Source organism: Eptesicus fuscus, chromosome 15 (genome assembly GCF_027574615.1).
Source record: "Eptesicus fuscus isolate TK198812 chromosome 15, DD_ASM_mEF_20220401, whole genome shotgun sequence".
NCBI lineage: Eukaryota > Metazoa > Chordata > Mammalia > Chiroptera > Vespertilionidae > Eptesicus > Eptesicus fuscus.
This window is the reverse complement of record NC_072487.1, coordinates 18,713,649-18,945,129: the sequence shown is the minus strand read 5'-3', so window position 1 is coordinate 18,945,129 and position 231,481 is coordinate 18,713,649. Positions and strand designations below refer to the sequence as shown.

The following is a 231,481-nucleotide window of genomic DNA, read 5'->3' as shown; positions in this document are numbered from 1 at the left end:
TCATCAGTCTCCGATGTCAAATCTATGATAGTAAAATCAAATACCTGTAAAAGAAGAATCTTGGATAGTAAAACAAATACTAATGAAGTAAGCTGTTAGGTTCAGGTGAGTTCACGGAGACATTACTTACTGCATGTGGATAAGTCTTACTTTGTCCATAGTTGTGCTTTCTGACAAGGTGTTGTAGTCTTATTTCCCAAATTCACTCATATTATAAGAAGTATTTAGGATACTTCTCTTTAAAGGAAATTGACCAGTAGTGGACTTATTAAATGAAAGCTTTTTTGAAAATATGAGATATAAAGCATTTCTGGTTATTCATCTATCTATTAATCTATTATTCTTTTTAAAAATATATCTTTTTATTGATTTCAGAGACAAAGGAAGAGGGAGAGAGAGAGCTAGAAACATCAATGATGAGAGAGAATACTTGATCGGCTGCCTCCTGTACATCACCTACTGGGGATCAACCCTGCAACCTGGGCATGTGCCCTGATCAGGAATCAAACCGTGACCTTCTAATTCATAGATTGATGCTCAACCACTGAGCAACACCGGCCAGGCTAAAATAGTAAATTTGATGCTATGCATTAAAATAGTGAAAAAATTACAATTTCTAAAATAGTAAAACAAGCCCTACCCGGTTTGGCTCAGTGGATAGAGCATCGGCCTGCGGACTGAAGGGTCCCAGGTTCGATTCCGGTGAAGGGCACATGCCCGGGTTGTGGGCTCGATCCCCAGTGGGGTCGTGCAGGAGGCAGCCAATCAATGACTCTCTCTCATCATTGATGTTTCTATCTCTCTCCCTCTTCCTTCCTCTCTGCAATCAATTAAAAAAAAATAGTAAAACAAAAACAAAACACACACACACACACAGAGGAATCTTGCTTTGGTCATTGGGACCCCTTATCTGGCTGTGGCCTTTATTGGACTTTTCCCTAAGAACCAGGTGCTCAGAGGATTGTCTGGTCTGAGGTACAAACGTCCACCATTTGTTCCTGAGGCTTTTACTTTGGAGAGATCAAACTGCATTCTAGCTACTCGTGAATGTTCGCTTTGCAAAGATGATATCCAACCCAACATCCACAAAAGCCAGCAATATTTACACAAATGGATTCAGAGCATCCAGCCAGGCAGGTCAACAATTGCAATTTTAGACTTTTTAGGTTAAAAGCTCTCCAGTAAATGTGTATTTTAACATCCAATATCACTTTGTTTTTAAATAAATGCAAAATACAACAGGAAGCTGCAACACAAGAAGCAATGAACAGAGGGATTTCCTGGGCTCCAGACAAGAAACAAGCTGCGGTTTTCTCCTAGCAAAGGCCAAGCAGGGGTCCTTAAACTGCGGCCCGCCGAGGACATTTATCCGGCCCGCCGAGTGTTTTTGCCGCCGCTGCCTGTCCTGCTTAGCAGCCGACTCGTCCCAGGCCCGCAGTGCACATGTGTGGAATGTGCGCCGCACTCTCCGACTCCCCTCCAACCGTCTATGGGACAGTGAACTGGCCCCCTGTTTAAAAAGTTTGAGGACCCCTGGCCTAGAGGCTAGAATAGAAAAAAATACACACACTTCGACATCAGTAAGACATTGTGCTAAATCCCCACCCTGCCCTGTATCTCTTTTCTACCTCTTTCCTCACCTCTCAAGTGAGGAAAAGACCTAACTGATTGGGTTGCAGGTGAATAAAGGTACTATGAACCCAGCTTACAAAAGATGTTCAATAAACACTAGCTTTTCTCATAAGTTCCTTAAATACCACCACACATACAAACCTTCACAGTCACCTAGAGGCCAAGTAACTGTTGGCCTAAAATAGAGTTCTGCAATTGCAAAGGTTGGAAATTCCACACTTCCAGTTATAGGAGAAAAGTTTCCATCACCACCACAAAAAATGTACCTCCAGTCCCTGAGATGATTTAGGAGAGACATATGAACAATTCGCCTTCCATATGATCAGAATGATTCAAAGTGTCTCATTTCCCTTAAATTCAAAGCCAGTGGAGAAAATAGGGGAGGACTGAGCAGCTTAGAGGTAGCCACAGCCTACCAAATTTCCATGGTAAGTTTAAAATGTAGTAGTTGTGCCTGACGATCGTCACAGGGTTTTTAGAAATGTGGCAAAAATCCTTTCACAGATATATAAAATAGATTCCTTTTTCATTGACCTGAACCAATACCAAAGGAGTGTAGAAGTCTCTTGCTGTGAATGCCCATCAGTGATGGGGGCCAAACTCAGAACCAGATGCTTCTTATGAAACTAATGAGATAATCATAGTCCCTCTCTGAAAAGGACGGGAAACCAGCAACACATTCTTTTCAAGAAAATCAGGTGAGCCGAAACCGGTTTGGCTCAGTGGATAGAGCGTCGGCCTGCAGACTGAGGGGTCCCGGGTTCGATTCCGGTCAAGGGCATGTACCTTGGTTTCGGGCACATCCCCAGTGGGGGTGTGCAGGAGGCAGCTGATCGATGTTTCTAACTCTCTATCTCTCTCCCTTCCTCTCTGTAAAAAATCAATAAAATATATATTTTTTTAAAAATGAGGTGACCTTGCTAGGACTCCCTGGACCCTGGGTACATTTTGCAGGTTGTTCACCATACAACCACAGTGGGCACCTTTTCTGTCACAGACTTCATTGATTCGCATATTTATTATGACTTTCCAGAAGGTGGCACTACAAGCATTGAGGATAACATACCATCTTCTAATTTGCATGAAGTTAAGCTAGTAGTGGCCTGCGCCCCTGGATTAGTGAAGCTACTACAGAAATAAAAACACCATTTTTGGAATTTAACTTGCTAGTAAATTCCAAAAATGGCGGTTGACTTGCTAGTAAAGCTGATGTGCATGCAATGCTGATAACATGACACAGAATGACAATTTATTTTGAAATAAAGAATAATTATAGAAGAAATGATGAAGAGAAAAGAAAAAGTAAGCCCTAGCCAGTTTGGCTCAGTGGATAGAGCATCGGATTGATGGGTCCTAGGTTCGATTCTGGCCAAGGGCACATGCCCAGGTTGCGGACTTGATCTCCAATAGGGGGCATGCAGAAGGCAGCTAGTCAATTATTCTCTCTCATCATTGATGTTTTGATCTCTCTCACCCTCTCCCTTCCTCTCTGAAATCAATAAAAAATATTTTTAAAATAAAGAAAAAGTAAAATTTTTGTTTGTTTGTATAAAAAATTCCTATGGCCCTGGCTGGGGTAGCTCAGTTGGTTAGAGTATATCCCTACACACCAAGATCGTGGGTTCAACCCCAGGTCAGGGCATACACAAGAAGCAACCAATGAGTGCATAAATAAGTAGAACAACAGAAGTTTCCCTCTCTCCCTCTCCCCACCTTCTCCTTCTTTCTCTCTCTCATCAATAAATAAAAATTTAAAATAAAATAAAAGGAATTTCTATGTATAAGGCCATAAAAGGATCATGCAAGAGGTAATGATTAGCTCTAACACCAAATAGGTAAGACTAACCCTGTTGAGGGTTTGATTTTTAACAGAAACCTCTCACCCTTCATAATAGTTTGCATATATAGTTTGATTATGTGCCTGCAGTTAGAGGGTCAGTAGCATCTTGGTTCTGCTTTACTCTCTCTTTACCCTTTACTTGAACAATTTGGTACAGTTTGAGAGAGGGCACACGCCCTGCCCTACAGTAGGAACACCCTCTTATACCAGTGTTTTATCATGGCTAAAAAGAGTCTGTGGAAGTAGTTAGAACTCTCAGCCCAGGAAAATGGTTTGTCACTTATCACAACACAATGCAAGTGATTCTTGCTACACATTGAATAGCAATAAACTAGTCAATGCTAACACCTGTGTATTTGAATCATCTATACCCGTGGTCGGCAAACTGCAACTCTTGAGCCACATGCGGCTCTTTGGCCCCTTGAGTGTGGCTCTTCCACAAAATACCACGGCCTGGGCAAGTCTATTTTGAAGAAGTGGCATTAGAAGAAGTTTAAGTTTAAAAAATTTGGCTCTCAAAAGAAATTTCAATCGTTGTACTGTTGATATTTGGCTCTGTTGAGTTTGCCGACCACTGATCTATACTAATAAAAGAGTAATATGCTAATTAGACCAGGAGACCTTCCAGACGTCCTTTCTGGACAGAGCCATGGTGGCGGGGCCAAGGCAGAGGTGGTTAGGGGTGATCAGGCCATCAGGGGAGAGCAGTTAGGGAGATCAGGTCAGCAGGGCAGGGCAGTTGGGGGCGATCAGGCTGGCAGGCAGACATCCTCTGAGGGGTCCCAGATTGAAGAGAGTGCAGGCCGGGCTGAGGGACCCCTCCCACTGTGCACGAATTTCATGCACCAGACCTCTAGTCTACACTAATAAAAGAGAAAAATGCTAATTGACCGTACCTTCGCTACGCCCATAGCCAATCAGAGCGAGTATGCAAATTAACCCAACAAAGATGGCGGTTAATTTGCATACACTGAGGGAGGGAGGAGTGAAGACTGAAGACAGCATAGAAGGAAGAGGGAGGGAAAGTGGAAAGCAAGGCGGCTGCAGGAGGGAAAGCGCGGGTGGGGCAGGCAGGCAGCTGAAAAGTGTGGGGTGTGGGGCAGCAGCTGAAGGGAAAGCATGAGGCAGCGGTGGCGGGAGGGAAAACACAGGGGGGGCAGCGGCTTCGGGAGGGAAACATGGGGCGGGGGGCAGAGACGGCAGGAGGGAAAGTGCGGGGCAGCGGTGGTGGTGGGAGGGAAAGTGCAGGGCAGCGGTGATGGTGGGAGGGAAAGCACGGAGGGTGGGGGGGTGGCGGCAGGAGGAAAAGCGTGGGGTGGGGGTGGGGGGCAGAAGCGGCAGGGAAAGCGTGGGGGGTGGGGTGGGAGAGGTGGTGGTGGCAGGAGAGAAGCCTGCTGGAAACCCTATTTTTGCAGGAATCTTCCTGCAACAGGCCCCTAGTTTACTATAAGCAGATACATCAACAGCAGGTCTTTTAAAAATATTTTATGGAGCCCACAGTGAGGGTCTTATTTGAGGAGAGGGACCTATAGGTAACCCTATCCCTATTTTTTTTAAAATATATTTTATTGATTTTTTACAGAGAGGAAGGGAGAGGGATAGAGAGCTAGAAACATCGATGAGAGAGAAACATCGACCAGCTGCCTCCTGCACATCCCCTACCGGGGTTGTGCCCGCAACCAATGTACATGCCCTTGACCGGAATCGAACCTGGGACCTTTCAGTCCGCAGGCTGACGCTCTATCCACTGAGCCAAACCGGTTTCGGCCCTATCCCTATTTTTGTTTCAGGTTAAAATCATTTGTTTCCTATTTCCTTTGCTTCTCAAAGTGGATCACCTGCAATAGAATCACTAGGGATGATTAGGGGGGGAGGGAAAGTGAGGATGTTTTTAAAAGTGGAGATGCCTGGTACTACCTGAAGACCTACTAACCAGATTCTCTGGTGGTGGAACCCAGGAACCTGCATTTTATCAGAATTCCCGGTTAATAATCCCTGGAATAGACAGAGAGGGTAGGGGAAGATGATGTGGTTTTATCTATGCTGAAAGCTCACTTGGGCCACTTTATATAAGGGAGTCAATCTGATAGCTACACTAGCTACCGTAGCCGAGTTTTCTTTGCTCTAACCTGTGCAGACAATGAAATAGGAAAAGTGCTTGACTCACACTATTCAACATCTACTCTTATCTACACTAATAAAAGAGAAAGATGCAAATTGACCATACCTTCGTGATGCCCACCAGCCAATCAGGAGTGAGTGTGCAAATTAACCCAACAAAGATGGTGGGTTAATTTGCATACACAGGCGCCAAGTGGCCAGCAGCCAGGGAAAGGAAGGCCCATTCTGCATGAATCTTTGTGCATCGGGCTTCTAGTTCATTTATAATTTAAATGGTTAGCTAGAATCAAAAAGTCAAATAACAACTGTTGGTGAAGATATGGTGAAATCAGAACCCTCATACCCTGCTGGTAAGAATGCAAATGCTGCAGCCACTTTGGAAAATAGTCTGGCAGTTCCTCAAATAAACGTAGAGTGACCATATGAGCCATGAGCAATTCCACTCCTAGGTATATACCCAAGATAAATGAAAATTTAAATGGTAACCATTTTTCATCACTGATACACAAAAGAACCATTTGATCTACTCATTACTTTTGTAAAATGTCAATTAATAACACTCTTCACTACTTTCTTAAATTCTAGAAGACATCAGACCTCTTTGCCCCTCAGAGGAGATATATCTTAAGTTAGTGTTCTCTTTCACTTTGGTGAATAAAACTTAAAACTCAAATTGTTGCTCTGTACAGCCTTATGCTAATATGTCATATTTTGCAGGTTAGTTTTGTAATAAAGGTAGGGAATTTAAAAATCAGCAACCTGGGGCCATTAAAGGTGAAGGGTAAAGAGTGTTCTATACCAGAATAGTTCTTGAATATTCATCAACAATCTTGCCTAAGACTTTTATAAGTCTATTGAGGATAGTTTCTGGTGTTTACATTCTCAGCAGGGCAGAGTTCATTCATGCCTTATACTATTAAAAACTCAAATATTGAACCAAGTCATTTTTTTAATGCAGGTACATATAATAATGTAAGTACCTACATATCCACATTGTCTCTAACCAATGAATGCACAAATTAATTTTTAAAAAATTTTAACCCCTAAATGTACATTATGATATGGCTTTAATATCTTTTATATGGTTCTCTCAAATAGCACTTTCATAAAACCAGTACCAAGCTAAATAAGGTCCATTCTACATCAAGACTAGTCTCCCCTGTGAGATTCCAAGCCTTTCATTATATCATAATCCATGTCTCTCTAATCTGCAAGCCCACTTCACTTATATATTTGTTTATTTATTTGCTTATTTCTATGTAAAACCAGTTTAAGCAAATTAAGCATGAAAGAATCCCAGGCAACTCTGTCCCACCTCCTTCAAACATTTGCCTTTCACACTACCTTCCTATCATTTCACTTAGTCATTTTACTAACAATCTTAACTAAGGATGCATCGTATTATTTAGCCATGTCACAGTCAAACTCAATAGGCTGCCTACTTCTCACCACCTCAGCAGCAACTGAGGATGTGATTTTCCTTTTCAGCCTCTTCCACCCTGTCTCTGCCTCCCAGCTCAGCTCAGCCCCAGCTGGATGGTGATCAAGAAGGCTTCATCCAAGCCCTGGACGGGTGGCTCAGTCAGTTGGAACTTCATCCCATACATCAAAAGGTTGCAGGTTTGATCGCCGGTTAGGGCATGTATGGGAAGCAATGGGTTAATGTTTCTCTCTCACATTGATGTTTCCCTTTCTCTCTCTAAAATCAAGAACATGTCCTCAGCAGCATGGAGAGACCTGGAGATTATTACTCTAGGCAAAATAAGCCAGTCAGAGAAAGTCAAGTGTCACATGACCTCACTTATATTTGGAATCCAATGAATAAAATAAACTGATGAATAAAATAGATCCAGAGACATGGAAGCATGGAATACAATGACAAATTTCAGAGGGAACAGGGCGGGGTGGGGTGGGCTGGGGGTTACTGCAAGGAGGGAGGGAGGGGCCACAGGGACAGGAAAGATTAACCAAAGAACTTACATGCATAACTCATGGACACAGACACTAGTGTGGTGAAGGCCTGGGGCAAGAGGGGCAGGGGGAGCAGAGGGGAGAGAGTCAATGGGGGGAAAAAAAGAGGGCATCTAATACTTTCAACAATAAAGATAAATTTAAAAAAAAGAATATGCCCTTGGGTGAGGATTAAAAAAAAAAAAAGTTTCATCCAAGAAAGGAAAAAAAGATTAAAAAGAAAAAAAAGAAGGCTTCATCCCTCACCAGCCATAAAAATATGACCTGGGCCTATCCCAGTTGACAGCATTTCTTCCAGGAATCAATAACTTCTAAAACATGGGAGAGCGACATCAGAATTTCAAAAGGTAAGCAAGGAGAACAGAGAAGACACCATAAAACATGTCTTAAGCTGACCTTATGCCTGAAGAGACTTCTCTGAACAGTTGCTATTACCTTTTAGACTAGGAACTTAGATACTCAACAGTGGGCTGATTCAGTATCTTTTCCTTACCATATGGTTACTGTGGAAATATCATAGGATATCTGCTGGGAAGATGGACACCTAGAGCATAAGGGTGTTGCCCTGAGACATAAGCAAGTACTTTGGTTTATAGAGCAGGGATATCTTACAAGACCATCACCCATGCAGGCCTCAGTGCTCAGTCACTCCTGAAACTGGATAAGGCCCCACTGACCCACACCCAAGTCCATGAGCCCAGAAGAGGCCCTCCTTGCCATCCCCCACACCGGATAGGTATATGCACAGATATCTACCCTGCTCCTTCTTCCTTCCCTCACTACCACCTCCATGAGCTGAATGACACTCAAAGAGATAGCTTGGGCAAACCAAACTTTAGTTTTCCCCTTTTCGTTTTTTTAGTCTTTCAATATCTATAATGCCTTAACAAAGTGGAAATATTTGACTAATCATGACCTCATAGTATATACTCACACCCGAACTAGCAAGTTGAAGATACTACATGTCACTGTCCCACAGGGTGTCCCCATGCCTTTAGTGCAAAAATAGAAAAAGACAACCCATCTTCTAACACTTCACTTCCATCTGGTGAGGCATCATTGATTTTATGACAGATGAGAAAACTAAGGCTAGGAGATTAATGACTAGTTAATTAATCTCAAGGGTCCAGTAAATGGGCAAATGAAGGCAACTGTCACCCAATAAAATTCTTAAATGCCCATTAGCTTTTCACTTGTTTAAAACCTATCATCCAACATTCCATTTTTGATATTAGTCATCCAGTGTTATCATACTTCCAAATTCCCTCTAACAGGCCAATTGGAATTCATGTATGTGCATTAATAATCCTGTCATGCAGGCCAAGCTGCTCTGTGAAAGCAACATACAAAGCACATGGACACACAGCATAAAACTGATTATTCTGCAGTGAATTTTATTGAACTCACAGGAGGCATTCCTTTATGAAAATTTAAAAAAACTAAAGTACAAGCATGCATTGTGAGACAAAACAATGATGAGGCCTGCTCAGATCAAACCGGAGCAGACGCCAGTTCACACAACAACCCACAGGAAGGTGTTTTTATTCAGTACAGACAGACAGCAACAATGGCAACAGAATGAGACGATAAATGCAGTGTAACTTTTTGTGACCTCTGACTAGGCTCTGACCAGTCTATCATTCTTCTTTTACCAGCCAGGTAAACAAAATGACTCATCTGCTAAGGACAGAAACATTAAAAGATCTTAATCCAGTTGGAAATGACTACAATGAAGGGGCCCTTTTTTCTAGCTAGCTGTTTCCCCAATTCGGAGTTGTCTAGCAGGTTAATTGCAACATAACAGAAGATGTCATCTGGCTGGCTGAACCATGCACTGGTGACAGGGACAGGATTACTGTGTGTTGAGCTCAGGTTGCTGGGCCTGCTGGCTGGCTGTGTCCTTCTCTGCAACACAATGCTGAGCATTCTGAGAGTCGATTATCTGAGGATAAAAGGGACCTACCAGCCAGTTGAGGGGTGTGTTGTTAACAAGATAATCCATCACATTATCTAAAGACTCCTTCATTTTCTGCAGCTGCCCCTTGCTAGAAGTGAGGAAGCCGTCGGACACTTCTTGAAAGGAGGAAGCATTGCGGAACACTGAGTAGATGTCGCCAGCCATCACCCCCAAGTGACTGGCCTGATCTTGAATGTTCTGTGGTAACCCCTGGACGTTGGACAGGAGGGTGGAGCACGTGGTCTGCAGCTGCTGAGTCAGGCTTCGTGCAATAGCAAGAGTACGTGACTCAATGTGCTAAAAATAAAACAGGTTTAAACTTAGCAGGGGACCAACAGCGCTATGTATAAATTCATTCAATAACCGTAAGTTGGTGATGTGTCCACCGCACACGTGGATTCCTCAACTTTTCAAAATCCTCCTAACAACCCTGAGGGCAGCAGTGTTTTTAGCCACATTTCCATACATGCATCCTAGCTTTTGGAACCTAAAGAACCACTTTTTAGTATTGCAACACGCTATTTCTTCTGTCTGGAACATTAGTCCCCTCACTGCCCTTTCACCTAGTTTATTCTCCCATTCAGTCCCAGTGTAGCATGCACCTCCTCCAGAAAGTCATCTGACTCACCCATCCTCACTCCCAAGACCAACTTAGGTACTTTTTTTTATATCGTCTCCTAGTTCCTGTTTCTATGCTGTCAAAAACACCACCACCTAAAAACGCCTGCATCCCCTGTTAGTCTGTACTGAGGTTAAGGCCCATGTTCTTATTTAGCTGTATCCCACTACAGCAATAGCTATAGGTTATTTAAGTTACTGCAGTTCTGCTTTTCTGACATGTAACTTTGCTTTTCTGTTCAAACTTTTGCTGGAAAAGAGTATTCTAAGAGGAATAACGGGAAAATTTAAATAATAAAAGTCTGGTAGAACTTCTTAAAGGGTCGTGGATGACTGTGTCCTAGTCGTCTTACCTCAGCACAGTGGGATTCATCGGTGTCGTCATAGCCGATGCTTCTCTTCCACTCCACCCAGGAGAGGTAGAACTTATCCTGAGCATCCTGAATTCTCTGGTTGGCACTCTGCACATTCTCCCTGGCAAATTCAATCTAGAGCACATTGAAATAAAACAAAGGAACCAGTCAGACACTCGTATCAGTCTGTTCTTAGATCTATGATGTAAATCATCGAACTTAAAAACCAGGAATATCCATATGAGTTTAAGGACAGCAATCCCTGCCCTCATTGTTATTTATTATCAAGTAATCGAACTTCTTGACTGCCTCTACTTAAGATATTAAGCCACTTTCTCCATATTTACCTCCAGTTTAGCATAGGTAAGGCAACTGAAATTTAACATGTATGTGTAAAGTATAAGAAAAAATTCCAAAAAAGGAATTCAAACTTCCTTTTCCCTGTTGTCAGGCATCATTCCCCCTCCCAAGAATGGCAGTACAGTACATACTGTTCTGTAACTTGGCAATCTTCAATGGCTACACAATACTCTTTAGTGATATATCGATTTAATTAGTTCCCTATTAGTTGCCATGCAGTGTTTATAACCTTCAGCAACTCTAAACATACATAGCTGTGGGATAAATTTCTACAAGTAAAACTGCCGAGGAATAGGTGTGCTTATACCTTTCTGAGAACTGTCCCCTAAATCCTCCAGAAGTCCACAAGTACACCTCCTTCTCTACACCACTGCCCACAGCATCACACTCTGCCAGTGTGTTCGGAAAAGAGAGGCATCTGTAATTTGACCCCTTGGAGTAAGATTAGCATCACTTCAGATATTTCAGCTATATATACTTCCTGTTCTGTGAGTTTCTGTATACTCTTTGTCCATTTTTCTATTGGGTTGTTCCTAAGGTAAAGTTAAAATTCTTGGATTTCATGATTACATTGACTCTCATCCCTTGAGATAAATAAACTCACTTCAGCTACCTTTAAATGAGCTTTTACTCACCAGGTTAACAGTGGAATGGAGCTGAGAAATGGTCTCCTGGCTTTTCTGCTTAGCTTCTTTCACCCTGCCGAGAGCCTGCTGGTAGGCACGTGCGCGGAGCTTGGTAGACAGCGATCCCAGCCTAATATAATAACTTGGCTTCTGAACGGTCTCAAATCCTTCCACCTTTTTTGCTTCTTTTTCTGAAGTTAGAAAGAAGGGACAAAAAAAAAAAAAAAACATAAGGAAAAAAAAAAAATAAGGGATCACAGCTCTAAGTGACAAGGCCTGGACTCTTAACCTGGATCTTGATTTTGGCGTTTCTACCCACCCACCAGCAATTATGCACTCATTTTCCCAAGACAAATCATGTCTACTGCTGGGCTTGGCTACCCAAAACATATCACTGTATCTGAAGGTACATCTACACATGTCTCTTCCCATTAGAGTGAGCTTCTTGGGCAACACAGTACCTGGCAGACAGTAGCCACTAAATGTTTAATGATTCTGTAAAGCAGCCCATTAAAAACTATCCATTTGTAGAAAATATTTCTCTAGGCTAATTTCTCTTAAAGTTTCAAAACTTACTATGTATAATTCAATGTGAAACTTAATATTGTTTTAAGAAAGAACGTCTACAAAGATAGAAAGAGTAGTGGTTGTCTGAGGGAGATAATGGAGATTCAGGCATGAGGATCTTTTAGGATGATAGAAATGTTCTAAAACTAAACTGAGGTGATGGTTGTGCAACCATAAATTTAGTATGAAAAAGGTGAATTTTTTGGTGTATAAAGTATATCTCAATGAAGCTGATTTAAGATATGCAACATTATTTCAAGACACAAAAACACTTACCTAGTTCTTCCTCAGTGAGAGGGAGGTACTGGTCTACCAGCAGCTCTGAAGTGCTGAGCGCATTTTCCACTCCACTGCTCACCAGCTGCATCATCCGGCTGCCCATGACTGTGTTGATGCTGTCATTGACCACAGACTTGGTCTTCTCCACACTGCCCGTCACAGCTTCTTTGGTCTTGTCCACCACCCCAGTGATCGTGCTGGTCACGGAATCCTTGGCTCCAGTCATGGTCGTCGTCACAGCATCTTTCGCCCCAGTCACTGCACCTCTGGCATTGGCAACAACCTACAAGCAGAAAAGGAGAGCACTTGGCTGGTGAGAAACAAGGGCGTGAATAGATATTTAAGGTCTTAACTAAGGCAGCATAGTTGAAGAGTTTAAAGAAGGACTAGGGGACCAGCCAGTGTGGCTCAGTGGTTGAATGCTGACCTGTGAACCAGGAGGTCACGGTTTCATTCTCGGTCAGGGAACATGCCCTCGTTGAAGGCTCGATCCCCGGTAGGGAGTATGCAGGAGGCAGCCGATCAATGATTCTCCCTCATCATTGATGTTTCTATCTCTCTCTCCCTCTCCCTTCCTCTCTGAAATCAATAAAAATATATTTTTTAAAAAGAAACTAAAAGCAGCCGAAACCGGTTTGGCTCAATGGATAGAGCGTCGGCCTGCTGACTCAAGGGTCCCAGGTTCGATTCCGGTCAAGGCATGTACCTTGGTTGTACAAGGCAGCTGATCGATGTTTCTATCTCATCGATGTTTCTAACTCTCTATCCCTCTCTCTTCCTCTCTGTAACAAATCAATAAAATATATTTTTTTAAAAAAAGAAACTAAAAGCAAAGTTTAAAAATTTGTCAATATGTTATAGGCAGATATGCCTGTTTCTTCATCTTATTGAATATGTTCTCAGACACCAAGTGAGAAAGCTTCTATATACCATCTGTGCATTTACCAAACACCACATGGGAACCAGTTATGCTAAACAAATAGAACATGAAAATATGAGATGGAAAGCCTCAACACTCAAGCTCACCTGCTTTGTTGGCTGATTCAGAATAGGCAGTTTCTCCTCAATCCTGTCTAGCCCCATACAGGCATAGTTATTGGCAACAGCAACTAAAAAAAGTCACAAATGGGGAAATTGTTAATAGTGTATGTATAGAATGAATACATATTATCTAACCTAATAATAGACAAATATGCAAATGGACCGCACCTTTGCTACACCTAAGCCACGCCCACTAGCCAATCAGGATGAGTATGCAAATTACCCCAACAAAGATGGCGGCTAATTTGCATATCAAGACAGCATCGAAAGAAGCCAAGAGCTGCAGAAGGGAGTAAAGTTTCGAAGAAGCAAGCAAGCCGGGAAGGGGGGCGGGGAGGAGAAGGGAGGAGCGAAGTCAGGGCCGGGGCGAAGGGAAAAGCAGGCGGGCTGGCAGAGAAGGCGGGGCGGGTGACAAGGGCGGAGCGGAGGCGGGGCCGGGGGCGAACAGAAAAGCAGGTGGGCTGGAGGAGAAGGCGGGGCGGCGACAAGGGCGGAGGGGAGGCGGGGTAGAGTGCAGCAGGAAATCCTATTGCAGGATTTTTCCTGCAACGGGAATGCTAGTTATACCATAAACATTTAGTTAGAAAAACAGCAAAACCATTGATCTTCATTTATCACACTATGCATTGCCAATTTCTCCAGCTCAGACAGGAAGAGGCTCAGGAAGCTGGCAAGTTCTTCTACTGACAGGGAAATAAGGGGGTGGGAGAGAAGCAGGCAAGCCAGGTAGGAAGCTGGCTAAGAAGTTTCTTCCTCATCCCCTGGCTCCTGAGGTTAATGCCCAGAGGAGCCAGGCTTCACCTGAACCCTCATTCTGAGAACTCTCAAAATTAGCATTTCCATGCTGGTTTAACCCCTACCTACACTTAATTCAGTATGTGGCAATGGGGAATGGTATGCTAACAGCACTCAGGATCTCCCTAATAAGGCCTAGATTTTAGTCCAACCTTCCCCCTAATGATGACCAAGCCAAGCACTAGTCCTAAATTCATTTGGGAAGTAGCAGAGCTGGAAAACTGGTCTCTAAAGGTTCCTTATACTCCAGAAAGCTCATGACTTAACCATTTGGGGAATGATTTAAACCTTCATTCAAAAGGGCTCATGTGTTGCCCTAGCCAGTTTGGCTCAGTGGATAGAGCATTGGCCTTCGGACTCAAGGGTCCCAGGTTTGATTCCGGTCAAGGGCATGTACCTTGGTTGCGGGCACATCCCCAGTAGGGGGTGTGCAGGAGGAAGCTGCTCGATGTTTCTCTCTCTCATTGATGTTTCCAGCTCTCTATCCCTCTCCCTTCCTCTCTGTGAAGAATCAATAAAATATATATATTTTTTAAAAAAGGGTTCATGTGGAAAATCTTGATATACTACTAGTGGGAATGCAAATTATAAGCCACGTTGGAAAACAGCCTGGGAGTTCCTCAAAAGTTGAAATAGTTATTATATGACCTAGCAATACCACTCCAGGTATATTGATTAGCCCAAGAGAACTGAGAACATGTGCCCACACAAAAACTTATACACAAATGTTCACAGTAGCATTCATTATTCTTATTGCCAAAAAACAAAAGCACCCAAATGCCCATCGACTAATGAAAAAAATGTGATCTAATCACACAATGAAATATTATTCCACAATAAAAAGGAATGAAACACTAATATGTTGTGCAACTATCATACCTATCATTCCCAGAACTTTTTCATCATCCAAATAGAAACTGGCATAAGGTTCCTTTTTGGGGTGATAAAAATGTCCTAAAATTTATGGTGGTGATGCTTACATTACTCTGTAAATATACTAAAAAAACAACATTGACAATACATGTTAAGTGGGTGAATTGTATGGTGGTTAATTATACCTCAAAAAGATGTTTTTATTTGTTCTTAAAGCAGTTCATGTAAACTGTCTGGTCCCAAAGAAGTTAATTTCAGTTGACACACTGGCTCCCCTTGTGACCTATTGCCAACACAGAAGCATCTGTGGGGGATTTTTTTTTTTAAGTTATCATGAGCCCTGGCTGGTTTGGCTCAGTGGACAGAGCATTGGCCTGGGGACTGAAGGATCCCCGGTTCAATTCTGGTCAAGGGCACATGACGGGGTTTCGGGCTCGATCCCCAGTGGGGGCGTGCAGGAAGCAGCCAATCAATGATTCTCTCTCATCATTGATGTTTTCTCTCTCTCCCTCTCCCTTCCTCTCTAAAGTCAACAAAAATATGTTTTAAAAATAAATAATAATAAATAAATAAAGTTATCATGAACATCTGCCATTGCTAGGAAGCAGGCTTTCTATAACAATGAGGGTCACCTGGCAGCTGATTGACAAAGGCAGTACATGCCTCAGGAAAGGCTGAAGATTCCCTGTGTGTGTGTTCGGGGCACGAGGCTGGCATTCACCATATTCAAACCAGCTCCAGGCTCACTCCTAACAGGCCCCTTGGACTACATCTGGAGTGGGAATCAGAACTCACTTTGTGGCTCTAGCTTCTGGATGATGGGCTGAGCACTCATCAGTGCCACAGACGTGATGGTCTTCACGCCCTTCTCCGCCATCTCACACACAGACTTCAGGTAAGGATACTGATCCTTCGTAGAGACGTAAGCCGAGGAGACGAGGTCGTATGTGGAGCTCACCAAGGGCAGGTTGGCCACCCTGGTCACCACACTCTGCAAATCAAGAAGGGGGAGGGGATTAACTTCCCAAAACACAAGGGGAGGGAAAGGAATCAAGAAACAGCTGTTCAAAATTCATACCGGTTGTGGGTCAACTGCAACAGAAACCATTTTTCTTCCGGGGGAAAGGAGAGATCTGTGGAAGAGAAACTTATTTCAGGTCACTAGGATAAGACTCTCCCAGATCAATTCCCCAACTCAAGCACATGCTAATTTCAAGCAGAGAAAAATTCAAGATGAGGTAAGCATAGTCTTCTGCGCTTTTTCCCACCCTCTAGCTCTGAGAGCTCTCCCCTTGCAAACGCCTGGGCAAAGTTTCAGAGGTCCTGTGTAAACTTCCAATATTAAACAGGCTCTGCAGGGAAAAGTTGCTGATATTTTTGTCCCTTTCTTCACCAGGATACTAAAAATACCTTTTGAAGGGGGGATATCTGTTCACAAAAACGCTAACCATGTTAAAATACATGTTAAGGCCAGCCGGTGTGCCTCAGTGGTTGAGCATCTACCTATGAACCAGGCCAGGGCGGTCAGGGCACATGCCCGGGTAGGGGGCGTGCAGGAGGCAGCCGATCTATGATTAGCTCGCATCGTTGATGTTTCTCTCTCTCTCTCTTCCATGGTGAAATAAAGAATATATATATATTTTTAAAATCCATGTTAAGCCCTAGCTGGGTTGGCACAGTGGATAGAGCGTCAATCTGCGGACTGAAGAGTCCCTGGTTCGATTCCTATCAAGGGCACATGACCAGGTTTCTGGCTCATCCCCAGTGGGGGCCGTGCAGGAGGCAGCGGATCAATGATTCTCTCTCATCATTGATGTTTCTATCTCTCTCTCCCTCTTCCTTCCTCTCTGACATTAATAAAAATATATTTTAAAAAATAAAATAAAAACATGAGCGTACTAATCACTTAAAAAAATAAATAAATAAATCCATGTTAAAACTAAGGAGAGATGTCAAGCAGACGGCATCTTGGACAGGCAGGACTGTGTGGGAGCCCTTTGGCGGGGATTCATTCCTTCCCTGTAAAAAAGAACTAGTTCGGTGGTGACTAAGCAGAGGAGGAAGGTGCTCCCTGGAACTGAGAAACGTCTCAGCTTTAAGATTCCGTGTTCCCATCGACCCACACCCACACAAAACTGCCTCACCGCTCAGCAACAGAGCTGGGAAGTTACAAGCAGCAGCACAGCCCGCTGTCCACGACCTCCGGGCCAATCGGCTCACCCTCTGCCTCCCAGGGTCCCAGTTGGACAGGGAAAGGGGGAACCGCGCTCAAGGCGGAAGGCGGGCGCCAGCATCGACTGCCCCGCACCCACGGCGCACCCCATGCAACTCTGTTTTAAGCCGAAATTCTAACGCATTCCTTTTAAATACTGTCCTTTCGGGACAAATGAAAAATGTTACCCCGCAACCAAGCCCAGAAGGTAGAGTGGCTGGCAGAAAAGCAGACTCCACGAACAAAAGCAAGTGCGGAAGGCGCAGGCCCAGGAGCCCGCCCCCTCCCAGCCAGCGCCCGGGCTTGGCGAGACCCCGCCGGCCACCACCCCGCCGCCCAGCCTGGAGCCCCCCGCGGGGTGGGGGGTGGGGGGTGGGGGGCCGGCCAGGTCGCAGGTCTCAGAGGGGCGCGCACCCACCGACCGACTGCAGGCAGGAAGCGAAGATCGGACAAGTCACACACACCCGGCTCCAGCGACACCGACGGCGTTGGAAGAGCAGGGCGCTGACGCCCCGATTAAATACCCGGCCGGCCCCGCCCCGCCCCGCGACACGTGACCCGCAGCCCGGACCCGAACCCCCGCGGCCCCGCCCACTGTCGCCCTCGGCAGAGTCCGGGCGCCTTCCCCCACCTCGGGCCCGCCTCGGGGGGCGGGGACCGCGCCTGGGTGCGGGGCGCCCTGCCTGGGTGGGGTGGCTCAGCCGGAGTGGGGGATCCCGGGAGGCTCGGGCAGAAACGCGGGCGGCTTTTTGCAAAAGGCTACGGAGGAGTCACGAGAACAAATTAACACTAACCTGATTACCATTGGTCCTCAAAATAAAAGTGTTTTTTTAAACAAAATGGAAACAATGATTCTAGACTTACTTTTAGCAAACGAAAACATAAAGTTTTGTAAAATTCTAACCCGAATTGTGACAGACCTACAGGGATTTGGTTCACTGTTCCTTGGACTTGGAAGTCAATTCCTCATACATATTTCCATTTTATTTTATTTTTTAAAATATATTTTTATTGATTTCAGAGAGGAAGAGAGAGAGAGAAACATCAATAATGAGAGAGAATCACTAATCGGCTGCCTCCTGCACACACACCCCCCCACCCTCACCCCCTGCAAAGAGGATGGAGCCCACAACTGGGGCATGTGCTCTCCACCAGAATCTAACCCGGGGCCCTTCAGTCCTCAGGCCAACACTCTAGCCACTGAGCCAAACCAGCTAGGGTATATGTTTCTATTTTAAAATTGAATTGGAATTTCCAAAAGGGGCCTTGAATACTTTAGGTTGGTCCCCGTTTTGTTTTTTTCTCAGCAAGATTCTCCCAACAGCTGCCTATGTTTATTATGCAAGATGACTAATTTTTTTAAGTTGTGGGTTATGTATTATTTTATTTTTAAAAAGAAACTTAAATCAATATCTGAATCTCAGGATTTTCTTGTGTAAAATTCCTGACTTCACCCTGATTATTTGAGCAAACAGGCTATGCAACTGGCCCGGGGCGGGGCCGGTGTTCCGGGATTTCTCCCCCAGTGAGTGGGGGGAGGGGGGGGGAGAAGGGGGGAATGTCCAGGTGACAAGGCCGCAGGTGTCTCTGACCCCGGGGCGGCCCTCCGCCTCCAGAATGGAGAGCCAGGGAAGGTATCGAATTGTGAAAAGCCTTCAAAGGTCTTCAGCTCAATTACTCAACTAATGTTGCATGCACATACTGTTTATCATATCTAAAGCTCCAAACTGACCATTAAAAATGTGTCAGATTACATCTGCAGGCCCTCAGCAAAGAAAAACAATTACGGCATTTCTCTTCCTCCCTCCCCATGTAACTCAAGATTAAATAAGAGACGAAACTATAAAATAAATGTTAGCAAGTCCAAAAAAGTTGTTTCCCCCTCTCCCCCATGTGACTGACAGCTTCAATGCTTTAAGCAATCGAATGATCACATGTTTCTTTTCTTTCCCATGCTCTGGCTTTATTGGTGCTCTGAGCAGATGTTTGGTGTGCCTATCATTATTTTACCTCTGCCCTATGACACAGGAATGTACGGAATGACGGTTGTTGTGTGGTTTTTTTTTTTTTTACTTCTCACTAACCTGACCTATTTTGCAATAAGACTCTTGCCCTTTCACCTACAAATGCCTCCATCGCCCCCGCTGCTCTTTTTTTTTTTTTTTTTTTTTTAACTTGTGAGTCACTTGTCCTCTTTAAGAATGAGCAATGTCCTTTTGCTTTTGTTACATCACAGGGGATGAAGCCCCAAATTCTCCACCTGCAACTCATCTTCATGAGTCGTGAGAAGGTGGAGCAGGTGGCAAGAATGGTACCTAAGTCCTCAGGGTGATTTAATAGTCTCTAGAACAGTGATTTTCAGACTTTTCATCGCATGGCACACGTACACTAATTACTAAAATTCTGTGGCACACCAAAAAAATTTATATTTTTTGCCAATCTGACAAAAAAAAAAAAAGAAGTATAATGTTGTTTCATTCATACCAGATGGCCATTGTGTGGCTGTTGTCAATTTTTAAAATAATTTCTATCCACCCATGATAATCTAGGGACCATCATCTGGTCTGCTGGCTAATATAATGCACTTCGTTGTTGTTGTTGTTGTTGTTAATCCTCACCTGAGGATATTTTTTCCATTGATTTTTGGAAAGAGTGGAAGGGAGGGAAGAAAGGTGTGGCCCCTTTCATCCACACCTACAGTTTTATGACTAAGCAGCACCTAGGCAAGACTAGATCCCAGGGGCATGGCCCGGGCTGGTTACCTAATTTCTCTTTGCCTTAGTTCCCTCATCTATAAAATGGAATGATAATATTCCTTCATGTTCTAGGTAAATGGTATTTGTGTTAGGGGCAAAAATAGAATATTGGGGACTAGCTATGGTTATGGGAAATATTAATCATACTCTGTTAACCATGATTGCCTTGCATTGGTTAAAGAAAGGACATTCTGACCTGACGGGGAGTTGTACCCCAGGGACCGGGAGTCAACCTTGGAATTCGGTCCTTTCTCATTAAAGAACTGCCTATTATCATGAAAAGATTAACAACCTGGTTGCCCAAACAATGAAATCCCACCCCAGCCTCCTACTTCCCCACCTTTATAATCCCTACCTCCCCATGTAATCCTTGTCCTACCCTATATAAGTAGCTGGTTTATGGGGGACTGCAGAGCAGATTTTTGTGGATGACCTGCTGCTCTCCCATACTGCCGGCAGTATTGGAATAAACGCTCATATGATTCAACCCCGTCTCTGCTTAATTAGCTCAAGTAGTGACAGGCAGCATGGACTCACTGATTGTCTGGTTACATTTGGGCATTCATTGTACTATTTTTCAACTTCTGTGGGGCTTAAAATATTTCAAAATAGCCCTAACCGGTTTGGCTCAGTGGATAGAGCGTCAGCCTGCGGACTGAAGGGTTCCAGATTCGATTCCGGTCAAGTGCATGTGCCTTGGTTGCGGGCACATCCCCAGTAGGGAGTGTGCAGGAGGCAGCTGATCGATGTTTCTGTCTCCTTGTTGTTTCTAACTCTCTATCCCTCTCTCTTCCTCTCTGTAAAAAAAATCAATAAAATGTATTTTTAAAAAATATTTTAAAATAAAAGGTTGAGGATATTATATAGCAACTAGAGGCCCGGTGCACAAGTTTGTGCACAGGTGGGGTCCTTCGGCCTGGCCAGTGATTAGGGCCAAGGGGCTGTCTCTCCCAGTCCCAATTGGGGCCAACTGGGGCCGGTTGGCCGGGGGAACAACCGAGGGAGGTTCGCCAGCTGAGGCAGGTTGGCTGTGGGAGCACACTGACCACTGGGGGCAAATCCTGTGTTGAGTGTCTGCCCCTTGGTGGTCAGTGCACGTCATAGCGACAGGCTGACCGGTCGTTTGGTCACTTAGGCTTTTATATATACAGGCAGTCCTCAGGTTACCTCGACTCCACGTATGTCTTTTCCTGGTTACATCACCATCTCCCATTTATTTATTTAAAAAAAAAGTTCCGTCATTTCGACATATGTACCTATGTGCTTTATGTTTGTTATTATTTATTTACCACAAGAAAGGTCAGGAATTGTTATCTTTCTTTTAAATTTTTTTTACTGTTTCACTTCATTATTGCTGTGTATGTGCTCCATGTGAGTGACATAGGTGCTTATGTAAATGGGTTCCGACTTAAGGAGAAAATTGCGTTAAGTCGCACCGTAGGAATGGAGCTCTGACATAACCCAAGGACTTACTGTATAGCTAAGAGAATGAACACACCTATAACTATATGGAGTGTAATGTAAGTGAAAGAAGCTATCTATAATAATAAAAGTGTAACATGTTAATTAGACTGGATGTCCTTCCTGACAACCTTCCAGATGAAGCCGGGGCTTCGAGGGAAGCCGGGTCCCAGGTGCCAGAGGGAAGCCAGTGCCGGCAGTTGGGGGAAGGAATGCTTACTCTTGCATGAATTTCGTGCATCGGGCCTCTAGTATATAAATAATACTGTATGAGACTAGCAAACTAAGCTCTGCTATCGAAAGTAAGGATAGTAGTTGCTTTGGGGGATGGGAAGTGATTAGATGGGCCTCGAGGGGCCTTTTCAGTGCTGTTAATTTTCTTTCTCTTGTTGTGGGAGCTAGTTACATGTGTGTGCTCTTTTTAAAAAAATTATTAAACTGTACACTTTCATATAGGTTTTTATTTTTAATATATTTTTTATTGATTTCTGAAAGGGAGAGGTATAGAGAGATAGAAGCATCAATGATGAGAGAGAATCATTGATTGGGTACCTCCTGCATGCCCCCTACTGGGGATCAAGCCCACAACCCGGGCATGTGCCCTTGACCAGAATCGATCCCGTGACTTTTCAGTCTGTAGGCCAACGCTCTATCCACTGAGCTAAACCAGCTAGGGTACATATAGTTTTTATATGTATGCTATACTTCTATTTTAAAAACTTGCAAAAAGTTGAGAAAATAAAAAATAGTGGTGCTTCATAAGGTTTTTGTGAGGATTAAATGAATCAGCCCATTCAACAGTATAATGCCAGGTACATAGAAATGGTAGCTAATATTAATGTTTTCTAACCATACCCAGATCCTTTTTGCCCAAGCCATCCTTGCTGGGCATTGTGCTGAAGAGAGCTCAGCTCACAGGACAAATAGAAGAGGCTCCAAGAGACCAGCAATACCCCAGGCCCTGCCTGGACTTCCTTCCTGGACTACAAAGTATGGGAGAGTGGTTGACAAAGACACATTCCCTAAAGTTTGTAGCAACTCAGCCTTCTTTGAATATATTAATGATACAAATAAATACTGAGCCCTGTTTGGTTTGGCTCAGTGGATAGAGCGCGGGACTGTGGACTGAAGGGTCCTGGATTCCATTCCGATCAAGGGCACATGCCCAGGTTTCGCGCCCAATCCCCAGTAGGGGGCATGCAGGAGGCAGCCGATCAATGGTTCTCTCTCATCATTTATGTTTCTATCTCTCTCCCTTTCCCCTCCTCTCTGAAATGAATAAAAATATTAAAAATATATAAACAGTGAAATAGCAAGGAAAAAATCTGGCAATGAATTTGTCTCTTCCAGAGGCAGAGTAACTCCTCCTTCCTCCTACAGCCCCAATCTTTACTTCCCTCTCCCATTAGCATTATGTGCTCCAGCTACATCCACCTGCATCTATTGCTCCTCCATGAAGCGCTCTCTCCCTCTCATACCTTTCTTATTGGACATACCCTCATTCCCTTTGTCGGGACTGTCTGCCTACTTTGGGGGAGGAAGAAAATTTCCTCTACCCTCAAGGTTTTTTCAGCTGGTCTACTAATCAGACAGACATAAGACCGATTAACAACAGAAAATGACCAAATTTAATTACATACATATGTATGGGAACCCCACATCAGGAGGGTTCAGGGACTGAAAGTTAAGATGAGGTATATATGGCATTCTGCACTAAGGATGAGGTAAGGTGATTTGGGGGCTTGGAAGGGTCATTGCAGGATGATAAGAGGAGATGTTTAGAAATTAGTAGTTTGCCCTACCCTATAGATAAGTCATAAAAAGTTATTCCTGGCTTGGCCGGTGTGTCTCAGTGGTTGAGCATCGACCTATGAACCAGGAGGTCATGGTTCTATTCCCAGTCAGAGCACATGCCCAGTGTGGGGTGTGCAGGAGGCAGCCAATTATCTCTCATCATTGATGTTTCTCTCTATCTCTCTCTCTCTCTCTCTCTCTCTCTCTCTCTCTCTCCCTCTCCCTTCCTCTCTGAAATTAATTTTTTAAAATATATATTTTTAAGTTATTTCTGGAGACAATTCTTATTATGGGCAAGTCCCCTAATTTACATTCTTTAAGGGAGATGTAAAAGTTTCTCATGAGCCTGCCGTCTGCTCAAAAGAATTCACATGCCAAAGTGGCCCATTTGGGAAGGCCTGTTCTGAACCCTCACACCATCTGGCAAACTCTGCTCACTCTGTATGACTCAGGTCTTCATGTCTGTAAGGTCTTCCTCAGCCCTAAGCTCACAGACTAGTAAGTGGCTTCAAACCAGGCATATATGACAATCTATGCTGCACACCTCTGCGTGGTGTTTGCTCTTAAGTGATAAATACAAGGGACTCTCATAGACCTCAGAGCCTGGAAGATAAAGGAGTAAGAGGATATCTAGGGTTCCTTCCAGCCGTATTATCTTATTTCAAAAAATAACAATACCTTACCTTGTTTATAGCTTTACAATGCCCTTCTTTAAACTTTACCTCAAACAAGACAGATGCCTTTTCCTAATCCCTTGTCACAGCCTCATGCAAATGCAGGGGAAATATTACTATGTTCATTTCCTCTTTTTACCTGAGCTAGAAAGCTACCTTTCTCATGGACCAGAGACAAAGATAATGGGTCACAAGTAATGAGTCATGAGGCCAGATGATATCTGTTTTGACCACTTCAAACTCCATGCAAACTGGTCACCAGCAGGAAGAATCTCTTGGATGGCCCACTAAATCTACCTTCCTAATCACCCCTGAACGTGATTCTCTACCATTCTGTTTTTTTGTTTGTTTGTTTTTTTAAAAAGTATATTGTATGGATTTTTTACAGAGAGGAAGGGAGAGGGATAGAGAGTTAGAAACATTGATGAGAGAGAAACATCGATCAGCTGCCTCCTGCACACTCCCCACTGGGGATGTGCCTGCAATCAAGGTACATGCCCTTGACCAGAATCAAACCTGGGACCCTTGAGTCCGCAGGCTGACACTCTATCCACTGAGCCAAAAGTTAGGACCATTCTGGTTTTTTTAATCCTCACCTGAGGATATGTTTATTGATTTTAGAGAAAGAGTGCCGGGGCTGACCAGCAGACCCTGAGTGACCGATGAATGATTACTCTGACACAGGATTGCTGTGAAAGAGAAGGCTAAGGGACTGCCTGGCTAAAGGAACCAGACAGCTCGATTGCCTGCCTCTTCAGGCTTTTATTGTAACAGCAGTTTGAGATAAAGTTTATCTTTTAGATACAAGCAGTAGGGTAAGTAATCTTGGGAGGACACATGTGTCTGCAGTGTCCTTTAAGCAAGGACACTTAGAGGTTAAGCATAAAGATTCCAGTAAACACCCAAGGGTCCACAGACTTGTTTGGAAAGGTCAAGGAACAATTAGGGGCAGCTGCCTTCAGCCAAACTCCCCTAAGTCAGAATTCCGATAAACAGTGCGGCCGCCTTCAGCCCACTCCTTTTTTCAGAATGTTCCTCCTTACAAACTTTCCAATCAAGTCTCCCATGCTTCCCTACAAGAGAGGAAGGGAGAGTAGGAAGAAATCCTATTGATGGTCCCTTCTGGTGGGTCCCTGTGTGCCTGAGAGTGGCCTGGGACACTTGTTAAAAATATAGATTCTAGCCCTAGCTGGTTTTGCTCAGTGGATAGAGCATTGGCCTGCATACTGAAGGGTCCCAGGTTTGATTCTGGTCAAGGGCATGATTGCCTGACCAGATGCCTGATTGCGGGCTCGATCTCCAGTGTGGGCTGTGCAGGAGGCAGCCATCAATGATTCTCTCTCATCATTGATGTTTCTATCTTTCTCTCTCCCTCTTCCTTACTCTCTGAAATCAATATAGATAGATATATATAGATATAGATATAGATATAGATATAGATATAGATATAGATATAGGTATAGGTATAGATATAGATAGAGATAGAGATAGAGATAGAGATAGAGGTATATAGATACATAGATACATAGATACATAGATATATAGATATGTAGATATATAGATATATAGATTCTGGGGCCTCATCCCCATAGATTGATTCACCTGATTTAGGAAATAGTCCAGAAATGTTTAAAAATTATCCCCAGGACATTCTGATGCAGGTAGACCAAGAACTATACTTTAACAAACACTGCGTTTACTAGACTCTTCTGATGGACAAAGCAGCTGAGTGATTTGCATTAAGGCAGCAATTTTCAACTGGTGCACTACAACAATTTTTTAAACAGCCAATACCTGACTAGTCAGGGGCACTGACCTCTTTTCCATTAGATTATCAAATAAAAAATGATAACAGGCAACACAATGTTGAATAGCTGTGTGGTGTGAATGAATCAAAATTATACCTATTTTTGTCAGATCAGCAAAAAATATATACTTTATGGTGTGCCACAGAATTTTAGTAATTAGTTTATATGTGCCATGAAGTGAAAAAGGTTGAAAATCCCTGGCCTAAGGCACCACCGCTGGCAGAGTTTAAATCAAAACCTAAGATGCCTTTCCAGAATGTATAAAAAAATACACCTCAACAATAAATCCGTTTCATCAAATTATTAGTCCTGTATAACATAGACATGAATTTACTGGCCAGCCTAACACTAGAAAGAGAACTGATTCCCAATGTCAAGGCCCAGAACCCCATCTTGGTATGATTTGGGAGTTGCTAGAGCATGGCCTTTGTACCTGGGTAACTAAGCAGCTCTGCCTGGAGGCCACAGTGCACTGTGTATCCAGGTCACTGACAATCAAGCCTGACCACAGTAAAATCAATGAGGTCAAAGTACTACCCGAGGCCCCTTCAGCTACCCTTTCAGCCCCTTTGCTCCTCCTTCGAGGATCCTCCTTTCCCCTGGTGCTCTTTGCCTGCTTTGAGTCTCCTTCCTGCAGCATCCTCCCTAATGCACTCCAACCCTAATAAACCTGTGCTCTAACTAAAAATGCAAATACATTTAATCAACAAATTCAAGCCAGAATGCTAAAGACTAGCTTATTAACTCCCCTCTCATAGGGGTATTTAGAAGTTAATTTAAAATTTTAAAAAATAATTTGCAAAATATATCCTCATACAAAGTAGGAAGGACATGCTATTCCTATTTTGTGCGCCGACTCAAACTCTTTTGTCCAAGGTTACCGGGCTTGTATGTGACAGAGCTGGGTCTATAGCCTTTGAAGACAAAGTTCTTTCAGCTATATCATGTCTCCAAAGGATAACTGTCTAAAGGTTCCCAGTAAATGTTTGTGGAATGAATATTAAAATAAAGAGCAAGGGGGAATGGCCCAGCTGGAGTGGCTCAGTGGTTGAGTGTCAACCTATGAACCAGGAAGTCACGGTTTGATTCTGGGTTAGGGCACATGCCTAGGTTGTGGCTCAATCCCCAGTAGGGGTAGTGTGCAGGAGGCAGCCGATCAAAGTTTCTCTCTCATCACTGATGTTTCTATCTCTCTCTCCCCCTCTCCCTTCCTCTCTAAAATCAATTAAAAAAAATTTTTTTTTAAAAAGAGCAGGAGGGAATGAAATAATATGAAAGAAACAGAAAAAAGAAAAACAAAAATTAGGGGCATTTCCTTAGGTGAACAGAAAGCAATTTTGTTTGGTAGGTGGGCAAGAAGTCTATGTGAAGTTAAGAAAGTCACACACACACACACACACCTCCCATATGCTACTTATGTATCAGTCCCCAGGCTTGTGGACAACATGTTTATTTCTTTTTGTGCTCTTTCTCAAGACTTAGGATCATAATTAGGCCATTTTGATTTGAGGCCAAAAGCCCAGATGACAGCACTAGAGTTTAAGGGCAGGAGGAGACCCTGGTTGTTATTTACTAGTAACCCAGTGAGTTGCTGCATGCTTCCGTGTGCGTGGAAACAGCCTGGGCACAGATCCCCAGCCAAGCACCTTCTCCTCAGGTGGCTGCCCCAGCAGTTTTGTTAGAGGCAAGACCTGTGGGCAGCCACCCTCGGAACTCGTCCTTTTGGCCTAGTTTCATTTTGTGAAGATGCCTGACCCTTCCTTTCTCTGAGTCCTCTTATAGGTCCAGAGCAAGGTGGGAGAGGAGATTTGTTTTTGGTTTTGTTTAAGTATGTTCATTTGGAAAGATGACTGAGCCCAACGTTTCAGGAGTGACTTAGCTATTCTATTTACTGTCAACATCCACATTCCAGCTCTGGAACTGGATTTGGCAAAGATTCTTTTCCTAGGTTGGCTTCTGACAACGTTAATGACTCAACAACTGAGGAAGTTGGGAAACATGACTTTACTAACCAGTACCAGGGCCGTTTCCAGAATTATCTCACTCTCTGAGCTGTGGAATGAAACCCTCAAAGTCAGGACCAATTTTTGTCATCCCCACTATGAGTCATTTCTTTTATCTGAGCCACTTCAAAGTTCCATATTTTGATATTTAATTTTTATTTATGTCTTTATTTATTTATTTTTAAATAAATCTTTATTGTTCAGATTATTACAATTGTTCTTATTTTTCCCCCCCATAGCTCCCCTCCACCCGGTTCCCACCCCACCCTCTGCCCTTACCCCCACCCCCACTGTCCTCATCCATAGGTATACGATTTTTGTCCAGTCTCTTCCCGCATCCCCCACACCCCTTTCCCCTGAGAATTGTCAGTCCACTCCCTTTCTATTCCCCTGATTCTATTATATTCACCTGTTTATTCTGTTCATCAGACTTTTTATTCACTTGATTTTTAGATTCACTTGTTGATAGATATGTATTTGTTGTTCATAATTTTTATCTTTACCTTTTTCTTCTTCTTCCTCTTCTTAAAGAATACCTTTCAGCATTTCATATAATACTGGTTTGGCAGTGATGAACTCCTTTAGCTTTTTCTTATCTGTGAAGCTCTTTATCTGACCTTCAATTCTGAATGATAGCTTTGCTGGGTAGAATAATCTTGGTTGTAGGTTCTTGCTATTCATCACTTTGAATATTTCTTGCCACTCCCGTCTGGCCTGCATAGTTTCTGTTGAGAAATCAACTGACAATGGTATGGGTGCTCCCTTGTAGGTAACTAAGTGTTTTTCTCTTGCTGCTTTTAATATTCTCTCTTTGTCTTTTGCTCTTGGCATTTTTAAAAAATATATTTTTATTGATTTTTTACAGAGAGGAAGGGAGAGAGGAGGGAGATAGAGAGTTAGAAACATCAATGAGAGAGAAACATCCATCAGCTGCCTCCTGCATGCCCCCTACTGGGGATGTGCCCAAAACCAAGGTACGTGCCCTTGCCCGGAATCGAACCTGGGACCTTTCAGTCCGCAGGCTGACGCTCTATCCTCTGAGCAAAACCAGTTTTGGCGGCATTTTAATTATGATGTGTCTTGGTGTGGTCCTCTTTGGATTCCTTTTGTTTGGGGTTCTCTGCACTTCCTGGACTTGTAAGTCTGTTTCTTTCACCAGGTGGGGAAGTTTTCTGTCATTATTTCTTCAAATAGGTTTTCAGTATCTTGCTCTCTCTCTTCTTCTGGCACCCCCATAATTTGGATGTTGGTATGCTTGAAGTTGTCCCAGAGGCTCCTTACACTATCTTCATATTTTGGGATTCTTTTTTCTTTTCCGGTTGGGTGTTTTTTGCTTCTTTGTATTTCAAATCTTTGACTTGATTCTTGTGATCCTCTAGTCGGCTGTTGGCTCTCTGTATATTATTCTTTATTTCAGTCAGTGTATGCTTAATTTCTAATTGGTCCTTTTTCACATCCTCGAGGGTCTCACTAAATTTATCGGCGGTTTCTAGAAAATTCTTGAAAAACCTTATAACCGTGGTTTTGAACTCTATATCCAGTAGTTTGCTTTCCTCCATTTCTGTCATTTGTGACCTGTTTCTTTGTCTCCACATTTTGGCTGCTTCCCTGAGTTGATAGAGTGGCTTTGTGTGCTAGGTGTTCTATAGGGCCCAGTGGTTCAGCCTCCCCAGTTACCTGAGGTGGACACTCTTGGTGCACTCCTTTGTGGGCTGTGTGCACAGTCTTGTTGTAGTTAAGCCTTGATTGTTGTTGGTATCACTGGGAGGAATTGACCTCCAGGCCAGTTGGCTGTGAGGATCAGCTGTGTCTACGATGGGAGAACTTCTGTGCTGGAGACAGTCTTATGAGACAAGACTTGCTTCAGTGGGGCTTTGGTGCTTACTGAGCCTGCCCCTTCAGTGTGTCCCTTATGGATCTGAGGAGTTGTAATCTGGATGGTCCCACTCTGACCACTGGGAGATCCAAGGAGGTGCAAATTTAGCCTCTGCCTGAAGACACTCAGTAGGAGCTATGGAGAGATCTGCAGATTCCTCTTCTTTGTTTGGGGTTTGGAGGTACCCAGATGAGGCCCAGCTGTGAAGCAATGCAAGCTGCTGTGGGGCCTTGGGCCTTCTTTTGGCGGTTCTGGGGCTCTCTGACCCAGCTGCAGTTTGTTGGGTAATTTTAGGTTGCAAAGGGCCAGGCTATTCATATGCAAAAGCCTCTGCGCACAGCTTGGGTGGGGCGGAGTCTCAGGGCAGAGCAAACAGCTATGGCTGATCCTCAGCCCTGCCCTAAGAGGCCCCTGGGTCTCAGTGTCCCTCGGTAATTGCTGCAAGCACCTCTAAGAGAAAGCCACCCTCGAGTTCTGCCCGAAGCCAGACAGTCCAGCTTCTCCCCTTATGAGTCTGGGTCCCCAGAGTCTCACCCGGAACTGGAGTTCAGAGCAGTCGGGAGCTTTTGTCTCCCTCCCGATTGAAAAAGACAACCACATCCTCAGTTGCCAGCCCTTTCTGAGCACTCGTGCCTCTGTCCCTCTGCACTTTACTTCCGCAGCTCCTGTGAGTCTCAGTGTGCTTTTCTCTTCCCTTCTAGTTGTAGAATTTCCACTCAGCCAATCTTCCTGTGGTTCTGGATGATGTCCATTTGTCTTTTAGTTGTAGTTTTGAAGTGGTTGTGCGAGGCAGCAATTTTAGGTGTTTACCTATGCTACCATCTTGGTTTCTTCCTTGATATTTAATTTTTAAAAATTTCTAAAAAGCTTCACTAAGACAGAGGGATATATCATGATCCAAAGTTCAGTAGACATGCAGAGCAATAATAAATGTTTCATAACATAAGTGTTATGAAATTCATCAAAAATTCAGAGTTGAACCCTAGCCGGTTTGGCTCCGTGGATAGAGTGTCAGCCTGCAGACTAAAGGGTCCTGGGTTTGATTCTGGTCAAGTGCACATCCCTGGGTTGCAGGCTCAATCCCCAGTAGGGGGCGTGCAGGAGGCAGCTGATCAATGATTCTCTCTCATATTGATGTTTCTATCTCACTCTCTAAAATCAATTAAATATATATATAAATATATATATATATATATATATATATATATATAAAATTCAGAGTTGATCTAAAATTTAAGATGATAATGGTATTGAGTAATCCTAATATTATTTAACATATGTGTACAAAAAACACACAAATCAGTCTGTCCTTGATGATCTTCAAATGTTAGGACACCAAAATGCAAAAAAGTCACAAAGTTATGGTTGTAAGAATAGCATCTATGATAACATCACTTTCCAAGGCTCCAGAAATTTTCATGTTTGTCTTTAGCAAACTAAAACCATCCAAGGTTGCCATTAGGATTGAATAAAAATAATTCATGGTCAAATGTTTTTGAAAAATATAAATTAATAAAATATTTCTGTAAAGAAAAAAAAGAGAAACAAGGAAAGAAACATCATAGCTATCCCTAAATTGAAATAAAAGAGAGAAAAACTTTCTCACATATCTTTAAATATCTATTTATTGAAAGCTTATTAAAGTATGGGCATTTTAAAAGGAAATGTACAAAAATGTTAATTATAGTTATATAGAAGAATTATAGCTCATTTCTTCCTATTGTTTATCTCTATTCTCTAAAATGAACATATATTACTTGTGACAGAATAAAAAGAAGTTTTTTTAGTTAAGCTTCTTATTAAATTGTAATTAATGCTCAAAAACTAAACAACTAGCCAGATGAGTCGATCTTTTTTTTTTAAATATATTTTATTGATTTTTTTACAGAGAGGAAGGGAGAGGGATAGAGAGTTAGAAACATCGATGAGAGAGAAACATCGATCAGCTGCCTCTTGCACACCCCCTACTGGATATGTGCCCGCAACCAAGGTACATGCCCTTGACCAGAATCAAACCTGGGACCTTTCAGTCCGAAGGCCATCGCTCTATCCACCGAGCCAAACCGGTTTCAGCTGGATGAGTCGATCTTGATTGCTAAATTCTACCTCACAGCTTGATTACAGGTGCTGCTCACCTGTTCTAGAAAATCCAACTGTGAACTTTCACACATTTACCTGAATCAAGAGTTCCCACAGCTGCTTGGAGGTGGCAGTTAGGGTGTTTCAGAATTGCAAGTCTAAGTGATGAACCAAGACATAGTCCCTCAAATGTTCTGAAAAAGTGAGGATGGGGGTCTGGGACAGCACCAGCTATAGTATCACAGGACCCATTCCTAGTCGCCTGCTGGGCCCTCTGCAATTGTCTTCTCCTAGGACACGCATACCGAACTAGCCAGCACCAGTCGCTGAAGCTGCTTGGTAGGTGGTACATCCCCAAAAGCACACAGTTTCACTTTCATGAGTGGTTCTAAGTTTAAATTGCAGGTTCCCAAACACTCATTTACAAATGGAATTCCCAAGCTACCATTCCTTCCTGGACATCTAAGCTATGGCTCCTTTTCTTCATGTGCTCATAAGAACTACAGAAACCATACCTAGCCACCATGTTTTTGACAGCTCTCCCATAGGTGAGTGCATATGTGGCTCATAAGTCATAATCAGTCTTTTATTTTACTATTTCTTGGATAATTCTGATAAGGACATTCTGTGATTGAACTAAATTTTAACATAATCACATTAAAGAAATGATCTGACTACACAATTTCCTGTGAAAGATAAAAATAAAGAACTGAAGAGCATTTCCCAGAAAAGAAGCAGGGGTGATTTCATAACATTTATTCTGTCTCTCTCTCTCTCTCTTTTGCGCGCACACACACACACACACACACACACACACACAACTTGGTACATATACTCTAAACTACCAAGGAATCTCAGTTTGTGGTACTTTTTTTTTTTTTTTTTGGAGGGGTGAGAGATAGTGTGTGTTAAGACTCAATCTGCTTCAAAATCACGAAGTATAGCATCTTGAGAGACATGCCCAACAACTGGAAATGGCAACTTAGGGTAGGTGAGCACAAATTGTAAAAAAACTTCTACTTTTTATATTATATATTTCTTAAAACATTTGCAAATGTTTAATGAGCCTCTATTTCTACTTTTATTTTATAAAAAATAATCTTGTTTTATTTATTTATCCATTCATTCATTCATTCATTCATTTATATATTTTTAATCCTCACCCAAAGGTATTTTTCCATTGATTTTTAGAGAGAGTGGAAGAGAGAGGGAAAGACAGAGAGTAATATTGATGTGAGAGAAACACATCAATTGGTTGCCTCCTCCACTCGCCCAAACAGGGCTGGGGCTGGGGAGGAGCCTGCAACCAAGGTACATGCCCTTGACTGGAATGGAACCCAGGACCCTTCAGTCCGAAGGCCGATGCTCTATCCACTGACCCAAACTGGCCAGTGCTATTTCTACTTTTAGAAGCAGAAAGCATAACAGAAAATTTAAAAAGCATCATAATGTGAGAAACTTGAAGCGTTTCCACTAAGATCAGGTACAAGGTAAGGATGCCCCCTCTCACCATTCCCTTTTAACATTGTACTTAGAGTTTTAGCTAATGCAATAAGAGAAGAAAATAAAATAAAAGGTATACAGATTAGGCCGAAACCAGTTTGGCTCAGTGGATAGAGCGTTGGCCTGCGGACTCAAGGGTCCCAGGTTCGATTCCGGTCAAGGGCATGTACCTTGGTTGCGAACCCCCAGTAGGGGGTGTGCAAGAGGCAGCTGATCTATGTTTCTCTCTCATGGATGTTTCTAACTCTATCCCTCTCTCTTCCTCTCTGTAAAAAAATCAATAAAATATATATTTTTTAAAAAGGTATACAGATTAGGAAGAAAGAAATAAAATTTTCTCCATTCACAGATGACATGATAATCTATGTAGAAGGTCCAAAAGAATTGACAAAAGAATTCCTGGAACTAACAAATGATTATCGCAAAGATGGTTGCAGCTGTGGGCGTTCAGAGCTAGTCACCACAAGATGTGTTTCTGTAGTATGTGGATTGTTTTGAGTTAAGGGCAATTTGATCTTCAGGCTCTAGAAACTTTTGCCCCTCCATTTAACTACTTAAAAGAATTTGAATTAGGGACCTTGCCCATAATAATTGACCCACTATACAGCAGGGCAAACTTCTATTTACTAAACACCTGCTCATCTTATCATTCTGCAATGACCCTTTGAAGCCCCCAAGACACATTACTTCATCTGTAGCTCAGAAAATACCTCAACCTCACTTTCTTATCTCTTAACCTTTCCTGTATGTGGGATCTCTGACTATCTCATGCATGTGGCATTCCCATACATATGTACATATTAAATTGGTTTATTTTCTCTCATTAATCTATCTCACATCTATTTGATTATTAGAAAAGCCAAAAGAATCTTAAGAGTAGAGGAAAGTTTGTCCCCCCCCCCCACACACACACACAGGATACAAGGTTAATATAAAAAAAGCAGCTTGCATATCACTTAACAATGGATAACATTTTACCATCATTCGTTTAATGCCAGACTTCCTTGTGATATTCCTATCTTTGAGAATCCCCAATACAATTTCCAAGCAGCTGTGAGAGTCCCTGAGAAAACCTGGCAGCTCTTTACCAATTCTCTGAATAGGTAGGAAATTGCGCAGATATAAATCTTGGAAAAAGTAGAAGCCTCCTGGGCTTCCTTTTCCAGTGACTCATTCCTTTGGGTGTGCTGGTACTGTCTTCATCCATCAGAATGAGCAGTTTCCCTTCAGGTCCTTGCCTACCGCCACCTCCAAACACCTACTCCCACTCCCCACCCTACATCTTTTGTTTACAGTTGATTCCCCAGTCCTCTCAGAAAGTGGCTAATGGTGCCCTAGCCGGTTTGGCTCAGTGGATAGAGCGTTAGCCTTCAGACTGAAGGGTCCCAGATTCGATTCCGGTCAAGGGCACATTCCCGGGTTGTGGACTCAATCCCAGTAAGGGGCGTGCAGGAGGCAGCTGATCAATGATTCTCTCTCATCATTGATGTTTCTATCTCTCCCTCTCCCTTCCTCTCTGAAATAAATAAAAATATATTTTTTTTAAAAAGAAGAAAGTGGCTAATGGCCATAGGAGATTTAATCTAGATTGACTGTTGGCAACAACAAACCGCAAGCTTAATCAAAGGCATTGGGTAGAACTGGACTGTTAGGCAGAACTCTTAAAATATATGGAGGAAGATTGTTAGAGGTAAGTTGGGGAACTTTGAGCTCCTGGGGATACAAGGACATATTGCCAGGAAGCCAAGAACCCATTTTCTTTGACACCCAAAGGAGCAACACACTACACTGAATGGCCAGATTATTATGATCTCTGAACGCATAATAATCTGGCCACTCAGTGTATATGTATATATTAGAGGCCCGGTGCATGAATTCGTGCATGGGTGGGGTCCGGCCAGCCTGGCCAGGAGGAGGGAACATGGGCGGTTGGCCGACCTGCCTGCTGGTCGAACTCCTGGTCGAGGGGACAATCTGTATATTAGCCTTTTATTATATAGGATATACACTGAGTGGCCAGATTATTATGCGTTCAGAGATCATAATAATCTGGCCACTCGGTGTATATTTAAGGAGGCCCTGCCATGCATGCAGCTCTGTGTTGGGACAAAACAGAGAAAAAAATGTATGACTCCTGCTCTTGAAGAGCCCAAAATATAGTTAATATCTGAGGATTTGACTGTTATAAAGGGACAAGGTAATATTGTTCCTTCTTTCCCTTCATCCCCACTCCCACCCCTCACTCCCTGTGTGTATGCATGCACAAGGATAAACATGCTTAAGGTACTGATTCCTGCTAATTACCATTCTGCTTATATACACAGTTCTTTTTTTTTTGGAAGGATAGTTTGTTGAGAGGAAGGGAGAGGGAGAGAGAGACAGAAACATCAATGAGAGAGAAACATTGATTGGCTGCCTCCTGCACGCTCCCTACCGGGGATGGAGTTGAAACCCAGTCATGTGCCCTTGCCTGGGAATCGAACTGGCAACCTCCTGGTGCATGGGACGATGCCCAACCAACTGAGTCACACTGATCATGGCTACACAGTTCTTTAAAGATATTCTCCACCAAATCAAGTATTGCTGGCCAAGCTCTCAATCTGGCTCTGGCTTTGGTACTCTCCTCCTACTCTCCAGCCACACCTCTTGTCTCCATAGGAATAGATGAACAGAAAATAAGCATTATTATGATACAGTCTGCTGTCAGTGAGGATGGTTTCCACAGGCACCGTTTATTCTAGTTGCTTCAAATCCTCTCCACTCTCCTTACTTTCTAGCCCTCTTCCACACATCACTTAAGGGTCAATCACTCCTAGAATATTGGCCCCTGAGGGTTTCCTGCTTTCTTTCTCAGCCAAGCACACTTTAGGAATGAAGACCTAATTGTTCTGACAATTATTCTGTTTATTCAGAATGAACTCTGGATAGAGTCCTGGGAACTCGGCAAACAGCCAAACAGATTGCGGACAGCCAATTCCAGGAAGGACCTAGAAGAGTCTGCCGGTTCCTCTGCCTCCTCCCCACCCGATGTTAAATGGCATCCTGCTCACAGCTGACAATGCCGCCATTCTCCTGCTGACACCCGTTCAACAGACTTAAATAGCTTCCTCCTTAGACTAGCATTTGTGGGGTTTTGATATTTCCTGCGAGACTATAAGGGCTACCTACAAATGTTAGTTCTTCTGGTCTATATAAATTCCTAGAATCTCTAGGTTGGCCAGCATAATTATAAGCCCTAGAGAATTAATAAGGACAATAAACACTGAAGCTGGAGAATGGTAGAGGACAAATGATTAAACAAAGAACAACAAAGGAAACCTCCAGTCTGCACATAAACAGCAAGCTTTGTGAACTGTTGTTTTATAAAGTTAGTTACATAATTTAATAAAGCACAATTACATTTTGACAAGATAAAATAATTTTCATTTATATGCCTATGGAATATGCCAGACATAATCAAATACACATGAATATTTTTAATAATAAAGTATTAAAAATGATAGCAAACTGGTAGAAAAAAGGATGTGCCTATCTGGTGACTCAAGTTGAAGTTCATGAAAAGAAAGAAGCACAGCCTGGAATCACCCAGATCTATATTTTATGCCAAAACAGTATTAACTTGCAGGAAATGCCTCTAAGAGGAAATGGGACAGAGCCAGGAGAGGCTGGGAGAGCCATCGGACTGACGCAGGCCTCACCAGGAGTGAAGAGGAGAGGGAAGGAAAGTTGGGTGGAAGCTTATTGGGTTGCAATGTTCCAAGGAACTCGGGGGCAAGTTCAGCAAGGCTGTTGGGGAGCACTCGAGCCAGCAGAGGAGTCCCACATTTCCAAAGAATGGGCCTGCCTTAATAGTCCTAATATCCCTGCTACACTCCCCACTGACTGGGGGCAGCCCATCCATGGGTAGCATGGCCTCAGCCAGAACACACTGATGGACTTAAGGAGTTACAGAACTCAGTCAATTGCTTCACGGAATTGGATGGATATCTGAAAGGCGTATCTCACGGTCATCACACTTAGTTTCCTCTTCGATAAAACAGGACGAAATCCATGCCCACTTACCTCCTAGGACAGATGTGTGGCTCAAAGGAGGCAATGCACATAAACACCTTGTAAACGATAAAATCTGGAGTATGTGATCTATTAATTACACAGGGCCATGCCCACGTCATGAGGTGCAGTTCTTCACTCCCTATCTCCGTCTGCCTCCTTTAACGCAAGCCTGCAGCAGTGGCCCAGACCTCCAGTCTACCTCCAAACCCCTCATTCTTCTGGGCTTCCCAACCGAGTTACTTGCAGAGCAGCAGAAATGGAAACCACAGTCCTTTGGCTCATAGCTAAAAGCGTCCTCACGGGGACAGAGCCAGCTTGTTGCTGCTGGGTTGGTCCAGCCCCACGATGCCCCAGGTCACGAAGCTGGACACTGACTTCCTTGCTAACCAAGAGCCAAACACAGCACGTTCTGCAACTTAACACTAACTCTCCTAGTTGGGAAAGGGGCAGACTCTGAGAGCCCCGATTGTTTGTTTTAAATTTACTTTTGAATAGGTATTGTATACTTTTCATCTGATATTCAAAACTCACAAAAGGGAACTCGGTGACAGTCTCCCTACCCTTTTTGTCCTCTAGCCACACAATTCCCTTCCCACAGATATTTTATGTATACAGGGTGGGGCAAAAGTAGGTTTATAGTTGTTCATATAGAAAATAACACAATAATAAATAATACAAGAACAAGCTCTGTTTTGTGTACTCACAACCGTAAGCCTACTTTTGCCCCACCCTGTATATATGCTTATAAAATAATTTCTAAAACTGCTAAGAGAAAGTCCCTCAGAGAGTACACACTGTTCAAACTAGGCTAATGTAATTCAGATACATCTACTATGTTTGAACTTCTCTCATTTCTACCTATGGAAACCCTCAGAGGTAGGAAGCATAATTTCTTTCAACATTTTATTACAAAGATTTTCAAATATACAGGAAAGTTGGAAGAATTGTTCAGTGAACACCCATACAATCACATAATTCTACAATTAATAATTTGCTATATTTGGTAGTTTAACTAAATTCACTCAGTTGACACTGTTTGTTGGTACTTTTTCCAACACATCACACTGCCTTGCTATAGGAGCAAGGTATCAGTGGTTTGTTGCAAAAGTCTTACATGCTGTCTCGCCTTTCATTTACTCCTTTTCTATTCCAGCATTTCAAGAAAGATCCAAAGAGGTTAAAGTACCTCAAGAAGCATTTACATACAGGTCCTTGTGTCCAAATATGGTCTGCAGATAAGCCCCAGAGAACTCACGTGCTCTGTTTTACTTGTAAATTCCTTGCCCTTTGGTCCTATCATCCCACGTGGTGCTGCTCTCCCTGACAGACTTCAGCCTCCCTTAGCTGGCTTCTTCCTTCTGGAAAGTTCAGGAGTATGTAGGCATGTGAGAGAAGCAGACCAGACAGCCCAGCAGACCCATCCATCTTTCTTTCTCTCAACACCCTACATGGATGAATACCTTGTTACTCACCGTGTGGTTCATGGACCAGCAGCATGACATCACAAATGTCCATTCTCAGGTCCACCCAGACCCACTGAATAAGAACCTGCTTTTTAGCCAAAACCGGTTTGGCTCAGTGGATAGAGCGTCGGCCTGCGGACTGAAGGGTCCCAGGTTCGATTCTGGTCAAGTGCATGTACCTTGGTTGCGGGCACATCCCCGGCAAGGGGGGGAGGGGGTGGTGGTGCAGGAGGCAGCTGATCGATGTTTCTCTCTCATCGGTGTTTCTAACTCTCTATCCCTCTCCCTTCCTCTCTGTAAAAAATCAATAAAATATATTTTATAAATAAATAAATAAATAAATAAAATAAAATCACTTGTTGAATTAATAATAAAAAGAAAAGAATCTGCTTTTTAACAGGTCCCCAGGCGATTCCTGGGCACATGCCAGACCACTACACTCTCACTTCAGCCACAGGTTAGAAAGGAGGCCAGTGAGGTTTGCTGGATAAATTCCAGGTGGGAAAAAAGAAAAAGAGCAATTAATGACATTTATCTTAAAGCCTACCCTTTTCTCGTTTTATTCTTAGCTCTCCTTTGCCTCTTCATTCCCTTCTTTACAGCCTATAATACCACTTATTGAGCCCCTCCTCTGTCCCAGAGAGATTTCTAACCCTTAGGAAATTTCAAAAGATGTATTTATTCTTAACATGCAGATAAGGCTTAGAGCGTGGCATATCCACCCAATGTTGAAGAGCTGTAAATTTTAAGCATGGATGTGTCCATTTTCAAGGCTCGTTGTTCTCTCCCCACTGCATGACATTGTCTCTCAAAACCCTGGCAAATGCCCCAGCCTGGACCTTGCCCACCTGGGCCAGAGGCCTTCTGTCTGCCGATCACCCAAGGCTTCTGGACTTGTCTTTCCCTCTCAATCCCTTCCTTTCTCATGTTCCTTTCCCTGCAAGTTTACCTGGATCTTATTCGCTCAGCTCGCAAGCATCAACCAGGTATTCTTACCGTGGGGAGCACCTGTGCATTCTATTTTATTATTTTTTTAAAATATATTTAATTGATTTTTTACAGAGAGGAAGGGAGAGGGATAGAGAGTTAGAAACATCGATGAGAGAGAAACATCGATCAGCCGCCTCCTGCACACCCCCTACTGGAGATGTGCCCGAAACCAAGGTACATGCCCTTGACCGGAATCAAACCTGGGACCCTTGAGTCCGAAGGCTGACGCTCTATCCACTGAGCTAAACCGGTTTCGGCAACACCTGTGCATTCTAACTGTGGCCTTCAGTAGGCAGTGGGGAGGGGGGAAGTGAGACGATGTCAGGCAGGTGAAGACATATTTGGGCAGGTAGGATTCTCTTTCCATCCAAATAAAGAGCTCATCTGGCTGCTATAAATGTGGTTCTGATCTGTGCCTGTGCTGGGTGGAAAGATCTGTAAAATGTGATTTCGGGCCTATCAGGAGCACATTGATCCAGCTGGGGAACTGGGATCTGGGGACATAAAAGCTGCATGAAAACACTACACAGGAACAGCGAGGAGACTGCTTCTGGGTACTGAAATCATAGACGATTCCACAGAGCAAGTGATAGGGAGGGGCACGTAATAGAAATAGAATCACAGTTTATAGCTATTCACACAGAAAAGAGGTTTTTCTTGCAGAGCCTGGGAAACTGGAGGACGAGTTGCAAGAAGAAAAACAGGGCTGTAAAGATAAGGTGGCCTGAAGCCCAGATGGGTCCATTACTTAGAAAAGAAGATACATTTTAAGGACAGGACTTATCTGAAGGGAGGCAGTGTCCCGGGGTAATCTTTTCAAGGACAATGATAGAAAACAGACCCTGGGGACGCACGTAGTTTTAATTTTTTTCTTTTTCCCACCCTATATAAGGGCTGGCTTGAAATGTCAGAGTTTCTTTCAGGATATTGAGCTTGATGCTCTCTTGGATTGCTGGCCATCTGAAATGATAACCCATCCAATGTGGCTCAGTGGTTGAGCATCGACCTTGAAGCAGGAGGTCACAGTTCAATTCCCGGTCAGGGCACATGCCTGGGTTGTGACCTGATCCCCAGTAGGGGATCCCTATATACACAGAGCTCAGCATGGGAAAGATGATTCAGTAGTCATTACCTTAGAGTAGTGATTCTCAGCCTTTCTAATGCTGGGACCCTTTAATACAGTTCCTCATGTTGTGGCAACCTCCAACCATAAAATTATTTTCGTTGCTACTTCATAACTGTAATTTTGCTACTGTTAATGAATTGTAATGTATATATCTGTGTTTTCCGATGGTCTTAGGCTCTACAGCAGCGGTTCTCAACCTGTAGGTCGCGACCCACAGGTTGAGAACCGCTAGCAGGGTCGCCTAAGACCATCGGAAAACACAGATATTTACATTAAGATTCATAACAGTAGCAAAATTACAGTTATGAAGTACCAACAAAAATAATTTTATGGTTGGGGGTCGCCACAACATGAGGAACTATATTAAAGGGTCACAGCATTAGAAAGGTTGAGAACCACTGCCTTAGAGGGATTATTGGGATTAGGAGTTGTGTGATATGGCTAGGGGTCAACGGAGACAGGCCAGACAGAAAAAAAGAGGGTCTGAGAAAACCATGAGGAATACCTAGATTCAGGCAGTGGGCTGAAAGAGTGAGGAGAAATCGTTGGGAAAAGTGCTGACTCTCATTGGTACCAGTAAGTTATGACCCACTGAGAGACATCCTTATAGTTTTTAATCAAACATTCTGAAATATTTCTCTCTCCTCCAAAAGCCTGGAAAAGTCTGCATCCTAGGAATCCAGGTTAAATGATACAAGATATATGATCCTCTTGCTTTTCACTGTATACAATGTCCCTGTATACACTTCTCCTAACCTTCTTCAAAGCAGTGTTTTTTAGGCCACTAATATTTATGCTTAAAATGTAAACCCTTCTCTAAAAAGAAATGTGTGGTTAAGGACAACAGGGGGGTAAGGGCATGCGTGGGGAGGGGTGTGGGATGGGAATGGGGGGATGAGGACAAATATGTGATACCTTAGTCAATAAAGAAATTTAAACAAAAAAAAAAGAAATGTGCATAATTACGTGTTTATCAAATGTCTGAAAACATATGGTAAATTTCCTCTCTTATTTAAAGGCATATCCTTGCCTATTTTTTAAGTTGACATACATGTCAGGAAAATTACAATACAAACTCACAAATGAATGAACACCCTTTTACAATCCCAGCCTTTATATGCCTACTTTTTACTCTGTATATATTGCAAAAGGCCTACAGAGATCTGTTTTTGACAATTATTAAGTTACTTTTAAGATTCTGATTGCTGAGGTTTTCCTCAAAGCAATTTCCAAAATGTTTTACCAACGACTTGTTTTTTTGTGTGTGTTTTTTTTTTTACTGTAAACCTGGGCCATTGACCAAATGTTGACTATCCAAATGTAAAGCATTCACAGACATTCTCTAAGATGAAATTATTATCAGTGTTATCCTCATGTGCTCACAACAATGGTTTCTGAATAGATAGATAACCTTTATTTTAACTCCACTGATCTGTACCAATAATCATTCTAGATCGATGCCGTCCAACAGAACTCTCGGGAGTGATAAAAATGTTCTATATCTGTGCCACTTGCTCACTAGTGACTAGCCACATGCGGCTACCGAGCACTTAAGTGTGGATAATTTGACTAGGGAAAGGAATTTTAAATAATTTTTTAAATTAATAAAAATTTAAATAGCCACAGGTGGCTATGGTTACCGATAGGATGGTGTTATTCTAGATCAGTGATGGGCAACCTTTTGAGCTTGGTGTGTCAAACTTCGCCAAAAAACTGAGCATAACTCGGGTAGTGTGTCACTTTGAGGAAAAAACTAACTCCAAGACTCTAGTCGCAAATGTTTCATCCTCAGGAGCAGCAAATGTTTCATCCTCGGCATGCGGCCGCGTGTCATCAGAAATGGCTACGCGTGTCATTGCTGACACACGTGTCATAGGTTCGCCATCACTGTTCTAGATTCTTTCAGCCACATCTGAAAGATATAACTCTTATTAAAATGAGAAGAGTATGAGTGATATCATCTGTTGCTTTTACTTACCAGTACCTCAAATACAAATGATTTAGCAAATGTTGCCTGGCATTTCTTTTATTCATAAGAAACAGATTATTCAGGGCATTTCCAATGAACACTATCTATGTGCCAGGTGCTTGGGATATAGAAACGAAATAGATACAGTGTCAGTCACCAATCTCAAGGAAAGAAGATTGTAAACAACTAAATGTACTACATTGATGATGCAATGTGATCTAAACAGAGAATCATGAGCCGCTCTCCAGCCTGGGAGGATCCTCGCCTTTCCTCTCCCCCTCCTTTCCCCCTAGGCAGGTCGGTTACCTTTACCCTTCCTCTCTCCTGAGCTCCAAGGATCTCTCTTTTGCTTCTGTAATTTGTTTCCTGAATCTCTATGACTTTCTTCCTCCCTCCCTCTCTTCCTCCCTCCCTCTCTTCCTTCCTTTCTTTCACCTCTATGACTTTCTAAGTAAATTTTCTCTTATAAAACAGAGAATCATGCCCCAAAGACAGAGCTGAAGGTGCAGCTCATTCAAATGGGGGTGGAGGGATTAGGGCAGTGTTTCGAGGAAGCTCTCATAAAGGAGGTGGCTTTGGAGCAGGGTTTTGAAGAACAGTGAAAACTAGGGAAGAGAACCATATCAACGAAGTGCTTGATATACTTAGGCAAAGCTTGTTGCCCAAACAATGGAGTCTCACCCCAGCCCGCATGGCCTACTTCCCCAGGCCTGTAATTCCTACCTCCCCATGTAACCTTTGTCCTACCCAATATAAGCAGCTGGTTTATGGGGGACTGCAGAGCAGATTTTTGTGGATGACCTGCTGCTCTCCTATACTGCCTGCAGTATTGGAATAAACGACTCATATATGATTCAAACCTGTCTCTGCTTAATTGGCTCAAGTAGTGACAGGCAGCCCATACCCATTAGCTGTCCAGTTCCAGAGGCAGAGACCAGATCATCAAGGCTTGGTGTGATGAGCTCAGAAGTTTAACCTTTATTCTGAAAGTGATGTTGGGAAGTCTATGGACAGTTTACACTGGGATTATGTGGTTTCTGGCAGCAGTGCAGAGGATGAATTAGAGAGAGATCAATAAGAATTCAAAAAATACTCAGAAAGCACAGCTCTTTCGGAAAAGAAGAAAGACTAATTTTGTCTGGCTCCTGTGGAAACCCTGAAGAAGTTTGAAATTCCTAGGAAGTCAGGGGTGGGAAAATAAGTATTCCGCAGCTGGTCTACCCGTACATCACATTGAGGGTTGAATCATATATGAGCGTTTATTCCAATAATGCCAGCAGTATGGGAGAGCAGCAGCTCATCCATGAAAGTTACATGAGGAAGTGGGCAAAAGGAATAAGAATGGGTATGGTTACAGATTGCAGGCAATTGTGGGCAATGTGGGCTGGGGGTTTGAAAGGGAAGGGGGCATCCAGGACTCCACTGTTTCCTTTCCTCTACAAGATGTTACTCTTTCCACGATAATAGGCAGCTCCCGGATGGGGAGGATGGGCAGCATTTCCAGGTGAGCTCCCAGGTCCCCTGCATAACTCCCAGCCAGATTAGAATGTGCTTTCTTTAATCAGAACAAAGGAATCCCAGTTAACAGAGCATGATTAATATATCTTATAATTATTTCTTATAACTAGGGGCCCAGTGCATGAATTTGTGCACCTTGAAAGGAACTATGGGCCGCAAGGCTGTGGTGGGCACAGGGGCAGGTCTTGGCCCATCCTCTGTGCCTCCACCTGGCCCCTCCCACCACGGCCCCTAGTCCCCTGTCTGCCAGCAGCCCTGCTCCTGCTGCCGCTCCCACGCACTGACAGCGCCAGCCCCAATCGCCCAGCACTGTCAGTGGGTGCCAGCGCGGCTGCTGCCCCGAATGCCCCCCAGGAGCAGGGGGAGGTGGAGAAGCCCTCAGGGGCGATCAGGGCCGGCAGCTGCCACTTGTACCCACTGATGGCGCTGAGCGATCGGGACCAGCACTGGGCACCAGCAGCGGGTGTGAGCGGGGCTGGCGCTGGCAGCAGGTGCAAGCACCCAGTGGGACCACGGAGCACGGGAGCAAAGAATTTTCAGCAACCACCAGAGGCTCGCCCCGATGACAGCGACCGGTGCCCCGCCTTGGTCTGGCACTCCTGCTCACCTGCTCCACCATCCCACCACGGCCGATGCCCACCATGTTCCACACTCTGCCTCCTGCTGCTGACACCAGCCATGTTCTGCGTGTGCCCCCTGGTGGTCAGCACACATCATAGCGACTGGTTGTTCGTTTGTTCTGCTGTTCGGTCTATTTGCATATTAGGGTTTTATAAGGTAGATAGCTAGTCCCCAATATTCTATTTCTGCCCCTAACAGATTGACTTCCTTACCAGCATTTTGGTCTCTACACAAGGCCTATGGCACTCATTGAAATGTCCTTCACTATTGTTGTGGGCGGCGGGAAAGGCAACAGGTGGTAGACCAAACCTGAGTTCAGCAACCTCAGTACTTGATTCTGGCTAGGAAAGAATTCAGAACCAAGACCCAAACTGTAAGAGAACATTTATTTGGTAAATCACAGAGGTAGCCGAAGTAATTCCTAGAAAATAAAATTGGCTTAGGAAACAATTATAGAGGTAAAGGAAGAGCACTTGGAGCTTGGGAGTAAGAAAGCTAATGGTGCCTGGGGATTGATGGGGATGTGGGTAGAAGGTGGGGCATGCTCCCCAGAGGGAGAGCACCCTGGGTTCTTGGTCCTCAGGGTTTAAGGGTGGAGATTTTAGGGGAGGTCCCAGGAGAAGATCTTAATAGAATATTCAGCAGTTTTCCAGGTGTGTCCTTTCAGGGTTGTGGTCTCCACTGATTGATTGGACGGCACCAGGGCAGGGGGTCATTGTTCAGTGCTGCTGGTCCTGAGGCTGGTTTTGTTGCTTATCTGGTCTAGAACCAAAATACAACTAAGACATAGATGTTGTCTAGGGAGGAAAGGTCAGGGGGTCCTGGTCCAAACCACATGCCCAGCAATAAGCTAGGGGAGGAAAAGTCACCTCGGGGGCGAAGTCCCACCCTACCATTGATTGTCCTTTGCCAGGCACCTGGGACTTTCCACCCTGGTGACCTTCTGTACCTGGCCAATCGTCCTTGCTCTGTTCCTGTCTGTGGAACTGCCTACCACAGTGATATCACCATTTCCCAGTCAGAGAATGATGACATTCTGGCACATCATGGAATTGTATTCTCCAACTCAGCTTTGCCAATGTTTGGCTAAGAGTAGAGGGCAGATGGTTGTTAAAAGTAGAACAAAAAGACAAGAAGGGAAGGTAGGAAATGGCAGTAGCAGTAACATAGATGGAGGGCTTTGTATCCTAAAAAGTTCATGGCATAGTGTTTAAGAGTATGGGGTTCAAAGCCAGACACCAGGGGGTCCAAGTCCCAGTTTCCCTATCAGAGTAGTTATCTTAAGCAAATTACTTAACCTCACTGTGCTTTAATTTCCTGGTTATAAAATGGGGACAATAATAATAATAGAACCCACCTCTTATGAGTATTATCTAAAGGGTTTACAACAATACCTAGCTTGTAGTCAGAGCTCAATAAGTAATAATTATTACTATTACCAGAGGATGGGCAAGATAAGCAAGTGCTGTTTTCTATAGCTGAGATGGAAGAGTGGTTTTAACTTCAACTGTACATGCTAATAATGTTTATGTATTATTTATATATCTCAAATAACAATAGATTTAAAAAGGATTATTAAATCCACTCAAAGTACTATTAATAACTGCAGGGAATCAGATAGTTAGGTGAAAGTTCACTGAGGACTATATATCATTGCAGCACAAACTAGACCAAAGTTCAGAGTTAGATACAGTTACTAAGTTACTCATTTACCTTATCATAAGACCAGCAACACAAAGCAGAGATAAAAGCCATTTAACAGGAAATGACTGGAATCTAGAACAAAGTTAGTCCCATGCACAATGAAAAGTTGTGCAAGACAAAAGCAACGAGTGTTAAGTGTCATGCATGATGTGGTGACTCTGTACATTGCTTAACGTGCTGGTGTGCAGTCAGTCTTGGCCGTGGTCAGATCCTCATCTCACTTTAGAAAAGGTTTTCCATCGCCCCTATACACTTTCACTCAGTGGGTTACTTCCCAAAGTACATTTACCTTAAGCCAATAAGCAAAGAGAACCTTTCAAATACACGGAGTTTATTTATTTCCCTTTTCTAGACTCTGTCATCAGGGTCACGTGAGTGTGGACAAGGCTCCCAGAGAAGATCCCCTGAGGAGATTCAGTTTTTAGGAACTTAAGAGGTGTTCAGGAGTGGCTATGCCTGGGACTGGAAGCTGAGTGTCACAGGGGTTAAGACATAAAGTATTCTCGCCTGGCCAGCATGGCTCAGTGGTTGAGCATTGACCTTTGAACCAGGAGGTCACAGTTCAATTCTCTATCAGGGCACATGCCCGAGTTGTGGGCTCAATCCCTAGTATGGGGCAGGCAGAAGGTAACCAATCAATGATTCTCTCTCATCATTGATGTTTCTATCTCTCTCTCCCTCTCCCTTCCTCTCTAAAATCAATAAAAATATATACAAAAAATATAATTAAAAAAACGACATAAAGTACTCTCATAAATTTGAGTTAAGAAGAATCATCCTCTAAAACCAATCAAATACATATGGGGAGGCAGTGTGGCATGGAAGCTAGCTAAGTCAGACATATATCCTATACTAGAGGCCCAGTGCACAAAATCGTGCATGGGTGGGGTCCCTCGGTCTGGCTGGTGATTGGGGCTGGCCACCAGGAATGGGGGAGGGGCTGCAGGAGGTTCTGATGGGGGCGATTGGGGCTGGCTAGTGGGGGAGGGTAGGGGCTATGGAGGTTGGCTGGCAGTGGGGGGGAGGGGCTGCAGGAGGTTGACTGGCCAGGGGGAGGGGCTGCAGGAGGTTGGCTGTGGGAGCACACTGACTACCAGGGGGCAGCTCCTGCATTGAGCATCTTCCCCCTGGTGGGCAGTGCGTGTCATAGTGACCGGTCAACTGGTCATTCTGGTCATTCAGTCATAATGGTCACCTAGGCTTTTATATATACAGATAATAAAAGCCTAATATGCAAATTGTCCCCTCGACCAGGAGTTCAACTGCTCACTATGATGTGTGCTGACCACCAGGGGGTGGCGCGAAACATGATGAGTGTTGGCAATGCGGCACTGGCAGTGGGCGGCAGTGGAGTCACTATTGCGCTTCCATCGCCAGCCAGGCCTAGGGACTGCACCCATGCATGAATTTTGTGCACTGGGCCTCTAGTTTATTATAATAACCAGCTTTGCAAAATGGCATATGTACAAAGCAATTCACCTCAGTACTGTTTATGATAACAAATAACTGGAAATATACTAAATGTCTATCAACAGGGAACTAATTAAATAATTTATGATATAGCTATGTAGAAAGTCATCCAAGTGGAAAAACAAAGTATAGAGCAGTGTATAAAGTATGCTACCTTTTGTGAAAAAACAAAAAAGGGGGGGGGGTCTTTTCTATTTTGTATCTGCTTGTTTATAAAGTAAAATATCTCTGTAAGAATATTCAAGAAAATAAAAGACTGATTGATTGCCTGGGGAAGGGGAAGTGGATGGTTGAGGAATAAAAAGTTGAAAAAAAATCATGTTTTTTTCTATTTTAAACTACATGACTTTGTCACCTGTTCAAAAATTAAAGCAACTGTTTTAAAAGAAAAAGTAAGAAGCTGTACATTTAGAGAAAACTTAGAAAGAGAGAATAAAGAATTCTCATTTTCCTTTTTACTAGCTATACAACCATGAACAAGTTCTTTAACTTCTATAGGGCTCAGTGTCTCTATGTATAAATGGGGGTAACAATAGGACTTAATTGGTTTGTGTAAGGATTAAATGATTTCAAGTGTACATTAAAGGAATAAATTTACATTTATATTAATTGTACTATGCCTGACATGTAAATACTAGATACATATTAGGTATTAACATTATTATATTTGTTGGGATTCTGATTATAAAGGCACTATTGAGAGGAGGCAAAGAAACAGAAGATACTGGCTATGCTGATAAGGAGCTCACAGATATATATTACACATCCCCCTCTTAGTAATCAGTAACTCCATTCTTCTAATAATTTAGGTAAAAAAATCTCAGAGTCATCCTTGAATCATTAGCTCTCCAGAATCCAGACCCCTCTTACCTCTTCTTCGCATACCACCTGGTCCAAATATTATCTTCTCTTGCCTGGCCTTCTACAATAATCTTTTTAGCTCATCTCTTACAAAACCCCCCACCACTACATCCCCCTTTTTGTTCTCAACACAGTATCAGTGTAATCCTCTGATCAGAACTCTTCAAAGATGGCTCAACTCACTCACAGTAAAATCCAAAGCCTTTAAGACATGATCTGGCCCTACTGCTTCTTTGATCTCAATGCCTACTCCTCTCCTCCTTACTGCCTTTGAACCACCCACTGGACTCCTTGCCATCCCACAAGCATGCCAAGCTAGAAGATTGTAATATATATCTTAAAAAAAAAAAAAAAAGGAGAGAATTCAAGCCAAAAAGAAATTTCCTAAAAGTATGACATTTGTACAACACAAAACACTTCCTCAAATGATTGGTATAGAACTGTTGAGAGCAAAACAGCACCATGTGTCAGACCTGTGGAGTCCGATCGGATCTCAGTTCAGCAACCTCGGTACTTGAGTTCTGGCTGAGGAAGAATTCAAAGCCAAGACTCAAATACAAGCAAAAGTTTATTAAGAAAGTCACAGAGGTAAAAAGAAGTGAGCCCTAGAAGAAATGGGCTCAGGAAACAAGTTACAGAGGAAAAAGAAGGGCCTTTGCAGCTTAGGAGAGAGAGGCAAGGAAAATGCACCTGGGGAAGGAGGTGGGGAGAGGCCTGGGTGTGATCAAGAGAGGTGAGGAGCCCTAGTCGGATTTTCTCAGTGGTTAGAGCATCAGCCTGCTGACTGAAGGGTCCCAGGTGTGATTCCGGTCAAGGGCACATACCTGGTTGCAGGCTCCAATCTCGGCCCTGGTTGGCCCATGCGGGAAGCAACCAGTTGATGTGTCTCTCTCACATCAATGTTTCTCTCTCTGTCTCTCCTCTTCCCTTCCACCCTGAAAATCAGTGAAAAAAATGTGGAGAGGATTAACAAAAAAAATTTTTTTTAATATTTTTTTTAAAAGAGAGGTGAGGAAAGGAGGGGTGAAGGGAAGGAGGGTGGGTGAGAGAGAGGAGGAGAAAGAGAGAGAGAGAGAAGAGAGAAGAGAGAAGGTGAAGAGAGAGGGAGAAGAGAGAAGAGGGGAGAAGAAAGAGGGAGAAGAAAGAGGGAGAAGAAAGAAGAGATTCCTGCTCTAGGTCCTTCAGTCCTAAGGGCTGGGATTTTAGGGAAGGTCCCAGGGGAGGATCTCAATAGAATATTCATCAGCTTTCCACAGGTGTCCTTTCAGGGTTGTCTCTACTGATTGGTCAGTGTCAGGGCAAGGGGGTCATTAGTCAACACAGCTGGTCCTGATGTCAGCCTGTGGCATTGCTTGTCTGGTTTTGCTGCTTTTCTGGGCCTGGAGCTGAAACACAACTGAGGCCTAGATGTTATCTCTAGGGGTTAATGCTCAAGGGAGTGGTCATGCAAGGGCCTGCATAGAAGTTGCATGAGGCCATTCTTCGGCCCCTTGTTCCTCCTCTAAGGGTTCTACTGCATGACTAGCAACTTGCCTGGGAGGAAAACTCAGGGGAGGGTCTGAACCGATGACCAGTGATATAAAAGGTCAGAGGTTAAAGTACATGACTAGTGATATGCTAGGGGAGGAAAGGTCACCCTGGGGGTAAGGTCCTTGTTTTCCCAGTTTTGCCTGTTGCTAGGCACCCAGGGTTTTCTGCCCTGGTGACTTTCTGTACCTAGCCCATTGTCCTTGCTCTGCTCATGCCTAACTGCCTACCACAGAACTCTGCAACCAACAATTAGAGAAAAACCATACTTTTGAAGCACACGAGGATCATTTAATAAAACTGACAATGTACTAATCCAAAAGGAAGGTGCTCTAAAACAAAATAGCCAATATTATATAAACCAAATCCTCAGAGCACAATATGATAAAATTAAAACAAAAAAGATACGGGCCTAAGCTGGCAGTCGGACATCTTTAGTGCTGCTGCGGAGGCAGGAGAGGCTCCCACCACCACCACTGTGCTTGCCAGCCGTGACCCCCAGCTTCTGGCTGAGCGGTGCTCCCCCTGTGGGAGCACACTGACCACCAGGGGGCAGCTCTGCATTGAGTGTCTGCCCCCTGGTGGTCAGTGCACATCATAGCGACCAGTCATTCTGCTGTTTGGTCGATTTGCATATTAGTCTTTTATTATATAGGATTCTATTTTCATTTTAGCCCACTATTGTTTTAGGTCTATTGTTGAAGCAGCAAGGAATATTCAGGATGCTACTGTGTTCCTCATTTTCTGGCATCAACCATGTGAGAAGCAAATGAGAGCCTTTTGTTGAAGAGCTTTTTAAATCTGTAACAATGAGAACAAATATTAAGTAATCCAATTCGTGGCTAAACAAAACCTCAAAAGGTTGACATTCAGTCAAAACCAGGTTCACCATGAAACCATGATTACATTCATGGTTCTGTACAGAGATATGGTGTTAGGCTGGAACACTTTGTAGGAAAGTCTCCAACTGTGCCTCAGTTTCCCTGTGCAGATTGCAAAATGCACAACCAACTAAATGATTTTGAAGAATGTCTCAAGTATAAACAGCAGCATTCTGGAGAAAGAGGGAGGTTGGAGGTGGTGAATACCAGGACATTTTTTCCAAAGTGTAGAAAGAGATACTATAGAGGATGCCAATTTAATCCTCTTGGGGTTATAGGGATGACCCATAGGTACTGATGGTGTAAGTGATATCCTACCTGCCAGCTGTCCTACTTACCACCCCCCTTTCTCCCTCAGGCCAACATTCCCTTTCCCCTACTCAAGTCTGCCAACAATGCAATCTTACTACTGTTATTCTTCTTCATCCCAAGTCTTATCAGTTCATTAACCTAGGACCTGTAAATCACTGACCTGGTGTGAACTTTTCTTCTGGTTTCATGATGTGTATCCTATTTTTTCCCCCTAGGAAAGCCTTTACTGGAGTTTTCTGGAAAGCCAATTTTTAGCTGTTTTATGTCAATAAAAGAGAGAACAGAATTGTGACTGATGAACATAAATAATTTCTGAGAGTGTTTTATGTGTAAATTTCACGAGTTTTAGAAAATCAGCTCTTTTGTACTATGAGGTCACAAAGGTGCTTTTGTGTGGAAGTGATATGATGAAGGAGGGAGGAATGAAGATGCCAGGAACATAATATTACATAATTTTGTTGATCACTATTTTAACAAGAAACAGATAGAGCTGATAAATTTTTTATTATATTAAGGACATGTTAGGCCAGAGAGGTTTTTATGTTATTATAGGAAATAGAATGAACTCACTTAAAGATTTTATCAAGTCATGAGTAATAGGTCAATTGAAGTGTATATATTAAGGATTTAGGGCAAAAACATAAATGTTTGGTTTTTGCTAAACAACTAGTCTAATACACCAACTTTTAGGGAGGTAATTTTTCACACAATAAAGAAGCTTGTCAACAAGGAAACTATGTTCTGCAGAGGTCTGCATCCTAAGACAATGCTCCTTTGTGAGAATCTTTTTAAAGTAACACTATTGTTCAAAAAAAAATTTTTTTTCAAATGGTACAAGAAGGTATAGAAAATGGTTCTTACTGTCCACTTCACATTTGAATCACCTGGGAAGTTTTGAAAAGCCAGTGCATAGTCCCTTTTTCGGGAGATTCTCACTTAATGCACCAGTAATGTGCCCAGGCTAAAGTATTTTTTCAAGTTCTCCTTGTGATTCTAATATGCAACCAAAGCTGAGAACCACTGGTGTAGAATGGAAACTTTTCTTGACCTTTAGCCCCAATTCTCCTGCCAGATGCAGCTACCGTTACCAAGCTGTTATGAATCCAGATATATATGGAGCATATATATGAACTTGATACTTACATATCACCTACATTACTACACATAAAGGTACTGTAATGATTAAGAGAAAGGACCCTGAAATCAGGATTACCTGGAATTAAATATCAGTTCTTCCAAACAAGGGCTAGAACTTGGACAAATTATTTAACTCCTCTCTGCCTCCGTTTCATCCGCAATGTGGTGATATGCAAATGCCTACTTCCTAGGGCTTTTACAAATAGTAAATGAGAAGCTCCATTTTAAAGTGCACCATAAATGATGACTATTACATCTTCTGGTAATAATTCACTGTAAGGTGTACAATTTAACCAGTCTCCTGTTGATGGACATTTAGGTCATGTCTAGTCTTTTCTACTACAAACAACTGTGCAGTGAATACCTCTTTACACAGGTACGTGTGCATGTGAGAAAGTACTATATATCTTTAGGGAAACGTCTAGAAGAAAAATTGCTGTGTTTAACATTTTGATGGAGGATATTGCCAAATTGTCTTCCAAAAAGCATAAACCAGTATACATTTCCAAGAATGGATGAGAAATCCTGTTACCCTAAACCAAATATATTATAAAATTGTGGCTATTTGCCAAACTCTAAGTGAAAATGGCTTTTCTTTGTAGTTTTAGTGTGCATTTCCTTTATTTTAGTGTGCATTTCCTTTATGGAGATTCAGATCTTTTCCAGAATTTGGAAAGACAGATTTGTAAATACACACAATACAACAATACAAAGAAGTATTGTGACAAAAACTGTTCTCCAGTGCTCTGGGTTCGGAAGGAAGGTGAGATAAGGTTCCACAGAGGAGGTGGCATTTGAGCAAGGTCTGGAAGGATGAGTGGAGGGCCATGATCCTAGTATGTAGTAAGTTGGATGCTCAATAACTACTAGTATATATGATTTAAATGGCAAAATTAAGATGTTACAAAAACACATTTTCTGGTGGCTGAGGGGATTTTTGGTTTCAAACAGCAAGACACTGATGCACAAATACTAATACATGACTAAGCAAACCCCAGATTCAAACATGGGGAATGGTGGTGGGGGGGGGCGGAGGGGGGGGGGGGGGAGGAGGGGCAGGAACAAACCAGAGTTTTATAATGCATGCTTGGTTTATCCCACTTCTGAATGTTTAGCGACATCTAATGGCCAAATAGAAAAAAGAAGTCTATACTTTCAGTATTTTATTTTCAAGGAAAAGTCCTTTATAGTCACAGAAGCACAATAAAAAAAGTTTACCTCAAAAAGAGAAAGAGAGAGAGAGAAAGATTTATGGAAAAACAGAATCCCTTTTTCTCTGTGAACAGAGGAGAAAAAAATTAACAAAAATGAATCTGTTTGGTCTGGTGCATTGAATGATACAAGGGAAAAAAGATGTCAGAATTGGAAAAGAACTTAGACCAGAAGCCAAGCAATTCATTTTATCAATGAGGAAATTTACTTCCAGATAGATACAACTTATCCAAAGCTACACAGCTAATGAATTATTGGTGCTCTAATATAGTTATGATTTGGGTATAACAAAGAGAATAGTGAATATTTACCCATACATTTGCTAAGTCCAAGATGAAAAAGACAAACACTTTTGATTACACTAACACCTATTAATTCACAACATGGGCATGTATGAAATTTAATACATATAATATTTGAGATAATGAAATAATTGGTTACTAACCTACTGATCTTCATTTTTCAGACCAGTCATGGATAAACAGGCAAGCTCCTATGGATGCCAGATTATATTTTAAAAAATCCAACTTAAAGATTTGACATCTATAACCTAAGGGTTGCTTCCCTAATTTTTTTCTTTGCCTTGTATCTGACACCAGGTAAAGTTGAGGTAGGAGATGAGGATCAATCCACATCATTCAACTAACCAACCCCTAAGCTCTTATTGACCCATAGTGTATATGCACAATCATAGGGATTATGAGGAACACAATACTATACAAAGCCAAGATGAAGTCTCAGTGAACTCACTTCTCCAACCTGTTGATCTGAGTTAAATCAAGAGCAGCTTCAAGATGGAAAAAAATTTACAACAGTACAACCATAGCTCTGGGAAATATATTTATTAATTCATCAAATACATATATTTTTAGCCTCTATTTAAAAAGAAAAGGATACAGCAGGGGATCCAGACTCAAACTCTTATGAAGCTTATAACTTGGTAATTATATGCTAACAACTGTGATGAGTGCTACAAAAAGAAAGTACAGGTGCCATCATTACAAAACATAGCTAGTATTTATTGAGTGCTTGCTATGTATCATGCACCATTCTTAGCATTTAACACACGTTAAGTCCTTTAGTTGTAGTTGTCTAAGTAGTGCTATAATAAAGGTCCTTTTTCCATGTGTTATAGATGAGAAAATTGAGAAATAGGGAGGTCTTTTTTTACTTGCCTAATTTCACACAGATGGATAAGTGTATCCTTGGCTGTATATCCTTGGACAAAAAGAGAATGTCAGGGATATTTTACCTAGTTTGGAGAAGCATAATTACTACCCATCTCGCCTAAGGAAGATTGATTATGTATATGTCCAGTTCAAAATTCTTTGCTGAGCTCCAGATCCATGAACGCCTACATACTAATTCCATCTGGATGTCCCATTGGCACCTCAAATCAACACATCTAGAATCAGTCTTCCTTTTCTCTTCAACTATACTTTCTATGTTTTCTATTTCATTCCTACCCACTAAGTACCCAGGCCATAAATTTTACCCAACATTGATTTAAAAAATGTATTTTTTTAAATTGATCTCAGAGAGGAAGGGAGAAGGAGAGGGAGAGAGAAAGAGAGAGAGAGAGAGAGAGGGAGAGAGAGAGAGAGAGAGAGAGAGAGGAAGAGAGAGAGAGAGAGAGAAACATCAATGATGAGAGAGAATCGCTGATCGGCTGCCTCCGGCACACCCCCTCCTGGGGATCGATTTCACAACCCAGGCATGTTCCCTGACTGAGAATCGAATCGTGACCTCCTGGTTCATAGGTTAACACTCAACCACTGAACCACACCAGCCAGGCCCAACATTGATTTTGAATAATGAGTGCAAAAGTCAACACATGAAAAAGGCAAATAAAATTTTTGTGTTATTATAAAATACTTTTGATCTGGCAGACACCCTGAAAATTCTCACAAACTCCATGGGTCCAGAGACTACACTTTAAAAATTGCTGTTGTAGCTAATAAATGCTAGTTATAGACATTGCAAGTATCTTCTCCCAATCTATCATTTGCTCCAGGCTCCAGGACAGGAAACAAATGATACCCTAATGTGCCCCCAGATCAATCTGCATTAGAATCACTTCAGGTGCCTTCACAAATGCAGGTTCCCAGAGCCCACACTACACCTCCTAAATTAGAGTGGAGAAGGTTGATTTGCATTTTTAACACGCTTTGTGAAAGATTAAGCATTCTGGTCCATTGCTTTCTAAAAATGGGTCCTTTTAGAAATGGCTATTTCTAAGGCATTTGTGAAATCTTTTTTTTTTTTTTTTTACTGGGCTAAGTGGCGTTTTTAGAGAAAGCCAAGATCACAAGAGTGGCACTGAAGCCCTTCTTCTTGCCAAAAGTGGGCACAACACTGACGAAGCATCTGTTGTACTGCACAGTCTGTCTTCTCCTTTTCCTGTGTGGCCACCTTGGGAGTCTGACCTCCCACTTCCCCAGCACAGGCCAGGGATCCAGTCCAACACCAGCACAATCAAGAGAGAACATTGCTCTTTGCTTAGCTCCTAGTCTTTCCTCTATTTGCTTCTGCAGCGACCACGCAACAGTTCCAGAAATAGCATTTTGGGGGAGTTGGACAAGGAAGGAATAGAGAGGTGAGGACAAGGGGGGTGCGCATTAACAACTTTTCTCTGCCCCAGGACTGTCTCCTGGGGCATTAGCAATGAAGGCTTGTTATCTCTGAGTTAGCTGAGTTAATTTTGTATATGAAAACGAATTGTAGTGCTTATTAAAATCACAAATTATTGGGTCTTTCTCCAGAGATAATGATTCCTTAACCTTTAGGATTCTAAGTGGCCCTGAGGCCGTACTTTGGGTTAAACTGGGCAAAGAAAACTACAAGAAACCTTGAAAATGTGTGGTCTCTTTTGAAATCTAGAGGTTGGCTACTGAATATAGATACTTCATTTCCCCAACTATTGAAAATTGTCCCTGCTGGAAGGAATAGATTCTTTTTGTACAAAGTGTGTTCAAGTAATCTCCGAAGCACAGAAACATTTTTTCCATTCTTGGTGCGCAAAGGAACTGCTGGCCTTCGGGGAAGCAGGCCCAGACAATATCTCAGCAGGCCCTCTGGACAGCATTTTTTCCACAGATGAAAATTAGGTCAAAGAGTAAACTCAGAGCAGTTTGAGAAGGGGAAAAAAACAAGTCCCTGAAGAGCAATGTAAAGGGGGGAGGGCAGGGGGGGGGGGCAAAGAAATGCCCCACCTGCTTGGTTTGCCCTGGTGAAGGCACATGGTTTGTCACATGAATCTCAGGCCTTCCTGTTATCTGCAGCTGCCTCCTGAGTCACTGTGGGCAGCAGGGGAGGGCCCTCTAACAGTCAGGGAACATAAGACCGACCGACTGACCAAAATACTTTTAGGTGAGGCCACTGGGCTGGGCCAATTTAAAAATTAAAGAGCAACTACATCATTGCCTACTTTCATTTATTTTAAGGAGTTCTTTAGTTTTGTCTATTGCTGCAAATTAGCAGAAGGCACAAAAAAACAAGCTGGTGAGTGGAACTCACATCTGGTAAGGGAGAACTGGTGCCAGTCCTATTAGTCACTAAGATCATTTAAGGGTGGAGTGCAGTATTGGCATAAACATAAACCAAAAGCAACACTTCCTTGTAGCAGTTGGTTGGGGTTTCCTAAGAAATCTTGAAAACAAAAAGCTAGATGCCTAGGAAGGCAAATACAATTGTTAGAAAAGTGGACCTTTTTCTACTGTCCTCAGTTGTTGTAGAATGGTGTTGTGTATATTATACTCTGTGAATTAATATTTCTCTATTAAACATGTTTACATTATAAGAAAGCCTCCCCAAATTTTAAAATATTGTCTTTTAAACAGAAGCAGTCAAGAATCACTCCACATAATAGAAACACCATCAAGATACAATGTATTTGGACTTAAAGTCCTGTCTCTACCCCTCAGTACAATACCTGGGTGAAAGAAGTACTAGTACTTAATAAAGACCTAACTGATGGTGTGATCATCTTATTAGCTGTAAAACAGTTGTAATGATTGATTCACTTCTCTAAGCCTCCATTTTCACTTCTTGATCAGGGAGGAAACCTCCTCTGCCTAGATTACAGAATTTTTGTTAGGATTACATTTTTAAAAAGTATATTGAAGTTTTGCTTTATATATACATACAGTATAGTATAAAGCATGTTTATATATGGATAGGTTTAAAAAACAGGGACTAGTGTCCTAGCTGGTTTGGCTCAGTGGATAGATTGTAAGCCTACGGACTGAAGGGTCCCAGGTTTGATTCCGGTCAAGGGCACATGCCTGGGTTGTGGGCTCAATTCCCAGTGCGGGGAGGGTGGGAGGCAGTCGAACAATGATTCTCTCTCAACATTGACATTTCTATCTCCCTCTCCCTTCCTCTCTGAAATCAATTAAAATATATATATTTTTAATGAACTGCCTTATGACCCAGTTATTACACTTCTGGGTATCCGGAGAAACCCAAACTCTAATTAGAAAGAATATATGCACCCTTATTTACAATAGCCAAAATATAGGAGCAACCCAAGTGTTATTTACAATAGCCAAAATATAGGAGCAACCCAAGTGCCCATCAATAGACAAGTAGATAAATAAGCTGTGGTACATGTATACAGTAGAATATTACTAGGGCATAAAAAGGAATGAAATCTTAACATTTGCAACACCATAGATGGCCCTAGAGGATAGTAAACTAAGTGAAATAAGTCAGACAGAGAAAGACAAATATGATATGAACTCACCTGTATGTGGAATCTAAGAAGCAAAACAAACAAAAACGAAACAGACTCAGAGATACAGAGGTCAGAATGATGATTGTCACAGGGAACAAAGTCAATAATACTGTAATAACTATGTAGGGTGCCAGGTGAGTACTTGAAATATTGGGGAGACCACTTTTTAAAGCATATGATTATCTAATCACTATGCTGTATACCTGAAACTAATACAAAATAATATTGAATGTAAACTTAATTGAAAAATAAAATTAAAAAAGTGATTAGTATGAAATTTAGGCTTTAACAAAATCTTCATGAAAAGGCAGAAATAAGCATGTTATTTCATTTATGTTCAGATCTGTTATGTTAACTGAAACGCCTTGTAACAGACTCTGAATTAGGTGTGCTCTATGTGAGAATTAAAATTACATGGTAGAAGGCTGCATACCTTTTAGGGTTACATTTCTTGTCTTATGAAAGTCAATGTCCTTAAACTATTTCATACGATGGAAACATTAGTTCAGAGACATGTGAAAAGGCAAGATAGAAAGAATGGTATGAAATTTATGTACTGGAATCTGATACAGTATGTATAAATCTAAACATTTTTTATACAGGGAAAGTCTGAAACATAGGGAAAACAAGACTACTGTAATAACTTAACCCAATAGAAAATATACCATAACCTTCATATGTGTCAAAATTTTCACTTGTTTAATATTTTGACATACCTACAACTTCTTTTTTTATTAGAGCTTTGAAACTGGGGAGGGGGGGGAGCGCCTCACTGAAAATTAGAACTACATCAAAGAGTTGCATCATCTGAAATATACAAACTTCACCTAGATGTTTCAATAATACAGCAATAACTACTCTAAATCTTTCAAAAATTAAATCTGATTAGAAGTGATGGTGAAATTTCTCCTTAAGGTCCTCTTTCTCAATAAACTATAATTCAGTTTGAGGATTTGAATCTTCAGTTACCCAGAAAAGGATTGGGTAATAAATGTGGTAATCATAGAGTAGACAGTCATCAGCACTGTTCAAAAGATCACGTACCCCCTTGAAGAATTCAAGAGGAAACTAAGAAGCAAAAATGTGGGATTTGTTTCCCTAAAAGCAAGACACAAGAATGTCCATAACCATTACTGAGCATTAATCATATGAGGACCTCTTCCCCGTTAAGCTCAAGAGATTATCATGTCTCTTCCTTACTGTCAGGAGATCCAGAGTTGTCTTGGCTCTGTGCCTACATTCATAAGTTGATCTTATCCTTAAAACTTTAACACCCTTGTCTTCATTTCAAAACCAGAATAACAGAGGGACACAGTGCTATCATTGCAAAAATCACAGAATCTTGAGCTGAAAGAAACTTAAAAGACTATCTTGTTATGTAATTATTGTTATTATTTTTGAGAACTTTTATTCAAACAAAAATATAAGAAGTAAAATAAAATCGAAACAGCTTTGCTTGAAGGAGGATGGGAGTTTGATGCCTGCTTGCTGGTCTCCCATGCCCTCCTTCTAGTCCTTCTGGGGAGCCCTAGGGCTCTACCATACAACTTAAACCATTGACCTAATTAGTCCAACTTCATTTCACAGATAGGTAAAACTGAGGAACCTTCTGAGGTCTTTGCAAATTAATAGCAGATTCAGGACCCCTTGTTCATTGTTGTATCCATATTCATAACAACAAACATTTATTGAATGATCTATTTGGGCTAAGCACTGCTCTAAGTTCTTCAATTGCATTGTCTCACATTCCTTACAATATACCCTCTGAGGTAGAGGTACTGCTAAGATCAATTTAATAGATAAGAAAAGTAAGGCAAAGAGAAAATAATTGCCCAAAGTCACACAGTCACCATGTTATCTTCCCAGGTGTTGCAGCTGTTTCATCTGTAAGGAGCAGGATAAGATAATTTCTGAATTGCACACTAGCGTGTACCTCTAAAATTCTATAATCTTATGATTCCAAGATCTATAACTGGTTCTTCTTCTATGAATTGTTCCTTCAGATTCAATTACATTTCTCTGAGACCCTTAAATATTTGAGGCTCACAGAAGGACATTTTAAGATGCAATTGTTTCAATTCACCAGTCCAGTGAGTCTGATCATCTTCTACCTGTGAGCACCTGTGAGCAAGTACTGCCATTGGCCCAGCGTCTGTTGATGCAATAAGTAGTATTATGGTGGCGCTCTGTTCTGGTCTTGGTCTTTGTGCTCAGAGAACAGTGAGGTGGTGGGAAGAGGTGAAACAAAAAGCTTCCCTTGAGATGATTATTTTGCAGAAGTGGCAAAAAAAAAGTTGCAGGTGGGGCGGGTAAACAGGGAATGGTAAGAGAAGTTTAAAAATAGGCAAGTGGCAACAACCGCTGGTAATGACCAAATCAATGTGATAATGGTAAATTGGGGAGCAATGTTTTTTAATGAGTGCTCAAGTGTTGTTGTTTTTTAATATGTTTTTATTGATTTTAGAGAGAGAGGAAGGGGGAGGGAGATGAGAAACATTAACATCATCAGCTGCCTCCTGCAAGCCCCCTGCTGGGGAGTAAGCCTGAAACCCGGGCATGTGCCCCAACCTGGAATCAGACCAGTGCATGGTTTGACAGTCAACCACTGAGCCACACCAGCGGGTGGGGAGCAATTGTTATTACGCAAATGGACATAGTTCATTAACAATATGCAAAAAATATTTACAATCATCTTGGCTAAAAACGTCACTTTTTGCATGGGAAACAAAACTTACTATCTAAGTAATTCTGGAACCGTTGTGATGGCCTTGTAAAGAGTAATATATTTTTTTTTTTTTAAAGATGAAGCAGTTTTTCATTATTGTATAACTTCTTAGTTTTTATTTATTTTTTATTTATTTTTTAATATATATTTTATTGATTTTATTACAGAGAGGAAGAGAGAGGGATAGAGAGTTAGAAACATTGATGATAGAGAAACATCGATCAGCTGCCTCTTGCACACCCCCCACTGGGGATGTGCCCGCAACCAAGGTACATGCCCTTGACCGGAATCGAACCTGGGACCTTTCAGTCCACAGGCCGACGCTCTATCCACTGAGCCAAACCGGTTTTGGCAAGAGTAATATTTTTATAAAGATAACCAGTTCTTGAACTTTCACCAATGTCTCTGACATCAAAGTAGCATGACTCATTAATCTTCCTTATTTTATTGTTTCAAGTAACATTTAAACTTAAGGATAATTCACTACTTCCCTTGGTTTGAATTTCCTGCAAACAGGGTTAGATTTCTCATCTCTGTGTATACACACCAACCTAAAGAATGTGTTTTTTCACTCAAGAGTAAAATTACTATGATTTTTAAAACAGGAATTAAATTTTGTTCTACCTCTGACCTTTTCGTCCTTTCCAGCCATGTTCCCCCCTCCAAACCCCCTTACCCCATTAACCGTGTATCTTTTACTCTAGTTATTCCCAATTTCTTATAATTCCTCAATGCACCAGACGCTGTCATATCTCTGTACGTTGGTACATGCTGTTCCCCATAGCTGGAACACCTTCTCCTCTTTCTACTCCCTGCCCAATAAGCCTGGTTAATTTCTACTCACCCTCTAAGGTTCAGCTCAGATATCCGATATCCCTTCCTCTTGGATTTTACTGTTACAAAACTGCAATGAATACGCTTGCATAGCTTTTTGTTGTTGTCCTTGTGTATGTCTTGACTCACATTTCTGATTGTGCCCTTAGTGGAAATTATTAGAAGTGAAATTACTGTGACAAAGATTATTCACATGTATAAGGATCTTAATACAAACACGAGTTTTTTCCTTTAATAGTCAGGAATGGTACAATGTTTATAAAGTCAGTCAGTTCCTGCCTGGCAGATGACGGCACAAACAAGTGGCTCCTCTGCTTCACGCCTCTGGCCCTTGAGTGCTCCGGTGCTGATACTGCTTCCTTTTCATAAATGTCCCCGTTTCTATTTCTAGGGTGGCCTCTAACATCCGGCGAGCGCCTTTTCTTGTGCTATAAACTTCTCCCTCTGCCTCTGTTGCCCGGGAGCTGTCCACCTGCCTCACCCAGCTCCTACTATTCATGCCAGAGGAAGGCTTCAGAAGGCTGTAGAAGAGCAGATTAAGAGGAGGCACATGGTCCGAGTTCAGGGACATCAGGGGGCCCTGAGGCCATGATTTACTACATCAGTGGCTTCCAAGGTAATGCCCTAGGATGTTTCAGAGATGCTTGAGGGGCCTCTAAAGGGAGAGAGGGAAGAGAAGACAGGGCCAAAGCTCCAGGTGCAGCTTCCTGCACATCAACCAGGGACCAGTTTGTTTTATATGCACTGTGCTCAAGGAAGGTTTCATGTAAAAACAAAAACAAAAACAACAAACAAGCAAACAAACAACTCCAAGGCGTAAACAAGTTTTAACAAGAGTTATGAGTTTGCCAAGCATTGATGGGCTGACCTAGGAATATCATCTCACTGTTATGGTTCAACTTTGGTCTCTTTTAAAATTTATTATTATTATTATTGTTATTATTATTATTTTTTTAATCCTCACCCAAGGATATTTTTCCATTGATTTTTTGTTGCGGAAGAAAGAGGGAAAGACAGATACAGACATCGATGTGAAGTGAGAGAAATACATCAATTGGTTTTCTCCCGCACTTGCCCCAACCAGGGTCTGGACCGGGGAGAAGCTTGCAACCGAGGTACGTGCCCTTGACCTGAATCGAACCCAGGACCTTTCAGTCTGCAGGCCGATGCTCTATCCACTGAGCCAAACCAGCTAGGGCATGGTCTCTTTTGGAAAATGCATTAGTACACTTATTCCTAAAGTGACCAATTCATCCTGGTTTGCTGGGAATTTCTTGGTTTAGCACTGAAAGTTCTGTGTCCTGGGAATTCCATTGGTCCCAGGTAATGTCATCCTATTCCATTCATTCTTATCACCCATTTTTTTTTTTTTCCCAATTCTCACTCGAGGATATGTTTTATTTTATTTCTTAAAAAATTGATTTGAGAGAGAGGAAGGAAGAGGGAGAGAGAGAGAGAGAAAAAAACGCCAATGTGAGAGAAAAACATTGGTCTGTTGCCTCCTGTGCACGCCACAACCAGGGATCGAACCCGCAACCTAGGTATGTGCCCTGACTAGGAATCAAACCCTCAACCTTTTTGGTGTACAAGACGATGCTCCAACCAACTGAGCCACCCAGCCAGGGCCAGCCATTTATTTAAAAAAAAAAAAATCACAGAGCCTTGGCCGGTTGTTCAGTGGTTAGAACGTTGGCCTGCGGACCAAAGGGTCTCAGGTTCAATTCCTGACTAAGGGTATGTACCTGGATTACAAATTCAATCCCTGACCCCGGTCAGGGTGGGAGTGGGAGGCAACCAATTGATGTGTCTCTCTCATGTTGATGTTTCTCTCTCTTCCCCCTCCTCCTTCCCTTCCACTCTGTCTAAAAATCAATGGGAAAAAATACCTTCAGGTGAAGAATGAAAAAAAAAAATCACTGAACAGTTACCATGTGCCAGGCACTATATTAGGCATTGGACTATGAAGAAAAACTTTGACCAAGTCCCTGACCTTGAGGAATTCACAGAGTAGTGGGTTCAGAAGAATACTAACACTGAACCAAATGACACTGGAGAGCAGTCTTCAAGTGTTGTATTCTCCATCATAAAGAAAAATGGAGTACACACCCAAATACATTCTTTCCATAAATTATATTCATGTTCATAAAAAGGAGCTAAAACTATATGGCACAACTAAGTGCCTAGCATTGTTCTGAGCACTTTACAAGTCCTAAAACAATTAATCCTCCCAACAACTCCCAGGTAGGTAGTATATTATACCCATGGTGGATTAAAAATGACTGCAAATTCTTTGACCTGCCTCCTATCAAGAGGTCTTGAAGTATGACTGACAAGCCTGGGCAACCAATTAGATAACAGGGATATGAGAGAGGCCATCCTCTAAGATGACTTAATGTCTCTAGCTTGGCTGACTGGTTAAAGCTTTACCTGTACTCAGTGATGCTTCAAGAGTCAGCATGTCACCTCCTTTTTGAAGACAAACAGGTGTTCAAAGCAAAACAGGTATTGAGAGCAGAGGTACAACTCAAAGGGGGTCTGTGAACCAAACTATTTATGGAAAGACATCCCATGTTCATGGATTGGAAGATTTAATATTGTTAAGATAGCAGTACTCTTCAAACTGACCTACACATTCAACAGAACCCCTAACAAAATCCCAATTGTCTTTTTTACAGAAATCAACAAGCTGATCCTAAAAATAGTTTGAAAATGTAAGAGATTCAGAATAGCCAAAACAACCTGAAAAAAGAACAAAGTTGGATGAATCACACATCCTGATTTTGAAAATTAATACAAAGCTATAATAATCAAGACAGTATGGTACTGGCATAAGGATAGACAGCTCAATAAAATAAAATTGATATTTCAGAAACAAACCCTTATATTTACAGTTAATTGATTTTGGACAAGGATGCCAGACAATTCAGTGGAAAAAGAAGAGTCTTTGAAACAAATAATGCTGGGACAAATGTATATCACATGCAAAAGAATAAAGGTGGACCCCTACCTCGCACTATACATAATAACTCAATTATTATTGAGCTGAAACCATAAAACTCTTATTAGAAAACATAGGTGTAAATTTTTAGGACTTTGAATTAGACTATGACTTTTTTTAGATATGACACCAAGAACACAAGCAACTAAAAAAGAAATGGATACATTGGTATATAGATAAATGTATAACTTTTTTGCTCCCAAAGAAAATGAGAACACAAACTACAGAATGGGATAAAATATTTGTAAATCACATGTCTGATAAGGGCATTTCTTTTTTTTTCTTTTTTTAAATGTGTACTTTAATAAGTATAAAGTATATAAACAATTAGGTAAGCTTGTGGAAAACCTGCCAAGATACATAAATTAAGAAATACAAGTATCTATCTAAGTTTTCTATATTTCTTTTTTTTTTTTTACAGAATATTAAAGTTGTTAATGTATAATTTCTCATTAGTCATTTTGGAAGTCCTGTATTGTAAAGACTATTCTTTGTTTGATAACAAACAGCAGCCACAGTGTTAGTGATTATTCAGGACCTGCACATTGGATATATTCGACTTCTTGAGAGACAAGTTTCCTTCTGTATTTCTGAGGTAATGTTTTTATTATTTCTGCAGTGTCTGATGGGCCCTGATGCATTAGCCAATCTGATGATTTACTTCCCTTAGGATGCTGTGAAATTGAAGAAGAGTGAGAAGGTACTCCTGTTGATCTCACAGCTTCTGATACATTTGGTTTAGGATTATCTCTTCTGTTAGGGAACCTTATTAATGGAGTATGTGGCTTGACTACCTGCACGACCCTGCTGGTGGACGCCATCTTGCTGCCCATCACGACCTCGAGAAGGGTCAGCTTCCGGGGCGCTCTCTGGGCATTTCTTATATATCCTAGATATGTGGTAAGAATGTGGAAAAATTGGAACTCTTGTACATTCTTACTGGGAATGTAAAGTGGTGCAGCCACTGTGGAAAAAGTTTAATGGTTCCTCATAAAGTTAAACAGAGAATTATCATATGACCTAGCAATTCTATTCCTAGGTATATACCCAAAAGAATAGAAAACTGGTACTCACATAGTTGTATGCCATTGCTCATTGCACTGTTATTCACAATAGCCAAAAGGTGGAAACTCAAATTTCCATCAGTAGATAAACAAAAGGTGGTATAGCCACACAACAGAACACTATTCAGCCATAAAAAGAAATGAAGCAATAATACATGCTTCAGTGTGGATGAATCTTGAAAACATGCTAAGTGAAAAAAGCCAGATACAAAAGACCACATATTGTACAATTCCATTTGTATTAAATATCCAGAATAGGCAATCCAGAGAGAGAAAGTAGATTAGTGGTTGTCAGGGGTTGGGGGATAGGGAAATGGGGAGTGGCTGCTAATGAATACAAGGTTTCTTTTTGGGGTGATGAAAATATTCTGAAAGTAGATAGTGATGATGGTTGCACAACTCTATGAATTGACTAAAAGTCATGAATTCTACACTTTAAATAGGTGAATTATATGGTGTACTAATCAGGATTCTCTGGAGAAACAGATTATCTATACTAATAAAAGGGTAATATGCTAATTAGACTGGGAGACCTTCGGGGGAGACCTTCCAGACAAAGCCATGGTGGCGGGGCCGAGGCAGAGGCGGTTAGGAGTGATCAGGCCAGGAGGGGAGGGCAGTTGGGGGTAATTAGGCCGGCAGGGGGGGCAGTTGAAGGCGATCAGGTCAGCAGGGAGGGCAGTTGGGGGTGAAAAGGCCGGGGGGGCAGTTGGGGGTGAGCAGGCGGCAGGCAGAGTGGTTAGGGGTGATCAGGCAGGCAGGCAGGCAGGCAAGTAAGTGGTTAGGAGCCAACGGTCCCAGATTTCGAGAGGGATGTCCGGCAGTCAGATATCCCCTGAGGGGTCCCAGATTGGAGAGGGTGCAGGCCAGGCTGAGGGATACCCCCCACCCCCTGTGCACGAATTTCGCGCACCAGGCCACTAGAGTATCTATAATAATAAAAGCGTAATATGCTAATTCGACTGGACGATTTTCTGGATGACCTTCAGGACAAAGCTGCAGCTACGAGGGTTGAGCCCCTTGCACGAATTTCGTGCATTGGGCCTCTAGTACTAGTATATATATGATACATTCCTATAATAAATATATAGGAATCCCATAATCTGCCATCTGCAAGCTGGAGAACCAGGAAAGCAAGTGGCATAATTCATTGAGTCTGAAGGCCTGAGAATCAGGGGAACTGATGTTTAACTCCTAATTTGAACACTCCAGATCAAGAGAAAGGAAATTCAACTTTTCTTGCTTTTTATGTTCTAGTTCAGCCCTCAGTGGATTGGATGATGCCACCCATATTGAGGGCAGAACTCGTCTCAGTCTACTGAATCAAATGCTAATCTCTTCCAGAAATACCCTCACAGACATATCCAGAAATAATGTTTTGCCAGCTATCTAGGCAGCCTTTAGCCCAGTCAAGTTGACACATAAAATTGACCATCACATATGGTATGTGATTTATATCTCAATAAATTTACCAAGATTTGGGTGAAAATCCATGACTATGCATAATTTCCAATGTAAGGGTTTGAAAATGTCATGAAAATATAAGAGATTAGATGAGATAGTGCAAGATCTATCTTTCTAAGTGTAAAATTTATATTTTCATAGCATGAGTTAGTGACTAATATAAAATTCCATTATTAAGGAGTATTTAAATATTACATTTAAATGTTCTAAGTGTCAGGCTTGCTTTTCTACAGATGTAGAATTTTAGCCCTGGCTCAAACTCTACCATTAAAATGAGAATACAAAAATATGACTCTCTTAAACTGTAGATATGAAATTAAGATTCATTTGCAGGCAGCATGGTGAAATGGTTTAAATTTTTTTTGTAGATTATAAAACTCATCCTTCAAATAAGACCTACGTTGGAACAGATGAAAGTATTATAAATGGAACGCCTCTGGTTGAGATATGGGAGGAAGAAAGCCTCCAGTCCTCCAAACGCTCAGTGCAGCCAGATCTAAGCAGCTCCTTGGTGTTCCCTGGAACACAGTTTAAAGGTGTGGAACTCAGCATCCCAATCTTTGGCAAAATACAGAAACTCCATGGGCTTCTTTCTGTTTTCTATCTGTCAGATGAAGGGGTTGAACTAAAACTACTGAAAACCCCTTCCTCTTCTCAAAGTCTACAATTATGTAGCCTGAAAACAGCTAACACAAAACCGAGTAGGGACTGGCTTCTAAAATGTTTACCAATAGCCCCAGGGCTTAAGGAATTTTGAGATCAAAACAAGCCTTGAGCTATAACCACCTTCCCCTATAAAAGAAACAGCAAGTTTGGATGAAAAGAGAGTCTAGGGGAAAGGCGTATTTATATCAAAGCCAATGAAACAGTCTGAGCAAAGGGCAGCTGGTTTCCAAGGATCTTTCTTATCTTTTAGATAAAGGTAGCTAATGGGCCATAAATACAAACAAAGAATCTGGCTTCCCAGGAAGAGGGAGGGGAGACCTTCCCTCCCTGGGTGGCAGCACCTCAAGGAGAAACAGAACAAAGGGTCTCTACTGGGACCAAGAACTGGCTGCAGGTCAGACAGCTGTGGGTCCTGCACTTGAAGTCCTAAGAACTAGAACCCAGTTGAAGAGCTGGGGTGGGGATGGAGGGGCTTGAGGGGGTGAAGCAGTGATTGTGCTGCCAATATGGGGAGAGGCAGCCTTCACACAAACACCCGAGGGAGAAAGCAGATTTACTCCTAGACACGTGGTCTCTTTAATAGGCAACGTGGGATCCCAGGACCAGTGGCGTGGGCAGCACTGTTGAGTTTACTAGAAATGAATCTCAGGACCAATCCACACCTATTGAATCACAGTCTGCATTTTAACAAGATCCCTGGTGATTGTGCGTCCAACTGGCATCAAATTCATACACTCATAATAAGATGAGAGTATTTGGCTAAAGTTATGCTAAGTAAGCATAGGCTGATGCCTCATGCATTCACTTGTTCACAGATATATATTTACCTGGGCTGATGAGTGGTGACAGAATCAGAAGGGTTTTAACAGTGAAATGACACCAGAACAGAACTAAGGTACAAGAAAATCAGCTCATTCTAATAAACTATCCATGAAGCAGACGGCTATTGAGGCAAATGTCTGTATCTGGGCGGTAAATGAGGAGATGAACATTAAATGAAAGCCAGGTCTCAAGTGTGTATCACATGGATGGATGCCTTTTCTAACTGAGAGATGGCAACTAGTCTAGCAGGTTCTTCTTGTTCTGTTGGGGGAAAACCTGTACAAACAGATAACTCTTGCACAATGTGTTTTGGATGAACACATTTTGGTTTTTGTGTGAGGACCCTCCATCTCAGAAGAGATTATATCTAGAGATCATCTTTTCTAGCTGAGTTAATATTTCCCCTGTGGTTTCAGTCTCTAGGAATTAGGAAATAATATCTCAGTTTAAGAGGTGTGTGCGTGGAGCTTGGGGGGGTGTCAAGTTCAGGAATTTGAGTTGAGACACAAGTTCAGGATGGAACAAAAGTTAAGAAACAGCCCTGGCTGGTTTGGCTCAGTGGATCAAGCGTTGGCCTGTGAACTGAAAGGTCCCAGGTTCGATTCCAGTCAAGGGCACATGCCTGGGTTGTGGGCTCGAGCCCCAGTGGGGGACTTGCAGGGGGCAGCCGATCAATGATTCTCTCTCATTCTGGATATTTCTATCTCTCTCTCCCTCTTCCTTCCTCTCTGAAATCAACATAAATATATTAAGGAAAAAAAAGTTAAGAAACATGCCAAAGGTAGGATCCAAAATATGGGAAACCAAATAAACTAAAATCAGAATCCAAAGGTAAGTTCACAAATCAGTGTCATGGCAGAAAAGGCCAACAGTGAGATTCAGAATACAAAGAAAGTACAGGAGAACTGGTGTCAAATAATAAGCTTCTATATATTTTTCTAAAGAGGGATAAAAATGTAAACAGTTGCCTACATGAGTGGATCTGGACAGCTTTGAGGGGGATGAGGTTAATTCATCCTTGGTGAGGCCAAAGGCTCATATTTGGCAGCCAATCTTGACTATATAGTATGTTATCAATTAAATCAACTAGTATAGGCATTTAGCAAACAATGTTAAGCAAATAAATTAATATACCTTACATTTGTTTAAATTGTTATAATGAGAGGAGGTCCTGAGGATTACTTTTCAGTTATGATGTCTTTAGGTAGAAAAGATTGTGTGACTCACTTGAAAAGTCATCACTTACAAATTTATCAAAGAATTATCAGTTGTATGCTATAATAAGCTATTGCCAAACAATCTAAAAATAATAGCCCAATCTTACAAAAGTCACTTATGCCTTAATTGTGGGCTTAATAGTTTTGCTGAGTTTGATGTTCCACTATTGCTTTAGGTTTCAAATTCAGCCTCCTGGTCACTGTTTGTTCCTTTGGTTTTCATAGCTGTAAGTTATATGTGGTGCTATCTTGATTAGGGTCACATTGTTCAAACAACTGGACTTCAAGAGTAGGAATGGTTAACCAAGAGGCAGATTAACACATTTTTATATTCCTCTTCTCTCTAATATAAAAATACATATAAGGCTATTGCTAACCACTCTATTTAGATATAAAATCTATCAGACAAGATTTTATTGAAAACATACCCCATAGGCTAAATACAATATTTTTACCACATTTCAAAATACATCACATCTTGGTTTTATGCCCAGATGGAATAGTAAGGCTTCTTTGTAATGGACCCTAAAGGTAAGTCTTAGCAAAACGTCTTCTGCCAAGATGGTCTCCACAGTTCAGGCCAATCTAGTCTCAATTCCTCTGGTAATAAGAGCTCAATGAGGTTTTTCTTTAGCTTCATCAAGTCCGGACTATGCTCTTGCTACAAAAAAATTACTTCAAGAGTTAATTGAGGTTTAGTTTCCTTAGTTCCCTTGTACCCATCCCCCATCTGTTAAAGGTCCTTATCAGTTTCTTTTAACTGCTTTGTTCTCTTTCCACTTGGCTTAAGAATAAAGACCTGACAGTCACAAAGACACATCCTTATATCCACAGAGAACACTCCAATCCACAGGGAGCCATTTGCTATTCTCCAAAATAGAGAGCAAACCTTCCTTACCAGCAGCCATCCAGCTGCTCTGTTTGCTTTTGTTTCCTTCAGTCTACTTCTGATAGACTGCCTTACTTTTTAACTTATACCAATGCATACTCTTTATTAAACAGTTTGTAAAAGCTTTCACTAGATGATTGTAGTATGCACTCATTGGAAATATGATTAAGCAAATTGAAAATAACTTCTCCATTACCTCACCAATCTTAGTGGCAGCATTTTTCTATACATATATGTAGGCGTATGCGTATTCACAGTAATTTGATAAGCAATCATCTGTGCATATAATTTATTAGCCTGCACTCTTCCATATAAAAATATTTTTCAATATCAATCTTAATATGATGCATAGCAGTCCTTCTCACAGATGTCCTAAAATTCAGTTGTTGAGTATTATTTTATTTCATTTTATTTTTAAGGGCGAAATTTAATCTTTATTTACAGGATACTGCAAGCTATGAAATTGCACACAGGAATAAGAAACCTATTAGGAGGAGAAGCTTCATATAGTATCTATAGTTTGGAACTGTTCAAATATAGTGTTATTGTAAAAAGTGCTATAATAATCAATTACATTTAAAAGAGAGCTCTTAGTAGAGAAACAGTAAGGCAAACTTATACCAAACATAGTCCACAACAACTCTTTGTCCTAGTAAAGTTCCCAGGAGTGCCACCTGAACTTGGAATGTACAGCCTTCAGAGGTAGTTTCTGGTACAACACTTTGATCTTCCTCTCCTCTACAGAGAAACACTTCTCATACACAGACTAATTTTCATGGTTTTGCAGAGCTTACATTTTGTCCAAATCTCCACATTATTCAATCATTACACTGTTTTTCAGTTTCACCTAGTTTCTCAGCAGCCTGCAAGATCTTTGAAATGGCATCCAGAATAACCAGAATAATTCTGATATCTTTCACAGGTAAGATATAATGCCACAAGGTATACAATCTATTCAACTGTTCCATCACTTGTAGAGTTGGTCACAGCCCACACAGCTCCCTTTTATGCCTTAAAGGCTGCCTTAGAGAGAATTCCAGTGAGGAATGGGACTAATCCATGATTCACAACATGCTGTATCTGGTCCTGGTGGCCAGCTGTGTTTTTAACATTGTCCACATAGCTTCCTCCTGGAGTTCGTAGGAGGCTGGGAAAGACAGCCAAGTGCTCCCATATGTCCTAGTACAACTTGAGTCTGTTCATTTGCCCATAAGTAACAATATTTCCTATGGCTCTTAATCCATTCATTTGGACCATCAATAAAGTAGGATATGCCCCCGCAGCTGTCTGCTAATACTTCTGGATCATGTTGCAGGAGACAAATTAAAATAGGAAGAATTTGCTCAGCATCATCTAACACGGCTACAGATTTCTTGTTGCGTCAAAGGTATGAAAGTGTCCAAGTAAAGTTACTAAGTAACCACATGCTAAAGATGACATATCAGGAACTGTAAGAAGAGCCAACAGTGGGTCCACTGCACCATATGTGATAATTAAGTCTTGGAAAACTGAACCATCACCTGCAATGTTTCCTGGAGCTCAAACAGCTTGTTCACTGATGTGAGCATGGGGAGATGCCAACAGAGAAATGAATGCTGGGATAGCACCTGCATCTACTACAGCCTTGGTCTGTTCTGAGGTCCTGGAAGCAGTGAGAGTGAGGGCCCAAGCAGATACAAATTGAATGGGGCTACAATTAGTTTTGCCCAAGAAGAAGAGAAATTTTGGAATCAAACCAGTCTGGATTATGTTGTCTATGGGTGGCTGTTTTCCCCTAGAAAGCAGTGTCCTAGCAGCTTGAGTAGTTTGGAGCTGGTTTTCCAAAGTGTCGCTATTTATGCCTTTGACAATGTTCTCAACAGACCAATTTACAGTGCCCTGGTTGTTGCTGATTTTTAGAGTGAATGGAAGAGAGAGGGAGAGACACAGAAAGAGAAACATCAGTGTAAGAGAGACACATTGATTGTTTGCCTCCTGGATTGAGCCTGCAACTGAGTATGTGCCCTGGACTGGAATCGAACCCAGGACCCTTTAGTCCAAGGGCTGATACTCTATCCACTGAGCCAAACCAGATAGGGCATTGCTGTTTTTGTTTTCTTTTGTTTTTCTCCCTCAGTGGAGAAGTAGCATCATCAGGAAACGAGCTTACCTATCTCCTATTTAGCATCTGGTCATCCTTCTTAGCTCAGCTTCAGACTTAACTTCTATTCTGCACCACCTCATGGCTATACTGTCTTTTGCCTTCTTCTTGAATCAGTTAAGGTGGGCAGCTGGTGAATTAGCATTCCCCTTGGTGGACATGGTTATGAGACAGACAGAGAAAGCTACCCAGCTGGCTCATGTTTCACAGGAGACCGTGACGGGTGCACAGTTTGTGGGTCCAGTGCTCTGAAAACATCCACCATGGACTAGCCTAAAAATGTTGTGCAAATATTTGCTACTTTAAACTATAGGATTTAAATAATCATATAATGGCCTTAACTAAAAATTAACTAAGAAGTAGCCTGAGTTATTAGTTAAAATTTCTATAGATGAACTAATTGGTTAAAAAGCTATGCATAGTTTTAAGGCATTTAATAAACACTCATACTGCACTGCTGAAAGTAGGTATGAAATAACTCTTCTAGATTACTTTATAAAAGTACCTTTTTCCCCAACACCAACACTTCCTCTTTTTTTCATTCTTTTTTTATTCCTCTTTGCTGATCTGCTGGATAAAAGGCAGTATCTCAGTTTGCAAATATTTATTGGACAAATATTTGCATATATTTATTGCCCTTCATGTTACTGTCTGTCCATTTTCCCATGTAAATATAATTTTTATGTCATTTCTTATGTAAATGTGCCATTCAAATTTTTAATTGATTTGAAAGAGCCCTTTATATAGATTACTAATAGTAAACCTTCATATATTTATTATAACTTTCTCTGCAATAAAGTCTTCCAAACTGGAAAAATCTAAAATACTAATAAATAAGTGATTGATTTAAATACATTGTCAATCGTTCATGTAATAGAATATACAAGGCTAATGTTAGAAAAAGTAAAGTAGCGCCGAAACCGGTTTGGCTCAGTGGATAGAGCGTCAGCCTGCGGACTTAAAGGTCCCAGGTTCGATTCTGGTCAGGGGCATGTACCTTGGTTGCGGGCACATCCCCAGTAGGGGGTGTGCAAGAGGCAGCTGATCGATGTTTCTCAGTCATCGATGTTTCTAACTCTCTATCTCTCTCCCTTCCTCTCTGTAAAAAAATCAATAAAATATATTTAAAAAAAAAAAAAAAAGTAAAGTAGCTCCATATGTGCTGACAAGGAAAAATGTCCATGATATACTATTGAGGGAGAAAGACTAGGTGCAAAATATAACTCAGAATGATTCTTGTTTTGAAAAGGTTATGTATTTAGGTACACACAATATATGTGTATTGAGAAAGGTCTGGGAATATATGAACAAATTATTAAAAATAGTTACCTATGGAGTGAGGGGTTGAAGAAAGTAAGAGGACATTATTTTTTACATAAAATAACTAGTTTGACAATTAGTATTGTTTGGTGTTTTTACATCAATATACAATGAATTCACAATGAATATGTATTACTTTCCCAACTGAAAAATGCTGATCGATAAAAATGGAACACATTTTAATTTTTGTGTAGCCATATCTTATCTTGTATGGTTTTTACCTTTGGCTTCAAACCTAGAAAATCTTTCTTGAGCCAAAATTATATCGTTATTTTTTATTTTAACATTTTTATAACTTTGCTTTTTGACACAACTTTAATCAATTACAATTTATTTTGCTGTGGTATGACTCACAAAACAACAATAAAAATTCATCTTTCTCCAACTTTATCTTGTTACAAATTGTTTTGTAGATATATTATCTGTGTCTGAGTTAAATATTCTGTTCCACTGACCTATCTTCCTAATTGAATAATAATATCACACTTGTTTTAATCTTTATACCTTTAAATACATTTTATTTTTATTTTAAAAATATTTTTATTGATTTTAAGAGAGAGGAAGGGAAAGGGAGAGAGAGAGAAACATTGATGTGAGAGCGCAATGTGGATTGGCTGCCTCTTGCACTCTACCCACCCACTGGGGATCAAGCTGAAACCCAGGCATGTAACCTGACCAAGAATCTAACCAGCAACCTTTTGGTGTGAGGGATGACGCCCAATCAACTGAGCCACACCCGCTGGGACTTAAGTACATTTTATTGTCTGAGAGATAAACAAAAGATAACCTATGGTCTGAAGGGAAAATATTTATAACACATATAATGGACAAGTTGTAAAGACCCTAAATATGTCAAGAATGCCTTTAAGAGGCTTTTAGCTGCAAGTATCAGACATTTATCTCATATGGCTTTAAAAATAAAAAAATTTACTGACACACAAATGGAAGTCCAGAGGTGGGTAGGGCTTTAACTTCTGTTTGATCCCTCTGGCTCCGTTTGCCGGTGATTTTCTCTGCCCCACCCCCGCCCTTGTAATTTGGCTTTGTCTTGGAGACTGACTTCCCTCAGGAAAGCAAGCTGGCTTCCAGCAGCCCCTAGGGCGTTTCCTCCCAAACCTTCTCTTCCAGGTCTTTTCCTTCAGTTCAGTTGTGCCAACCTAGGTAACTTGCCCAAGCCTGGGCCAAAAACTATCTCCCAGGTTAATGCTTTGTGAGCATGAATCACTCCCTGGCAAGAGATGAGTTTTCTGTAGCACTGGCCCTTCAATGCCTGTCCCAAGTTACTTCCCTATAGAATCCTTCTCCAGAAATCTCCAGAACTCCAGAATATGGCCCAGTTTCATGATAGACCTGTTTTATTTTATTATAGTATTCTATAATAGTTTTGTTTCTATGGCTAAATTACATTAATGTGATCTATGACATCAAAAAAGCAGATATATTTATTAATAATTTCCTTTTAGATATTATAGCCAATGCCTAACAACATAGCCTCACTTAAAGGTGCAAGTTGAGGGAATGTCAATGAATATAGGCCAACATATTATCATTTTGAATCTTTAGTTAACTACTAAATGAAATTTATTTAGCACACTACTTGAAATTTACTTGGGAGGAAAAACCAACTTAGAGAAAAATTTAAATTATAGAATATGTCATGTAATGTTCCTATTTTTGTCTGTATTCAATAACCTGAAACTAACAATAATAACCTGCAAGAGAAAAGGTAAGTACTATTAAAAACCAAAACACTGAGAAATACATAAATCCAAATAAAATAAATTAGAATAGTGTTATTTAATGTGCTTTAGGTATAATACTATTGGATAATAATATAAAGGCAAAAAGCTATATTACAATTTGGTTGACAGTTTTAGTTTCGTTTTTTTAATAGAAGTTTGCATGTACTATTTGAATAGCCCAAAATTAATGATCTGTAATCAGAAGAACATATTGAGGATTCTCTTGCATGAAAAAACACATAAAAGTTAATGAATATTTATTTATTATCATTATAACTAATAATATTTTAAATTTAAGTAAGGAGTGACAGATCCAGGTGTACAAACTTTGGGGTATGTAGGGGTGACTGGAAGTCATTTGTTCAAAATTCTTGCTTTCACACACAATGTACTAAATGCTCCCCTAATCTTCTCTTGGCAATTTCTTCTGCCTGTGTTTAGCACCTTCATAAGAAAATGTTCTTGGGAGAGCAATACTGATAAAAGCCAGGGCTCCAGAATCACATAGACCTGGGATCCAATTTAGTCTCAAGATCTCTGTGGACTTGCGCAAGTTATTTAATCTCTCTGAAATACAGATTCCTAATCTATAAAATGGAGGAAATAACAGCACCTACCTCATGGGGTTCTTGTAAGTCTTAACTAAGTTAATATACATAATACATTTATTAAACCTCCTGGCAGCTATTATAATTATCATTATTTATCAAGTTTTTATTCATGTATAAAGCAATGCAATGCTATGTTCCCCAAAAAGTTGCTCTAAATTGATCTTGTTGGGTGGCTCAGTTGGTTGGAGCATCATTCCATATACCAAAAGGTTTTGAGTTCAATTCCTGGTCAGGGCACATACCAAGGTTTCAAGTCTGGTCCTGGTGGGGCACATATAGGAGGCAACCGATTGATGTTTCTCTCTTACATTGATGTTTATCTCTTTCTCTCTTTCTCTCTCATATCCTCAGGTGAGGATTGAAAAACATTAAATTGATCTTAATATAAATATTCTAATATTTACTTTCTAATATTTAAATGGCATTTTCTATAGAAATAGGACAAACAATCCTAAAATTTGTATGGAACCACAAAGTACCCCAAAGGGCCAAAGCAATCTTGAGAAAGAAAAACAAAGCTAGAAGCATTACGCTCCCTGATTTCAAACTATATTACAAAACTATAGTAATTAAAACAGTATAGTATTGGCATAAAAATAGACATATAGATCAATGGAACAGAATACAGAGTGAAGAAATAAGCACACTCATATATGGTCAATTAATTTATGACATAGGAACCAAGAATATATGGGAAAAGGACAGTCTCTTCAATAATTGGTGTTGGGAAAACTGGACAGCCACGTGCAAAAGAATCACACTGGACCATCCTCTTATAGTACAAGACTTATACCATACACAAAATTAACTCAAAATGAATTAAAAACTTGAACATAGGACCTGAAACCATAACACTCCTAGAAGAAAACATAGGCAGTAAGCTATTTGACATAGGTCTTGGTGATGATTTTTAAAATATATATATTTTTATTGATTTCAGAGAGGAAGAGAGAGGGAGAGATAGAAACATCAATGATGAGAGAGACTCATTGATTGGCTGCCTCCTGCATGCCCCCTCCTGGGATTGAGCCCACAACCTGGGCATGTGCCCTTGACTGGAATCAAACTGAGGACCCTTCAGTCCACAGGCTGATGCTTTATCCACTGAGCCAAACTGGCTAGGGCGGTGATGATTTTTTTTTATTCTGACTCCAAGAGCAAAAGCAAGAAAGCAAAAATTAAGAAAAACAGTTTCTATACAGCAAAAAACCCAATAAAATGAAAAAGCAACTTGCTGAATGGGAGAAAATAATTGCAAATCCTAGCTACACTAATAAAAGAGTAACATGCTAATTGACCATACCTTCATGACACCCACCAGCCAATCAGGAGTGAGTATGCAAATTAACACAACAAAGTTGGTGGGTTGATTTGCATAAACAGGCACCGAGCGGCCGGGGGCTGGGCGGGATGCTTGCGTTGTCACCATGGTGACAATGCAGGCGTTCCGCACCACCCAGCCGCTCTGGGCCTCTGGGCAGCATGGAAAGGCAGAAAGGTGGCTCCAGGCCAGAGGGAAAAGGAGGCTCCAGCCAGAGCGAAGGCAGTGCCGGCAGCCAGGGGAAGGAAGGCCCATTCTTTTGTTTTGTTTTGTTTTTTTAAATATATTTTATTGATTTTTAACAGAGAGGAAGGGAGAGGGATAGAGAGCTAGAAACATCGATGAGAGAGAAACACCAATCAGCTGCCTCCTGCACACCTCCCACTGGGGATGTGCCCGCAACCAAGGCACATGCCCTTGACCGGAATCGAACCTGGGACCTTTCAGTCCACAGGCCGACGCTCTATCCACTGAGCCAAACCCGTTAGTGCTGGAAGGCCCATTCTTGCACGAATCTTCATGTATCAGGCCTCTAGTATCTGACAAGTAGCTAATATAAAAAATATATAAAGAACTCATATAGCTCAAGAGCAAAAAAACAAAATCCAATTAAAAATGGGCAGAGCAGCAGGCAGGGGTGGCAATAAAGAAAAAAAAAATGGGTAGAAAATCTGGATGCACATTTCTCCAAAGAAGACATTAACATCTTTTCATGTACTGCAACAGGTACATGAAAAGATGGTCAACATCATTAATCATCAGGGAAATGCAAATCAAAACTACAATCAGAAATCACCTCACATTTGGTAGAATGGCTGTTATAAAAAAGACAAGAAATAACAAGTGTTGGCAAGGATGTGGAGAAAAGCGAATTCTTGTGCAATGTTGGTGGAATGAAATTAATGAAAGTACCATGGAAAACAGTAGGGAGATTCTTCAAAACATTAATAATAGATATACTTCAAATGATTAAATTTTGAAGTATATGCTTTTTATATGTTTTTCTTTAAATAAATATATTTTTATTGATTTCAGAGAGGAAGAGAGAGGAAGAGAGAGATAGAAACATCAATGATGAGAGAGATCATTGATCCGCTGCCTCCTGCACACCCCCTACTGGGGATTGAGCCCACAACCCAGGCATATGCTGGGAGTCGAACCTGTGACCTCCTGATTCGTAGGTTGACACTCAACCACTGAGTCTATGAACCAGGAGTTCACGGTTCGATTCCTGATCCAGCAATTCCACTTGGTATTCATCCAAAGAAAACAAAAACACTAATTTGAAAAGTTATATGCACCCTTAAGTTCACTGTGGCATTATTTGCAATAGCCAAGATATGGAAAGAATTTAAATGTCCATTGATGGATTAATGGATAAATTGTTTTACACACACACACACACACACACACACACACACACACTGCAATATTATTCAGCCATAAAAAAATCTTGCCATTTGTGACAACATCAATATACCTGGAGGACATTATGCTAAGTGAATAATTAGAGAAAGACAAATACCCTATGATCTCTCTTATCTTATATAATCAAAGCATAATATGCAAATTGACCTAACAGTGGAACTACCAGTCGGTGGGGGGTGGGGCCAGCAAGCAGGTGGCACCAGGCCAGCCAAGGCATGTGCCAGTGGGCAGAGAGAGGGGATGGTAGTGACCAGCAGCAGTGGAGGGGCAATTGGGGGGTGAGGGGGGGTGGAGGGGCGATAGGGGGTGGGGCCGGCCTCTCACTGCGGGAGCCTTCCCTGATCGGTCTGCTGGTTGCCTCCCGCAGAGGGAGGCCAGACTGTGGCTTAGGCCTGAAGCTGTCAGTCGGACATCCCCTGAGGGCTCCCAGACTGTGAGAGGGCACAGGCCGGGCTGAGGACTCCCCCTCCCCAGGGCACAAATATTTGTGCACCAGGCCTCTAGAATGTAGATAAAACAAAACAAGAAGAAAGAAAGAAGCTCAAAGGTATAAAGAACAGATTGGTGGTTGCAAGAGGTAGGGGGTGGGCACCCTAGCCGGTTTAGGTCAGTGGATAGAGTGTCAGCCTGCAGACTGAAGAGTCCCAGTTTCAATTCCAATCAAGGGCACATACCCCAGCTGGATCTCCAGTAGGGGGTGTGCAGGAGGCAGCCAGTCAATGAGTCTCTTTCATCATAGATGTTTTTATCTCTCTTTACCTATCCTTTCCTCTCTGAAATCAATAAAAATATTAAGAAAAAAAAAAGGGTGAGGGATGAAAGAAATGGGTTAACTTTTTTTCTTTAAATTAGTTGAATAAAAATTTTAAAAATATATATTCTAGTTTTCTAAAGCCACTCAAATTTTAATCAAAATTGATATTAACTTATGCAAATTACTTTAATCTTTTCTATATTTTAAGATCCACTTTGAGGTAAAATATAAATATATTTAACATTTTGATATGTGTTTCTAATGAAAAACATTCCTGGAGATCAAAGACTCATATGAATCAGTCATAAGATCCACATTCTATTTATTCATACACAAAACCCAGCTTAATCATTTTAGTCACATATATTCACTTCCTGAAAAAAAAAGGAAGCTTTATTTCACCTAGATTTATGTAATTAATGACTTGAATTGATTAAAAGCAAATATCACACCACATTTTAGAGTTCTCAGATGAGAAATGGAGGCCTAGAAAGGTAAGTGATCTATTCAGGTTTCATAGGTAGGCAGTGGCATACCTGGTATCAAAAGCCCAAAACTTTTAACTCATTTCTATCCAGGAGACTGTGCTATATTTCAAATGAAAAATATTCTAAATTGTATTCAATCACTAGTTTATCTGGATAGCAAAAATGAGGGGACTTTTGCTTTTACATGGTTTCCAGTTCTAGAGCACATTAGAATTTATATTTTTTAAAAAATGCATCAGGCTTAAAATAGTTTTTTAAAAATTTTATTGATTTCATAGAGAGGAAGGGAGAGGGAGAGAGAGATAGAAGCATTGATGAGAGAGAAACATTGATTGGTTGCCTTCTGCATGCCCTCTACTAAGGATTGGAGCACACATCCAAGGCATGTGCCCTGTCCAGGAATTGAACCGGTGACTTCCTGGTGCATGGGACAATGCTCAACCAACTGAGCCACAGAGGCCAGGCAGTTTTGAGTTTTATTTTTTTTGTTGTGTGTGTTGTTTTTTTTAACCTTAATTAGGTATATAAAAAAACATCTGGCAGGGAAGAGTAGTAGTGGAGGTGGAAGAGCCAGGGAAGGCTGGGTATGAAATAATGTTCTGGCTATGAATAAGGTCTTAAGTAATCTGATGATTGGGCAAGCCACCACTAGTCCTAATTCTTGTCTCTTGGAACCCTCTTCAAGATTCTAGCTAAGTGTCTAGTAAGTCCCAAAGAATTCTGCATAAATTAAGAGTGCTCAAAACTGACTATAGTTCCTATTGAGAATTGCAAGCATGCCATCTGCAAAAGCCCCCTTTCATAATTGTTTTTCTTACATTAACCTTCTTTTGTCATATTATATATTTTTCCTATTTATTTTGTTTATTGTTTGTCTTCCTCCACTAGAATATAAGCTACTCAAGGGCACGAATTTTTGTCTGTTTGTTTTTGTTCTATTCCCAGTACCTAAATAGTGTAGGCAAGCAGCAGACATTCAATAAATACTTAATTTAATGAGTGAAAAATCACTGGCCCTTTGCCTTCCCCTTACTTAATATGAATGGCAATTTTGGCATGTTTCCTAGTTAAATTATATACATAATTGTGGGCCTTTCTCCAAAAGCAAAATCTTTTTCTAACATTTTACTAAAACACTCATTTTCAGCATACCAGGACTTTACTAATAGTGTTTTGATGTTAGGTGCCTTCTGAGCAAACCAATCTATAAGTCCGGTTTTAAAATAACATTTATATGTTTAAAAAGTGAAACAGCTAAAGAATATTAAGATCAAAGTTAAAAAGAAAATAAACTATTATTGAACTAAATCTAAACAGGTAAACTTAAAAATACTTCTGAGTTTTGTCCCAAAATAGGATGGAATCTTCAGAAAAGTTATCCTAAAATACTGATTCTATGACTATTAAACAAGTCAGCACTCTGCTTGAAAATTCTTATGATGCCATGACTTGCAAAATATGTAGTGAGAAAGGCTTGTGACACTAAGTGATTAAAAAAATCTAGTAGAGATGAAAGGAGAGTACATATTCATGAGTCAGACCCTTGAAACAACCGTGGAGATGGTTGCTTGTTTTTTTTCCTTAAGCTTTCCAAATATCACGATACTTTTACATGACTTTGCTGCAATTAAAAAAAAGTACTTTAAATGATGATGCTATGTTAAAAAATAAAAAGCAAAAACATATCAAAAGACAAGATAATAAGGTTTTCCTTTCTTTTCTTTTTCCCTTTTAACCACTCATATATTTTAAATCACCTCTCTGCAATCTGGCATATTGATTGCCACAATTCCAACAGCTTAGAGAATGAAAACAGCCCTAGCCAATCTGCAGGCCAACGCTCAGTGGATAGAGCATTGGCCTGCAGATTGAAGGGGCCCAGGTTCAGTTATGGTCAAGGGCACATACTAGTACCTTGTACCTAGTCTGCAGGCTCTAGCATGTGTACAGGAGGCAACCAATTGATGTGTCTCTCTCACATCAATGTTTCTCTCTCTGTGTCTTTGCCCCTCCCTTCCACTCTCTAAAATGGGAAGTGTGATGTCAGAGGAATGACAGCATAAGGGTGCATCTTTTCCTCTCTCCCTGACATTTCAACAAGTTAACCACCTACAATTCAACAAAGAAGTCCCTGATCAACACAAATTCACGCCTGAGAGACCTGCATATTGAAAGACCTAAAGGTGGGCATCTGGGAATAAATGGGGAAATGAGAAGGGAGGAAAGTGCTGATGGCCTGTGGATGCAGCCCTGCAGCGGGGAGCTGTGGGAAAGGGGAGAAAACCAGTGGTAGCAGGCACTTCCTTTGGGAGGAACAGAGAGGAGAGCTGGGGGGTGGGCGGTGAGAGAGCGAGCGAACACTGTCTGAGTCAGCAGACACCTGAGAGACCATGGGGTTCTGCCATGCGGGCCAGGCTGTGGTATTTCAAACAGAACAGAACCATAGAACCCTGCTGCTACTTGGACTCCCAAAACTCGCTTCCAGTTGCCCTTGGAGTTGGCTCCAGGAGCATAACATTTTACTGTGAACCAAGAGCTGTTGCAGTAGGATCACTGTTTCCCGCTGTGACTGATCCCAGGAGCAGTACTTGGGGCAGGATCCCTCAGGGGCCAGGGGTTGCCATTATGGTGAGGGCAAAACATACCCCAACCCCAAGCAGTGGGGCTACTGTCTTATGGAAGCCGAGAAGGTTCAAAACTGTGAGACCACAGAGGTAAAAATCTTGCAAGTCAGCACCACCTAGTATAATATAGTAGAAAGATCTCTTCAAAGATAAATGCGAAAACAAAGGAGGACAGCAAAAACCATGAAGAACCACAGTAGCAATGATGACCAGAAAGAAAATGAAAAATCCCCAGAAAGCAGGCTGGAACACATGGAACTATGTGATGTAAATGACAGAGATTTCAAGATTGCAGTTCTGAAAATACTCAATGAGATGTGGGAAAATACTGACAGGCAATTCAGTGCACGCGGAAAACAAATCAATGAATAAAATGAGTATTTCTCCAAGGAAATTGAAACTAAAAAATAATCAACAGAAATCTTGGAAATGAAGCATGTAATTAAGGAGATTAAGAGTAAACTGCTGAGCATAGAATACAGAACCAACCAGTTAGAAGAAAGAACTAGTGATATCGAAGATAGGACTCAAGAAATGACTCAGAGGGAAGAAGAGAGAGACCAGAGAATAAAGAAAAATGAAAGAGCTCTACAAGACCTAGCTGACTCCATCAGGAAAGCAATATTAGAATTATAGGCATTGTGGAGAGAAAGAAAGGAAGCATGGAATAGAGAATATTAAAACAAATAGTGCATGAGAACTTCCCAAATCTATGGAAAGAACCAGATCCTTGAATCCAAGAAGCTAACAGAAAACCTAGTTATCTCTATCCAAAGAGGCCCTTTTCAAGACAATTGATATTAAAACTGTCAAAAATTATTGTCAAAGAAAAAATTCTCAAAGAAGGAAGTGACCTACAAAGGAAAACCCATCATCTGACTTCTCAGCAGAAACTCTACAAACCAGAAGAGAGTGAAACCAAATATTCAAATGCCTGAAAGAGAGAAATTACCAGCTATGAAGAATATATCCAGCAAAATTATCCTTTAAATATGAAGGAGAAATAGACATTCCCAGACATACGGAAGCTGAGGGATTTTTATCACAAGAAAACCTCCATTGCAGGAAATACTCTAGGGAGTTATTCTACCTGAAACAAAGAACATAGGGTCACAACACTACGAGCAAGATCACCATAAAATTTAAAACAGGGATAATTTGTGACAACAAAAACATACAAGGGGAAGGGGGAAAGGTCTGAACTGGCAAAGGAAGATGAAGATCAGATGCACGCAAAAGGGAAAAAATTTGGTATATATGCAACTCCATTTTTTATAAACCTAATAGTAACCACACACAAAAAAATCTCCAAACCAGGTCATATAGCTTAAAAAAAGAGGAAACAGAGGAAGGATGTATGGAATAACACCAAATATAAACAACAGATAGAAACATAAAGGAAAAACAACAACAATGGAGGCACAGAGCTACCAGGAACAAAAGATAAAATGGCTATAGGAAATCCTCATACACCTATAATTACCCTAAGTGTAAATGGTCTGAATTCACCAGAAAAGAGGCACAGAGTAGCAGAGTGGATCAAAGAACAAAACCCAACCATATGCTGCCTACAAGAGACACATCTAAGCTGCAAAGACAAAGGTAGATTTAAAAAAATGATTCTCCCAGCAAATAACATCCACAAAAAAGTAGGTGTAGCCATACTTATATCTGACAAAATAGATTTCAAGATAACAAGCAACAAAGATGGACACTTTATAATGATAATGGGAACACTACATCAAGTAAACATAACACTTCTTAACATATATGCATCTAACCAGGGAGCACTGAAATATATAAAACAACTACTCACAAAACTAAAGGGAGAAACAGATAAAAACGCAATCATAGTTGGAGACCTTAATACTCCATTAACAGCTCTAGACAGATCAACCGAACAGAAAATCAATGAAGAAATGACAGCCTTAAATGAAACACCAGACCAAATGACATAATTGACAATTACAGAACATTTCATCCCAGAACATCAGACTATACATTCTTCTCCAGTGCACATGAACATTCTCAAGGATAGACCATATGCTGGGTCACAGAACTAGCATCAACAAATTTAAGGAGACTGAAATTATAACCAAGCATATTTTCTGACTATGATGCTTTGAAACTAGAAATGAACTGCAAAAAATAAGTAAAGAAACCCACAAATACTTGGAGATTAAATAACAGTACTAAAAAATGACCGGGTAAAGAAGAAATTATAAAGATGAGATCAAGAGATATATAGAGCCCTAACTGGTTTGGCTCAGTGGATAGAGCGTCTGCCTACAGACTGAAGGGTCCCAGGTTCCATTCCTGTCAAGGGCATGTACTTTGGTTGCGGGCACATCCCCAGTAGGAGGTGTGCAGGAGGCAGCTGATTGATGTTTCTCTCTCATTGATGTTTCTAACTATCCCTCTCCCTTCCTCTTTGTAAAAATCAATAAAATATATATTTAAAAAAAGATATATAGAGACATATGAGAATGACAATACAACATATCAAAACCTCCGGGATGCAGCGAAAGCAGTAATAAGAGGGAAGTTTATATCATGACAGGCCTATCTCAAGAAACAAGAGAAATCCCAAATAAACAACCTATCATCAAATCTTAAAGTACTAGAAAAAAGAAGATCAAAGGCAACCAATGCAAAGTCAGTAGAAGAAAGGAAATAAGAAAAATTAGAGCAGAGCCCTAACCGGTTTGGCTCAGTGTTGGCCTGTGGACTGAAGGGTCCCAGGTTTGATTCCAGTCAAGGGCATGTACCTTGGTTGCGGGCAGCTGATTGATGTTTCTAACTCTCTATCCCTCTCCCTTCCTCTCTGTAAAAAATCAACAAAATATATTTTTAAAAACATAGAGAAGAATTAAATGAAATAGATAACAAAAAGACTATAAGAATTAATAAAACAAAAAGTTGGTTCTTTGAAAAGATTAATAAAATTGACAAACCCTTGGCTAGACACATTAAGGAAAAAAGAAAAAAGATCTAAATAAACAAAATCAGAAATGAGAGAGAAGTCACCACACAAATCACAGATATACAAAGGATCATACTAGAATATTATGAAATAATATTCAATAACCTAGAAGAAATGGATAAGTTCCTAGAAATATATAACCTTCCTAGACTAAATCATGAAGAATTGGAAAATCTAAATAGACTGATCAGCAGTGAGGAAATTGAAACAACCATCAAAAACCTCCCAAAAAACAAAGTCTAGGATCCGATGGCTTCACCAGTGAATTCTACCAAACATTCAAAGATTTAAAACCTATCCTTCTCAAACTCTTCCAAAAAATTAAAGACGAGGCAATACTTCCTAACACATTCTACAAAGCCAATATAACCTTGATACCAAAACCTAGCAAAAATAACACAAAAAGAGAAAACCACAGACCAATATCTCTGTTGAATTCAGATGCAAAAATCCTAAACAAAATATTAGCAAGTCGAATATAATAGTACATCCAAAAAATAATACATCACAATCAAGTGGGGTTCATTCCAGGGGCACAAGGGTGGTTCAACATACACAAATCAATCAACGTAATACCCCTCATTAACAAAAGAAAGGATAAAAATCATATGATGTTATCAATAGAGCAGAAAAAGCATTTGATAAGATACAACATCCATTTATGATTAAAACACTCAATGATATAGGAATAGAAGGAAAGTACCACATGATAAACTCTCAGCTAATATCATACTCAATGGTGAAAAACTGAAAGCTTTTCCTCTAAGATCAGGAACAAGACAAGGATGTCCACTCTCACCACTCATTTAAAAAAATGTTTTTTTAAATTGATTTCAGAGAGGAAGGTAGAGGGAGAGAGAGAAACATTAATAATGAGAGAGAATCATTGATCCGCTGCCTATTGCACATCCCACACTGGGGATCAAGCCTGCAACCCGGGCATGTGCCCTGACCAAGAATTGAATCGTGACTTCCTGGTTCATAGGTTGACACTCAACCACTGAGCCAGCCATGCTGGCCAAGCCACTCTTCACTACTCCTATTCAACATGGTGCTGGGAGTCCTAGCCAGAGCAATAAGGCAAGAAATTAAGAATAGAGCTACCATACGACCCAGCAATCCCACTCATGGATATATACCAAAAAAACTCAAAATTATGTACTCGCAAAGATATATGTTCCCCTATGTTCATTGCAGCATTATTCACGGTGGCCAAGACATGGAAACAACCAAAGTGTCCTGCAATAGAGAACTAGATAAAGAAAATGTGGTACACAATGGATTACTACTCAGTCATAGGAAAGGATGAAATAGTGCCATTTGCAACAACATGGATTGACCTTGAGAACATTATGCTAAGTGAAATAAGTCAGTCAGAAAAAGCTAAGAACCATACGATTTCACTCATATATTGGATGTAAACTGAAACTCAGGAACACAAATAGCAGGGTGGTGGTTGACAGAGGGAAGGGTCATGGGGGTAAAGGGCATCCTAATATAAGGTGACAGAAGATTTGACTTTGGATGGTGGACACATGGTGCAATATACAGATCTTGTAACATAGAAATGCACACCTGAAACCTGTATGTTCATGTTGACCAATGTCACCCCAATCAATTAAAAAAGTGAACAGGAAAAATATTCTTGGGTAAGGATTAACAACAACAACAACAACAACAACAAAATAATGAAAACAACTTGATAAACTTTGCTGAATATCTACAGCTAAAAAGCACCAATGGTGTAAAGCCTGATCACTTCTTGCCTACAGTTTATAGATCAAGCCATCAGCTTCATCAGGCTACTGATTCTACTAGAACCTGAGCTTCCCCCAAGCTAAAGCAATCATATAATTTTGTAATTGTGAAGCCAGATTATTCCACTACTAGAGGCCCGATGCACGAAATTCGTGCACGGGGTGTGTGTCCCTCAGCCCAGCCTGCACCCTCTCCAATCTGGGACCCCTCGAGGGATGTCTAACTGCACGTTTAGGCCAGATCCTACCGGAATCTGGCCTAAACGTGCAGTTAGACATCCCTCTCACAATCCAGGACTGCTGGCTCCCAACTGCTCACCTGCCTGCCTTCCTGATTGCCCCTAACTGCTTCTGCCTGCCAGCCTGATCACCCCCTAACCACTCCCCTGCCAGCCTGATTGATGCCTAACTGCTCCCCTGCCAGCCGGTTTGCCCCTAACTGCCCTCCCCTGCAGGCCTGGTCCCCCCCAACTGCTCTCCCCTACAGGCCTGGGTCCCCCCCAACTGCCCTTCCCTGCAGGCCCGGTCGCCCCCAACTTCCTTCCTCTGCCATCCTGGTCACCCCTTACTGCCCTCCCCTGCAGGCTTGATCGCCCCCAACTGCCCTCCCTTGCAAGACTGGTCCCTCCCAACTGCCCTCTCCTGCTGGCCTGATTGCCCACAACTGCCCTCCCCTGCAGGCCTGATCCCTCCCAACTGCCCTCACTTGCTGGCCATCTTGTGGTAGCCATCTTGTGTCCACATGGGGGCAGCCATCTTTGACCACATGGGGGCAGCCATCTTGTGTGTTGGAATGATGGTCAATTTGCATATTACTCTTTTATTAGATAGATAGAATAGAGGCCTGGTGCATGGGTGGGGGCCAGCTGGTTTGCCCTGAAGGGTGTCCTGGATCAGGGTGGGGGTTCTCTTGGGGTGTGGGGTGGCCTGAGTGAGGGGCCTGTGGTGGTTTGCAGGCTGGCCACGCCCCCTGGCAACCCAAGCAGAGGCCCTGGTATCTGGGATTTATTTATCTTCTATAATTGAAACTTTGTAGCCTTGAGCAGAGGCCAAGGCAGGCCAGGGCTGCAGAAGCTTGGCTTCCTCCATTGGCAGGGGCAACTCAAGCCTCCTGCTCTCTCCAGTTCTGTGGCTGCGCCATTTTTGTTGGGATTTATTTATCTTCTATAATTGAAACTTTGTAGCCTTGAGCGAAGGCCACAGCTGGCCAGGATGTGCGGGAAGCTTAGCTTCCTCCATTGCTGGGGAAACCAAAGCCTCCTGCTCACTCTATGGCTGCAGCCATCTTGGTTGGGTTAATTTGCATACTCTCTCCTGATTGGCTGGTGGGCATGGCTTGTGGGTGCAGCAGAGTGGTAGTTAATTTGCATATTACTCTTTTATTAGATAGGATGTTTATAGTTCCCATCATCATCTTCAGTCACTGTTCAAAATTTAAGTTCTTTTTGTCATGCTATTTGTGCTGCTCACAGCTTTCCTTCCCATTCTCATTCCTGACCTCTAGTGGAGCATACCAATGGGACTTTCGGGAGTCAGTACAAATCTCCCATGATCTCCTTCAGCTACATCCTTTCTTTAGTATTATGAGTGATATTTTTCCCAGCAATGACACACCCAAGTCCCTTCTGTTACAGACATTCTGGAGCCATCACTACTCTCTCTTCCTTTACAAATCTTTCCACTCTGGCTTCTGAGATTTTTCATGATGAACAGATTTCCTCTCTACATACTTAACCTATTCACTGAATACTTTCCACCTGGCTCTCCCCTGAGGACTCCTAACTTAATTAGAATTCTTTCATGAGCACATTGTTTGTCCTTTCTGTAGTGGAAGCTATTCACTCTGTAGAAGGCAATGTATCTGGAATTAGGTAATATATCAGAAATTAGGGTCTCTATTTACCTACATTTCAAGTATTTATTCACTCATTTTTGGTAAAAATCTTTGCTTCCTTTGGACTTCAGTCATTTGTGACCCACTCTCTAGCCATGATTATCTGCTTTATTTTTTTGGCCTCCTCTGTGGATGAAAAAGTAAATCAAACTAACTTTTGTTGGTCTCCTAGTGGAGGAGTTGGTAAACATTTTCTGTAAAGGATCACATAGCATATATTTTTCTTTGCTGGCCATGTGGTCTCTGTTACATTCTTCAATTCTGCTACTGTAGTGCAAAAGCAGCTATAGCCCTAACCGGTTTGGCTCAGTGGATAGAGCGTCGGCCTGCGGACTCAAGGGTCCCAGGTTCGATTCCAGTCAAGGGCATGTACCTTGGTTGCGGGCACATCCCCAGTAGGGGGTGTGCAGGAGGCAGCTGATGGATGTTTCTCTCTCATTGATGCTTCTAACTCTCTATCCCTCTCCCTTCCTCTCTATAAAAAAATCAATAAAATATATTTAAAAATACATATATATATATATGTGTGTGTATATATATATATATATATATTTAAAAAAAGCAGCTATAGACAGTAGTAAACAAATGGGCATGGCTGTGTGTCAACCCCTGTCCAAATATATGCCAGTCAATATGACAGAAGCTTTGCATGTATTATCTCATGAGAAACTACCATGACAATTTCCCTAAAGGGTTAGGGTAGTAAACAATGAAAGTTAAGCACCTAGCATAGTGACTGGCCGGCCTATTGTAGATGCTTGATAGATGGTTGCTGCAAATGATAATAATCTTAAGTGACTCTGCAAGATGGATATATTATGCATGAGGAAATGGAGACTCAGGAACATCAAATGACTTGTGCAGGGAGTAAATAAAAAATACTAGGATTCAAAAGCCTTAATTGTCTGCTCTATTCTTTCCCAATGAATGCAGTTTTGATTGAATTTGATCTAACTGTATAAATCTAGGTGAAATGAATAGTAGTAAATTCTAGGAAATATGGATCTGGAATTTAGGGGAGTAATGGGAATAGATTTAAATTTTGTCTTCTCCTTTTAATTTCTTAATTAATGATCCTCATCAGAGTTATTAGCACATCAAAAGAGTATTAAAATCATAATTAACTTTTGTTACTAATGTAAACACAAACACAATTTTTTCTTTGACAAAGCAAAAAAAAAAGCTCTAATAATTCTTAATGAAGGTAGCAGGCATAAAAACACACACACACAAACAAACAAAACTATTAAATTGAGAATTAACATGTTACTCGTCAGTTAAGACAGAATTGCTGGTCCTGGCTGGATAGCTCGGTTGATTAGAGCATTGTCCTCACACTTCAAGATTGTGGGTTTGATCCTCAGTAAGGACACATGCAAGAATTGACCAATGAATGCATAAATAAGTGGAACAATAAAAATTGATGTTTCTCTCTCTCTCTCTAAAATAGATTAAATTTTTATTAATTTTTTTTTTTAAGAAAGGCTTTCCTGCCCTGGCCGGTTTGGCTCTGGATAGAGTGTGGGTCTGTGGACTCAAGGGTTCCAAGTTCAATTCCGGTCAAGGGCATATGCTGGGGTTGCGGGCTCGGTCCCCAGTGGGGGGTGTGCAGGAGGCAGCCAATCAATGATTCTCTCTCATCATTGATGTTTCTATCTCTCTTTTCCTTTCCCTTCCTCTCTGAAATCAATTAAATATATTTATAAAGGCCTTCTCCTCTGGCCCTGTCTAAAGTAGATTTGAATCCTGTATTAACTAATGTCACCCCAATAAATTCAATTAAAGAAAAGAATTTGCTAATTTGTTCTCTTTTAGGCATTAATCATGCCATGGTTATTGCTATCATAGAATTGTTCACAACCATATTTAATGCTCTAGAATCAACTCAAATAATTTTCTTACATACATTGCACAGGGAAAAAATACAGATAAAATTCCCAGAGATTTGCAGATATGCTCAAGCATATCTTCAGGACTGGAGAGGGGGCCAGCTGGGGTTAACTGATTCTAGGATTTAGAAATCCCAGGGATGGAACAATGACCAGAAACATGAGGGCTGAAAATTGGTGAGAATAGACTCGTAAAAGTGCTGCTTAATTATTTGTTTGATTCACTAACAATTATTTACTATTACTACTGTCTAGGTACCAAAGATACAGTAGTGAATAAAGTAAATTTCTTGTCCTTATGAGTTTCTATGCTGGTAGGGAAGATGGATAGGAAGCACATAAATAGACAGTAAATGTCAGTGACCAGAGTATGGGAAAATATTTAAACAGGACAAGGTGATATAATGTGGGTTCTGTTTTAAATAAAGTAGAGAGGGAACACTGAATTAACAACACTGAATTAACCATTGCATATAGCAGAAATAAAGTTAGTTTCCTGAGAGCCTCTGTTCACATTTGTGTCAATTGATCAACACAACCTTTTCTAATGTTTGTTTCTGTTTAGACACCTTATTTAATATATGTTATTGACTCATTAACATTGAACTCATGGCCAATAGCTCTACAACTCATGCCTGAAAATGGCTTATGTAACACGTATTTTCTCCAAAAGGCAGTGGTTTCACCTCTGCTCTGTCTGCCCAATTGTTAGTGCTAAGTCTTTCCCTCTGGGTGTCAAAACCACTCTGGCCTATAGCCTGGAAAACTAAGAAGGACAGGTGTTTATATGAGCAGAATTACATTCTTTTGGTCAAAAGCCACAGCTATGCGCAGTGCTGTCAATAGAAAGATCACACCCCTCAATGACCAGACACACAACTAAGGTCACTGCTTCACATAACTTCATGTTGTGCACCAATAAATGGCAATCAATGGTCTGTAGGCATTGGCCCTTATGTGGCTCTCTGGCACTGGCCCCTGAAAGTGCTGGGCAGTTCTCCCAATACTGACCCCTGCTCCATTTCTCCTCTATCTTGCAAATGATGTCCTCCCTAATTCTCAGTTCTTTTTTCTTTTTAAAATATATTTTTATTGATTTCAGAGTGGAAGTGAAAAGGAGAAACATCAGTGATGAGAATCATTGATTGGTTGCCTCCTGCACGCCCCCCACTGAGGATCGAGCCCGCAAAATGGGCATGTGCCCTTGACTGGAATCGAACCTGGGACCTTTCAGTCCACAGGCCTACACTCTATCCACTGAGCCAAACCAGCTAGGACCCTAACCCCCAATTCTTTATCTACCTTACGGGAGAACATCATTTGGCAAGAGAGAGGAGACAGTGGTACCACATAAAGAAATAAAGTAGCTTAGCCCTAACCGGTTTGGCTCAGTGGATAGACCATAGGCCTGCAGACTCAAGGGTCCCAGGTTCAATTCCGGTCAAGGGCATGTACCTTGGTTGCGGGCACATCCCCAGTGGGGAGTGTGCAGGATGCAGCCAATCGATGTTTCTCTCTCATCAATGTGTCTAACTCTCTATCCCTCTCCCTTCCTCTCTGTAAAAATCAATAAAATATATTTTTTTTAAAAAAGAAAGAAAGTAGCTTAAAAAGAAAAAGGAATAATTGGGGAAGGGGGGGCAGATGCAATGCAGGGAGGGAATTAAGAGTTGTAATTTGTAAATGTAGTGTTAGATGCCATTCAGGCGCTGTAGGAAGTTTGATAGTTGAAGCAAAGAATAGCTCAAGAAAATTGGGGGCTGGAGAGGTAAATCTGTAAGTTAACAACATATGTAGCTAGCATAAACATCATTGAAATAAATGACATCACTTAAGGATGAAGAGGTTAAACCTGGAGCAGGGGTTAAAAATCACTCTCTTTTCTATGGATCCTTTTTAGAGATAGTTTCTAGGATTCTTTCATTTATCCTTTTCTGTGTGATAGGAATCATAAAAACGAGGGAAAAATTATGTGTGTGTGTATATATTGATTTCAGAGAGGAAGGGAGGAGAAAGAGATAGAAACATCAATGAGAAGAATCATTGATCAGTTGCCTCCTGCATGCCCCCTAATGGGATCAAGCCTGCAACCCAGGCATGTACCTTTGACCGGAATCGAACCCAGGACCCTTCAGTTCGAAGGCTGACGCTCTATTTACTGAGCCAAACAGGCTAGGGCATGAGGGAAAATTTTGAATGGGTATTAAAGGGTTGTCAGGATGAGATCCCAATTCTTTTTGTCAGGGGATGTAAAATAATACTTAGCCTATTGAACTTAGGTTGAATATAAGCTGGAAATTGGGTATTACTTTTGAGATTATTTTTAGGCAGTCTCTGGTTCTTACGTATTAGACATCTTTGATCTGAATAATGAACCATCCTTAGGGAAGGGAGGACTTCAAAAGTCTCTACCCTGCCGAGACCGGTTTGGCTCAGTGGATAGAGCGTCGGCCTGTGGACTGAAAGGTCCTGGGTTCGATTCCGGTCAAGGGCATGTACCTTGGTTGCGGGCACATCCCCAGTGGGGGGTGTGCAGAGGCAGCTGATCGATGTTTCTCTCTCATCGATGTTTCTAACTCTCTATCCCTCTCCTTCCTCTCTGTAAAAAAATCAATAAAATATATGTTTTTTAAAAAAATAAGTCTCTACCCTAGCCAGGCTGGCATAACTCAGTGGTTGAGCATCAACCTATGAACCAAGAGGTGACGATTCCATTCCTGGTCAGGGCACATGACCAGGTTGTGGGCTTGATCCCCAGTGTGGGGCATGCAGAAGGTAGCTGATCAATGATTCTTTCTTATCATTGATGTTTCTATCTCTCTCCCTCTCTGAAATCAATAAAAATATATATTTTTAAAAAGTCTCTACCCTATACTAGTATTCTCTGAAGCATGAAAGCAGCTGGCAAAAGTTAGGACTAGGATAGCAACATTCTAGTTCACCAACCAAAGAGGCTTATGGCAAATTCAAATAGATCCTTGAGGAGTGGGAAGGGATAAGAGATGATGCAATATCAGTATTTCTAGGTTATTTTTCATTAAAAATTTAATAAAATATTTAATAAATATTAATTAAAATAATTTTTAAATGGTGAGAATAGCCTTGTGGTTATGGTTTTTTAAAAAGGTCTTTTAGAAATATATGTTGAGCTTTAACTGGTTTGGCTCAGTGGATAGAGCGTTGGCCTGTGGACTGAAGGATACAGGTTTGATTCTCATCAAGGGCATGTACCTTGGTTGTGGGCATATCCCCAGTAGGGAGTGTGCAGGAGGCAGCTGATCAATGTTTCTCTCTCATTGATGTTTCTAACTCTCTATCCCTCTCCCTTCCTCTCTGTAAAAAAAAAAAAAAAAAAGAACATGAACTTTGTGGGTTGCATCATTGTTTAAAAATAAAAAGAAATACATGTTGAAATATTTACAGATGAAATGAAATGCCAAGTATTTGCTTCAAAATACTTGGGGAGGCCCTGGCCAGTGTGGCTCAATGGCCTGCCAATTTAAGGGTCTTAGGTTCAATTCCTGGCCCAGGGCACATACCTGGGTTACAGGTTCACTCCTCAGACCTGGTCGAGGAGCGTGAGGGAGGCAACCAGTCAATGTGTCTCTCTCACATCGATGCTTCTCTCTCTCTCCTTCCCTTCCACTCCAAAAATCATTGGAAAGAATATCCTCAGGTGAGGATTAACAATAACAACAAAATACTTGGGGAGGAGTGGGAGTAGGCATGGGGTTACATGAAATAAGATTATGAGTTGAAGCTGAGTGATGGATGCAAAAGAGTTCATTATACTACTATTTTTATTTATGTTTATATTTTGTTGTATGTATGGGTGATAATAAAATGTTTTTAAAAATTAACCTTTGGAATAAAGAATGCAGGTATTCTTTTTTTTTTTAATATATTTTATTGATTTTTCACAGAGAGAAAGGGAGAGGGATAGAGAGCTAGAAACATCCATGAGAGAGATACATCGACCAGCTGCCTCCTGCACACCCCCCACCGGAGATGTGCCCGCAACCAATGTACATGCCCTTGACCGGAATTGAACCTGGGACCTTTCAGTCCGCAGACCGACGCTCTATCCACTGAGCCAAACCGGTTTCGGCAGGATGCAGGTATTCTTTTTTTTTTTAAATATATTTTATTGATTTTTTACAGAGAGGAAAGGAGAGGGATAGAGAGTTAGAAACATTGATGAGAGAGAAACATCGATTCAACTGCCTCTTGCACACTCCCTACTGGGAATGTGCCCGCAACCAAGGTACATGCCCTTGACCGGAATCGAACCTGGGACCTTTCAGTCCACAGGCCGACGCTCTATCCACTGAGCCAAACCGGCCAGGGCAGAATGCAGGTATTCTTAAAAAGAAATCTTTATTGTTCAGATTATTACAATTGTTCCTCTTTTTTCTCCCCATAGCGCCACCCGATTCCCACCCCATCCTCTGCCCTTACCCCCACCTCCACTGTCCTCATCCATAGGTATACGATTTTTGTCCAGTCTCTTCCCCCACCCCCCACACCCCTTTCCCCCTGAGAATCGTCAGTCCACTCCCTTTCTATGCCCCTGATTCTATTATATTCAACAGTTTATTCTGTTCATCAGATTTTTTAGTCACTTGATTTTTAGATTCACTTGTTGACAGATACGTATTTGTTGTTCATAATTTTTATCTTTACCTTTTTCTTCTTCTTCCTCTTCTTAAAGAATACCTTTCAGCATTTCATATAATACTGGTTTGGCAGTGATGAACTCCTTTAGCTTTTTCTTATCTGGGAAGCTCTTTATCTGCCCTTCAATTCTGAATGATAGCTTTGCTGGGTAGAGTAATCTTGGTTGTAGGTTCTTGCTATTTATCACTTTGAATATTTCTTGCCACTCCCGTCTGGCCTGCATAGTTTCTGTTGAGAAATCAGCTGACAATTGTATGGGTGCTCCCTTGTAGGTAATTAACTGTTTTCTCTTGCTGCTTTTAATATTCTTTGTCTTTTGCTCTTGGCATTTTAATTATGATGTGTCTTGGTGTGGTCCTCTTTGGATTCCTTTTGTTTGGGGTTGTGTGCGCTTCCTGGACTTGTAAGTCTATTTCTTTCACCAGGTAGGGGAAGTTTTCTGTCATCATTTCTTCAAATAGGTTTTCAGTATCTTGCTCTCTTTCTTCTTCTGGCACTCTCATAATTCTGATGTTGGTACGCTTGAAGTTGTCCCAGAGGCTTCTTACACTATCTTCATATTTTTGGATTCTTTTTTCTTTTCTGGTTGGGTGTTTTTGGCTTCTTTGTATTCCAAATCTTTGACTTGATTCTTGCGATCCTCTAGTCTGCTGTTGGATCTCTGTATATTATTTTTTACGGATTCGTGCACTGATGTGGTCCCTCTGGATGGCCTGCAGGGATTGGGCTGAAACCCGCAGTCCAAAGCCGCCTGCAGCTCCTACCTACTGCTCCTGCTCATCCCAGCCCCGCTGTGCCTGCTGCAGGCTCACGCCAAATCAGTCCCAATCAGAGAGGCTTGTGCTGCCGCAGCAGTGCTGGCCAGCCTTGAGCCCTGCGTCTGGCGCCCTCCCAAGGGGAGTGGCCTGTGGGATCGGGCTGAAACCGGCTCTCAGACATCGCCTGAGGGGTCCCGGATTGCGAGAGGGCGCAGGCCAGGCTGAGGGACCCCATCGGTGCACAATCGGGCAGGGGAGGGACTGCGGGAGGGCTCCAGGGCATGTCCAGCCCATCTCGCTCAGTCCCCATCAGCCAGACCCCAGCAGCAAGCTAACCTACCAGTCAGAGCATCTGCCCCCTAGTGGTCAGTGCACATCATAGCGACTGGTTGACCAGTTGATTGTCTGCCCCCTAGTGGTCAGTGCACATCATAGCGAGCAGTTGAGCAGCCTTAGCATATCATTAGCATATTACGCTTTGATTGGTTGTTCTGCTGTTCAGTCTATTTGCATATTACCCTTTTATTATATAGGATTTCAGTCAGTGTATGCTTAATTTCTAGTTGGTCCCTTTTCATATCCTCAAGGGTCTCGCTAAATTTATCGGCCTTTTCTAGAAAATTCTTGAAAAACCTTATAACCGTGGTTTTGAACTCTATATCCAGTCATTTGCTTTCCTACATTTCTTTCATTTGTGACCTGTTTCTTTGTCTCCACATTTTGGCTGCTTCCCTGAGTTGATAGAGTGGCTTTGTGTGCTAGGTGTCCTATAGAGCCCAGTGGCTCAGCCTCCCCAGTTACCTGAGGTGGACACTCTTGGTGCACCCCTTTGTGGGCTGTGTGCACAGTCTTGTTGTAGGTAAGCCTTGATTGTTGTTGGTATCACTGGGAGGAATTAACCTCCAGGCCAATTGGCTATGAGGATCAGCTGTGTCTACAATGGGAGAACTTCTGTGCTGGGACAACCTTATGAAGCAAGACTTGCTTCAGTGGGGCTTTGGTGCTCACTGAGTCTGCCCCCTGAGTGTGTCCCTTATGGATCTGAGGAGTTGTAATCTGGATGGTCCTACTCTGACGCCTGGGTACACTGGCTCTTGGATCTCCAAGGAGGTGCAAATTTAGCCTCTGCCTGAGGCCACCCAGCAGGAGCTACGGAGAGATCTGCAGATTTCTCTTCTTTGTTTGGGTTTTGGAGGTGCCCAGATGAGGCCCAGCTCTGAAGCAATGCAAGCTGCTGCGGGGCCTTGGGCCTTCACTGACTCAGCTGCAGTTTGTTAGGTAAGTTTAAAATTCAAAGGACCAGGCCATTCATCTGCAAAAGCCTCTGTGCTCAGCTTGAATGGGGCGGAGTCTCAGGGTGGAGCAAACAGCAATGGCTTCCTGTCAGCCCTGCCCTAAGAGGCCCCTGAGTCTCAGTGTCCTGCAAATATTTGCAAGCACCTCTGAGAAAGCCGCCCTCGAGTTTCGCCCGCTGCCAGACAGTCCAGTTTCTCCCCGTATGAGTCTGGGTCCCCAGAGTCTCGCCCGGAACTGGAGATCAGAGAAGTCGGGAGCTTTTGTCTACCTCCCACTTGAGAAAGCCAGCCGCATACTCAGTTGCTAGCCCTCTCTGTGTGCATGCCTCCGTACCTCTGCCTTCTACAGCTCCTCTGAGTCTCAGTGTGCTTTTCTCTTTCCTTCTAGTTGTAGAATTTCCACTCAGCCAGCCTTCCTGTGGTTCTGGATGATGTCCGTTTTGTCTTTTAGTTGTAGTTTTGAAATTGTTGTGCGAGGCAGCAGTTCAGGTGTTTACCTATGCTGCCATCTTGGTTTCTCTCCAAATGCAGTATTTTTTTAAAAATATTTTTTTATTGATTTCAGAAAGGAAGGGAGAGAGAGTTAGAAACATCAATGGTAAGAGAGAATCATTGATCGGCTGCCTCCTGCACATCCCCCACTGAAGACCAAACCCGCAACCTGGGTCACTGAGCCACATCCGGCCAGACAAATGCAGATATTTTTTGATTTATGCTCAGGACGATTTCCTCTGATGTGGGGAATACCAAAATGGAGGCCCACAAATAAAGAGTTTGAGGGAAGTAGGCAAGAGCTGAGCTCTAGTCAGGATAGCAACATTTCTGTGAGTTGGGAAATTAGGAACTTATCTCGACGGATGGATACGGACAAGTGCCAATTCAGGAGAATGCCCATATTTGGAGTTGTTAGGTGCTAAAGCAGTGTTCAAGTTGGCACAGACACTGATCCCCAACAGTGGGGAAAGATTGAGGATGGAGGACTATGCCGTCCACTTAAAATACTGTAGGGAACCCATAAAAGCCAGCCATGGATAGCAGGTCTTGGGTCTCAGATATTAATATAGGCTATCTTCCTGCTCAATCTCTCTACCCATTATTTTTTCCTGTTTTGCTCCTTCTGCTAATCCCTACTCTTCTTTATGATCCTTAGGACATTGTTCTCAGAATCATTTACTCTCCTCTGACTGAAAACCAAGACCTCTGCGTCAGTCCTTTCTACTCCTAGTTCAGCCATGTTTGGCCTATAGGCTTAGAAAAAAAAGCTGGATAAAGAATGTGCTGAGTAACTCCAAAAGACTCTGGAAGAGCCCATTCTAATAATGCTGAGACTGAGATGCCAGCCAGAGAAGATATTGGAGTGGAGAACAAAGTACAGAATGTGCTTATGCTCCCTGTGGAGAGTAGAACACACTGATTCCTTAGATATTATATGAATAAAGCAGATTTACTGTTTGTTGATGTCATTCTGACTTAAAACGATTTCTCAAAGATTAACTAACAGCACCCACAGGTGTGAAGCACCAGGCCTTCAAACCCTGTTTTCAAAAATGGATGGAACCAGATAACTTGCCATCTACAACATGTGGCAGCGAAGAGCAGGCTCAGATTTTCATGTTGTAGAAGCTGTCCAGAGATATCTGGAGCAAGTTATTCTGTTTGTGAAAATAAAGAGCTATGAATTTAGAAGTTTCTCCTCAATACTCAACTATGAAGTCACCAAAACTGAGACTGGGAGACTCTAGGTGAGTCCTTAAATTTCACTGGGCCTTAAATTTCCCATCTATCAAATGAAATAATTAAAATAGATCATCTCTAAAGATCCCCCTCAGCTCCAAACCTATGATTCCATGAAATACTTAAAACAACTATTTATTGGAAAATTTTAAAAAGGCCTACGAAGTAGGGAACAACATAAGAAAGCCTCAAGCACCAATCACTCTACTTCAATATATGTCCAATTGTGTTTTACCTAAACCCCTACTTACCCTCGTATCCCTACTGCATTATTTTTTCTTTTTTGTTCCAATTATAAGAGAACATCCTATATAATGGAAGAGTAATATGCAAATTGCCCCCTTGACTGGGTACCAGGAGTTCAACTAGAGGATGGGGCCGGCCAACAGCCCACGGCCCCTCCCCCCCACCAGCCCCACTCCCGATTGGTCCCCCTCCCCGATTGGGGGCAGGGCCGGCCCGACCAACAGCCTGCGTCCTCTCCCCCAGGCTGGCCTGGCCCGATCAGCCCTGATTGGGGCGGGCTGGCCGGACCCCACCCGTGCACGAATTTGTGCACCAGGCCTCTAGTTTATTTAGAAAATTACAGAGATAGAAGTAATTCATAGAAGAGGTGGGCTGGGGAAGTGAGGTGGGCTGAAGGAGTGAGTTATGGAGGTAAAGGAAGGGCCCTAGGAGCTTGGGAGTGAGGAAGGTAATGATAATGCACTAGGGAAAAGGGGATGGTGAGGGGGAGGGGAGGGAGGAGGGAAAAGGCAAGGCAAAGCCTCCTGGCATGCTCCCAGGAGGGAAAGCCTACTGCATTATTTTCAAGCAAATCTTGGACATCATGTGAAATAAATTTTAATAAATTGTCTTGGAGCAAAGATAGTCCATATATAACAGATCTGGTAAAGTCAGTCTTTCCACTTCTGGATACCTTCTCTCACTGCAACTGTAAACATTATCACTAAAGTCAGCATTATAGGATATTAAGTATCATATGCTAAACCCAGTTATATCCAGTAAAAGAAGAGCTACCATTAATGAGCACATGCTATCTTCCAGGTATTACAGTGCTATATTAGTTATCTATTGCTGTGTGGCAAATGACCTCCAAATTCTGTAGCTGGAAATAAGAAACATTTATTATCTCATAGTTTCTGTGAATAAAGAATCCAGGAGCAACTCAGCTGGGTGATTCTGGCTCAGAGATTGTCAGGAGGCTGTAATTGAGGTGTTGGCTGCAGTCATTTCAATGCTCAACTTGGCTAGGACCTAATTCTGAATTCACTTACAGGGTTGCCAGATGACATGGTAGCTGGTTTCCCCGAGAGTGAACAATCAAAGAGGACGAGAGAGAGAATCTAAGACTATAGCCACAGTCTTTTTTATAACCCCATCTTATTAGAGAAATCTCATCACTTCTGATGTATCCTGTATGTTAGAAGCCAGTCAATAAGTCTACCACACACTCAATGGAAGGGGATTACACAAGGGCATAAACCAGGAAGCAGGGATCATTGTAAGCTACAATGAAAGGCAGCCCATTATATACAAAGTCTTAATTACTGAACTGGTCTGTTTGATAGTTATAGCTTATTATAAATTAACTAGTGGGCCAGTGCACGGATTCGTGCACATTGAAAGGAAATTAACTAGAAGAAATATTTTAATCGTTATTCGCCCTTTCTCTATAATAGAAGTGTCAGAGAGGAAAGAAAATTAGTAAAATGTATATGAAAATAATATATAAATTGACTAATAAATAAACAATAACATGATATAACAACAAAGACATGATATAAAAAACAACAAAAACATGATATAAACATTCATAAAAACAATGACTGATAAATTGATTAAACTTAATTCTAATATCTCCCTGTATACCACATTAAGAGTAAAAACACTTTCAGAGTGCTTGACTAATTTCCCTTGTGATGAAGTATTTACAACTTGAACTTTAATGTCACACGCTCTTCGAACTCGAGAGAAAGCAACATAAACTGACCATGTCCGAAAACGGGTTCAGGTAGGAATATTCCTACTCTGTGTAGAGTTTGTCCTTGTGATTTATTAATAGTTATCACAAATGCTGGCATCATGGGAAACTGTCTTCGAATTAATTTCAATGGGAGGTCAATTGTCAGATGGGGACAAATCAATTCTTGGAATTAGCACAACCTCTCCTTCTGCAGATCTTGTTAATACTTCAGCTTTGATTATGTTAGGTCGCAATCTTTGGATAATAAATCTAGTGCCATTACAAGACCCTATTTACTATTAAGATTTCTCAGGATCATGATGATTGAACCTACTTTTAATTTTAATTTATGGCACAGCATTCCCGAAGGAGTAATACTATTAAGAAATTCGATGGGAAAATTTTCCTTTTCGGCATCATCTGTTGAATCGATGGAGTTATCACTCAAATAGGTGTGAAAATCGCGCATGCGCCAGTCAATGTTTATTTTTAAATTGCCAGTGCGCGTCATATGTATCTGCTGGCTGGCTGGTTGGTCGGATGGGCGTAGGATCGGTCACTTAGCCTTTTATATATATAAATGATCTTAATTATTTTTTAAAAAAATATTTTTTTATTGATTTCAGAGAGGAAGGGAGAGGGAGAGAGAGATAGAAACATCAATGATGCGAGGGAATCATTGATCGGCTGCCCTTGCACGCCTACTAGTGGGGATTGAGCCCGCAACCCAGGCATGTGCCCTTGGCTGGAGTTGAACCTGGGACCCTTTGGTCCACAGGCCAATGCTCTATCCACTGAGCCAAACCAGCTAGGGCTGATCTTAATTCTTAATATAATTCCACCCACTTTATAGATGAGGAAAACTAAGTAACTTGGCTAAAGATGGAGTAGAAGAAAGTGGGGGAAACACAGACTGATTTACTTCAGTCATTCATCAAGTATTTTCTGAGAGCCTATTATATATTGGTTATTCTGCTAAGTACAGAGGATCTGGAAGAGAAACATGACATGTGAAACTCTGTGACATATGTCAACTGCTTTCTCAGGGCTTACAATCTTGTATGGATTTCAGACATTAAGAAATTATAAAAATAATTACAATAATCAGATTAAACTGCTAGAATTATAATACTTGGGTTAAACATGGAGTTGAACAAAACAGATAAAAAGAAGTATAAAAGTAAAAAGGTCTTTGAATATCCCTGTGAAAAGCAATGTTTAGAAATTTCAGGTTTGTTTTTTTTTTGTTAATCCACATCTGAGGATATTTTTTCATCGATTTTTAGAGAGAGTGGAAGGGAAGAGGAGAGACACAGAGAGAGAAACATCGATGTGAGAGAGACATAGTTGATCATTGCCTCCCGAATGTGCCCTGACCAGGACTGGGGATTGAGCCTGCAACCGAGGTACATGCCCTTGACTGGAATCGAACCTGTGACCTTTCAGTCCACTGGCTGGAGTCTGTCCCACAGAGCCAAACTGGCCAGGGCATGTTTAGAAGTTTTTGATAAGAACAAGTATAAGAAGATGAAAATAACATGGCATGCTGCAGCATTGAAGATGACTGTCAAAAATATCTTAATTGAAAAATAAAATTAAAAATATAGAATTTTAAGAAAAACTTCAACATTTCAATTCAATTCTTTTTCACTGCTGATCCACAGAAATCTTCAGTGACTATGCCCAGTCAGATGTCTGTAATTGCCTTCTTTAAGTGACAATTCTTTTATCTTTTATCTATATAGGCTCAACTGAAACTGTGATATTATAGTGATTATGACAATTACGTTGTTATTGGGGTCTCCAGTTCCCCTTCCACTTTTTAGACAAATATTTATATGTTAGCCCAGCTGGTGTGGCTCAGTGGTTGAGTGTCCACCCATGAACCAGGTCACAGTTCGATTCCCACCCAGGCACTTGACCAGGGTTTTAGGCTCCATCTCCAATAGGGGGCGTGCAGGAGGCAGCTAACCTATGATGATTCTCATCATTGATGTTTCTCTCTCTCTCAAATTAATAAAAATATATTTTAAAAGATTAAAAAATATTTACATGTTAAAAATTAAAATGAACTATTTTAGCCCTGGATACATAAGAGAGCAGTTGAGAAGGTTGTTGAATCAAAAAGGCTTTTAGACTTAAGACTAGTTGCCTTAGATAAAAAATTAGGCCCAAAACACACAAACTCATTCTATAAAATTTTGTGTGGAAAATGGCAGTGAAAATTTATGGTAAATCTATAGGACAATTAAAATAGTGAAAATAGCCCTGGACGGTTTGGCTCAGTGGATAGAGCGTCGGCCTGCAGACTGAAGGGTCCCGGGTTTGATTCCGGTGGGGGGCATGTACCTTGGTTGCGGGCACATCCCCAGGAGGAGGTGTGCAGGAGGCAGCTGATCGATGTTTCTCTCTCATTGATGTTTCTAGTTCTCTATTCCTTCCCTCTCCCTTCCTCTCTGTAAAAAAAAATAAAAAATCAATAAAATATAAATAAATAGTGAAAATAATTAAAGAAACTCTTAAATCTTACATTGCCAATTGAGAGAAATCCATCAATCAAATGGGAGAGATATATTGGCTTCTTTCATATTAATTCCTGTGGGTGCAAAAAGCCAGGGAAAGAGGGGAAGAAACCTCTCAACCCATGAGTGTCAATGAAATGTACCCAATAAGCCCAGCTGATGTGGCTCAGTTGATTGAGTCTAGTCCCATGCACCAAGAGGTGGCCAGTTCAATTCCCAGTCATAGCACATGCCCAGGTTGCTGGCTTGATCACCAGTGGGAGCGTGTAGGAGGCAGCTGGTGGATGATTTTCTCTTATCAGTGTTTCTAAGTCTCTCTCTCTCTATCCCTTCCTCTCTCTGTAAGATCAATGAAAACATACTTTAAAAAGAAATGTATCCATTAAAAATTTTTGTCTATATTAAATGTTTCTAAACTATTAATTTCACCTTGAGAAAGGAACAAGAAGTCCACAAGCTAATTTTCTAAGCATTAAACTTGTCTAGATTGTCACTATCAAAGATTGGTTTCCAATGGCCTCAAACTCAATCCAAAATATTACTAAATAAGCCTTATTTCTATTGCTGTGCATTTCTACTGAATCGATTCTAAGTGCTAATGTGGTTAGGAAAGCAGTTTCTGCTATTGGCTACAAAATTCAAATTATCCCCATATAAGCAACAAACTTCAGAAGTTGACAACAGGGCCTTCATGACCGAGTTCTAATCCCATACTTTTTTGCCAAAAATGCAGATTGAGTGAGAGAGTAATTCTCAAGAAAATGGTCATATGTGAATACTCATTAGATAGATATGCACAAATCTTACCAGTTCTAATTCTGACCTGCCATGGAACCTGTGAAGTCACTCCAAATATTTCTTAGTGGGGGGAGAGGTTAGGAGGTAAAAGTTCTCCTAATTTCCAATAATTAAAAAAAAAAAAAAGTTCTCCTAATTTGTTTCAAACCATTTGCTTCTTACCAGGTAACTATTCTTTTTCATTTACTATAAGAACTTCAAACCGTTGTCAAAAAAAAAAAAAAAAAACTCGCCAAATTTGCATCAGGGCGAAACAACCGTGCACGCGTCCGTGTAGATAAGGAAGCTACACTTACTTAGGAGACAGGAGAGCACTGATTATTTAAATGAGCGATTTCCACATTCGTAGTTCCCATTCCGAAATCTCGGCGGCGGTGGCCACGCGGAGCGCAGCCAAGGGCTCTCAATGGGGCGCTGCGGCCGGGAAGGGACCTTCGGGAGCGCCAGTCGGCGGGTCTCTCTCGGGTCTCGGGGGCCCACAGTCACGTGTGGAAACTCCAACTCCCACCTTGGGAAGGAAGGGAGCTTCTGGTCCAGAGATCTGCATCCCGCCCGGCACGCTCCTCAGTGACTTTGAGCGACCGGGCGTCACTTTTACCCGAGGAGCCGCCGCCACCTGCCTGAGGCCAAGGCAATAGCCCGCAGCAAACGGCGAGTCTGGGCCCCGCAGGGAGGGGTGCAGGGGCGCGCCCTGGGCCCTTTCTCCCCCACTGTTTCTGCTCCGGACTGCAGCTCAGACGCGGAGCAGGGTCTCGCAGGCTGGCTGGGCGGGTCGGCACCCCGCCTCCGCGGGGGTCCCGGGGGGCGGGGGGAGGAGCGGTGGCCGCGGCCTTGGCCTCCCCGGGGGCGTGGCTCCGCGCCGCCCCGCCCCCGCAGCCTCCCCGCCCCGCCCCTCCCCCTCGCCCTTCCACCCGCCCCCGCAGTAGGAAAAGGAGAGGGAGGAGGGTAGGAAAGTGCTGTTCTGTGGAAAGGGGCGGAAGGAGGGGAGGAAAAAAAAAAAAGAAAAAGGGAACAGAAACATGGCCGTCGGCGGTCTGGACGGCCGCGCCGCGGACAGCTCCTAGGCGCCCCAGCGCCCGCACGGCCGGCCTCCGAGGAGAAGAGGCGCCGCCGCGAGTCCGCGCTCCCGGCCGTTACCCGCGCTGCGCGCGGCGCCCCCCGAGACCCAGCCCGGAGGCGGCGCAGGCGCAGAGAGGGCCGCGGCGGCGGCGGCGGCCGCGAGAGCCAGTCCCCCGCCTGGCCCCGCCAAGGGCGCCCAGGCCGCGAAGCCGGTGCGTCCATGCCCCAGGAAGGGACCGTGTCCGGGTGGCGCTGAAGGAGCGGCGGCAGGTGAGCGGCGGCCAAGGGCCTTTTGCAGAGGATCCCTGCGCGCGCCTTCTCGCGGCCCGCGCTCCCGTGCGGGGAGGGCGACGGGCAGGTAGCAACGCGGGGTCGGGGGAGTTCCGAAGGCCGGCCTGCGGGGGGTATCCGAGGAGGCGGAGAGTGGTCGGGGCCGGCATCCCGGCCTAGTTTCTCCGCGGTTTCCGGGGGCGGGGAGTCCCCGGAGCCTGCGGGGCGTGATGGAGGAGAGGCTGGGCCAGGAAGGGCCTCCCCACGCCACCGCCCGGGCTCCGGAGAACCACTTGCGGGGAAGCCCGGGGAGTGTGGGCCCTCGGGACGCTCGGGGCGCCTGCCGCCTGGGTGGGGGCAGGGTGGGGCGGGGATGGGGGAGTTCGGGCGGGGGCTGTGGCCGGGTGGCGGGAGCCCTTAGGGGTTCCCCCGAGGGATCGCGGGACTCCGCGGCGAGAACGGGGCGCGGGCAGGTGTCGCAGGTAAATTGAGAGCGTTTCCTCCTCTGCCTACCTTGGCCGCTCCTGGCGACTTCTTTGTTGGCGATAACTTTTAGAAAGGCAGGTTCCATTCAACTCTGAGTGACGAAACACAAAACCACCGAAGGAGCCCCTAGTGCCGACTTTTGTAAAGAGCTGTAATGTAACTTTTCCGTACTGAGGATGCTGTTGTGTTTTCTCCCTTTTTTCTGCTTCGTAGACCTTTTCCCTCCCTAAGGCCGTGCCGCAGCAGAACAAATAAGGAATGACCTAGTTTCTAAATAGTAACCCCCCCCCCCCCCCATTATTTGTGTGTTTCACACGGCAAACTTTAGGGCAGTTTACTCAGCTGCTTGTGCGAACGTGAGGGAAAGTGTCATGTCTAGTAATGAACCTCCAGCCGTCTCTGTGATTTTGCCTCCGAGAGATTGTCAAGCCTCGTAGTCTGGGAAATTGACTGCTTAATTGAAATTGCCTGCTTAATTGTGTGCAACCCCGTGTTAAGGCGTTCTCCCTCAGCCCCAGTTTACAGTAGAAGTAGGTCTTCCCTTGCCGTGTCTCAGCAGGTGAAAGGTATATAGTAAGAAAGGGGAGCATATTGGTGCTAAGGCGCTAAGTTTTCAAATATTTGATTTGAGGTGATCATGTGTATGAAGCAGCTATCTGAAATGCAGAGCAAGTTTCTGTGTACACGTGATAAGAGCAGAGTTAGTTGCAAAGGGTAAACATTTCTGAGCTTTAATACCTTTTCTTGATCAATATAACCACGAACACCCCCCCCCCCCCCATCTATATTTTATTTTGTTGGCACTTCAGTTAAAACGTTGGCAAACTGCCTTCTTGGTGTGGGACTGGGAACTCAGAAATGAACTTGGATTTGTATTCATGAGGAAGCCTCTCAGAGAGGCTGCTGTGACTCGTTTTTCTGGTAATGGCACACTCAGTCTACACTTTCCCCTCTTTGGTATCTCCTGTGGACATTTAGGATTCCCCATCTAATCTTTTGTATTACTGATTTTAGTGAACTGATAATGTTTCACTAGTGCACTACCGTTCAGAATTGTTAGTTTGGATAATAGGAAATTACGATAGAAATGTTGAAGTTGTATTTTGGAGTGTTTTACTCTTGAACCATTTGTAAATTAGTGCATTCTGTTGAAGTAAGTATAGTATTTTGTAGTAGAAACTTGAACTTTCAGCTGAAGAAATTGGCATGTGAGGATTGTTCTTAAAACGCAAATGTTTTAAATTACAAGGAACTGCAGTAGTGCCAGACTGGGAAGTTACTTGTTTGAAATATTCTCTATTAAGAAACATGTTAAATATCTGCGATAAAAGCTAACTTGTAGCTATATATAGGATTTTGCATGATGAATAATAACCCAACAAGGTACCTTTGCTCTTTGTATATCTGTGAGTTAAAGACCAAAACATTTTGTATTTTCATTGGAGTTTCTTGCCAAGACAGATATTGATTTCACATTGGCTTTGCTGCTCAGTTTGAAAGTTAGGTTTCAGTTTTATCCTTGCAACTTAAGTTCAGGTTGTATGTAAAAAGAAAGCTGCTGAGTCAGAGACAGGTTGTCTCACTTGGTCTTTCTGATTTGCAAAACAGAATTTCTGTTCTAGTTTGAATTTCCAATATATATTTACTGAAATTTAGGTAGTAAGGATAAATAAGCTTTCATAATACATGGATTAAAATTTTATCTTCTCTATGCTGGTACCACAATTTGTACCTCTTTCAGATTGTTAGTTTGACAGACTTGTAATAATGGGATGCTTTGTTGGAATTGGAGATCCCTTTATAAGAGTTAAAACTGAGAGAAAGAGTTGTAAATAGTACAGCTAGTGTGAAACAGTAGGTCTTTGGCATTATTATTTGAAATCAATAATGTGGTGAAGACCTGGGGTGGGGGTTTTCTAGGGGGGGCGCAAAAGTAGGGAGAATGGGCAACATCTGTAATACTGTCAACAATAAATAAAATAATTTAAAAAATTAAAACTATTTTTGTGGGATGAAGTTAGGTAGTTTATAAAGTTTAATGTTTTTCTACTTATACTTGACATAGTACTGTACTTATATAAATAGGAGTAATAGAGCCAAAATTGGTATTTGAAAATCTTTTTATTGGAAAAGAATGTAACATGATTAAAGGAAATTTAAAAGAAAAAATTTAATTCTTACTTTACATTTTTCTGTACTTTCATTCTATTGTACTTGCATTATATATGTTTTTTACGTTTTAAAAATTTTATTGCTTTTAGAGAGAGAGGAAGGGAGGGAGACAGAGACAGACAGACAGACAGATCAACATTGATTTGTTGTTCCAATTACTTATGTGCATTCATTGGTTGATTCTTGTATGTGCCCTGACCAGAGATTGAGCTGGAAATCTTGATGTGTCAGGACCAGGCTTTAACCAACTATAATATATTAATTGGTATAATATTACTACTTCTATCTATACTTGTTTATAATTCTGTTGTTAATGTTCATATTGTTGTCTTTTTAAGCATAACATGTTTTACTGTCACAGTTTATTTAACCCTTTTCTATCTTTTTTTTAACCCTTTTCTATCTTTGACATTTTAGTAAGTCTACTTTTTTACTCTTAAAATAATGCTATAATGAAATCACTTTGTTAACATGAGCGTCCAAGCCAAATTACTTTTTACATCTTTGAAAAAATAAAGATTTTTTTGCTATAATCTTTCTAAAAATTTTCAGTTACAGTCTATATTCAGTATTATTATGTATTAGTTTCAGGTGTACATTTTAGTGGTTAGACAATCATATACTTATTTTACAATATGTTCCACCTGATGTTTCTGGGACTCATCTGGCACCATACATATATAGTTATTACAATACTAGTGGCCCAGTGCACGAATTCTTGCACATCGAAAGGAAATTAATTAGAATAAATATTTTAATATCGCTGTTCGCCCTTTGTCTATAATAGAGGTGTCAACCAAATTCACGATAGACAATGACAGATGCACAAGTCAACTTAGCCTTTTATAGATATAGGATAAACTTGCTTAATTAGAGCAGCTTTCTGATTTAGCTAAACTTTTTCCAGTCCAGTGAAGCACCCCAACTTCTCTTTCAGGTAATTGTCAGCAACACAGCAGTAAATATCAACACAAAGCAGATTATTATTGTAGATCATGCAGGGGAAAAAAGGGTAAAATATTTAACTGCAGCAGTGTTTGACTATATTGTGCACAGTGAGAAAATCTGAAGTCATTTTCAAGGTCCACCATTTCTTCTTTTCAGTCAGGTCAAGTTTCTAAGCTTTCTAAATCTCCATTTTCTTTCTTTCTTTTTTTTTTTTAACAAAACAAAACAGGATTTTATTGTTCTCACATCAAAGGGCAGGTCTTTGCAGGACAGGGGAGTGAGCTTTGACAGCAGGGAGCAAGCTCCTACTTGCCAGCGATGAGTGGGTTCCTCAGGACCACGATGACAGAATCCCCGTGCAGGAACATCTTGGAGATGTAGCGGTCCTTGTTGACTGGCTTGGACTTCTTCTTGCCCTTGCCACTCTTGGGGACCTCGGTCCACATCTCCTTCACATTCTCCAGCACCATGTTGCAGTGCCTGTCAAAAGCCTTCACCCGGCCCAGGAGCTTCTTGTTGTTGCGACAGTTGATGAGCACCTGCGTGTTGTTCTTGACTGACTGCGTGAGCACCGAGAGTGGGCCCGTGTTAAACTCTTCCTCCTCCTGCTTCTGCAGCTCCTCCGGTGTCATCGCACTCTTGGGCTTGTTGAGAAGGCTCATGGTGGCGGTGGTTGCGCTCTCAAAACGCTCCTGTCCTCCGCGTTGCGACGGCCTCCGAAGAGAAAACTCTAAATCTCCATTTTCGAGCTAATGAAAAGAAAATAGGATTCCACTGAGTTTCCTACATACCTACTCCAGGACTTCTGTGAGGATCAAATGAGACGAGGCACAGAAAACACTTCACAAACATTTGGTTAAAGTGTGAAGTGTTTCCACGTGGCTATAAAGCAAGTCGTGTTCCTGGGCTGAAGAAACTCCAAGGAGGCTAGTCGCTAGGGAGAAGAAGCTGGGCATTGCTACATGATGTCATTACCCGGGCGCCCACAGCCACTGTTTCTGGGCTGGGCTAGCTGTGGGCTGCATTTTTTGCCATGGCAGCATTGGCTGCGATTTGGTGAAGCGTTGCTCTGGGGCGGTGGTGGGGCCGGTGTCCCACTTGGGGGAGGCTGAGTATTGGTTTGTCGGCACCAGGTCCGTGGTGCTGTTTATTTTTAAATGGCCAGTGCGCATCATGGCAGCTCCTGCATTGAGCGTTTGGCCCCTCCTGGTCAGTGTGCGTCATAGCTACTGGTCGGATGGACACTTAGCCTTTTATATATATAGATTGGCCTATTAGCTATACATCTTTTTTTAAGTAGTTGCCTAAGACAACTACTTAACTATTATAAGGGTTTATAATATTTAAGTTATCACAGTTCAGCCTATATGATAAAAGGCTAATATGCAAATTGGCTGAACGGTGGAACAACCGGTCTCTATGATGCACACTGACCACCAGGGCGCAGATGCTCAACGCAGGAGCTGCCCCCTGGTGGTCAGTGCGCTCCGACAGGGGGAGCACCACTCAGCCAGAAGCTGGGCTCTTGGCTGGTGAGTGCAGAGATGGTGGCAGGAGCCTTTCCTGTCTCCGTGGAAGCATAAGGATATCCGAATAATGGGTTAGGCCCGCTCTCAAGCCATCAGTCGGACATCCCCCGAGGGCTCCTGGACTGCAAGAGGGTGCAGGCCAGGCTGAGGGACCCCTCCAAGTGCACGAATTTCATTCACTGGGCCTCTAGTCTTTAAATAGTACTATACCCAGGACTCTTAATTCAGTACACTCTGTTCTATGTTCTCTTCCATTCTTTCTCATCATTAAAAATATTGAGCTGTTATGGATATAAAATTAGTTAATGCATGTAAAATACTTTAAACATAGCTCATGCTTTTATTTATATTGGGAATAATAGTTGAAAAGTTCATTAGAAGTTCTTGAATCTGCAGATTGCAAGTTTCTTTTCCAACCTGTCTCAGCTTCTCACTTCCATGATCACATGCAAGACTATTGGTTCTTAATCTGACTGAATATTACAATGGACTGGGCAGCTAAAAAATATTGATAGTTGTGTGTCATCCTTCGAAATTCTTATTTTACAAGTGGCCTGGTGCACGAAATTTGTGCACATTAAAAGGGAATTAGAGGAAATGTTTTAATATTGCTATTTGCCCTTTCTCTATAATAGAAGTGTCAGGGATGAAAGAAAATTAGTAAAATGTATATAAAATCTCTCTCCTGTCAGAATCTGGGGCACAACGCTAGACTTAGAGTCAAGACCCTGCCCACCACCCTCACGCGCTTCGAAACTGCAGGAGACCCAGAACCGGCCGACCTCACCCCCATTGGGTGAGACCAAGACCTGGCTGGCCTTACCCCTGTCAAGCACCTTCGGGCGGGGGCGCAGCCTCAGGTCCCCCAGCCTGGTGCCGGGTGGGGGTGCAGTCTCAGGTCCCCCGTCAAGCCCCACCAGGCGAGAGCTGTGGCCTGAGGTCCCTATCAAGTCCCGCCGGGCAGGGAGCATGCCCTGAGGTCCCCCGTCAAGCCCCGCCAAGCAGGGGGCACAACCTGAGGTTCCCCGACCTGACGCTGGGGTGGGGGGCACAACCTGAGGTCCCCCAGCCTGGCGCTGGGGCAGGGGCTCAGCCTGAGGTCCCCTGTCAAGCCCTGCCAAGCAGGGGCACAACCTGAGGTTCCCCGACCTGACGCTGGGGTGGGGGGCACAACCTGAGGTCCCCCGGCCTGGCGCTGGGGCAGGGGCGCAGCCTGAGGTCCCCCATCAAGCCCTGCTGGGTGGGGGCCGCGGCCTGAGGTCCCTCATTAAGCCCCGCCAGGTGAGAGACGTGTCTTGAGGTCGCCTGTCAAGCCTCGCCAGGCAGGGGGCACAGCCTGAAGTCCCCCGGCTGGCGCTGGGGCAGGGGCCACGGTCTGAGGTCTCCCGGCCTGGTGCTGGGGCGGGGGGCGTGGCCTGAGGTTCCCCGTCAAGCCCCCCCCCCCCCCCCCCCGCAGCATCACGTTAGTGCTGAATGGGGATGCATGCAGGCAGTGTCATGTCCCCAGCTGGGGATGCAGGCAGGCAGCTTCACCTCAGTGCTGGGCAGGGACGCACACAGGCAGCATGACATTAGCACTGGGGGCAGAAGTCCCTGCCCCCTTCCCCTCCCCCTAGCTCCTGTGCGTGCGCAAACCATTGCCTGGTCGTGACTCGGACACCGTTAGGACCAATTAGCATATTACATCTTTATTATATAGGATTGGTCTGATATATTTTTAATGTGTTCCAGCTGGCTCTAATGTGGAGTCAGAGTGGAGAACCATTGCCTTAGACCAGTGGTCGGCAAACTCATTAGTCAACAGAGCCAAATATCAATAGTACAATGATTGAAATTTATTTTGAGAGCCAAATTTTTTAAACTTAAACTTCTTCTAATGCCACTTCTTCAAAATAGACTCGCCCAGGCCGTGGTATTTTGTGGAAGAGCCACACTCAAGGGGCCAAAGAGCCGCATGTGGCTCGCGAGCCGCCGTTTGCTGACCACAGCCCTAGGCCTTATCACCCACTCTGTAACTTAAAAACTATAAGCATCTAATTTTGACTTCCATATCTTCTTTTGCCAACTCATATATTCTGATTCCCTATTTTGACATTTCTGGCATTCCATCGAGACCTCCAGACCATTAGCCAAACCACATTTTCATTGTCTGTTATCCTCTTATATATAACTAGAGGCCTGGTGCATGAAATTCGTGCATGGAGGGGGGATTCCCTCAGCTCGGCCTGCATTCTCTGCAATCTGCAACCCCTCAGGGGATATCCAACTGCTGGTTTAGGTCCGATCCTAAACTGGCAGTCGGACATCCCTCTTGCAATCCGGGTCCACTGACTCCTAAAGGCTTGCCTGCCTGCCTGCTCGCCCCTAAACCCTTCTGCCTGCCTGCCTGCCTGATTGCCCCTAAACCATCTTCCTGCCTGCCTGATCACCCTTATCTTGTCCCCCTGCCGGCCTGATTGCCCCTAACTTGCTCCCCTGCCAACCTGATCATCCCTAACTGCCTCTGCCCCCAGCCTAAGCCGCAGTCTGGCCTCCCTCTGCAGGAGGCGACCTGGCAGATCAGGGGAAGGTGCCACCCATTATGCCGCTGCTGCTGTTGCTACTGCCACTGCTGGCCTGAGCCCCTGAGCCTCGGCCCTCGCAGCCGCTGCGGCTTTGTCCAGAAGGGTGTCCGGAAGGCTGTCTGGAAGACGTCTGCTCTAATTAGCATATTACTCTTTTATTAGTATAGGTTCTTTCCTTACCCAATTACATTGATCCATTGAATGAGAATTTTAATGTCTGCTAGTGCTCTGTACTATTTTGTGGGGTCAAGTTATCAACTCTCTCTTTCCTCTCTTCACTCTAATCAGGGCAAAACTTCAGACCTGATTGAACCCAATTCTTTGCCAATTCTATGGTTCCTTGAACCTGAGCAGCTTAATGTGACTGGAGAAAGCAAATAACAGTACTGACTGGTTTCACTTTAAGCTTATGGTCAAAAATATAAACATGTGCCTTTAGCATTATCTAGTCATTTTTCTCTTCCAGTTTCATTACTAAGAAGTCTGTTTAATTTTTTTCCTTTACTTACTTTTAGCCAGATATATATGGCCCCTCCATCTGAGCTGTTGCCTCTTGCCTATTTAGGAATTTTGCTTCTGGAGTTGTCCTTTTTTCTCTTCTGTATCATCTTTTCTTTCCTGCTGAGTCATTTTTATAAGCATGTGAACATACTGTAACATCTCTATTTTCTCTCTCACACACACATCCACATCCACCTTTCTCATTTACAGCAAAAAACGTCAAAAAGAATTGCTCATACTCATTTTCTCTACTTTCTCACTTTGTCTTACTGTAATTCTCATCAACATTCGACAAAGTTAATTGATTAGTCCCTTTTATTTTAAAAACCTCATTAGTTTTCTGGATGCTATATTATTCTGATTTGTTTTTTTCTGAATTATGGCAGTTACTTCTCAGTCTTGTTTTCTAGATTCTCTTGCCTTACTTCTAAAGGTGGAGTGCTCTAGGCTTAGGCCTTATACCTTTTTTTAAAAAAAATATATTTTATTGATTTTTTACAGAGAGGAAGAGAGAGGGATAGAGAGTTAGAAACATCGATGAGAGAGAAACATCGATCAGCTGCCTCCTGAACACCCCCCACTGGGGATGTGCCCGCAACCAAGGTACATGCCCTTTACCGGAATCGAACCTGGGACCCTTGAGTCCGCAGGCCGACGCTTTATCCACTGAGCCAAACCGGTTTCGGCATACCTTTTCTTTGTGTTATCAGAGAAATGTGTGGATGGTCTTTCTCCTTTGCTAGTGGGAGTGGAGTTCTTGAGGTACCATTGGAATAAGCATTTCCAGAGTCCCTACAGGAGGATAAGATGTGCTAGAAAGCTTTATTCATGTGGAATTACATCCCTGGGATTGCAAAATCTCATTTCACTTAATCCAGTCCTGGAAGAGATGCAGCTGGGGATTCAGCAGAGCTAAAAGTAAAGCTAGTGTCCAGAGTCTCCATTCCAAGGTGGACCTGAATTCAAGGGAGCCAAGAGAGCAGGCACCCTGCAGCAAGAATACTAAAAATCCCATGGGAATGGAGAAAGAGAGAGAGAGAGAGAGAGAGAGAGAGAGAGAGAGAGAGAGAAGAAAGAAAGAAAGAAAACTCTTTTGTTTAGGAATTTAAGTATTTGAAATCTTCCCATGCTTGCAGTGGCCATACCTACTCTGGCCAGTGACCTGTTCCCAGGTGTGAGGGACAGACAAGTACCTTCCCTATGTCACTCAGACTTTACTAGGCATGCATCTGTTCTTCCTGTGTCTTGTCCCATCCCCCAGTGGGGGACAGATATTTGTACCCTGGAGAAGGTTAAATTGCAGCTTCCTGACAAAGTTGCACAAATCGCATGCCCATAATATTTTACCTTCCCTTTGTCCTTTACAGTTAGTAAATAACTAGGTTATTACAACAGTATCAATTAGTATTTGACACTTTTTAGGGTATCTTATCTAATTCCATGGTATAAGTATCATTAGTTTGCTATTGATTCCATCTTGATATTTTTATTGGACTGACTTTTCCATTTGAATGTTTTAGTAGGTATCTCAAACTTGTCCAAAACAGAATTTTTGGTTATTTTTTCAAACCTACCCTTTCGTTAGGCATCACTATATGGCAGCTCCATTCACCTACTTGGTGAGGCCGCAAACTGGACACCATTCTTCCTTTCTCTTTTTCTCCTCATACCTCCAATCCATCAGCAGCTGTTTACCTTTAAACTATATTCCAAATCTTGCTATTCTTGTGCTCCACTTCTTTGCCCTAGTAGAAGCCATTATCTCTCTTCTGGACTAGTATTGCAGTTTCCTTCAAACTGCTTTTCCTGCTTCTGATCTTCTCTTCCTCTCGTCTGTTTATAGCAGCGTGTGATTTTGTTTTTTAAAGACATGAATAATAGTATATCACTCTCATCTAGAGGCTACTGGTAGCTTCCCATCACATCCTATATAATAAAAGGCTAATATGCAAATCAACCGAATGGCAGAATGACTAGTCGCTATGACACTCACTGACCACCAGGAGGCAGATGCTCAATTCAGGAGCTGCCCCTGGTGGTCAGTGTGTTCCCACAGGGGGAGCGCTGCTCAGCCAGAAGCTGGGTTCATAGCTGGCGAGTGCAGAGGCGGTGGTGGGAGCCTCTTCCACCTCTGCGGCAGCGCTAAGGACTCCTTGGGGGATGTTGCCTGCTGGCTTAGGCCCGTTCCCCGTGGGGACTAAGCCAGCAGGTGGACATCCCCCGAGGGGTCCCAGACTGTGAGAGGGCGCAGGCTGGGCTGAGTGACCCCCCACCCCACCAGTGCACGAATATTGTGCACTGGGCCTCTAGTTTATAATAAAACCTTATCTTAGCCTAAAAGGTAATATATGATATCCCCTTTCACTGACTTCATCTTTGTGCCCTGACTGGGAATCAAACGTGACCTCCTGGTTCATGGGTTGATGCTCAACTGCTGAGCCACATCAGCCAGGCCTGATGAACATTTTGACACATTAACTCTCTCTCTGCATTTTATTATTTTTTTTACTAAACCATCCTTCCTATATAATAAAAGCCTAATATGCAAATTGTCCCCTTGGGAGTTCAACCGCTCGCTGTGACATGCGCTGACCACCAGGGAGTGGGCGTCGATGACGTGGTGCTGGCAGGGGGTGGCAATGAGGGTGCTGCCGGCCCCGATGGGCCCTGACAGGCCCCGATGAGAGCGGGACTGTGGTGGGATGGTCGAGTAGGTGAGCGGGCGGCACCAGGCCAAGGTGGGTGCAAGTGGGGGCCCGATCACCCCACAGACGGCAACCAGTGGTGGGCGGGGTGTGGGGCCGCTGCCTGGCTCCCAGGCACTGAGGGAGCCGGGAGGGGGGCCCAGGCCCGATTGATTGCTTTGCAGGCAGGCGGGATGGTGGAGCAGGTGAGGGGGCAGCACCAGGCCAAGGCAGGTGCCAGGCAGGGCTGCGGGGCTGCGAGGCTGGGAGGCTGGGGGTGTGAGCTTGGGCCCGATCCCCTCAGGCAACCCCGAGGGACCCCACCTGTGCACGAATTTGTGCACCGGGCCTCTAGTTTGAGAATAATTTCAGCATGTATTTCTGAAGAACAAGGACATTCTCTTACACAATACAGTAATCACATTAGGAAAATTAGCTCTGTTACAAAATTATCTGATACACAGTTTACATTGAAATTTTCCCAATAATATTCCTTAACAGCATTTCTTTGTTTTTCTGTGTCCTGATCCATTCTAGTATCACTGATTCTAGTATCACTGATTATGTTTAGTTGTTACTTACTTGGTAGATTACTTGGAGTTTCTACATAGACAGTTCTGTCAGCGAATAGGGACAGTTTTATTTCTTCCTTCTACCTGTAAAAATTTTTTAATTTATTGATTGATTTTAGAGAAAGAGGAAGGGAGAGAGAGAGGGAGACAGAGACAGACACTGATTTGTTATTGATTTGTTGTTCCACTTATTTATGCATTCATAGGTTGATTCTTTTATGTGCCCTAAGGATTGAACTGCAACTTTGATGTATCAGGACAATGCTCTATCCCAGTGGTCGGCAAACTCATTAGTCAACAGAGCCAAATATCAACAGTACAACGATTGAAATTCCTTTTGAGAGCCAAATTTTTTAAATTTAAACTTCTTCTAATGCCACTTCTTCAAAATAGATTCACCCAGGCCATGGTATTTTGTGGAAGAGCCACACTCAAAGGGGCCAAAGAGCCGCATGTGGCTCGCGAGCCGCAGTTTGCCGACCAAGGCTCTAACCAACTGAGCTACCTGGCCAGTTTTTCTTCTGTCTTTTTTATTTTCTTTCTTCTTTTTTCTTGGGGTTTATTTTTGCTCTGTGTGTGTGTGTGTGTGTGTGTGTGTGTGTGTGTTTTCTTTCTACTTTCTTACAATTGAAGGAATAAACTGTTTTGCATATTCACAACTGTAAACCTATTTTTGGTCACCCCTGCATTTCCCTGTAAGTACTGCTTTAACTGTATTCCACAAATTTTTATATGTTGTCTTTCCCTTTTTGTTCAATTCACAGTGTTTTGTAATTCCTTAAATTTCCTCTTGAACCATAAATTATTTAGAAGTATGTTTAAATTCCAAGTGTTTAGAGAGTTTCCTGTTATCTTCATGTTGCCACTTTTTTGATTCTCAGATTTTAATCTTTAATCTAGAATAATACTTTGGGCTTTTTTTCCTTCATGATATTGATATTTGGTTTTTTAGAATTCTACCCTTTAGTTTGAGTTTGTCTGCCTCATCTCTCATGATTAGATGAAGGCTATGCATTTTTGTCACTGTATAATTAATGTGATGTCCTTCTTAGTGCATCACATCAGAAGGTATGTCATATCAATTTGACAAATTATTAGTGACTAGAGGCCTGGTGCACGAAAATTCGTGCACTCAGGGGGGTCCCTCAGCCCAGCCTGTGCCCTCTCACAGTCTGGGACCCCTTAGGGGGGTGTCCACCTGTCAAGGAGGCAGTAGAGGCTCCCGCCACTGCCGCTGCACTCACAGCTGTCAGCCCGGCTTGTGGCTGAGCGGAGCTCCCCCTGTAGGAGCGCACTGACCACCAGGGGGCAGCTCCTGCATTGACTGTCTGCCCCCTGGTGGTCAGTGCATGTTATAGCAACCAATCATTCCCAGTTGTTCCGCCATTAGGGTCAATTTGCATATTACCCTTTTATTATATAGGATGTTAACTTTGATTACTTGGTTGAAGTGGTGGCCACCAGATTTCTGGTGATACATTTTATTTCTTTGTAATTATTAGTATCTCTGGGGAAGAGTCTGAGATTGTATAATTATCCTATTTCCAACCCCCTTCTACTCAGTGGTTTTAGCATACATTGATAATTCCTTCTCAAATCTGAATACTGTGATGATTGTAATGTGGTTTTTGTAATTTACTGATATGAGAGAGAGAGAGAGAGAGAGAGAGAGAGAGAGAGACATCTATTTGTTGTTCCACTTAATTAACGCATTCATTAATGATTCTTATATGTGCCCTGATGGGGGTGGGGTGGTAGTGAATCAAAAACACAACCGTGGCCTATGGCAGTGGTTGGCAAACTGCGGCTCGCAAGCCACATGCGGCTCTTTGGCCCCTTGAGTTTTTAGCAAAGGCCAGCTTAGGAGTACCCTAATTAAGTTAATAACAATGTACCTACCTATATAGTTTAAGTTTAAAAAATTTGGCTCTCAAAAGAAATTTCAATCGTTGTTCTGTTGATATTTGGCTCTGTTGACTAATGAGTTTGCCGACCACTGTTCTAAGGATATCATGTACTCTTCCTGCCCAGTCTTGGTATTATTGGCCATTTTTCCAAGGAGCTCTAGTATCCTATGGTGGAGGATGGTTTTAAAAAATAAAAATTTAGCTGTAGCCAGTTTGGCTCATTGAATAGAGCGCCAGCCTATCGACCGAATGGTCCAGGGTTCAATTCTGGTTGGGGAACACGTGCCTAGGTTGCAGGCTTGATCCCAGGCCTTGGTCAGGGTGCATGCGGGAGGCAACCAATCAATGTCTCTCTCTCACATCGATTTTTCTCTTTCTCTCTCACCCCCTCCCTTAAATAAAAAAGAGAAATAAAAATTTAGGTGCTACATTTGTTTATTGTTTGTGGGGTGACACTGCTTCTGGATTTTATTTTTAGCAGAGAGGAGGAGATATATATACATGCATTGTTAACAGCTTTATTGAGCTATAATTCACATACCACACAATTCACTGATTTGAAGTATATAGTTTGTTGGTTTTTAGCATACTCACAATTGCTTAGCCATCACCATGATCAATTCTAGAACATTTTCATCACCCCAAAAAGAAACCATATACCCATTAGCAGTCACTCCCCATTTCCCCCAATCCCCTAGCTTTAGGCAGCCCACCAGTCTACTTTCTCTTCTATTTTGAACATTCATATAAATAGAATCATACAATATGTAGTCTTTTGTGACTTTTTCCACTTAGCATAATGTTTTCAGGCTTCATCCATCTTGTAGCATGTAGCAGTAGTATTTAATTTCTTTTCGTTGCTGAATGACAATACATTGTATGGATGTACTACTGTGTTTTATTTATCTCTTCATCTATTGAGGTCTTTTGGGCTCTTTCCACTTGTCTATTATCAAAAATGTTGAATACATATTTAAAATATTTTATTTTTTGCCCTGGTTGGTATGGCTTGGTTGGAGTGTCGTCGTTCTGTGTACTGAAAGGTCATGGGTTCGATTTCCAGTCAGGGCACATACCCAGGTTGTGGGTTCAATCCCTGATTGGGTGGCTATGGGAGACAAACCATTGATGTTTCTCCCTCCCTCCCTCCCTCCTTTCCCTCTCTTCCTCCCTCCCTCTCTCTCTCACACACACTCTCTCTCTTAGTCTCCCTCCCCCTCTCCCTCTCCCTAAAAGCAATAAAAACATATCCTTACATGAGGATTAAAATATTTTATTTTTTAATTATTTTCGTTTTACAGAAATGTTGAAAAGGTGCTACAGAGTTCTTTATGCTTTTATGGTTAACATTTTATGTTACCATAGTACATTTGTCAAAACGAGGACATCAATATCATTACATTGCTATTAATTAAAATCCAGATTTTGCTTTAATTTCACTAGTGTTACCATAAATGTGCTTTTTTTCTCTGATCCATTTCAGGGTACCCCATTACATTTAGTATATATGTATTTTTAAAGCTATGAATTCATACTAATACCTCTAATTCAATTCTAATATACTAGAGGCCCAGTGCCCTCTCATAATCTGGGACCTCTTGGTCAGGGGATGACGGAGAGCCGGTTTTGGCCTGGTCTCTGTAAGCCAGGCTGAGGGACCCCACCTAGTATGCATATAAGATCTTTGGTTAATTTCTTCCCACTCTCCCCCCTTCCCTCTGAGATTCATCAGTCTGTTGCATGCTTCCTTGCCTGTGGTTTCTGCTTCTGTGTTGAGCGTCTGCCCCCTGGTGGTCAATGCACATCATAGCTATCGGCTGGTCGCTTTGGCTTTTATATATGTACTAGAGGCCCGGTGCACGAACTTTCGTGCACTGTTGGGGGAGGTCCCTCAGCCCGGCCTGCGCCTTCTCACAGTCTGGGACCCCTCAGGGGATGTCCGACTGCCAGCTTAGGAGCAGGCCTAAGCTGGCAGTTGGACATCCCTCTCACAGTCTGGGACCCCTTACCCCTTACTGCCCGCCTGCAGCGGAGGTGGGAGAGGCTCCCGCCACCTCCGCTGTGTTCGCCAGCCATGGGTCCAGCTCCCCCTGTGGGAGCGCACTGGCCACCGGGGGCAGCTCCTGCGTTGAGTGTCTGCCCCCTGGTGGTCAGTGCATATCATAACAACCAGTCGTTCCATGATTTGCATATTAGGATTTTATTATATAGGATATAGATAGATAGATAGATTTTACTTGCCTTCTCCATTCTATATTTATATCTCCCTTTTCTCACAACAAGATCTCTGGTTTCCAACAGTTGTTCCATCACAGAATACATACAGAATAATGTTATAATTGTTACAGCCATCCTATATAATAAAAGGCTAATATGCAAATTGACTGAACAGCAGAATGATCAGTCACTATGTTGCTGGTGAGTGCAGTGGCAGTGGCGGGAACCTCTTCCACCTCTGTGGCAGCTCTAAGGATGTCTGACTGCCGGGGAGCAGGCTTAAGTCGTCAGTTGGACATCCCCTGAGGGCTCCCGGACTGTGAGAGGGCATAGGCCGGGCTGAGGGACTCCCCCCTCCCCAGTGCATGAATTTCCTGCAACAGGCCTCTAGTATCATAAAAAGCAAGCCTTCTAAGTAAAGCTCAAGATTTCTTTTCAGTTCTTAATGTTAAAATAAATTGTTCAAAAGTTACTTGGGTTAGTTCTTCTTTCATTCCCTTTTATATGGTTACTAGAGTACTGGTGCATGAATTTGTGCATGGGTGGGGTCCGGCCAGCCCACCCCAATTGGGGTTGATTGGGCCAGGCCTGGCTGGGGGGAAGGGACGTGGGAGGTTGGCCGGTCAGCCCTGCCCCTGATCAGGGGGCTGATTGGGGGCGGGGACGGCTAGGGGGTGGGGTGGTTGGCCGAACGGCCCTGCCCCCTGTTCGAACTCCCTGTCAAGGGGAAAATTTGCATATTAGCCTTTTATTATTTAGGATATTATCATTTGATACATAGCTTGGTTCATTGACTCACATAACTTTAATGGTGAAGTTAGATATTTAACCAGGTTAAATTTTTTAAAAGGATGTTTTTATTGATTTTTAGAGAGAGAGGAAGGGGGAGAGAAAGATAGAAATATTGATGAGAGAGAAACATCATTAATCGGTTGCCTCCTGCACACAACCCAGGCACATGCCCTGACCAGCAATCTAACTGCAAGCTCCTGGTGCATGGGCGATGCTCAGCCAACTGAGCTACATTGGCCAGGCTAACCGGGTTAACTTTTTTAATGGAATATAGAAATTGTTCTTTTGTAGACTTACAACAGGGGTGGCCTGTGGGCTGTATAAGGCCTGCAAAATCATTTGGTCTGGCCCTGCCAAGGCAACTTCAGATGGGACTTGAAATTCAATAAACCTAGGAGCTTTTTTCATAGCAACCTACATTTATATTAAGTGAATGCTGTTATAAATATCCAAATGGCCCCTGGCAGAAAAAAGTTCCCCACCCCTGCTTTAGAGTGATATACCTTGCTTATGTGTTTGTTAATCTTACTAGTGTTTAAGAATTTTAATTTAGTTGCCAACATTTTAAAAATTGGAGATTTACATAGAAATCCTGGGTTCTGACTTCTCTTAAAAAGGCAAAAAGGAAGTTCTGGCTTTGCTAAGTTCATTTGACAACAATTTGGATGGATCTGACTACTAGTGGCCGCCTGTGTTTTCTGGTTCCCAGGACTGGCATTTGTGTTTGCAACCCTTCCTCCTCCCCCTCCTCCCCCTCCTCTTGTATATATTGTTTTTATTGATTTCATAAAGAGGGAGACAGGGATGGAAACATCAATGATGACAGAATCATTGATCGGCTGCTTCTTGCATGACCCCTACTGGGGATCGAGCCTACAACCCAGGCATATACCCTGACTGGGAATTGAACTGTGATCTCCTGGTTCATGGGTAAATGCTCAATTACTGAGCCACACCGGCTGGGCACAACCCTTCTTCTTTGTAAAACTTGCAGTGGCAGGTGTAATAGTAGAGGATTGCACGGCTTTGTGTTCTGAAAAAGGAACTGATTTTATCAGAGATGACTTACTTTTTCACTTTTGTAGTTTCATGACCCAGCCAGCTTAACTGATGTTGATAATGTTTTCTAAATGGAATCACCAAGGACCTATTTTAAATTGCTTATCTGTAGCAAATAACTTTGATAAAACTACTCTCTTTGTTGTTTAAACAAAGTTCATCTTTCATTTTGGATGGTTTGGAACACACAGATATTATTGAAGCTTAAAAAAAGTCTTTTTGTTACAGTGAGAGGAATTGTGTAAAGTACATTTAGCCTTGTAAATTGAAGTTAATAACATTTTGCTGATGTCAACAGCATTTATTTATTAAAATGTATGTCATTCTAAACAGTAAGGTGAAATGAAATTGATTGCTAAAGGTTATCTTAGCTGTAGCTGGAAAAAGTAATTTAATTATTAAACTAGAAATCTAAGTTTTTACAAGTATTTTAAATTATTTTCAAAAGCCCTCCTTGACCTGATTGATATTTGTAGAGTTCTCTGTCCAACAACAGAACACATATTTTGCTGAAGTCCACATGGTATATTTACTAAGGTAGACTATATTCTTAGCCATAAAATGTCTCAATAAATGTAAAAGAATTCAAGTCATACACATTATATTCTCTGACCACAATGCAATTAAATTAGAAATCAGTAACTAAAGATTCTTGGAAAATCCCTAAGTGTAAAATTTGGAACCTGGAAAACACATATTTATGTACGTATGAATGAATGAATGTATGTATTTTTAAATCCTCCACCTGAGGATATATAGAGAGAGAAAAGAGGGGGGAGAGAGAAAGAAGAAGGGGGAGAGAAACATCGATCAGTTGCCTTCCGTACATGCCCTAATTGGGAATCGAACCCTCAACCCTGAGGTGTATGGGACACCACTCCAGCCAACTGAACCACTCGGCCAGTGCTTTTCAAACATATTTTTTTATTTATTGACTTGAGGGACAGAGAGAGACAGAGATAGAGACACACATCAATTTATTCCACATTTTTATACATTCATTGGTTGATTCTTGTATGTGGCCTGACGAGATCCAACCTGCAACCTTGGTGTAGGGAATGACTCTAACCAACTGAGCTACCCAGGGCTGAAAAACATACTGTTAAATACCCTCTTCGTCAAAGAAACTGTATTGTATGAAAGGGAAATTAAGATATTTTGAACCAGATGAAAAGAGAACATGATATTTAAATTTGTGGGATGCCACTAAAACTTTGCTTAGGGAGGGATTCATAGCACTAAATACCTACATAGAAAAGAAGAAAGATCTGAAGTTAATGACCTCAGCTTCCAGCTTAAGAAACGAGAAAAAGAAGAGCAAATTAAATTTTACATAAACAGAGGAAAGAAAATAATAAAGATGAAAGTAGAAATTAATGGAATACAGAAAAGCAATAGAGAAAAAATCAGTGAAATGAAAAACTGGTTCTTAGAGAAGATCAATAAAATTGATAAATTTCTAGCCAGACTGATAAGGAAAAAAAGAAAGAACACACAAATTAATAATATCAGGAATGAGAGGGATGACATCACTACATAGTCTACTGATATTAAAAGGATAATAAGGGAATATTATAAACAACTTTCTGCCAGTAAATTTGGTAACTTAGATGAAGTGGACAAATTCTTTGAAAGACGCTTGGTATAGACTGAATGTCTTTGTCCCCTTCTTCTCAAATTCTTGAGACCTAAACCCAAATGTGATGGTATTTGGAGGTGGGCTATGGAAGGTGCTTTGGTGAAGAGGGTAAAACCCTCATGAATGGGATTAGTGCCTTTCTAAAAGAGACCCATAGAGATTCCTGGCTCCCTTCTGCCAAGTGAAGTTTCAGCAAAAAGACAGTCTCCTATGAACTAGGAAGCCAGCCTTCACCAGACGCTGAATCTGCCAGGGCCTTGATCTTGGACTTCCCAGCTTCCAGAATTGTGAGAAATAAATTTCTGCTGTTTATAAGCCACCCAGTCTAGGGTATTCTGGTATAGCAGCCTGAATGGATTAAGACAGATACAAAGTATGAAAATTTGCTTAAGAAGAAATTGAGTAAACTTCAAAGGAATGGAATTTATAGTTAAAAATCCTACCCACACAAAAAACCCCTCCAAATCCAGATGATTTCACAGGTGAATTTTATCAAACATTTAAGGACAAAATAATACCATTCTATACAAACTCTTCTAGGAAATCGAAGAGGAGGAAATTCTTCTGAACTCATTGTCTGAAACATTACTTTGCTACCAAAGCCAGATAAAGACATTGCAAGAAAAGAAAACTACAGACCAATAGCCCTCAGTAACATAAAATTTCAAATGAAATTTTAGCAAATAGAATCCAGAATATAGAAAAAGGAAATATATCATGATCAAGAGGTATTTATCTCAGAATTGTAGGGTTGGTTAATAACTTGAAAATTAATGTAAATCACCATATTAAAAACTGGAACACAAAAAACCATATAATTTCAGTATTTTTATCATATACTTTTTCAGCAGAAAAAGTAAATGATAAAATCCAACATCTGTTTCTGATAAAAGTCTCAGAAATAGAAAGGAACTTCCTTAACTTGAAAAAGAGCATGTATGGAAAACCTACAAGTAACATCATATTTAGTGTAAAAGAAATAATGCTTTCCCGTAGGATTAGGAATAAAAGATGTCCACTCTCAATATCCCCCCCCCCTTTTTTGATCAAAGAAATGTGTATTTAAACCTTTCTGCAGCATCTTTACTCTTAACACCATAAACATAAATACAATTACAATACTCAGTGGACAATAGATACATTATTATTGTCATGGTAAATTGGTATATTATTTTCAAAAGGTAAGAAAGTAACATATAACAATAGTTACACAGGCATTTATATACTCTGAATTAGGAAGCTGACTCCTGGCATTTATAACTTAACAGAAGCCCAAAAGTTTAATTTGGAGAAATGATTATGTATTCTCTCTTTTTACTGTGGTAAAAAATATATATGTAATATGTGTCATTTTAACAATTTGTAAGTGTACAGTTCAGTGGCATTAAATACAAATCAGTGTTGTGTGACCATTGTCACTGTCTACACTCAAAACTTTCTCATTATCCTCAATATAAACTCGATACCCATTAAACAATAATTCTTCATTCTCCCCTATCCTAGCCCTTGGTAATCTCTGTTTTACTGAAGTGGAATCATATAATCTTTTTCCTTCTCTGTCTGGCTTATTTAATTTAGCATAATGTTTTCAAAGTCCATTCATATTGTAGCATTGATAAAATTTAATTCATTCTTATGGCTGAATAATATTCCATTGTATGGATATACTGCATTTTATGTATCCATTCATCTGTTGGTGAACACTTAGGTTGTTCTCCCTTTTGGTTATTGTGAAAATTGTTGCTGTGACTATGATGTTGAGCATTTATTCATGTGCTTATTGGGTTATTTGTATATCTTCTTTGCTCACCATTTCTTTTAAACATTGTACTGGATGTTCTAGCCAGCACAGTGAGGCAAGAAAAATAAAATAAAAGGAAACTACATTAGAAAGAAAGAAGTAAAATTGTATTTATTTACAGACACATCATTATCCGTGTAGAAAATTTGATGTAACTTACAAAAAAAGCTCTGCAACTCATAAGCAACTTTAGCATGATTGCATTATGTAAAACCAATAGATAAAAACCAATTGTAAAAAAATGCTGAAAGTCACTAATCATTGAGAGATACAAATCAAAATGACAATGAGGTACCATCTCACACCTGTCAGAATGGCTATCGTCAACAAATCAACAAATGACAAGTGCTGGAGAGGATGTAGAGAAAAAGGAACCCTCGTGCACTGCTGGTGGGAATGCAGACTGGTGCAGCCACTGTGGAGAACAGTATGGAGTTTCCTCAAAAAACTAAAAATGGAGCTCCCATTTGACCGATTGATCCCACTTCTAGGAACATATCCCAAGTGGAAACTAGAAGCACCAACCAGAAAGGATATATGCACCCCTATGTTCATAGCAGCACAATTTACAATAGCTAAGATTTGGAAACAGCCTAAGTGCCCACCAGCAGATGAGTGGATCTGCTGTGGTACATCTACACAATGGAATACTATGCTGCTGTAAAAAGGAAGGCACTCCTACCATTTGCAACAGCTTGGATGGACCTGGAGAGCATTATGCTAAGTGAAATAAGTCAGTCAGAGAAAGATAAATATCACATAATCTCACTCATTTGTGGATATAATGAACAACAAAAACTGATGAACAAAAACAGATCCAGAGACAGAAGCATCAATCAGACCGTCAAACCTCAGGGGAAGGTAGGGGAGGGTGGGGGTAAGGGGAAGAGATCAACCGAAGAACTTGTATGCATGCATATAAGCCTAACCAATGGACACAGACACCAGGGGGGTGAGGGCATGATTGGAGAGCATGGGGAGGGGGAAGGGGGTTAAGGACACATATGTAATAGCTTAATGAAAAAAAATGATACATGATTTTAAAAAATATATGTACTACTAGTGGCCAGGTGCACGAAATTCTGCATGGGTGCAGTCCCTAGGCCTGGCTGGCAATCGAAGCGCGAGTGTCAGGCGAGGAAGGGCAGGCTCCAGCTGACCTCTGGATCCTGGGCAGCACCTGTGCCCCCAGGCTCCCACACGCCCCCCTCTGTCTGAGTCCCTATGCGGAGATGTGGTGAGCATGGCTGGATGCTGCGGGCCAGGGCGCAGCGTGGGCCTCTGGGCCACCAGGCAATGCTGCATGGAAGCCGGGTGGGCAGCATGCTCTCTCTTGGCCGGCCTTCAGACCGGCTCCTGTGTGAACCCACAGGGACCCCGAATGGCTCCTGTGGTCCTGGCGGCTGCAGCCTGGCTTACCCGGAAGAGGCTGCGTGGGTGCAGGGGTGGGCTCCTTGCGGGCGCCCGGCCCCTGAGCATGGGGGCTTCCATGGTGTGCAAGCCTTGGCGTCTCAGGGGAAGGTGGCAGAGGGAGTGAGAGCGAACTCGAACTCGGTGGACACCCTGCATTCTCACCGCACCTCTGTCCCTGTCACCTCCGCCCCAGGTAGCCAGCAAGAGGTCGCAGGGCGTCGCCTATGCCCGCCATGTTCCACGCAGGCCCCTGGTGGTCAGCGCACATCATAGTGAGCGGTCGAACTCCCGGTCGAACCACCGAGGGGACATTGCATATTAGGCTTTTATTGTATAGGATTATCACTATAATGTCTTTCCTCAACCTAGGTCTCCTGTTTTTATTTATTTTGTAATGAAATTTGAAATAGAAATTTGGGAAATTAGTTATGTACTGCTGAGTACATCAAAAGGAACTTTAAAAATACATAGAAATGATAAAATTATAAAGATATTTTAACATGGGAAAGGAATAAATCATAAGCCCAAAAAAAATCAATTGTATTTCTAGATAGTAGCAATGAACAATTGGAATTGAGTTAAAAGAAATAGTGTCGTTTACAGTAGGATCTAAATATTAAGTACTAGCCGAAACCGGTTTGGCTCAATGGATAGAGCGTCGGCCTTCGGACTCAAGGGTCCCAGGTTCGATTCCGGTCAAGGGCATGTACCTTGGTTGCGGGCACATCCCCAGTAGGGGGTGTGCAGGAGGCAGCTGATCTATGTTTCTCTCTCATCGATGTTTCTAACTCTCTATCCCTCTCTCTTCCTCTCTGTAAAAAACCAATAAAATATATTTTAAAAAAAAGTATTAAATATTAAGTACTTAAGGGTCAATCTTAGAAAAGAAGTGAGAGACTCATATTGATGAGAGAAAATTTTAAAAATCTACATTAACGCAGAGCTAAACTTTTTTCATGGGTTAGAAGACTCAATATTGCCAATCCTCCTTAAATTGACCTACCAAGTCAACACAGTCTCAATTAAAATTTTACTAGGCTTTTTTTTTTTTAGGAATTGACAGGTGGATTCTTTTTTTTTTTTTTTTTTGGTGTTTTATTTATTATTATTATTTTTTAAATTTCTTTATTGATTAAGGTATCACATATTTGTCCTCGTCCCCCCATTTCCATCCCACCCCCCCTCCCCACACATGCCCCCACCCCCCTGTTGTCCTTAACCGCTGGTTGGGCTCATATGTCTGCACACAAGTCATTTGGTTGATCTCTCCCTTTATCCCCACCCTTCCCTACCCTCCCCCCGAGGCCCGACAGTCTGATCCATGCCTCCTTGTTTCTGGGTCTGTTCTTGTTATCAGTCTATGTTGTTCATTATTTCCCCTAGATGAGTGAGATCATGTGCTATTAGAAATACACTTATAAGAACCGAAAATGAGACAAGCAATAATGGTTATGGTGACAGGCAAATGAATCGGTCTGTAGTGAGTTTCTTTCTGGGCCAACAGTTCTTTTGAGACCCAATTTCAATGTCCAACAGTTCCTTATGCGTACATGTCAGCACTGACATTTCAGTTCTGGATGATGGACAACTGGTGGTAATGCAGGTCCGACTCTGTCTGGTTTGGTCCTGGGCAATCTGCAGTGATGCACAGCTGCTAACTGCTAGTATGGGAAGGCCACATCAGCGTCTTCTGTCTCTGGACTGCTTCTCTTCTGTCTTCATGGCTGGAGTAGTCCTGTCGATTCTTCTCTTGCTAGAATCCACATGGTCTCGGAGTTGTTTTCTGAAAATATACAAACATATTCTCGACCAAAAGTTAATAAAGGAATATTTTCTATAAATTTGACTGGGGATCCTTTTTCAATTTTTGCCCAAATGATTTTCCTCTGGCTTGTTTTATCACCTTGTGTGTTTTTCATGGGTGTCTTGCTTTTAGCCTTACAATTAATTTTCTAAAGTATTAATTTTCTAGATGTAATTTACTTACAGGATATTTTTCCTTACATGATATTCCTCTACTATCCCCTCCATTTTTGATTTAAATGTTAGGAGGCTTTTGAAAATTTTATAATGTAGTCTTGATGGCTTTTAAATTTTAATTTTTTGTACTATAATATTACTGTTTTAGGTTCATTACATGGTGCACAATTTTATCGTGAGATGAAGTACCAATAAAAATTTTAGTTGACACTTTAGGAACACCTTTTTGTCCAGTACAATTATTTTTTCTAGAATATTCACTTGTTTCAACTGGCCAATTTAAATTTGCCTGAAAACTTGACTACTATTTTACTGTCAAATTTATTACTCTAACAATAATCTTGTTTTACCCTGTAAATATTGGTGGAAGGGATTATTTGCCTTCTTGAGTAGGTCCTGAGCATTCCTGGTGGTAGGCTGGATTTAGATATCAGAAACCCACTTCCCCACAACATGGGTACAAGACAACTCAAACAATTCTTGTTGGAGTGAGAGGGCAGCTGCTGTCGGCCAAGTCTCTGTCGGTCACCTGGGTCCTGATCTGAGCTGGGCATGGGAAGCACGAAGCAGCCATGGGGGCAGGAGACCTCCCTCAGAAGGGGCTAGGATTCAGGCCCCTGCAATGTTGGGGGGGTGAGGGTCTGTGCCCCACCTCTGTTGATCCCCAAATTCTCTCCTGAAGGCCCCTCTGCGACTGTGCCTGTCTTAGGTTGTTCCTTTGACAGGTGGATTCTGAAATGCTTATTGAAATGCAAAGGACCTTTGCAAAGACAATTTTGAAAAAGAACAGAGTTGAAGACCAATACTGCCTGTTTTCAAGATTTATTGTAATGCTACATTAATCAAAACAATGTGGTAATGACATATAGACAAATAGATCAATGGAACAGAATAGAAAATCCAGAAATAAAAACAAATATTGGAAATTAATCTTTGAAAATGGGTGATATAGTGGAGAAAAGATGGTCTTTCAACCAGTGATGTTAAAAAAATGAATCTTGACTCATACCTTACACCATATAAAAATTTACTCCAAATGGATCATAGACCTAAGTGTAAAACCTAAATTCATAAAACTTTTAAAAGAAAACCTGGGAGAAAACTTTTGTGATCTTGGATTAGACAGTGATTTCTTAAATGATACCACAACCATGGTTCATTAAAGAACAGATTGACAAATTGGACCTCATTAAAACTAAAAATTTCTTTTCAAAAGGCACTATTAAGAGTTAAAGAAAAGTCACAGATTTGGAGAAAATATTTGCAAAGCATATGACTGGTAAATGACTTGTCTCTAGAATATATAAAGATCTTCAAAACTCAATAATTAGTAAACAAACAACCCAATGAAAACATGGGCAAAGATTTGAACAAACTTCACCAAAAATATATGAATGGGAAATAAGCACATAAAAAGATGGTACTCATCACTAGTTATTAACATGCAAATTAAGACTATAGTTAAGTATCACTATTGATGTATTAGAATGTCTAAATTTAAAAGACTGGCCTAATAGAGTGTTGGAGAGGATGTGGAACAACTGGAACTCTCATATACTGATAGTAGGAATGTAAAATGGTACATTACTCTAGAAAACAATTTGGCAGTTTGTTAGAACTACATACACCTACCAGGTTATCCAGCCATTTCATCTTAGAAATTTACCAACAATAAATGAAAGCATATGTCCAGAAGGTTTGTACGCTGGTGTTCATGACAGCTTTAATAGCCCTAAACTGAAAATAACTCACATGTCCACTACATAGGTGAATGGATAAACATATTGTGGCATATTCAACAGTGGACTATTCAGCAATAAAAAAGAACGAGCTATTGATACATAAAATAGGATGGATGAATCTCAAAATAATTATGATGAGTGAAAGAAGCCAGACAAAGAATGCATACTATATGACTCCATGTATATCAATTCTAGAAACTGGCCTATGGTAATAGAAAGCAGATCATTCATTCTCTTGGTGGGAAGAGGGATAATGAAGGGTACAGAAAAATTTTGGGTGTTGGATATGTTTACTGGTTTGACAGGTGTATTTGTGAAAGCTTACCAAATTGTACACTTTAAATATGTTTATGATTGTATGTAAATTATACCTCGCAAGAAAGTTGTTTTTGAAAAGCATATAAAATCTTTGGAAATATCTAAAACCTCAGAAGCTTAATTTTATTTTTAGAGGTACTGAGTTTAAAGATAATAGAAATCTTGACTCAAAGTTCATATTCTCTAGGTTTTTACCATGTAGTACCCAATGTGTATTTTATATAATTTTATCTTCTTTGGTTATAGTTTTTTTATGCTCTATCTGGTATTTATATATGAAATATTTATGATTCCTAAATATAGTTTATACGGTGTTTACATAAAGTTTCTTCACTATAAGGGACTGACTTCTAACTGGATTAAGATACTGATTTAGTTATACTTATTACCATTACCTTTCTTTTTTGTGTATTAGACCTTGACTAATTCATGATGAACTCTTTTTAAATGTAAAGTGTAGCTGTAGGAATTCTGTAATTTAAAAGAGAATGATTTTTTAAATGGTCTAAATATTGTTTATTAAGTGCATTTTGCTCAAAGGAAAGCACTGGAGCCCACCTCTGATAGTTTGATTATTTATTTTCCATTGATTTTTAGAGAGAGTGGAAGGCAGGGAGGGAGTGGAGAGAGAGAGCGAGCGAGAGAGAAACATCAATGTGAGAGAGACACACTGATTGGTTGCCTCCCACATGCACCCCAACTGGGCTGGGGATCAGGGATCAAACCTGCACCCAGGTATATGTCCTTATTGGGAATCGAACCCGAGACCCATTGGTGTGCAGGTTGGCACTCTAACCACTGGGAAAAACTGGCCAGGGCCAGTTTGATTATTCTTAACAGAGGTTTAGGCACATGAAAGGATGATAGTAATCTTACAAATGAACTTATGCTGCAAATTTGTACTTTGTAGGAGGTAAAAGCTCATAAGATGATACTAACACAGGCTTTAATAGAATAACAATAATCTTATATAATAAAGAGGTAATATGCAAATTAACCCTCACACCCTCAGAAGATGGTTGCCTATGACCAGACCAGCAGGGGGGTTAGTGAGGGACAACCAAATGACTGAACAGACAGGCTGCGTGGGGCGACCAGGCTAGCAGGGGGGCCAGTGAGGGGTGACCAAACAACCGAGCCGCAGGCTGTGTGGGGCGACCAGGCCGGCAGGGGGGCAGTTGGGGGAGATCAGGCTGGTGGGGGGGGGCAGTTGGGGCAACCAGGCCAGGGGGGGGGGCAGTAAGAGGTGACCAGGCCAGTGGAGGGGGGGAGGTGGTGCAGTTGGGGCTGACCAGATTGGCAGCGGGGGCAGTTGGAGACGATTAGGCTGGCGGGGGCGGGCAGTAAGGGGTGACTAGGCTGGCAGGGAGGGGGCAGTTAGGGGTGACCAGGCCACCACGCAGAGACAGTGAGGGGCGATCAGACTGGCGGAGTGGGGGGGGGCAGTTAGGGGTGACCAGGTAGGCAGGCAGGTGAGCGATTAGGAGCCAGCAGTCCAGGATTGTGAGAGGGATGTCCGACTGCCGGTTTAGGCCCCGATCCCCGGGATCGGGGCCTAAACCGGCAGTCGGACATTCCCCCAAGGGGTCCTGGATTGGAGAGGGTGCAGGCTGGGCTGAGGGGACCCCACACACACATGAATTTCGTGCACTGGGCCTCTAGTTTGATTATAAATCCAGCTGAGAAGTGGGTTAGTTGATCACTGTTAACTCAGGAATACTTTAATTTTAGAGAGCCAGGATAAAGTATTTTATTTAATTGATTTTTTTTTTCCTCTTCTAGGAAATATAATAGCAGCCATGATAGAAGACAAAGGGCCAAGAGTGACCGACTACTTTGTCGTGGCAGGTCTCACTGATACATCTACTCTATTGGATCAAGAAATAAATCGTTTAGATACTAAGTCAACTGGACCTAAAGCTCCAATTATAGACATTGCAGTTATTAACAAATCAGCTGGGGAAACAGTACCTGAAGGTTATACTTGTGTTGAAGCCACTCCATCAGCTCTCCAAGCAAACTTGAACTATGGAAGTCTGAAAAGCCCAGAACTTTTCCTCTGTTATAAAAGAGGAAGAGATAAACCACCCCTTACCGACATTGGGTACCATGACTTATTTTCTTTTGCTATAGTGAAGGGAAAAAATTTTATTTAAGGTGCATGAGAATAGGAATTTGAAGTCCTTGATAGTTCTATTATTATTTATTATTTCAGGTTGAAGTAGTATATTATATATCTCTGTCCAACCTTACTGAATTTCTTTGCATTGTACTTAAATCATTAGATCAATTCCTTTCAAAAGTACTGAAATGAAGACATAGAGCCTGAAATGTGATTCCATTTCTGTTGTACTTATCAGATAAGGTTATTAATTAAACATAAAAGAACAAGAAGGTACAATAAAAGACAGTATTTTTTTTAAAAGGAGCTACTTGGGTTATGTGATGGGTTTTTTCAAAGCCCTGAACTTATTTAACAAAGGAGTATTCCTGTTTTAAAAAATATAACTGTGCTTTGTGGTTTTTAGTACCACAAGGAGAGTATTTACAGTTTAGAAGGAGAATAGTTGTTATGAGATAGTTACTATCTAATCCACAGCTAATGAACAGTTTTCTCTGCAAAAGCATTTTATTCAATTGTATTTTTAGAATAGCTATAATATTTTTCCATATATACATGTAATGTATTACACTGTTCTGTTTATTACAGTTACCATCAGTTAGTAAAAACATAGGTACTTGAGTATCTTGGAAAGTATTTAGGATCAGTTTGTCCCTTTATACAAAACATTCTGTTGGAATTTTCATGGGGATTGCATTTAATCTGTAGGTCTATTTGGAGAGTATTGCCATCTTGAACCCTGCAAGTTTGCTAAATCTATTGGCTCTACTAGCTTTCATTTGGATTTTTAAAAATGATAGGATAAAGTCATCTGCAAATAGAGATGATTTTCTATTTCTTCCTTTGCATTTTGCTTTATTTGCCCCCATTGTTTTATTGCTCTGGCTGAAATTTACAGCATAACGTTGAACAGCAGTGGTGAAAGCAGGCATCCTTGTTTTATTCCTGATCTTAGGTAGAAAACTTTCAATCTTTCACCATTGAATATGATGTGAGCTGTGAGTTTTTCATAAGTGCCATTTATTATGTTAAGGAAGGTTCCTTTTACTCTTGTTTTTATGAGAGAGTTTTATCATGAAAATGTGTTGGATTTTGCAAAATACCTTTTCTTTGTTAATTAAGATGATCATGTGGATTTTTCCTTCAGTCTATTAATGTGATGTATTATATCAATTGATTTTCTTATGTTCAAGCTCTCTCTTTTAATGTAACTATAATACTACATCTCAAAAAATTATTAATTACTTAGTATCATCATGTACAAATTTCCCTGATTATTCTATGGATTATTTTTGTGTTTTTTAAAAATATATTTTTATTGATTTCAGAAAGGAAGGGAGAGGGAGAAAGAGCTAAAAACATCAATGATGAGAGAGAATCATTGATCGGCTGCCTCCTGCACGCTCCCTACTGGGGACCGAGCCCGAACTCCGGCATGTGCCCCTGATGGAAATCGAACCTGGGACCCTTGATTCCGCAGGCCGACACTCTGTCCACTGTGCCAAACCGGCTTGGGCTCCATTAATTATTTTTAAGCAGTTGGTTGCTGGTTATTCTGTTGATAGTTGTTCAGATACTGTACTAAGAAAGGTAACAAGCTGCTGCATTTGACCACTACTTGTTGTGCTTATTACCTCCTCCAGTGTTGCAGTAGAGCTCTGGTGAAATTATCCTAAGGTCTTCATTTTTTAATTTATTTATTGATTTCAGATAGAGGAAGGAAGAGGGGGAGGGAGAGAGAGAGAGAGAGAGAGAGAGAGAGAGAGAGAGAGAGAGGAGCATCAATGATGAGAATCATTGATCAGTTGCCTCCTGCATACCTCTCACTGGGGACCAAGCCCATAACCTGGGCATGTGCCCTGACTGGAAATTAAACTGTGACCTCCTGGTTCATAGGTCTACGCTCAACCACTGAGCCACGCAGGCCTGGCCAAAGGACCTCATTATGTTTAAATTTCCAAAGCTAAAAGATTGACCTTTCAGCAGCACCCTTTTAACTCCTTTAGTATCCACCCTGTTTAGCCTCCATCATTTTCCTGCAAGTCAGTGCAATTAGGATGGTAGTCATACAACTTTATAGGATCACTAGAGGCCCTGTGCACGAAATTCGTGCCCGTGGGGGGCGGGTGTCCCTCAGCCCAGCCTGCACCTTCTCCAATCTGGGACCCCACAGTCGGACATCCCTCTCACAATCCAGAACTGCTGGCTCCCAACCGCTTGCCTGCCTGCCTGCCTGATTGCCCCTAACCGCTTCTGCCTGCCAGCCTGATCACCCCCTAACCACTCCCCTGCCAGCCTGATCGATGCCTAACTGCCCCCCTGCCAGCCCGATTGCCCCTAACTGCACTCCCCTGCAGGCCCGGTCACCCCTAACTGCCCTCCCTTGCCAGCCTGGTCACCCCTAACTGCCTTCCCCTGCAGGCCTGATCGCTCCCATCTGCCCTCGCTTGCAGGCTTGGTCCCTCCCAACTGCCCTCCCCTGCTGGCCTGATCGCCCACAACTGCCCTCCCCTGCCGGCCATCTTGTGGCGGCCATCTTGTGTCCACATGGGGGCAGCCATCTTTGACCACATGGGGATGGCCATCTTGTGTGTTGGAGTGATGGTCAATTTGCATATTATCTCTTTATTATATAGGACTAGTAGCCCGGTGCACGAAATTTGTGCACATTGAAAGGGAATTAATTAGATGAAATATTTTAATATTGTTATTTGCCCTTTCTTTATAATAAAAGTGTGAGAGATAAAAGGAAATGAGTACAATGTATAGGAAAACAGTACATAATTTTATTAATAACTAAACAATAACAAAATGACATAACAATAATAACAAACTCGTAATATAAAAACAACATTGATGCAAATAATGACTGATAAAGTGATTAAACTTATTCTAATATCTCCCTGTATACCACATTAAGAGTAAAAACACTTTCAGAGTGCTTGACTAATTTCCCTTGAGATAAAGTATTTACAACTTTAACGTAACATGCTCTTTGAACTCAAGAGAAAGCAACAGCCATAACTGGTTTGGCTCAGTGGATAGAGTGTCGCCCTGTGGACTGAAAGGTCCCAGGTTCGATTCCGGTCAAGGGCATGTACCTTGGTTGTGGGCACATCCCCCGTAGGAGGTGTGCAGGAGGCAGCTGATTGATGTTTCTCTCTCATCGATGTTTCTAACTCTCTGTCCCTCTCCCTTCTTCTCTGTAAAAAAATCAATAAAATATATTTTAAAAAATACTTAAAAAAAAAAAAAGAGAGAGAGAGAGAGAGAGAAAGCAACATTAACTAACCATGTCCAAAAACGGGTTCAGGTAGGAATATTCCTACTCTGTCTAGAGTTTGTCCTTGTGATTTATTAATAGTCATCACAAATGCTGGCATAACGGGAAACTATCTTCGAATTAATTTAAATGGGTGGCCAGTGTCAGATGGGGACAAATCGGTTCTTGGAATCAGAACAATCTCTCCCTCTGCAGATCCTGTTAATATTTCAGCTTTGATAATGTTAGGTCGCAGTCTTTTCATAATAAATCTGGTACCATTACAAAGACCCCATTTACTATTAAGATTTCTCAATAGCATGATGATTGCACCCATTTTCAATTTTAATTTATGACACGGCATTCCAGAAGGAGTAATACTATTAAGAAATTCAATAGGAAAATTTTCCTTTTCAGCATCATCTGTTGAGTCAATGGAATCATCACTCAAATAGGTGTGAAAATCTCCATCAAGTATATCCAAAATTTCTTCATTTAATTTTTGAACGTGCTCATTTTTTGAACAAAGAATTGCACGTTTAGATATATTTTTAATATTATCTATAGATATACTATTTCCAAAGGTGGCTTTAATAATAGATCCATTAAAAATCATTTCATGGGGAATTTCAATAATATCCATTCCTAAATGAAAACTGCTATCAAGTTTGCCATCTCCAAGTTTTACTAACCATTCACTATAAGCAGAATCCTCTGATCTCATATTTGTTTTAAGAGACAACTATCTGAAACATCCCCAAACACTACAGTACTTTTAACTTATTTGTACTATGGCCAATCGTATAGCATGGTGGCACAAAAATCCCCTCTGAAAAGAACTTTCCCACCAAATGCAACATTCCAAGTAGCGCCAGCGAGAGCTTTATATGTATGGCACGTGTGCAAGTCAAAGTTTATTTTTAAATTTCCAGTGTGCGTCATATGTACTGGTTGGTCAGACGGATGGACAAATGTCTGTCACTTAGCCTTTTATCTATACAGATTATGAGTCATGATTTTACCTTTTTAAAAAATTATCCTTTAATACCTCCAAAGCACAATGAGTAAGAATCTGAAGGTTTATGTGGCTTCTATTTGGTTTCTAGGACAAAGTTCTTTCCTTTACCCACCACTCACTTCTCTCCTTTTATTCTTGAATGTTAATTCCAACATAATTTTTGTAACACCTCTTGAAAAGGATCCCACCAAGTTTTTGATAGTCCACATGATAAAACTTACAGAAAAATACAGCATGAGACTTTCATTCTCTCACTAACTTCTTCATATAACTGTAATTCCTCAGTCTCTATAGAATGAAAAAGGAAAATAAAAGTGCCTTCTCTCATTCCAAGGCCTTTCTCAGTCAGGCAACCACAAAAAGAATGAGCCTACAATTCATGCCATGTAATCTCTATCAGGCATAATTCAAATCAAATCCCATCAGGCAAAGTCTGGGATAATTAAAATGTATAAGAGAACAGTGGTGACCTGGGGGAGAACTTATGAAACCTTGTCTCCTGCTTTTGCTGAATATTATTTTTGTTATGCTAGACTCCAAGTCCCTATTGGGGACCTGGTCAGGCAGCTGCCGTGCTAATCCACAGTCGGTGATCCGTGATGGCAGACCTGGGCAGGCGGCTACGGGCGCTAACCCACGCTGCCTGCCCTGGTCCGTGATCCGTGATGGTGGACCTGGGCAGGCGGCTGCCGGCTCTAACCCACGCCGCCTGCCCTGGTCCGTGATCTGTGATCGTGGACCTGGGCAGGCGGCTGCAGGTGCTAACCCACGCCGCCTGCCCTGGTCCGTGACCCCTATCTGGGACCTGGTCAGGCGGCTACGGGCGCTAACCCACGCTGCCTGCCCTGGTCCATGATCCCTGATAGGGGCTTCGAGTCAGCTGCCGCTGTCGGCGGCTGACTCGAAGCACCTATCCAGGACCTGGTCAGGCGGCTGCCGGTGCTAATCCACGCCACCTGCTCTGGTCCATGATCCATGATCGTGGACCTGGGCAGACGGCTACAGGTGCTAACCCATGTCGCCTGCCCTGGTCCATGATCCGTGATGGCGGACCTGGTCCGCAGCTGTCGGCACTAACCCACGCTGCCTGCCCTGGTCCGTGATCCGTGATGGCAGACCTGGGCAGGCGGCTGCCGGCACTAACCCACGCTGCCTGCCCTGGTCCGTGATCAGTGATGGCAGACCTGGGCAGGCGGCTGCCGGCGCTAATCCATGCCACCTGCTCTGGTCCGTGATCCATGATCGTGGACCTGGGCAGGTGGCTATGGGCACTAACCCATGCCGCCTGCCCTGGTCCGTGATCCGTGATGGCGGACCTGGGCAGGCAGCTGCCGGCACTAATCCACGTTGCCTGCTCTGGTCCGTGACCCCTATCTGGGACCTGGTCAGGCAGCTGCCAGCGCTAACCCACACCGCCTGCCCTGGTCCATGATCTGTGATGGTGGACCTGGGTAGGCGGCTGGGGGCGCTAACCCATGCTGCCTGCCCTGGTCAGTGATCCCTGATCGGGGCTTCAAGTCAGCCGCCGCTGGCAGCGGCTGACTTGAAGCCCCTATCCAGGACTTGGTCAGCCGGCTGCCAGCACTAACCGCCTGCCCCAGTCTACCATCATGGCTTGGATCCCACTGGCAGCGGGCACTCCCCCTCTCCCCCCGCCATCTTTGCTGGTTTAATGTGTATATTTGCTCCTGATTGTCTGGTGGGCGTGGCTGGTGGGTGTAGCGAAGGTACGGTCAATTTGCATATTACTGTTTTATTAGGTAGGATTAGTTACAGGAGCCAGGTTAGAAAGGGTTGAGAAATGATTGGCACTTGAGTCATAGAGGCTTCTTTTTGAAAGCTTGACTTTAAGGAAAAGAGAAGATAGTTATGGATCTTGCTATTCAAGGTGTATTGTCCATAGGGCCTGTGAGCATGTTAGATATTCAGAATCTTAGGCACTACCCAGATTTACTGAATCAGAATCTGTATTTTAACAAAATCCTCAGAAGTAATGCTTTAGGACACCTGAGGGGCGAGGGGATGCAGAGTCAAGGGCTGTTTTTTAACCTTTCTTCCAGGCGATAAATAACTTTGAACATCTTTATATTGAAGGAAAGAAACAAATTGAGAAGGAAGAGCTGATATATAGGAGTAAGAGGTAGTATTAATTATGAAACAGATTAAAGGGGTAATAGCAACAGCATAGATGACTGGATTAGCCTTTCATGGAGGGGCTTTTCCTTTGAGAAGGGAAAAGGAGGTTAAAATGAGTGTGAACACCAATTATTGATTGAGGTGGAGTGGTTCTGGACATGTAATGGATTTACTCTCAGTTTTTAACAATTTTCTCTATGGGTTGTCTTAAGAACATAGGTAATATATATATAAGGATGGCTATAGAATAAAATTTTTATAATATCCATGTCAGTTGAAGGTAAACCAGGCAGGGACTTATGGTCTAGCCCTCACTGTTCCCTCTGTTAGCCATCCTTTAAAGGCCATCTTTTCACATCCTTCCCCCACCCCCTCTACAGTCATAATAGAAAGGATGCGAATCTCTAAAAGATTGTTGTTGTTTGTGGTTCAGTGGACAACTTAAAAATAAAATGATGACTTAGATAATTATACTTAGATGTTCTCAGGTTGCTAGTAGCTTTTTATATACATCTTGCAGTTCCCTAAGGCAAGTTCTCCCCTTGCCCCCTACTAATTTCTTTTTTATTTTTTAACATTTAAGGGACCATATTCTTTTTTTCTTTTTAAAAATATATACATTTTTTCATTGATTTCAGAGAGAAAGGGAGAGAGATAGATAGAAACATCAATGATGAGAGAATCATTGATTGGCTGCCTCCTGCATGCCCCCTACTGTGTGTGTGTGTGTGGGGGGGGGGGGGTCGAGCCTGCAACCAGGGCATGTGCCCTTGGCCGGAATCGAACCTGGGATCCTTTAGTCTATAGGCCAACGCTCTATCCACTGAGCCAAGCACCTACCTCATTTAAATATGAAACACTGTTGTTCAACTTTTGACCCTTTTGACTGGTTTATAAACTGAGATAAGATATTTACAAAAATAATACTTTTTTTCCTGAAAGTAAGTTAAGTTAAATAAGATTTGATATTCCCTCATAATGTTAAATACTCTCTATAAAGTATAATTTAATAGGATAATATATTCTCTCTCTTTTTTAATTATTCTTATTCTGCAATTCATTTTTTTAAAATATATTTTTATTTCAGAGAGGAAGGGAGAAGGAGAGAAAGACAAACATCAGTGATGAGAGAGAACCATTGATCTGCTGCCTCCTGCATGCCCCACACTGGGGATTGAGCCTGCAACCTAGGCATGTGCCCTTGACTGGAATCGAACCTGGGACCCTTCAGTCTGCAGGCTAATGCTCTTTCCACTGAGCCAAACTGGCTAGGGCAGGATAATATATTCTTATATGTCAGATATGTTTATTAAGATAAAGAATCAGACTACTATCCAAGGTTCTTATCTTCTCCACTGATTAGATTCATTGACTTTTAAATCAGTATTTTTCTCCAGCATTTTTTATTTTGTGTTCAAACATGCAGAAAAGATAATAGAAGTTAAGTTTTGAAATGGGGGAGTACAAGTCTTCCAAATTTGTCCCACTTCCCTCCCAGATTGCTTTTCAAACGGGTTCCCTTCCATTCCCATTTGAACTTGGACACATTGCTAATTTCTATTAAAAAAGGCGCCCTGACTGGTTTGGCTCAGTGGATAGAGAGCATCGGCCTGTGGACTGAAGAGTCCCGGGTTCGATCCCAGTCAAGGGCATGTACCTTGGTTGCAGGCATATCCCCAGTAGGGGGTGTGCAGGAGGCAGATGATCGATGTTTCTCTCTCATTGATCTTTCTAACTCTCCCTCTCCCTTACTCTCTGTAAAAAAATCAATAAAATATATTTATTTATTTATTTATTTTGGTTAATCCTCACCCAAGGATACTTTTCTTTTTCTTTTTTTTTATTTATTTTTATTGATTTTTTACAGAGAGGAAGAGATAGGGATAGAAAGTTAGAAACATTGATGATAGAGAAACATCGATCAGCTGCCTCTTGCACAACCCCTACCGGGGATGTGCCCGCAACCAAGGTACATGCCCCCGACCGGAATCAAACCTGGGACCCTTCAGTCCGCAGGCCGACGCTCTATCTACTGAGCCAAACCGGTTTCGGCCAATAAAATATATTTTAAAAAAAAAAGGCAACTAGGACTTAGATAGGAACTTTGTTGACTCTGTAGATCTGTTTGGGAAATACTGACATCTTACTATATTAAAGTTGCTGATTCATGACCTCATGATGAGATATATTTTTATTTATTAACTCACCCAATAAAGGAGTTTTAAGGGTAAAATTTTGATAGGAATTATGAAGGAAAATTTTGTGAAAATATCTGAAGACTTGTTTTCTATGAATTGACCTGAGCATGTTTGCAGTGTTGCCCTTTTCTTGTTTCATATGCTTCTTGTAATAAGCAATAAAAAAAATCAGGTTCTTTGATCCTATTTTTACTTCTAGCTGTTGAAAAATAGTAAAGAGATATATATTTCCCAAAGTAATAATTTTAGTTTTTGTTTGCAATTAAGATTTGGGAAACAATAGAAGAGACCAATTATTTTTTCCAAAATTAAAACCAGCATTAAACTGAACTTTATTTACTGTTCTATTTCTCCCCTTCCTGTCATGCAGAGTTCTATATGAAGGAAAAGAAAGGCTTATTTCAGGATGTGAAGTGATCCAAGCCACACCCTATGGTCGCTGTGCCAATGTCAACAATAGTTCAACTACTTCACAAAGAATCTTTATCACTTATCGAAGGGCTTCTCCAGTTCGGCCCCAGAATTCCTTGGCTGTAACTGATATCTGTGTTATTGTAACCAGTAAAGGAGAAACCCCTCCTCATACTTTCTGCAAAGTTGACAAAAACTTAAATTGTGGAATGGTAAGAATAAAGTTTCATATTTTAGAAAAAGCATAATTTTTGGATTCCTGTTGATTATTGGGCATATAATTTACTCTCAGTTTATATTTTGATGATTTTTATTATTTTTAGCTTTCTAATTTTTATGATACATAATAATTTAAAAATCTTTAGCTACCTGATGCTTTAGAATAATTTCATTCAGAAAATAGATACTGAAAGCCAGGAATTTTTTGGGGGTGGTGCATGCTAATATTGCTTTTGTTAATGCTAATTAGAGGTTTAATTAACTTCTGGGTTTCAGTGGTGTGTGGGGTTTTTTTTTAAGGAAAACTGCAGGGAGTCTGGATGGGGACTCTTATATATATTTATTTTAAACTAGAGGCCCAGTGCACGAAATTCGTGCATGGGTAGGGTCCCTAGGCCTGGTCGGCAATCAGGGCCGTTTGGGGCCTTCTGGCTGCCAGCCAGGGCCTTCCTTTGTTCCACGCTGCCCCCTGGTGGTCAGCACACCTCATAGTGAGCGATTGAACTCCTGGTCTCCCGGTTGAACTCACGAGGGGCCAATTTGCATATTAGCCTTTTATATATAGAGATATTTACAAACTTATTTTTTTAAAACCATTTTTATTGGTTTCAGAGTGGAAGGGAGAGATATCGTTGATGGGCTGCCTCCTGCACACCCCCTACTGGGGATTTAGCCCACAATCCAGGCATGTGCCCTGACTGGGAATTGCACCGTTGACTTCATAGGTTGAGGCTAAACCACTGAACCACACCAGCCGGGCTTTACATATATATATATTTACATATATATATATATATTTTTTATTTTTAAACAAATTTATTCTTTTTTAATCCTCACCGGAGGATATTTTCCCGTTGATTTTTAGAGCGAGTGGAAGAGAGAGGGAAAGGCAGAAATATCGATGTGAGAGAAACATTGATTGGTTGCCTCCAGCACATGCCCCGACCAGGGCCCAGGCCAGGGAGGAGCCTGCAACCGAGGTATGTGCCCTTGACCAGAATAGAGCCCGGGACCCTTCCGTCCGCAGGCCAACACTCTATGCACTAAGCCCATACATACTTATTTTTTAAAAGGGCTCTAATGAAGAAGAAAATTGAACATATACATTTGATTTATAGTTTTATGAGACTAAAGTTTACTATTGGATCAGATTTATCTTGAAAAATATGTTTATATCAAACTAATATTAGCTTAAATGTATAGGTAGAGAGGTCTGATGCATCCATGGTTATTAGGACAGATTTGCCTCTGGAGGTAATGACTTATAGCACCCCAGTGACCCCAGTCTTTCCCCGTTTGGATTCTGGTGTCCACTCTAGTTTTTTCTGTCTCTTTCAAATATAGGTATTTCTGGATTACTACAGAATTCTGAACTTTTTGAAACTGTCTTCAAGTCAGTTTAACATTGGTGGCAGTGTTATTTTACTCTTTTCTTCTAATGTTCTCAACTTCATGTTTTGCTGTTTTTTATACTATACTAGAGGCCCTGCAAGAGTAGGCCTTCCTTCCCCCGGCTGCCAGCACCAGCTTCCTTCCGGCCCCCAGGACCCAGGCTTCCCTCTGGCCGCTGGCTGGCACCCAGGACCTGGGCTTCCCTCGCAGCCCCCGGCTTCATCTGGAAGGACGTCTAGAAGGACGTCTGGTCTAATTAGCATATTATGCTTTTATTATTATAGTCTGTTTTGATAAACATGCTTTAAACAGACTCCCTGAATAAATAATCAGAATCTTTAAAAGATATTCAACAAAATGAAATTTTTTTCTATTTTGTCTTTTTTAAAACCTAATTTATATTTTACAGTGGGGTTCCAGTGTGTTTCTGTGTTATAAGAAGTCTGTACCTGCTTCTAATTCAATAGCGTATAAAGCTGGTAAGTAAACTTAAAAAAATTATCTCTATTACTGTAGTTATTGTTGCACATTAACATTTGGTTAGGAAAGGCAATGTATGCTCCCTTATGTAGTTTGTGGAATTGACCCATTCATAAATGGAATTATCTATAATTTTAGCATGTAAAGGCATAACTATTTTCTTAAATACATTACACATTATGAGGTATGTTAATATTGTCTCCCCAAAAGTGTTGTTAATTAAATAGAAACTTTCATCTCAAACAGGCATTTGTGGAATAAACATGCAGGTGTTTAGTCTATACTAATAGATTTAACAGTTCAGTGGAAAAGTGCTTACTCTCTGATCTTTTATATTTTGGCAATCAGAAAGGTGTCAAATTGCATCTTTACTTCTTATATTTCCTTCTCTTATCTCTTTGTGTCTGATTTGAAACCACATGTTACTTACCATGAAAGGTGGACTTGCTTCCTTTCTCCCTTGTTGCAAAGAATCAGCTATATGGAGGACAGGAGGGCCTGAGAAACTTTTCTGCCATGAAGTGTTTGAGAAATCTATCGCCACATTCTTACTGCACAGTAAAGTGTCAAGGGCTGTAAAGATTTAAGTGTGACCTCTTCATCCCGCTGGTATGGTGGGATAAAAACTGAAAATACAGGTATGCTCCAGTTGTAAATAGAAGAGAAATACTGGAATACTTCTTTGTGAAAATAAGCAGTGTCAAATACATTTTGATCATGCACAATATTTTTAATAAAGTTTTACTTCAAAGAAATTAGGCAAATTTATATCTGAAAAATGTTGATTTTCCTCATAAAGACATTCATATTAATGGGTTAAACTATTTAATTAATATAAAAATTACAAATTCAGTATCATTTAAAAATGTGATACTGTTAACATTGCAGTAATGTGTTGATTGTATGTGATTTTCTTAAAAATTATTTTTTTGATGGGGAGAGAGTGTCACTTTAAAAAATCTTACAGAAACAAGCGTGAAAGTATTCAGGTATTTTATATAAGACATGTATTTTAAAATACAGAGTTTTGAAGATTGAATTTGCACTCAAAAATCTGCTACTGATTTTCAAGTGTTTATCTTGGATGTGGTCTGCTAAAGGCTAACGAACTAATGACATGTAGCTACTTGATTATGAAGGGGCTATGCTATGCTTCTCAGAGTACCCCCTCCTACTCCTACTTCCTTGGTCTCACATACTCTGTACTCAGTCACAAAGGGTTTCTATCTCATTTATTTTTCATGTTGCATGCCTTTTATACTGTTTCTCTCTCAAGATGAGTTTAGGGACTGGGATAATTTCTGTTTCTTTGGCATTCTTTCATAATACTTGTTCCTTCCCTGAATTTTTTATAGAAGACTAACTGAAATAGTTGATAAATTTTCCTGTGTGTTTCTTACCATTCCTATAAGATGTTGGCAGTATGTAGAAGGAAATACATTAAGATTTGTGATCCTATAGAGTTTTAACTAGTATATTTAGTATATTTTATGAACTACAAGTCCATAGTTCAAAAAGTAAAGGGTAAATTTGTTTAAATTAGTAAAATTTCTGATATGGCAAGAGAAAAATTGATTGTGAAATTTCACACAAATATTTCCATGAAGTTTGCTGTTAAAATATCCTAATAATGTATCACATATACTTTATGGAAGAGTAACTATTTAGAAAAATTTATTATTGTCTCCTTTCTCCAAAAGGTTTAATATTTAGATATCCGGAAGATGATTATGAGTCATTTCCACTCTCAGAATCTGTACCTCTCTTCTGCCTTCCTATGGGAGCTACTATTGAATGTTGGGATCCCCAAACCAAATACCCACTTCCAGTTTTTTCAACTTTTGTCCTGACAGGTTCTTCTGCTGAAAAGGTATATTTTTTTCCTCTTTTATTTGACCTATTTTGTTTATATTTTAATCCTATTAAATGATTAATAAGACCCAACTCAAAAAACAACAACACGTTTTTATTGATTTTTAGAGAGAGAAAGGGAGAAGGATAGAGAGATAGGAATATCGATGAGAAAAATCATTGATTGGCTGCCTCCTGCACGCCTCCTACTGGGGATTGAGCTGTAACCTGGGCATGTGCCCTGACTGGGAATTGAACTAGTGGCCTTTTGGTTCATGTGTTTATACTCAATCACTGAGCCACACTAGCTGGGCCTAACTTTTATTTGAATGTTAGCATTATTTGGACAGAATACATTTTGGATTAAATTTGCACTGTAGTGAAAGGTGAAAGGTCAACATGAAAATTGGTATCAGGATGTTGATACCCCTGAAAATTCTACAGAAAGTAATATAAAGTCTTTCTGGAGAGACACCCCCAAAACTCAGGCCTTAAAATGAGATTATAGCCCGGCAGGTGTGGCTCAGTGGTTGAATGTGGATATATGAACCAGGAGGTTACTGTTCGATTCCCAGTCAGGACAAATGCCTGGGTTGCTGACTCGGATCTCTAGTAGAGGCATGCAGAAGGCAGCCGATCAATGATTTTCTCTCATCATTGATGTTTCTATCTCTCTCTCCCTTTCCCTTTCTCCCTGAAATCAATAAAAAAGGTATTTTAAATAAATAAATAAAATAAAATGAGACCATAATAAAAGCTAGAAGATGTAGGAAGAATCATCAAGACTCGTAATACAAAGCTGGATTGGACCTTTTATATTGAAATTAAAGAATAACAATATGAAGGATATTATAGATTGAATATATAATTGAAATGATTCAAGACCCCTAAAAGCATCAAAGAAAGATTAGGATATTTTGAAAAATGAATAGAAAGATTAGAAAAGAATCAAATGTGTAGGAATAAAAAATATGTTCTTAAAATTGAATTCAGTGAGTAGTTTAAACAACAGAGGAGACATACATGAAAGGAGAATTAATGAAGTGGAAGATATGTCACTTCAAATGTAGTACAGAAAAACATAAGGCATAAAAGAAGTTTAAATATGTACAGGATAGAATCAGAACAACCAATAGACATTTAATGAAGTCTAGAAGCAGAGATCAGAAAAGGGAGAGGCAGCATGTAAAGAGTTAATGGTTGGTTGAGAGTTTTCCAGGCTTGATGAACAATTGAGTCTAGACTCAAGATACACTCTGAACTTCAGTAGAAAAAAAGTAAAAATACAAAACCAACTCTGTATAGGGAACATCAAAACACAGAAAGAAGAGACATTTACTTTCAAAAGAACAACTATTAGATTGGCTAATTTCTCAACAACAAGGATCTGAAGAAAAATAATATATTAAAATGGAGGGAGTAAGCAAAGATAGTTTAAAAGCATGCAGAAAGCACTAGCCATAAGAGAGAAGATGAATAATAGACCTCACTGGAGTTAAGAATATTTATTCATTCAAAGATATCAGTAAGAAAGTGAAAAAGCAGGCCCAAGCTGAGAGAAAATAATGCAATATATGTATTCAGGATGGGTCTTATATCAAGTAAATGTAGAACTTCTACATTATCAGCAAGGAAAGGAAGCAACCCTGTGGCCCAGCTATTACACTCCTGAGCATATCCCAAGAGATGTGAGTGTATACATTTTCCAAAAACATGTACATTCTTTATTTGTAATAGTAAAAAATTGAAAAGATCTATAAACAGTAATAATGACATAGAATGATAATTTAAAATAAAAAAAGATATCAGGAATAAATATTATTTAGAAAATAAAACTACAGATGTAGTAGAAATTTTAAAATTTCTTAGGAAATTTGATAAAATAGGCAATTTTATTGAAAATGATAACCAAAGCTGACTCTTGTGGCTCAAACAAAATACATTGGCAGCCTCATTCTACAAGTTAGCAGCCTCTGTATTAAAGATAATGAAGGTTAAAATCAAGCATAGTATCTGAAATATAGTGAAATACTCATTTAATGAAGGCCATATATTAACTGTATTGCTTACAACTAAGCTAACTTTTTAACTTAATAATCATTTACCGATTCTCTTATTTAAAAGCAGTAAATAAAATGAAAATTTTAAGATCTTCAAACACTTGAGTTACCAAATTATGACAAGTAGAGAACAACAAAGCCTCATTGAGATGCTTGTTAAAAAACCTCTTGAGATCACTTTGAGAAAATTTTATCTGCAAGTGTTGTATCTATAAAGACAAGGGTTGCCCTAGCCAGTTTGACTTAGTGGATAGAGTGTCGACCTGTGGACTCAAGGGTCCCGGCTTCATTTCCGGTCAAGGGCACATACCTCGTTTGCGGGGTGTGCAGGATTCTCTCTCATCATTGATGTTTTAATCTCCCTCTCCCTTCATCTCTGCAATCAATAAAAATGTATTTTTTAAACAAAGGACAAGGGTTAATATGATATATATTACTAAGTAGTCATACGATTTATATAAGTATTACTCTCTGGTTTGAGAACTTTTTCATCACCCTAAACAGAAGCTTTCCTCACCTCACCCCAAGTCCCTGGTAATCTCTATTCTACTTTTTGTCTCTACAAATTTGCCTATTCTAAGTAGGTCATATACATGGAATAATATAATATTTTGTGTCTGGCTCATTTCACTTAGCATAGTGTTTTCAGGGTTCATCCATGTTGCTGTACCTATCAGAATTTTATTTATTTTTAAGGCTGAATAACATTCCATTGCATGTATATACTATATTTTGTTTATCCATTCATCTGTTGATGGAGATTTGGGTTGTTTCTACCTTTTGGCTGTTGTGAATATTGCTCTATGAACATTAGTGTACAAATACCTGTTTGAGTTCCTCTTTTGAATTCTTTTGGGTATACAGGTTTCCGCTACTCTCCAAAAGTAGAGCATTCCTATGAAATCTTTTTTTTTTTTAATTTCTTTATTGATTAAGGTGTCACATATTTGTCCTCATCCCCCCACCTATGAAATCTTTTGCAAACCAAAATGATGTAAAGTGAAGAAACAATTACCATTAATTTATATAGGAAAAATTTTGAGCGTTCCCAAATCCCCAAAATAACCTACCAAATCATACCAAATAACACATAAAATCTAAAGTAACACTAACATATGGTAAAAGCAGGAATGACATGATAAATACACACCATGCTTTGTACACCCATCAATCCACTCAAATAATAGACTTTCCATTTTATCCATTACTGGATGCCAACTAAAGGAGACCACTTTGCTACTAACAGAACCAATAGTAACTTTGGCAGCTTTCAAGATTCTTTCTTTGTGTAAATAGTACAAATGGACTAGGCAAGTTCAACACACGTAGGAAGTCTTTAGTTCATGATCAAACGCTTAATCATGCCATTTTATGCTAAGCATAATACCCTTAGAAGCTCTCTTAGGCTTTTCTGATACCTTAGGACACATCTTGCAAACAGAAGCACAAAATAAATCTAAATAAAGCACAGATACTCACAGATACAGTTCAAAGTATGGGGGCTTGATGTGGAGATGATGAGTGTGGTTCCCCGGGAAGGAGCTTGGTGATGCCACTCTCACTGCTGGGGTGCGTACTGCTTCTATATTTCTGGCTGCCAAACAAATGCTGAATGCTATTATTGCTTTTTGCCTACTTTCATAAAAGTGAAAATCCTCTTTGTATTAATTCTGTTAGCGTAAACAGGTGCTAATATAGGTCTTTTATAAAAGGGAAGTGGCATAATGTGAACTTTCAAAAAGCAGGGAATGCTTGTATACCTAAGAGTGGAATTGCTGTGTCATCTGGTTATTCTTTTTTGTTTGTTTTTTTCTTGGTTATTTTTTATTTAACTTTTGGAGGCACTGCCAAACTGTTTTTCAGCAGCAGCAGCCACACCATTTTATATTCCCATCAGCAATGTCAAAATATTTCTTTTCATTTATCTGTCATGCATTCTAAGCAAATATTTCTATGGAATAAGAGAAAAAGAGAAATTAATTTTTAAAAACCCTGAAGTCTTATAATGAAATTCTGTTGCTCTGTAGGTATATGGAGCTGCCATCCAGTTTTATGAGCCTTACTCTTGGGAACTTCTAACAGAAAAACAGCTTATGCAGCTGGGCCTATTGACACCTGTGGAGAGAAAAATGGTCTCCAAATCCATCAATTCAAACAAATGCATTTGTTTACTCTCACACTGGCCTTTTTTTGAAGCTTTTAGAAAATTTCTCATGTTTATCTACAAACTTTCTGTGTCTGGACCACATCCTCTTCCCATTGAAAAGTACGTATAATGATGAAAGACATGTCTGCTGGAAAAACTGTGTGTGTGTGTAAATATATATTTATTTCATTCTTTACCTGACTTTAAGCAGCAAAGTTAAGGGGAGTCACAGTCACCCTACTTTTTACTTGCTCTCTTTTTACTTGAGTCATTGACTGAATTTAAAATTGAGGAGTGGTGGGTGAGGATGACCAAATTTTCTTTTGAGAATTCAGCGGAGGAAGAAACTTACATACATTGTACTGTGTGTTCTTCCTATTCATTTTCTAATAACCAAGAGAAAAGTAGCTGTTAATATACACATTTATACACACTCAGTCATATCAGTGGTCATTCTAAAATCTAATTGTAAAACATCTCTAAGCTTATTTAGAAATTTATGTTAAAAGTAAGGTTTTGGTTTTAGCTTTGGTAGAATCCTACACATTTTCCCTTTGATTTAGAATTCCCTTTGTCATGGAAATATTTTGTAAGTAAGAAAGATATATGTGGAGCAGAGCCTCTGTCTTTTGAAAACCATGTCTTTTCTGACTTCTAGTGGCACATTGACCTTTGTTTATTATAGTAAATAATTTATGTATCCTACTAACAAACCAAGAGGTGTCAAGAGCTTGGTGGAAATGTATTATATATACGTGTAGACATAGATTTTTGTTACAATTTGAAAAATTTTCCATTATACCATCAAAATGTACTAGTTTCGTGGATAAGTTGGGAGTAAAGTTAATATAAACTTATCATACCTTGGTATAGAAATATGGCTTCAACTTTCAGATTGTACTCATGGAATGACAATCTAATGGTTCATAATTCTGATTTAACTTTCAACCTTCATATTATCTTAAAATTGTTTGAATTAAAATTTAATGTGAGTGACAGTATAGCAATCTTTTGAAAAATTAAGTTTTCATAAATAGTTTTTTAAAATCTGTGTAGTGATTAATTTTTTATCAGTTGAAGTAATAATTTGCATTTTAGTGGCCTCTAAGATCTTAAAACTTTGGAGAAATGTAAGAAGCATTATTTTTAGGTGGAAAAACAGAGAGGGTAAGTGGTTTGCCCAAAGTTATAGTAAAATAATTATATTACATTTATATTTAATATTTAATTACTAGGATTAAATTCTATATTAGTTTTAATTTTTTATATCAGAGTTAGTTGGTTCCCATATTGGCACTGATAATCAGGGCAATATAAATTTGCTTCTTTCATGAAAATCATATTCATATTACTCTTATTTTTCTGGCAATAATAGAAGATAATGTGGACTTTAAATCAGGAAATATGTTGTGCATTTCAGAAGTTTAGTAGGATGAGTACATTTATTTACACTAAATTTATTTAGTTAGGATAAGTTTTAGGTAAGTGGCTTTGTCGTATTTGGGAAGATATATAATGATATTAAGATTTAAAAAAAAAATCTATGAAGCATTTTAGCAAAGTAATTATGACCTTTATTTCCAATTATTTTCCAGGCACATTTCACATTTTATGCAAAATATCCCCTTTCCTTCACCACAAAGACCGAGAATCCTTGTACAGGTAATCAAAAAAGAGTATATTTTACGGAAGCCCTGAATATGTTCATTATCATCACTGTAGAGTGGGGATTCTGTGACTCTTTGGGTTTGAGGTGGGGTAGTATGCATTCATAAAGTCCTTGAATTTCCGGTATTTTATATCTTTACTAAACATCCTTTGTACTGTTGTTTTGAACTTTGGGTGTATGAAATTGGAATAATTTTAATTCCTGATTCATGACATTAACAACATTGGTCCATGTATAGACTTTTTGTAGCTGATTTTCATAACTTAAAACCCAGAATTATGGTCATGTTTTTAATATGGGAATGACTGATATTAAATATGAAATGAGTTAAGGTTGGAAGGTAAAAATGAAATAGTCTATAATAGGGCTCTTCAAACTATCTATCTTAAAGGACTAGGTCAGTGATGGGCAACCTTTTGAGCTTGGTGTGTCAAACTTCGCCAAAAAACTGAGCATAACTCGGGTAGTGTGTCACTTTGAGGATAAAATATTATTTCGCAAATGTTTCATCCTCAGGAGCAGCAAATGTTTCATCCTCGGCATGCGGCCGCTGTCATCAGAAATGGCTACGCGTGTCAGTGCTGACACGTGTGTCATAGGTTTGCCATCACTGGACTAGGTTTTTTTTAATTTCCAATCTGTGGCAGACCTACATAAGTATACAGCTTGTGACATATGGAACTTACTATGTGAGATCTGTATAGACATGAACAAGTCTATATCCTGTCCAAAGACATAAGTTCACTGATCGTGATATTGGATGTGTGGGCAGTGTCAGATTGCCATAAAAATTTCTTAATGGCTTGCTCTCCATTTATATATTATCTTTTCCTGGACCCATAACGGTTTGCAAATTGGCACTTTGAGAGCACTGATCTATAGAGGCAAGCATTTGAAAATTTTTTTCTAAGATGTTATCAATATTATATGTGACTAGTAGCCCTGCGCATGAATCCGTGTGCCAGTTGCTCGCTACTGCCCTCCAGTAGCTCTCCGCCTGCTGCCCCACCCTCCTGTAGCTCCCCCCGCCTCCCCCTCATAGCTTGCTGCCCTGCCCCCTCCTGTAGCTCTCCGCCACCTGCTTGTAGCTCGCTGACCCACCCTACTGCTGATCCATGATCCGGTCGTTACACGGTCGGTTGTTAGGCTTCACAGTGTTAACGACCATTTGCATATTACATCTTTATTATATAGGATATGATAGCATTAAGTCAAATATTGTTAATCTTGAATGTACTTCAGTTCAGCAAGTATTAATAAGTATTAAGTAACTTCCAACTGCTTACCAACATGTAAATTTGAGGCTTTTAAAAAGCAATTATTTCATAATTTTAAGGTAATTACATTTTCACTAATTAACTGAATAAAAATTCAATTGAATGAACAATTTGGTTAAAAAGAACGAATACAGTACTTCTGAGTAAATACAGCTATTGTTTTATATCTTAGTGCATATTTCCAAAACTGTTGTGTTAGTCTGCACAGGAAAGTGTTTTCCATATTATCCATGATCTAAATGTTTAGGTTTCAAAATTGGCTAGGTTAATTTATCTTTTTTTTTTTTTTTTTTTAAGCTATCAGTCCATGATGCGCTAATATTATCGCAGCCAGTTTCCACGCCTTTACCATTAAGGTAAATAATGCTATCTAAAATGATATATTTATTCATTTGGAGCAGAATGCTTTAAAACATTTTAAGGGTTAGGATAAGAAAGTGCTATTTTTGCAAAGTATGTAAGGATAGCTTTAATGTTTCTAACTTTGATAGCTTGATGAATGGTGGGGCCATTTTAAAAATAGAATACTTAAGAGAGTTGCAAGATTAGATGTAAGGAATACCTTCCTTTTCTTCTCATCTCCCCTCCCCATATTCAGTTCATAACTTCATGTTCAAGGTGAACTAATTGTAACCTCCTAAAATGTCTTAAATCTACTAGCTTCTCTTTATCTGCATCACTAGTCTAGGCTAGCATGATCTTTCACCTGGACCACTTAAGTACCTGTTAATTGATCGTCTCTATTTTTTCCCCCCTTTAGTTCTTTATTCATACTGTAGCCACTGTATTCTTTCGTGAATGCAAATGTAATTGTGTTATTTTTATTTTGGCATTATCTCTTGCTTGTTTTCATCCCTTCCCTTACTATGCTTTAGTCACAATAGATATATTTCAATTTCTTGAATCTGACAAGTCTTTGTATATGTTCTTCCTTCCCAGCCCCAAACCCCTACCTCCATTCTTTTGAGTGTTCATGTGGTTCATCTTCAGGAATATATTTCCTGATAAATACCCCTTTGTTACCAAGGGATGAATTTGAATCATTCTGTTAAACTATTTCATTAGATTTGCTACTTTTCAGTGATAACTAAATCAGAATTTGAAGTTAACACTAGATTCTAGCTCTATTAATATATAGGAAATAATTTAATAAGCATATCTTAACATGTTTTAGCACAATAGTTCATAATCATCTCTTTTTCTCTCTCTTTCTAGTGGAGCCAACTTTAGCACCTTGTTAATGAATCTGGGTCCTGAGAATTGTGCAACATTGCTGCTCTTTGTTTTACTTGAGAGTAAGATTCTGCTGCATTCTCTGAGGCCAGCTGTGTTAACTGGAGTAGCCGAAGCTGTTGTAGCTGTAAGTATAGTATTTTTCCTTTTAGCACAGAATTATTGACAGAATTTTTACTCTGAAGATAAATTTTCTTTAACGAAAGTAACTTTGGAATTACCAGTATAAGTTTAACTTAAAAACAGTAGTTTGGCAAAGAGAAATTTTCTCTATTTGAGAGAAACTTTCAAATTCTAATTGTTCATATTCTAGAGTTTTTCAGAGAATCTATGTGATTACATAATAATAAAAATTGTGAATGAAACTTACTATATTAAATGAGAGGCTCTGGCCAATTTCAGCTGATCTAATAATGGAAATAAATTACACAGTTACCTTCTCCCAATTTTTTAAAAAATTATTTATTGTTTAAAGTATTACATATGTCTCCTTTTCCCCCCATTGGCCTCTCCCTGGCCACTCCCAGCCCCCCAACACATGACCTCACCCCCCTAGTGTCTGTGCGCATTGGTTATGCTTATATGCATGCATATAAGTACGTCCTTTTGGTTGGTCTCTTAACGTGTGCGCGCCCCCCACCCTTCACTCCCTCCAGCCTTCCCTCTGAGGTTTGATGGTCTGTTCGATGCTTCTCTGTCTCTGGATTTATTTTTGTTCATTGGCTTATAGAGTTCAATTTTCTTCCAATTTTAACTTTTAATCTTTGTGAGCCATTAACATATAGAAAATTCTAAGTGATTTTGAAATAGGATAATGTGCAAATGCTTGGTAGCATAGAGTAAGCACTGAATTAATACATGTTAAATCAACAAATGGAATATGTCTCCAAGATATTAATCTGGTCCGAGAAATGCTTTGAGGACTAAAAACAATGATAACATGAGAGACGATTTATGGGAAGCAAATAACTTCATTATATACATATTAATGTTCAAGTTTTCACAGTTGCATGTGAAAGTAAAAGTCATTATAACATGAAAATATTTGTTAATGAACTGACCAATTTTAGCAAGTTCCACTCAAATATTCCTTCCTGTAAAACATCCATGCCCCTTTGTCAGAATCTTTGTGGCCCAGTCTCTTGATTGATTTCAGCAGTATAGTTCAAGGACAGGTGGAAAAGTTGCAACGTAAAATTAGAAATTTTATGAAAAATGCAAGATTGCATGGAGTTTATGTCACTAATGTTGGAGAGCTCCCTGAATTGCATGCAGTACCACTGGTAAATGAGGATTTAGCAGTTAAGCAATTTGAAGAAGAGAAAATAGAATGCTGACAGGATAAATTCTTCAAAAGGAGAATGATTTGAATATCAAAGAATATAAAATAATTAATGGAGCCCTGTAGCAAAAATTAATTAAACAAATGAGTATTTTTGTAACAGTGACCCTGTTTAAGGTTGCGCTGCATAAGTCAAAGGTGAAGACAAGGGTGTCGTATTTTGCTGTCAGCTTTATACCAAAATTTCTTAAGTAGTTGCAGGTGAACTGAAGACAGTCAGTTTTCACTGAAGGAAATCTGAAATCCTTATAAGTTTTCTGTGCTAGTGGCTCTGACTCTCTGTTCTGCTCTCCTTTTCTAATACTCTTCCCCTTGATTACTCTGTTCCAGCCACACTGGACTCCTTGCTACCCCTGAAGCATGTTCGGCAGGCCCCATACCTTACAGCCTTAAAGCTGTTCTTTCTCTTTGAAGCCCTCTTCTAGATATCCCCGTGGCTAAATCCCTCCTTCACGTTTTTCAGGTTTCTGTTCACTTGTCACTTCCTTAAGGAAGCTTACCCTGTTTGGCCTATTTAATAATACAACTTGTTTCCTTTTCTTCTGAACTCTCATCCTCTTCACTTGACTTTTTCATTTTTCTGTAGCGCTTAGCAATCCTGACATGGTCTATATTTCATTTATTATGTCTTCTGTTTATTTTCTGTCTCTTCCTGCTAGATCAGGAGTTGGCAAGCTATGGTCCAGGAATCAAATCCTGCCTGCCACCTGTTTTTGTAAAATTTTACTGGGACATAGGCCATTTATTAACATATTACCTATGATTGCTTTCACGTATGAAGACAGTTAAGTATTGTGACAAACAATATGGCTCACTAGTCCTACATTTCCTATCTTTTACAGAAAAAGTTTGCTAACTCTTATGCTAAACTCTATACCTCATGAGGGCAGGGATCTTTGTTTTATTCACTGTTATGCTCCATCATTTAGAACAGTGCTTGGCACTTATTAAGTACTCAGATATTTGGTAAGTAAATAAATGAAGATAAAATTCCATTTTGAATAACCACCTGGAATAACTGGCAGAGATAGTAAATGCTAAGGGCATTTCTTTGGGGTGAGGGATGATGGATAAGATAGGAATTGAACTAGACCTTGAAAGACAACAAGAATTTTTATAGTAGAGGAAAAATTTTATCATCAATGATTAAAATTTTAATATTAGCTGATCATTAAAATTTTGATCTGGATTTTTAGTTAACCTTATCTTTTAAAAAAACACATAAGCATATGTGATACAATTAAGGTAGAGCTTTGTAAAGCAAACCTGGTGAAGATTCTTAAGGTATGTTTTATTTTATTTACTTATTTATTGTTGACACTGTTACAGATGTCCTCCATTCTCCCCTCTTTAGCCCCTTCTACCCAGCCCTTGCCCCATCCCCCACTCTGGCCATCACCACAGTTGTCTGTCTGTGTCCATGGACCATGAATATATGTTCTTCAGCTAATCTCTTCATCTTTATTTTTATGATGTCAAGCTTCGCTGAAGTTGGATAATTTTATGTTATTTGAGTGGTTAGGAAATTTTTTTTGTTGAAATTTTCAATTGAGTATTACCATTCCCAAGGGAATCATTTTAATTTTTTTGATTCCTTGGTGCTTTTAGTTGGATTTTAGTCAAAGGTTATCTTGATACTTAATCTATAGATGAAATGCATTGAGATTTAAAGATCATGAGTTTGTTTTATAATTTTTTTAGGCAATTCTATACTTTGACTTTTTCTGTAAAACTGAATGTGGGTTTTGTATAGACATTAGAAGGACTAACATCCAAAGAGCTGTTAGCATTTTTATTGTGCTTGTGATCACTGTCATGCTTCAGGGTTTTAATTACATTGGCTCATAGTATTGCTTAATAATATTTTGTAGTCATTTAGTTTTTGAAATGATGTTTAAGGTAAAAGAAACTAGACTTAACTGCTTCTTAGTGGTCCCTTTCATTAATATTAGTTAATTACATAATTTATTGCAAACTTCGAATTTGGCTAATTTTTAAAAACTTTTTCCCCAGATGATCTTTCCATTTCAGTGGCAATGCCCATATATTCCCCTTTGTCCTCTCTCACTGGCGGCAGTGCTTAATGCACCTGTACCATTTATAGTTGGAGTTGACTCAAGGTATTTTGATCTGCATGACCCACCACAAGATGTTGTTTGCATTGACTTGGATACAAACATGTTATATATGTAAGTTGATTCTTTTTATGCTATCTCCCATTTATATTTTTCCTCATATTTAGATATAGCTCATTGAAAGCATCTAGAAATATGCTATTTTTAAAAGTTGTTAAGTCTTCATCAGCCCTAGCCAGTTTTGCTCAGTGGATAGAGCATTGTGCTGCAGACCGAAGGGTCCCAGGTTCCATTCCGGTCAAGGGCACATGCCTGGGTTGCGGGCTCAATCCAACATGCAGGAGGCAGCCAATCAGTGATTCCTTCTCATCATTGATGTTTCTGTCTCTCTCTTCCTCTACCTTCCTCTCTGAAATCAATAAGAATGTATTTTTTAAAAAGTCTTCATCAGCCCTAACCGGTTTGGCTCAGTGGATAGAACGTCGGCCTGCGGACTGAAGGGTCCCGGGTTCGATTCCGGTCAAGGGTATGTACCTTGGTTGTGGGCACATCCCCAGTGGGGCGTGTGCAGGAGGCAGCTGATCGATGTTTCTCTCTCATCAATGTTTCTGGCTCTCTATCCCTCTCCCTTCCTCTCTGTAAAAATCAATAAAATATATTAAAAAAAATAAAAATAAAAAGTCTTCATCAGTGAGTCACAACCAGAGCAAAGTATCAGAATCCTGGAAAGCTCTATGGTTTTGAAAAGAACATCTCTACATTATAGTAGTTTATATTTGCATAGTAATGTTAATGGCAGGCAGTAAATATTTATGTTTATCAAAAGAGAACAGGGATTTTTTAAAAAAGGTTAAACACTGCTTTTAGAGCTGAAGAGTTGATATACTTTCTAGGTTTAATTCAAAATCCATGTGTAAGCTTTTAAAAAATGGGTTTACCTGTTTGAGTTTAGTTACAATATAGGGTAATATTATGTCATTTCCTTAGTTGTCAAGATTTAAATTTTATAAGGATGTATTTTTTTAAAAAAAATGTTATTGATTTTAGAGAGAGGGGAAGGGAAAGAGATACAGAGTGAGAGGAACAGAGAGAGATAGAGAGAGAGGAAGGCAGAGGGATAGAAATAGAGGAATAGAGATAAAAACATCAATCGGCTGCCTCCTTCAGGCCCCCTAATGGGGATCCAGCCCACAGCCTTGGCATGTTCCCTGACAGGGAATTAAGCGATGACTTCTTGGTTCATGGATTGACCCTCAACCACTGATCCACACCGGCCAGGCTGTAAGGATGCATTTTATTGCAGAGAAATTAATATTAAAAATCAGTGATAGTTTTCCCTGACTGGGTGACTGAGTTGGTTATAGCATCATCCTATACACCAAACCATTATGGGTTTGATTCTCAGTCAGAGCACATATGTAGGTTGCAGGTTCCATCACCGGAAGGGGTGCATCAGGTAGGGGCGCGTATGGGAGGCAACCAATTAATCTTTTTCTCTCTTTCTCTATGTTTCTTTCTCTCCCCCTACCTCTTTCTCTAAAGTCAATAAAGAAACAATATATCATTGGGTAAGGATTAAAAAAAAAATTAGTCATAGTTTGTGTTTACTGGAGGTGATAAATATATACAGTAGTGGTATAACAAGGAGTTCAGAGAGTAGTATACCACATTAATAAAGGAAGCAGCTCTGATAAATGCCTAAAAGCAAACCACTCCACACTCCCCCATTCCTTAATGGGAAATGTGGTAAGTATGGAAAATTTCTTCATGTTGGTGCCAACTTCTAGATCTTGGAGTACTTACTCTATACTGTTTTAGATGAGGAGAAAATGAAAAGAGTAAGAACTTTGGTGAGACTTCAGTGGTCACAGCAATAGAATTGGTTGGAAAAACATCCCAAAGTGAACCAAAGGAATAACTTAAGGAAAGAAGAAAACATTTGCTGTAACTTTCTTTTTTTTTCAATCCTCACTCGAGGATATTTTTCTGTTGATTTTTAGAGAGAGGGAAAGACAAGAGAGAATCATTAATGTGAGAGAAACACCTCGATTGGTTGCCTCCTGCACTCACCCTGACCAGGGCCTGGGCCGGGGAGGAACCTGCAACCAAGGTATGTGCCCTTTACCGGAAATGAACCCGGGACCCTTTGATCTGAAGGCTGACGCTCTATCCACTGAGCCAAACCGACTGGGGCATTTTGTTGTAACTTTAAAAATAATTTTGAAAAGGATCTACCATTGTAGTTTGAAACTATAATTGTGGTGGCTCTTTACTAGGTATATGTAGATTTACTTACAGTCTAGAAATAAACTACTTGTATGCACTAAATATTTCTTTTAGCAACATTTTGTTGTTTTTTAGCTGCTATCCCTGAAAAACATTATTTCAGGATTGTATACATTGTGGTGCTTTTGGAAATGATTATTTATGAAGTTGTAACTCATGTTTACCTTATTTTATTTACTCTCTGAATAAAATAATATTATGGAGATTCTTAATTTTGCCATTTTTAAATAACTTCTAAAATATTTATTGATTAAAATATTGTTTTTTAAAATAACTTTAACTTTTTTGCTTAATTGTACTTAAAGAATGATGAGATATCCCAGATACCCCAAAATTATAGAGGATAATGTAAATAACTCTCATGCATCCACCATGCAGATGGAAAAAAATAGAATATTACCAGTAAATCTGAAACCCTGTATACATATCTTGCATCATCTTGAATTTGGTGTTTATTATACTTGCCATTCTTTATGAGATTCATCCATGTTGATATATGTAGATCTACTTCAATTTCAGTGTTTACAGTGTTGATGGATATTTAGATTGTACCTAAATTTTTACAATTATGAACAAGGCTGCTATGATCATTATTGTGCATATTTCTTTGAGTTCATGGGCAAGAATTCCTCTGAAGCATATACCTTAAAGAGCCAATGTTGGTTGGTAGGCTTTGTTAATGCCACGTTAATCTTCCATGTTTACCGCCTCTTCAGCAGCAAATGAGAGTTCTGTTTGTTTCATATCTTTGCCAATACTTGTTATGTTCAGTATTAAAAATTTTTGCCAGTTTGATGGTAATGGAATCTCACTGTGGCTTTAATTCACATTTCCCTAATTAGTTGCAAGTAGTACACTTATATTTCTTTTTGCCCTTTGGTTTTCCTCTCCTGTTAATTGGATTTTGCCTTTTTCTGGTAAATTTTCTTGTTTGGTTGTTAGCCTTTTTCTTTCGATTTGTGTAAGTTGGTTGTATGATCTGGAATTAATTCTTGGTTTGTGCAAGTAGTTCCTCCCACATTGACTTGTCTTTCTTTTCATTCTATTTATCGTATTCTTTTGATGAACAGAAGCTTATTTTAATCAATCAGATTTACTTTTTCTTTCATGGATTGCTGTTTTTGGTTCTTATATATGAAATCCTCTGCTCGAGGTCATGAAATACTATCCTGAATATTTTTAAAGTGGTCAGGTTCTGCCTTTCTCTGTAGGTCTTTAATTCAGCTAAACTTGGTATTAGTGTATGACATAACATAGAGATACCATTTTATTTATTTATTTATTTTTTACATGGACAAACAATTGTCACATAGCACTATTTATTGATTAGTGAGTTCATCTCTTCCCTACTGGTCTTCAGTGTAAACACTATTACATATCACTTTCTATATTAGCATGGAATATAGCATTCATGCTTATTATTCTGTTCCTTTGTTTTAGTCTCCTGCTAGTATAACACTATCTTATTTTATTTTAATTCTTTATTGTTTAAAGTATTACATATGTCTCCTTTTCCCCCCCATTGACCTCTTCTCGGCCACTCCCACCTCCAGCACATGCCCTTACCCCCCTACTGTCTATGTCCATGGAACACTATCTTAATGACTTTAAAATTAAGTTGTGCACAACATGGATGAACCTTGAAAACATCATGATCCCATTTATATGAACTAGCCAAGGTAAATCTATACACATAGAAAATAGGTTGGTGAAGATGGGAGAATTGGGGAATCAGAGATTAGTGACTAAGGGGATGCAGGGTTTCTTTTTGAGGTGATGCAAATATTCTAAAATTGATTTGTGGTGGTAGTTATACAACTATGAATATACTAAAAACCATCCAATTGTACACTTCAGGAAGATGAATTGTATGGTATGTGAATTATATCTTAACATTGTTTTAAAAAGTTGTGATGTGAGCCCGGCCAGTGTGGCTCAGTGGTTGCACGTTGACCCATGAAGCAGGAGGTGACAATTCGATTCCCAATCAGGGCACATGCCCAGTTGGTGCGATGATCCCCAATGTGGGGCATACAGTAGGCAGCCTATCAATGATCCTCTCTCATCATTGGTGTTTCTATGTCTCTCTCCTCCCTTCCTCTCTGAAATTAATAAAAATAGATTAAAAAAATGAGTTATGATGTGATATAGCAAGTCCCTTTACTCCTGTTCTTTACAATTGTTTTTATATATTTTGTCCTTTTTTTTCCATTTAAATTTTAATATCAGTTTGTTAAGTTCCACACAAAATTATGTTGTGATTTTTGTTCGAATTCTATTAAATTTATAGATTAATTTGGGAATGAATGGCATCTTTTTGACATAGTCTCCCTACCTATGCATGTGGCATTTTACTTCATAAATATTTTGAAATTGTTCAATAAACTTGGATCTTTCTCAGTAAAGACCATGCACATCTTTTGTTAGACTTATTCCTAAGTAACTTATAGTTTTTATCGTTACTATAAATGGTATTTTAAATTACATTTGTACTTGTTTGTTGTTGGGTATAGGAATGTTAAACCGATTTTTATATAGTGGGTTTGCTGCCCAGCAACTTAACCCTTTGCACTCGCTTGCTTTTTTCTCAATTCCTTTATTCTAATGCTAACCATGTCGAGTCACACTCGATATCCGAGTGCAAAAGGTTAATTGAATTCTTTTAACTTGTCTGTAGATTCTCTTCAATTATCTGACTATAAGCAATTACATTATCTACAATTCTTATTTTTAAATTTCTTGTCTTAGTTCTCTGGCAAAAATCCTCGTGTGATGTTGAATGGTAGAAGGTAGGCATAGCCAGTATCTTGTCTTGTTCCTAATTTCAAAGGGAAAGATTTGAGAGTTCATCATTAAGTATGATTATTGCTTTAAAGCAAGAATTGACAATCCAGCCCAAGGCCTGAATTTACAAATAAAATTTTAGTGGAACACAGCTCATATTGTCCAAGGCTGCTTTCATGCTACAGTGGCACATTTCAGTAGTATGACGTAGGCACAATGGTCCTCAAAGCATGAAATATTTATTATCTGACTCCAAAGTTTCCTAGCTCTATTCTAGGGTTTTGATTACTTAATAATAAATTAAGGAGTTTTCCTTTACTTCTAGATTAAGAATTTAAAAAAAAATCATAAATAGGTGTTGAATTTTATAGTACTTTCGTACAACTATTGAGATGAGCATTAAAATCTTTAATCTCTGTGTGGTACATTACATTATAAAATCATGTAGTTGTAAACAGTTCTTATATTCCTGATATAAGCATCATCTTGCTCTTGTTTTTTTTAAATATACTAGTGGATTAACTTTTCTAAGAATTTAAGATGCTTGCATTGATGTTCATAAATTATATTGGCCTGATGTATAGCAATAGGTGCAGCCCGTGGTTTGTACATAGTGCTTTCATCTTTATAGAGTTTTAAATGTTTCTTATTTCTATTAAAATATTTCATTTGACTCATGCATTATTTAAAAGTATTTTTTTTGGCCCAGCCAGTGTGGCTCAGTGGTTGAGCATTGACCCAGGAACCAAGAGGTCACTGGTTTGATTCCCAGTCATGGCACATGCCAGGGTTTCAGGCTCTGTTCCCAGTAAGGGGTGTGCAGGAGGCAACTGGATGATGTTTCTCTCTCATAGATGTTTCTATCTCTCCCTCTTTCTCTAAAAATCAATAAAAACATATAAAAAAAAGTGTTCTTTTGAACTTCCAAAGTTTTTTTTTCTTCAATGCTAACTCAGTTGAATTGTGGTGAGAACATGCTCTGTATGTCACTGACACTCTGATATTTGTTGAGATTTGCTTCTAATAGGTAATTTAAAGTCTCAAGTCAATTAAGTTCGACACTTAAAATAATTCTAAAATACTGTTGAAGCAAGAATTTAGTGTTGTATTCATAACTCTAGTATTGAAAATCTGTGTTGGTGGGTTAGTATGAGATGACCAAATTTGATTCAAGATAATTGAAATGAAAAGAGAAGCTCCTTGAAAACCACTTGTTCAGACTGTATCAATTGTATCTTCAGTAAAAATACCCTTTCTATATTCTTTTTTAGTTTGACATAAGAATTTTAAGTAAAAGCAGGTTGAGATGTTTTATTAGTTATATTTTTATTTAATAGATCTGATGAAAAGAAGAACATGAACTGGAAGCAGCTTCCCAAAAAGCCATGCAAAAATTTACTTAGCACCTTGAAGAAATTGTATCCCCAGTTATCTTCAGGTAAATGTGAGGAAAAAGGAATATTTTAATGACGATTCTTCTTAATTTAAACACACTTTTGCTCTGCTTAAAAGAAGTTTCATTACAAAACAAAATTCCAATAACAAGAAATTAATATTGTGCTTCATGATTTTTTAAGTGTGTTGTTTGTGCTCTGTCTGCTTGAGCATCTCTGTTAGCCTGGGCCTATGATGCCATTGCATTAATGGAGAGAGAAATTTCAGGAAGTCACAGGCTTTATTTTGATAGTTTCCTTAATTGTTCAATCATTATATATATGTACATATATATATATATATATCATTACATATTAACTAGAGGCCTGATGCATGAAAATTGTGCAAGAGTACGTCCTCCCAGCCATGGCTGCCTTGGCCCTTGCCCAGGCTTTATCTGGGAAGTTGTCTGGATGGTTATTCTGCTGTTTGGACGTTCGGTCGATTTGCATATTATGCTTTTATTATTATAGATGTCATTTTCTTGTTTTATTTGCTAGTTCACCAAAAAACTCAAGAAGGTTCAGCAATTGAGATGACTCCAATTGAAGCAGATTTCTCCTGGCAAAAAAAGATGACTCAACTTGAGATGGAAATTCAAGAGGCATTTTTGCGCTTTATGGCATCCATTTTAAAAGGATATAGATCATATCTCAAACCAATAACAGAGGCTCCTTCAAATAAAGCCACAGCTGTTGATTCATTGTTTGACCGACAGGGTGAGTGGCATTGAAAATACAATTACTTTTTATAGAAAAGAAAAATACTTCGTATTTAGTATTGCTACCAAAAAAATATTTACTACCTGAATTTTAAAAAATTTTTAAAAATTTATAAATTTTAGAAATTAAAATTAAAATATACTTCTGTGTGTTTGTAGTCTGATTCTATGAATATAATTTATTTTTTTATAAATATATTTTTATTGATTTCAGAGAGGAAAGGAAAGGGAGCGAGAGATAGAAGCATCAGTGATGAGAGAATCATTGATTGGCTGCTTCCTACATGCCCCTTACTGGCGATCGAGCCCACAACCCGGGCCTGTGCCCTTGACCGGAACTGAACCTGGGACCCTTCAGTCCGCAGGCCAACCCTCTATCCACAGAGCCAAACCAACTAGGGCTGAATATAATTTCTTACACCCCATTTTTTTCCTGAGAAATCTGAAGCTGTAGGATTTTAATTATAATAAGTCAGAGATGATGCTTGTATTTATACTACTACCTAGTCAGTTATTTTAGTAAAATGTAATTTTCTTTAGATGTTTCTTCAGTTTTGCATAATATTTTGATTTATATACTCTTTGCTTTAAAATATTTCCTAACAATTAGTTTTTGGAATAAAGCCACCAGTTTTAAAATTAAAAAAAAAATAAAAAACATCCTTGTTCCAGGGGGAAACACTATGCTCATCTTTTTTATTTTAGGGAGTTATAAAGCTTGTTGTTATTATTCAGCTACTCTTATAATATAATATGTAGTAGCAACCTTACATTTTCATTAATATTTATATAAAAATTATATTACATTTCTATACTTTTATCTAGCAGTTACTTAAAAATAATCTGTATTTTCCTAGCAATCTTTTTGTCTTTTATCATTTCTGTTTCAGAATAACTTCTCTCTCAAATATTTAGCCACTATTTAGCAAGCTCAACTAATTATTATGTAGGGATATAAAGAATAATTAAATCTAGCTCTATGGGATACTAAATAAGAAACAATTTAAGATGATTTTTTAACATAGAGCAAGTACTCGAGAACACAGATTTTATACAGTTAATTCAGTGAGAGGCTCTAAAAATTAAGAAAAAAGAAACATTCTTTCAAATGAATATTTTGGAAGATTTATGAAGGAAGAGCATGACTTTGAAGAACTTAGATAAATGAGCAGGAAAGGATTTCTAAAAACAATAGGCATTAAAAATTAAATCTGAATTATAATTTCTTCCTTGCTATTTATGAAATCTTTCTGGGGTTCTGTCTTCTCATTAATAAGATGGGAATAACACCTAGTTTATGCATGGTTGTGAAGATTAAGAAAATGTATGTTGAGCAACTAGTAAAAGTACAATATTCAGTACTCATCATAACCTCTCTTATTGTTAGTGGTAATAATGGAATGGAAGAAACCTCAACAACAAAAGCACAAGGCATGTGTTTTAGTTCGTCAGGTCTATCATAACATAGTACCATGGATTGGGTGGCTTAAACAACAGAAATTTCCTCATAATTGTAGAAGCTAGCTAGAAGGTCAAAATCAATGTGTTGGCAGGATTGGTTTCCTCTGAAGTCTCTCTCCTTGGCGTGTCATTGGTTGTCTTTATTGAGCAGGAAAACAGCAAAAAAGGGAGGATCTGATTATTTGTTAAGAAAAGGGTTTTTTTGTTTGTTTGTTTTCAATGAGAGACTTGAGTATGCTGATAAGAGCTAGTAGAGAGAGGAAGACTTTCTGAGAATACTGAAGGGCTGGAATCCCAGGCTGATGTGGTAGACTTGGCCTTAGATCGGAGTACTGGACATATCCATTGTAAAAAGAAGGAAGGAATGAATGATAATTGCAGAAAGAGTAATATATTTTATAGTGAGATAATGAAGGTAGTTCTCATTTAATGATTTTAATTTTTTGGCAATATAAGGTATGGTCTTTTGGGAATGGGGGAAGAAAACATGGAGGGAGAACATTTGAAAATTGCAAATAACTGTGAAATAATGGGTAAAGGGAAATTATGTTGATTCCAAAAATGTAGTAGGGTTGCTGGTCAGGGACAAAGGTACAGTATTATATAAGTGATTCTGATCCACCTAGTTGTGGAACATCCCCCCCCCCCCCTTTTTTTTTTTAACTTGTGCTCAGCCACACGGGTGCAGATCCAGAGAAGCAGACAAATACATTCCTCCAGGGCTAGGTTATACTAGATGGATTTGCCAAAAAAGACAAAGGACATAAGAATTGAGAGTGTTAACAAGAAAGTAATTGAAATGATGATGGACATGGACATGGAATCAGTATTGGATAGATAGAGAAGTGAAGACAGGGAGGGAGTAGGTAGAATGGAAGAAGGGTAAAGGGATTGCAGATTTCAATGAGCTTACCTTCTACCTTCCTCCACCTCCCCTGCCCCCCAACAAAAGCCTTTGTAAGAGTACTTAAGTAAGCAAGCAAACCAAACAGATAGGTGTAATGGTCAAAGAATAACATGCAAATTAAAGATTTGTGAGGCAGAGCTTTTTTGTTTTTTAATATAAATTCTTTATTGTTTAAAGTATTACATAAGTCTCCTTTTTCCCCCATTGACCTCTCCCCGGCCGCCCCCCCCCCCACCCCCCAATCTGTGTCCATTGGTTATGCTCATATGCATCCATACAAGTCCTTTGGTTGATCTCTTACCCCCTCACCCCCACCTTTCCTCATAGGTTGGACAGTCTGTTCGATGCTTCTATGCCTCTGGTTCTATTTTTGTTCATCAGTTTATGTTCATTGTATTCCACAAATGAGTGAGATCGTGTGATATTTATTTTTCTCTTACTGGCTTATTTCGCTTAGCTTAATGCTCTCCTGTTCCATCCATGCTGTTGCAAATGGTAAGAATTCCTTCTTTTTTACAGCAGCATAGTATTCCATTGTGTAGATGTACCACAGTTTTCTAATCCACTCATCTGCTGATGGGCACTTAGGCTGTTTCCAAATCTTAGCTATTGTAAATTATGCTGCTATGAACATAGGGGTGCATATATCCTTTCTGATTGGTGTTTTTGTTTTCCCAGTAATCCCACTTCTAGGCAGAGCTATTTTTAATGATAGCAAGAAGAGGCCAGAGTGTGTGTGTGACTTTGTGTACAAGTTGGTGGTAGAGATGGAATAGATCACAGATCATTGACAGGGTTGGATGATTTGTGCTTAGTGGGTGTTGAAGAATGATGATGATAGGAATTGGAGAGGAGAAGGCTTTCAAGTAGGTGCCCTGGTCTTCAGTGAATGAAGGAGAGTGTTCCTAAGACAGTAGATGACTACAGTCGGTAGGGGAAAGGGTAGAATACCAGATGCTTGGACCTTCAATGAGCAGACATTTTTACAAGACAATACAGAAATAATTGTCTGGTGGCATTGCAGAAGAATGACATAGACACTACTTGTTTGAGAATATGTAGAATATCAGAAATTTCTACTTGAGAGCTGTAGGATTAGAGCTTTCTTAGATTCAGATTTCAGTGAAAAGGTTAATGGTATAAATTAAGCATTTTTGTAGTTGAATCATGCAGAAGGAGCTATGGTTACTAGAAGATTCTATATATAAATATATATGACTATTATATTGATATGTACAAGTTTAAAATAATATGTAATATAACATCTAGTTCCACTTTAAAATCTGAATTTAATTTTAATTTTGTTTCAGGATTTTTAAAAAGTCGAGATCGTGCCTATACAAAATTCTACACCTTTTTATGCAAAACACAGATTTTTATTCGTTTCATTGAAGAATGTAGTTTTGTAAGTGATAAAGATACTGGATTGGCATTTTTTGATGACTGTGTAGAAAAGGTAAAAGTTTGTTCTATATAGCAATATTAAGGAAAATTTTAACAGTTTGGCTAGCTGTATGTATAATCATCATCATTATTATTATTAGCCCAAATAATCTGAAGGAGACAACATAGGGTGTGTGTGTGTGTGTGTGTGTGTGTGTGTGTGTGTCTGTCTGTGGGTGTGTGTGCTTACATGTACATGCAAGTGTCTGACTCTGGGCTTAGTATAAGTAATTTTCCTGTGTCTAGTTTCTACCATACATAGCAAATTTTTCTCTTTGATTCTCACTTTGTAACTATGAAGTACTAAATTGACCCTCCTAAAACTTATATATTTAATTTATATGAATAAAATAAGATTTAGTAGTTGATTTACAAAATTTAGTTTTTTAGGAATAAATGGAGTCCTGTGTTCTTTTGTTTTAATGTCTTTCCAGATACTTTTGCTACTCTATTTCTTTTGTCCTAATGGAGGTTATTTGGACATATGTTAAGTTTTTAAGTTTTACTCACGCATCCTAAGGAAATTCAAATTGATTCTTCACAATTAATGACTGACTTAGATATATATTTTTTTCATCTTTAATAGAATTCTTATTTTTGCTATGTGGCTCTTGGGGCTGATTATTTATACAAACTATATATTATATAAAATTTAAGGTTATATCCAAAAAAAGGTAGAATATTATGACATTGTATTTTTTATGGACTCCTAATGAGTCATATGCCTTAGAAAACTTGATTATCTTTCTCCCATTCTATCAGTATAATCTAAAAATTCAGGGATACCATTAAAATTATTTAACATTTTAGTTTACTTATAAAAGTGATAGTCCAGTATCATCCAGTTAGAGGGGTGCTTAGATAATGTCAATCACTAATGCAGGAGTTTAATAATAATTAATTTTTTATTTGGGAAGCCAGATTCCTCTTGTGATTTGCCATCTTTTGCTAGTGAAGGATTTATGAAAAAACTACTAAAAATAAATTGTTTTAATAGCCTCAAAAGAAGTATTATACTTTAGCCTAATATAGTATAGGTTCCCCAAAATTGTGAAGTGTTTTTATTTGTCCAATATTAAAAAAGGATACTTTTTTTAAAATAAGAATTTAAGATAATCTCTATTAAATTCACAGTAGACATTTTCACTAAGAATTTTTTTCTTTTTTTCTAGTTGTTTCCTGATAAAGGCACAGAGAAAACAGATAAGGTATTTTTTTTCTTAAGTTTTTGAAATTTCAGAACTAGGTCTTGCTTAAATATAAATTAACTGGAAAAAATTATTTTTCAGATTGATTTTGATTCAACAGATGATACCAAATTGATAGAGCTAGATGATTCACAAAAAAGTGAGCACACTGTATTCATAATGCCACCAGAGCCACCTCCTGATGATGCAAAGGACCTGTCACCAAAGTACAGGTAGCAAGAGCTCTTTGGGCACCAATTTAATGATTTATTTTTATTATTTCTGATTATTAGTAGATACATATATCAATCATTTGTGAAGGTCATTTTCAAAATTTATTCAGTGAACTAATGGAGATGGATATTTTATAATGTCAGTGGGTAATGTAAATTAAGACTTGGACAGTCTTGTTTGAAAATAAGCCAGATGTTGATCACTAGTCACCTAAACATTCAACCATATTTTAATCTTTAAAAAATTTATTTACTTTTGTGAGGTTCTGCCTTCCTTTGGGGGTTTTTGTTGTCAATATAAAGACTGTGTAATTCTTATTCATTAGTAAGATGTCAGAGTAAATCTAAAAGTAGAGGGGCAGGAATCATTCTTTATTAAAATAAATGTAAAAAATAGGATTTGGATGGAATCTTTTGAGAAATTAAAATGTATTTGATTGTTATTGTTATAATTGTGATAAGACACAATAAACTTAGAAAAGCAAACAACAAAAAAGAAAACTAGCACATCATTTTAGCACCAATATTTAGTCTGTTAACAACTGTATGTATATCTTTCCTGTCTTTTAGTGCATAAATTTGCACTTACTATACTTAAAACAAATATGGGTTCATCTTGTACATATTCTTTGTAACCTGTGTTTGCCTTTAATGGCCTGAACATGTTTCCATGCCAAAAAATATTTTTGTGCCATATCATTTTGAATGACCACATTACATGCATTTATTGTGATTTGTTTCACTAGTCTCCTGTGGATTGTTTGTAGTTCTTTGCTGTTTATATCTTTGTGTATATACACAGTTATTTTCTTAGGCTGTTTCCTTAAAATAATATCAGGAGCAAAGAAAATATAAAATAACTGTCATAAAAATATGGAATTAATATATAATCTAAGAATGAAGAATATATACCATAGGGATTGAGTGGCTTAATTAAGTACCATTTTGATTGCATATTAACTATAGAATTCTATTTCACTTTGGCTTAATCACTATGCATTTGGACTCCAGGTATTGACAAACAAGATAAATAGAGAAAGGCAATACCTCCCAGAAGAAAATTGGCCAAAGGAGGCAATTTGCGAGAAGAAATCCCAATAGACAGTAATATGAAAAGATATTAAGCTTTTCTAGTATTCAAAGAAATGCAAACCAAAATGATGAGTAAAGGCATTTTTAATCTATCATATTGAAGATAAGCTATACTACCAGTTAAAGTGTATGTTAGAGAATATGCAAGTATAGCCTTTCTGGAAATAAATTTGTAGTGATTTATAATAATTTTTATTCTCTTGATAAATATGGGCCATAGCAAACCCTGATATTAGGCATTATCCTAAGAAATTAAGCAAAAGTATTTACAAAGATACATATACAAAGATATTTAATTACAAAAATTTAGAAATAACCTAAAATGTCCAGTTGTAAAGAATTGGGTAAATTATTGTATATCCCTAAAATGAAAATATTATGATTTTTTTTTCTTTTAGATACCAATGCAAGGTACTTTTATGAAGAAAAACAAAATTACAAATTATACTAAATATTATTTTTAAATATAAATTATTGAACACATGGGTTCTGTTGCAAGGGTTAATTCCTCTGTCAAGTATAAGATATCAGGGTTTTCTGTTTTCCATGGATTGGTTGGAAAAAAAAACAAATAGGGTGGGGAGGAGCCAAAGTTTCTATATAGGTGGTCTGTGTATTTCATAACTATGTCATCTTACATTTTTGGAAAAAAAAATGTTTTCTGTATAAGGATTTTGGGGAATAATATTGGGTACTATTTAAGGTTTAGAAATAGTCACCTAAATCCTGGAATAATATGAAGAGTTAATGTATTTTAAATCAGCAATTCTAATTTTGCTTTTTATTTTAGTTACAAATACTTTCCAAGACTGGACCTTAAGCTTTTTGACAGACCACAGGAATTGAAACTTTGTTTTAATAGACACCCTACTGGGAATAGCATTACAAACAGTCCAGCTCTCATGGCTAAGAGAAGTAAACAGGTTAGATATTCTTTATCTAATACATGCTAATTAAAAATGTAAAATATGTATATGTGATATGCAGCTTATAGTTTAGAATTATCACTCACAGCAACCATTTGAAGACCCACTGTGGTTGATAATGAACTAAACTAGATTTCTTACAATCCTACTTACAATGTTGAGGCTGAAGTTTTTGAATGCTTACTAGTATGTTTATGCTTTAAAAGAATTCTTGGGAACCAAATACACTTTTTAAAAAACTTTATGGATATACTAGAGGCCCGGTGTATGACATTCGTGCACTGGGGGGTAGGAGGGGGTCCCCTCAGCTCAGCCTGCACTCTCTCGTAGTCTGGGACCCTTGGGGGATGTCCACCTGCCGGGCCTAAGCTGGCAGGCGGACATCCCCCAAGGGGTTCTTAGCACTGCTGTGGAGGCGGGAGTGGCTCCCACCACCGCCACTGTGCTTGCCAGCCGTGAGCCCAGCCCCTGGCTGAGCTGTGCTCCCCCTGTAGGAGTGCACTGACCACCAGGGGGCAGCTCCTGCGTTGAGCATCTGCCCCCTGGTGGTCAGTGCGCATCATAGTGACCAGTCATTTTGCCGTTTGGTTGATTTGCATATTAGGGTTTTATTATATAGGACTAGAGGCCCGGTGCATGAAAATTCGTGTGTGGGGGGGATCCCCTCAGCCCGGCCTGCACCCTTTCACAATCTGGGACTCCTCTGGTAGGGTCCCTAGGCCTGGCCTGAGATCAGGGCCTATCGGGGCTTTCCTTCCCCAGGCTACAGGCTGCTGGCCCCACCCCCGCCGCTGCCACTGCTTGCCATCTGTGCAGCACTGCCCCTCCTCCCCTGCCACCGGTGGCCTCCCTCTGCAGGTGACAAGCTGGGGTGCAGTGGCTTAGCTGGCCTGGGCCTCCCTCTTTCTTCGCTGGGGGGCGGGACCCTAACTGCTGGTCTGCCTACCTGATCATCCCTAATCACTCTGCTTGCCTGCCTGATTGCCCCTAACCACTTGTTTGGGAGCAGGGCCAGCCTGGTGATCTCCCCTAACCTCTTGCTTGCCTACCTTGATCACCCCTAACTGCTGGTCTGCCTACCTGATCACCCCTAACCGCTGGTCTGCCTACCTGATCACCCCTAACCGCTGGTCTGCCTACCTGATCACCCCTAACTGCTGGTCTGCCTACCTGATCACCCTTACCCACTCTGCCTGTCTGCCTGATTGCCCCTAACTGCTTGCTTGGGGGTGGGGCCAGCCTGGTGAGGGGCCGTCTGCCTACCTGATCTCCCCTAACTGCTTGCCTGCCTACCTGATCACCCCTAACCGCTGGTCTGCCTACCTGATCACCCCTAACCTCTCTGCCTGCCTGCCTGATTGCCCCTTACTGCTCGCTTAGGGGTGGAGCCAGCACTGACTTCTGGTTGGTCAGCCTCTGGTCGTTACTGGTTGTTATGACCCAGGGTTTTTATATATATTAGGAAAATTCACATACCATACAATTCACCCATTTAAAGTATACTCACTGGCTTTTAGTATATTCACAGGGTTGTGCAACCACACCACAATCAATTTTAGAACATTTTTGTCACCCCTAAAAGAAACCTCACACCCCTTAGCTGTTAACTTCCAGGTTTTCCCCGCCACAGCACCAGGCAACCGCTAATCTATTTTTTGTCTCTATAGTTTTGTCTATGCTGGACATTTCATATAAATGGAATTGTATTACATGTAGCCTTTTGTGACTGGCTTCTTTCACTTCTAATGTTTTTAAGGTTCATCCATGTTGTTGCATCATGTATCAGTACTTCATTTATTTTTATTGCTGAATAATATTCCCCTGTGTAGATATATACCACATTTTATTTATCCATTCCTGGATATGTGAGTGGTTCCTACTTTTTGGCTATTATGCATAGTGCTGCTATGAACATTTGTGTGTTTTCACTTCTCTTGGGTATATGCCTAGAAGTAGAATTGCTGTGTCATATGGCAACTCTTGAACTTTTTGGGGAACTGTCAGACTGTTTTCCACAGTGGCTACACCATTTTCCATTTCCCACCAGCAGTGTATGAGAGTTCCAATTTCACTACATCCTTGTCAGTTCTTATTATTATCTTTTTTATTATAGCATCCTAGTTGGTGTGAAGTGGCATGATTTTGATTTGTGTTTCCCTCATGGTTAATGTAAATGTACTTTATACTGACTACTACATTCAAAAGGGAGTGCAAGTGAGTTAATTTAGAATAACTTGCTTTAATACCATATCTGATTTAAGTGTAAAGAGTTAAGCTATAGTTAGGTGTGCATTAAAATTAAACATCTTTTATACATATACTGACATTTTGTGAGTCTATAAAACATGGAAAATATCAAAATGAAATTCTTAGTTCAAGTTTTACCGATCCTACCTAATAAAAGAGTAATATGCAAATTAACCATCACTCCACTACATGCGCCAGCCATGCCCGCCAGCCAATCAGAGCAAGTATGCAAATAAACCCAACCAAGATGGCTAAAGCCACAGAAAGCAGGAGGGAGGCTTGGGTTTCCCAGGCAACGGATGAAGACAAGCTTTCCGCCTGCCCTTCCCGGCCTAAGCCTCCACTCAGGGCTACAAAGTTTCAATTATAGAAGGTAAACAAATCCAAACAGAAATGGCGGCAGCCACGGAGCTGGAAAGAGCAGGACGCTAGGGTTGCCCCCTGCTTTCCGCACACCCTGGCCAGCCCAGGCCGCTTAAGGCTACAAAGTTTCAATTATAGAAGATATACACAAACCCCAACAGAAATGGCTGCCAGCCACGGAGCAAGCAGGAGGCTTGGCTCCACTCCAGGCTACAAAGTTTCAATTGTAGAAGGTAAATAAATTCCAGATACCAGGGCCTCCGCTTGGGTTGCCAGGGGGCGTGGTTGGCCTGCAAACCACCACAGGCCCCTTGCTCAGGCGCCCCATGCCCCAAGGGAACCCCCACCCTGATCCTGGACACCCTTCAGGGCAAACAAGCTGGCCCCCACCTGTGCACCAGGCCTCTATCCTATCTGATAAAAGAGTAATATGCAGATTGACCATCACTCCAACACACAATATGGCTGCCCCCATGTGGTCAAAGATCCTGCCCCCATATGGACACAAGATGGCCACCACAAGATGGCCAGCAGGGGAGGGCAGTTGGGAGGCACCAGGCCTGCAAGAAAGGGCAGTTGGAGGTGATCAACCCTGCAGGGGAGGGCAGTTAGGGGTGACCAGGCCAGAGGAGGGAAGTTGGGGGACAAACAGGCTGGCAGGGGAGCAGTTAGACATCAATCAGGCTGGCATTGGAGTGGTTAGGGGCAATCAGGAAGGCGGGCAGGCGAGCATTTGGGAGCCAGCAGTCCTGGATTGTGAGAGGGATCCCAGATTGGAGAAGGTGTAGGCTGGGCTGAGACACACACACACACACACCTCCTCTGTGCACGAGTTTCCTGCACCGGGCCTCTAGTTCTTATATAATCCCTCAAATCTGAGATTAACCTGAGGTGTTCCTTAACTTCATATAGAACACATTTCTCTCAATGTTGTCTGAAGGGAATTTTTTTTTAGTAAGCTGCCTACCAGCTTACTAAAGGCAAGTTTTTAAAATGGGAAAATTTTGTTACTAAGTTTTTTTTTTGTTTGTTTGTTTTTCTGTTTTTGTTTTTTTATTTTGTTTGTTTTGTTACTAAATCTTTAAATCTCATTTCCATCATCTTTTTCTGTTTTTCCAGGCTAGCTGGAAAAGGAAAGGAACTGTATTTTCAAATATATCTTCAAGTCTCGTAGAAATAAAGATCATGAGAAAATTAATACACCAGGGTATTTTTTTTTTTTTTAGAACATATTCCAGTAGAGGGATCTTGAGTGCAAGGCACAGTATAGCTGTGTTGACTAATGAGTTTGCCAACCACTGCCCTAGACTATTTCCTGCCAAGTTTGATTTATCTGGAAGACTCTATAGCATCTAGAGTTAAAGCTCAGCAGGTGATTTTGATACCTATTCTTTCTTCCACTCAAATCAGAATGAAAATCAGAGGTTGAAAACATGACTGTCGAACAGTTAGGTAGGAAGGTCTATGATCTTTCTCAGACTATGTTGACTTCAAAGGAGTAGGGCTTTTTATGTAATCATTCAGTAAAGGAATTAACCCAGACTGTAGTGAGGGAAGTTAAATGGAAATCGTGGCAGGAAATAGTCTAGGGCAGTGATCAGCAAACTCATTAGTCAACACAGCCAAATATCAACAGTACAACGATTGAAATTTCTTTTGAGAGCCAAATTTTTTAAACTTCAACTTCTTCTAACGCCAATTCTTCAAAATAGACTCGCCCAGGCTGTGGTATTTTGTGGAAGAGCCACACTCAAGGGGCCAAAGAGCCGCATGTGGCTCACGAGCCGCAGTTTGCCGACCACAGGTCTAGGGCATTTTAACTTTTTAGCAGGGAGAAGAGTGAGAAGACTAACTTTTCAAAAATGACATTGAAGACCTTGTAAGCTATCAATGGTTAAATCCTTTTCATCCATCAAACATGAGTGCCTTCTATGTGAAGGGCACCTAATTAATCATTATATTATAAAAATATGAATCATCCCTGCTTTTAAGGAATTTCTAGTGTATTATGCTCACCATCAAATAGTTATAGTACAATATAAATGCTTCTGTAGGTGAATGCTGAAAGGCCATGTGGCACTAAGTAGGAAGCCACTCACAAAAGTAAAAGTAGGAAATGCTTGATTTTATTTTTCATTTTATTTTATTTTTTATTGTTTGAAGTATTACAAATAGTAGTACATATGTCTTCTTTTTTCCCCCTTGACCTCCCCCCAGCCTCCCCTAACCCCCAGCATATGCCTTCACCTGCCCCCCTCCCCCTCAGTGTCTTGTATCCATTGGTTATGTTTATATGCATGCATACAAGTCCTTCGGTTGATCTCTTACAGCCCCCACCCACCCACCCAACCTCCCCTGCCTTCCCGCTGTAGTTTGACAGTCTGTTCAATGGTTCTTTACCTCTATATCTATTTTTTTCCCCATGAAATGCTTGATTTTAGAGTAAAATTTGACATTATATTGTTTTTTCCCTTTTCCTTTTCACTTTCCCCATCGTAATGAATTTTAGTAAATACCATAATGTTTTATTCTCTTTCTAGGAGATAAAAACAGCTCATAAGTTGGCGAAGAGATGTTATACAAATCCACCACAATGGGCCAAGTGTCTCTTCAGTCATTGTTTCAGTTTGTGGTTTATTTGTCTCCCAGCCTATGTTAGAGTTTCTCATCCTAAGGTCAGAGCACTTCAGCAGGCATATGATGTACTTATTAAGATGAGGAAAACAGACGTGGATCCGCTAGATGAGGCAAGTATAACCAATTGAGAATATTACTAAGTTAAATTTTATTTTTGCATTTTTAAGAAAAGTTATTTCTCAGTTGCTTTAAAGTGTCCTCAAGTATTTTCATTATAAGCAGGAAAGGTAAAACATTTACTCTGTTTCATAGGGATAGTACTTATTATTTATTTTAAAATATAATTATTTTAAAAATTACTGCTTTGGAATGAAGCTGAGACTTCTTATTTAGACCAGATTGTTTGTCCTTGATAAATAGAAAATAATATTGATTACATTTTATTTTTGATATAACTTTGTTAGTAAGCAAATAGGGAGTAGACTTTCCACTAGGACTTATGTCCTAGGGTGCGTTATAAAATCAGTCTGTGTTTCAGATTACGTATCTGAAATGTAGTTCCAAGTTTCTCAATGTTGGTACTGCTGACATTTAAATTTTTATTTATTTATTAGAGAGAGTTGTTATTCCACTTGTTTATGCATCTCTTGGTTGACTCTTGTGTGTGTCCTGACCTGGGATCAAATCTACAACCTTGGCATATCAGGATGACACCAATTGAGCTACCTGGCAAGGCACTAATGACATTTTGACCTGCATAATTATTTATTCTGGGGCCTGTCTGGGGCTGTCCTGCACATTGTTGGATGTTTACCAGCATACCCAGCAGATGCCAGTAGCAAACCCTTCCTGCCAGGGCAATCAAAAATGTCTCAGACATTGCCAAGTGTCCCCTGCCTGGAGGACAAAATTGCCCCACTGGTGTTGGTAATAATAGTACCTTCCTCATAAGTTTAGTTTGAGGGTTAAATCAGTTAATGTACATAATGTGCCTAGAATAGTACCTGGCTCCTAGTAAGCACTGAGTGAATGATGTGTTACATGTTTTACATACAATTTCTCTCTTAAAAAAAAATTTTTTTAAATGGATTTCAGAGAGAAGAAGGGAGAAGGAGAGAGAGATAGAAACATCAATAATGAGAATCATTGATTGGCTGCCTCCTGCATGCCACCTACTGGGGATCAAGCCCACAACCCAGGTGTGTGCTCTGACCAGGAATCAAACCGTGAACTCCTGGTTTGTGGGTTGATGCACAACCACTGGGCGACACTAGCCGGGCCACACAATATCTCTCTTAAGCTTTAGAAGCATCCTAAGAGATAGTGATATAGTTGGAGAAACTGAGTCACTTAGTCTTTCTCTCTGTTCTCTTTTCCCTTTAAAATTATTTTTAGTGTTAAGATAATTATAAATGATATATAGAACCAGATTAGAATTTAAAATGAAGTTGAAATAAAAATTCAGTAATAGATGTCTGGGAGGAAGAAGAGAGAGAATGAGAGCATAAGGATAGAAGAGAAATGGGATTGAAGAGAGCACTTTATAGCTTGAGCAATAGCTATATATTTTTTTCTTAAAAATAAAAAGATCTGAAGCTAATACAGCATTTACATGATTAAGATTTGATAATGCTGTGGGCATACTAAAACTCATTTTTTTCTAAGTATTACCTGTATATTTATAACTTTTAAAATAATGCAATGAATGCATAAGTGGAATAACAACTAAAAATATTTTTAAGTACTTGATCAGAATCAGTGCTTTGTATCTCATACATTTTAGTGTTTTTAAAAATTCTTATAATTTTTATATCTAAGAAGCATTTCAAGATGTTTTAAGTTTTTTGGAAAGTATACAATATTTTAAGCGTTTTAAAGTATTCTGCAAATATTGATTATGTTACTGTACTCTAAATTGAAAGCATAATTCTTGATTATTTCTTTGGTTAGTTACAACTTCATAAGACATTTCAGAATTGCCTGAAAACTATTTTCTTTCAAAGCTATTAAAGTTCTATGTTAGTCTCTGACAAATAATGACGTTCTCTTATTTTCTAACATGCAGCAATTGGAACTAGTAAGCTAAGAAATTTTTTCTATTTCAACAATAAACACCATGATAGGAGGTTTAAAATTTCAAGGTTGATTTCTCCTATTTCATCTTCTAACAAGTTATATCGAGAGATTTGTAGTGTGCTGAAGTAATTGCATCTCTACTGCTGGAAGAAATGTTTGTTTAATACTTAAGAATGCATATTTGATGCATTTTATCTGTTTATTGATTACACATAGAATAGCACATTAAAGTTTTTACAGTATTTTCATGTATATTATTTCCTTTGGTATTCCCAGCAACTCTGTGAGGCAGTTTATATATTAGCTACGTTTTAAAAAGAAAGAAATTTGGCCCTAGCCAGTTTGGCTCAGTGGATAGAGTGCCAGCCTGTAGACTGAAGGGTTCAGGGTTCTCTTTCCATCAAGGGCACATGCCCTGGGTACGGACTCGATCCTTATTAGGGGGCGTGCAGGAGGCAGCGGGTCAATGATCTCTCCCATCATTGCTATTTCTCTCTCTCCCTCTCCCTTCTTCTCTGAAGTCAATAGAAATATATATTTTTTTAAAAGAATGATACTGTGCCTTATTCATCTTAAAAAATAAAAATAACTTAATAAATAAGTGAAAAGAAATTTGAAACAGATGAATTGACACACACATAAGCTCCCCAGCAAGTAAGTAGTGTGCATGTTCAGGTCCATATTCCATCAGAACCCACTGTTTCTTCCTTCCTTCCCTTCCTTCCCTTTCTCCCTTCCCTTCCCCCCTTCCCTTCCTCCCCTCCCCTCTCCTTTCCTTCCTTCCTTTCCTCACCGAGGATAGAGAGAGAGAGAATGGAAAGGGGGGGGGAGGGGCAAGGGGGCAGAGAGAGAGAGAGAAAAAAAAACATTGGTTGCTTCCCGCATGGACCCTAAGGCCGGGACGGAGCCTGCAACCAAAGTACATGCCCATGACCGGAGTTGAACCCGAGACTCTTCAGTCCACAGGCTGATGCTCTAACCACTGAGCAAACTGGCTCGGGCCCCACTGTTTCATTTATAAACTTAATGTTTTAATTTGACAGCTTTGTGCTCTACATTTTATGTTTGCAAGAGTTGTAATAACCTAGATTTTATCATAAAACTTTAGAAGACCCAGAAATGGCACATGCCACTGAGGCTGAATTAAAATTAAAATGTATAATGCATTTTGCTTTATACTATTTACTGAATTTTAAATGAAAATGAAATATTTGTGTCACGCTTATTTCTATATTGTCTCATCAGTCTAACAGATACTTTTGAGTAACCATCCCAGAACTTAGTGGCTTAAAAGAGCTATTTTATTAAGTCGTATAATTTTTTTGGCCAAGAATCTAGTAAATACTCTGTGTGATTTTTCTGCTCCACATTGCTTTAACTGGAATCACTTGGTTATAACCAGTTGCTTGCTGGTATGATCTGGAGGGTTCCAGACAGCTTAACTCAAAGGCTTGCCAGGTACCTTGGCAAGTTTGACTGGAATGCTGGGCTCAGGTGGGACCCTCTCCCTCCACATAGTCTCAGGACCTCCCCATGTGGTATTTGAGCTTTTTCCATGATAGCTTAGAGAGCTCCAAGAGCATTTTTTCAAGAGAGAGGAAGTAGAAACTAGCAGTTTCTTAAGTCTTAACCTTGGAAACTGGTGCAGTATCACTTCAATTGAATTCTGCTAGTCATACAACAGAATTAAGCCCTTCCCCCTCAATTCAAAGAATGGAGGGACATAGACCTTTCAATGTGAGGAGTAGCAGAGTTGTTCGCCATCTTTTTCTACCACAGATATCCAGAAGATAATCATGTTGTAGGCAATAAAATACTGCAATTGGCAATTATATCCCTGGTGTTATTACTATTTATTTAATTTGGTGCCTGTGTCTTACACAAGTATAACTGGAAGGTTACACAAGTATACTCTGCAGACCTCAGAATAAATTCATCATCTAGAATCATTTTAGAAAATTCAGATTAATCCCAATTTGATACAGAAAATGATTTTCTTAGAGTTGAATAGGACTTTAAGATACTTTAGTATAACTTTAACCTAAAACTGAGATGCTCTAGAAATTTTGTAATATAGGAGATCTTGCCTATGTTGGAATTGGCCCTACTTGTTATAAAGTGTGTGTGTTTTGCCCTGACCAGTGTTCACAATGGTTAGCCCTGGCCCCAGTTGAGGGTGCATGTGGGAGGCAACCAATCAACGTGTCTCTCTCACATTGATGTTTCTCTCGTCCTCCTTCCCACTCTCTCTCTTAAAAAAAATCAGTAGAAAAAATATCCTCTGTTGATAAACAAAAACAAACAAACAAACAAACAAATAAATAAATAAAGCAAGCGTGTGTGCTTTATGATGAGCTCAGTTCCACCTCTCTATAGCTTTTTGGAGTTGCACAAACTGTTTACTCCCTCTTTTATGTGACAACTCTTCAGATATTTGAAGTATCCTCTTGTGTCACATTCTTCTTCATTCCTTTATACATCTTACCTAGTTCCTTCAGTTCCTAATTCATGTAGTTTCATAAAACATCTTTAACCTGGTCATTTATAGAGTTTCTCTAATAGTTTCTGACCTCCTGCTCCTAAGTTTCACGGTGCATTTCTAGCTTCATAGTTCTTATCTTTATGATGCTCTACCTCTTCAGCTCTCTTTTCACAGTTCATCTCTTCTGTTCTTTTTTTTTTTTTTTTAAATATTTTTATTGAGTTTTTACAGAGAGGAAGAGAGAGGGATAGAGAGTTAGAAACATTGAGAGAGAAACATGATCAGCTGCCTCCTGCACACCCCCTCTGGGGATGTGCCCGCAACCAAGCTACATGCCCTTAACCGGAATCGAACCTGGGACCCTTGAGTCCGCAGGCCACGCTCTATCCACTGAGCCAAACCGGTTTCGGCTCTTCTGTTCTCTTGAATATAATTCCCTTCCTCAAATTTTACTTTCTCCTTTAGTAGAAAGAGCAGCTTGGCTTAATGGTACAGTTGTTAAGCAACTCTGTCATAAACAGACCACATTTTATGAGTCTCAAGAAAAATATCTCCTATGTGTATACATCCTTATTCTATTCACAAATTTGTGTGTCATTCTTGTGTAGGGCAGGGGCCATGCTTATCATTTTAATTTTAGTATATGTGCTGCTGAGGCAAGCACTCCTTATTCTCAGAATAAACTATCCTGTATAATAAAAACCTAATATGCTAAGTGTCCGGTCATCTGGTCGGCCATTCAACCAATCAAAGGGTAATATGCTAATGATATGACCACCAGGGGGCAGACGCTCCAACTGTTAGGTTAGCTTGCTGCTGGGGTCCGGCCAACAGGGACTGAGTGAGATGGGCCGACATGCCCTGGAGCCCTCCTGTGGTCCCTCCCCGGCTGGCCAACCTCCCGCATCCCTCCCTGGCCCCGATTGTGCCAGGGATCATTGAGATTCCTGTTTCATTCTTCATGTTTCCTGCCATCATCTTTTAATATGTGAGATTCTAACTTTTAGGAATACCCAGTTGACCTGTCCTCTTATGATCAAATCTGCCCCCCCGCCTTGGTAAACACATATGCCAAGAAAAGCCTTTGCTAATTATATTTGTGTTTCTATCTTTTTTCACATACTTTTTAAAGACATGGTTTTATAGAATTCTTTTCATTATATTGGCATCCTAGAGAATACTGTCTTTAATTCCTTTGGCACAGAATATAAAACATTATTTAGGAGAGAGCTTGATTTATCATACTTGATTTTTAAAATGAATTTTTTAAATTATGGAGAATAATAGTCATTCTCTTTGTTCATACTTAGTTACTGAAACAAATGGCGCACATGCACATAGATCTTAAGTGCAACATACAATAATCCCGGTACTTCCATTAATGAATGAGTTTTACAAATAATTTACCGAGCTATTCAAACCACAACAATTGAGGAAGTAGTGCTTAATAACTTTGAGAAGAAGAATTGGGTAAATCATTTAAAAAATCTCTACAAGTCACGGATGGACTGTGTGCTAACTACTAATGCTTTGATGTCATTTTTTGTTAGGTGTGCTATCGAGTAGTAATGCAGCTTTGTGGACTTTGGGGCCATCCTGTTTTAGCAGTCAGAGTCTTATTTGAAATGAAAACTGCTAACATAAAGCCAAATGCCATTACTTATGGTTATTATAATAAGGTAAGTAGGATTGACATTGGGCAATATATGCTGCTTATTAAGACTGATAATTTTTTGCCCTAGCCGGTTTGGCTCAGTGGATAGAGCATCGTCCTGCGGACTGAAGGGTCCCAGGTTCGATTCTGGTCAAGGGCACATGCTAGGGTTATAGGCTCGATCCCCAGTAGGGAACATGCAGGAGGCAGCCAATCAATGATTCCCTGTCAACGCTGATGTTTCTATCTCTCTCTCCCTCTCCCTTCCTCTCTGAAATCAATAAAAATATATTTTAAAAGATAATTTATAATACCTTCTTTTAGAGGGTCTGGGGTATAATTCTTATATATGTACTATATATGTATGTATATTTTCAAAAATCAAATATTTCTAATAACCATTACTTTTACTTTTTTTTACTTTTAGGTAGTTTTGGAGAGCCCGTGGCCTAGCAGTACCCGCAGTGGTATCTTCTTATGGACGAAGGTACGGAATGTGGTACATGGCTTGGCACAATTTAGGCAGCCACTTAAAAAGTCCGTGCAAAAGTCACAGGTCTCCTCAATATCAGGTAATACATGTGATTGGAAAGATACTTTCTTGCTGAACCATAAGCTTCAGAGTTATATGAATCTTAATTATATGAAGTATAATTTAATTATGTGAAGTATAATTTCTGTGGTTTGAAGTATAATTATATGAAGTAGAAAACGTAAATCAAATTCTAGTTGATAATTTTATACACAACTAAAGATATATTATCTTAGCCCCAAATTCTCCCCCCACCTCCATATTTAGAAAGTGTTCTGCAACTTTAAATGAACTATGGGTCATTGATGTTTAGTTTCAGAGATTGTCAGTGCATGAATTATTGAACTGCTATTGTCCTTATCTTTAGCTCCTCAGAATGCCACAGGTGGAAGTGATGGGGACACGGTGAGCCACGGTAGCGTGGATAGTTCTAATGATGCTAACAATGGGGAGCACACAGTCTTCGTCAGAGATTTAATCAGTCTTGATTCCATTGATAATCACTCTAGCACAGGTACTAAATCTGGATTTACTAACCCTTCACTTAATCTCATGTTAAGTCTTTCCTTTGTTAAAAAGCTTTTACACCCTCTTGAGTTTGGGTAATAGGAGCTTTATGTACTTTTAAAATACTCTATATAAATGCAGGAATTATATCTTTGATTTCTGTTCACTTCTCTTTATTTCCTATAGTTAACTTTGGAGTGCTGTGCAAAAGGCTCTAGGCATGGAACTTCTTTGTATTTGTTCATCATTCATTTGTGAAAGTCGATGATATAATTATTAGTGAATGTGCAGTGAGGAACTTGAATGTTAATGACAAAACTTGCAAATCTTTTTTTGAGATTATGAGTATTAAAGAGGAAAGAAAATAATTTGCACACCATGAGAAAAAGTATTTTCTGCATAGTCATTACCTTAAATGATGCTTTTAAAAATCTGAGAAATTACTGGGGCTACTTTTACATACAAAGCTATGGGCATAACCTCTGTCCTCTGAAGGTAGAATTAAGCATAACTAAAGGAGCACATTGACCAGATATATGTGTATTGCACATCTTCCTTATTTGTTCTTTTTTGTTGTTAATATCTCAGGCTTTTCTTTAAAAATAATTCTAATTCCTGTGCTTCATCTGATATCTTGTCTCAATGACTGAAGTTTCCTTTCTCTGCTCTTTGTTGCTCTGCTTTTTGCTCTGTGCTGTTTCTTGGTGCTGCATTTGTCCGTGGCTATCATGGTGTGGGGGTACAGACAGACTTGTATGATGTAAAGCTATGGAAACACGTGTGCGTTAATTCTATTGAATATTAACCACTTCAGGTAATTTCCCATTTATTAGGTTAAATTTTGCTGACATGCAAGGGTTGGGGAGAGACCTTTGGTTGTATTTTAAGTCTTGTTACCAGTGGAAAACAATTTTAGTTTTTTTGGGCTTTTTCTCCTTCAGATAAGTGTAATCATATATGTACTACTGAAAATATTCAACTAAAATTTTATGACCAATTTGTTATCTTATTTGTAAACACACTATACCTTATTATAATTCTTTTTTTAAAAATAAATCTTTATTGTTCAGATTATTACAGATGTTCCTCTTTTTTCCCCCCATAGCTCCCCTCCACCTGATTCCCCTCCTACAGCCCCATGCCCTCACCCCCTGCCACTGTCCTCATCCATAGGTGTAAGATTTTTGTCCAATCTCTTCCCGCACTCTTCACGCCCCCTTCCCCCTGAGAATTGTGAGTCCACTCCCTTTCTATGCCCCTGATTCTATTATATTCACCAGTTTATTCTGTTCATCAGATTTTTTATTCACTTGATTTTTAGATTCACTTTTTGATAGATATGTATTTGTTGTCACTTTGTTGTTCATAATTTTTATCTTTACCTTTTTTTTTCTTCTTCTTCTTCTTAAAGAATACCCTTCAGCATTTCATATAATCCTGGTTTGGTGGTGATGAACTCCTTTAGCTTTTTCTTGTCTGTGAAGCTGTTCATCTGACCTTCAATTCTAAATGATAGCTTTGCTGGGTAGAGTAATCTTGGTTGTAGGTTCTTGCTATTCATCACTTTGAATATTTCTTGCCATTCCCGTCTGGCCTGCATAGTTTCTGTTGAGAAATCAGCTGACAGTCATATGGGTACTCCCTTGTAGTTAACTAACTGTTTTTCTCTTGCTGCTTTTAAGATTCTCTCTTTGTCTTTAACCCTTGGCATTTTAATTATGATGTGTCTTGGTGTAGTCCTCTTTGGATTCCTTTTGTTTGGGGTTGTGTGCACTTCCTGGACTTGTAAGTCTATTTCTTTCACCAGATAGGCAAAGTTTTCTGTCATTATTTCTTCTAATAGGTTTTCAATATTTTGCTCTCTCTCTTCTTCTGGCACCCCCATAATTCAGATGTTTGTACGCTTGAAGTTGTCCCATAGGCTCCTTACACTATCTTCATATTTTTGGATTCTTTTTGCTTTTCTGGTTGGGTGTTTTTTGCTTCCTCATATTTCAAATCTTTGGTTTGATTCTTGGGGTCCTCTAGTCTACTGTTGGATTTCTGTATATTATTCTTTCAGACAGTGTATGCTTAATTTCTGACTGGTCCTTTTCCTTTTTTTTTTTTTTTTTGGCATTCTCATTAAGATCCTTGAAGGTCTCACTAAGTTCCTCAGAGGTCTCACTAAGTTCCTCGGCGGTTTCTAGAAGATTCTTGAGTAACCTTATAACTGTGGTTTTGAACTCTATATCCAGTAGTTTACTTTCCTCCATTTCTTTCATTCATGACATGTTTCTTTGTCTCTGCATTTTGGCTACTTCCCTGTGTTGATGGAGTGGCTTTGTGTGGTAGGTGACCTATAGGGCCCAGTGGCTCAGCCTCCCCAATCACCTGAGGTGGACACTCTTGGTGCACCCCTTTGTGGGCTGGGTGCACAGTCTTATTGTAGTTAAGCCTTGATTGCTGTTGGTACACTGAGAGGAATTGACCTCCAAGCCAATTGACTGTGAGGATCAGCTGTGTCTATAATGGAAGAACTGCTGTGCTGGAGACACCTTTATGGGGCAGGACTTGCTTCAGTGGGGCTTTGGTGCTCACTGAGTCTGTCTTTTGAATGTGTCACTTATGTATGTGAGGAGTTGAAATCTGGTGTCATCCCACACTGACCTCTAGGTACACTGGCTCCTGGATCTCCAAGGAGGTGCAAGTCAGCTACTGTCTGAGGCCACCCAGCAGGAGCTACAGTGAGATCTGCAGATTTCTCCTCTTTGTTTGGGGTTTGGAAGTTTTGGAGCTCTCTGACCCAGTTGCAATTTGTTAGGTTAAGCTGCGAAAGGGCAGGCCATTCATATGTAAAAGCCACTGTGCATAGCTTGGGTGGGTTTGTAAATTGGGTGGGGCAGGGTCTCAGCAATGGCTGCCAGTCAGCCGTCTCTGCGTCTCTGCGTTTTTGCATCCCCGCGACCCATGCCCCAGCGCAGTAAACTGATTCCTGCGAGCACCTCTGCGAGAAAGCCACCCTCACTTTCCAACCCGATGCTAGACAGTCCAGCTTCTCCCCATAGGAGTCTGGGTCCCCAGAGTCTCGCCGGAAACTGGAGTTCAGAGCAGTCGGGAGCTTGTATCTCCCTTCCAATTGGAAAAAATAGCGCACCCGGTCGCCAGCCCGATTCGCGCACCTCCATACCTCTGCTTTTCCACGCCTCTGAACCTCCTACCTGGTCTCAATGCACTTTTTTCTTCTAGTTGTAGAACTTCTACTCAGCCAGCTTTCCCTTGGTTCTGGGTGATAGTTGTTTTGTCTTTCAGTTGTAGTTTTGGTGTGGTTGTGAGAGGCAGCATGTACAGGTGTTTACCTTATATCGCCATCTTGGTTTCTCCCTTACTATAATTCTTATTTTGTGGTTGGTTTATAGCATTATTGTGTCTAATAGTTTTATAGTCATTAAAGCTTTCAGTGTTCCAGCTGTTGAGGTTTTTTGCTTGCTAAAACTGATCTGAATTCTTTTTTTAAAAAACTTATCTTTATTGTTGCAGGTATTGCAAATGCCCCCACCTTTTTACCCCCATTGACCCCCTCCCTCTCTATTCCTGTCCCCACCCCAGGCCTTCACCCAACTATTGTCTGTGTCCATGGGTTATGCATATAAGTTCTTTGATTGATCTCTTCTCACCCCTCCCCCTCTCTTCCCTCTGAGGATCCTCAGTCTTTTGCATGTCTCCATGTCTCTGGATCTATTTTGTCAGTTTGTTTTGTTCATTAAATTCCACATATAAGTGAAATCATGAGATACTTGTCTTTCTCTGACCGGTTTATTTTGCTTAGCATAATACTCTTTTAGGACCTTCCATGCTGTCTCAAAGGTTAAGAGATCCTTTTTTATTGCTGCATAGTCCATGGTATAAATGTATCCAATTTTTTTTTATCCTTTCATCTACTGAGGGGCACTAGGGCTGTTTCCAGTTCTTAGCTATTGTAAATAACCCTGCTATGAACATATGGGTGCTTATACCCCTTCTGATTGGTATTTCAGGCTTCTTCAGATATAGTCCTAGAAGTGGGATCACTAGATCAAATGGCAGTTCCGTTTTTATTTATTTTTTTTTTATTTTTTTATTTTTTTTTAATTTCTTTATTGATTAAGGTGTCACATATTTGTCCTCCTCCCCCCATTCCCATCCCACACCCCTCCCCACAGATGCCCCATCCCCCTGTTGAACTTAACCGTTGGATAGGCTCATATGCATGCACACAAGTCCTTTGGTTGATCTCTCCCCCCTCCTCCCAACCTCTCCTATCCTCCCTCTGACGCCCGATAGTCCGATCGATGCCTCCTTGTTTCTGGTTCTGTTCTTGTTCCTCAGTCTATGTTGTTCATCATTTCCCCTAGATGAGCGAGATCATATGTCACTAGATATATACTTATAAGAACTGAATGTGAGACGAGCAATAATAGTTATGCTGACAGGCAAATGAATCAGTCTGTAGTGAGTTTCTTTCTGGACCAACAGTTCCTTTGAGACCCAATTTCAATGTCCACCAGTTCCTTATGTGTACATGTCAGCACTGACCCCTCAGCGCTGGATGGTGGACAAATGGTGGTAACGGAGGTCCGACTCCCTCTGGTTTGGTCTCGGCTGGACCCAGGGGCACGGCTTCACCCGGACTAAGGGGAACGTGGCCTCACCCGGGCCCGGGACCTAGCCTCACCCGGATGGATCCAGGGGCACATGGCCTCACCTGGACCCAGGATCCGGCTTCACCCGGACCCAGGGGTGCAAGGCCTCACCCGGACCCAGGGGCACATGGCCTCACCAGGGCCCAGGGACCCAGCCTCATCCGGGTCCAGTGGCGCGTGGTCTCATCCGGACCCAGGGGCGCGTGGCCTCACCCGAGCCCAGGGGCCCAGCCTCACCCGGGACCAGGGGCGCAAGGCCTCACCTGGACCCAGGGGACGCGTGGCCTCACCCGGGCCCAGGGACCCAGCCACACCCGGGTCCAGGGGCGCGTGGCCTCTCCCGGACCCAGGGGCGCGTGGCCTCACCAGGACCCAGGTGCGCGTGGCCTCACCAGGATCCAGGGACACATGGCCTCACCCGGATCCAGGGACACATGGCCTCACCCAGACCCAGGGGCGCGTGGCCTCACCCGGACCTGGGACCCAGCCTCACCCGGATCCAGGGACACATGGCCTCACCCGGACCCGGGGGCGCGTGGCCTCTCCCAGACCCAGGGGCACGTGGCCTCACCCGGGCCTAGGTGCGCGAGGCCTCACCCGGATCCAGGCAGTTCCGTTTTTAATTTTTTGAGGAAACTCCACACTGTTTTCCATAGTGGCTGTACCAGTCTGCATTCCCACCAGCAATATACTAGGGTTTCTTTTTCGCCACATCCTCGCCAGCACTTGTCATTTGTTGATTTATTGATGGTAGCCATTCTGGCAGATGTGAGGTGATACCTAACTGTTGTTTTAATTTGCATCTTTCTGATGATTAGTGACTGAGCATTTTTTCATATGTCTCTTGGCCATTTGTATGTCCTCTTTGGAGAAGTGTCTATTTAGGTCTTTTGCCCATTTTTTTAATGGGATTGTTTGTCTTCCTTTTGTTAAGTTGTATACTTTACATATTTTGGAGATTAACCCCTTATCAGATGTTGGCAAATATGTTCACCCTTAAGGTGGGTTTCCTTTTCATTTTGATGCTGATTTCTTTTGCTTTGTAGAAGCTTTTTATTTTGATGTAGACCCATTTGTTTCTTTTTTCCTTTGTTTCTCTTGCCCTAGGCATTGTATCAGTGTAAATTTTACTTCGTGAGATGTCTGATAATTTGTTGCCTAGGTTTTCTTCAAGGATTTTTATGGTTTCACAACTCACATTTAAATCTTTTTTTTTTTTTTTAATATTTTTTTTTATTGATTTAAGAGAGGAAGGGAGAAGGAGAGAGAGATAGAAACATCAATGATGAGAGAGAATCATTGATCAGTTGCCTCCTGCACATCCCCCACTGGGGCTCGAGCCCGCAACCCAGGCATGTGCCCTTGGCCAGAATCGAACCTGGGACCCTTCAGTCCGCACGCTGAAGCTCTGTCCACTGAGCCAAGCCGGCTAGGGCTAAATCTTTTATTCATATTGAGTTTATTGTTGTGTATGGTGTAAGTTGGTGGTCTAGTTTCACTTATTTACATGTAGCTGTCCAGTTATCCCAGTACCATTTATTAAGAGACTGTCTTTACTTCATTGTATGCTCTTGCCTCTTTTATCAAAGATTATTTGGGCATAATGGCTTGGGTTCTCTGTTCTATACATTGATCTACGTGCCTGTTCTTGTGGCAGTACCAGGCTGTTTTGATTGATCTAAATTCTTACGTGAAAAACTACCTGCATAATTACAGAGGCATGTATGAATCATTGAAAGTCAACATAAGGCTAAGTTTAATCCTGTTTATAATTTAACTTTCTTTTATCAAGTAGTAATTTTTTAAAAAATATATTTTATTGATTTTTTTACAGAGAGGAAGAGAGAGGGATAGAGAGTTAGAAACATCGATGAGAGAGAAACATCGATCAGCTGCCTCTTGCACACCCCCTACTGGGGATGTGCCCGCAACCAAGGTACATGCCCTTGACCGGAATCGAACCTGGGACCCTTGAGTCCACAGGCCGACGCTCTTTCCACTGAGCCAAACCGGTTTCGGCTCAAGTAGTAATTTTTATGAGACTTTCATTTTGAAGCCACCTTATTTTATTTCCTCCCGTATTTTTTCTAATACTTATAAATGAGATGGATTTCACTTAGGAAATACCAAGAAAATAATATTGTGCTATGAAATCATTTCACCAGGAATAATAATAATAATAATAATAAATACTCTCCTTATTCCTCTAAATTTTTAAACTTGTCTCCTTTAATAGAAAAAATCTCCTAGTAATCCTGTGTAATTGATGTAAAGATTCTAATAGTTGGAGAAGAAACTTCAGATCCCTTTTTCATGTTTCTTTTCAGCTGCATTTCAAATGGCTGAAGCCCCAGTACTGAATTTACAGTTATTGTTTATCTCTGTAGAGTTTCTGATGATGTCATTTTATATTTTTGGAGACTTGTAGCCCAGATGCTTAAGTTACTCTTTTCATTAAGAATTATCTTGTAGAATCTTTTCCACTTGGTACCTGATACTGAGTCACTTGTTCAGGAGCATATCTGGGCTTGATCAGTTTACTCAGTTTCCAGTCTAGTGTCCTTTCATGGCACCACAGTGTTTTAGCAGCCTTTCTGAGGGAGCCAATAAAAACATGACTGAAATTAGTCATTCTAATGGCATTTAAAGAAGTTTAGTTCTTTTTGTTATATATTGGGCAAACCCAATGTTTAAGCAACAGTGTAACAAGTGGTAGTAGAAAGTATAAGACATTGTATTTTTTTATTTTATGTGTTTTTCATTGATGTCCTTTATAAAAGGATTGTCTAGTAACTGGCCTTAGTTTGGTTTTAAATGATATAATTTTAAAGCCAAAACAAACTTTCAAAAAACTTCATTTTTAAATAATTTTAAACTTATAGAAATGTTGCAGAATAGTAGAGAACTCTTAAATAACTTTAATTTAGATTTGCTCACTTTTTGTCGCATTTGTTTTCTTTCTACACGCATATTTATTTTTTTGTAATCATGTGCAAGGAAGTCAATATATTTTGCCCTGTTACCGCTTAATACTTCTCTTTCATAACCACAGTATAGTTACCAAATTCAATTGATAAACTGCTTTAATCTATAGTCTGTGTTCCAATTTTGTCAATTATTGTGATGTCCTTTGTGGTACTTTAACTCCCTCTCTTTAGTCTCCTTTAACCTGGCACAGTTCCTCACCCTTTGTTTGTCTTTCATGACCTTGAACCTTTTGAAGAATTCAGTCCAGTTGTTTTGTGGAATGCTCCTCAGTTTGAGCCTGCCTGATACTTCATGTGATTAGATTAGGTTATGCATCCATGGCTCTGCTACAAAAGTGATATTGTATCCTTAGATTTTCATGTGGCAGAGGCACAGAGTGTCTGTCTGCTCTTCATTGGTGAGGTTAATTTTGATCACTAGTCTCAGTGTTTGGTTTCTCTTAGTTACTGTTACCCCCTTGCAGATAATAAACATCCATTGAAGATTCTTGCCTGAACCAGTCTCTACTGTGATGGTTATAAACTGATGGTTTTACCAACTCTAGACTCCCTCCACATTTATAAGATTGTATTCTATCATATATCCTTTAGGCATGCCTCCTTTGTGTTGTTGTTTTGTTTTGTTTTTTTTAAATATGTTTTTATTGATTTGAGAGAAAGAGGAAGGGAAAAGGATAGAGAGATAGAAACATCAATGAGAGAGAAACATCAACCATGAGTCCTCCTACATGCCCCTACTGGGGATCGAGCCCACAACTGGGCAGGTACCCTGACCAGGAATCAAAGCGGTGACCTCTTGGTTCATGGGTCGATGCTCAACCACTGAACCACACTGGCCGGGCTCTATCGTGTTTTGGAGCACTTCCTTTCTTGCATAATAAAATGTTCCTGACTTACTCTTATACCTTCCCTACCTGAACTCTGGAATCAGCCATTTCTTCAAGGATCCTAAGTTTCTTTTAATGGGCAACACATTTTAGAAACCAAGGTCTGGGCTATAGGTGTGTTTACTACTTCCAAGGTGTTACTGCTTCTAGACCTTTTCAGCAGAGCTAGAAAATATGATTATATATAGTAGAAACACTTCTGATTCCACTCAACGCCACAGGTTTTTCTTTGCCTTTCTCCATTATTATTATTTTTTTTTAAATTCTCTCTTCCACAGTAAGAATCTTGGCTCCCAGAAATATCATCACATTTACTCATTTGCTCAGACCTAAGTAATAAATAATTTCAGAATTGCTACATCCATTCCCCTGTGAAAAACAACCCCCCTAAGGAGTTCAGGATTTGACTGTTACCCCCAGGCTTAGAGTCAAAATAATGTGTTCCAAAGTTACTTGCATGAGTCCTCCCATCCTTCCAGTGTGGTTATGCTATTCATATGAAATAGAGTTGGTTTCATTTGTTTCTGTTTGCTTTCAATTTTTGTTACTTCCCCTCCCATATTCCCATTAATAAAATTACTTTATTGATGTAATTTTTATGAATATTTAGAAATTAGGGCTTTTCCAAAAATAAAAACTGTAACAAGCCATATTTAGAAAAGTTTTTCTATCCCTTCCATCCTATTTTGCCCCACACCATGTAGGTAACAAGTTTTGTTTTTGTTTTATTACTCCTTCATTTCTTTTTGCAAAAGTAAGAAAGTATGTGTTTGTTTTATTTCCTCTTCTTACACAAAAAGTAGCATTCTATAGATACACTCCAGAAGACATCTTGTCCAAATCTATTAATTTACAGATAAGGAAATTAAGGTTCAGTGCTTTCAAATGTGTAATGGTTTTTTGTCTTTGGTATTCCTGTTCCTACTGTTCTTTGCTTCTTACTATTTTAAAATGTTCTGTGTGCTTTGTAAGTTTTCTTGTTTTCCTTTTCTCTAGGTTTAATTATGTAGATAAGTGTCATTTTCTTTTGAAATGTTATAGCTGGACTGTAAGTATATGGAAACATTTCTATGTAAGCCTGTGTTGTTTTTTCACAGGTGGTCAGTCTGACCAAGGCTACGGGTCTAAGGATGAACTTATAAAGGATGATGCAGAAATTAATCTGCCTGAAGAACAAGTAGCAAGAGAATTGATAACTAAAACAAAAATGCAAACAGAAGGTTAAGTACTGATATTTTCTAGCTTTACTTAGAAAAATACCTGTGCTAACTAAAATGTTACTTGATAATTTAGTTGATAATTTTTAGAAATGTAAGATCTGAGCTTATAAGATACTATGTACCATTATATATATGGTAGGTTTTGATAGTATCTGAATTTTAGAATTTAAGAGGTCTTTAAAGACTCAGTAGGTTAGCTGTCAATTTTGTTGTAAACTGTGACCCATTAAAGTATCTATTTGCCAAATATATATAGCTACTTTGTGACAGAACCAAGACTAAACTTTGAGTCATCAAACTTGTATTCTAGTGTCCCCTTTATTTTAAAATGCTAAGTCCTTCAAATATCTAAGTGAATATTTTTTATTGGTAGGTTAAATATAGTCTTTGTGGTTTCTTTTCTTTTTTTTTTTTATGGAACTCATTGAGGTAGAAATGATTTGTGGTAATCATTTTATGGAGGAATATTTTGGCTTTATGGTAATAAGATGTTCTTCCTATCTTTTCACACTAAAGTATACTTTCTTCTCCCTGGCCAGTATGGCTCAGTGGGTTGGATTATCATCTCATACACCAAAATGTGGGGGGGGTTTGAGTCCAGGTCAGGGTGTGTATGAGAGGTAACTGAATCAATTTCTTTGGAATCATTTTTTTTAAGTATACTTTCTTCATTGATGTCACCTATTTTATGCTCCAGTTATGCAGAAGCAAGCCCATCTCCTACTTGACAAGTGATGAGTATAACTGAAGGCCTGAGCTTTACTTAGGAATGCTCAAGTTAGGATTATTGAATGCTAAAATAAAACTCTTATTTCAGTCAATACTGGCAACATTTATGGCATAAAGTAAATCAGACATAACTAGTCAGTAATAAAATAGTCATATATTCATCCCCACTTGGAGGTGGAAAACTACATAGAATGTATTAAAATCAAATATATGGTTTCTGTTCAATATTGGCACAATTAGGAAAGATAACATTCAAATGTTTTTTCCCCAGAGGTGTGTGATGTCTCTGCTGTGGTGGCAAAACATTCACAATCTAGTGGAGAGCCACACAGTCCAACTGAGCCTCCTGCGTGGGGCAGCAGTATTGTGAAAGTTCCATCTGGTATATTTGATGTCAATGGCAGGAAAAGCAGCACTGGTGAGTCTTTATGTGTTGGTTATTAAATATTTAAAATATACTTCTATAGATATACATGTGTTTAATGACAGTAAAGTGTTGACTTAATTACAGTATAATGAACATGCTGAAGCGCCAGAAGTAAGTTTAAATTCTATAAATGAACTAATATTTAAAGATATTTAACTTTTAAAAGGAGAGATTTTTAGAGTGTTTAGTTATTTGGAATACCATTTTTTGTTGGAATGCCTGTTCAGTTTGGTCCCACTTTCTCATAATAGGTAATGAGAGGGGACTATAGGGACTCCTATACTCATCAAGAACAGAGTTGAAGCCCTGACCGGTTTGGCTCAGTGGATAGAGCTTCAGCCTGTGGACTGAAGGGTCCCAGGTTCGATTCCAGTCAAGGGCATGTACCTTGGTTGCGGGCACATCCCCAGTCGGGGGCGTGCAGGATGCAGCTGATCGATGTCTCTCATCGATGTTTCTAACTCTCTATCCTTCTCCCTTCCTCTCTGGAAAATGTCAATAAAAATATATTTTTAAAAAAAAAAAGAACAGAGATGAAGCCTGGCTGGGTGGCTCAGTGGTTGGTCGTCGACCCATGCACCAAAAGGTTGCCAGTTCCATTCCTGGTCAGAGCACATGCCTAGGTTGTGGGCTTAACCCCCAGCAGGGAGCATACAGAAGGCAGCCAGCCAGTGTTGATGTTTCTCTCTCATAGATGCTTCTATCTCTCCCTCTCCTTTCCTTTCTCTAAAAATCAATAAAAATATATATTTAAAAAAACCAGAGGTGCAGTGATGTGATCAAATTCAAGTGCACTTATGTGTGGTAGGGTAATCCTGTCACTGAAGGGAAATGGAAGAAAAATGATTGACATCATTTACTGTCTACACAAAATGCCAGTGGGCCTTTAATTTTAGCCCAGTTGTTATAAGCACCCTGAGCCACTTATTTGTGATTACTAAGTATTTATAATGAATAATTGTTATGTGTGACTATCTTGAATTTGAGTTTACTAATTTCAAATATGTTATAGCCTCCAAAGTACTCTTTTATTTTTTGTTTTGTTTTTTGTTGTTTTTTTTTTCAAAATACTCTTTAAGGCATATATCTAAGCGTAGGATTTTAAAGGATAATGAAATTAGCCTGTATCCTGTGCTCTTTTTTAGTAGCTATAATTTACTTCTCTAAAGTCAACTCTCTTGTCTGTAAGTGTATCTGTTGTATGACTTTATAGAACTTAATTTGCCCAGCTTTTTAAATCTATGTAGTAATACTTCTTATTCCTGAAGTCTTTTTATTTTTGTATTTACTGTGACATAAAGTCAGTTCATTTTTTTGTGTGTGGGGTTGAGGGGACAGCACACAAGAGGTGGAGCTAAAAGTTTTTTGAACAAATAATTGATAATGTTCTGTATCCCATTTTCCTAACCTGCTGTTAGCAGGTTTAAAAAAAAAAAAAAAAAGGGAGGGCAGAGTTTTCTTCATCAAAGGGTTAGAATCTTCTCAGAATACTGAAATGGACGTGGTCTGGCAACTGGTGTGTTTCCTTCCCTTTTTACTCATCTTATTTCCATGTTACATCCTGATCTAGGAAGATTTATGTTATTAAGAAAGAAGGAGGTGGTAATGGGGCTTTTGCCAATACATCAAACAGTCAAATTCATTTTAAAATTGGACAAAATGTTCCACTAAATTTCTGCAGATACTATGAGAACCAGTAAATTTGTAAAAATCTGTTTCTCAAATATTGGTAAAAGTTTTCAAAGCAGGTACAAATTTGTAAAATATGCTTATGATTCCCCTAAAAGCTTAAAAAATATCTCTAAATGCTTATTATTAGTTCTGTTTAATTGGTATGATTATAATTATTAGTTGGTACCAATTTGGAAGATTAAAAAGAAGCTTGGGCCTGGCTGTGTGGCTCAGTTGATTGAGCATTGTCCCATGCACTAGGAGGTTGCCGGTTCAAATCCTGATCAGAGCACATGCCCAGGTTGCATCTCAGCCCCCAGTAGGGGGCATATAGGAAGTAGCCTATCTATGTTTCTCTCTTTTTGATGTTTCTATCTTTTTCCCTCTCCCTTCCTCTCTCTAAAACCAATAAAAACATATTTTAAAAATCAAAAGAAAAAGAAGCTTGAAATCAGTTTGGAAAATTAAAAAAAAAACCTTATTAAAGACTTTCCCTTCAAATCTCTCAAGTCATAATGCTTTTTGTTTTTGTTAATCCTCACCAAGGATATTTTTTCCCATTGCTTTTTTAGAAAGAGAGGGAGAAAGGGAGGAAAGGAGGAAGGGAGGGAAGGACGGGGTGGGGTGGGGGGGAGAGGGAGAGAGAGAGAGACAGAGACAGAGAGACAGAGACATTGTTGTGAGAGAGACACATCTATTGATTGCCTCCTGCATGCGTCCTGACCAGAGCCAGGGATCAGACTGCAACCCAGGTATATGCTCTTGATGGGAATGGAACCCTTTTGTCCAGGGGCTGGTGCACTAACCACTGAGAAAATGGGCCAGGGCAGTCATGACTTTTTAAAAATATATATTTTTATTGATTTCAGAGAGAGGGAGAGATAGGAACATCAATGTTAAGAGAGAATCACTGATCGGCTGCCTCCTGCATGCCCCCTACAGGGGATTGAGCCCGAAACCTAGGCATGTGCCCTGACCCTGGATCGACGTGGCCTCCTGGTTCATAGGTTGACACTCAACCACTGAGCCACATCAGCCGGGCCAGAATATATTTCTTAAGTTGGATATTAAACCCTTAAAATGTAGATCTATATTGATAAATGAGATATCTTTTAGTAAACAGTACAGGTATATATTGTATGATCTTTTTTTAAAGTGTGTGTGTATTGCATAGAAGATGAAAGGCAGATTATACATTAAAATGTTATCTCTGGGAGGCAGGGTTGAATGGAGTTTTTTGTACTTTTTTTTTCTCTGTATGCTTTCTTTTTACCTTCTAAATATTCTGAATCTTTTACACGGAGTATGTGTAACTTTTTAAAAAATCAGAAAATTTTAAAATAAAATATTATTTTAGTAATCAGATTCATTTTTAATACTATACTTTCTCTTTTAGGTAGTACATCAAATACGGTATTTTCTACTCTGGATCCAATTGAAGATACAGTCTTCGGTGAAGTTACTAATCTCAAGAACGGTGATAGAGGAGAAAAGAGACAAAAGCATTTTCCAGAGAGGAGTTGTAGTTTTAGTTCTGAAAGTCGAGCAGGAATGTTGCTAAAGAAGAGCAGTTTGGATTTGAATTCAAGTGAAGTAGCTATCATGATGGGAGCAGATGCCAAGATTCTCACAGCCGCACTGACATATCCTAAGACTTCTCCACTTCATATTGCAAAAACCCATAGCTTTGAGAGTGTTGGCTGTCATCTAGCTGATACTAGGACTCGTGGGCCTGAAAGCACTTGGGATTCTGAGCACAGATCTTCAGTGTTAGAGATGCTTGAGGAAAGCCAAGAGCTCCTGGAACCTGTGATTGATGACAGTATAGCTACAACTACTATGACAAAGGATACCCATGGCAGTCTACAAAATGATAGTGACAGTAATCAGTCCAGAGACTTAAAAGTAGAGTCCAAAGATCTAATAAATAAAAGAAGTAGTTTATATGGTGTTGCGAAAGCTGTTGAGAGGGAAGATGTTGAAACTGGACTAGATCCTTTGTCTCTTTTAGCCACTGAATTTATAGTAGAAAAAACTGATTCTGAAGATAAGTTGTTTTCTCCAGTTATTGCACGTAATCTGGCTGATGAAATCGAAAACTATATGAACCTAAAGAGTCCCCTGGGTAGCAAGTCTTCTAGTATGGAATTACACGGAGAGGGAAACAGAGAGTCTGGAACTACCACTGCATTTATTCACCCTTTAGAGAGGCGATCAAGCCTACCTTTAGATCATGACCCACCAGCGCAGGAAAAGCCTGAAAGTGAAAAGAGCTCCCCTGCAGTGTCTAGGTCTAAAACTTTTACTGGGCGTTTCAAGCAGCAGACTCCCTCTCGAGGTCATAAAGAACGTCCAACTTCGTTATCAGCACTGATGCGTTCTTCACCACATGGCTCATTGGGTTCTGTAGTAAATTCTTTGTCAGGGCTAAAGCTGGATAATATCCTCTCAGGGCCCAAGATAGATGTCCTAAAATCGGGTATGAAACAAGCAGCGACAGTAGCCAGTAAGATGTTGGTAGCTGTAGCGACTGCCTACAGCTACTCAGATGATGAGGTAAGAATGTTTTATGTGTGTAGTCTTATCTGATATTAGAATGTTTATAGTATTTTTAATATACTTATTATTATTTAGAGATTTCTGTAACTTTGGTGTTTATATTTTAAAACTTTGTACATATCTTATTTCTTTAAATGACTTGAACCTACATGTAAGGAAATTAATAATGAAGAAATAGAATATCAGGACTATGTAATTGCATAGATCAATACATTAAGTTCATTTATTTGAAAGCACTAATGATTAATGTTTTAATTTAGTAATGGTGCCATGTTATATTTGCATAGCATTCACTTTTTAAATAAATTTACCTTTGTTATCTTTTTAATATATATGAGCTCTTTTCACAGCTTGATCCATAGATTTCATACTGCATAACAAAAACTGGTAATTCTTTTAAAAATGATTGTAAAGAGAATTAATTGTTAGATCTTCTTATGAAAATAGAAGTGGGGAAATTTTGCTTATTTCATAGAAAACTAATTAAAATTTTGCTATTGTGTTTAAAGAATCATAGAATTTTAGTAGAAAAAACAGATCTATAAATGTTTATTATTATTATAGCACTATGTTCTAGGTATTGCCATAAGTTATATATTTATTTTTATACATGAATATATATGCTCACATATGTTTATTTAATTTTTGTAGCAATCCCATGGGTTGGTACTACTATCATCCCCATTTTATAAATGAGGTATCTGAGATTCAAAGAGGTTAATTAACTTCCCAAGGTCATACAACCTAGTGAGCGGCAGAACTAGGATTTGAAGTCTCGGAGATTGGTCTAGAGTTCATGCTCTCAACCACTATAGTAGCAAAGAAGGGATCAATATCTTAGAAAATGTTCCTGTGGGGACTGTCCAAAAAGAGCAAAGCAGATGATATCTTAAGTTGGGTTTTGATAGATAAATTGAAAGCTTTGGGTTAGTCAAAGTGATCAGAGGACAGAATGTGTATCTGAGAGAATAATGGGAAAAGTATGGAGGCTTAAAACATACATTTTCAAGGTAATATAATCTATTTCAGGTTGCTAAAGTTCTAAATAATAAGTAGAGACAGGAAATTAAATTGGACAGATAAGACTTGTATACTGTTTGAAGGAAAACTTTTTAGGCAAACTTAATTGAATTAAAAGTACAGCATTATAACACAAATTGTATGTTGTATTTGAAGAGCTTACAAGGTCAGTTAAGGAAAGACAAAATAAGCTAGCTTCAAAAGTATCTTAACCTGACATTATTTTTTAAAAAGGTGAGCCGTTTTATATTTGAAATTTTATCTAACAGTGTTTTTAAAAAGCTTTATACAGAGTAATTTGGACTTGGAATATATGATTGTAAATTCCAAATGGTCACAGAACTTAATTTTTCTTTTCTTTTCATTGCTATAGCCCCAATACCAGTGCCTGGCAAAGCAAATAAGATATACCTAATCAATAATTTCAAAGGAAGAAAAGAATAAAAAATCTATTAAATGTTTATTGTGTAAAAGTAGCTCAAGGGAATTCATCAGTGTAGCTTATATAAAATTTAAAGCATTCTGAATGTTTAAGATGTGCCAAATACATAATAGTACATAAGTAAATTGGATTAGTATGGAGGGGTTTAAATAATGTCATTCAATCTCATTAAATCGTCTACAAAATAAATTGCATAAGAAGAATAGATTTAAAAACAATAGGTTTAAAACAATTTCTATTTTATAAAAATTTATTATGCATATTTTAAAATTAGGAGGATATACATCAAGTTTTGAATGTACTCTGGGTATTGGTATAAGTGCTTTTATTCCCTGTTTTGCATATCTATATTTAAAATTTTTTATCATTTGATATGGTTTTATAATACAGAAGACACAAGTCTTCTTTAAAGCAAAAATTAAAAAGACTACTTATTGAAATGTTTTATTTAAACTAAAGCATCAGTAATCACAATGGTGAAGGACTAGTGTTTGGAACTTTATTCATAATATCTCTACTGTTGATGGTTGTTACTCTGAAAATCATATTCCCAAATGAAAGTCTCACAACCTTATTTTAAATGACTTATATTTTCAGATGATATAATTAAATGTTAGAGAAGTAATTTTTGTAAGGTCAGATACCTAATACGTGATGGGGAGCCAAGATTTCACTCTGGTTCTGTCTGACTAAAGCTCCCACTCACTGGTGTTGCCATCCCCGATCCCACTGGACAGAGAACTCCTAGAGTTCCTTCATTTTATGATACTGAATATTGAGAGGTATCTGATACCCCAAACATAACCAGGGGCCCAGCAAAATCTTAAAGTATTATATAGGTCATTGCTTGAATATTTTCGAGTTTGGAAGGGAAATTACAAATAGTAGAAGTTCATAGTTTTGAAAAATATGGGGGAATGATTTAAGGATTATAAAGGAGTTTAATTCTGAAAAAGGTGGAGTAAATATATTCTCATTGATGAAGGTATTACTTATGTGTGTCTGGTTTTGTGTGTGTGTTTTTTTCAATTAAAGGAGGAAACTAATAAAGATTACAGCTTCCCAGCTGGCCTTGAAGACCATGTTTTGGAGGAGAATATGTCACCTAACACAAGTATCTCAGCATTGGTCCCCAGTGAACTTACCCAGAGTAACACAAGCCTTGGCAGTAGCAGCAGCAGTGGAGATATAGGAAAATCCCATTACTCAGCAGGTATGGGGAAGGGCTGTCCTGTCTTCTAATATGTGCCCAAACCTTTCCCTTCTCCCATTACACATAAAATAAGCCTCATTTGATGAGATGATCTCACAAATAGATTTTGAATATAGCCACATCATGCTGTCACTGTTATGTTATATGGTCTACAAATACTACAGTTAATGATTTTAGTTGTGTATATTTGTGGATTATATCATTCGTTCTTAAACTTCAGTGTGTATCAGAATCACCTAGGTAGAGAATATATGATTATTCACTATATGATTCTTTCAACTTCTCAGGACATTTGAACTTTTTCATAATAGAAATCTGGATAAAATAGAATTATAATTTTAAAGAATAACAGAACTAAGACATTTCAGTGTTACAGCAGAGGGACTCTCAAACTCTGGTATTCAAGCAGAAAGCTGGTTAAAAATACACAGGCCCTATCCCACAGACTCAGTCTCAAAAATTTTAGCCTAGAGCTTGAACATATGTACATATTTTTAAGCAAATTCCCCAGGTGATTCTGATATGGATATATAATACACCTTTTAATATTGAGCCATTTGAAAATAAATATCAGGTGTCATATACTTCCCCCTAAATGCTGAAGTATGCATTTCCCAAGAGTAAGGACATTCTCTTACATAATGTGATATGATGGTTACTTCTTTCTAGGAGAACTTCTACTTCCAAAAGGCATAAAAGGGCAGGACTTTGAAAAATCAGATCATGGTTCTTCTCAAAACACCAGCATGTCTAGCATCTTTCAGAATTGTGCAATGGAGGTAAAAGTTCTATTTCTGCTCATGATAAAGTGGCTGTGACCATATTTTTATTTCAAAGTGACATTTAACAGAATCCTATGGTACCCTTGTCAACAGAATAATAAAATAAATCATTTTGTTGAATTTGTTTGATATCTTTATAAGCAAGGCAATAAAACTGGTAGATTTACCTGTAAAATATTTGAACTCCTAATTCCAAATTTGATCAACAAAAGAAATAAAATTCTGTTTATTAAGGTAGAATTGTCTCTTGAGGTCATCACTGTGGCACTTTTCATTGTCTGCATGTTTCTGCTCTTAGGTTTTGATGTCAAGTTGTTCACAGTGCAGAGCTTGTGGAGCCTTAGTTTATGACGAAGAAATTATGGCTGGATGGACAGCAGATGATTCAAATTTGAATACAACTTGCCCATTCTGTAAAAGCAACTTCTTGCCTCTTCTCAATATAGAGTTTAAAGACTTCAGAGGCTCTGCAAGGTTAGTATTGTAAAAGCTCCCTTTAGAGGTAAATGCCCCCCAACCATATGACTCCTGGGGAAAGAGTGAAATATTCATGGTATGTTCCAGGTGTTCTTTTCTTTTCTCTCCATCACTTTCTATATTTGAATAGAAAATAATAGTAATATAGGAGATTATTTTTCCATTTTATTTAACATATAATTAGCAGTTAATTCTTACAGCTAAACTTTATAGATAATTGAAAACGCCAGTGTTAGTCATTGCTATAAACTTTCTGCCACAGTGACCTTAATTACCGTATTTTCCGGCATATAAGACGACTTTTTAACCCAGGAAAATCTCAAAAGTCGGGGGTCTTATATGCTGGAAAATACGGTATTTGGGTTTTAAGCAATCTGATATACATTGTCAGAAATTTTTCTAATCTATGTATGTCTTCTAGCAACAAACAAAAAGATGGAGGGTGGGATGCTTGAACTCTTCTTCTTAACTGGTAGTACTCTGTACAGTGAAATGACCAAATTCTGAACAATGAGAAGGAGTCTAGCTGATCTATAATCAGCCATTAACCCTTTGCACTCGCTTGCTTTTCTCTCGATTCCTTTATTCTACTAGGGATTTAATTTTTTTAAATACCCCAGATTTTACAAAGCGCAGCAGTAGAATAAAAAACTGGAGTTTCTTTTCATACAAACTTATTTATTTGGATTTTTGTATATTTCAAATTATTGATACATTCAAAGAGTAATTTTAATCTCGACATCCGAGTGCAAAAGGTTAAGTAATTGAAAGTTTGGTAATTATGCTGACCTAAGTAATTACACTTAATATTCTATTTATATGGAGCACTTCATATTGTCTACTTTTAACCGCTTTTAAAAAATATCCAATTGTATGGGTGTTTCCTTTTTATTTTTCCTTTTGGCTTCAGGTGTGGAGCTGAGTGAAATCATACTCTAATTCCTGATGTAGTATCAGTGGTTGTATAAGGGCCTCTTTTATTATCTTCCTCCCCCTGCCCATTTCCATTCCCATTGCTTTATCCAACAAAGACATTGTTCTGTCTGTGGTATATCCTTGAATATATATCCTTATAAAATATGTTCTTTTGTAGGATTATGTATTTTTAACTTACATAATTAGAATAACACTGAAAGTCTCTATTTTTATAATCATTCAGTTTAAAATCTGAGTTGCTGTATATAAACCTAGTTGATTTATTTTCTCCTGTTGGAAGTTAATACCTCATTTTACTTTTCTGTTATCCTTGTGTTGGATATTTCAGTTGCTTCTAGTTCTTTCTTGCTATAAATAACACTGCAGTGATACAGTACAATGTAAAATACATTTCTACTTCTGGACTTGTGAAGTAGTTTCTCCCAGAATAAGTCTTAGGAGTGCGACCATTGATTTCATACATGATTTCAATAAACACTGGAAGATTGTTTCCCAGGTGGCGACACTCCCAGTACTAGTTTCTAAGGATTTTCATTTCTACACCTCCTTACCAGCATTTGGTATTACCACTTTTCTGATTTTTATATTCTAATGAGTATTAGTGGTAACTCATTTTTGTTTTAATTTCTTTGAATACTAGAGTTTGAATGCCTCTTCTTATACTTGTTATTCCAGGACTTTCTATGAATTACCTGTACCATTGCCTTTTTTATATTAAGCTTTCTTTTTCTTATTGATTTCTACCTTGAATATTCTTGAAATTAATTTACGGAAGAGAAATAATTAATTTTGCTGTCCTCACCCATTAATTTTAAACGTTATGATTTGTGCCTTTCAAGTCTTGTTTTAAAAGTTCCTTCCCATCTGCAGGACATGAAAATTTTCTCCTGAACATTCTTCTGATGTTTAGGTCTTTGATATCACATGCACCTCAAATTCTCATGTAAACACTGTTCTCTTCTTTTTGTCAAGATCATATTATTTTTATTATTATTTGTGTTGTGTCTATAAGTTCCCCCATGTAGAATTACTTTTTGCTTATAGTTATACTTATTTTTAAAATTATAAAATTTTAGAGTAACTTTAAGTTCCTTAAAAATATTTCATCTGGAGTTTTTATTGGATTTGCATTAGATTTATGGATTAATTTAGGAAAAATAGACATTTTCAATACTCTCATCCATGAGCATGGTATATAGCTTCATTTTTTAAAGATCTTTTTTATGTACTTTTATTCTCCATAAATCTTGTACTTTTTTGTTGAGTAACTGTGTTTCTTAAGCTATTGTGGTATCTTATTTTATATTTTCTAATTGAAAAGGAACATTATTGATTTCTTTCCAATATGTCAGTATGGAAAATTTCTAACTTACAGTTGTTTAAAGAATTTTTTTTGCAGTGACACCCAAATATCCACCCCTATATTCTACAATTAACATTTTACTGTACTTGCTTTATTACCTATTTATCCCTCCAGCCAAAAGTAAAATGTAGACATTTATATACTTCTCCTCCAAAGACTTCAGCATGCATATAATTACTGGATTTCAGTATTTTTTCTTTTGACGTAAAGTTAGTATATAATAAAATGTACAAATTGTGAATGTATACATTTGTATAAATTCAAACCTTTATCAAGATATAGAACATTACTATTACTTCAGAAAGTTATCTTAATGCCCCTTGCTAGGCCCAGCCCTCACACTGTCCCCCCGAGAACGAGAAGGAGAGAGATATAAGGAAAATTAAAAAATGAATTAATAGAGGAGAGAGGAAAGGACTAGAGACAAAATGGAGATTTTATCAGGGGAAAAAAAAGAGGTATTATAAACAATTACAGGTTGATACATGTTAAAATGCTGCTGTTGCTTCTCTTTTTAAACTCAAAATCAATGTAACATTTTGCTTTTTATCTTCCTTCATCGTGTTAATGATTTTCAAAAACTGAAGGAATCATATATTGAACTATAATGACCTCCTCTAGATCTTTCATTTGAATAGTTTAGGACAGGAGGGAAAGAATGAAAGCAGGAGTGTGTGAGTTTGAAATAGGCAGTATTTCTATGGGTTATATAATTCATTAATTACTGCTTTACCATAAAGTGATTCTAAATATGAAATTTAGAGGACTTTAGCATTTATGAAGATTTTTTTAATTTGGACTGCTCCATATTTTTTAGCTTTTTCCTGAAACCAAGTACCTCTGGTGACAGTTTACAAAGTGGCAGCATTCCATTGGCAAGTGAACCTTTGGAGCCCAAACCTGTATCCAGTTCAGCAGAACCTGACTTGATCAATTTGATGGATTTCCGGAAACATAACCAGACCATAACTGAAGAAACAAGCGCTGCAGTTGAATCAAGGTACCATATGGTATAGAGAACTCCTCACAGTAAATTAGAAATCCTTGCAAAAATTCTATCTTTAAAGATAACCTGACTCCTGTAGGCATAATTCTGGCATTTAAATTGTATGCTAGGCATAAACACTAAAAATAAAAAAGTAAGTTTGGTCTCTATCCTTAGGTGGATCATAGCCTGGTAGAGATTAAATACTTGTCAATCTACATGACTTATTTGCATGCAGCACAGTTCTTCTAGGTGATTTTGTTTAATAAAGATGAAATAATGTTTGAATAGAGCAACTGAATGGGCACTTCATCTTTTTTAAATGAAACCTGTTGTCTACCATATATCCTTTTCCCAACCTTCACCAGAGTCATTTACTCTATCCTAAGAATGCCTGAAGAAAATTTTATTTAAAAAAATATATTTTTAAAACATTTATTTTAGCCAAAACCGGTTTGGCTTAGTGGATAGAGCGTTTGCCTGCGGACTGAAAGGTCCCAGGTTCGATTCCGGTCAAGGGCATGTACCTTGGTTGCAGGCACATCCCCAGTAAGGGATGTGCAGGAGGCAGCTAATTGATATTTCTCTCTCATCGATGTTCTAACTCTCTGTCCCTCTCCCTTCCTCTCTGTAAAAAATCAATAAAATATATTTTTTAAAAATAAAATAAATTAAAAAATAAATTTATTTTAGGCCCTTAGCTGGTTTGACTCAGTGGATAGAGCATCAGCCTGTGGACTTGAGGGGTCCCAGGTTCGATTCCGGTCAAGGGCACATGCCTGGGTTGTGGGCTTGATCCCCATTGGGGGATGTGCAGGAGGCAGCCAATCAATGATTCTCTTTCATCATTGATGTTTCTATGTCTCTTTCCCTCTCCCTAACTCTCTGAAATCAATAAAGATAATTTTTTTAAATAAAAATGTTTTTAAAAAATTGATTTTAAGGAGAGAGAGAAATATTGATGGCTGCCTCCTGCACGCCCCTTTCTGGGGATAGAACCCACAATCCTGGACATATATCCTGACTGGGAATTGAACTGATGACCTTTTAGGGCATGGGCTTATGCTCAACCAACTTAGCCACAATGGCCAGGGTGAAAATTTTATTCTTATCAGTCAGTACTGACTCCTCTTAGATATATTCAATAGACTAAAATTCAGTGTAGAAAATACTCTAGCTCTACAGATTTAGATTGTTTTACAGAACCAGTTTTCATTTTTTTTAAAGTGATGAAATAAAGAATGCCAGCGGAGATGTTCAAACTATGGAAATTTCATCTGTACCTAATAGTTTATCAAAGCGGAATGTATCTTTGACTCGAAGTCACAGTGTTGGAGGTCCATTGCAAAATATTGACTTTTCTCAGCGACCATTTCATGGCATTTCAACAGTTAGTCTTCCAAACAGTCTACAGGAAGTTGTGGTATGTAACAACATTATAATTATACTGTGTATTCTTGTAAGTATGTATTATTAGCACAGCACATAATTCTATAGAAGATTTAAATGGCATGAAAAGTGATAAGAATTTTTCATAAACAGAACGTTTTAAAATTTCAAATATGTACAAAAATAAACAGAAGAGTAACATAAATGAGCCTTTGAGTCATCAAGATTCAGTAATTTTAAATTTATAGCCATTCTTCTTTCATATATACCTTATTCACTTCGCTACAAATTATTTTGAAGGAAATTTCAAACATATATTCCATTTGTAAATATTTCATTATGTATCAAACTAAAAATAATAACATCAAGTTACTCAGTTTTTGTTCAAATTTCTAATTGTTTCAAAAATGTGAAGTATGTTTGTAGTTTGAGGAATCAGGATCAAAGAAGGCCCATGCATTGCAATTGATCTTTTTTTTTTTAAATCTTTCTTAATCTGTACACTTTCCTTTTTCCTCTTGCAATTTATTTGTTGGTTACAACCCTATAAATTGGTAATTATGCATAGAAGATTGGTCAAATTCAGGTTTTTTTGTTTTGTTTTGCTGTTTGTTTATTTTTGTAAGACACTTCATTAGTGGCAGTATGTTCTTCCAGTGGAGACATGAACTATATTTGTGATTTAGTAGCTATTAATGGTCCATTGCCTAAATCAAGTTATTCATTTGGAGCTTATAAAATGATAGCATAATTCTGTCATCTTTAGTATATGGAATACATCTATGAAGAGAAACTTCCCTTAGGTCTTCTGTTTGGTTTTCTAACGATGCAATTTATATTGGAAAGGCAGTCCCCCCTCCCCTCCTCCCCTTTTTATTAACCAATTTTCAGAATAACAAGTTGAGTTCTTAGCATTCTTCAAGGTGACCCATTAATTTGGGGAAATATGGTGTCATTATGAAAAACTGATTTTTAACATTTATGTTTACATCCATTGTTGTTATCCTTATTGATATTAATTGCATTATCCCATCTTTGCTCAGCTAGAACTCTCTACAGGATGATGCCTTATTCCTTGTGACACAACCCTAGTAGTCTTTAAATTTTTTTTTTAAGTTTTCTTGCTTTCTTTTATGACAAGATGTTTCATGCTCATGTTGTATTATTTTCCTTCTGCAGATCTAGAGTCTGCCATTTCTCTAAGAAACACTGGTTCCTTTTAGAGGGAGATGATATTTAGATACCTCAGACTGGGTACTAGGGGTATAAAGTCTAGGTTGTTGTTTCTTTCATTCATTATTTTATTTATAAAATTGCTTTTTGTTGCAATCAAATGTAAAAATGATTTAGATATAATTTTAAAAGGAGTCAAAGAACATTAACACAAAAAATTGCCCCATCTCTTTAGAATTGTAGGAGGAAGATAAAGCCACACACATTTTTTGGTATCATCATTATGAAGCATATGAAATGTAAACATTTATTAATTTTTAAAAATTGACAAAAGAAAAATCAAATCATACACAGCCCATTGCTCTTATCAACTTGATAGAAAAACTCGATCATGTTTAAAATAGGATCTGGCCCTAACCTGTTTGGCTTGGTGGATAGAGCCTCGGCCTGCGGACTGAAGGGTCCCAGGTTCGATTCTGGTCAAGGGCATGTACCTTGGTTGCGGGCACATTCTCAGTAGGGGGTGTGCAGGAGGCAACTGATTGATGTTTCTCTCTCATCGATGTTTCTAACTCGCTATCCCTCTCCCTTCCTCTCTGTAAAAAATCAATAAAATATATTTTAAAAATAAAATAAAATAGGGTCTGTTATATGGGTTATTAATTTTATCTAACTGAAAGGTAATTATGATTAAGTATTTCTTGTTAGGTTTTCATTAGGATGTTCTACTGCATGTATCAATGGCCAGGAAATAACTGATTTTGAAGGGATAGATAGAGAAGCATAATCTCATTGAGAAATACTTTTTTATTTTATTTTTTTTTATTTCAGAGAGAGGGAGAGGTAGAGAGAGAACAACTGATTGGCTGCCTCTGCAAGCCCCACACTAGGAATCGAGCCTACAACCCAGGCATGTGCCCTGACTGGGAATCGAATTGTGACCTCCTGGTTCATAGGTTGATGCTCAACCACTGAACCACGCCGGCAGGCCAGAGAAGTACTCTTAAACATACCGAATTCAATAGATAATATTCACTTTTTTTGTATTTTTATTTTTTTAAGGATCCTTTAGGAAAAAGACCCAATCCTCCCCCTCTTTCTGTGCCCTACTTGAGTCCTCTAGTGCTTCGTAAAGAACTTGAATCTTTGCTAGAAAATGAAGGCGATCACGTGATCCACACATCCTCTTTCATCAATCAACATCCGATTATTTTCTGGAACCTTGTATGGTATTTCAGACGTTTGGACCTTCCTAGTAACTTGCCAGGACTTATCCTCACATCTGAACATTGTAATGGAGGTATACAGGTAGAGTGTCAACTTCTATACTTACATTACATTGGTATTGATTAGGATGAGGCTTAAAGTAACAGAAAGTATGCAATAGTGGCTTAACAAGATGTAGGTTATTTCTCTCACTTATAAGTTTGGATAGGTGGTCTAGGGATGTTACTGTTAGGGACCTGAGATGCTTCTGTCTTTTTGCTCAGCTGTATATGACCTCCATTTCTAAGTTCTACACCAGGATGGCTGACTCTTCTTCTAAGCTATCACAGTCACATTCCAGTTAACAGTAAGGAGAAAAATGGATAGAAAAGAGTATGTCTTTCCTTCTTTAGGGACAGTTCCTGCAGGTGTACATAATATTTTCATATGTAGTCATTTGTCCTGATCTTAGTTATATGGTCATTCCTAGTTACAAGAAGGCTAGAAAAGGTAGCTTTTGTTTTTAACTACCATATTCCTAGATGAAATTCTCACAGCAACCTTATTTTAAAAAGACTCATATTCTGTACAGCTGAAATGAATACAAAATACAATTGAAAGAAGAATAAGGACCCATATTATCCATATTTTTCAGATGATAAAATTAAGTTGAAGAAATTATTTTTGCAAGGTCACATAGCTAATATGTGATGGGGAGTCAAGATCCCACTCTGGCTGTGTCTAGCTCTAAAGCCTCCTACTCAGTTGTTCTGGGAACCCCAATCCCACTGGAGACAGTGAGCTCCTGGAGTTCCTTCATTTTGATATTGAATATTGAGAGGCACCCACACCCAACCATACACCAGGGGCGCAACACAATCTTAAAGTAGTACAAACTCTATTTTGACTCATTTATTTTAAGTAGTAGTCAGTACAACAAGATAGTAGGAACTATTGCACGTACTCTTGCCTTAAAATTTGTTGTAATGGCAGTTAATCTTTCATGTAGCCACTGTGCTAGTTTCCATGTTGTAACGAGCACAGTGTATCCTTGAAATTTAGAATGAGAAACCTGTACTTCAGAAAATAAGAACATAAATCTTCAGATTTAAATAAAAATTGTTGCACAAAATTTTAGGTTCAGAGTTTTGAAAGAACTCATCTGTTTTATATAATCAAGTTTTGCTAGATCTCCTGGTAGTTATTATGGTAGGGGCACTAATGCTTTCTATTGATCTTTTTTAGCTTCCTCTGTCATCTTTGTCCCAGGATAGCAAACTTGTGTACATTCAGCTGTTATGGGATAATATCAACCTTCATCAGGAACCAGAAGAGCCTCTGTATGTCTCATGGAGGAATTTTAGTAAGTAAAATAGAATTAAAGACATAAAAGACTTAAACTGTAGAGTACTATTTAGCAATAAAGAAGAATGGACTACTGGGAGTTGGGGGACTAGAATTAGTGTGAAGAGAGAAACAAGTCCTTTTGCATTATTTTAACATTTTTTATTTATTTTTAGTATCTCTTCAAGATTCTATTTTGGTTTAAATTGATTTGCTATTATATTGACCCATTTAACTATGTCAGGTCTCTACATGAGTTGAAGAGTATTATTTTGTGATTTTTCTGTCAATACCAATTTGGTTAGATATTTGGAGTCTAAATTCTATATAGTGGAAGAGTAATCTGGATGTGTTGGAATAGTATAATTTCAGTTATATGGATATTAGTCTCAAAAATTCTAGCTTATTTTTAGTCTTTTATATTTAGAATGTATTTTTACAGAAGGTTTTGTTGTTGTTAATCCTCACCCAAGGAAACTTTTCAATTGATTTTTAGAGACAGTGGAAGGGAGGAAGAGCGAGAGAAAAACATCGATGTGAGAGGGACACATCGATTGGTTGCCCTCACCAGGGCTGGGGATAAGCCTGCAACCGAGGTATGTGCCCTTGACTCGAATCGAACCCGGGATCTTTCAGTCTGAGGTCCAATACTCTATCCACTGAGCTAAACTGGCTAGGGCTATAAGGGGTTTCGAGTGTTATCATCCAGTTCAGAAACTCTATGAGTAAATAAGAAACCACAAACAATCAACAGATAAGTGAGCAAGTGCTATCAACAGGCAGTTCATGGAAGAAACATTAAGTGGCTTATATAAACTGTGTTAGTTTGCTAGGGCTACTTTAACAGAATACCACAGACTGCTTATCATGAAATAGACAAGTAATTCAAAATATTCTCTAATTTTAGGTGAGCTCTCAAGAATGGACTTATTTGTTTACTTAACTGGTGCTTTATATGAAGAATTGGCATGTAAATAAAATTAAAAGACATATAAGAATTAAGTGACCAATGGACACAGACAACAGGGCGGTGAGGGCATGAGGGGAGGTAGGGGGAGTAATGGGGGAATAAGGATACATATGTAACACCATAATCAATAAAGAAATAAAATTTTAAAAAGCCCTAAAAAAAAAGAATTGAGTGATAACTTCCAGGAATGGCATTATGAGGAGCTCTGCCACCTACTTCTCAGCAAAGCAACCATAATTGGTGAAAATTTTTAAAGGGACAAAAAGTCTAAGGCTATAAAGCAAATGAACAAACATTCATTCACGAAAATATACTAAGCCTTAACCGGTTTGGCTCAGTGGATAGAGCCTCGGCCTGCAGACTGAAGGGTCCCAGGTTTGATTCCAGTCAAGGGCATGTGCCTTGGTTGTGGGCACATCCCCAGTGGGGAGTGTGCAGGAGGCAGCTGATCGATGTTTCTAACTCTCTCTCCCTTACTCTCTGTAAAAGAATCAATAAAATATTTTTTTTTTTTAAAGAAAATATACTAAATTTCAGTAAAATCAATGTGCTTCTGTGGCACTGGAGTTAGAACTTGCTGCTCCCTTCCAGCTCCCAGTCAGGGCTTCAGCCAGCCGTTCTCGTTCTCTCAGCTCTGTTATGACAGAGGTGAAACTCCTCCATCCAGCTTCTGTTCATTGGGCAGCCATTCTACCCTGGTTTTGGCAAGCCAAGAGTGCTGGGATCCCAGTTGTTCATACTGCATCTTGCTTATGGGGCAGAAGTTTTATGCCAAGAAAGGCAAGCTGAAAAGACAGAGACTATGGCTCCAACCCAACACCCTGTCCACAAAGCAGGAGTGTCATTCTAAGAGAAGGGCCACTGTTCTGAGCCCAGCTTCAGAGCAGTGGCTCAGAGATTTGCCCAGGAGGAGAGGCAGATCATAAGAACAGAGAGCTCTGAAATTCTCTCAAAAGGTAATTGTAGCCCTAGCCGGTTTGGCTCAGTGGATAGAGGGTCAGCCTGTGGACTGAACGGTCCCGGGTTCGATTCCAGTCAAGGGCACATGCCTGGGTTGCGGGCTTGGTCCCCAGTGGGGGGCGTGCAGGAGGTGGCCAATCAATGATTCCCTCATCATTGAGGTTTCCCTCTCTCTCTCTCTCCCTCTCCCTTCCTCTCTGAAATCAATTAAAAAATTTTTTTAAAAGGAAATTGTATTTGGAACTGAGAACACTCTTGGAAATTGTGGAGATTTAGGTGAGAAGGGCAGTATCAAAAACCAAAGACATCCGTAAGAAAACTAAAATCTATATCACTTACTAATATGGACATAAAAATCCTCAACAAAATAACTAACAAACCAAATCTAACAATACAGAAAAAGGATTGTACAGCCTTGATCAAATGCAGTTTATCCCAAATGTTCATTTAACATTTGAAAATCAATTAATGTATACACCATATCAATATAATAAAGGACCAAACCTGCATGATTGTCTCAATAGTTAAAATATTTGTTGAAATCCATCACCCTTTGTTAAAAACACTCAAGCTAGAGCCCTAGCTGGTTTGGCTCAGTGGATAGAGCATTGGCCTGCCTGAGGGTCTGGGGTTCGATTTTGGTCAAGGGCACATGCCCAGGTTGCGAGCTCGATCCCCAGTAGGGGGCATGCAGGAGGCAGCCGATCAATAATTCTCTTTCATAATTTATGTTTCTATATATCTCCCTCTCCCTTCCTCTCCGAAATCTATAAAAATATATTTAAAAAAACATTCAAGCTAGAAATAGAAAGGAACTTCCTCAATTTGATTATGAGCATCTATGATAACTGGCAGTTTTCTTTTTTTAAATATTTTTATTGATTTCAGAGAGGAAGGGAGAGAGAACTAGAAACATCAATGATGAGAGAATCTTTGATCAGCTGCATCCTGCACGTCCCACACCAAGGATCTAGCCCACAACTCAGTCATGTGCCCTGACCGGGAATTGAACTGTGACCTTCTGGTTCATAGATCGACGACGCTCTACCACTGAGCCATGCCGGTTTTGGCAGCATTTTTCTTAATAGCCAAATACTGGAAACAACCTATAGGTATATTGGCTGACAAATGGATAGTTTGGTATATCCAAGCAATAAAATGTTATTTGGCAATAAAAAGTACTGAATACTGATATATATGCTACAACATGGATGAATTTAAAAACATTACAGAAGAAGCCAGTCACAAAAGAGCATAGAAAGTATAATACCACTTACATGAAATATCCAGAATAGGCAAATCTGTGGAGACAAAAGTAGTGGTTACCTAGGGCTGAGGGATTGGGAAGATGAAGGAGTGACCCCTAGAGGTTTCTTTTGGTGGTAAACAAAAATGTTTTAAAAGTTGATTGTGATGGCTGCTCAACTCCCAGAATATATTCAAAACCAGTTTTGTAGTTTAAATGGGTGAATTGAATGGGTTGAGAATTATATTAGTATCTCAGTAAAGGTGTTATTTTAAAAACGGAATTAAAGAAGCCGTGAAGTTATGTATTACATTTGGGTTAGGCTCTAAAATCACAACAGCATGAAAATCAAGTACTTTTTAAAACAATGTTTCCTATTCCAAGGAAACATTTAGCAGGTAGAAGAGCTAGGATCAAAACCTACAGCAGCCAGTATTTCCTCTTGTATTATAACAGAATTTTGCTATTTGGTTGAACACAAATGAAGTATTACTAGTTACCTTTATTAAGTGGCTATGTTGTATGAAAAATACAACAGCTTACTTTACGACAGGCACTTAGAATGAGGCTAGACTGGGGAATTATTGGATACATATTCCCATCTCAACTAATTGTAAATAAAATTATATGGCTGCTGGGATTACAGTATTGAAGTTTTCCCTTTTTCTGGGCCAACCACACTGGTGATTTTATTTTTCATGTTAGTATGATTCAATTCCAGTATATCACTGAAGCACTTTTGTATCTATGAAATCTATATGTTTGTTCTTAATAATTCTAGAATTAGCCTTTATCAATTAGGATTATATTCTATGTTTAATAGAAAATAACAAATTTAAACACTAAAGATTGTTCTCACATCAAATATGAAGTAGACTCTCTAGTACTGCTTGGCAACTGCTGTCGTCAGGGACCCAGGCTCTTTCTGTTGTGTCTACTTTGCCATCAGTAAAGGTGGCTATATAGTCACAGGATGGCTCCTGGAGTACAAGTTGTCACCCCTCCCCCCTCAAACAGGAAGTCTTAAGTTCAGGGAAAGGGCAAAGGGAGCGGTCTCTCCTATCTGAAGCAGGAAAAATATTTAGCAGTCACATTGCCACATAATTTTACTAGTAAAGAGTAAGGTGATGTTAAATAAAAAACTAGAAAATGCTACAACTCTGGAAAAAACTTTAATAATTAGAGTGGATAAAGATATTCTTAATTACTGTTTTTATTATTAGATTCTGAAAAGAAGTCGTCTGTCCTGTCAGAGGAACAACAAGCAACAAGCACTTTAGTGGAAACCATCAGGCAGAGTATTCAACGTAATGATGTTCTTCAACCCATCAACCTGCTTTCACAGCAAATGAAGCCAGACAAGAAAAGACAAAGGTAATAATTCAATGTTCACCACTCAAAATAATGTCATGTTAAAAAACTATTTAAAATAGCTCTAGTTGTAAAAGAAACACATACTGTAGAACATCTTTAAAAAGTACTTATTTGAGCACAAATAAGTATCTGTTTCGGGGGCTAGATTAAATTTTAAGAGGTAATTCATGTCAAAAGTGTATGAATCTTTGGGAAACAGTAATGCTTTTCATGGAAACCCTCTGTGAATTTGTTAACATCGATATTATACATATGTTCTACTTGGTTCAGGCTCTGTCATATCCATACATCTTTTCCTTTCTTGAGGGACATTAAAAAAAAAACAGAAAGAAATGGGTTTGGGAATAGAAACAATTTAGGAAAGTGATGGAAGCAGTGGATTACAAAGGATATGGAGCTCTCCTGATCCTCTTACTATTGTCTGCAAACATGCTTGGATCAGTACTCATCCCAATGTCAGCATAAATGAGTTCTGCAGAGGAAGCTTCAGAAAACAGTAGTACAAGGATAATGAAATGGATGGATCCTCAATGAGGTACAGATGACCTCTTTTAGTCTAAAAAGCACCAGTTTCAAGCATCTGTGGTATAAGGCAGGGAAGGAATATTAGAAATGACCTGCTATGGCCTCTGAAGCTTCTAAAGCTACATGGAGCATCATCAATCAGCATTACTAATTTTTTGTCCTGTGTAAACACTCAAACCAGTTTACTTCTTGTTTATTTTTAACAACTGAGTCATTAAGCTTATTTTTAAGATTTGTGACATTTTTATGTCCACAAAACAAATAAAGATGATCTATCTTTTATTGTTGGGTTAGATAGTAGAGATCACTCCACCTTTTACTGTGTCCAAGGGTTTTAGATTCCTTAGAAATTGCTACTTTGTCAAGTGGCAAAAGATGACAGAAGACCCTGCCTTTCCAATTTTAATTAGGAATTATAAGTTATATTGTTAAAAAATTTTAAGAAAGTTAAACCATTTTTTGTTTTTAGTGTGAAGCTTGATGCCATCAACTTAACTTTTTAACTTGAAATAGATATGCGAAGGAAGTAGTTGCAAAAATAGTTAAGAACTCTTCCCCCAAAAGTGACATCTCATAACTGTGCCACATATCAAAACCAGGACATTCTGTTAGACCAGAGAACTTGATCCTTTTTTTTTTTTAAACAAAAATACCTTCACATATTTATTTTTATACTCTTAGCCTATTGACTCTAAAAATATTTTGTTTTATAGGAGTTTATACAGAGAAATCCTCTTCTTATCATTAGTGTCTCTTGGAAGAGAGAATATTGATATTGGTAAGTTGGTTAATTAGGCACTATTTTCTGTTTCCTTACATTTTACTACTTCCAAATGTAATTTTACGCTTTATTTTCAAGTAATTTTATTTCCGAAAGTAATTTTAAAATTGTAACTGGTATGGGTAAATACTCTACTTGCCTTTAGAAAGACTCCTGCTTTTGAATATGTGGTGTGTGTATATGATTGGGCTACCATATATAAATGCATAAATTCTTTAATTATAACTGCATTTTTGAAATTGTCTTTTTCAGAGGCTTTTGACAATGAATATGGACTTGCATACAACAGTCTATCTTCAGAAATCCTTGAAAAGTTGCAGAAAATTGACGTTCCACCGAGTGTCAGTGTGGAGTGGTGCAGGAAGTGTTTTGGCGCACCTCTCATTTAAACCACATTTCAGACACACGGTGCTGGGAGAACAGACTCGGTTTGGAAACTTTTAAGTTTGTTCCAAATGCTAAGAATTGGTGAAAACCAAAATGATCTAACTCTGGGACAACATATGAAACGTAACATACCAAATCACCTAGAAATGAGAAAATACCATTAAAATGCCCCAGGGTTTATGTTGAAAATTTGCAACTTCTGAACGGTTTATCTGCCTCTTCTGAAAACTGTTTGGATTTCTCAATACTTGCAGTTTGATAATGAGAAACCGCATTCATCATTGGCATTGTTTATATTTGAAGCTAATTGGGTTTGGGGAATGACAAATTAAACTTGGCTAACCCCAATACAAATGAAATCTCTCTTAAGAGCTCTATGTGTGTGTATATATGTGGCTGTGTAGGTATGTGTATATACAGCCATATTATATTTATTAAAATTTATAGATTATGTATTAGTTTTCTGAAAGGGGTCAAAGTGACTACTAGTAAACTCATCTGTAGTCGTTAATCTCAAAATTACCTGAAAAGTCTGATGACAACTGCCTTGCCTTACTTTAAAATTTAATATATATATCTTCACCCTTCATGTTTTGTATTATTTTCCTTAATGGATTTTATCTTGAATATCCAGTCACTTCCTTCCATCTACTTCCCAATAGCATGTTAATATACAACAGCTTTATAATTGAATAATACATCAGTCAGTTTAAATGAAATTGAATTGGCTTTAGATTTCACAAAATTGGAACATGCTTAAAATGCCTCTATATATATAGTCTTTGGACCTGAAATTGTTCAGGCAGTCAATGGTTGATATTGGTCACTTTTTAAAACCTGTGGGATAAACTTGCACTGCAGTTTTATTCTTGTATAATATATAGATTTGTATGCTTATTTGTGCATTTGTAAATAGTTTTTTTTAGGATAAATCAATTAAGTCTTAATAATACTTTAAAGCTATTGAGCTTGTTTGCCAGATTTAAGAAAATCATGACCTCACATGCCTGACAATTATGCCTTTTGTTAAAAGCCCTTAGGAACAGTAAGATTGCCTTAACTCTCTGCGTGGTGTAAAATGCCAGTGGTTGTGTGTTTTACAGTAATTATACATATGACTAAATCACTGGGTACAAATTATTTACTGGTAGTTAACAGCACAAATCTCCTATCTGGTATAATCTTTTACATTTTGTTGCTGTACCAATCTTTCATCATTTAGGGTTAATCTGGCCTTTATAGAATTCTAGTTTCAACTTATTGTGAAAGAACTTCTCAGAAATTATGTACAATTCTCATTACCTTAAAAATGGATCTTTTGCACTAACTTTAGAGTACATATTTTTGCAACTAAGACTTGGTACTAGTTTTAATACTTAACACTTATTATCAGAAAATTTGTAATTACTCTTGTATATAACAAGATGGAGGTTGAATGAAAGGAAAAATTCTTGTGTTACCTTTTAGCCTCCGGAAATGTACACAATTGGAACCTTTAAATCTTTAGAATTCCAAAATTATCTTTCTCTCCATTTCTCTGTAGCCTGAAACTAAATTTACTTCCCACTAAACAAAGAAAAAATCTGTAATGAAGATCTCCTTAACCAGTTAAGAATATTTGTATTAAGTTTTCTAATAACTTTTTGTAACATTCTAAGTAACAGCCATTATATATTGGAAACTTGAGTCTGCTGCAGTCATTTAGAAATATAAGTGGATTTTAAAGGCCTTTTCTAACACCTACCACAGAAAAGGGCACCACTAAAAGCTTACACCCCCCCCCCAAAAAAATCTCATTTGAATTACTATCTATAGGAGTTGTAACACTGTATGAAACATAACCTGTTAACACCTGAAAGCAGTCTTTCAGTTAGTCCAGATTGTTTATCCTAAAATGTTAACACGTTAAGTGCCAAGCCCATTTTGTCTTCCTTTCTGTTTAGCCCGCAATATTTGATTTCGATATGCTGGTGGCACCAGTGACTGACCGGTCCAGAAGGAAAGTATAGTGTCCGTCACTGAACATGGCGCTTAACGTGTTAAACTATTTTTGGATTTGGTAATCTAACTTCAGCTGCATTTTGTACATTGATTATAGCATCCTGCATGGTTAATAATGAGCATAATCTCCCATTAAATCTGGGATACTCAATTGTTGTCTTTTCATTTTTGGTACAGAATACAAGACTGAACATATTTGTAATATCAATAACTCTTGAAATCTCAAATCTGCCAGAACTCATGAGCTAAAATAGTGTAGGCAAGCCATGTGTCCGCTTTTAGAGAACGCACTCAAAATCAGAAAGCACAGACATATACACCAGACTTGCCCTTTTGGCCTTGTTATCCTGACTGTAGTATGTCCTTTTCGTTATCTTTAAAAATGCTCCATTTTCCCTTGTATTCTATAGTCAACTGCCAACTAAGACTTTTCATGTTATATAACTGATACCATGTATTAAGAGCAATGGGGATCTTACTGTTACCCAAGAACCTTGGTCTTACAGAGTGGTCCAGAGACTGGCCTTGGTCGCACACGGGAACTTACCTGTGTAAAAACTACTTTAAAATTTTACTCACCTGTGGTTAAACTATACTTCAGCAAATGAGCCTCTTCTTCATCCTTAAAGCCTAATGTGCCTTTTTAAGATCCTTCTATCCTGTAAAGGATAGTTTTGACTGTAATTACCTGAGATTAGATATGGCACATTAGAAAAAGTATACTACTTTCTCTTTGTGCATTCTTTATTGATGCAAGTTTTTAATCTTAAACAGGCATAGTCAACTCCTTTTCAGAGTGAAATAGAATAAAAACATCAATAACAATTCACTGGAGTTGAAAGCTTTCTGTTAATGTAGTAAATTTGCACTGGTTTTAAAAGCTTTGTGAACTTTTGCAAAATGGCATCATTAACTATGCTTTTAACAAGTTATCTTTTTTATCACATATGACAAATGTCCATCTTCACAAGGGCACTTTTCATGTATTGTGCATAGATGTTTAAGAAAAACTGTATTCCTCAAAATAAAGTGTATAAAAGATTAACAATTCTAGTTGTTTATTTTCCTGAAATTGTTCTATGATTCACTGAAAACGCCTTATGCTAAGAACCTTTTCCTGATCCACCCAGATTCCAAAACCATATCCTGCACATCTCTTTCACCATCACAGTGCACCTCTGAATTTGAAGGATACATCACTTTTAAGTTTTAGCCATTAGATTGCTGTACACAATCTATGACCTGAGTTTCTCTCCATTTATCTAAATTTTATCATCAATGAATAGTCGGTAAAGGGGCTTTGACATTTGCTCTCCTTTATTTGTTAGTTACAAAATCTCATTTTTGACTGGACTCAGACTTAGAGGTAGAAGCTCTCAGAGAGGACAGTCTACGTCTCTTCGCAATCTGCTCCTGGCGTTTTTCTTTGGCCTCCTAAACAAAACAAAAAAGCAGTCAAAAAGCCTGTCTGTGTTAAAAATCTAAACCCAAAGTGAGGCCTGACTCCTCCCGCTGTCCACCCCAATCATCTTAGACTGACCTTCATTCTCTTAGCCAAAAGTTTAGCATATTCTGCGGCCTCTTCCTTGTTCTTCTTAGTACGTTGTTTTTTCAGAGCAATACGCCTGCGTTTGTGTTGCAGGACACGTGGAGTAACAAGACGCTGAATCTTGGGTGCTTTAGTCCTAGGTTTCTTACCTAAAAATTTAATAATGGCTTAATCACTTCTTAATACCCTTGTTCATTAGGACACATACCCTACATTTTAAAAACTTGAGCAACAGACGCAAACTTGAGTTAGTATCTATGAAAACTTATTTGTATGAGGCCTTTTAAATCAAATTTGAAATATTTTACAACTTAAAAATACCACCACTTTGCCAACAAAAATACAAGACAGGCTAAATATAATACAAATATAAGGAAAACGCAAGTCCTTCTAAAAAGAGACCAGGCTAATACTTACTAGCTGCCAGTGTTTTTCTAATTAGCACATTTAACCCTCAGTAAGACAGCTCATTAAGTCAAGCCTATTTGGATGTCAAGATCATATATAAATTTAGGTTAATTTTCTGAACAATGAAGTCACACTCAGCTTTCTTCTATCATTTTGATTTCCTGCCAGCTACTAAGGTAAATGATCCCTTAATATAAAGACACAAGAATTATCTTAACACCTGCCAACTAGCACACTTACTACACTGATGGTTATTTCCAAAGGTGTGATTACGGGGAACTCCTGTGAATTTGCCAATTATTTTTTAAAGCATAAGTTACAGGAGGCTAATACTACACTTTATCCTCAACCTTTAAAATAGTATCCGGCACATAGGTTGTGTTGGATATTTGAAATGAGCGACCAATGAACTCACAATAAGCCAGGTATAAGTTTACCTGAAAAAATAAAACCCAACCAACACCCTCCCCCCAGATTTGCCAGGAGAACCCAACCTGAATATGCTATTTATTCCATTTAATGTAAATGTTCATACACTTCATACAGCAATTTTAATGTTACAAAATATTGCAGCCACAGACTACAGTCGTGATGGGTTATGTTGCTTAACAATGTACCTTCTAAAAATAAAACTCCCAAACACCCATTCCCTATATTCTGAATACAGTATAAACTTAATTCTCATAACTCTTACTATTGCTATTCATATCCCATAGATGAAAATAAAATGAGGGTCAGATGTTAAAGCAAGGTCAGTTGATGAAAGCATTTTAGAACCTGATACGACAGCAGCAAGTGTATAGAGAGCACATTCAATCATAGCCCTAGAATTTCTATCATTTTTCCAACTTTTAACCTAAAAGCAATGAACTTAGTGTCCGCTAAGTTATTTTTGGATAAACATACATCAATTACTACCAGGAAAATTTTCAAGAAAAATTATAACTCTAGATAGAAGGCATTGGATGTAACAAGGATTAATACCAACTACATGTCATGACCCTCTTCAATATTTTCCTAAAATCTCCAGGTGAGTTGTGGGCAGATTTTGTTCTAATGAGCACTCAAAACACTAGTGACAGGCTAATAACCAAATTAAGCCAGCCCTAAATGTCATAATATCCCCTACCTTCTTTGTTTAGAGGCTTTCTCACAACATATTTTCGGACATCATCTTCTTTAGAGAGATTGAAAAGTTTTCGGATTCTGCTGGCTCTTTTGGGACCCAGGCGACGAGGCACCGTGGTATCAGTGAGACCAGGAATATCTTTCTCCCCTGAGACATGTGAACAAAGACATTTTAATTCAACTTCCTTTTAAAGAACCCTGTTACTGCTTTCATTGGTAAAAACAAAACAAGCCCATTGGTCAACTGGATATGACAAATGAAAGAGCCATTTGGACAATCAGCTTTAAATCAATGTCAGCAATAACTGAACTCAAGAACACAAGCCTCACCTTTTTTTACAATGACCAAGTTGAGAACACTGAGATTGGCATCCACAATGCAACCCCGAACAGATTTGCGTTTTCTCTCTCCAGTCCTCCTCGGTCTGTAACAGGAGTGCCCCTTACTCAGCAGCAGGCGGACTCGGCCATGGGTCAAGACACCCTGCTTCATGGGGAAACCTTGTTTGTCGTTCCCACCACTGATTCGAACCACATAACCCTGCAGAATACAAAGACACATTACAAAATAAAGGGCTGTGGCCTCTGTGACGTACACTCTCAATTCCAGTAGGTACAGTTCATTAAGTACAATTTGAAACAAAATAAAATTCCTCTGCTCACTCATGTTTGTCTACACTTGCCAATCTTCCAAGTTCAATTAGCAAATTCCTTGCAATCAAGCCCTATTTCTAACATATGCTTTACTAGAGAGAACAGTTTTAGGGGAAGAAAGATTACATGGTAAAGAGACCAAACTATCCAAAACAAAAAACCCGAGACCCCCTTTCTTGGCACTTTTAAAAATACCCTTTGGAGACCATTAGCTTGCAGCGCAACTAGGTCTTTATGTTTTCTCATTTGAGCTATAAAACCCCGCCAGGTGATAGCTCTACCTCATAGGATGAGGTCTGGGAGTCACTAACCCAAGGTCAGCAGACAGAACCGGAGTTTGAAACCAATTACACAGCCAATTACCACCCGCGTTTACACTCTCCCTCAAAGAGCTGCAGCAATTCAACTCTGGGATCAACTCTCACCTTCCATTCTTCACCCAGAGCGTCGGCAGCAACTTCTGTGGCCATACGCTTCTCGTAAAAGGTACGAAGTTTGCGTTCATCGTCCACTTCAATGAGTTTCTGGCAGCCAGTGGCTGGGAAAGAGATGTTGAGCTAAGGATTAAACGGAGGGAAAAAGAGCTTTATGAAAACTACGTAACCACCTGCAAAGGTATTCCACTTCAAAAAGCCTTCCATGTCAAACCCCCATCCACAGTCAGCAGCAAACTGGAAATAATGGGTTTTATTCACTATAAAGCACGTGTGTGCACTAACGCGCGACGAGCCCCGCGCTAAAAATAGGACACCGTCTGTCAAGCCCCGCGCAATGACTCCGGGGACGAGGGGGCTCCGCAGGCGTGCACCCTGGAGTAAGGAGCCCAACCGACAGCAAAGCCGTATCTGCCCGGCTAGGCCCGAGGACGCCGCCACCATTACGCTCCCGGCCCCACGCAACTCCAGCGGCAATCACACGCCATCCCCTCTCCCAAGGAGCTCCAGGCCCACAAAATAAAAGCTTTCTCCTACCTCAGACCCTCCTCTACCTAGAACCGGGCTTTTGGAGAGCTACAAAAACAGCGACGCCGTGTCGTGGGGCTCGATTCACGTCCCCCAAGCCTAAGGCAACACCCGCCATCTCCTCCTACCTTCATCCTGAAGCAGCCGACAGCCTCCGCGGCGCCACGAAAAAAGGCCCAACTTCCGCTTAGCCCAGATCACATAGGCACTTCCAGTTCTCGCGAGATGGCCAAAAGACTGGGAGAGCGGAAGTGATCATGGGTAGTCGGCGCTTCCGGAGGTGGGGCTAATTCGCAGTGCGGAAGTGGATTTAGCAGCCTAGCCGCACCGGTGGCGTAGTTTTAGCTTGGCGGCGGGTGTTGCCGGAAGGCTAGACTCCCCAGCCTGATCTTTCTCGCGTTACCCTGGACCAGGAAGGAGCCCAGCTCTGTCTCGGACTCTGCATCGGATGTTGCCGCGGAAGGGCGGCCCGGAGTTCAGCTCTCTTGGACTCTCCTGCACCTCGGAGGGAAGACTTACGGTTCGGGAGCGCACCTTGCCCTGGTTCCGCGGTTCGCAGCAAGACACCCTGATTTTTCTCTTAAAATACTTCCATCATCTGCGTAATCGTTGTTCTGTCACAGAACAACACTCTTAGCCACCCTGTCGCATGAGCCAAAAATCACAATTACCCAAGGCCCGGCCACCATCGGTACCTACTAGTCTCCTTGCTTTGTCTTGCCTTTGCGATCTTTTTAAAACGATAAATTAGTATGTCAAACTCCTCCTTATGCAAGCTTTCCACAGTCCCAAACTCACCAATTGCTATTGGTTAGTACCACTGCAGGTCTTTCAAGTTAGATGTCCCTCCTAAGAGAAGCCTTTCCTGACCACATTGTCTCACAATGTACCCTTCTCATCCTCTAGTATAGCACAGTTCTCATTTATAGGACTCAATCATGATACAGAAATGGATTGTTTATGGCCCCTCTCCTCTACTAGGTGAAAAATTAAGCCACCGCTCAGGTCTTAACTTTACCAGGGTATGTGTACCAGGACACAGCAAAGTGCACGGCACATAATAAGTGCTCAGTAAATTTTTTAAAAAGTTTAAAATTGATTTTAGAGAGAGAGAGAGAAACATCAATTTGTTGTTCCACTTATTTATGCATTTATTGGTTGCTTCTTGAATGTGCCTTGACAGGGAATCAAACCTGCAACCTTGGCAATGCTCTAACCAACTAAACTACCCAGTCAGTAAATATGTTTAAATGAGTATAACCCTAGCTCTGGTATGTTTTAGTCTGAGTGTAGTATACTATGGAGCCAGCCATCAGAGGTAGAATAAGTGAAACTATTATAGTAACCCTTGAATCAGCATGGTACAACTTAAAATATATATATATATATATATATTTTTTTTTTAAGTTGTACCATGCTGATTATATATATAGCCTAAGGCAACACCCGCCATCTCTTCCTACCTTCATCCTGAAGCAGCCGACAGCCTCCGCGGCGCCAAGAAATATATATATATCAACATGAGAGAGACACATCAGTTGGCTACCTCCCACATTGATATATATATTTTATTGATTTCAGAGAGGAAGGGAGAGGGAGAGAGACATAGAAACATCTATGAGAGAGATTCACTGATTGGCGGCCTCTTGCACGCCCCCTACTAGGGACCAAGCATGTGCCCTTGTCTGGAATCAAACCCCGGGACCCTTCAGTCCACAAACTGATGCTCTATCCATTGAGCCAAACTGGCTAGGGCAACAATGGTGCAACTTTTAATAGTACAGAAGGATGTGAGAAAGATACAAGTTTATTTGATGCTCCTCCTGAACATTCTGGGAGAACAAGAATGAGAACCCAGGCCCTAGCCGGGGGCTCAGTGGTTAGAACGTGGATCCACAGACTGAAGGTTCTTGGGTTCAATTCCGGCCAAGGCACCTACCTCCATTGCAGGCGCTATCCTCGTTTTCAATTTTTGGGGTATATACCCTAGGAGTGGAATTGCTGAGTCATATGGTAATTCTGTGTTTAACTCCTGGAGGAACTGCTTCAACTTTCACAGCAGCTGAACTGTATTACATTCCCACCAGCAATGTATGAGTGTTCCAATTTCTCCATGTCCTGGCCAACACTTGATAATTTATTCTTTCTTTTTAAAAAAAATTATAGCCATCCTATGGTAACTCATTGTGGTTTTGGTTTGCATTTCCCTAATGATGTTGAGCTTCTTTTTAAGTTCTTGTTGGCCATTTGTCTTTTTTGGAGAAATGTCTGTTCAAGTCCTTTGCCCATTTTTTTTTTTTTTTGGCTCTATTTTTATTGAAGTATCAGTGAGTTAATGTTAGGCAAACAGTAAAGTCCAGGACTATTGCATAGGTTTCTTTAATTTTTTTTAATGCGTTTTTTTATTATGGTAAAAAACACATATTTGCCTCTTTTTTTTTGTTTTGGATATTTCTTCCATTGATTTTTAGAGTGGAAGGGAGGGGAAGAGACAGAGAGAGAGAAACATCAACATGAGAGAGACACATCAGGTGGCTACCTCCCACACGCACCCCAACCGGGCCGGGGGGTCAACCTGCAACCCAGTTATGTGTCCTTGACCGGAATCAAACCTGAGACCCTTCAGTCTGTGGGTCGATGGTCTAACCACTGAGCAAATGGGCTAGGGCATATTTGCCATCTTAACCATTTAAAAAATACATATATTTTATTGATTTTTTTACAGAGAGGATGGGAGAGGGATAGAGAGTTAGAAACATCGATGAGAGAGAAACATTGATCAGCTGCCTCCTGCACACCCCCTACTGGGGATGTGCCCGCAACCAATGTACATGCCCTTGACTGGAATCGAACCTAGGACCCTTGAGTCCGCGGGCCGTCGCTCTATCCACTGAGCCAAACCAGTCAGGGCTTAACCATTTTTTAAAAAAATATATCTTGCCGAAACCGGTTTGGCTCAGTGGATAGAGTGTCGGCCTGCAGACTGAAGGGTCCCAGGTTCGATTCCAGTCAAGGGCATGTACCTTGGTTGCGGGCACATCCCCAGTAGGGGGTGTGCAGGAGGCAGCTGATCGATGTTTCTAACTCTCTATCCCTCTCCCTTCCTCTCTGTAAAAAATCAATAAAATATATTTAAAAAATATATATTTATAAATAAAATATATATATAGTATACACACACACACATACACACACACATACACATATATATATATCTTTACTGCCCTGGCCGGTTTGGCTTGGTTTATAGAGCGTTGGCCTGTGGACTGAGGGGTCCTGGGTTCGATTCCGGCCAAGGGCACATGCCTGGGTTGCGGGCTTGATCCCCAGTGGGGGGTGTGCAGGAGGCAGCTGATCGGTGGTTCTCTCTCATCATTGATGTTTCTATCTCTCTATCCCTCTCCCTTCCTCTCTAAAATCAATAAAAATAATTCAGAAATAGATATATTAT

The 231,481-nt window shown here is 40.0% G+C and overlaps 5 protein-coding genes and 1 pseudogene across 6 annotated transcripts; 1 reads left to right on the top strand and 5 right to left on the bottom strand.

Annotated features, from left to right (window-relative positions):
- Nucleotides 1-8,938: 8,938 nt before the first annotated feature.
- PLIN2 (perilipin 2) lies at nt 8,939-17,747 on the bottom strand. Its single transcript, XM_008145033.3, has 8 exons — nt 17,664-17,747; nt 16,112-16,166; nt 15,829-16,024; nt 13,351-13,433; nt 12,322-12,607; nt 11,488-11,669; nt 10,493-10,627; nt 8,939-9,818 (listed from the first exon to the last, which is right to left on the bottom strand). The coding sequence occupies exons 2-8, from the start codon at nt 16,139-16,141 to the stop codon at nt 9,417-9,419; spliced, it is 1,314 nt and encodes a 437-aa protein (XP_008143255.2). The 5' UTR covers nt 16,142-16,166; nt 17,664-17,747; the 3' UTR covers nt 8,939-9,416.
- A 48,018-nt stretch (nt 17,748-65,765) lies between these two features.
- On the bottom strand, nt 65,766-66,197 carry LOC103289187 (alpha-ketoglutarate dehydrogenase component 4-like). Its single transcript, XM_054727030.1, has one exon. It carries the CDS (start codon nt 66,166-66,168, stop codon nt 65,863-65,865), a length of 306 nt encoding a protein of 101 aa, XP_054583005.1. The 5' UTR covers nt 66,169-66,197; the 3' UTR covers nt 65,766-65,862.
- A 6,365-nt stretch (nt 66,198-72,562) lies between these two features.
- LOC103289239 (importin subunit alpha-1-like) lies at nt 72,563-73,758 on the bottom strand (annotated as a pseudogene).
- A 33,264-nt stretch (nt 73,759-107,022) lies between these two features.
- DENND4C (DENN domain containing 4C) lies at nt 107,023-224,534 on the top strand. Its single transcript, XM_054727027.1, has 33 exons — nt 107,023-107,487; nt 135,594-135,915; nt 144,918-145,170; nt 146,979-147,048; nt 148,750-148,919; nt 152,988-153,226; nt 154,702-154,768; nt 156,350-156,408; nt 157,268-157,412; nt 160,641-160,816; nt 167,110-167,210; nt 167,707-167,925; nt 171,606-171,751; nt 172,911-172,946; nt 173,028-173,158; nt 175,041-175,173; nt 180,327-180,533; nt 186,472-186,600; nt 187,003-187,147; nt 187,475-187,621; nt 197,247-197,369; nt 198,370-198,516; nt 201,593-202,752; nt 205,253-205,430; nt 206,100-206,209; nt 206,511-206,686; nt 209,806-209,988; nt 211,201-211,396; nt 213,598-213,843; nt 214,987-215,104; nt 219,485-219,635; nt 220,874-220,938; nt 221,194-224,534. The coding sequence occupies exons 2-33, from the start codon at nt 135,611-135,613 to the stop codon at nt 221,328-221,330; spliced, it is 5,868 nt and encodes a 1,955-aa protein (XP_054583002.1). The 5' UTR covers nt 107,023-107,487; nt 135,594-135,610; the 3' UTR covers nt 221,331-224,534.
- On the bottom strand, nt 111,399-111,819 carry LOC129151615 (small nuclear ribonucleoprotein Sm D2-like). Its single transcript, XM_054727029.1, has one exon. It carries the CDS (start codon nt 111,753-111,755, stop codon nt 111,399-111,401), a length of 357 nt encoding a protein of 118 aa, XP_054583004.1. The 5' UTR covers nt 111,756-111,819.
- An 89-nt stretch (nt 224,535-224,623) lies between the features above and the next one.
- RPS6 (ribosomal protein S6) lies at nt 224,624-228,242 on the bottom strand. 2 transcript variants are annotated; one of them, XM_008145035.3, is made up of 6 exons: nt 228,159-228,242; nt 227,494-227,625; nt 226,745-226,955; nt 226,416-226,562; nt 224,870-225,027; nt 224,624-224,763 (listed from the first exon to the last, which is right to left on the bottom strand). In XM_008145035.3, exons 1-6 carry the CDS (start codon nt 228,162-228,164, stop codon nt 224,668-224,670), a joined length of 750 nt encoding a protein of 249 aa, XP_008143257.1. In that variant the 5' UTR covers nt 228,165-228,242; the 3' UTR covers nt 224,624-224,667. The 2 variants fall into 2 exon arrangements, with proteins under 2 accessions (XP_008143257.1, XP_054583003.1); XM_054727028.1 differs by lacking the exon at nt 226,416-226,562.
- Between the last annotated feature and the right edge of the window lie 3,239 nt (nt 228,243-231,481).

What these genes read in the sequence shown, in the direction of transcription:
- PLIN2 (XM_008145033.3), bottom strand. Translation starts at nt 16,141, where the DNA reads ATGGTTTCTGTTGCAGTTGACCCACAACCG. An exon ending in CCAGAAGCTAGAGCCACAAA is followed by an intron (nt 13,434 to 15,828) that starts GTGAGTTCTGAT and finishes GACTTTTTTTAG; the next exon opens with TTGCTGTTGCCAATAACTAT. An exon ending in TCTCACTGAGGAAGAACTAG is followed by an intron (nt 11,670 to 12,321) that starts GTAAGTGTTTTT and finishes TTCTAACTTCAG; the next exon opens with AAAAAGAAGCAAAAAAGGTG.
- DENND4C (XM_054727027.1), top strand. Translation starts at nt 135,611, where the DNA reads ATGATAGAAGACAAAGGGCCAAGAGTGACCGACTACTTTGTCGTGGCA. An exon ending in TTCAATAGCGTATAAAGCTG is followed by an intron (nt 147,049 to 148,749) that starts GTAAGTAAACTT and finishes TTTCTCCAAAAG; the next exon opens with GTTTAATATTTAGATATCCG. An exon ending in CAGGTTCTTCTGCTGAAAAG is followed by an intron (nt 148,920 to 152,987) that starts GTATATTTTTTT and finishes GTTGCTCTGTAG; the next exon opens with GTATATGGAGCTGCCATCCA.
- LOC129151615 (XM_054727029.1), bottom strand. Translation starts at nt 111,755, where the DNA reads ATGAGCCTTCTCAACAAGCCCAAGAGTGCGATGACACCGGAGGAGCTG.
- LOC103289187 (XM_054727030.1), bottom strand. Translation starts at nt 66,168, where the DNA reads ATGGGCAGCAAGATGGCGTCCACCAGCAGGGTCGTGCAGGTAGTCAAG.
- RPS6 (XM_008145035.3), bottom strand. An exon ending in AAAGCCTCTAAACAAAGAAG is followed by an intron (nt 225,028 to 226,415) that starts GTAGGGGATATT and finishes TTAAATTTTTAG; the next exon opens with GTAAGAAACCTAGGACTAAA. An exon ending in TTTTGGCTAAGAGAATGAAG is followed by an intron (nt 224,764 to 224,869) that starts GTCAGTCTAAGA and finishes TGTTTTGTTTAG; the next exon opens with GAGGCCAAAGAAAAACGCCA.